Raw genomic sequence first — 270,124 nt, 5'->3', positions numbered from 1 at the left:
TGGCCTGCGGCGCTAGCCTGCCTTCGGCAGGCAATGGCTTGTCCATCGACGGCTACTTGTAACTACATGCATGCTGGGGGGCCCCCCCCGACCCCCCCCATTCTAGATCCCTTGTAACTTTTCAACTTGTCGGGGCTGAGCCCCCCAGACCTCCCTTCTTCAAGGCAGAAGTGATCTGTCTGCAGAAAACTCGATTTTTCGCCGTTTTTTAGGTGTTTTTCGGCTATAAAAACTGAACCAGTTGAGCTAGGATAGTGAAATTTCGCGTGTGCCGAGCCAAGGACATGCCCAAAAAGTGTGCAAAATCTCACCGAGATCGGCCGAGCCGTTCAGGAGGAGTAGTGCGGACACACAGACAGACAGACAGACAGACGTACAGACAGACAGGAAAAACTTTTCAACCCCAATGGAGTAACAGGCTTCGCTATCGCTCAGCCAAAAAAGTAGTAGGCATACGCTAGCAAAAGCGTGCTGGCTCCAGTTAGTGCATAAAATGTACGTTTTTCAGTTTGTAGACCGCCCCTAGGACTCCTACCTTAGCGGTTCGGAAAATGTTAACACATGCCGATAAAAATGAAAACTTCACCTCTTTATTAATTTAACCATGAATAAAGGACTAGGCAGCAGGACTAAACGGTTAAAAATTTCAGAACCTTGCTCTAAAATCGGCTAGCGTTATAAACTTTCAAAGCGAAAATCTAGATTTTAAGAACCAGAGTTATAAGTCACTCTGTTCTAAAAGTTTATAACCAGTTAATCTTAAAATCCATAACCCAAATCTTAGGTTTCATAACACGATCTTAAATTTTATACGAAGGTTATAAAAATTGAGGTTTAGAACGTGATTATGAAATTTTAGACTCCTTTGGATATGAAATTTCATAATTTTTTTTAGAGTGATGGTATCGCCTTCCCCATCGCTCGTCTTCCTGGAGTGACACGGTGCCTTGGTGCGCCATGCAGCCCCCGCCATGCAGCCCCCCTTCTCCGTGTCCCAGTTCGTCTCAGACACCCTACGCGCCGCCATCGCCATGGTGCCGCGCCCCCTCGCGGGGCCTCTCGACTGGAGCGCTATGCCGTACTGCCCTTGCACACGCGCGTGCCCATGACATTGGCGCTACCCCGCGCTGGGCCGCGACGCCGCCGTGCCTCGCGGCCGGGAGTATGTCCGCTGTTGAGAGCTGCCGCTGCCCGCCGCCAGAGCGCAGCACGGCGCGGCGGCTCGGAAGGGCGCCGTGTTTGGCGCCAAGAGGCACACGGGGGAAGGGAAGGGAAGGCCCTAGAGGGCCCCGAGGCACTTAGGCATGCAAGCACGGATTCAATCAGTTCAAGGGCCGGCCAGCGATACTCTTAAAGGGATCACGCCGAGCGTGGCGCGCGGCCCTGCCGCGTTGCGCCGATAAGCCGGGGATTACGACGAGGGCTGCGGCGAGTGGCAAGCGGCTAGCGGCGCCGGCAGGCCGCGCAGTGGCGGTGAACCTCGACCTTTTGCCGCTACCCGGGACCCACCCACCTCGCTGTGTTGCACCCTGCTGGCCCCGCTTACGAGCCAGGCACCCCTTTATTCTGCCCGAGAGCATTTATCTGCCCAAAGCATTTCTTCGGCCCGAGTGCATTTCCCTGCCGGAAGCATTTTCAGGACTAAGGCTGTCTCACTCACACACAGTGGTTGTCGACGACGCGGGACGGGGCGGCCGCTAGACAGACATCCTCAGAAACAGGGCAAGGATAGCGCCCCTCGCCACGCCCCCAACCCCCAGCCCATGCTCGATGTGTCCTCCGCACCATTTTTATGTCCCCGGCCGTGGCTGGCCGTGCCCCGCAGCCCGATGCATCCATCCCGTCGTTCCGCCGCTTTGTTGTGGTGCTGACTGTGCACTGCGCGTGCCGCGGGGGCCTTCTTTGTGTGCTCCGCGGCGCTCCGGGCCGCGTCGTGGGGCCGCGTCGTCGTGGGGGTCGCACGCGCCGCCCGGCCCGTCAGCGCTAATGGAGCGACGCCGTGATGCGCCGCAGCCCCGCGTGCCTAGAGGGCCGATGCGCCGCGCTGCCCGGCAATGCAGTCGCTCCATCTCCCTCGCACTCCTCGGGCCGGGCGAAGCGGGCGAAGGGGTGCGAGAGAGACAGACAGCGCGGCCAGAGGGAATGCCCACGTGTTTTCGTTGAGGTCCGCGCCAAGGGCGAGTCCTGTCGCGTCCTGGACCCGTGGCCGTGGAGCGTGGGGCGGCGGAGTGGAGCCGTCTTCTCCGATGCCGGTGTGTTGATGGCGATGGCGGCCCCTGATGCGGGTGGACCGAAATAATGGTGGCACGGCACTGCTAATCAGAGACACGGCGGCTTGACGCTGACAGGGCTGCAGGCGCCGTGGCCCTGCCGCTCCCCCTGTCGTCCGCCGCTTTTAAAAATGTGAGGAGCCGCCGTCATGCACGCGCGCTGCCTGGCTGCGTGGCTGCGCCCGCGGCCGGCTTACGCTATGGCTTGCTCCGCGCCAGGCTAGACTAGACTAGCGTCCCGGCGGCGCGTGAACCCGACGTGCACCAGCAGACTGATTCCGAGAGTCGTTTTCACCGCTCTGTCCCTCTCGCACTCAGGGCGTCCCTTACAGGTGCGAGAGACATAGAGCGACGGGTCACTCCACTGCTGCACTTCCCTTTGCCCTGACGTCTCCGAAAAGTAAAGGCCGTTCGGGGCGGTCGGGGTCGCGGCCGACGCGGCGGATACACGCCATGCCGGCGACAGGCGTAACGCCGCTGTCCCGTCGCGCTCGCCTTGCCCGTATCCTGCTGCCCCGCGACCCTGCCGAGGCAGGCCGAGGGCTTGCCGTGCACGGGCCGCGCCGTAGGCCGTGGCCGTATCCGGCGCCGCAGCAGGGGAGGACTCGCCGCGGAGGGTAGCGGAGCGCCGGCGGCCACCTACCTCGCCGTCAACGCATTCATCAGGACCGGGAAGGGAAGGGCATCGCCGCCCGCGTCCAGCCAGATGCGCCGCGCGCGCGTGCACGCGTGCCTGTTCGCTTTGATTGTGGATCCGTTTCTGCGGCGCCATTTGAACCCAACCTGACCTTACCCTTCTCGTTCTGTGTTGGATCCGTATGGGGAATTTTTCAGCGAGGCTCGCGGTAGTGGCGGTAGTGTCTAGTCTAGTGTAATGCGTGCTCGTAGTACGCACGCGCGTGTCGCGGCGCTTGGATGCCGCGTGGTGCTATTTCCATTCCGCGCCGGCCGCATCGTGTGTCAGTGTCTGTGCGTGTGTGTGTGTGTGTGTGGTGCATCGCGCGCATCGAGGGGCCGGATCATCTTGACACGCACACGCGCACACACAAAGACACACACACACAGACCGACACAAATACAGTCGTGGCCAATGACCCGGCCAGGTGTTGGGCCTCCAAGTCCAAGCTGAAGGAAGCTGGACAGTTCGACGTGTAGTGCACGAAGTCCAAGTCGGCACCCGCCAAGTCGATGACCTGGCCGCCACGCAGAGCGGCGCAGAGCCCTTGCCCTTCCCCCGCCACGCCGCACTACGCTGCACCAGTAGTGCGATTCCGCTGCGCGCACTTTTGGCTCTGTCTCTCTCGCTCCCCTACGGCACGCTCCACGAGTGCGAGAGAACAGAGCGAGGAGTGCGGGCAGCGCAATGGGACTGCAGGAAGGCGAGGCGAGGCGCCTGCAGGTGCCGCGGTAGGCCCGCCCGCCGGACTCGAGCGTCGCGCGGGCAGCGGCGGTCCGGGCGGGCGGAGGGGGGAGAGGGGAGGGGGAGAGGCAGGACCGGAATGTCGACACGACTTTGGCAGAGGACAGAGGACTTGTTGACAAGCGATCGGATGGATTGTCAATTGTTATGCGGCGTTGAGGAGCCGGAATGGACACCCCGCAGGGTCTCCGCGGGGAAGGGCATGCAGGCCGGGGACCTGTGCAGAATGTCCCGCGCGCGCGCAAACGCACACACACACAAACACGTCATGCCCTCACAAACTCACAAACTCACGCACACAAACTCACCTAAGTTACATACACACACACATGCCTCCCTGGCGCCGCGCCAGCCTCTCTTTACCATTATTCGTCCCCTCGTACTTCGTACCGCTCCTGCGTCCGCCTGGCGTCCGCCCTGGCGTCCGCCTGGCCCTCAGTCATCCGTCTCTCTCATTTTCCCCCTCCTTGCCTAACGAAGAAGATGGACCAACTCTGAGCGGCCCGGCGTTCTGGGGCGGTTCACACCACTCTGCCACCGCCGCGCCCCGCCGCGCCCCGCCGCACCCCGCCACGCCCCGCAGCCCTGAACGCCGCCAGGGTCCCGTCGAGTCGAGCCCCCGGCCCCCGGCGCGTCGTCAGTTGGTGTCACTGTGGTATCGTCTGTGGGTCGCCCTGCCCCGCGACGCCCGCGCCGTCCGCGCCGCGTCCACGACGCCCTGCTTCGCCTGCTGCGGCACCGCGCACGCCGCGCACCTGGAGCACTGCTGCATCATGGAAGAGCACGCGCACCAGGTGAAGGGCGTGGACGGCGGCCTCCGGGATGGCGGTCGGGCCGAAGCACGTCGGGCCGCCCCTCTCGCCGGGCGCTGTTCAAACTTGGAAGAGCTTCCTTCGGCGGTGGCGTTCGATTAAAACTTGTTGTCGAGTGGGGCCGGCCGCCGGCCGTAACTCTGGGCAGGTTCTCGCGGTTCTCGTTCTCGTGTCGGTTTTGCAAGGCGCTGCGCTGCGTCGCGGAGTGATTTACTGTGGCGGGCCGAACCGGGACCGGGCTGGGCCGCCGGGCCATCGCGAAGCACCAAGCGCGCAGCTTAGCGCGGGCTTTGCGTGAGGACGCGGCCCAGGACTGTCTGTGCCGTCAAAAGCCTCACGCATGTGTGAGTGAGTGAGTGCGAGAGAGTGCGAGTGTGAGGAGAATCAAAATGTCCCCCTTCGCTGCTGCGAGCAGGGGCAGGGCCAAACTCACACAGGCGAGTGTGCATGTGTGCTGCGGCTGGCTCTGGCTTCGGCGACGCTGGTTGGCGCGGTTTGCCCCCGACCCCCACCCCCCTCGCCATTTCCCCTTTTCCTCGAGTGGCAGCTTTCTGCGCCACGCCGTGCGGCCGTTTGCTATTCCCGTGCCCGTCCTGCAGAGGCCCTGCCTGGCCCTGCCTCGCCCTGCCTGGCCCTGCCCTGCAGACTGATTCGGGGAGTCGTTTTAGTCGCTGACTCTCTCGCACCTATACGGGTCGCCCCGTGAGTGCGAGGGAGACAGAGCGACGAAAACGACTCCCTGAATCAGTCTGTCTCATGGCCCTGCGCCACGAGGACTCGATCTCCGAGGTAAAGGGCCCTCTTGGAGCCTTCCACGGCGCCGTCGTCGTCCTGGCGTCGGCCTGGTGTGGCCCCAGGTCAGCCCACGCCGCCTCACCTCACCTCGACGCGGCGCAGCGCGGCGTTGGGATAGGGGCCTCGCACAAACAAACAAGTCGCTCTGCATTTGGACAGACAACGCCTCGCCCCGGGGATCATTGAGGCCGAGCCAGTTCACTGCCGACGCCACTGGGTCTGGGTCTGGGTTTAGCTTTTTCGGAACTCGCGCATAAGCCTTCCTTCCTCTGCGGCCTCTAGCCAGCCGGCCTGGCAACGCTGATTTCCTCCTCTTGATTGTGCGACCGACGTCGTCGGCGTCGTGACGTCGTCGTCAGCAGTTATGCCGCGCTGCCGCTGCACCATGGGGACCAAGGGGGAGGGATTCGGAGGGGGCCTGCGGATGCGCCGCGCGTCGCCGCTGCATACTAATGATGGGCTCAATTTGCTGCGACCAAACACATGTGTCTGGCCCTGCTTTGCCTGCTTCGGGTGGCGGGGCGCGGCGGGGCGCGGCGGGTGGTGCACTACAGTTGCATCGACGCGCCTCTCGCATGACTCGCCGCGCACCGTCAGCGCGCCGTGTGCTCCGTGACGTTCTCTGGGCGCGTGACGGCGGCGCGTCCTGCAGCAGGCCATGCAGCGCACCGTGCTCGAAGGCGAAAGTGACCGGGAGGACGATTTGGCCAACACCTCTCTGGGGTGCGTCACTCCACCCGCGTCACTGCGACAAGGGTTGCCGAGCGCGTTGCTCTGGACTATCCCATTTTTCACGATGCGTGCTGCGCGGCTGCGCGCTCCATGAGAGGGGCTCGACTTGTCCCCCTCCAGCCCGCATCCTGTGCGTGCCCCGCGGTCCCACAGGCTCCCTGGTGACGGCCAACGGCGTCGTCCGTCCCGCTCACTCCCGCTGCCGCGGCCGCCGCGGACCCGGCATGGCGATAAGAGGTTCGGACGCGTCCCTGTGGCTGCCGGCCTGCCGGCGGCGGGAAGGCCCCCGTCCCCGCCCCGCCGCCTTCCCCGCCCCGCCCCTCCGCCGCGCGGGCAAGCGGGCCGCTCGCCAGGACGCCGTCGTCAGCGTGGCCCTGGGTGGGCAAAGGCCGAGCCAAGCAGAGGCCCCGGTCGAACCGAAGCGAGCGCACGTGAAAGCCGAGCGAAAGCGCGAAAGCCTTCGAGTCGGCTTCGGCTTGCGGCATCCCCAGTGCTCTTTGGCCGCGTCCAGGACCCTCCCTAGTCGCGTATCGTGTCTCGTGTGTCCGGTGGAGTGACTCTTGCCCCCGCGTGGGTAGTGCCGTCGCGAGTGAGTGTGTGCGTGTGTCGTCGCGTAGGTGTGCGCGCAACAGTGAAGTGCAGTGCTAGTGTTCGAACGTGGTGTTGTTGTTGTTCTAAGTGGTGCAATGTGAGTTGAGCAGAGAGTGAGCAACAAGTTAGACGGTGACGGTGTCGGCAGGCCCGCCCCCCACGCCCACCACGCCGGCAGCGCGCCACAGCGCGCGAGGGACTACCGCGCCGCACTACCCGTCAACAGCAGCGCCGGCCCGAAAACGGCAAAAAACGCGCCTGCCTTCGCCGGGATTCGAACCCCAGCCCGCTGTGTGGGCAGCATCGCCCCGCGCTGCGCCTGGCCAATCAGCTCCCCTGCCCACGCCGCCGCGCCCACGCCGTGCAGCGGCATGCGGCTGCAGCGTTACGTGATTCGCGGACAGAATGCGGGCGCCCTTTGGGAGGACAATACCACGGCGGGAGGGGAGGGGAGGGGAGGGGCCCGTGCGTGTGGCGGTCGGGGGCACGGGGGAGGACGGGGTGCGCGACTCCTGCGTGGCTATTTTCAAGCTGGCCGCGGGCTACTCGGGCGTTGGACCGTTGGACCACCCGTGGGGGAGGGGTGGGGGGGGGGGGGGGAGTAAACGCGTGTCGTGGGGGCGGGTGGGTTGGGGGCGGGTTGGGGGTACCTGCCGGCTCGGCGTCGCGGAAGGCAGGGGCGGGTAGGGGCGGGTACCGATGTGTGCCGGCTTCAATAGCGGGCACCTGGGGACGGCTTTGCATTTGGGTTACCGGGCCGGTCCGCCAGCCACATGCCGGCGGGCTGGGCGCTGCTCGCGCTGCTGGGGGTGGGATGGGGAGCACGGGGCCTCGCCAAGGACGAAGGACCGCGTCCGGTTTGGCTTTGGGTTGGCACACCGCGCCGCACGGTGCACACGGTGGCCGGCGGGACCCCGTCGGCGTGGATGCCGATAGTGGCGACCGCGGCGGCGAGACTGCCCACTGGGCCGGCCCGCCCCGATGAAGGGTTGCAGTGTGCTTGCACTGTTTGCCGAGCAGGGCCGCTTGTTTGGCGTGTACACGGAGTGCACGCCGGGTTGGCAACACTGTCGCGGAGAAAGGAACGGACCGAGCGGCCGCCGGGCACGCTGTATATGTATTTGCTGTCGCGGCGACCACGGCGACACCGCCCGCTTATCAAGCTCCCCCTCCCCCTTCTCCTCCCGGGGTGACCCGCGGGCCGGCACCGCTCCGCCATGACCAGCGTGTCGTCGATAAGGCGCGGGATGCTGGCCGCGGTGATGCTGGCGGACGGACCGCACAGCAGACGACGTGGGATGTGTTTCCCCACAGCCGAATGGGAAGGACCAGACGAGTTCTCAACATAATTTCTCAACAAGAAAGAACGCGAAGCAAGCAAGCCGCGGCGGGTTTAGGGTCATTCATGAGGGCTTCGGCGCGGCGGGGCGGGGCGGCGTGGCGGGGCGCGGGGCAGCCTTGGGCAGAAAGGACTTGACTCGATGATGACTGCGAGCGAGCAGCTGCGTCATGTGGGGACCGGCGCGAACGGGCCAACGCTACGCGGGCCACGTGACATGTACTCTGCTTCGATCGGCGAGGCTGGCGAGGCTGGCGAGGCGAAACAGCAGGGCCTTATGGCTTATGGCCTCATGGCGCGGGGCCTTCGGTTCCCACACAGTGATGCGCCGAGCTGACTTGCCAGACGACCGACGGCTGGTCGTAAAGCAGAGGGGCGGTTTTCATTCGCCGAGGTTTAAACTCGGTCATGGTTCGCCGGAAGCGAGAAAGTACCGCACCGCAGAGGCACAGTCGGTGCCACCGAAACAGAACCGAACCGAACCCACCCGTTGGTACCCGGCGGCCACCCTGCGCGTCAACCGCCAGCCATTGATGTTCTTTTTGACGGCCACGGCCACCCCACCCAGATCGCCGCCGTCCTAGAGTGCCCCACGTCCTCTCGCCATGACGCCCCCTGAGGCGTGGCCGCCCGAGGGCGCCACCCGGGCACCCTAGCACCATGCTGGCCGCGCTCTGCGTCATCATGAAGATCGTCGAGCAGATGACGGGGCGGGACGGGGCCTGCGAGGCCGCCGTCAACGCCGCCCCCGCCGCCGGCACCTCGCCGCCGGCCCGGTACGGCCTCAGCAAGAAGAACATCAACAGGAACAACAGCACGCTCAAGAATGAGAAGGACAAGTTGTTGTTCCGGAACATTAATCATGACAAGAACAACAACAGCAAGAACAATGAGGTGACGGAGTACCGCAACAACCTCAACAAGCGCGTCAACAATGTCAACAACGTCTGGCGGACGCAGCACCGCATGCTGGAGTGGCACCGCCGCAAGCGCCACAAGCTGGAGGAGAAGGAGAAGCGCAGGAAAGGTGAGGAACCGACTAACGACTAACCTTGCGCACCGCCTCGCGCACTGCAACCACTAACCAGGAGGCTGGAGTTCGATCGTTCGGACCGGCGACTACCAGTTTATTATTCTGGTAGTCTCGAACTCCGAAACAACACGAGAGCTCACACTAAAAAACAACAAAATTAGTTCCTAATCCGAGAGTATTTGCGTCTCACATCGAGAGCACCTCCTCGATGTGAGCTTTCGGGTGAAAGCGCTTATTTTCTCAAGACCCTTCCCGTTTTACGCCTTACAGGCCACCGTGTATTTTTACCCCTCAGAGGGCGCGTGGCCGCGTGGGCGGCGTATTGTCTTGTGTTGTTGTTGGTTTGTTGATGTTGTTGTTGTAGCTGTTGTTGTTGTTGTTACGTTTCTGGTCGTGGAGGGCCGAGATTACGCATGCACCACCTGCTGCGGGGCCGTGTCGCCCGGAGCAAACAACTTTTGTCCACCTTTCTATCAATAATTGTTGCTTTACGAGCGCGTGTGTGTGTGAAAGAGTTAGTGAGCTAGTGAGTGAGTGACCCCCTGGCACAACTGGCAGTGCGGGAGGGCGGCGGGCGTAGGTTCGAGTCCCGGCGTCGCGCGCCCCGCCCCTCGTGGGCGTGGGCGTCCTGCACTTGGCGCGGCTGGCGGTCATTGACGCGGCCAGGGCAATCATAGGGGCTGCGCCGGGCTGCGCCGGGCTGCGCGACCCACTCCAGGGAATGCCTTCCCTCAGGCTGTTCTCGCTGTTACCGTCATCGCCCAGGGGGGTTCGGGCCGAACACTGAGATTCGATGGTCGCGGACAATCACTCATGCACGTGTCCCCCAGAGCGTTGTCTCGGTTCGCGTCGACGGCACCGTTCCCCGCCGCGCCGTCCGCCCGTCGGGCAGGCCGTTCGAACCGCCGCGCTCCCTATTTTTAAAAGCGAGTAATTGCATCCGCTTCCTGGAGCTGCCTCTCGCTGCCGCTGAAGGGCCTGCGCTCTGCGCTCGGAAGTTCGGAGGCGGCGAGGCGGCGCTTGCTCCGATGCGGGAAACGCGGCGCGGCGGCGCGGCGGCACGACGGCGACCTCTTATGGACCGCGGCCCACAAATCAGGGCATCCTGTGACGCGGTGCGTCGCACGGGGAGAAAGGGGGGGTGGAGGCGCTCTTTGTTGTGGTGCCGAGGACGACGACGACGCGCAGGGTGCGAACGCGGCCCGGGGGGCCTCGGGCGCCGAGGGCATGTCCCCGACGACAACAGAGGCCGTGGCCGTGCCCCTGCAGTGCCCGTGCAGTGCCTGCACCCGACACGTACACCGCGGTGCAGTGAGTAATTGCCGGGGAAGCGGGGGAGGGCGACGGCGACGAGGACGGCGACGTGCCCCGGGGGGCTGAGGAGTGTACGACGCTCGCGTTACGCATGCTGCCACCTTCGCCCCGTCATTTTGAGCCCACAAAAAAAAAATCTATAAAAAGAAAAGGATTTCCGATCAGGCCTGCTTAACATGTCATCATCTGTCTCTACCGTTGGAATCAGATATCTTGGATTTGATTTTCCTATGCAAGCATCCCTCTTCTCTTTCATGCTCCTCCTCGGAATAACGCCTCGACCGAGCGCAAGTTTTGGGAGCAAAGTGGGCCAAAATGTCGACGATTCTCTGAACGTTCAAAATTGGGCTGACCTAGGCCGGCCACTGCCTCCAACCTAGCCACGGTCAAAGCATTCGCGTAACGTTCCTGGTTCTCTTTAGATCCTGTTCTTCCATGCCCCGCGTCTCTAAAACGTCTGAACGTTCGGTGTAATCCATGTTCGTCAAGGTGCTCTCGCTCCGGTCCAAAAAATAGCGTCGGTCGTGCCGCCGGAACCAATAAGCACGGCGCCGTACGATACGGTATGACGGCAGGAAGCCCCCCCCCCCCCAGGCCACGCCCTGCCACGCTACGCATGGCCAAGAAGTATGTCCGGCTGTCTGGGCGCGTCAACTTTGTGGTTACATGAATAGAGACACGCCATTTCTCTAGCACCCTTCCCGCGGCATTTTGTCGATGGCGCCCCCGCCCCCGCGTGTCTTTACACCAATCTGTCCGCCGCGACACGCACACAAACGCACGCGCACACACACACACACGCCCACGCGAGCGGGGCGCGGGTGAGGCGACCCAGACCCTGGACTTGAGGGTGCCCCTCGCCACCGACCGTGGAATATAATGAGCCTCGAAATAGAGTGTGGCGTGAAGGTGCTAATGACTCCCCAGCCCCACAGGATGCGATCGGCCTTTGTGGCATTCGCCGCGGCCCCTTTCACGCTTCGGCCCTCCGGCCCTTCGGTTTGCTTCGGCCCCTTCGGCCCGCGAGGGAAGTCCTAATTGGCGCCCCTCCTCGAAAACGCGCTGCTACCCGCTGCACCGCGCCCTCACCGTTGTCGGCCTGCCGGGCCGCCAGGCGGCAGCACCAGTCGCGGGGCGCAGTGTGGCGGCGTACAGTAGCGCGGCGGGGCGGCCCGCGGTTCGGCCGCCGGCCGCGAGGCGGCGCTGTGGTGCTCGTCGTCGTCGGCGTCGCCCGACCCGACGCGTGGGGCTTATCCGCGCTCCCCGCGCCGCGCCGCCGATTGGGATGGGGAGGCCGAGTCATGTGTGGCCGCTGTGCCAATCGCGGCTTGCCTTTATTATTTTCGGTCTTGCGCGGACTGGGGAGTCGCCTTCAAGTTGCTGTTGTCATGCCCCAGCTCCGGCGGCAGGACAAGTGAGTGGATTGGCTCACGCCAGGGCAGTCCTCGCCGCCCACGCCGGCCTCCGGTTCCTGCAGCGCGCAGCGCGACGTGCCGGGCCGGGCCATGTAGGGCAACATGTAGGGCGGTGTTGCACTCGGTGCAAAGCATGCAAACCGGAGCCACCCGCCGCGCCTTCTTACCCAAGTCGCTTCTTTCTCTCGGCTCCTCTTCGCCGTGCGGTGCGACCCGCGACCCGGGCCGCCGCCGCGACGCGTGACGCGAGGTTTGCCACCGCGCCGTTAATTGGAGCGTCGGCCCGCGTCTTTTACAGTGAGGCGGCGGCGCGGCGTTCGTGCTTCCCTTTGGCGCGGGCCGGCGAGCAGGCCGAGAAGCAGGCCAGGCAGGCCGTGCGCCGCGTGGGCCACAGGGATCAGAGGACCACAGCGCCGGCCGGCGGCGGTGCACCTCCAGCAGTTCAGCCACGCCCGCCATAACCGCTTCCCACCGCGCGCGACCCAGCCGTGCACACCTAAGTGGCGCCGCATGAGTGCGAGAGAGACAGACTGACAGACACACTGGTCGGAATGAGCCTGCAGCGCGGCGGTAGGCAGACCCGCAACGCACCCGCGTCGTGGTTGCGACTGACTACCGGGCGCTCCCCAAGGCTGTGGTTCTGGTTCAGCCGGGCTTTGAAAACCCGCGCCTTCAGTGACACCAAGTACCAGGCCGCCGTTCGGACTTGGCAGTGTAGCCCCGCGATGTGTTTTGCACATACGCTAGCGCGCTAGCGACATTGGGCGCTGGGTGGCCGTAGGGAGGGGCGGGGCGGTAGCTGGGCAGGTGCCCACACATTTACACTCTCACACACGCTCACGTGGTCGTCAGTTTTCGAGTGTCTCTCGCGACCGAACGGTATGCCAGCCAGCCCGCCTCGCGCCCGTGTGGGCGTAGGTACCCGCGTTGCCGTTCGTCGTACGCGAGCCTGGCCACGTGCGTGCACGCGAGTGTGTGTGAGTGTGTGAGTGTGCGCACGCGTAATGTGTAATGTGAACCAGTATCCGCAGGACGCGGCCGACGACTAGCTTCCTGGCGCGCACGCAGCAGGTCGAAGCAGGCGCGGTGTGGACTCGGTAAGGTGGGTGTATCGGCCATTTAGTGGTCCTGCAGGCTTGGCGGACTTGCGAGCGGACTTTCTAAACTGCACGATTGCGATTAGCTCTCGCGTGTTTATTGACAAGCAAATGGCTGCGGAGGAGGGCAGAAAGCCCTCGGATCGTCGCCACGCCGACGCCGTCCCCAACGAGAAGCCGCTCTCGCCCGCCTCACCGTCCTCTCGCCTCTCGCCGCGACCTGCAAATAATGGATGCAGAAAGTCGGTGAATAATTCGTGGCGCCGTTCACTGCAGCCGGCTCGTCGCTCTGTCTCTCTCGCACTCATACGGGACGCCGCCCTAGAGAGAGAAAGAGACCGGGTCTGCCTGGTGGCACCGCGCGCCGCAGTGCTGGTGGCTGGACGGGTAGCCCCCTGGTAGCCCCCGTCCATGTCCCCTGCCAATAGCGCTAACGAAGTGCAGCGAAGTGCGGCCAAGCGGCCACGCCAAGCCGGTCCGGCGGCAAGCCGATTGCAAGCAGTGTGCTAGCAGGCCGGCTGCTGTTGGATTTGATTTCCGCGGGGGCACCGCGCCATGCCGCCGCGTTGGTGCGGGCCCGGTGCACGCCGCTCGGCACGCCGTCACGGAGTCGCGGCGGCAGGCAGGGCAGGGCAGGGCGGCTCCCGGTCTAGATCCTGGGCCCCTTCATCACCTCGGGCGTGGTCATCGACAAGAACAATGGGCCGATACAGCGTGACGGCCTGACGGCCTGACACACTGGTGGCGAGACAAGACGGGACGTCGCGCTGCGGTCGCGGCCGCCTTCCCCGGCGAGGAGTTCAAGAGGCCCACAGCACAGGGAAGGAACGCGGAGTATCTCCCGCGGCTACCCCGCGCTTCGAGAGACTCGGGCTGCCTGAAATAGCCCGAGGGCGAGGCAAGGGCTCGGTGCTGCTCGGGTTTGGGCGCGGAGTATCGCCGCGGTTCAAAGGCACGCGCCTCTGGCTGTGTGTCTGGCTGGCTGGCTAGGACAGCGGGGCAGTGTGCTGCGCCAACAGCGGTGCCACTGAGGCCACTCATTAGCGCAGAGGACGGCCAGTGCCTTCCCTGTCTCTCTCGCGCCCCTGCGGAACGCCCCGCGAGTGCGAGAGAGACAGCGCGACGACGCCACAGCGCCACCGCGGGTGGTCGGTGCACGCGGAGGCCGAGGCCCGGGTACCTTTACCTCAGAAGCTGCTCGGCAGCCGAGGTCTGGTGCTGGTAGGGCCGAGCCGAGTCGTGGTCCGCGGTCCTGGTGGCTGCGGACTGTTATTGTTTCGTCCTTGCCGGGTCCTTGTCCCGAGGACGCACGGACGGACCAGGACGGTCGGACAGACGGACGGCGTGTGGCACACGCTAAGGGGCCATGTCCGGCCCTGCCTGCCCCGGCCTGCCTGCCCCGTGTCGGGCTGGGGCTTGGGGCCGCGGGACGCGAGCCGCGACCTCCAGACGGGAGTTGTCGCTCCACGCTTGAACCCAACATTCCAGACATTTTGAGAAACTCGATCGAAAGACGTGGACAAACCCAGTCAGATATTTTAAAAATAGCAAAAATCGATCAAACGGCGTGGAATGAGTGTTTAACCATTCCCATTTAATTCGCCTCTTGACAAAAAATTGAAAATGTTCCTCCGCTGGCGGTTCCCTCCTCCACCGTATGTTTCCCCCATAATGCATCGCGGTCGGCACCGCCCTCCGATTCTCAATTTCATTCGGCCTGCTGTTATTATTATCCCGGCGCACGCGGCGCGAGTGGCGGACAGACGGACGGACAGACAGACAGGCAGACAGGCGGACCGATGGGCGGGTAGAGATGCATCCAATCGACAGAGCGCGGAGGGGAACGACAACTAAAATATCTCGCAATGCAGAGGGCATCGGAGCGTGTGGTTCAAAAATGCCTGCCTCGCCAGATGCCGCCACGATGGCTAAAAATAAAAATATACGCCTGGCGTTGTTTTGCAGGTTGTCATTTGTTTATGTGGCTGCGATGTCGGTGTCGTTGATGTTTAGAGTGAAAGTTCCTGAGCATCGATTGTTTGCACTGGTCGTCATTGGCGTTGTTGGAAAGTGGCGGCGCAAGTTCCATCACCTTTGAGGTGGTATGGTTTGGGTTAGAGGTTTCGCGAGTCGAGTTTGAAGCACTCCCGTCCAGCACTCCTGTCCAGCACTGCCGGACCGCGACGTGCATCAACCGATTGCAGGGCTAAGTCAGTCTCTCTCGCACTCATGTGGCGTCCCGCATGGGTGCAAAGCGGCGACCGCGGCGCTGCCTTGCATCGGGGCGGGCCGGCCGCGGGCAAGACTGGCAAGACTGGGGAGGGAAGGCCAGGGCTGCGGCGGGGGGCGGAGGCGCGGAGGGGCGCGGTGGGCGCGGCACAGCGCAGCGCGTCGTCGCGGCGGAGTGTTGGGCTTGGGCTGCCTGGCAGTCTGCTGGGGGTCCTGCAGCGCGACGGAGCTTGCTGGCACCAGTGGGCGGTGCCGAGCCGCCGTGCTGTCCGCGGTAACGCCGTGCCGTGCCGTGCCGTGCCGCGCCGCGCCGTGCCGTGGTGGCCTCGGCGAGTGACACAGTGACCTCTGGATAAAGTGGTGGTGTCTGGTGGCGGACGCGGAGCGTTACGTCACGAGGTGCGATGTGACGCGCCGGGACACGCGTGGTCAGTGACAGCGCGACAGCGTGACATGTGACTCCGTTTGTGACAAGTAGTGACGGGCGCTCGACCATGGTGCACACGGTGGTGTCGACGCCGAGCAACGCCAACGAGGCGCCGGCCAAGGATGGCTGCCTGTACCGGCACACGCCCGGGTACCACACGCGGCGCCGCGCGCACCTCAGGAACGCGGCGCGGTACATGCGCCACAAGATGAGGGCCATCAACCTGCAGGTGGACCAAGGTACGCCCGGACGACGACGACGACGACGACGACGACTTGGTGCCCCGCTGTTTGGCGGCCGCGACCGCCCACAGGGGAAAGCCGCAGCCGCGTCGAATGCACTGCATTGAGTCAACGCGCACGGAGCGGCGGGGCGGGGCGGGGTGCTACTTGTGCAAAGTGCAAGTCAGGAGGAAAGCCGCGAGTTCATCCCATCGATTCATGCGGCCCGGCGGCCCGGCCTGGCCGCGGTGTGGGAGAGCAATGCGTAGCAAAGCGTCCCGTTTGATGCGGGGCAGGCGGAGCGCAGTGCCGAGTCTACTATGCCTCGCGACACGCTGCCACGCTCGCGGCCAGCAGGGCTTGCGGCAGGGCGTGTTTGCCGCGATCAGGGTGTGCAGAATTTGCAGGCTTTGTCGCTTTGCCGCTTTGCCAAACCCACATGATGCCAGCCGCTGCGTGGGAACTGGGAACGGCCTGCGGTCGGCACACTGCGACACCGTTTTCAGTTTCATGTTGCACGCATCCCTGCCCGTCCGTCCGCCCGTCGCCTCCAGTGGCGGCAGTCGGCCGTCTATCGGTTTTCTCCGCGTCGCGTCGCTTCCTGCTGCATCCAGGCATTCCGCTGGCGGGACAGAACGCAAAAAAAAAACTGGCTCACGACGGTCCAGATCGGCGTGCCGGCTCGTCTCGTTGCTGGGCGGTGCGCGGTGCGCAGTGCCCGGGGCACATTATGTCACTGGATGAAAGTAAATGTCGTCCCAGATACTCCACTCGGCCGCGCCTTCCGCATTGCGCGTCTCTGTGTGTGTCTGGTCATCGGCCCGGGCCGCGTCGCCGTGTCGCAGTGTCGCAGTGTCGCGGTGGACGGCCGGGTGTCGGACTCTTTGACTCTGGCGAGGCAACAAAGCTCATTAAACGCCACGCCTCGATGAGCCGAAACTTGGCATCGAGAACAAGAAGGAGTACCCCGGGCCGGCAGGGCGCAGAGCGGCGCAGAGCGGCGCGGCCACTCTATTCTTAATGTTTTTCCCTCGTCGCCAAACTGGACGGCGGCCAGGGAAGGACGTCCTGATTAGGCCCCTTGCCGTGACAGTCTGCCGTCCCCCCGTCTCTCTCGCACCCACACGGTGCCCTATGGGACGCCCTGAGTGCGAGAGAGAGAGAGACGGTCTGTGCGGGAGTTCCTGGGAGTTCCTTGGCACGGGCTTGCTCGCGGGGCGGCGCGGCGGCAATGCATGCAGCCACTGTCGGCTCGTTTTGAACGCTTCCAAACTCGGGTTTTCAAAGGAAATCTGAAAGGCGGCGACAATGGACGAGGCGGCGGCCGCGCTGTCGCAAGGACTGCAGGGACTGGACGCGTCGCGCCGTCTCACTGCACCGCCAAGCGCCATGCCAACTGCTTTGCATAGTGCGCGGGAGGTGTGTGGCGGGTCAGTGGCCTCCTTCCCCGCGCGGGCCGGAAGCTTCGTGCGTGTGTCTGTGAGTGTGTGTGTGCGCTGGCGCTGGCAAGTGTGAGTGCGCTGGCAAGGAATCCGATCTGGCCCGTCAAGTCCGTCAGCCCGATGAGGCGCCACCGCGTCCAACCTAGTCGTCCCCGTCGTCCGCGTCGTCCCACGCGGTGCGGCCGAGCCGAGAAAGGCGGGCGGCGCTGCGCAAGTCGCGGCGACTGGCCGGACTGGACGTTGCCGTGGTGTGGTGTCGGTGTGACGGGCGGAGCGGCGCCAAGCAAAGCAGCGCCAAAGAAAGCCGGGAATGACTAACCGGCCGCGCTGCGTTTCGCCTTCGCCAGAGCAAACAGCTAAATACGTCTCATCAGGCAGCGCGTCCGGCAGCGCCCGCAATATCGGAGGCCTCCACGCGGCCCTCCGCAGATGCCGCGCCGCAGATGCCGCCACCGCGGAGTCTCCCTCGACGACGACGCGGAGCGGGGCCTGCCGCAAGAGGGAGGGGAACCGCGACGGGCCGCGCAGCCGCCCCGGGGCAGACAGTGACAGAACGGCAGACTCATTCCGAGCGGGAGGTTCCTCTCTCGCACTCGTGGGGCAACCCGTATGGGTGCGAGAGAGAAGGCCGACGAGACGTCCCCCGCGCGCTCGGAACTCGGAATCAGTCCGCAGTGTACTAGTGTAGAGTCAGCTCGAGATGGATGAAAGCGCCTGCTACGCCGCTCGCCGTCGCGGGGAATCAAACGCGCCGTCGCTGGGCGTGACGAGGACGTGACGAGACGTGACGGGGATGTGACGCCGCGTCACACAGCCGCCCGCCCCGCCACGCCCGGCCCCGTCGCGGCCTCCGCCTGTTCTCTATCGCAGCCTAGCTCGTCTCTCTTTTTATAATTCACTGGGGTGAATTCCTTCTTGCGTCGCGGCATGTCACACACACACACACACACACACACACACACACACACACACACACACACAGGCGGTGGAAAGGGAGGCGGACGTTCTAGACCAGAATCGACGCGTACAGTCCCACCGAAAATTTCGATGAAAAACAAAAATAAAACGACTCTCAAATTTGTACCGGGGTGGGGCGTGCGTTTATTGCCACGGCGCCCCGCTGGCGCCCCCTGGAATGGCCTCCCGGTCGGTGTGGAAGGCGAAGCAGGGCGCATGCCGGCCGGGCCAACGGCGGCGGCACTGCAGGACTCCAGCCTGTGCCCGCAGCGTCTGACGACGGTCGCCTGCCGACAGGGTGGGCCCTTGACGGCGTACCGCGCTGGCTCGCAGTCGAGGCAGGCCTACCCGCCCTCCTGGAAAGGCCTCCGGTCGGTCGAGCAGGGCGCATTGCCGGCGTCCAACGGCGGCCACTGCGACTCCAGTGCCTGCCCGTCTGAGACGGCTGACTCAGGAGGCACGCGTTGGCGGCGCAGCGAAGAGCAGCGACACCTACACCGCCTCAAAGAGGCCGCCGCGCGTCGCCGCGTTGACGGCGTCCACGGCGTCCATGCACGCCGTGCCTGCCGCGCCGCGGACGGCCGCGAACGGCGGTCATTACGGCCGGTTTGCGCCAGAAAGACTCGTTCTCCCCGCTCTCCACGTGGGCGCCGGGGCGGAGCGGTGGGGCGGGGTATGGCGCCGAGGCATGGCGCCGCACGCAACCCGGCCGCCAACTGGACAAGCTGAACAAGCTGGACAAGTGGACCGACGGGGCGGCTAATTTCACCTGCGCGGTGGACGACTTGTCGTGCGGCAGGACGCTGCACGCACGGCCGCCAACGGCCGCCAAGCAAGCCGTGCGCTGCGCCCCTTCGACGCCGTGGGCCTTCGTCCTGCCGCCTGTAGCCGGCGGCTTGCACGCGGCGCGCCCAAATTGGATCACTTTGGCGCAGCGTCCTTTCCGCCATTTATTAAATTGCAGCACTCCTGCAGGGCTTCGCGATTCGTAGTCAGCCGCGCGCCGTACTTGCCGCCACTGCTCTTAAGTCGCCGGGCGTGAGTCACGTTGCAAATAGGTTGTATTGTCCGAAGACCGGTGAAGCGCGATGCGGGATTGCCTTCATCAGGCGGGCGGTGTGCTCCATGAATCCGAATCCGAGGCCGCGGGCACTCGCTGGAGGGCGTGGAGGGGTGTCGGGGGATGTGCAGGCGCGCGGAGAAGAGTGTGCGGACTGCGACTGCGGGGGTGGCGGTGAGTCACTACCTCTTTGCGATGCACCCTCTGGGGCGCCGCCAACCCCACCCCACCCCCAGGACGCGCGCACCGTGACACAGTGGGCCAGAAGACCGGTGGAGGCGGCCAAAATTCTACATGCGTTTTGAGCTCCAGAGTCACCAAACAGGACCCGAACTGAACGTGTGAACTGAACTGAACACGCTCGGTTCGCGTCTTGTTTAGCGACTCTGGAGCTCAAAACGCATGTAGAATTTTGGCCGCCTCCGCCGGTCTTCTGGGCCATCGGGCGCGAAAATGCCGCCCTTACGGGCCGCCATGCCACTGATGCCACAGCGCCCGCCGCTGCATCCTTGAAAGAAAAGTTGATACACCCGGAGCGAACTGTGGCGCTTCTTTATTTTCTCGAGTCGCCGCGTCGCCGTCCGTCACCGCGTCTCTGTATTTCGGGCTGAACAATGGCCCTGCACCTATCCAAGCGCGCGTGTCTCCCGTCGGGATGCTGTTGTCGGACTTTGCCTGGCTGCAGTCCACGCCCGTTTGGTGTGTGTGTGTGTGTGTGTGTGTGTGCTGCGCATGCGCATTGCTGTACTGCGCACGCGCGCTGGAACGCGGCCAGGGCCCGGCGCGGCGCTCTCGTGTCCTAGGAGACCGTCCTGCTGGTCCCGCTGCTGTCCCTCTCGCGGTTCGTCGCTCTGTCTCTGTCGCACTCTTCGCGAGAGCGACGAAGCACTGTTCGGAATTATCTTGCAGGGTCTGATCGCGGCAGACAATGCAGTGTGTGTGTTTGTGTTTGTGTGTGTGAGCGCCATAGAGCGAGTGTGTAACAGTGGTGGCGGGGCGCCGTCGTAAACGAAACGGGACGTCGTGTTTTTACGTGACTTTTCTTTATGTTGCAGGTGGGTGTCTTGTCCGGGCTGGCGAGCAGGTCCGATCCACCGCCGGCGTGCGCGGCACGCGGGGGCGTAAGTTTTCGAGTACCCAACGAGCTGCAGCTTCGTTGCAGCGTTAGTCTGGCGTTATTCATAGGCTGCGGACAGTGACGCCATCCGCTCGAGAGAGACAGAGAGACAGTCCTGTAGAATGATGATGGCGTGCGGACGGAAATATTGGACAAGCGACGACCGCTAGCGCGCCCAGCACGTCCCCTAGACGGCCAGCAGGCGGCTGGCGGACGCCGCGGTATGCGTAAGTACGCCGGGCCAGCGGCGTAGCAGCGTAATGCCGAGAGTCGCTCTGTCTCTCTCGCACCTATAAGAGACGCCCTGTGCGAGAGGGACGAAGTGACGAAAAACGAAAGTCGGAAGGCTAGCAGGGCGAGGCGGGGCGTGGTTTGCATGGCGTTCTCGGCTGGGTAAGAAGATTCGTCGCCGTGGCGTGAGTCAGCCAGGCAGCCCCCTCTGGAGCCACGCCTCGCTACGCCACTGCTGCAGGCCCGCGCGGCATGCGCCTTGGGCCCCTCATCGCCTCGCCCCTGCCGGCCCGCGTCCGTCCCCGCCGTCCCCGCCAGGCCCCGCCAGGCCCCGCCAGCTAAAATGGCATTCATGTGGGCTCTGGCGTCGGCGTGGTCGGTCGGCTGGCGTCTGGGAAGGCCATAGGACCCCGTTCATCGAGGGGCCGCCGCGCCGCGCCGGGGCTGGGCTGGGCTGGACGCCGAGACGCCTTGGGGAACCAAGGGAATGCCATGGCGAACGCGGAGCATCTGCCGCCACTGCCTCCCAGCAGACCACGACGTGGACTTCTCTGAGGCAGTGCGCAGTAGGGCTCTCGAAAACCCGTCTCGCGGCCACCAACCGGGTTACCCGGGTCCACCCGGGGGATCAGTGGACCCGCGCCGTGGAGATAGGCAACACGATCTCACAAGCATGTTCGTGTTGCCTACCTCCACGGCGCCCTGATCCCCCGGGTGGACCGCCGCCGGGCGCCCGGGCACAACCGTCAACCCGCTTTCTACCGGGGCGGGCGGGTACCCTCAGTGTGCAGTACGTTGTGCGCCTCAGGGTTCCGAACACAATGACGCGATGGCTGTTCCGAACGACTGCGTTCGCGCGGCTTCAGGCCACGTTCTGCGTACTGCGTTCTGCCCTTGTTCGGCTCTGATATTGATTCTCAGGTACAGCGCGGCCCGCGGCCCGACGTGGTCCCGAACACCTGGGGCTGGGGACTTGGCGCTTCGCTTCTTGGGTAGTGGCGGCGCGTGGCGGGGGTAGCAGCGGGGCGAGGCCCGATGTACTAGAACGCGAACCGCCCGGTAAGCGAGGGTGGATTACTATGCGCAGTCACGGGGCGTGTTTGCCGAACGCGTGCAGATAGGACACGCGCTGCTGGGCCGTGGCGAGCAGCGCGGGAGAATGAATAGGTCCGGGATGGAGGCTGCCAGGCTGCTGCAGGCTGCTCGTCTGCTCGTCCGTGTCTGTCCTGTTGTCCTGTCTGTCTGTCTGTCTGTCTGTCTGTCGAGCTGACTCTGCTCCGCGAATCGCGCGCCGCTGCAGCCGTTCCAAGCCGTTCTCATGGCTGTTCCCAGACGGGGAGTGGATTACCACGGAATTAAGCGCGGCTTAAGGCGCGCTGTGGGGCTGGGCTGCGGACTGCGGGGCTGCGGCGACGCGGGCTGGGGGTGGAATCCGGACTCCACAGCCCTGCTGCCTGCTGCCCCCACCACTGCGAGTCTCCGAGGGAAGGCGTTTTGGGACGGAGGGCTGCAGGCGGCCCGGGAGATGGATGGATATACAGGGAGCGGAATACGCTGGGATATAAAAATAAAGGTGGCTTTGGGGAAGGCTGCTGCTGCTCCGATCCGGTCGGGTCGGTTCGGTTCGGGCCGCGGGAAGGGAAGGGCGAAAGGGAGGCTGCTTCATTTTTCAGATTCCTTCCTCCTCGGCTCCCTGCTGCAAAGCTAGAGGGCTAGGAAAGGCCGCGGTTGGTCCTTCGATGCATCTGTTGCTCCGCGTTCGCTCCGCACGTCCCCCGTGCGTGCGTGCGTGTGGATTGGTACAGTGCGTCGTGCAGCCATTGTTTGACGCCCCTGCTGGTTATTAGAGGGGCCGTTGTTGCCGGGCGTAAGTGGTGCCGGCCGAGCAGGCCGAGCAGGCGGAGGAGCGCCACGCGGAGTGACTCACTGTGGCCTTCCTTGTTGAAGCTGAGGGTAGCCAGCCGGGCCGTGACGGCGACGGGGCCACCACACTGCCATGGCATGGCGGCCACGGCGCGCTTGCGCCCTCGGCGCGGAGTGAGAGCTTGGCTGTGCGAGGCCGAGGCCCTTTGCGGGGTCGAGGATGTTCTCGCCGAAGCCCTTCCTGGTTCCTCGAGGACCCCGTCGACAAGACAGCGGCCCGCCGGCCAGCTGCACATGGCGTGCATCGCCGAGGGCCGAGGGCCGAAGGAAGGGGCGGCCGCCTGAAAATAGTCGTGTGTGTTGCCCCTCCCCACGCCGCCACGCCGCCCCGCCACGCCGCCAGGCTCCCCGGCACGCTGATGTTTGTGTGGAAAGCTGAGAAAACTTCAAAGCCCTCTCCGCTCTCCGCTGCGGCCTGCGGCTCGGCATGAGGCACGAGGGGACGCCGGGGGCTCACGCCGAGTCCGAGGCCCCCGCCGCGCTCCCCCTTTCGGGACTTTGGCGAGCTTTGCCGCCGTGGAGCTCGTCGCGTCGGCGTGCCGCGAATGCCGATGGCGTGGCGTCGCCGCGTCGCCCAGGCCTGGACCACCTGGACCGCGAACAACCCGGGTAGCAGGGCCTCGGCCGCCTCGGCCGCCTCGGCCCCATTGCGACGCCTGCGGGGCTGCAGGGCCGCGATTAGAAATAGGTTGAGCCCTTTGTTGTGCTGGGCGGGGCGTGGCGGGGCGTGGCGGGGCGTGGCGGGGCGTGGCGGGGCGTGGCGGGGCCCCACGGGGCCGCAGCCAGAGGGCCGTAGGGCCAATGCCAGCTGGCAGCGCGGGGTTGCGGCCCTCCCCGCCAGGCACGTCGTCGTCGCCTTGGGGCGCGTTACCTGGTTGGCGTTGGCGCGCGCACGGCGCCCACACTGCGAAGGGCGCGCAGCGTAGCGCAGCGTGCAGTCCGCGCCACGGCTGCGACGGCGCAGCGCGACGCGACGCGCTTCACGGTGTGGCCGCGGAGCCGCCCATCTTTCAGCGCATTCCTCGGCGTTGCGTTGCCCAGCCCTTGGCCGCCCTGCCCCTCCCCCTCGTCACCGTGCCTCCTGGGTACGTGCCCCCTTCCCCCTTCCTCCCTATATTTAGCTGTAGTCGTGTGTAGTGTGTAGCACTCGCCGGCGAAGGGTCGGTAACCGATAGGCTGTTGCTGCAGCGGCCGCGGGCGGGGGCTGCTGCGGCAGCGCGAGAAGTGCACCGGGCAGGCCGGCAGGCCGGCAGGCGGAATCGATAAGGCCCGTGCGCGAAAAGGGGACAGGCTGGGGGACAGGCGCGGCAGGTTTTTATTTGGCCGATCAAGGGACTGTCAGAGGCACTCCTGCCTTCGCCTTCGCAACGGGAACGGAAGCGGAGCGTTCGGTGCACTGATAAGGACGAGGGGGCCTGCTGCTCCTCGAGTCGTCGTGTCGTCGCTCCGTCTCTGTCGCAAGCGCGGTGCTCTCCATGAGGGTGGGAGAGAGACGCCGCCCTTTTGAATGGCTTGGGCGTCGTTGGCGGTCTCGCGGACTCGCGTTCCTCCGGGGAGTCGTGTCGCGGCGCCCGGTCGTCATCGGAGGCGTGCCTGTCGGCGATCGGCCTGCCCTGCCGTGCTGATTCCAGCCGCCGCCTCGCCTGACGGCCCGACTGGCTGACGCCGACCTGGCCGGCGGCCCGTCGGCGTGTCGCCGTCGGCGTGTTCCCCCCGCGAGCAAGTCAGTAGTCGGCGAGAGCGCGGCGGTCCCTCACACGCCCCGGGCACGCGTGCGCGTCGACGCGAGTGCAGCGCCATGCCGTGCAGCGAGTGCCGGGCAGCCCGGTCGACGCGGAGGTCGCCGAGGACGTGGAGGACGTCGCCCAGGGTCAGCGACTACGCAGCGCGGCCTGGGCCAGTTGGTGCGTTTTCTCCCGCGGCCAGTGTACTGGATTCTGGCCGAACATGTTTCGCCGCATCACGCAGTTGAGTCCGTGCGCGGTGCCCAGCGAGGGGTATGCAACTTGCCGCGGTACGGTGTGGCGGTGCGGCGTGGGTGGGGCGCCGGGGTCCCTGATTGGCTGTGCGGCGCCGCGCGTCCCGCCAATGTGGACGCCGTCAGCGGCAGCACCACGCCGACGGCTCGACAAGTGGAATCCTTGTCTTCTTTTTCCTCGGCCATGTCATGGCCGGTCCGTCCGTCAATTTGAATTGTTTGAGCGTTCTACTGCTCCGTTGCGCCCGTCTTTCATCCGTCGGTCCGCTTGGTCGTCGCGTCGCCTGCCCCCTCCTGGCGGCCGCGCGACCGCCATCGCGTCCACTGCTGTTCGCGTGTCGTCTTGCCGCGAGGCCCGGCCCGGCGGCCCGGCCCGTCGAACAGGCGAGGCACGCGGCAGGCGCGGCGCAGTGTTCCGCGGAAGCGGCAAGGCAAGGCGAAGCAAGCGGGGTCCGCTCCGCCCGCTATCTACGCATTCCCGGCGGAGGACGCGGAGGGCGTCGCCGACTCCTATCGGCGCGCGGTGTCGGAGTCGCTGTCGCACAGGGGCTGGCGGGCGCAGCGCACGGCCAGGGCCAGGACCAGCTGGGACAGGGAGGTGACGGATGGCGCCCTCCGTTTGATGAATCCTCGCGATACGGCAGGTCGACCTGCAGCGCCTGCAGCAGCACCTGGTCCTCCTCGCCGTCCGCCAGCCTGGCCCAAGGCCCGACCAGCCTGGAGGCGCCGCGGCACAGCCCTTGCGGCTGCGGCGCGCATGACCCCGCCGGTCTGAGAGGCAGTGGCCCCGCCGCGCCCCGCCCCGCCCAGCCCCCGCGCCGCCCCAGAGGAGCTCCCCAGCGCCATACAAATGTCCGCCCCACTTCTCCATTCGTCACTGGCCTTTCCCTTCCCTGCTTCCCCGCCTTGCTGGCGCTGCGGGGCGGGGGCCGCGGGGGCTGGAGAGCGGGCGGCGGGCTGGCCAAGCTATCTGGTAATTGCCCCAGTATCACCCCCTCTCCACCGTCCTGCTCCAGCCGCTGCTCCAACTAGATGGCTCGCCCGAAACTTGTTCTCGTGGGTTCTTTCGCGAGGGCGGGTCCAGCGGGGGCCCAGGGGCTGAGGCGCGGCGGTGGCGGGGGTGCCCGCATGCTTTGGCTTGCCCCTGCAGGCTCCTAGTCTAGTCGAGGCTCGCTGCGAGGTATCGAAGCTAACCTGATTCTTGCGACGGATGGGCGCCACCCTTTAATCCACTCGGCCGGCATGGCGAGGCAGGGCGAGGCTGGGCGAGGCAGGGCGAGGCGCTCGCCGAGGAGCCCAAGCACCCCGACTACGTGGCCAACGCGCCGCCACCCTGCTGGAGCCCCTGGAAAAGCCAAATGCCACGCCGGCTGACCTTTCGGGCCGCGAGCAGGGAGAGCCAAGGGAGGAAGAGCGGGAAGCTCTGGAGGGGCGGCCGGCAGTTGGAAACTCGCGCGCAGAAAGAGCGCCAACTCGCGACGCCATAAAACCGGGAAACTAGCAAAACTAGCACCCCACAAAGAACGCCGCGACACTCTAATCATCCGCCATCATCAATAATTCGCCGTGCAACCCTCGGACCTCTCGTGTCCCCCGCAGCCCCGTCCAGCCGCCTGGAATCGCACCCAACACGGCCTGTCATTTTTCACTCCCGTGTGTGAATGTGTGTGTGTGTATGTGTGTGTGTGTGTGAGTGTGTGTGTGTGTGTGTGTGAGTGTGCCGCGCCCCAGCGAGACCCATGTGTTCTACTATTACTCAGGTGGGGCAGGGCTGGTGGCTGGCGCCGCGTGGCTGGCTGTCACATCATGCATAGCGTGGGGGTGCCTGCCGCGCCTGCCCGCCCTGCCGCTATGGCGACCTTTCCAGCCAGTGCGCAGTCTGCTATACGCCTGCTGGCCCCGCTGCGGCTCTTCCTTCTTGTTATTCATCTTTCTTTCCTCTCTCCGTGTGTGTGTGTGAGTGTGTGCGTTTCTCTCGCTTTTCCTTTTTCTGGTCGCAGGCCTTGCGGCGAGGCCCTCGCCCGCCCCGACCTCAGACTTTGACCACCCCGCGGTCGCGCGCCGCGCCGCGGCGCTACCGTGCTTATCTGTCGCTGTCGCACCTCTAGCGTGCCACGCACGGCACGGGCACGCGGCACCGGCCAAGTTCACTCACACACACACACACTCACAGCGTGGGGCGAGTCCGATTTATCCGGAGCGCTCCTAACTTATTATTTACAAGATGGCCGCCCGGCCTGGCGCTCCAGCGGTGGCCGCGCTTTCTCGGCCCGCGCTTGTTCCTCTTTCCCGTCCGTCCGTCCGTCTGCCTGTCTGTCTGTCTGTCTGTCTGTCTGTCTGTCTGTCTGTCTGCCTGTCCGTATCCGTCCGCCCTGCCTCTCGCGCATCCCTCCAGGGCCCGTAGCGCGCCGCGCGCCGCGTGTATGGAAGTAAATCAAACTCCGCTTTTGTTCGGTAATGCCGCTTCTTTCTTTTGGCCTCGCCCAGGGCCTCGCGCAAGGCCCAGGGCTTCCAAGGGATGGCCGTGCTGCTGGGCACGCGAGGCGGCAAATGGAGTTTCTCGTCAAACGAAGCGCCCCGTCGTCCCTGCAGGGCCCTGGGGCGGCGAGGGAGAGGGAAGGCCTCGCCAAGCGATCGCCAAGGCGGAGCACAAGTGGAAGTAGTTCTCCGCGCTGTTGCGGTGTTTATGCGAGCGCCGAGGCGCCTCGCTCCATGTCCGTCGGCCACGCACTCATCCACTCAGCCTAACTCAGCCCGGCGCGCGAGGACGGCGAGCCACAGTGGGCCAGAAGACCTACGCCACTGCCTCCTGGCGCGCCTTGCCAGGCCTTGCGCCTCGTCTGGTTACCTCCGGCCTTCTCTATCTCGGTTACACTTGCAGCGGTCGTACTTTGGCTACTTTGCAGCCCGGCCGGCTGGCCCCGGACTACCCTTTGCACTTGCACACCAATCACCGATACTCCCCCTCCCCTCCCCCTTGCCTCCCCCTCCCCTCCTCCTCCCCCGGTCTGCACTTCGGCCCCACTCTGCGGCCCGTTCGGCCTCCCAACGATTCCCAGTCCCAGGTTCCGTGCGCGGGGCCGCCCTGGGGCCGGCCCGGGCCCCGGCCTGCCAGCCAGACGGGCGCCGCCGTGGAGGTAGGCAAGGCGGCGGCGGCGCTGCGCGGCCGGCGTGCGGCGCTCCGGGCGCTCCGGGCGGCCGCGGGAGGAGGGGAGGGGGAGGGGGAACTGGCGACGACGCCGTGGTGCCGTTGTTTGCGGATGCGAGGCTGTTTGCGTGTTATTCTCGAAAACAGGCGGTTAACGCCGCGTGCCGTGTACCCCCCCCCCCCCCCCCTTTTGCCAAAGCAACCCAAAGGTTATTACCAAAAACCCAGTTTCAAAGGGAAAATGGAAAACGGCAAAACCGGAAAAATCAATTTAATATTTTTTTCTTCCCCTTTTTGGGCATGTTTTTGTTATCTTTCATATTGAGACCGAGAGCTTGCGTTGGTAGGACGCGATTTCACGCAGTAGCGCCGCCGGCGCGGCCAGGGTTTCGCGGTGTCGGTGTCCAAGGCCGCGGGCTGGCCCGGCTGGCCCGCATGGGGCGTGTCACGGGACGCGGCGCGCCGGCGTGTGTTTCTTGTGGCCTTTGACGGGCCATTGTTTTGAAACGGGGTCGGGGCGGTGGCGGTGGCGGTGGTGGCAGGCGGGGGGCGAAAGGTACCCGTCCCGTCCCCATCCCGTTGCCCGGCAACCCGGGATCGATGTCGGGCACGGCCGGGCCTACTGTGACGTCGCAGCACTCGCAGCACTCGCAGCACCCGCCCCTGCGCCATCTGCACCGTCTGCCGGCATGGCGCCTGCGCTGCCTGCACCTGCTGCGGCTGCAGATGGCGTGGCGAGAACCGACGCCGGGCACTAGCGGGCACTCGGGGTGCAAGAAGCGGTGAGGAGACAAAAGAAGAGGAAAGAAAGAGAAACAAAATGCTGGCAGGAAAGGCGAGACCCTCGGCAAGACCCTCGGCGAGGACCGAGTCTGCTCTCCCGAAGTGATACGGACTGGTCCTGTGGCGCAGTCCGCACTAATTGCCGTAAAGTTTAGGGCGGGTTCTCAACCTTTCTGGCTCGCGCCCCCAAAATTTTGAAGCCAAAAAATTTTCCGGCCCCCCAGGAAAATTTCGCGCCCCACGGGACCCCCCTTTAACATGCACGGCGTCTGATCCGGGGCGGGCATTTTGTCCCCAACGGGAAAATGGTTTTTTGGACCTTTTTTTAGCAGCCTTTGTTACGGGGCAATTTCAGTCTTGGGTTGGGAGCAGTATTGTCTCAAATTTGGGCCCAAAACGCTCAAAATGTCTTGAAAATCGTGTTTTTTTGGCCGATTTTAAAGCCACTGCGTCTGACCCGAGGCGGGCATTTTGCTCCCTCAACGGGCAATCGGTTTTTGGCCCTTTCCCTTTTAGCTCCCTTTGTTACGGAGTGCAATTATCAGTCTTAGTTTGAGAGCTATTGCTCAAGTTGCCGAAACGCCAAAAATGTCTTTGAAAAATCGTGTTTTGGGCCGTTTTTAGCAGCCACTGCGTCTGATCCGGGGCGGGCATTTTGCTCCCTAAAGGGCTTTGGGTTTTTGGCCCTTTCCTTTAGCATGCCTTTGTTACGGAGTGCGATTATCGTTTTATTTTGGGAGCAGTATTGTCTAAATTTGACCAAAATATCACAACGATTTTTAAAAGCACTTGGACCTTTTTGATCGACTTTGAGACAATACTGCTCCCAAACTAAGACTGACAATCGCACCCGAAAAAAGGCATGCTAAAGGAAGGTCCAAAGACCATTGCCCGTTGGGGGAGCAAAATGCCCGCCTCGGATAACGCAGTGGCTGCTTAAAATGGGCCCAAAACACGATTTTTCATAGACATTTCTGAGCGTTTCGGCCAACTTGAGACAATACTGCCCCAAACTAAGACTGATATTGCACTCCGTAACAAAGGCATGCTAAGGAAGTCCAAGACCGATTGCCGTTGAGGGAGCAAAATGCCCGCCTCGGATCAGACGCAGTGGCTGCTTAAAATCGGCCAAACACGATTTTCAAGACACTGCTGACCGTTCGGCCAACTTTGAGACATCTGCTCCAAACTAAGACTGATAATGCACTCGAAAAGCTGCAAAAGGGAAGGTCAAAACCGATTGCCCGTTGGGAGGCAAAATGCCGCCTCGGATCAAGCAGGGCGCTAAAATCGGCCTAAAACGACCCCAGCTCGCCGCGACTCCTTAAAAAATTCGCGACCCCCTTGGGGTCCGACCCTAATTGCCAAAGTTTAGGGCCTAGCCAACCGGAGCGCGCGCGCGCCACTGGGCCTGAGTGGGACACTGTGCCCAGGTGGTCGCAAGGGGCTGGGGGCCCTGGGGCTTCCCTGCTGCTGCTTTGTCTCGGATGAAAGTGGTGCCGCAGGCCGGTATGGCATAAGTCATGACTGCCCCCGATTGGAAATGGATGCCGCTGCGGACGGCGCCCCTCTCCGCCCCGCCCCGCCCCGCCCCGCCCCGCCCCGCCTGCATAATGCCCTTGGCCAGGCCGGGGCGGTGGAAGGCGCGGACGAGGTGCGGTCGGCCTGGTGGTGTGCGTCGCGTCGCGCACCTCTACTCGAGTTGTGTCGGCCACCCCCGGCGCTAGCGACCCCTCTGCGCGGTGCGGCCGTGCGGCCCGCCGTCCGCGCTTGGCCTGCTCGGCGTCCTGCTCGGCCGAGCGTGGGGCAGCCTGGCTAGCCCGGCGTGCGGCGTGCGCCCCCGACTGGCTGCCGATCCAAATCGCTTTCAATTGCCAGTGAAATTGAGCCGCTCCCCCTGGCTTGCCTGGCTTGCCTGGCTCTGCCTTTGCCCTGGCGCCAGGCGCCAGCGAGCCGCCCGTCGGCTTTCACCCCTCCCCTCCCCCATCCCCTTCCCCGTCACGGGCGGCCGGGCCGCGCCGCTCGCCTGAACAGCCTGCACCGCCCCCAGCATCCCAATTATGCACAGGGCGGTAATGGCGGCTGTCTCGAGGTGGCTCTGTCTCTCTCGCACTCATGGGTCGTGCCGAAGGGAGCGAGAGAGACGGCACTGCCGGCACATTGTCGCCGCGACGCAGTGATGGAAGGTGAACGCCACCCTGCGCATACCCAGCGCGGCCACCGGCCCTCGCCCCCGTCGTGTAGAGGCGCGGCGTGGTGGCGTTTTGTCCACGATTTGAAAATGATGAGCTGTTACAGTGTAATGCGATTATGCGCTCCTCGCGACGTGCGCCGCGCTGCCGGGCTGCCGCTTGTGTGGGGCGGGGGCGTCTGATGGGGCGTGGGGCGGCGTGGAGCGGCGTGGAGGGAGGGACTCCCACTTTACCAGAAAATGCGTTTATGTCGTTGAGGTGGTCGCGGAGGGGTGGCGTGGTGACTCACCCTCGCCTTGCTCCACCCTGTCCACCCCGCCCCTCCCCGCTGCACCTCTAATCACACCCGGCATCAATCCCCTCGCCTCGTCGACGCCGTCCTCCTCGTCCTCGCCGCCCTAAGGGTCGCTCGCCTCGCCGTCCTGTTTGGATTGCAGGGCTCACGTCGGCCAGCCCTTGGGCCCGCTTCATTGCCTCCTGCAGCATGCCGGAGGCCAAACCGGAGGCGAGGGCGGCGACGAGGAAGTCCAGCCCGCCGCGCCGTGGCCACTCAGTCAGAAACGGCGGCAGTGCGAGCGACCGCGCGGCGCCGCGCGACGCGTTCTAGTCGACCTGGAATCGCATTGTCGAGCTGGGCGTCGATTCCGCCGCCGCGAACCGGGAGGACCGGCAGGGCCAATCTGCCGCTGCCGCCTTCTGCTCGACGGGGTGCATGATGGAGCCAAGCCAGGGCCACAGCGCTGCCTTTAGAGGCCGTTTGGCGTTGCCGGCTAGCCGAGTGCACTCAGTATTGCAGTGTACTGTGGGAAGCGAGAAACGCGGCGGCGCTTTTGCCGTCAACCCTTCGGCCCCGCTCTTCAAGCACTCCCGAGCACAACTACATAGCGCCACCCCGCAGTCTGGTCCAGTCTGCCCGGCAACAGAACGCGTCTCGTCTCCCCTTAGTCCCTTATCTACCTTCGCTGGCCCGGCACTGCCTGTTGTGCACCGCGTTCTCTCAGGCCCCGTGAACCGCCCCACCGCCGCACCGCCGCGTGAACCAATATTTTCGTGTTGGAACCAAAAGTGCGCCCGGCGTCCAAAGTCGGGCTGCCCCCTGCCCTGCCCCTGCCCTGCCCCCTGCCCTCGCCGCGGAACGCAACGGGACGGCCTCGGTGTCGCCGAGGTCGCCGTGTCGTGTCGGCGCAGCGCTGGCACTTATCAGTCTCAGTGCTGCTGCTTGCAGCTTGCAGCCTGCCTGCAGCCGCACCTCGGCCCGGACGGTCCCGGACGGCCCCATCGCTCCAGACTCTATAGCTTCTCCAGCGCGCCGTCATGGTGCAGGCTCGGTTCTGGAGACGCCGCCGCTCGCCGGAAGCATCAAAATGCTCGAGTAGGTATCCCTGCGCTCTGCGGCGCTCTGCGGCGCTCTGCGGCGCTCTGCCGCCGCGAGTGCGCCTGGACGGCGGGCTCGCGGGTGCTCAGCGTGCTGAGGAGCTCCAGCAAACTGATTCCGAGCACTGCCTTTGTCACTCTGTCTCTCTCGCACGCATGGGTTGTCGCGTAAGGGTGCGAGCTGAGGGACAGAGAGGGACAATCAGTGCTCAGAATCAGTCTGCAGCCCCGACCTGGCCGAGGACTTTGGCTCACCGCCGTGGCTCAATAATTTAGCATTGCTTAGCATGCGGCGTGTGACAATGAGCTCGCGACGCAATCGGCACCGGGCCGCCTTCGCCCTCGCCTTCGCCTTCAGCGACGTCGTCGTCCGTCGGGCCCGGCGCCTGGCGCGTGCGAAGCGCGCAGCGGCGGCCGCGTCGTCAACCCAGTGATTCCGAGAGTATTTCGTCGCTGTCTCTCTCGCACTCATGGGGCTTCCCGTATGTGCGCGAGAGAGACAGGGCGACGAAGACGACTCTCGGAATCAGTCAGCTGCCAGCTGGGACGAACAATGACGGCGGCCACGCCCACGCCGAACGTCGCCGAGAGCGTCGCCTCGCCCAGAGGCCCCAGAGGCACTCCGGGAAGGCGGCGCGGCGACGGCTGGGCCTGGGCGCTGGGCGTGCCGCTTTGCTTTTGTTTTGGTCTTCCCCCTATCGCGAGGAGAGTCTGATTTGGCAAGAAGCGAGCGCTATTTCGGGGTGAGTCATTTGGCGGCCGAGTCCTGCTGGCGTACCCAGAGTACTTCCACAAGTGCCACTGGCGCCCAGCACCCAGTACCCGCGGCTGTGCCAGGGCTGTGCCCTGCCCGGGGGCCCGGGCGCACTCATCTCAAGCAGGAGTGACTCAACCGACTCAACTCAACGCGCCCGCCCTGCCGCCCTGCCCTGCCCTCTCCTTCACTTCCCTCCCGCCTTGAAGCCACAGCCTGCAGCCGTTCCCCCTCCACTCCGCCGCCCACTGTCCCCACTCCACCCCCACCCCCTCCCCCTCTCGCCCCAGACTTTCTGCTCGGCTCGTCTGCTAGCCGTCTGCCTGCCTGCCGTCTGGACACAACATCACCCGAAACACGATGATAAAAGCGTGTGAGGTGTGCGCACAGGCCGACATGCGGCGTGCCTTTTTGCTTCCAGTGTGATGCTACCGACTGGAGATGAAATACACCGCGTGTAAGTGAAGGGGCGACGAGAAACAGGCCGATTTCACGGGAGTGTCCCAGTGTGTGACGTCAGAGAGGGAGAGAGGGATGTGTCAGTGCTCAGTGCGCCAAATTTTCGTGGGTTTTCGGCTCGGATCGAGTCCCCTAGGACTAGAAGTGGGCGTCTGTGGCAGAAATACCAACCGTGCGATGAATGGTGTGGTCCCATGCCACAAAACACCGAGATGTCACCTCGTTTGGAGGTTATATCCAAGTGGTTCACTGGATGCCCGTTGTACTCTTTTGAATGCATGGGCCTCGCGGTGCATGAAATGCATGCATGTTCCTCGAGGAAAGTGGTCTTCTCTCCAAATGATATTTCAATTTTTGCTGACCAGAAAGTATTTTACTAGATGTCTTCAGCACTGAAACATGATTTAGAGATCCAACAAATTTATGACCGTTGATGTTCTTGTTTCTATGAATTTTAGAGGAGACAGTTCTGCCCCTGTGCTATGTCACAGCTGCCATGAAACTTGTTTTAAAATTTATTGTTTTCTTGTTTGTTTGATTACAGGCTTGCCGCCAGGCGGCAGAACCAGGATGACGGAAGATATCGGGAAAGGCACCGGGGTGCTGAGTCCTGGGGACCTAAATTCCAATAACAACGGAGAGACAACAGCTAGCTATGCTGCTAGCTATGTCAGCAACACATCATCTCAAAATGATGCAGACTTCATACAAGACAATTCTGAGTACCAATGGTTTTTGGATTATGGGTATGTTGTCTTGTTTTATGGCAGAAGTGCACCTTTATCCTTTTGTGCATACTGACTTTTCCTTTGGTCCTTATTATGTAAAAATAAAACATTTTTTCTTTTCTTTTTCTTTCCTAGTTATCGAGAGGGCATGCACCACCAAGTTAGTGTGTTGTCATCTCTCTCAGAATCATATGCAAGAGGTTTGCTGTCCAGTGGAGTGGATGGAAAATCGTGTGGGCTGTATGATGATCTTGCTAGAAATTTGGATGCTAACCTTGCAGAAGTGGACATGGAAAACTTCTGTGCTGAGGACATCCATTCTTTGCTGAACACACTCCCAACCATGTGTGACATGCAGAAGGTATGTTAAATGTTCATGATTGTAAAATACCTCTTTTTTGGTCATTGCCTCAGGGCAAATGTTTTCGTTAGTAATTGGTTCACTCACTGAAATAATATAAAAAACAATAATTTTCAGAGCAATAATCAAGGAGAGATGTTTGCAAGCATGTCCGCTCTATCTACTTCACTGATGGGAAAGTTTGACTTTGAATCATCTATGAGCCCTCACAGCAGCTCACAGGTGTGTTTAAATAGTTTCTTCCATGAAATTAAATCATATTTTTATCCTTCCAAAAATTATCTCAAATATCTCACATGTATCTTGCAGGGTGAAGATTCAGCTGGATCCATTGATACTATGTCACTTTGCAAATCTGAATTGCTGTTTTCACCTGTCAAAGAAAGTGCAGTTCCTGGAACTATCAACTTCAGTGTAGACTCTCTAGATTCTGATATGATGCTAACATGTCAAGCCAACAAGGATAACTACACTATTGCCTTTGAGGGCTCTACAACAATGGGCTCTGAGGATTCTGAAGAGTTTCATGATCATGGTAAGGATAAAGACAGCCTTTGGGAAATGCAGGTATGGTTGATGACAACAATGCAGATCTTATTTTGTACATTATTCTCCTTCCTTTAGGTGACAGTGAGACAACAAGCACGGACAGCAACAATTGGTCTCGCAACAGCCGCTTATTGAACCCAGCTCTGGCTGCTGTACTTGGAGCTGAGCAGAGAATGCTAAATTCTTCCTTGACATCTACCTGTTCAGGGAAAAGTGTGAGGGCTGGCTGTGGCAGACCTAACTGTAAGCAAATTCTAACTTCCTCTCACAACAATATGGCCAGATCTGATTCCACCTTTACAACCTGGAGTAAGTTGAAGAAACCTGAGGGGGAAAATCCACTGGAGCAGCAGCAACTGAGCCGTCATCCTTCTGGAAACAATAACACCACTCAAGGGACGGAAGAAGAAACACAAGCCGATAATACTGATGATCAAACAGCTGTCAAAAGCCGCAGTTTACCTAATTTGGCTAGGCAACAACAACAGCGGCAGCAACACCACCAGCGCCGAAAGCATCAAATCAGAACAAGTTTGGCTTTAAGCACATCGTCTTCCATTGAATCTTCATGTGTCAAGTTGTATGATGTTCGTTGCAATGGCAGCCCTCTCACATCTAGTGGTGCAAGCAGTTGCAGTGGTGGGAAGCCACAGGGAGGCATCAATCTAGTTAGGCTCTTCATGAAACAACGCAGCGGCTCAGGAACTGACCATTCAACCTCTGTAAGTGATGGTTGGGATAGTGATTCTTGTGTCAGGTCAGCAACAGGACCAATGAGGCGAAACAACAATGAGTGGCAGAGTAATGGAGGAAGTCAGTCTTGCCGTGGAAAGCAAGTCTTTCGGTCATGCCAGGGGGTAGATGCTTCTCGAAATGACAATAGTGTAGATGAATGTCAGTGCCTGCCCGAAGAAAGTATGACAAAGGTCAACAATAAGCTTAGTCTTCGAAGCATTGACTCTCTAAATTGTGGCCACCCTCGGAAAAACAATGGAAGTTGGGTTCGTGGAGAGGAAATGACTGATTGTTCTACTTGCACCTTTGAGGATAGTCTTTATCGCCTTGAGGATGGTGTTCAAAGGACCCATGAACAAATTACTGAAGAGGAAGCTGAAGGCCCATCAGAACACTCTGAGTCAGTTGAGCAGGTCTCAGAAAGCATTTCAAAAATCAGCATGGCGAGGGACTCCACAATGGAAAATGTGCACAGTTGTGATGACAGTTCCAATTACTCTAGTCACCATGGACTTGTGCATGGTTTGAATAAGACTGAGGGCGATTTGTTCCATTGCCGGCGATATAATGTGAACAATAACAACAGCCTGGAAAGGGAAGATATTTCTTCAGACAGTCGAAGGCAGTCCCGTACGGGTAGTCTTGGCAATTGTTGCTGTTGTGGTTGTGAAAACAAGGATTGCAGGAGAAATTCAGGGACACAATGCCAGCTGCCTCTTATTAACAGAAGTATGCAAACGTCTTGCATGCTTGATGTTCTGTCAAAGGCTACATTGCAAGAAGTCAGGATACCACCCAACAAAGAAGCTCCTGTAAAGCCTCCAAATGCTAAACTGGTAGAGACTAAAGAAAAGGAAGATGAAAAAACAGAAAAAGGGACAAAGCCAGTATATGTGTACTATCCCAACTATGCTCTCCCTGACCTGGGATTTTTGAAGGAGAAGAAACCCAATGTAGATCTCACTAAGGTGTACCTTAGACCTCAAAAGTTTTCAGCAACTACCAATGCCGGCAATGCTGACTTGGTTTCCAAAATACCTGCTTGCCTGAGGCAACCCAAAAGAGGTTGGAAACAACAGCGGCCATTCTCCTGTGGTGATGTTGAAAATCTACGCAAGAAAGGATTTCAACATGTTCAGGATTGGAATTCTCTGACATTCCTTCTTCCTAAAGAATATCGTGTGCTGCTTGCTGATGTTCCAGAGGTGCTGAAACATGTTGATGCTAAAAATTTGTGTGAGCAGGATCTTCATCCTCTGTTTTGTATGGCCCCTCCTTCAAAAAATAGGCATTCTCACCCTGGCTGTGATTGCACGAATCTGTCTTCAGCATCCAGCACCAATACTCAACCCTCGTCAGGATACAGGGGCTCTTCTACTCTTCTAACTGATTCGTCTTCTCAGTCGCCTAACTACAACCCCCTGTTTGTATACCGTTATGATAGTGTGAGCTCTGAAGCAAGCCTCCTTGGCACAGAAAAGAAGAAACCCACTCTTTCTTCAAATGCTCCTCCCCTTCCGAAGAGGTCAATTTCGTTGCCGGGTGCAAAGGACGCCAAGAAAAATTCCGGAAATGTTGATTTGTCACCTCAAGCACCAGCACCTCCAAGACCTCCTCTTCCAAAGGGTATTTTACGCACTGCAATTGATGGAGATGTAGTCTCCAATAGCAAGATGCGGAAGGAAGCTGCCAATAAGAGGTTCAGCATGTTTGAAATGGGAACTGGTCCTAATGCTGCCGCAGCAAACAAACGCTGTTCTCTGCAGGAACCATACTACCTTCCTGGGCATGGTGAAAAGAAGAATCGTGCCCAAACTAGAGAAGATGCTGCATGTGGGGATGACGATGAAGGTTTGGCAGGTGTGGGTTCTGAACACCACCACCACCTCTGTAGCCATGCAGAATTTGAAGATGTCTTACGATTATCTGATTATATTCACATGAGCACAGCTGGACTTTCAGATGTTTCTATTGAATCTGAGTGGGATGATGAAAAAATGGCAAGACTGAGGCTACAAGTCAGTAGGTTTATAAGCACAGCAAGCTCTGAAGGATCAGAGCATGCTAACCAACAGACTTCAAAGGCAGTCTCTTTTGGGACAGCTGAGAAACTTCGTCCTAGTTCTTCAGCAGGTGACATGAAAACCCCACCTAACTCGCCTAATGTATCAGCCCTTTTGGGAAATCACCGTCAATACCAGTGCAAGCAGCCCTTATCTGACTTGCCTATCCGGGAGGAGGATCCCGGAGAGTCAAGTGCTGATGAACACTACACTCCCTCAACACCATCCAGCAAACCAGATTTGGAATCCAAGAAAGGTATGGGGCAGTGCACCTGCTGTTGCGCCGCAATGCTGATTTTAGTTCTCTGCTCTTCTTAATTTCTCTCTTTTCTGTTTATTTCAGCTCTTGTGACAGCAGTCTCAGACGCCGTAGAAGAAATCATATGTCACTTCTCTGGAGCATCAACACCAGGGGAATGTGCTCGTCTGGGAGACTCTGCTGTGACCCCTGCCGTTGCCAACTCTGTCATAGGAACGTTATGCCCTGCACTCTATGCAGTCCTCAGCGATGGTCTTTTGACCAATATCGCCACAGCATTTGGTGACATTTCTAATTCCGTGTGGCAAGTTGTAGAGGCTTCAGCCCAGCAGGGCCACATGACTCGCTCTCTGAATGAATTAGTTTTAAGGCTGAACAGTGAGGATGTCTTTTCTGAAGGCTTGCTAAAATTCAATGCCTTTGTCTTTGGTCTCCTCAAGTAAGTTTAATTAAATTTCTTGTTTTTGTACTGTATACTACTGGTGTAAGCAGATCTTATCTAATCCTTGTGTGCAATCTGTTCCAGCGTACGGTCAGTTGATGCATGGATGGGATACTTGCGCACCCGAGAAAGTATTCTTCGGAAACATTATGGACCTGAAGCACTTCTAGTCCTATCACTGCGCGGTGGTCCCTCGTTTCACGCACTTACAGACAGCCTCCTTGCTGCTCTGCGGCCTCTTTCTTTGTTGCCATTCCACCTTGATCTTCTCTTTGAGTGCCGCCAACTGCATCAAAGTTTGCAGAGACTTGGAGCAGCTGCTGCTACATCTCCAACTTCTCTTTTAAGGCTTGTGCGTTCTATTCAAAATTCTGTGGGCCAGCTGACTATTGCTGAGGAATACTCATCAACTCACAAGGGGTGAGCAAATCATAATTTTTGTGTACCTAATCCAAAACTGGGCTAATTAGAATCTAACAATACTAATACTAATCTTTATTTCTTGATTTCAGAGACAATTCTGATAATCCATTGCCAGATCTTCTTGAGCTGTCATCAAATTCAACCCTTCTTTCTGTGCCGACAAAACGCAATAGTCGTTCAAGGCAGCTTCGCAGGCCACGATCATGCATTGATCCCTCTGGAGACCTTTTAGATCCTTCTACAAATCTGCGCAAACGTTGGAGTGGAGTGCAACTTGGCTCCAAATTGAGCCAAGCCCTTGATAGGCTTTTGGCCGAAGATACCGAGGAGGTATATTTACCACCAAAATAAATTATCTTTTTTCTGTCCTCACTGCATATAAGCATAATAGCACTGTGATTTATCATTTCTACAGGATTTCTCTGATAGTCTTAATGCAACTCCAGCAACACCTGCAACACCACTGCTTCGCACTCACTCTGATCAGTCAACCAGTGAAGACGCAACTCTTGTAAGTCATGATAGTGACATGGACCACACAGACACGGACATGTCCGACCGGTCTGGCGCAGTTGCCAAAGCAAGGCGAGCAAATGCAATGGGAGTTGGTGGAAAGTTTCGTCGTTTGCAGATGAAATGGGAAAAATTGAGTGGAAGTGGAACTGAATCCCGAGACCAGAGTACAAGAGCATCTCCTGAAGCCTCTCCTACGAAAACAATGAGGTCAAGGACATCATTCAGGTTAGTTAAAATATACATATGAGTAGATCTGTCAATAAAATTACATTCAACATGCTCATAATGTTGTTTTGATTTTGATTTGTCTGATCTTAACACACCTTTGTCTTTTGCAGTGGGAGCACTCGTACTTCACCGGCAATGTCTCCTGTCAAATCCTCCTCAAGGTCTTCCCTCCATAGTCCAGGCAGCACAACCAGTAGTACAAGCTCCATCTCTCGCATTCCTCGACCGGTAACATCTCCGGTGCGTCCACCAACAGGCATTCCTCTGCCTCGCTGTGCAACTTCCCCTACTCAAGCCCAAGGTCCCATTCGAAAACCAAATTTACCTCTTGCTCAGGTACGTGTCACATTATAACCAACAAAACCATTTTATCTAAAAATCTAAAGCATGATTTTTCAACATTTCTCTTTTTTGTCAATGTTCATAGGGAAAACGATCTTCAGCTGTGGTTACTCGCACAAGCCGTGTAGACCAGGCGGTCACCATGGAGCATCGCAGCCCAGCTACAAGGCCAAGCAGTTTGCCTTACAGTCCAGTGGCAGATGTGGGCAAGAAAAGTACCCACCGTCGAGCCAACTCGGCATCAGTTAGCAGACCTGGCCAGTCCGGCCCATCTGCACGGAAACCTAAGGCTCCCCCAAGGTAATATTTATTTTAGCTATTAAAATTTTTCCCAAATTTCCAGTTTAATTCATTGGTATTTTGTTTATTTTTAGATACGTGAGGACTATCAAACATCAGTTGGCATCTGACAGTGGCCATTTATCATTCAGCACTGGCGAGCGGCTCAGCTTGGTTCTCGAGGTAGATGAGCAGTGGCTGCTGTGCTGTCGAGGGGACCGAAAGGGGCTTGTTCGGCGCTCAGCGGTTGTTGCAACTCAGGACCATTCATCTCGATTTTAAGCCCCCACAGAAAGATTGCCTGTATCAAGTGCAAATACTGTATTGTTTAGACATAGGTTATCATGTTACCTTTTGTTTTTACTTAAGAGTAATTTAGTTCTTAATGTTTTAGGTCTTGTTTTCTCTGGTCATTTGTTTCAAGTAATTTAATTTGTTTCTTTTATTATTATCCTTACGTCTGAAATATTTTAAACAAATTTGTTTTTAAATATTATGTAGTCAAATGTTTGAGGAGTCATCAAGCCATATTCATACTGTTTGTAGCCTTCTTGATAGTCATGTTATGATGAGCTTACTCTAGCAAAAACTAGTTGAAGAATAATTAAATAAAGTAACCCTTCATATTGTATCTTATTCTAGGCAAATCATAGTTTTGATTGAATTTTCTTTGAGTAAGAAGTTATATGTCCGATAAAGTATGATTACTTTTTGTTTTGATCTCTCTTCATTTTTTTACTGAGTTAGATTTTTTATATATATATATACATGGATGCTAGCCTGCACACCTATGCAGTCATTTAAAATTTTATGTAGAACATTGTTTGGCTGAACCTTTGACCTCTTAAGAATGATTGTTTGATTGATATTTGTACTATATTAGAATGTTTGTGAAGATTGATTGAGCCACGCTTGTGTGCTATTCTCACTGTCTGTGATTGCTTAATGACTCGCTTACGTCTTTGCTTGTGATTGTAATTGTAATATTGTACTCATCACTCACATAGCAGTGTCAGAATCTTTCATTAATTGAAATGCGAATATATATACTCACACTGTTTGATCCTTGCGTATTCACCTGCTTCAAAGTTGCTGTCTTTTCATCATCTCAAGTGTAAATAAATGCACTTCTTGTTTTAGTACAACATAAGTGGCTCTGGCTTTATGTTATTATTATCATGTATGATTCCCTAAGAATACTCATTTCAAATGGAAATGATATGTTTGAAGAAGTCTGATTTCTTGAAATGCAGTAATGTTGTGTGTTGCCTCTTTTGCTTGACACTGGTGCTATATCCTTAGAATGCTATGAACTCAAGTATTCTCACTCAGAGGTCTTCATTTAGTTCCAATTATTGTTCTTAATTTTTCTCCTTTGTTACTAATTTTTTTAAAACTTGTGTAATGATTATTTTATCTTAACAATCAAATTTTGACTTCTATCATATTGGCAATTATGTACAAATACTCTGGGGACTGACTGCTTGTAATTGTAAACCTTCTTTCTGCTCTGCAAATCCTAGAGAGGTTGCTTGTTAAAACATTTTCACACTTGAGGCCCAATAATTAATCTTAGCCAATGTCATATCCTTTCACTTCCTCCCTCGCATGACAAACCGTAGTTGCTGTTGTATTTTAGTAAAATCTGAGTGGATCTGGAGATGCAGATGTTCTGTTTGTGGAATGATTTAATGACAGAGGAGGTGAGACTGTTGTAAATGTTTGCTTATTGCAAGGTAGCATGGGAAATCTATTTTTCAGTATTTAAATGGAAAACTTATGAGTGGCTGTTAAATTTCTGCCCGGTGGCTTTGGGTTAGGTTGAGCTGAAGTGAAAAGCTGTGTGGCAAAACAAACCACCTCACAGGGAATGTGATGTGTGGCGTAGCTAACTTGTTTACAGTATTACTCTGTTTGTAAATATTTCCAAGATAACAATGCCGTTTGATTTCCAAAATGTATTTGACCTTCATGTTGTTTTCTCTTGATTTCTACTTTTGCTCTTTTGTATATCTCTTCAAGCTGTCAAGCTAAGATTACAAGGTTTGAGCTTGGAAGTGATTTTGCACGTTTTCCTCTTTTTTTTTTGAAACAAAACAAAACTTAATGGACAAATGTGAAATGTGTCCTCCTAATTTTACTTAAAGCACCCTATGGAGAAGGTAGACCGGGTATACACCGATATATCCATGTTGGTCACTCCAAGCTCTCAAATCTTACTCTACTTGTGTTGCTTTTTTTTTGTTTTGGCTTCTCATTTAAGAATTTTTTATTCCTTTCTTGATTGGTCACATAATTTTGGGACGGTATGGCTTCATGAAATATTCTTAAGTGTCATTGGAAGTGGTGCCATATTGTGTGCATGATGTGTCAAGTTTCTATAATAATGTGCTAGTCACACCGCCTCTAGAAAAGAATAATTATTCCCCATTATTATGTAAAGAACATTGCTTTCAAGAAGATTAAAATAATTCTTTGGGTCCTCAACTTTTTACCGAAACTGTTTATCAATTTGCTGGACCTCTGTTAAAGTAGCTGACATCCAAATAAAATCATAACATACAGTACAGACTAAATAGAGTTTGTGAAATTTAACTCCATCTTACTATATAGCTGTGTTTGTTGCCTCTAAACAGTGTTTCGGTGCAACTAATAACTTTCCATGGGACTTCTTTTTACCGAGTTGTTATCATTACAGTCTCCGTATTGAATGGTTTATTCTCTTAATTGTGTCAGCATTTAAGTTTAGGTAAATACATGAATGCATGAATTTAAAGTTGTGTTTTCTTCTCCCCTTTGACTGATTTTTCCTCCTGCACACAAAGTCGTTGATACGCAAATTATTGGGTGAGCCATAAGACCAAAACAGAAGATGATTTTCCTGTCTTCGGGACCCTAGCGGCCCCGGGAGAGCACTTGGATTGGAATCCCAGGTTCAGGAACATTTTCCTCAGTTGACTGCTTGAACATGGTACCATCACTCTAAGATTAGAAGGATTCAAATCAATCGGTGAAATCGATTCAACCGGTCGCGGGTAGGAGAACTTAGTACTTGGGTTCAAATACCGGCAGCACTGCTGCTGCACAGCGTGTCAAATGGGTGGCCTACCTTGACGGCGCGGCTCCAGGCAATCCGAAGCAAACACTTGTCTGTTCATCTCCCCCTCTGCTCTGCAGAAGTGTTCCTGCCGTCTGTCTACCGTCGGCTCCCACCCACCCCAGAGTGTGTGTCAAATGGGTGGCCTACCTTGGTGGCGGGGCTCACGGCTCTGTTCAAGTAGAAGGGTTAGCTTTTCCCCCTCTAAGATGCAAAAGAGTTCCCGCCGCCGTTGTTATTGTTGTCATTGTTTGGCTAAACATGAATACATATAGTGAGAATAAGGCTTAGATTTTTTTCAGACAAAGTTTGTGTTTTGTTTCTTTTTGCCAGGCAAACCTGTTTGAGCGCTTTATTTCCACAAAGTACAAACGTGAAAACTGCACCTGTAAATGCATTTTACATTTCCAAGCCAATTACTATTTACAATAAATGAGAATATACATATTGCTGTTTTCAATGATAAAAACAATCTGAGAAAAATTATAACAATAAAATTAAAAAACTATTTTTTTTTTTACTTTTGATTATAATGTACTAACACCACCCATGATATTGACTGGACGTCCTTTGTACTTCTTTGAAATATCTGCCTCAATCTAGAAATATAATTATTAAAAGTAAATTAGAAAAGTGTCATGCATATATAACCATCATCTAGATCAAACCCTTTACCTGGCTTTGCAGTTCCTTTGTTTTAGATATAATTAGCTCAAGCTTTGGGCGAAGCTCTTTAGCTAACTCTCCATGTTCAATGCCCTTCGCATTAACTAACTTTTGTTGTGTGATGCTCTTGTCCACCAAAGAAAGTTTCTGCTTAAGAGTTGCTGCAAGATTGTCAACATACCTGTAACAGAAATTTTTGAAATAAAATGAACCACAAGAAACACTGTTATCAATTAAACAGATAAAGTTTGTACCTTGGAGAATGGCGAATGGTGTACAAATGGTGTAGTGTTGGATCATTCATTTTGGTTATCATTGTTTGAACATTTTTCAGCTTTTCCTGTACACTTTCAATGGTCTGAGCCTGCAAAAGTGTCTCAGAATTTTGAAGTTGGGAGAGAGATAACATATCACTGCCACCAGATGATAACTCGTGAATCCTAATCTTAAGAAAAGATTCCACCTGTAACAAAATTTTAAAAAAGGCAAAATAGGAAGCTCTGGTGGCAAAATGGTTGTTAGTTAAGCAACATGATGTGTACATGTAGGTGTTACCTCAAGCAAATCGTTGATGAAATCCATTCTTGTGACCGGGTTGTCGAGCAAGTTCAGAGCCTCATTGCCAGAAGCTACACCTCCTTCTAGACCTCCTCCTTGCACTTCAATTCCACTCTCCTCAAGGGAAATGTTGAAGTCAATTTCCTATTCAACAAGAAGATAATTTAAAGTTGAAGACCCAGCAGATACAGTAAGAAGAAACTTATGACTAGCCATCTCTCACCTCTGCACCAGAAGAACTGTCTATTTGAATACCATCTCCTGATCCCCAATCAATGTCACCAGTTTCTACCTGCACATCCTCGCCAAAGTCGATTCCTCCACTGCTGTCTCCAAAGTCAATACCATCTCCAAAGTCAATCTAGAAACAAAAGTAATCCAGAGGTAAGATATTGATGATAACGAGATTTCATAGTGGATTAATTTATAATAAGGAAAGGAGAAGGCACTGACCACATCACTTTTCTTTGATTCATCTTCATCATCCAATGAAATGTTGAAAATTGGTTCTTCCACTTTCAAGGGCTTTTCTTTGTGGATCCACTCATAAGTAGTTGTATTACCATTTTCTGAAAAACAAAGTAACAAATTTAGAAACTTAACAATTCTGTAATTTTTTTAAATGCAATGGAATGATGCAGCATGAGGCCTTGGTGACTCTCACCTATCATAAATAAAAGCAAAGGAACACATTCTCTTTTGCCATCAGGTTCACACATGAAATCCATAAATGCTTTGTAAAGTTTTGCTGCTGGCCCCAATGACGGCAAAGCAAGGGCCATTTCTTTGTACACAGTGGGAAGTTCTTGACAACGCTCAACTAGTTCCTTCTTGATACTTTTTCCTTTGATACCTAATTTTTGGCAAGAAACATTAAACTCTTTAAGAGCAGAGTTTTCTTGCTTTTTTAATTCAGTTTCTCTCCTCTCACATTCCTGCAAAGTATCAACACAATTAAAAACTAAACTGATATTTTAAATTGTATTTTAAAAATCATGATAGCAGTTAGGACTGCTACTTACATTTTGCATCTGTTCACACTTCGATATTTGCTTCCTGATGCCGGGAACTTCATACTGCACATTACGCACAAGCATTTGAGCAGCTTCTGAGAGATAGACATTGTCTTTCTCATACATCCGTACAATCTCTTGCCAATCCTTCATTCTCTGAGAGCCATAACGCCCAAAGACATTCCGACTATCTGCTTCTGTTTCTTTTAGGATTTCTACGATTTTCAGACAGTGAAAATAGTTTATGTCTGTAGAAAAAAAGAATTATTGGCCATGAAACAAGCTCATTAAAGTGGATCCTAATTAGTAAACAGGAAGAAAACAACAATAACAATACATACAAGTTCCAGACAATAACTTGGTTATGCCTTTATGAATGGGCATATCTTGGATAGCATTATTTATCCTTTCTCGTATCAGTTCCACTTCAGGTTGCCAGTCTCTTATGCAATGCCTGCGGCTTATAAGCCAGTCTGGCAATTTGTTGGTGTGGATGTCAATAGGAATAAATTGCTCCTACAGAAAGAAAGAGAAAAGTAAGTTGCCACGACATATGATGTGTAAGGAATAAATGCGAGGATAGCATGTCACAGAGAAAACACACAAAAAAAATAACCATGGTAATAAATAATGATTGTTCTTTGTAAAGGCCATAGCGTGACATAAAAATGCACACAATCCTGTCAGAAGTCTGAGGTTATAAACTTTTCACAACGCCGTACCTGCATGATGGAAACTCTGTTCTACACCGAAAATGACGCCAAGAGCAGCCAATCACCACAATGTATGGGCAATGGTGCGGGCCCGCAAGGCTTCTGTTTAAAATTCCTAAAGACTGCAATGAATGCCGACAGCTGTTTATGCCAACACACCTGCAGCAGAACACAGGCACTCACTACTGTGTGTGCATGCGTATGAAAAATTTATTGTAGGCAGGCGAGCAGACACTAGAGTCCTGTACTGGAACGCTAGAATCACGTAAAAGGGGTACTGCAGGACTCTACCGTGCAGTTCTTACCCTCCCTACTTAAATTCTCAGTGAAGGGAAAAAGGGCAAAGTTACTCATAAAATGCATTGGACACACATTTATTTTAATCAATGGGTTTGGAATGTACAGACATCGGCCGTTGCCAAATCACAATTTCTGTAAAGGTGATCCATCCATGTCTCCATGATCCACCAATAATAAAAGCAAAGCAGAGGTATCTCATAAAACAGAATCTTCATGAGCTCTACCACTTTCTTCCTTCTTCAAGAAAGAATGGCAAGATATCACATCTGGTGGCAGCATGGGCTCAAGGTCTCTTAAAAGGTCTGACAATGTCAAAAAGGTAAAAGGCACTGGCTCAACATTTGGACATGTATTAGCTTTACTTGATAGGGCAACAGCAACACAATGTTTAGGGTCCAATAACCATTCATGGAAGCACCAAGCTGAATTCTTTACCCTATCGATTTCAACAAAAGTGTCAGTTACTGGTGTCTTCTCATTCAACCATGGGGTCCTTAATTGAAAGGAAATGTGACGCATGTCTGATCTTACTCCAACACCTGTTGCTTTGGTAAAGCTTTCCTTTAAACACCAAAATCTAAAAAACATAGCAGCTCTCTGTTCCTCAGAGTTTGAGGATAAAATCGTATTCCATTCATCGGAGGAACATGTTTTGTTCATAAGGCGAAAAAACTCAGATAGATGACTCCCTGTTTTGCGGTGCAAGTTCATTACATCTGCTCCAACTATCACATCATTGCCTACCTCACCTGCTAACACTGTGAAGTGTCCTTGATGAGATATGTTAAAGTCTAAGTGAATATTTGTTGTTTTAACGCGTGGACGTCCATTCTCCCTTATGATCTCGATTTTATCATTGGGGTCACCTGTGACCAAGTGAGCAAGCTTCCTGATCATAAGGCATCCAGCCATGGCAGCTTTGGCATCAGCTTTGAAAACAAATTTCTGAACTCGCTGCTTCTCTTCCAATGGAATGCACCTTGAAGCAAGGAGCCATTCCTGCTCGGTTGGTTCCCAGGCTCTTGTGTTATAAGCCCAACGTACACTGCCACGTAGAGGCCCTCCTCCACCAACCATTTCGGCAAATTTCCGATAAAAGTCAGCCGTGCTTAAGAAGTTAGCCCAATCGATCTGGAAAACAGAAGGGGAAAGTCATGGGAGCTGAATTTAAATCAGAAACAAACACACTGTTCTCTTTACAAAATTACAAAAATATGTCATCCGAAGAGGCACGAAAATGAAAAGTTTAAACCTACCCATTTTTCACTTGTCACTCATTTATTTACATGTTCAGTCAGAGCATTCCGTTTGGTTTCTTACAGTCTCGCCGTGTAGCAGTAGACAAACAGAACAGAAAACAAAGTGTACCTGAATTTCTCATAACAGTTGAGCAGTAGCAGAGGACAACAACTTAGCCAACGTTCACAAGATTTAAGACTGAGACCTTTAGTGATAGGAAGTTATCATAAGAATAATAGGTCAAATAATTTATAGGAAATTTAAGTTCAAATTATTTCCTTGAAATTCTTACAATTAATTTTAAAGATCATTCTAAGTAAAGAAAATATTAAATTTTGAGTTAAGTTTCTCTTCTGATGTTTGCTGCCGTCGCTTGTTTAGTAAACAAATTCCTTCTTTGATTGGAAATTCCCCTGAGCTTCTCTCTTTCAGAAGTCTAGTTTTACCCACTTCGCTCCAATAACGGCTGTGTCCTTCGTCCTATCGAATTTCCATTAGAAGAACCATTTCAACATCAAAAACTATGGTAACTGTCACCCTTCCTAGATTTTTTTCGCACTATAATTTCCATGCACATTTGAAACCATTCTTTTGTAGAGATTTGGTTCCTTTCCTTTTGGCTTTACTTCTATTATTTAATGGGGAGGTAAGTGTGGAGACATATAGTTGAATTCCTTGAATAGCTCGTAAGATTTTTTTTTTAAATTTTGTTGCTTGCTTATTGCTGTCTTATTTGAATCTTTGCATATTTAGGCCGACTTGAGTTTAAATGAAACTCATCAAGAGTTACTTAAGCGTTATTCACAGTTCGCTCGGTACCAGCGGAATGAAAACATGAAGGCAATTCAATATGCATTTCAGGATGTCATTGATTCCAGGTGATCAAATTATTTTGAGGATGGTTTCTTACCTTATTTTCAGTTATTAATGTTTGTTCTTTTCAAAATAGACTCCTCGAAGCAACTTACACTGCTGAAGAAGTTCGAGAGATGTTGACTACTTTGAGTGAAGTTGTACGAGGAGATATGGAAACTGAACTTATCAGCTTTGCCCATATTAATGTTCTGCTCATTCAACAACTCTGCTCACAAGCTGAGAAGTGGCATTTGAGGTTGAAGGTAGATTTAGATCAACTTCAGGATCAGTAAGTTCAAAAAATATTCCTTATATGAGTTTTTCCAAATGGAAACCTTTTAAACTTTACTGTTTGTCACCATTAACTAAAATAAATTAAAAAATTAGGGAACTGTTAGAGAAAGTGAAGGCATGGGAAAAGGGTGAAGATCAGCCTTTTGCTGCAAGGAGACCAGAAAAATTGGAACCATTGGGAAACGAAGGGTCACAAGGGCCTGGTCAACTGTTGCGTGAACAGAATGATTTATTACGTCAGGAGAATGTTGACCATCAAAATAAAATCCACGATCTGCAAGGACAAGTGAGTGGAAACTGTATTGCTTACTATTTCCATTGTGGTTAGACTTACTTTCTTTTTATTGTAATATAGGTGCATCGCCTTGAACAAGAAAGGAGTTTGTTGCAAAGGAGCCTTATTGAATTCAAGGATGAAATGGAGCAATTCCAAAAGGCCAACCTATCAAAAAGTTTAGAGCTGGACACAAGTCACTTTGAGGAGGTAAAGAGCAACTAATATGATTTGTGAAAATTCCATATGGAAGCCTACTCTCTTTTACTGAGAAAGGAAAGGGACACTTTTCATGACTTATGAATGCAACTTTACATGTAGGTGGAGAACAAGCTAAGTGCACTCAGTTGCAGCCTCAAAGAGACTGAAGAAGGTCGCCAAGAAGTTCTAACACAGTTAGATCAGACTAGTGAGCAATTACTCCAAGTCCAATCTCAGCTCCAGTTGGCAGAGCAGGTAAGTTTTCTTTCCTTTGACGTTTCAAAATTTTACATTACCGGACCAACTGTTATATTCATTTTCCTGTAAACTTAGGAACTTGAAAGGAAATTCAGCCAGACAGCTGCATATGCTACAATGAAGAAAATCTTGACCACAAAGAATGAGCAGATAAAGGAACTTCGTAAGAAGTTGCAGTCTTATGAACCAGAAGATGCAGTGGGAGATGTTGAAAGAGAATGATGGTGGGTTTTACTTTCTTCAGGGCAACTTTTGTACTTCTTTATTTTTTACAAGAGCTTTGACATCACAATTTTATATTCTTTTGTTTTATGATAGGAGCAATCTTGTATCTTTCCTAGAAATAATTTATTTTTCAAGTAGAAACATGAATAACTTTGTACCTCTTCTTGTCACTTAACTTATTTATCACATTTTTCATGTTTTAAAATTAAATTTGTCACTTATTTTAAATGTATTGCCGTCACCAACGGTCACCAAGGTGTGAAAATTTGTGTGTATTTTAGTCATTTTTTTCAGACTGTCACCTAAATAAATATTTTTTCATTGCAGCTGTACCGAGCTGTACACTGTTTTAACGTTGGTGGGATTGTCATAATTCTGGTTGAATTTTAATTGAATAAACTAAAGCAAACAGCGCACAATATCATTATTCCCATACCCGTAAATAAACCCACGTTCCCCCGCAGCGTGCCATTAACGTAAGTTTCCAGAAACTAATGAAAGGTGAGAATCGGACACAAGCCCAAATTGTGGACGACATGCCCCGTGGATGACAAGACGCATCTCGAAATCTCCCTCGCTTTCTCTTTCCGCGGAGGCCATGTCCGCGGTATCGGTCCACCATCAGGCCGCGGCGCCGCGGGGATGCAGCTCGCTCAGCTCGCCCCGGTGTCCGATGTCGTCGACACCGAGATGAGAAAGATGAGATACGCGAGTGGCGCCGGCGCTCCGCCCCGCCATTTTCGGGACGTGTGCTGGGGACTTCCCCGGGGGTTGCTGGCCAGGAGCCGTGCGTGCGTGTGGCGCCGAGGCCGGCGTCGCTTCGCGGATCATTTTGACTGTGAGGCAGTGGGGGCATCACATATCAGGTGGTGAGCCCTTTCCTCGTCCTCTCTCTGTTGCACTAGGTGGGACACTCCGTAAGGGTGCGACTGAGACAGAGCGACGAACCGCTCTTCCGAATCGCGCAGCTGCTCACGCGTGGCTGCTGGGCCGCCGCCGCCGCGGTTTTCCTTCTCTGCGAGTGTTCTTTGTGGGCGGTGGGCGACCGCGGTTCGGTTTGACTGGCCTGGACTGGCCCCGCTCCGCCCCTGGCATGGCATGGCCACCATTCGAGGCTCTCTAGGCACGGCGGGCAGGGCCGCTAGGGCCGCGGCCGCAAGGCAAGGTGGGAGGGCGGCATGGGGTCAAACCGCGGGTCAAACGCGCGCCATGCGGACGGCCGGTTCTGCGAAACCACCGCCAAGGGGTGGGGTTGTCAGCGTTGCCAGCCCCTGGAAAACAAAAGCAAAACGGAACGAAACAAAGGGCGTGGCGGGGTCGAAGTGCTCGCCGGGGGGCGCTTGCCGCGGGGCGCTTGCCGCGAGGGTCGGGTCGCGACAACTGTCCCCACCGCGCCCCCGGAGAGGTGGCGGACGGACGGGCGGTGTCGCTTAGAGCCATAACGCGAGCTGCGTCTCTCTCCCACTCACGGCGACACCCGTGGACGGGGGCGGCGGGTTTCGGACGCACCCAGAGGCACGGCGGCGCGGCACGGCGGCACGCCTTGGCGGGACAGGTGGGGCCGCACTGACGGTGGCCCACTGTGCATCTCATTCTCATTCGCGCCCAGTGCCCGCCAGGAGACGCACCGCCATGACGACCCCTGGACTCGCCCGCAGCACCGCGCACGCCGCCGTCGTCGCCGTCCTCGCCCTGGCCTGCCTCGGTAAGCACCGCACCAGGATCACGAGGATTCCCGCTTCCTCCGCCGTGCGTTCTTCTTTGGTGGAGCGCAAATCTGTGACTATTTCCGGTGTAGGGAATTCCGTTTCTCGGAACAACTACCACCCCCGCCCAACTTTCGGATGTGGAAGGTCCTCCTATCAACGTGGTGGTGTGGGACTGACGAGAAATAACAGAATCGAAGTTTCAAACCGCGTACCGCCGTGCTCTCCTCCAAGTCGGCCTGCCTGTGCTGGTGCTGGGCCGCTGGGCCGCTGCTCCTACTCGAGATGACCCGGCCGGCAGCGAGAACCGGAACCTGTGCGACCTTGAGCGTTGTCGCGCCGCCGCGCCGGGGACGAGCAGGAGTGAGTTTTGATTTGTACCGTCGCCGCCGGAGTCGGACGACAGACGACACGCAAGGCCGCCGGGGCGTCATCGTCTTCGGCCTGAGGGTGGGGCGCGCGGCGGGGCGGGGCGGGGACGCGGAGGCACTACTTGTTGAGCAGCAAGTGGCGCGTGATGCGTGGTGCTGCGGCCCGGCGTCGTTCTGATCGTCCTGGTCGTTCTCGGTGCTCGGTCCTCGCGCCGCCACGGCGCCATGGCGGCGCCGCACGCGAGACACCGTCATCGGACCCCTTTGTTGCACTCCATGCTCGACCTGCTGCAACGAATAACCGAATCCGACGGAAACCTTTCGGATGAGAGATCACCCGCCCAGAGGAGCGACGCGGGCGCGGCCCGGCCGCCCGGTCCGACACACCGAATTGTCGCTTTCCTTGAACACGATCCTCTGACCTTTCGACTGCCTCCGCGTTTGTTGCTTGCGTTGCCTGTTGTTGCCGTGTGAGTCCGTGAGTCACTGCAGCCCATCCTCCGAACCTGCTGCTGCCGGCGCTGCTGGGGGCACTCTAGCCGTCGGCGACTTGGTCCGAGCGCCACGCCACGCCGCGTCGAGGGCTATTGACTCTGCTTGCATTTGTTTCGGGGCGCCATGGGTGTCAAGGCCGGGGCGACGCGCATTGTGTTGTCGCCTCTCTCTAGCCTCTCTGGCATCTCAAGAGGCGGTCGTGACGAGGACCAAGAAGGCGCTCGTTGCGCCAGGCGCTGCCAGGCGCGAGGCAGCGAACCTCCTCAGTTTGCGAAACGGGGTGGCGGCGAGCGCCTGCCGGGTAGGCAACCGCCCGGCGGCGACGCGCCGCAGCGCCCGCGTTGCCTGCTCGCCCGGCGCTCGGCGCGCGCGACGGTCGGCAGCAGCTGAAATAGCTGGTGCGAACTCTCCATTTCCAAAGCGCGAGTCGGCAGCAGCGGAGCGGGGCCGGCCGCGCCGCACGGTGCCGGGAACCGCGTCGTTCCTCGTTCCGCTGCTGCAAGGCGACGTCGCCTTTATACTCCGGCCGAGGGCCGCTGCCAATGGTAGTCAAGGCGGCAGTGGCCCTTTGACCGCGAGGACTCAGAGGCCTTCGTTTTCTGGTCGGAGGACAGGTCCTCGTGCTCGAGGTAGGCCGTTCCGTGCTAACTGTACGCGCGCGTGTGCCCGGCCGTCCAGCCAACGGGCCGGCCGGGGCGGGCGCTGCGTGCTGCATACCCTACGCAGTGCTACGCAGCGGAGGGAAGCCCCAAGCCCCGACGGCCGCAAAGCACGAAGCGCGTGCTTCTCGGTGTTTATTGAACCGCCTCCTGTCCGCAGCCCGCGGCCAGGTGTTCCAGCAGCAGGGCTTCCAACGCGGCGCGCAGCGGCTCGGCTCGCCGAGGCAGCAGCAGTCGTTCGGCAGCTTCGCCGAGCCGCAGTTCCAGAGGCAGCAGCAGCCGCAGTTCCAGCAGTTCCAGAGGCAGCCGGAGTTCCAGAGGCAGCAGCAGCAGCAGTTCCAGCAGCCGCTCCAGCAACAACAGTTCCAGCAGTTCCAGCAGGCTAGTGGCTTCAGCTGCCCCGAGCGCAACGGCTACTTCGCCAACTCGCGCCAGTGCGACGCGTACTACAAGTGCGAGAACGGCGTGGCCAAGGAGGAGCTGTGCCCGGACGGGCTGCTGTTCAACGACAAGAACAGCCCCTTCAGCTACCCGTGCAGCTACCCCAACGAGGTGCAGTGCCTGACGCGCTCCGCCGTCCGTGAGTATCCCCGCTTACCGCGTCCCGCGCGGCGCACGACCGGCCCTTGGGACTTCCCCGTCCGACGCCCCGCTCTTGTTGCAGAGCCGGCCCAGCCCACCGAGGACTGCCCCCACCAGTACGGCTACTACGCGCTGGGCGACGCCGCCAACTGCGGCAAGTTCATGAACTGCGCGGCCGGGCGCGGCTACGTGTTCGACTGCCCCGACGGGCTGGCCTTCAACCCGGAGACCTACCACTGCGACTGGCCCGACCAGGTGGCGTCCTGCGACGCGGAGGGTGAGTACCTCTGCTGACCTCCGAACAGGCTAACGCTGCACCGTGGGCCCGAAGACCGATGAACCTAAACTCTAGACGGGTTTTGAGCTCCTGAGTCGCTAACTGTGACTGGAAGCGACTGTGTGTGAGCCCCCCAATAGATTGCTTTCCGTGCGAGGAATCCATTGGTATAGGGTCACACGTTCGGTTCAAGTGGTCTTTAGCGACTGTGGAGCGTCTAGAGTTTTGGCCGCCTCCACCGGTCTTCTGACCCACTGTGCGCTGTGCGCACGAGGCGCATGGCTCGTGATACACCACACGTCGGTTTCATTTCGCCCCGTCGCCCTGCCTTCTGTCCTCAGCGTTCCTGCAGTTCCGCTGCCCCGAGGAGCCCCTCCTGTTCGGCCAGCGCCCCGCCGAGACCCGCCTCCTGCGCTCCAACACTGACTGCGAGCACTACTTCGCGTGCGTCAACGGCAGGCCCAGGCGGTACAACTGCGGCGAGGGGAACGCCTTCAGCGAGGAGCTCGGCCACTGCGACGTCGCCGAGAACGTGACGGGATGGTGAGGCACTTGCCACTTGCTGTTGGTGGTGGAGAGGGGAAGAAGGGGGAGCTTGGGCTGAGCACTGACTGCTCCGCGTTCGTCGTTTGGTTTCAGCGCCCCAGCCTTCCGCAGCGGAAACGACTTCAGGCAGACCCGGTTGTTCTGATTTGGGCGTGTACACCAGCTCCAACCACCAATGGACATCGTTGCCCTACATGATAATACAAACTGTGATTAGTTATCGATATATCGTTAAGTGTAAATTTTAAGTGATCTGTATTGTAAGAAAGTATATTTTAATTCAAACAAGTTCTCTCGCTGCGTTCTCCCAGTTCATAATCAAAGGATACTTTATTTTTTGGAGGAAGTGAGTGACCAAAAACACAAGTTCATAAAGAAATATACATTTATTTTAAATAAATTTCATTGCATCACATTGAAGTATAAAGAAAAAGAAATCCTATGAAAGAATCCTACAAGAGATTAACCAAAACTGTAAAGGAATGGGAAGGCTAGGTGCATTATCAAGTAACCAATTTGAGACAAAACAAAATTTACAAGTCATATGAAGCACTTAAATATTTTCCTTTGAGAATGTCATCATTCAAGTTAATATAAAATTAAAAATTCATGATTCAGCACCAGCACAATCCCTTTAACAAGAACAAATCAGTCAAACTATTGCTTTTTGATACATAAGAAACAAAATAAAACAAACATAACAGTGCCATAAAATTAACAAATTTACTTTAGCTAGCTACAATTACAAGAACTCTGCAAGGAGACAAGAGTACAGAAAATATCAGCTGTACATTCTGCACACAGTGCAAGGATTGCAACTGGGAAGTGGCTCCATATGTATACTCATATAGGAACATCAACTAAACAAAACATCTTTCAAAATCCTACAGTTGGTCTGCAATTATCACAACTTGCAGGACCACTGCCTGTTTTTTTTTCATAATCTTACAATATCATGATGTAATTTCAGAAAACACAACAATCACATATTGGTGGTTTGGATAGTTGTGATGATTGCAGGAATAGGTCAACACAACTTAATGCACTATCAGATGCATTTGAGCTTGTCATTGGTCAACTAAAATGGAAGGCATCACTTCAAAAGGGATAATATTTCTTCTTCTAACAACAACAAAATAATAATTTATAAAACTCGAAGAAAAAAATGGAGCTGTGAGAAGTTACACTGTCTTACTTCATTTTGGCACTTGGAAAGGTAAATACTAAAATTTCTAGGGTAAAGCAAGCTGTGTTGGCAAACTTTTCTATAGAACAGACCACTTAGTTTATCCTAACAAGAGCTTGTCAGTTTGATACCACATACCATCTCAGAATTAAAATCTCATTGAATTCGTGGTTTACAAACTTGGCAATAATGCATGCAAAATATTCCATACCAGAAACAAATTTTGAAAGTACAAAAATATAAACTAGACAAGAAGAATCACTGCTAACTGAAAAATGGTAAGGTGTATCCTTTCTCATACATTTGAAGAACTGCATGGATCTTAACATAATAATACAAAGATTTACATCTGAACAAATACCCAGACCAGCTTTGCAGCCTGATGACGAAGAAGCCTTCTAAGATTCCAAGCCATCAAAGAACCATACTAACACGACATTAAAACTGATACAGCTTCATGAGCCACATCAAATCAAACTAAAAAAAATAAAAAAAAATTGAGCAAATGATACATTAAACAAAACATGAGCACTAACTACTACAGATAGCCTGTGTCGTTTTTCAAAATCAATTCTCTGCCAAAACTTTTGGACATTTAAGGGGAATTCAAAGCTTACAAACATGTCAGAACATATTTGGAAGCCAAACGAGAAATCAAAATACAAAGAAACACTGTTTATGATGAGAAACATGACAGTAGTTCGTCTGGCATTGTGTCTTACAAGCTGCAAGTTTCCCAGATCAGTACTAGGGACCGATAATAAAAATCCTGAACTGAACTAACGACTAGATGAAACAGCTCAACTTCAAATAGAGCCACATGAACTACTTTCCATCTGTGTTCGTTGAATTACTAAATAAAGCAGTTTGTTTGGCAAAAATTATCCGTTAGGTTCTGGAAAGGATCCTTTTCATACATTTTGTTTCAGAAGCATTGTATAGCTGCACAGGGAGAATCACTCAAATTATATCAAGAAATGAAAATGTCTTTTGATTTACTACAGACAGACATAAGAATCAACAGTGATATGTATGTAAGACAGATATCACAAAGTTTGCACAATCTTTAAAGGGGGAAGCAGAGGAGGAAAGAGTGTCTACAAAAGAATATACCTAAAAGTTACCTAATTTTGATTTATTACAAATTGATCCATGCAAATCTTCTTGCAACACGAATAGGACTGCCAGAGTAAGATACTAATCGTCTATGGAAAAAGCATGAGAGACTGAAGAGAAGCAAACCAAAACAAAAATAAGTAAGAATTTTGTAAAGGCTCTGGTGAGAAGAAAAGCCATACAGACAGCAAAAATACAAAACCCTGCACTCTTGTGCTACTGGTAAAACATAGTTATATGCAAAAATATACTCTCACTAGGTGAAATTCAAATTGGGGAGACAAATCTTTACATTAGAAGGCATTATACAATGTAGATGCAAATTAATTACGTAGATGAATCATTTCCCATGGAATCTTCTGGGTAAACACGTGCACAGATCATTTTCACCAAATTTCAGAATGCACCACTTTTGTTTCCCAAAATTTTAAAAGAAAATTTTGCAGTTTTCCTCAAATAAACGCCTTGACAATATAACTTCTTCTTTAAAGAAAACAAAATTTAAAAAAATGTGTCGTAACAATAAATTACAAACCAGAAACATTAATTTGACAATACAAGTAAGAGATAAATCAGTCATCTTTTGTGTCCCGTAACAACCCATAATTAAACAACATGGAAGGGCAGGCTTCAGAGGAAGGGGGAGGATTAATAGCATACTGTATGGGATAATAGTAGTTCAAAATCTTTTTTTACAGGGAAGGGGGGAAGAGGTACAGATAATTGAAGTCAATCTCCTCAAACGGCAAAAAATTCTTCTAATAAAAAATTGTTGAACAGCCTGCTTAGTTAGGGGATTGGAAAAAAATTGTCAGAATTATTCCTAATAGATAGAATACAACTTTAATTAACAAAGGTGGATATTTTGATTTTCAAGGTACCAGAACCACATGTCAGTCAAAGAATTACAATTTTACATCTACTTCTTATTCTATTAAAATATTTGCTATGATATTCTCTATGTAAAAATCAATTGAATTTGAGGCACTGTTTTCAATACCAATTTTTCTAAGACAGCAAGGTCACAATGATATAATGACTGCTATAAAGAAAACTGGCACCATTCATAATTTAATTCCTATAGAAAAAAAAAGTTGAATGTGACTGGAACTAAAATGGCGATAGTCATAAGACTGTGCATCTTCAGACTTCTCCCAACTGCTTCTCTCCACAAGGATGTCACAAGTTACACACACACTAACTCACACACAAACAAACATACACACACAATCATCATTCATTCCTATTATTTTAAGAGGGGAAAAAAAAAGTATTACAAAAATAATACACTTTTCCTGCTGAGTTCAGAGATCGTTTGACCTTCATTCCATTCTCAAGCACATACTACGATTATCACAACACTGGAATTTCTTCTGCTCCACTTTACGGCACCTGTGAAGCAGAAGACGTACCAAGACGTATTCAAAGTTTTCCTTATGACACTAATTGCACCAACTGTTGCAAAACAACACTGCTGTTGACTTAATAGTTCACAGACACATGTTGAAAACAAATTCAGCAAGATGCAAAATCGAATAAATAAATAGCACTAAGCAGTAGAAAATTATCTTCATATAGTCAACATCTAATTCCACAAGTCTTCTGCTGCACTTTTAAAATCATAAATTAAAACTTGTTGGCAGAATGCTTCTGATTTTGCAAAATCTAGAAAAATAAGAAAAACATGCATTGTCAGCAAGCAGAGACAACAAAACACTGTGATAAAGGACTATTTGTTATGGAACAGTTTCCCTTACCTCTTGGAGACAAGACTAATAGAGATGTCAGACAGCACAGCCCTTGCGAGTACCATAAAGCACTTTGAGCTCTGGGAAGATGACTCTTCTGATGAGCACATTAGTTTTGCCAGCTAGCATCGCTCTCTGAGGATCCTTTTTCAATGTTTTAATGCCAGGTTTATGCACCAGAAAGGCATTGTCAAGAATTTGAAAATCATAGTTAAGGACACACAGCGCATAACCCTGGGAACAATTAAAAAAATAATTAACACGGGGACTACGGTTTTAAAAAACGGAACAAAGCAGACCACGTGCTTCATGCTTCCGGTACAGCGACAAACTGCTCACCTGTGTCATTTTGTCGCTCTTGCCCTCCCACGAGAGCCGTTCATCATACAGGGGATCCCTGTGCGTGCCGATGAAAATGGGCTCCCAGTGGACGAAGTAGCCCAGCCGCTTCCCGATGTGGAACACGTGGAGCCCCGAGCTCTCCGGGGCGAGCACCCACTCTTTGGACTTAGGAACGTTGTGGCAGCCCGGGCACACTTTCTTGTGGAAGGGGATGGCGGTGCCGTTCTTGAGCATGGTGACCTGCGGCAGAAGCAAACACGTTGTGGCATATGGTTCTGCAGGCTGACCTGCCGCATCTCCGCGGTTAGGGACAGCCCCCAGCCCAGCCAAAGCCCCAGCCCCCCCAATGAGACGCGAAGCGACGCGACGCGCGCGACTGCAGACGCTGTGCAAATCTCAAGGTTGGCATTCCTGCAGTGGCTACTTGCGCCGCGTCGAGTCGCGTCGCGTCGCCATGGCGTCGCCGACCCGAGGCCCGAGGCCCCAGCTTCTCCAGGCTGGAGACTCCAGGCTCCGGCACGACTGTCTATGCCTGCCTTTCTGCCCGAGCCGGTCCGGGTCCGACGGGTCCGACAGACCGACTCCGCCAAAGCAGCCAAAGCCATCAAACTCCAACATTCTCGGCGACCCAGTCGTGACGAGGATCGCGATGACTGGCGGAGCGCGGAGCTGGCGGCACACATAATTGCCCGAGTATTTCTTTCCTCCCTTTTCTCCCTCTAATTTCACTTCATCGCGACGCGAATCTCCGCCGTCGGCGTCGTCCGGGAGAGATACCCGAGAGGATGGGGCACGACGACGGGGCAGCGCGGGAATGCCAAAGCCGCAGAGTGAGGGAAAAATGAAGGAAAAAAATCAAATGAAACTATTTTAAGTCTATATCTCCCCTCTAAAAAAAATCAAACACGGTACAATTTTAGGAGTGACGTTTATGGCCACCTTGGGAGGTTTGGGGGGCGTCTGGAGGGGTCTGAAGGGAGCGGGACAGGTGGCTCGGCGCCGTGGGGCGTGGGGCTGGGCGTGGGGCTGGGCGTGGGGCTGGGCCGCCTGGGCGTCGAGGGGAGGCACGGGGCCCGGCCAGGCCGGTGGCGTGCACCGGAGCGACTTCAGGTTTCATGACATCACGCGAGACCAAGTTAGTTTCCAGTTGCCACATTACACTGGAGTCCATTCATCAATCTACTTTACCGCCCACCCCGAACCCCGACCGACGGCGGACGCGGTGATTGCGACGCGAAGCGGGGTGAAGCGAGGTGAAGCGGGGCGTTGCGGGGTGAAGCGGGTTGAAGCGTGGTGAAGCGTGGTGAAGCGGGCCGATGCGGAGCAGGGCAACGCGGGTTGGAGTGGGTTGAATAGAGGAGTGAAGTGGGTTGAAGCGGGTTCGGTTCAAACTATAGGCGAAGCGAAGCTAGGCGAAGTGAGCAGGCGAGTCGACCCGAGACTGACACAATCAAAGGCGCATGACTCACTCATTACCGCCGGGACACGCCAACTTGAGGGGGAAACTAATCTTGATGGATCTCGGGCCAAACGCCACCATGCCACCCCGTTCCCTGTTCCCAGTTCGCTCTCCAATAGTCACATTGGATTTCCACCCGCTGGTTCGCATTGCCAGCATTGCACCGCCGCGAAGTCGAGTTCCAGCGTTCCAGCGGAGGAGAGAGGGGGGGGGGGGAAGAGAGCCAAAGGAGGAGAGCCCACAGCAAACAAGCGAGACGATGAGGACGACGACGACGACGACGACGCGGCCCGCCAACCCGCGCCAACCCCTGGACCGAAGGCCGAAGCCCGTAATCAGCCTTTGATCACACTTTGTACTCGTTCCACTTGAAGCCCCGGATCCCTCCTCCCTCCAAGTTGGCTCAAAGTTTGGGGGCGACTCGAGGTAAGGCTACTCGAACGGCGGGCGAGCGCGGCAACGCGGCGCACGGACTTGAACGAGGCGGGGGCGGCCTGGCCGGGCCGCGCCTTGAAGCCCCCACCAGAAATTAATGGCGAGGGGGGAGGGGGGCTTAAGGTGCGTGATGGCGATGCCGTACCCGAGCCTTTCAGGGACGGGAAAAATCTGCTGCTCTCGAGGCAAGGGTGTTTACGCCACTGGAAGGGCCGGGTGGAAGGGAGGATCAATAGGGGGCTGGCTTCCTTGGGGCTGGCCACACCAGCCACACCTCGCCCCGCGGGGCCACACCAAATTACCTCGCTTGACCAAATTAATTATGCAAATCAGAGGCGACGATAGCGGCCCATGCGCGGCCATGCGGTCGTTACGCGCGAGGCGAGGCACCTACCAGCTCGCGCTTGTTGGCCGGCAGCACGGCGCCCGCCTCCAGCTCGAAGATGGGCAGCGGGAACACCTTGGGGTTGGGCCGCGCCAGCGGCTTGTCCTGCCGCCGCACCATCTCCAGGAAGTCCGGGATGACGCCGGGGCTGGGGTACAGCTCGATGTCCGAGGCCAGCAGGTAGTGCGTCACGGCGGCCTCGCGCGCGATGTTGCGGCCCACGTTGACGGGGTACAGCAGGCTCTTCTGCGCCTTGTACAGCGACGACGCCGTCACGTTGGACCAGGGCGCGGGCCGCGAGCAGTTGGCGGGCGGCAGCACGGCGCGGTCGGGGCGCGGCACCATGCGCGGCACGTGGCGCGCGCCGAAGAACACGTGGAACGTCACCAGCTTGGACACGAGCGGCGACCCGCAGTCCCTCGCGTACTTGATGGCCTCGAGCGTGGGCGCGAAGTCCGTGCCCGGCGCGTACATGGCCAGCGACACGGGCCCGCGCCACCGCTCCAGCATCGGGGACAGGTTGTCCAGGAACGTGTAGTCCGCGTGCGTCGTGTAGGTGATGCTCTCCCAGCAGTGGAATGTCTCCGACGCCGTCACGTAGTTGTACAGCACCCAGTAGTCGCCGCGCTGGGCGGTGCGGGGCTCCACGGTGCGGTCGTGGCACGCGATCACGTCCTGCAGGCTCTTCTCCGTGGGGGGCGCCTCGCCGCCGCCGCCGCCCAGCGTGGTGCTCGTCGCCTTGGCGGGCGTCACCGGGTCGCCGGCGGGCGGCGCGGGCGGCGCGGCCTGGGGCAGCAGCGCGGGCGGCGGCATGCCCTCGTCGGGGTTGCTACCTCCGGCCACCACCGCGGAGGCAGCGCCCGCGCCAGCGCCGGGGGCAGCAGCCGCTACCGCCGCGGCCTGCGCCGACGACTGCTGCGGGGGTGGTGGAGGAGGCGGCGGGTTGATGTCGTTGGACTGGGGGCCGTCCGTCTGGGGCGGGTTGGGCATGTCGATGGACGCCAGGTTCCTCCCAGACGCCTGCGGGGACACACCAAGGCCACGTTAGCGACGCCGTCGCACAAAACAACCACACGCGCGCAAAAAACCAAACAAGAAAAAAAACATAATGACGGGTTCAGCTCGGTTACCTGCAGCTCCTCGATGAGCACCACAGCTCCATTCTTGGTGGCGAAGTGCGAGCCGAAGTAGAGCAAGATGACCACGTTGAGGATGACTGACAGCCGCAGCAGCCAGTTCCGCCGCGCCAGCATGGCGGGGGGCGCGGGGAGGTCCCCGAGGGGCGGGGGGTGGGGGGGCGTGGCGGGGGGGAGCGCGGCCCGCAGCCAGGGGCGCCCTCATCCCACGGTCATAGCGCCAGCCCGCGCCGGGTCTGCAGGGCCTGCAACACGGCAACAAAAAATCAACACGAGTTGGAGCGAGCTATCGCGGTGCGGGCCGAGCGGCGCGCGGCACACTCGAAGCAGCACGCCGAACGCGGTACATTACCGAAGGACTTGCCGTCAACATTCAACAAACAACAACAACACAAAAACTTGCATATTGCGGCCTGTCGCCGCGCCAACCGTAATGAGACGCACGTCGCGGTCCCGGCTCGGCTCCGCTCTCGCCTCGGCTGTGGCTCGGCTCGGCTCGGGCCGCTGCATGGCGCTTGGCGCTGCTCGGCTCTTGGCGCTTCAATTACAGCTAATGCCGCTTGCGCCGCCTGCGCCGCTTGCGCGTGCAGCCGAGAGCTTGCCAAGTCCTGCGAGTCCTGGGCAGGGCGGAGGGGTGCGGCGGGGCGGCCTGCACCTGCAGGTGCCAGCCAGCTGACGCCCCGCCCGCCCCGCCCCGCCCCGCCCCGACCACTCGGCTCCACTCATTAGCACTCGGCGACCGCGCACCGCGCCACCGGCCGCAAAGTCGCAACGCAACGTCCAGGGGAAACGACTCGCCCGCGTCCAGGGGGCCGTGTTGGGCGTACCCGGGCGTACCCGCTCACAATCTGCTTTGCACATAAAACACCACCCGCCGGCGGGGTGGCTGTCACGGCGGCACGCTGCCGACTTCCGTACCGACCAACGGCCGCAGCGCAGCGCCGCGCCGCGCCGAGCAGCGCAAAGGGGGAAGGCTGTCCGCGCGAGCGAGGCCGCGCCTTGCCTGCCGTGCCCGTTTTGCCCGCCCTGCAGCTTGCAGTGCAGCAGGATGCGCTGCAGGCCATCCGTCCGTCCGTCCCGACCAGCGCCAGCAGACTGATCCCGAGAGTCGTTTTCGTCGCTCTGTCTCTATCGCACTCAGGGGACGTTCCCTGTAGGTGCAAGAGAGACAGAGCGGCGAAAACGACTTTCGGAATCAGTCTGCAGCCAGCGTCACCCTGCAGAGGGTCTCGGCCGCCAGCCGCCGCGCGGCCTGCATGACGCCACCGCGCCACTCCGCCGCGGGGATCACGGGGATCAAGGATGCGCCGAACGGAACGCCCCCCCCCCTCCCCTCCCTCGCTTGGACTTGGACCGGAGCCCAGCCAAAAAGCGGCTCCGGGCGACCCCGACGGCCTTGCGGGCGTACTGGCGGCAGCGGGCAGTCGGCAGTGCAGACACGCGGCCCGTGCCGTACCCGGCGCACGAGGCACTGTACGTACGCACGGCGCGGCGCCACGCCACGTCCCTCGTTACCTCATCCCGACGGAAGGAAGGCAGCAAGTCCGACCGACTCCTCGAGTCCATCCTCGAGCCCGTCCCGTCCCGTCCCGTCCCGTCCGGCCTTAGACAGCAGGCTCGAGAAGAAACCGACCCAACGGCACCTTGAATCCTGGCCGCTCGGTCTGTCTGTCTGTCTGTCTGTCTGTCTGTCCGACCGACCGCCTTCCCGCCCGTCTGCCGGTGCGAGCTCGGCTCTCCTGCCTTGGCACTAACTCCGCGCTGCACTGCACTGCACCAGCCAAGCCAGTACGTAGGCTCGCTCCGAACCGTCATCCGTCACTGTGAGTCTCTCTCTCTCGCACCCTCGCACCCCTACGCAACGGCCCATGAGTGCGACAGAGACAGAGCCACGACGTTCGGACTCGGGCCGCAGCCCCTGCGACGCCCGGCGACGCCTGCAAGCCGCGCGCACAAAGAGCCGCGCTATTTTTCATCCCCGATAACGCACGCCGCGTGTAAATCACTGCGTCAATGGCGCCACGCGCGCCGCGGCCACAATGGCGACAAAGACGCCTCGCCGCGGCGCCCTCTGCGCCCTCCACGACGGCGTACCGCGATCAAGTTTCGGCAGCGCACGCACTGCCCATATTCGTACGGCAGGACGGCGGACGCGTTGACAGCGCCCACCCCCTGCCCCCTCGAGGTGTCGGTCGCCATGACAACGCCCCGCCCCGCCCCCACCAGGTCGTTTGAGGGGCACCGGCGCCGCCGCCTCCGCGGCCAAATTGGCTGGCGATGCAATCCTCTTATGAGCACTTATCGCACATCCAATCGAAAGCAAGCGGCCCCGCCGGCCAAGCCCGGCCAAGCCAAGGCCGCCGACGACGAGAGTGAAAACGCGAGAAACGCCACCGGCCCATTCCAATCCCCATCTCCGAATCGACCGGCTAGGCGGCGCGACGCGGCGCGACGCCATCGGGGGACATCCGCTTCACCTCTGCAGTTCCGGCCGGGATGCTGGCTGGCTGTCCGGCTGACTGTCTATGGCTGACTGTCTATGGCTGACTGTCTATGGCTGACTGTCTATGGCTGACTGTCTATGGCTGACTGTCTATGGCTGACTGTCTATGGCTGACTGTCTATGGCTGACTGTCTATGGCTGACTGTCTGGCTGAGTGACTGGGTCCTGGAGCACAGCTCCGTGTCGTCAAAAAAGATTCCAATCAAACGCACGAGAGTGCCTTCGGATTCCACGTTCAAATGGCAATTTGTTGCGCCTTTGATATTCGTTTTATTGGAGGACACTCGCGCTCGAAATGTGTGTGAGGGGTGGCGAGCGCCTGCGAGGTAGGCAGTCGGGCAGTGCCGTGGCACTCTGCTGCGTTACGGGCCGGCCTACCCAGCCGGGCGCTAGCCTCCCTGAACATCGCCTGGGGAGGGATTTGACAGCGCCATCGTTTGAGGGTACGCGTCGAAGAGTATCCAGGGCAACGGGAGCTCACAACCGCATGTAGAGGGAAGTCCTAAACATGCCGCCTGGCCCACCGCACGCCTGGAGCCCGGGGGACTGCGGAATGCAAAGACAAAGACAGACACACACAATGCAAGCGCAGCCCTCGCAGCCGGCGGCGACAAACGCGGCAAAAACAACAAGGCGGCTGTAGTAATAAACGACATTGCGTGCGTCACATCCAGTCACATACCGCGGCACGCGGCAGCCCGTCAACCATGTCGCCACCAACAATGCCGATCAATTGCACAACGGCGACGCGCTTCCAGCGAGCCTCCGGCGAGCCTCCAGGACGACGACGACGACGGCGTTGCCGCTGTCCAGCGGAAGAGTCGATCGCAATCCCAGCCCGGCGCAACCACAGTGGGCGGTGGAGGCGGCCAAAACTCCAGACGCGTTTTGAGCTCCGGAGTCGCTGAATGGGATTCGAACCGAACGCGTGACACCACCAATGGACTCCTCGTTCGGAGAGCAATCCATTGTCACACGTTCGGTTCCAGTCCTGTTTGACGACTCGGAGCTCAAAACACGTCTGGAGTTTTGACCGCCTGCACCGGTCTTCTGGCCCACTGTGCAGCGCGTCCCGCGGGGGTGCGAGAGAGGCAGAGCGGCAGAGTGCGGCGGGACAGAGAGCCACTCGGCCGCCTCAAACCCCGACCCCCCGAACCACACCCGGGCCAGGAATTTCACTTTGACGTCCGGCGGTAAAAGCTACCGCCACTGCGCGCCGCGCATCGGAGCGGAGCGGCTCGGCGGCTCGGCCTCCGAAAACGCGCATCGCCTCGCATCACGTGAGCGTGACCGCGCCAGTCGGACATCCAAACGGCCAGGCACAACAACCAGGCAGCCGGCCGGCCGGACAGCGATGACGCAGCGACGCAACGACACCGCCGCGGCCATCGCAATCGAAGCGCAATACATCGGCAATCGCCACGCATTTCGCTCGGATCTACGCCTGTAAAGCCCCCCCCCCCCCAGTGGAAAGGCCCGCGCTTTGCGGGATGAGCGAGGGCGAGGCAAGGCCGTTGGGAGGAAGGAGGAAGCCTCGGCCACGTCCGGCCAGCGGCCCGAGAGAGAGAGAGACAGAGACAGCGAGACTGACAAAGTGCCGCAAAGTGCGCTCGCAACATCCAGCGGCCCAGCGAACCAGCGGCGAAACCTTTTAATCCAACGGCGGCCAGCCCGTGCCCTGCCGCCCGACCCATTCTGGACTGCGGTTTGCTGCTCTGTCCCTCGCATCCCCGTGGGACGCGCCGTGCGAGAGAGACCTGCAGGGACTGGCAGGGACGCGCCATGAGTGCGAGGAAGACACCTGCCGGCCAGCGGCGCAGCGCGCGGCGCAGTGCAGTGCAGCAGCTCGCGGCGAAAGCGCAACCGCACGCAATGCACTCCGGGACGCGGTTTGGCGCGGTTCGGCGCACCCCTCCGATCCACGTGCACCACGCCAGGCGCGGCCCAGCGCAGCGCGCACCACTCTCCGGCCCGAAATCACACGGAGAAAAACAACCAAAACATCCAAAAAGCAACAACAACAACAAGAACAACAACAACAAAGAACCGCGCAACGAACGTGGAAAATCAGCATACTCAACACGATCCTGAAATCCCCCCACCCCCTCCAAAAAACACCGACCGCTAAAGCCCCGTGACGAGCCGACCGCACCGAGCGACCGACCACCGCCGACCCATAAGCACCTTTCCTCCCCGCGCAATCTGAATAATCACGGGCGTAATTTATAATTTGCCCGCCGTGCGGGTCACGCCGTGGTCACGCCGTGGTCACGCCGTGGTCACGCCGCGGTCACGCCGCGGTCACGCAGTAGCCACGCGAGCGTGCAAATACGCCATGCTTTACTTGGGGGCAGTGCCGAGCAGCCGAGCAGCTCACGCCAAAGGCATAGGCCAGTCAGCCCACTGCCTTTTACGACCCCAAGCAGCAGCTAATTACGAGGGCGAGGGGGAGGGGGGTCAAGAGTAAGGAGGGGAGGGGGACGACACGTCGCTCTGTTTGTGTTAAAAGAGGCGAAATTGGGGCCCACCGACCGCCATGCTACATTTCCCTCGGCGTCCGTCCGTCCATCCGGTCGCCACAGTCGGCATCCGCACAGCGAACGCACAGTGGGCCAGAGGACCGGTGGAGGCGGCCAAAACTCTAGACGCGTTTTGAGCTCCAGAGTCGCTTAGCAGGACTCGAAACGAACGTGTGACCCCACCAATGGATTGCTCTCCGAACGAGGAGTCCATTGGTGGGGTCACACGTTCGATTCAAGTTCTGTCCAGCGACTCTGGAGGTCAAAACGCGTCTAGAGTTTTGCCACAGCAGCCCACTGCCGCCAACAAGGAGGAAAGCGAGAGGAAGGACCAAACAGAAGAGAAAATGAGAGAGACAGAGGAAAGGGCGACACGACGACGCAAACGAAAAGGGCGGAAACTCGAGAAGTTGGCGGCGGGGGCTGCCGCCCTGCTGCCGCCGTCATGCCCCCTCGCGTGCTCCGATACTTTCCGCTTAATTTTGTCCACGCAACCCCCTCGCCGAGCCCCCGCCCCCTCCCCCGCTTCAATCACGGAGCAGAGCACGCAGCCGGCCGCGGCTCACGGCGAATGGCCTATGCAATTTCATGAAGGCTGCTGTTGTTCAACAAGTGAGCTGTAAATGAAAACAGAACCGCGGTCGTCGGGAGCGCCGCGCCGCGCACAACCAAGCGCCCCGCCCGCAAAGGGCTGCAATTTACCACTAATACCGGTGGCGAAGCCGCCACTTTGCGAAAACGACGAGGAGGAAAGAAAAAAAAAGCTCCAGGGGGAGGAAAAAAAACGGGGGGCAATGAGTCCGAGGGGAAATACCCACTCGGACGGCCGGGAGTCGAAAAGGAGCTCCGCCGGCCAAGTGGTCGGCCGCCTCCACTGGGACGTGTCGGCGGCGTGCTGGCCTGGAGAATGGAGCCCCGTGGCCCCGCGAGGCGTACGCCGCGTACGCGCCACCTTTCCCAGAACTGCCAGAAACGCCAGAATGCACCGCTTTACATTCACCTGCCGTTCGCAGTGCTCCGGCCGCCCTTGAGTCGCCAAGTCTCGAGGTCTCGAGGCGTGCGCGGCGCAGCGCGAAAAGCCAAATTATTCAAACGCGATCTATCGCGATGCGGTGCGCGGTGCGCGCAGTGTGCCGCAGTGCGCGGTGCGTGAGAAAAGAAAGAGCCGCGGCGTGCGCCGTGCCGTGGCGAGCCGCAGCGCCGCCGACGACACCGAGCCGACGAGGACGCTCCGCGCTCCGCGCACTCCACAGCCGGAGGTGCCGCATTGGGCCAGAAGACCGGTGGAGGCGGTCGAAACCCCGGACGGGGTTTAGACCTCCAGTGTCGCTAAATGGGACTCGAAGCGAACGTGTGACCACAACAATGGATTACTCTCCGTACGAGGAATCCATTGGTGCAGTCCCACGTTCGGTTCGAGTCCTGTTGAGCGATTCTTGAGTTTTGGGCGCCTCCGCCGGTCTTCTGGCCCACTGCGCGGCGGCGCCAATGGCCAAACGCCGAAAGCCTCCCGCGGACGATGACGACGAAGCCAGAGTCCACTGACCCGAGCGGCCCGAAGCCTTGGCGTTTTTCGGCGCGTCGCTCTTTCCGCGGGACCGTCGTCCGGCCGTCCGCCCTCCGGGGCCTCCAGCGGGCCGGCCGCGTGAGCCGCGCGCGGCGGAGCGATCTTGCGCCCGAAATAAGGTTCCCACCGCCCGGCCGGCCGCCCGCCAGTCCAGCAGCACAGGCAGCAGCGGCAGGCCGAGCGACGCGAGGTCATTGGCACTCAGCAGACTTACATGTTGTCACTCGGGGTAAAGCAACCATGACTGCGTTTCACCGCGTGCCCGGCGTGCCCGGCGTGCCCGCACCACCGCACCGCGGCCTGGCCACGCTGCAGCGCACACACACACACACAGTCAAGTTTTCTCCCGGACCACACGACCACCTCGAGGAAAGCAAAGTCGCTGCGTTTTTATAGTTTCTTATCACGCGTTTCCCCGGCGACGAAGTCGGAGTGCGCGCGCGACCCCCTCATGGAGAGCGTGGAGCACACGGGCCGCGCCGGGCAACGCCCCTGCACTGCAGGCCGTCGCGACGCCACAGCAGGCGAACTCGCCACCGCGGCCACGCACTGCCGGCGATGTCGGCGCTGACGCCGCCGCTACGCCCCTGACCTGCAGTAACGCGCAGAAGCAGAAGCAGCCATCTGGGCCGGAGCGGAAAGCTATCGCACTATCGCACGCGGCGCGCTGCCCCGCTGCAGGCAAGGCTGCAGGCCTGCGTCCGACTGCGTCGCGGTCTCACCCACACCGCGCGGGGCGCTCGCCAAAGCGACGGGCCGTGCCGCGGAGTGGGCCGGAGGACCGGTGGGGGCGGCTGAGACTCTAGACGCTGTTAGAGATCCAGAATCGCTAGATGTGACTCGAATCGAACGTGTGACCCCACTAATGGATTGGTCTCCGCACGAGAAATCCATTTGAGGGGGGCCACACGATCGGTTCGAGTCCCATTTAGCGACTCAGGAGCTCTAAACGCGTCGAGAATTTTGGCCCCCTCCAGCGGTCTTCTGGCCCACCGTGTGCCGCGCCAGCCTGCCAGCCAGGAGGACCCCGACGGCGGCGTCATGACGCCAATGACCGTCATCAAGGTCATTCCCGCCGGAAACCCTGGCCGACGACGTCGTGGGGCCGCGGAGGCCGCGGGGAAGCGCCGCCAACGGCACCGCGCACGCACCAATCAGCGCCACGGCGCCAGCCACGGCGGCCAATCAGGAGGCTCGGCGGTCGGCGTGCGCTAAGCCGGCACGCCTTTGCACGCCACGCCACTGGGGGGCCGTTTAATAATCACGTAATAAAGGCAAGCCGCGATCGGAAGGGGCGAGCGAGGTGCGACCGGGCTGTGGCCGCTGCGGCCGCGGTGGGCGGCCTTGGCCCGGATCGCCGGCCGCCCCGCCAAACGCCCCGCCAGGCGCCCCGCCACCGCCAAGCGGGCCGTCGTCTGGAGCAAGCGGCTCGTCGCGGTGGCGGCGGCCGGGACGGCTCACTCCCAGTGCCCCAGCCTGTCCGGGCCCCGAACTCGCTGCCGTCGCCCGCTCGCCACAAACCTAGATAAACACAGCCAGTTTCCATCAAGTTTGTTACCGCAACACGATGGCCGCTTTTCTGCCCTCTATTAAATCCAGTTAAAAATACCGAACAGGCTGCGCAGTGTGCTGCTTGGGCAGGCGGCGGGCGGCGGGGGTTCCGGTCCAGGGCCTGGACGGCCTGGACGGCCTGGACTCTGGGAGCGAGAGAGAGAGAGCGCGAGACCGGACCAGACGGGACGGGCGGGACGCAACGCCGGCAACGGGTTTGCGTCACGAGACAGTGACTTGGCCTCCAGCAAGGGCACGGCGGGGCGGGGCGGGGCGGGGCGGCAGTGCGGCCGCGCGGTACGGATCATCTGATTCCAGCTAACCCACTTCTCGATACACAGTGCCGCTCGCGTCGCCGCCTTGCCGCTGCACAACCAGTCCGGCGGCGCGGAGGCTGGGCTGCGCAGCCTGCACCGCACTACACTGCCAACAGTCCAGCAGTGCATCCGCCAAGCGCGCTCCAGCCTCTCTCCAGCGGCCACTCCAGCCGCAGCCACCGCCTGTCAAGTCAACACATGCAAATGGCGACCCCGCCCTGCCTCGCCCTGCCGGACAACAATGAGCGCCCTTTCTGGGAAGCGAGCGGTAACGAACTGCCTCGTAAAACTGGCAAAAGATATACACTTCTCGGAAACCACTCTTTCCTTTCTTTTTTTCCCCCTGCCAGTCTGGACAAGGGGGAAAAGTGCGGCGGATGCGCCTTGCGTTAATCACAAGCCCCAAAGGTCAGGCCGAGTCGCCACGCTCGGGGCCCCGACGAGGACCCCGCCGTGGGCCCCCGCAGCCCCCACGGGGCTCCCAGCACGGGGGAAACCCACCACCGCCCCCTTCAAAGGCTCGTGCATGATGATGGACGGGGCCTAGATGAAGGCGCGTAAATATTTGCAGCGGTGGCCTGGCGCGGCGGATATGAGGCGGGGCACATCATCTAAACCAACAGCCACGACGCCGCGCCGCGCCAAGGCCGGGGGGTTGGGGCGGCCGGGGGCGGCCGGGGGCGGCCGGGGGCCCGGCCCAACGACACACACGTCTTTTCAATTTCAGCACGACCCTCCCCGACGACCGCCAACGGCCGGGCCGGGGCCACGCCGCCGCCCATCGCTAATTCAACCTCAGCGTATGCTGCGCTGCCGCGGCCGCAGGGGCGCCGCGACGCCGGGAGACGCCGCCGAGGAGCCAATAACGCATCCAGCCAGGCCTTTGAAGCTCAGGCAGACACACCCTCCTTACGCAACGCGCACGGCGCGGCGCCCTTCCCTCCCATCTTCCAATTCCTCGCTCATCGCGCTGGCCGTGTACACCGGCATGCCGGACGACCCGCCCGCCTCCCCGGTCCACCCGGACAGCGGGGAGGGTCGCCTTTCTCCGAGCGGATTCACGGACACGCGCCCCGCCGAGGGGGCCGAGGGGGCCAGACTGATCCCCCGCCCGCGTCGCGTTTCGTCGCTCCGTCTCTCTCGCGCATCAAAGGAGCGCCCCACGAGTGCGAGAGAGACGGATCCGCGGACGGGTCGACTTCAGCGATGTGCGGAGCTGAATCAATCGGCAGGCACGGGCAGGGCACGGCGGCCGCGTGAACCGAGCGCGGCGCGCTTTTAGCGTCCCCGGTCGGTGGTCAACGGGAAACAAAGCGCCAAAACAGGCCTCCGGGTCGTCGGCGTCGTCGTCGCCGCCGATCCGTGGCGAGTGACCCGCAACGCAACAAGGGCGGCTGGCGTGGCGCGGCGTGGCGCAATGAGGAGCAGCAGGCCGACGGAACGAAAGGACCGCCGCCTGTGCCTCTGGCTGTGCCTCTGGCTGTGCCTCTGGCTGTGCCTCTGGCTGGGCCTCGGGCTCGCCGCGCCGCTTCCGGGATTCCAATGCTGCGATCGGCCATCGCCGACAAATGTCAGCATGACAATCAATACGTCCTCCTCACTCGACCCACATGAGGCCGCCACGCCGCCACGCCGCCAGCGCACCGGCACCGCGCTCCACATCCACCGAGCCACTCCGTAACACACACCGCGGCCGGGCAAGGCTATGGCAGCGCAGCGCGCAGCGCGGGTCGAGAAATGAAAACTTCCCCGGAAAAAAAGGTGGAAACGGTCGGGTTTCATCGCCGCGCCGCGCCGCGCTGCTCGAGGCCCTGCTGCAGCTGCCGTCTGCCCCCATTCCGAATTCAGTATTCATCCTCATGACGCATGCATTCATGCATGCATTCATTCCCCGCGCATCCGTCGCACCCCGACGACGACGCGGCCACGCCGAGGGCGGCCAAGGGCCACGCGGCGGCGCTCGGCGACGTGCCCCGCGTTTCGCAAATAACGCCGCGCCGCGCGCCACGCCGCACGCCCCGCACATACATCGCCCGTAATGGCGGCGACACTGCAGCAGCAAAGCGCCATTCGGCTGGCGCCCGAGCAGGCCGCGCAGGCCGCGCAGGCCGAGCGCCTGCCGGGTAGGCAGTCCCGGGCACGGCCTGCACGGCCGCGCGACGGGACTGCCTAACTGCCGATCCCGCAGTGGCCCAGCCCGCAGCCCGCGGCGCACAGCGCACAGCGGGTCGAAATTCCGGCCGCGTTTCGAGCTCCAGAGTCGCTGAATGGGACTCGAACCGAACGTGTGACCCCACCAATGGATTCCTCGTTCGCAGAGCAATGCATTGGCCTGGTCACTCGTTCGGTTCGAGTCCTGTGTAGCGACTCTGGAGCTCGTCTTAAGTTTCGGCCGCTTCCTCCGGTCTTCTGGCCCACTGTGCGGCGCCGTCGCTTTGTCGCCAAACACGCACCGCGCAGCGCGTCGTCGCCGCCATCGAGGCCGTGCCGTCGCCGAGGCGCACTGCGCGCACTGCGCGCACACGGCCCAGGGAGGAGCAGCTCTTAATGACCCCTCCATCACCCGCAATTAATTCGGGCCGGCGGCGATGGGGCGGCGAAGGAGAGCACGGCACCGTTGTGCAAGCAGGAAGCGGCGCGGCCCCGCCCCGCCCCCGCACATGATCGCGGCGACCGTCATCCGTTACCTCATCCACACAAAGGTGAAAAGCAAAGAGCATTTAAAAAACAACAACATCGAAAAAGGAGCCCATCAAAGCGAGCGCGAGCGCCCTTTCGAGCAGCGCGCAAGCCAGCGCAGGCGCGCCACGGGAAGAATCGGGGCCGAGCCGGGCGGGCCGAGCAAAGCCCGTCATTTGGACAGCAATTAAATACAGCAGGCCCGTGCAAATACCGCGACCGGCGGGGCGGAGCCAAGCGGAGCCGGGTGGGCAAACACGGGGACGGCCCTGCCGTGGCCCTGCCGTGGCACTGCAAAGCCCGCGCGTGTTCGATAACAAACAGGCGCACGCGCTGGGCAGGCTGGCCGGGCTGGACAAGCCCCCACGGGGCCGGGCGGGGCCGGGCCAGGGGGCGGGGCACGGTGGGCCAGAGGGCCGGTGGAGGTGGCTTTAACTCTCTAGACGCGTTCTGAACTCCAGTGTCGCTAAGGACTCGAACGGAGCGTGTGACCCCACCAATGGATTCCTCGTTCGCCGAGCAATCCATTGGTGGGGTCACTCGATCGGTTCCGAGTCCTGTTTAGCGACTCTGGAGCTCAAAACGCGTCTTCAGTTTTGGCCGCGTCCGCCGGTCTTCTGGCCCGCTGTGCGGGTGCGGGGCGCGGGGCGGGGCAGACGGCGGCAAGGGCAGGCCACTCCTGGTCCACTCCACCTGCCCCAGTGGCAGCGACGCGATAGAGCCGCGCAAACAAGGGCGGACGGGGCGCCACGAGGCCCTCCAAGACGACCCCCTCGATGGCGGCGGCGCGGGCGGCCCGTCGTCGCCTTGATCGATGCCCGTGTGTGTTTTCAAAGGTGGAGGCGAAGGACGGCGATACACACGCCGCCGAGGGCCGCCGAGGGCCCGGCGGCAATCAGAATTAATGACGAGCCCTTATCGGCAAGGGCGTGCGAAGGGCGCAGGGAGGGAAGGGCGGCCGCCGCGGAAGGGCCGCAGGGCGACGGCAAGGGCGGGGCCTTCCTCGTTAATCAACTTTGGCTGGCCGCGGCGGGCCGGGCCGCGCCGGGCCGGCAAAACTGAATAAACGATGTCCCTGCGCGGCGGAGCGGCCCTTCCCTTCCCTTCCGCGGCCCCAACACGCCGAGAAAAGGCCAGCCATCGATTGGCCGTCTGGAGGCACGGGCTCGAAAAATGGCAACAGACTTAAAGGGAAGACGAAAAGGGCGCGGGTTAGGCCCGGCCAGGCCCGGCACACAGCCGGCGGGCCCTTGAGGGGCTTCGGGTCGGGGCCGCGCGCGGTGCTTCGCTGCTTCGGCGAGAGTGCTGCCCCCACCCCCACCCCCGATACAACGGGGGCCTCTTTGACGTGTTTCCGCCACACTTCTGCATGATCACACACACCAATCCGCCCCCTTCGCCGCGCGGGCTCTGCGCACACAACACCGACACACAGACACATAGACACCCACAACCCGCACAGGCACGGCCGGCACGGCATGACAAATGGCACGGAAAACTTGAGACAAGACCCGCGGCCCGGAACGGTAGTCAGTCAATAAGAGCAAACAAACGGGCCATCAGGGCCACGAAGGGGCGGCGCCGTGCCGCTTTGGCCCGCTTTGGCCCGCTTTCGGCCAGCAGAGGAATAGAGTCACTTGGTCGCTCCGTCTCCGTCGCCCCCACGGGGTGCGCCGTCGGTGTGCGAGGGAGACGGAGCGACTCTCGGCGTCGCGCGTCGCACGGCAGAGCGTTTCGGTCAATATTCGATGGCGGTCGCAGGTCCGCAGCGCTCCGCACGCCACCGCCAAAAGCGAGGCCGAGACACGCCGTGTCGACGGCCCCGCTGCCTCATCGCGGATTAACGGACAGCCGGCGGACTTCCCTATTTCTCGGCAAAGCCGGGCCAAGCCGCCGAGTCGGTCTACAGTTTACACCCGAAGTCTAACGACGTTTACATAATCTCAAACTCTTGCGCGCAATCAGGCCGATTGGCCGACCTGGCCTGGCCTGGCCTGGCTGAGCCTCGGGGAACCAATTAGTGAAGACGAGCACCAAAAAAAGGGGAGAGAGGGAGAGAGAGAGAATGAAAAAGGAAGGGCATAAGCCTCACCTTTCCGTCCATTTTTTTGGCGCCAAATTCAAACTAATTGGCTTGCAGCAGCTCGGCGCAAATAAACTGGCCACGGCGCGCTCGGCGTGCCGGAGCCTTCCCCGGCTGGGCGGGGCGGCCAGGGCGGCCAGGGCAGCCGCGTCAAATTAAATAAAAACATTCACCTTGCTCCTCGCGGCGAGGGCCTCGCCGCACCGCGCTGGCCGCGCTGGCCTGGCTACCTCTGTGTCCCCGCCGCGACCCCTCGAACCCCGAACGCCGCCCGGACACACCGACGACTCGACGACCCACTCGCAAAACTTCGCTCCCACCAGCCCGGGCCACCCCACTCGCGCATCGAGGCAACTTTGTCACGTCTTGTGACGCACGCGCAGAGCATTGTGACCGACATCGCGAGCAACACCGTGACCAACAACATTGTGACAGTCACAGTGAGCGGTGACGAACGCCCAACATGGTGACCAACATGGTGACCACCATCGTGACCAGCACTGACCAATATTGTGACTGGCTGTTACGGCCGCGAGCGCGCGCGCCGCCACACTCTGGCGCCCTGGGCGTGGCCGGCGTGGCTACGTGGCCGCGCGGCCGGCAGGGCGTAAGCACACAAAGCAGTGCGGTGAAAGCGAGCGTCCACGTTCCACGTAACCCCACCTTGTGTATCGGAGATGGCCGCGCGGACCGTGGCACGACGCCGCGCGCCGCGCCAGCCCCGTTCCAAAATCCGCCTCAACCCCCAACGAGGAAGCTGGGGAGAGAGTTATTTAGCGTGTTGGAAACGACGGACATACGAGTCGAATGACGTCACTTTTTAAGGGGGCGAGACGACTTTTGCTTTCCTCCTCAACAACCGTTCATGTCAGGCAATATTTTGGATGGAAACAAAAAATAAAACACAGAACGTATTTTTCCTCCCTCCAGCTCTGAGCAAGGCCGTGGCGCGCCGTGGCGCCTAACGAAGTCGGCGGGCAGGCAGCAGGCAGCGCGCGGACACGCGAAAATGGGAAAGAAGATAGCGCGGGGAGACACTGAACGATGGCACTGCTAATTTAATCATGACAAACGGGGCGCCTCGGCAGCGGGGCGGCGGCCGACCGGCCAGCCAGGCAGCCAGCAGCCAGGCCAGCCAGGGCTGCTTGTTAGCACAGTGCCCGGCCGGCCCCGCCCCCGGACACCTGCCCACGGCCCAGAGGGCCTGGCCTGCCCGGCCCTGCCCTGCCCGGCGGCGCCCAGAAGAGGCCCAGCCCGGCCACCAGCAGCAGGGCCTCCCTGGCCTCCTCGGTGCGGCGGAACCAGACCCTTGCCTATTATTAGCTAGGACAGCGCGACACCTCGGGGGAGAGGCGCGGTCGCGGACGAGGGGGACGGCCTGTCCGAACGCTCAATGGCAGACGGCGGCCCAGGCCCAGGCCCCAGGCCCAGGCCCGGCCGTGCCCCAAGCACGTAACGCCAAAGAAATACGCCGCCGAGGCGCAAGCTCGCAACACAAAGCCCGCTCCCCCGTCCCTCCCCTGCCGCCGCTACCGAGGCCGCCACGCCGCCGGGCCCCGCTGCACATAAAGAAGGCCGAAATACAGCGCCGAGTCCATCGCGGCTCTATTAGGCGCCGGGGCGCGCAGGGCCGCGCAGGGCCGGGGGTGGTTTAGAGCGTCCCGAGAACTAAACACCATTTTCGCCCGTATTAAAAATGCAGTGGCGTGTTGGCCGCAACTTGATACGACCTCCCGGAGCAAGACGAGCAGGACGAGGGGGAGGGGGAGGGGGGTGCAGCGTAACGAGGGCGACGCCATTGTGAGGGAAAGTCCGGCAGGAAAGCAGGGGCGTTAATACCCGAGTCGAGATAGCGAGCGGCCGGCATCGATTCGCGAGCAGCGCCGCCACGGCCTTACTCTGCCTCACCGCACAGCCTCAGCCGCCTCAGCTTACTCGGCATCGGCCATAGCCGCGGCGCACCCGGCGCAGCCTCAAGCAGCGAGGCGCTGCCAGGCGCTGCATTATTAAACCGCGGCGAGGCGCCGCCGGGCAAAGTGCGCGCCGACAAACTTTGTGCGCCATCTTTTTTCTTTTCCGAAACTTTTGCCGCAAGCCCTTTTTGGCGGGGGCGGTATGCGCTACCGGTACCACACCACGCCGCTGGGCCCGCCAAGCCAGTCAGCCATAGGCAGTCAGTCAGGCACAGGACCTGTCCGCGCGAAACGCGGCGATACCTATCGCTCCCGCGGGCAGGGCAGGGGTCGAGGCATTAGCGGCTAGGGCGGGGACGGGCAGCACGCCGACGGCCTTGGTGGCCTTGGATCCGCCGCGCCTAGCCGCGCCTTCCAGTTCGGCGGCTTGGAACGATTCGGCTTCGGGACTCGACGGCCAGCCGGCCGTCCAGCCCCCGGAAAACCCCGAGCACGTCATCACCGCCGCCAGGCACGCCAGGGCGGTAGAGTACCCCGCCCGGCACGCCAGGCAGTCCAGCCGGGTCGGCGGCGTCACGCCAGCAGCACGATAGTGTCGCGGCCAAGCGCCCCCGGCCGACCCACCCATTACAGTGTAACGCTCTTGTATGACACGCGGCGCCGCCGTGCCGCCGTGCCGCCAGGCAAAAGGGCAAGAAGGCCGTCTTCCAGCACCGCCCCCTCCGCCCTGAAGTGAGGGGCTGCATGACACGCCGAGCGCCGATTCACAGCGCCATTTGCCGCCACGCCACGCCGATCGGGTCGAACGGCGCGAGGGGACTTCGACGACGCGGCCGTCAACGCTCAACAGGGCCGCCGTCGGGGCTCCCGTCAAAGCAACAGAGTCCCTTCATTTTTTCACCAGCCGGGGAGTGGAACTGTGAAAGAGAGGGAGGGGATATTTTTTTCGCCACGTGCCGGTTTCTGCAGAACAGTGACGCGAAAGTAAACGCGCGCGAGGATAAGTTGTTAGGAACAAAAGTGCTCGTGTGCAGGTGCTTTGTTGTTAGTGGTTCATGATTCACTTACCTTGCCGATGGCGTTAGTCAGAGAGGAAAAATGAAGAATATGTACAACAGATGGTTAGTCGTCCTCGACTATGCCCCCCCCTTCCCCCATCGAACAGTTCTTTTTCCTCCCCTCCAGCCCATGTACTCACCTGCTAGCCGTGGGCTAGCCTCGCGCAGGGGAGCGTTGGCGCCACCGCAGCGGCTGTTAGTACGGTTATTGCCGCGCATTGCCTTTGCTCTTAAACCATTTTGTTACAGAGCTCCGCGCAATGGGGGCAAGCCATTTCACTTGCTGTGACGCGTGCTCACTCACACACACAGGCAGGCACACACACACACTCACACACAGAGGCTGGCACACACACACACTCACATACACACACACACTCAGTCTCTTTCATACGCACGCAAGTCACACATGTGCAATGGCGAGTTAGCATCGCTTACACCAGTTAGCGCGTTAGTGACGCCAGTCAGTAAAAAAAAAAGAAAACTGTACACTTAAAACTAACAACTTTGTACAAGGTATCAGAGGTTGAATCAACAGAATGCGACACTCGAAAAATAGTCTATATTTTTGGTGCGCATCTCGTTTTAATTCGCCATGTAAGATAACCGGCCCCTTCTATGCAAAATATTTACAGTGCATTCTTAGGAACTAAGTCGGGTTAGACAGTTGTGCTCGATTGGTGGTGGTGCAATATTTGTTAGTAAACCATGTGAAATATTTACAAATATATGTACAACACTTTTTAGTGGCAAAAGTGTACGCGAAAGGTCAAAGTAGTAGATTGGGGCGCTCCGCGGCTCCGCGAAGAAGATACCTCCGCGAACATGGAAATGAGAACAAAGGAAGGAGAGTGTGGAGAAAAGACACGCGAAACACGGGGAAAGGAAAAGTCGGGTCCACTTTGTCATTCATCAACGTCAGCCTGGCGGCCCGACCCGACCGGGCCCAGCCCGTCCGGCCCGGACGCCACCAATCGGGCAACTGCACCAGCTTTCTGCACCAGTTACGCCGTTGTGGCGCGGGGCGCGCGGGGCCGCCAGTCATTATGCAAATAGGGCTAATCCGAGCCGATAAGGGAACGCCTTACACTTTCTGTCCCATCGCGGGGCGCACGCCGGCAATACAGCCGGTACACTGCCAGGAAGGGCGCCGAAGAGCAGAGAGCGAACCACCGGGCATTCCCTCGACGCTCGGCGAAGCGGGGGAAGAGGGGGTCGAGGGAGGGAGAGAGAGGCACCATCACGTATGCATGCTGCCATCAACCGCCCGGGGCATTTTTGGCGAGCACGTCATGTGTGTGCGACACAAGGACACACACACACACACTCACACATATGCCGGACCAGTGAAAAACAAGGTAGAAACGACAAAAACAAACAAAAACGGTGCTACATGATCATCATAATTAAACCGCGGATGACTACAACACTGACCCACTGCGCTGGGCCGTGCCGCCGTGCGTGCGCGCTGCGTGACCACGCCCCCACCGCGGCCCGCCCCTCCCCTCGGGAAGGACGCCCAGTGTCGGGGGGACCATGGGGCCCAACGGGGCCCTCCAGGGGGCCGCACTACACAGCACGAGGCAGCACGGGGCAGCAACCCCCTGCTTCCCCTCCGAATACCTGGGCCGCCCATTCCAACCCCAGCACGGCGCTTATCAGACGTCCTGCAGGGGGCCTTCTGAGGGCCCGGCGCGTCGCCTCGCGTCGCCCGGCGCGGGGGCGACGCCTAATTGGCGGAACGACACCGACAGCACTGAGGACGGAACCGAGGACGCGGCCCCAAAACGCGCGGCCGGCACACTGTTAGGGTGCGGCTCGCGGCCAAGGCTGGACGTCCGGGGCCGCGGGGCCCTGGCGGGGCCCGTACAGTGTAGTCGTGTGATCGCCAACACAGTTGTCAAAGCCCAGCGGCCCGTCGCGCACAAAGGGCGGAAGTCGAGGGGCATTGTGGGCAGGCAGGCCGGGCAGGCATCGTCTCTCTCGCTCCCCTACGGCACACTCCAAGAGTGCGAGAGACGCAGAGTGAGGAGTGCAGTCACACCGCACCGCGCGCCCGCACGGCTTGGGGGTGCACGTCACCCCGACTAGTACGTAAACGCAAAAACGGGTAGAAGAGGTGACGGGAGGAGGAGAAGAGGGGCGGAAGAGAGGAGGAGAGGGAGAGAGAGAGAGAGAGGAAAGGGGGAGAGGAGGAAGGGGAGGACCTCACAATGGCCCGTCGAGCACAGTGACGTAGTGACACTCGTGCGCCACGCCCCAGTCCCGGCGCCGTGCCCGCCGTACAGTCTCCTCGCCTGCAATAAAGCCATCGGCCAGCCGACGACACCACACGGCCTGCACGGGGCGCCCCCTCCCAGCCCTGCATTTCTGGAACATACTCCTTACGACACCCCTCGCCATTGCGCAAGCGGTGCAAGCGGCGCAAGCGGCGCAAGCCCTGCCAGCGGCGACGACCCGACCGACGCCGGCGTCGTCCAGCCAGCCAGCCACCTGCGGCCGCGCCGAGCCTCGCCGCGCCGCGCCTGCTTCCCTTGACCCTCGCCGACGACGCGGCCGCGGAGCCGCGGAGCGAGCGTCACCGGCGTCTCCAGCAAGAATGCTCTGGCGGCGGGCGACTGGCGTTCAAGTGTATTTGTGGTTTGTCTCCGGCCAAGTGGCCAAGTCAGGGGCAGTGCCGTGGTGACTGGCGAGCCAGCCGTCCCGCGGCCGCAACGCAGACCGCCGACACCGCGCGCACCGCGCCTGGCCCGCCTGGCCCGTCCAGCGACGGCCAAACCGCACGCATGCAGTGGCCACTCACCCGCCGCGCCACGCTTTGTGGATTTAGGGCCCCCGAGCGGCTCGTACCAACCTACGGGCAAAAAACAAACAACAACGTCCACATTAGACAATTTGATCCGGTGCGGAGTGCGGACGCGCGCCACAAAAAGACAGCAGACACAACGCGCGTCCAGGACATTCAATAGTGCGGCACGCAGCCACGCGCTGTGCGGGCGGCAAGCGGTCCGCCCAAGCAGAACATTATTATTTTCAGAGATTGGACGCCCAGCCAGGCCCTGCCCGGCCGAGGCTTGCCGTCGGCCCGACCGCCCGACCGCCGCGAGGGAAAAAGTCCCAATAATCCCATTCGCCCGCGGCGCGCCGCGGCGGGATCCATTTTGTAATGGAACAACAAAAAAGAAAGCCACCTTAAGGCCGGCCAACAGTGCACCATCATCGCGGGGTAATCTATACGGCCCGCGGCGCAGCGCAGTGCCAATGCAGGTCGGCCAACCCGCAGCGCGCCGCGCAGCGCCAGCCGTTCCGAGTTGGAACCGGACTGGTCTCCGTCCGTTCGGACCTCCAGGTCTTCCCTAGAACCCGACGCCCAGTTTGTACAGAGTGCCGCTAGGTTTTCCACGAACCGAACCGTGGTCTGCTGGCCAACGAACGCCGCTCTCGGCACTACCCGGCGGCACTACCCGCGCGGCGCGCGTCTCCTACTCTGCCAAGAGGCGCGGGGCGGGGCGGGGCGGCGCGGTGGGCGGGGCGGGGCCGCCGTCCGTCCGGCAGTGGCAAGCACGCGGCGAGCCGCTACGACCGGGCCCGATTACACTGTATTGACAAAATGGGGGAGACGGGCCGCGGTCACCACAATGCCGTCGCGTCCACGTCGCCGATGACAGGTCCGCGATGACGGCGCCGAATCGGACAACGCCGTCGAGTGGCCGTCACGCCGACGTCCCCCGACACGCCGCGCGGGTCATGCTGCGCCACCGGCACACCGCGGCCAAAATTCTAGACGCGTTTTGAGCTCCAAAGTCGCTAAATGGGACTCGAACCGAACGTGTGACCCCACAAATGGCTTGCTCTCCGAACGAGGGATCCGTTGGTGGGGTCACACGCTCGGTTCGAGACCAGTTTAGCGGCTCTGGAGCTCAAAACGCGTCCAGAGTTTTGGCCGCCTCTACCGGTCCTCTGGCCCACTGGGCGGCTCCGCGCTACGCACTACGCGACGTGCAGCACCAGTTTAAATGGGCCGCTCCACGCGCCCCGCCGCGCCCACCGCGTCGCCGTGCCTGGAATTCCACGTGAGGAGGGAGAAAAGCTCGCCCACGCCAACGTCCCCGCGTCCCCGCCGCCGCGGGCCGAGCCAAGGTACGCCCAGACTACCTGCTACATGGTATCGCCATCGCCCCATTTAATTGCTGCGTTTTTTAAAATCCCACCGCGGGGCGTGCGCGAGCGCCGACCCTTTTAAAAGCCTCGCCTCCGTGCGCCAAAACAGGCGGCCTTTAAAATTCCAGCCCGATAAGGGTGCTATCTGCGCCACCCCAAGCGAGGGGGCAGGACGGCGGCGAGGCGCGCGGCGAGGTCCCGGGGATGGCCAAGACGGACGGGGTCGCGCGCGTCGCGCTCCTCGCCGCCGCCATGGAGGTCATGCACGATAGCGCGCGTGTGTTCCAAGAAAACCAGTGTGGCGGCCTGGTGGCTCGTTCTCGTCGTCAGCCCCCGAGCCAGCGAGCCAGCCCCGTCCGCGTTATGCAACCCGTCTGGCCGCTCCGAAAGCAGCGCGACACACACGCACCAGGCGGTGGCGGCGCGTGGCGGCCGCGTGTTCCAATCGCGGTCAGCGATACCGACGTGCGTCCTGCTCGGGTGCCGCGCGCCCATCGCACCGAGTCGCACGCACTTGGCGGTCAGGGAAGCTGCCGGCCATCCGCGGGGCATCCACGACCACGGCGACCACGGGGACCACGGGGCGGAGCGCGGGCAGGATGCCGCGCACTTCCGGGGACTTATCACCACGCCGAGGGCCTGCTTGGGCTGCCGGCCGGGCCGCGCCGGGCCGCCTAGGGCACCGCGGGGGCCGTCTGCGAGCGCACACCAAATCCAGCAGACGTTAGAACGATAACGCCGGCAGTTCGGCCGGGCGCGCTCCATCAGCCTCTCGGCCTGCTCCGCCTGCTCCACCGCCTCGCCAAGGTCTGCGAGCCCGCCGTGACCCCAATGGGCCTGCCGCCGCCGCCGCCGCTGCTGCTGCGCTGCGCGAGGAGGCGCGGAAGTGGCGGCAGCCATTTGTCCGATCCTTCTCCCTTCACGTGTCCTGCGTCCAGGCCTCGGCCCGCCTCGGCCCGCCTCGGCCCAGGCCGTCAGCCGCGCCGCCAACGCGCCGTCATTCCTCGTCGGCGAGGCGAGCGAGGCCCTCCATTTCCGCGGAAAGCCTTTTCCGCGTCGCCCTTCCCTTCCCACGGACGCCACTTTCGGCAATCGTCCGTCCACCAAGCGGCTTTCATGGCCGGGAAGCTAATGGGCCAACGAGTGGCGTACGTAACGTCGTGCATGCGTAGGACCAAGGCCGGCCAAGGCCGCGCGGGGCGTCGCGGCGCGTCGCGGCGCCCCTCGAGAGCGTCATCGCGCACCCGCCGGCACCTGCATGGCGTCGCGTTTGTTGGAACAGGTGACGCCCGGCGCGGCCGTGACGCCGTCGCCGGCGGGCACACATGACGCCCTGCACGCTGGCGTCACGGAAGCGCCCTTCAAGAACTTCCGCGACCTTCACACATCGACCAGCATTGATTCTGCCTGCACAGTGTTGTTCGACGAAGCGCGGACAAGCTCAAGTCTCGGCTCAAGCCCTGTCATCACAAGCACCTCGAGTCTAGATCCAGGAGCGCCGCCATCATCTCAAAGCAAACACACGCAGCAAACGTTTTCATAGGCCCCCGATAACGACAGAAAGAGAGAGGGGGGGATGACGCTCATCTCACTCCCACTTGATAAAAAAGGGCGAGTACGAATCAGCCGCCGAGTGCCAATCGGAGTGTGCACGTTAATTACCATCCTAGGGCGTCGGACTGGCTGGCGGTGCAAGCGCGGCAAGAGAGAGAGAGAGAGAGACAGCACCATCGAGGGGACCGTGGGAACAACAAGACAGACACGAGGCCGGACGGACGAACCGTCACTCGCCCATTTATTTGGACGGGTAACGAATCGGCACGGTCGGGAGAAAGGAGGTTGCACGCATGCGCACGCACCACGCACGCACCACGCACGCGGCGGGCCGGCGGGGCATTCCAGCAGTGTGCCGGGATGAATGGCGCCCACCTCGCGGAGGGGAGGGGGAGGGGCCGGTGGGGCTCAATTGCTTGATTGCATTGGCCAAGCCGAGTCCAGTGCCGGGGTAAGCGTAAGGCTCCTCGTCGGGCTAGCCTCGCCAAGCCCAAGCCCAGCCCCGGGACAGTCCAAGCGGGCCGCGCGCCGCGCGCCGCGCGCGATGTAGGTACCGGGTATACCGCCAACCGCCAGCAGGTGCTGCCGGCAGGTACCCGGCCAAAATGGTTTCCCGGGAATCGACGCATCCCGGGAGGAACAGCGCCGAACAGCGCAGAAAAGTCCTGCCTCATCAACAGACGGTCCAACTCAATGTCATCCAGCACGGGCCAGCCCCACGCCCCGCCCCGCCCCGCCCCAGGGCGTCCAGTCTAGGTGCCGTTAGCCCATGCAAAGCAAGCGGCCTCCACAAGAATGCTGTCCAGGGCGACGCGGGGCGGGGCGCGGAGTCGTCTGCCGCGCGCGCACACACACAGACGCGCGTCGAGCCCTGCAAATAGACTGCGCCACGTCGCATCGTGCGAATAGCGTCCCTATTGGCGTCGCATTTCACATTGAGGGCGCAAGGCGGGCAGGGGAGGGGGCGTCGACGCGACGGTGTGACACGACAGCGCAAGCCCGACGAATTCCTCCTCTCCGTACGCCGTGCCGTGGAGAGGAATGGCACCAGGTCGACCGTCACGTGGTAACGGCGCTTTTAGTGCATCGTGTGTGCCGCGGCCGTGCCTCGGGGGCGCAGCCAGCCAGCCCGCCAGCCACAGGGCGCGCGCTGCAGACGAGTCGGCCCGCACCGCGAGCAGCACGCCCCGCACCGCCAGCTTCAAGCCGCCAGCATGCCGCCAGGCCAACCCGCCGGACCCAGGTCCCCGGCGGTCCCCGGCGGTCCCCGCGCTGCACCCGTGCACCGTGCACGCGCCGACCGTTTTAATACACCGCTTGACCTTTCACTTTCACGCGCATTCAACGGGTGGCCTGTAACGCTGTAAACGCGCGGCCGTGCTGGCGCGATCCAGCAACAAGTTCGGGCCGCCGCCAGTGCAGGCGCCGCCGCCGACCCTAGGGTTGCTGGGTTTATCTCGGTGCACGTCGAGGCCGACGCCACACATGTTCACGAGTGGAAGCGGAAAGCCTGCGGGGCCCAACGTCGCCGCCAGCGGCACAGCCGAGGGCACAGCGGCACCGCGCCGCCGGGCCTCCCGTCCGCTCTGCACCACGTGCCAGAAGCCCCCCTCCCTTTTCCTCTCGCCAATGGCCACGCGGGTTACCAGTGGATCGACAACGCCCGCGGCGGCCACGAAGCCCGGTTAGCTCAGTCGGTAGAGCGTGGGACTTTTAATCCTAAGGTCGTGGGTTCGACCCCCACACCGGGCGCTCCTCTTTTTCCCTCCCGCAAGGACAAGGATGATGCTGTAAACCTGTTGGCGGCTCGCGGGCGGCGAGAAGGACGCGCTGCCTGCTTTTTGCGCTTTTTGCTTTTTGTGCCGGTGGAGTACGGAGTGTACGGCCGCACGCTAAAGTTCACTGAACGAAAGGGCCAGAGGCAGCCAGAGGCGGGAAAAAGGTTTCACGGCATTTCCGTTGAAATTTTTACGGCGCCAGCGCGGCGCAGAGCCCCCCGGCCCTCGGCCCCACCCGCTCCCCGCGCGCCTCCCGGCCGAGAATTCGTTCCGGGAACATGCGTGTGCGTCTCGCGCCGCCTCGCACCGCATCAAGCCAATCTCATTCCAGTTTTTCCACGGCACTGGCGGAGACGCCGGCCGAGGAGAGGAGACTCTAGCCGAAAATGACGCTCTCCGCCACGCAATCCTCTTCGTTGAAAAAGCAGCCAAACTGAATCTTGGCCGTGCAAGGCAGCGGCAGTCTCGCGTGGCGCGCTGAGACTGTGAGCCGGCTTTGGGTGCTTTGCTTCGGGCCCAAGCGGGAGCCAGCCCGAGGGTCAGGCAGCCGCGGCGCGCGGGGGCAGCCCTGGGCAGCCCAGCACGGCCAGCACGGCCAGCACGGCCACGGTGACCGCGTCGTCGAGGCGGGGCTCCTCGGGCCGATGCCGTCCGTCATGCTTTGTCGCCGCGAGAGCTGCGAGAGGCGGCAGGCCGGCGGCAGGCCGGCCAGTTTCCCCTCCAAGACCGTCCCGCGTCCTGTCCCCGGCGGTCCCCCGCGGCCCCCGGCCACGCCGCCGCGCCGCACGCAGCATCAGCCGGAATGACCACTCCACTCCACTCACGTGAGCGTCTGATGCCGCGAGTCTCGTCTCAGGATGCGCTGCGCTGCTGCGCGGGTGGCAAGGACAAAGGCAGAAGGACGAAGCCCTCTTCTTGCTCACTCCTGACGACGTGGAGGTGGCCGCTGTGTCTCTCTCGCACTCATGGGGCGTCCCGGAGAAGCGCCTCTCGGAATCAGTCAGCAGAAGGATGCGCCGCGCGGGGAAGGCCGACGACGTCAACGGAGAGAGAGAGGCCAACGCAGCCAAGTGTTGTCCGGCCTGGCCGGCACTGCGTGCTTTTCATTTCTCCCTTGTTCGCGGGGCTCTTCTTCGCCTTGATTAGCGCAGCGTGACGCAGCCGCCCAATCAGGATGGAGAGTCCCGGCGGTCCGCGCGGTGCCCTGGCGGTGCCCGGGCGGTGCCGGCCACCATTAGGTAACGACGCGATCAGATCGACGGGCGCCTGTTCGCGGGGCCGCGGCAACGCCGGCAACGCCGGCAACGCCTCAAAGAAGTGCCCGCTCCTCGCGGCGTTAATGGAGCAGGAACTACTTAACAGGGAAAAAAGCCGTTTCCTTACTCAAGACTGCCTCGGCGAATATGCCCGCGGAGGGGAGGGCGGAAAAAATGCCGAATCGAGTGTCCGGCCAAGTGGCGGCCAATTTTCCACGGCGCGACTCCGGTAAGGAGGAAACCACGGTCCAGGGGGCAGCGGGGGGCAGCGGGGAGCAGCGGGGGGCAGCAGGGCGGCACGGGCCCCTCGGGGTCGGCCGGGGAAGGGCCAGGGAAGGGCCAGCAGCCCCTTTCGTCGCTCTGTCTCTCTCGCACCTGTAAGGCCCGCACGGAACACGTCTTGAGTGCGACAGAGACAGAGCGACGAGACGATCCTTCGGAGTCAGGCGGCAGGGATGGGAGGGCCTAGGCTGCCTAGGCCAGGCACGAGGGCAAAGGAAGGCGAATCGCTGCACACGACTAGTGCTGCCCCGCCGCGCCCCGCCCCGCCCCGGCTGGGCTAACGGGGCTGCCAACAGAGCCAGCACTGCACAGCGTCCGAGGCCACGGCGTCGGCGAGGAAGATTCGACGGCCCGCTCCCCACAAAAACCACACCGACATCCCGGCGTCGGCTGGCTGCGACTAGCTGCCACCGTCCGAAAGCCGAACCGTGCAAGCAGCCGCACTTGTTGTTGTTCTTTGTGTTTGTTTATGTTCTTGCTGGGTGCTGCTGCCAACCTAACCTCTCCAGTGTGACGTTTGAGGTTAAGTTGCCTCTGACTTGCCTCGTCGCTGGAAGCGCAGGGCATTATCCGATCGTCGGAGGGCTGCGGGCTGGTGGTGGTGGTGGTGAAGGCCGAGGTCCTGGTCAAGGAGACTGACGCCTTGACGTCGCAGCAGCCCGTCCAGGCAGCCGCTGGAGAAAACGGCGACGATCCGGGACTGGAGTCCAGGAAAGGAGGGCACAGCCGCTCGGCCGCACAGCCTCCACACACACTCGCACTCGCTGTTGTCACTGCGGGAGGCCTCCCTGGAGCACCTCTCCGAACACCACGGTCACCACGGTCCGCCCAGGTCAGGCGGCCGACACCTTCGCGAGCAACAGTCCCAGGCCGAGGGGGCCTTCGCCGCCTCGCCAAAATAACATCGATCGCGATTTAAACCTGACACAACCACCAGGCGGAACTTGGGGGCGGGCACTGGCGGGGACCACGGGCACGGCACTGGGAGTCGCGCAACACGCGGGCGGCACCGGCGGAGACGACACGCGTGTCTCGAATGTCGCAAAAGGGTTTGCCGCAGCGAATATGTTGGCCGTGCGTTGTCCGGGAAGCAGACGACGCGACGTGACCCCTACCCTCGTCCGACCGCGCGCTCGGCACTGGCAGCACTGCTTCGCCGAGCTCCCGAACGTCAGCGCCAACAGCGGCGGGAGCACTTCGGCTCCACCCGAAGCGACCCGACTGACCCGAGCGCGCGCTCGGCTACCCCCTCTACTTCCACCTCCCTCCTTGGCGCCCCTTCCCTCCACCCGCACCACCCCGCCTCGCCCCGCCCCGCCCCGCCCCGCGCCATTCCTTCTTGTTCCGTCACTCCTCCAGGTCCAGGCCCAGGCCGTCCAGGCCGTCCAGGCGCAGGCTCCAGCTGGACTTGACTGGACAGGACAGTGGACGCGTCCCGGACGGGCTATATTTAGGTCCAGGTTCAAGTCTGGCAGGATGACGACCCGCGTGGCGCGCCAGGCAGCACACTGATTCCGAGTCGTCCTCGTCGCTCTGTCTCTCTCGCACTCTTGGGGCGTGCTCATGGGTGCGAGAGAGACAGAGCGACGGAGACGACTCTCAGTGTGCAGGCCAGGCACCGGCCAGGCACTGCCGAGGACTCTTCGAGCGAGCCTTAAATGGACCGACCATCGCAAAGGCAGTTGGCAGCAAGTTTAGAAGCGCTTCAGCTTGACTAGATAAAAAGGCGTTTCTATTGAAGGTCACTCTCGAGGGATACACGGCCTCTTTAAAGCGACGAAAACGACATGAATGAACAGCTTTTTGGAAAGGAACTTTGTTTTGTAGAGTGAGTTGGTACACCAGGCGTGGATGCAGGGGAGGAGCAACGGCGGGCAAAGAGGTCTTTTCCCCCTCATAGCACGTGATAGCCACCTAAAGGGAGGAGAAAAGTCACACATACGTTGCCCCTGTAAGTAGGCAAGAAGTGCAGCTTTGCTTCACCCGAAGGCCGCCACTGCATCCGTCACCGCAAGCTATACTCGCCCAAAAACGTTCCATTCAGCGCTTCGTTGTGGCCGCGCTTCTTGACCGGAGGCATCGCGACCCGCGGGACCACCGAGCCGTTTTGTGCATGTTGTGGCGTTTTTGCGAAAGTGCACTGTTGTTTGCCGACGTGCATGGCCGAGGCGGGCAATTACCGAATGGTCGAATTAATCCCGTTGGTGCAGTGGCGGCGGAGTGGCGGGTGCGTTCCAGAGCGTGACGCCTCGCCGCGCTGGATTCAGAGCGAGGGCCAGCATTTCGTCGCTCTGTCTCTCTCGCACTTGTGGGAGCGCGCCGTTACGCCCCGTGAGTGCGAGGGAGACAGATCCATCCTTCGGAATGAGACGGCGTTGACCACATTGACCAGCTCAACACCGGCGGCACGGGGGCGCGGTGGCGGTTGGGGCGGCACGGCCAGGGCGCGGCCAGCCGGCCGATTCAGAAGCGGCGTTTCGCCGCTCTGTCTCTGTCGCACTGGGTGCTCTGCAAGGATGCGAGAGAGACAGAGCGGCAAAACTGATCTTCTGAATAGCCCGGCAGAGCAGGCAGGGCAGGGCGGTCATCACAGCCCTGCCAGAGTCGAGACCCGGTCGTCCTGGTCGAGTCGCCCTGCCCGCCAGAACATTTGGCCGACCTCAGGACGGCGCCAGGGCCGGCTTCAAGGGCCCTTGCAGGCTGATTCCGCACAACAGCGACCCGCAGCCGTCTCTCTCGCACCCCTTCGCGGCCCCTCGAGAGCGGGAGGGACGGGGCACGGCGAGGGCAGGGCGAGGGCACGGCGAGGGCACGGCGAGGCAGCCACACTTTGATATCGCGCCGCCCCATCTGCGTGATGGTGATGGCGACCCAATAGCACTGGAGTGGGCCGCGGTGGCCGCATTGGCGGCCCGACTCACTCACACAGATTGGACTTCCAGGATGTGGGCTGCCTAGGCCAGCCTAGACGGGAGCTGTTGCTGTGCCGCCGTAACCCGCGCACCCTTTCAACCACCCACCTCGCGAGGCACCGCCAGACGCCCCCCAACACACACACACACACACACACACACACACACACACACACACACACACACACACACACACACACACACACACACACAGGCGCCACCCGCCGCGCCAAGGTAGACGACAACAGCGGGGCTGCGGGGGCGGGGTGGCGCGCCGCACTTCGCCGGGTAATGCTGCTATAAAATTGTGGGTTACGAACAAGCGCGGCGACACAGCTTTGACTCTGTGCGAAACACGCCACTTTTTGGTTACTTTTCCTGCGCAAAAAGTAGTTTGGCGAGTGGTTGCAGAAAATGCGGTGTATAGCAAATTTTCTCGGACACGAGAGCCTTTCCCTTCCCACGCCTCACCCCCCTCCCCGCCCCTTTTCGGACCGCGTATGGTTCCGCCAGACTGACCGCGGAGCGCCGCAGCCGGCTTCAAAAAATAAGTCCCGACGTTGTAATGAAATCGCACGCTGCAATTGAATTTTTAAACCGTTCTTTTTTTTTATCACGGTTATTTTTCGTGGTTTTCCCTTACATTCCTATCTACTTTGCACGCGTTCCTAATGGGGCCAATTATTCACAACGGCCGAACGGCAACAAAACTCGCGAACCTCGCGGCCCACCCCACCCCGCCCCGCCCGTCGTGGAATGTGCAGACACTTATTTCTCACACGTTAGCCGCACACCGCGTCCGCGCACACACGGTGTGCGTGCAGCAAACCGAACGTGACATTCACCTTTGGCTGGCGTTTTTTCTATTTTTACCTTTTCTCCAGTACTAGTGTGTGTACGAGTGCTGCTGCCGGAGGGAGGGAGAGGGAGTGAGTGAGTGAGAGAGACAGAGACAGGTTGTTGCCGCGTCTTTACGATGTTTTGGAGGCGCGACAAAGATGGTGGAAGCGGCGGCTGTGACGAACAGCCAACACGTCGCGCGCGGATCGGAGCTCCTCCGCCTCACGCGCACCGTGGAGCGGGCCGAGCCAGGCGTGTCATTGGGCCTAGGGTTTGCCTACAGTCCTAGAGTGGGACTCCTTCCAGGGCTCTGGCGAGGCTAGGGCAGCGGTTCCCAACCTTGGGGTCGCGACCACCTCGACCACTCGACTCATCGAGAATCTCGATCGGGAAGGGAAGACGGAAACCAGAGTGTTCTGCCGTTTAGCCGCGCTGGCCGCTGCGCTGGCGCCGCCGCGACGCTCCCTGCATTTTAATTGTGATTCGCTGCGGTTTTCAACTCTAATAACCGCGAGCCCCGCGCCCCGCGCCCCGCCCGCGAGCTGGTTGGAAAGCAAAAGGCGCACCTCGGTGCGTGGTGTGGCGTGGCTCCGCCAATGACAGCACGACTGCTTCGAATTAAAACGGAGAGCGCAATGCGAGGCAACGCGGCGCAAACGCGCTGCCGCCACGCCGCCGCCGTGCCGCCTGGGCGACGACGACGACCTCCAAGACCACGGCGACGATGACGACCACGGCGGCAACGGGCGACCCGGTCCAAATGAGAATCCTGAAATTCGCGCCGTGAATCTCTTGACGCGGCGCGAGGGTACTCTGCAAAAGAAGAAGAAGAAGAAAGGAGACGACTTCTACGCCAGCCAGGATTCCGTTCCCTTCCTTGATGCGGCGAAGAAATGTCGATGTGGTTATGGCGTAGCAGACATCGCGGTTTGATCCGGTGAGAATCTCTTCGCCACGGCGGCGGCGTGCCACGAGGCGTGCCACGCCGCGTCGTGTCGTGCCACCGAGGCGCGCGTGACAGCCGCGTGACGTCACGCGCGTTTGAACAGGTGCAACGAACTGCAAACACTGCGGCCAGGCGGCGAAGGCGGTGGCGCCCTCCTCTCAAACGTAATCGACCCGAGCTAGCCTCCTACCTCCTCACACACAATCAATCCGAGCTAGCCTCAACCTCCTCACAAACACAATCAATCCGTGCCACTGTAGCCTCAACCTCGTCAAAAACACAATCAATCCGAGCTAGCCTCAACCTTCTCACACACAATCAATCCGAGCTAGCCTTGCGCACGCACTGCAGGGCCGTTCGGTGAACAACGCGCAAAAGCGGACAAGATTTATGTCCATCTCACCTCTCACTCGCTCGTCGCCCCCCGCGTGTCTCACTCACACACACACAAACACACGCGAGCGTACGCACCGAGAAGAAAGAAGGGGAGCAGAGCGAGTGAGAGGTAAAAGGGGGGGGGGATAAGCACACATTAATTGCACATCGCATTAAGCCGGACTGAGTGCAACGCGTGCATCAGCTGCATCAGCGCCGCGATCAAGAAGACCATGAAGAAGAAGACTGCGGCGTCTACGGAGTCCTGCTGCACGCTCGCGTGGCGGCGTGGCGCTCGGCGTGGCGCTCGGCGTGGCGCTCGGCGTGGCGCTCGGCGTGGCGGCTTTGGAGGAGGGCTTGGGAAGAAAGCCGCGTGTACGGCACCGAGCACCACCAAGCGGGCAAGGCCGGGGCACGGCTCGACGAGGGGCACGAAGGATGTAATCGCCCCGAGTACTCACTCAGTGGAGTAATAACAGCGCTAAACAGAACGGCGCACTTTGCAACACTGGGGGGCACCGGGGGGCACTGGAGGGCGGCGCTAGTGCCAATAATGCCATAGGCGGGCTGGCTGCTCCGCGCTGCGCCCCAGGCAAGGCAGGGCCTGCAGGCTATCAATGACCGGGCGGGGAATGAGCAGGCCAGGGAAACACGACGGCAATCACCGCCTGCGGACGCAGAGTCGTCGCTCTGTCTCTCTCGCACCTGTACGGAAAGCTCCGTGAGTGCGAGAGAGACAGAGCGACGAAAACTCTCGGAATCACAGTCTGCTGGAATCATCTTCTCGAACAGAATTACGAGATGCCGCGAAGCAAAGCGCGGTCCTTCTTCTTCTTCTTCTTCTTCTTCTTCTTCTTCTTCTTCTTCTTCTTCTTCTTCTTCTCTTCTTCTTCTTCTTCTTCTTCTTCTTCGTTCAACTAGAGATGCAAACAATACTCAAATACTCAATGCAAGAACTCAAATTGGTCTAAAGTGTACTGAGAGAAAAAAAATCCACCTACACGCCTACACTCCACTGCTCGTGCTCAAAAATGCGAGGATGATAGTGTTGATGTTTCCGTGACGCGATGCCCCCGTAGCGTTCAGGGACTTGGCGATGATGAGACGACTGCAGCGACGGTAATAATAGGATTCTGTTTGATTTGTTGCTTTCTTTTTGCTTTCTCTCCCCGCGTTTCCGCGCGCAGCGCGCGCACTGCTTCCGACCGAACACATTCTGCTGCCCAATTTGACGCACACGCACTGCCGAGTGCGTTGGCGGCCCTGCTCCGTCCTGCTGGTCGTGTAACGTTGGCGGCCCTGCTCCGTCCTTCTGGTCGTGTAACGTTGGCGGCCCTGACACCTCTCATCTCGGATCGGCCGCTCGCACCCCGCAGGCTGGACGGCCAGGAACAGGCGGGTAATAGAATCAAACGAGCGGCCGACCCATCGCCCATCTCATCGGGACACAAGTATGAGAAATTGATGCCCAGGGGTTACCGCCGTGCCGCCGGTTGCAGTGGCGGAGTGAAAGCCGAACACGAGCACGGTGGGCAGCGAGACGAGCGAGGCAAACAGAGGTGACGGTGGTGCAAGCGTGCAAGCGACAGGCGGGCATGGCCGACGCACAGTGGGCCAGAAGAACAGTGTGAAGTCGGCCAAAACTCTAGACGCGTTTTGAGCCGCCCAGTTGCTACACAGGACTCGAGCCGAACGTGTGACCCCACCAATGGATTGCTCTTCGAGCGAGGAATCAATTGGTGGGGTCACACGTTCGGTTCGAGTCCCATTTTATCGACTCTGAAGCTCAAAGCGCGTCTAGAATTTCGGCCGCCTGCACCGGTCTTCTGGACCACTGTGCGACGAGCTGGCGGACGTGCTGACGGGACGGCTGACGGGCTGACTGACGGCAGTGCTGACCGATCGACGGCTGCCGTTTCAGTCTCAGCCACAAGGCATGAATCATAGGCTGGCTGAGCGTGGCGGCGAGCTCATCACGACGCTGTATCAATCCGGTCCGCCGCGCCACGCCGCGCCACGCCTTTGGCGCCAAAGGGCCTCGGCCGGCCTCGCCACGGCCGTTAAGGCCCTAAAGGCGGAGGCCCCTGCTCCCTGCTGCCGCCTGCCGCCGCCGCCTCGCGGCTGTGGACCCGAGCGGCCTTGAGAGGTCGTGGACTGGAGATGTGCAGCTAGCTTACAGCCTTACAGCACGCAGCGCGCTCGGCTCGGCTCGGCCCGGGTAAATGCCCCTCATCTCCGCGCGGCTCGGCTCGGCTCATCCCGATCGTTGTATTGCGTCTGCCCCGCCCCGCCCCGCCCCGCCTGCACTCCAGACGTGATTCCGTATTTAACACGCTGAGGTAGTTTCCTCCGAAAGCGCGCACACCGCGCCACAGCAGCAGGCGGCGGCCGAGACGTACTCCAACCGATTCGCGATTGCAAACGCGACAAGTTGGAGACTTGGACGCAAGTACGGACGAGAGTCGCGGCGGGCCGGCCAGGGCGCCAGGGCGGGCAGGACTGTCGTCGACGTGGTCACGTGGACTGCGGCGGCCCCATTCCCGAGAGTAGTTTCGTCGCTGTCTCCGTCGCACTCATGCGCCCTCCCGAAGGGGTGCGAGAGAGACAGACGAAACGACTCATTTGCCGACAGGGAAGTCCGGCCGGCCGAAAACCAAATTTACCGAGTCCGTTCACCGAGCCTGCGGGCCGGCCGGGCCGCCTCGCTCGAGGTCGCGGTGGAGGTTACTGCACTCCACACGCACGTGGGGCCGCGGCCGCCGTGCCCGCCGCGCCTGCAGGATGCTTCCGAGGAGCGCTCTCGTCGCTCTGCCCCTCTCGCACTCGCGGGGCGCCCCGTCGGCGAGCGAGAGAGACGAGACCGCCGGCTGGCCGCACCCGGCCACGCCCGACCACGCCCGGCCACGCCCCACAATGCACCGCCGCGAGTTCCTAGAGATGCTAACAGTGGAGACGCAGCAGTGCAGCAGCTTGCAACCGTTGTTTTATTGGCTGTTTCAGTTAACTGCAGCGTGCCGCCGACGACACCCTGACGACACCGCGCGGCCCGGCGCGGCCCGGCGCAGCCCCACACCACGCGGGATGCGTCTTCGGCACCAACAACAGCATCAACTCGAAAAAAAAAGCGGGGAAATGTTGCAGACTGTTGAAGTTCCAAAGGAGGAATTTCCAGAGGCAGTGGGGCCAGCAACAAACGCAACGGCCTGGGAGGGGAAAGGGGCTAAAAGGAAACAACACAATCAAAAACAAGGACAAAAAAAACAAGGAGAGCACTAATTACCGGCCGTCTTAATGGTGGTGCCCTAGCGAGCTGACCGGACCGAGCTGTGCGGACGTCTGTGTGTGTGAGAGTGCGAGAGCGTGTGTGTGCGTGCGCGTTTCGTTCCTCTGTGTGCTCTAGAAACAACTCGTACCTCGAAGTGTGCTTGCAGATAGACAAGTGCACTCCGAAGAAGCTGCTGTATTTATGGGCTTGCCATAAGGGTTTCCCTTGAGCAGCTTGCTTGCTTGCTTCGGCATGCACTGTGGTTTTCCTGGAGAAGGTGGTGGCGGTACACTGGCCACACTGGACGTCGGATCCGGTCCGGAGCCCAGGACAGAACGGCGTGCGCGGGAAGAAGCGGCCTCGCGGTTCGTGGCGATGCCAAGTGCAAGATTTCTGCTGTCTTTGCCACCCATGTCACCTTCTTACAGGCGTTTATCCCCCGTGAATGTGTTCCAATTTTGTACAATGAATGTGGGAAGTTGTTCACCCCTCGATACCAAGGCGGCGCCCACCTCCAGGCGCGGGTCCGAGGAAGCCAACACCACAGGAACCGCACCGGCTCCCCAGGGAAAGCCGAGAAAAGCCCTTTTCTTCGCCGAGGGTTCGTCTCCGCGACTCTAAGGAGGCGAACCACAAGCTGGGCGAAGCAGCAAACCAGCAGAGCAGCGGGGTTAACTGAGGACGTCACGTCCTGTCCGCTCCAACGGCTCTGCGGCGCTCTGCGGTCCCACGGCGCGGCGCGCCGATGGCAGCGCAGCGCAGGCCGCTTCCGAACGACGCCGTCGTCGCGCCGTCCCTCTCGCACCGGGGGGTTCCGCGTGGTTCCGCGGCCCCGCAGCTTGCGCCAGAGTGAGACGGGACGGCGCGACCGAGGCGCAGTTCCGAATCAGCCTGCAGGCGAGTCCGGGCTCGGACCGCGCCGAGGCGAGGCGAGGCGAGGCGGCCGCTGGGGTCAAGGGAGACGATCCTGACATTGACCCACGCCGCCGCGCCCGGCCGCGCCGCTGCACCAGTCTCACCAGTCGTGCCCGTCTGCAACAACGGTCCGTCGCTACAATGTTGCACACGACAGGGCGACGGACCGACAGACCGACGCGGCGACAGAGTGACACGGACACGGAACCGGCAGCACGCGCGCCGAAAGCGGCTCCGCGGCACGCACTGCGAAAGCGGCCCGGTCGGCGGGGAAGCGGCGGCCCGGCCGAGGCAGGCGGGCGGAGGCAGCGGGAGCGCCGTGGAGGCAGGCAACCCGCCGGGCCGCCCCGTCGCACGCCGCCTCCGCCTGGCCTACCCGCAAGGCGCTCTCGTCCCCTTCACCGCGCTCAACGCTCTCAACGCGCGCCGCCGTTGCGACATCGGCTGCTGTGGGTGAGATCACGGCCCCCAAGGCGACACACACACACACACACACACACACACACACACACACACACACACGTGCGAAAAGGATTGGGATTCGTGTCGAGGAAGCAGCAGCAGTAGCAGCATGCTAAAGTACTACTTTGAAAATGTTCAGCGATTTCCATGTTGTGATACCCGGCTAGCGAGCCGCACACAACAACAGTCGTCGCACAATGCCGCTTTGTTTTTGTTCCGGGTCCTGGGTGCTGTTTGTGTGAGTGCGAGAGAGAGAGAGAGAGAGAGAGAGAGAGAGAGAGAGAGAGAGAGAGAGAGAGAGAGAGAGAGAGAGAGAGAGAGAGAGAGAGAGAGAGAGAGAGAAAGACGGGGTGAATGGATGATTCACCTTGCCGATTATAAATACGTCTGTGACGCGGCGAGGCTGGAGAGGCCGGCGAGGCGGGATTACGAGTGGAGGTATTCCGGGCGATGAGGCCTGCATGGCCCGGCATGGCCTGCATCGCTCCTCGCAAGCGCGGCCGTCCAGTGTGGCCGTCCAGCGCGACGACGCCGACCTGGTCGTCCACCTGTGTCTGCCGTTGCGAGTCGGGTTGGACCTATCTATCCGCTACCCGCCCCGAAGCCGCGCGGCTCGAATGAGGCTGCCTGCTGGCTGATTCCGAGCACTGCTCGTCGCTCTGTCTCTCTCGCACTCATGGGGCGGTCCGTAGGGGTGCGAGAGAGACAGAGCGACGAAAGCAGTGCTCGGAATCAGACGGCAGGGAGTGAGAGAGACACCGAGGAGAGCAGTGCTCGGGATGAGCCTGCTGTGCCAAGCAGCGCCAAGCAGCGCCAAGCATCGCGCGTCACGACAGCTTGCCTCGGTTTGACGCGCAGCCGTGGCGCAGCCCGTCCGCGTTTGGACAAAATTGGGAGCTGTCGACACGGCCGGCACCTCCCGGGCACCTCCCCGTCAACGCAACATCCTCGTCCTTGTTCACGTCGGGAGCGTTGTGATTAATCACACGACTCGCGCCGTTCTGCGATTCGCGTCTTGAGCTTCGCCTGGCGCTTGGCAGTCACACACGGAAGGGCTCTGCGGAAAAGACATGCGCACAGTGGGCCAGAAGAGCGGTGGAGGCGGCTAAAACTCTAGACGCGGTTTGAGCTCCAGAGCACTCCAGAGTCGCTAAATGGGACTCGAACCGAACTTGTGACCCCCACCAATGGATTCCTCGTTGGAGGAGCAATGCATTGGTGGGGGCCACACGGTTTGAATCCCATGCAGCGACTGTGGACCTCAAAACGAGTTAGGGCAGTGGTTCTCAACCTCAGGGTCGCGACCCCAAGTGGGGTCGCGAAAAAATTTTAAGGGGTCGCGGCGAGGTAGCTGGGGTCGTGTTTTGGGCCGATTTTAAGCAGCCACTGCGGCTGATCCGAGGCGGGCATTTTGCTCCCTCAACGGGCAATTGGTCTTTGGACCTTCCTTTAGCATGCCTCTGTTACGGAGTGCGATTATCAGTCTTAGTTTGGGGGCAGTATTGTCTCAAAGTTGGCCAAAACGCTCAGAAATGTCTTTAAAAATCATGTTTTTGGTCGATTTTAAGCAGCCACTGCGTCTGATCCAGGCGGGCATTTTGCTCCCTCAACGGGCAATTGGTCTTTGGACCTTCCTTTAGCATGCCTCTGTTACGGAGTGCGATTATCAGTCTTAGTTTGGGAGCAGTATTGTCTCAAAGTTGGCCAAAACGCTCAGAAATGTCTTTAAAAAATCATTTTTTGGGTCGATTTTAAGCAGCCACTGCGTCTGATCCAAGGCGGGCATTTTGCTCCTTCAAGGGGCAATTGGTCTTTGGCCCTTTCCTTTAGCATGCCTCTGTTACGGAGTGCGTTTATCAGTCTAGTTTGGGAGCAGTATTGTCTAAAAGTTGGCCAAAACGCTCAGAAATGTCTTTAAAAAATCTGTTTTGGGTCATTTTAAGCAACTGCTCACCAAGGGGGGGGATTTTGCTCCTTAACGGGAAATTGGTTTTTGGATTCCAGCATGCCCTTTTAGGGGGCAATGCGGTTTGGGGACAGAGCCAAATTTGGCCAAAACGCCAAAATGTTTTAAAAATTTGGGCCCGTTTTGGCAACTTTGAGACAATACTGCTCCCAAACTAAGACTGAAAATCGCATTCCGTAACAGAGGCATGCTAAAGGAAGGTCCAAGGAAAAATTTGCCCGTTGAGGGAGAAAAATGCCCGCCTTGGATCAGACGCAGTGGCTGCAAAAAATCGCCCCAAAAACATATTTTTTAAAGACATTTCTGAGCTTTTTGGCCAATTTGAGACAATACTGCCCCCCAAACTAAGACTGATAATCGCACTCCGTAACAGAGGCATGCAAAGGGAAGGTCCAAAGCCCAAATTGCCCTTTAAAGGAGCAAAATGCCCCCCTTTGGATCGACGCAGTGGCTCTTAAAATCGCCCCAAAACATGATTTTTTAAAAAATTTCTGAGCGTTTTGGCCAACTTTGAGACAATACTGCCCCCAAAACTAAGACTGATAATCGCACTCCGTAACAGAGGCATGCAAAAGGGAAAGGGTCCAAAGACCAATTGCCAGTTGAGGGAGCAAAATGCCCGCCTCGGATAAAACGCAGTGGCATGCTAAAGGAGGGGCCCGTGGGGTCGCGAAATTTTTCCTGGGGGTCGGGGAAAATTTTTGGCTAAAAATTTTGGGGTCGCGAGCCGAGAAAGGTTGAGAACTGCTGAGTTAGGGATTTTGACTGACTCCACCGCTCTGCTGGTCCGCTGTGCTCCGCCAGCTACCCTTGCGAGAGTGGTGCGGCGCCCTGAGGCCGCCGCTGGCCCTGCCTGTCCCCGCGGACCTGCCACGTTACGCCGAGGCGGAGACTCGCCAGAATTGGACACAGTGGGTGGCGTGGCGCGGCGCGGCGCAGCGCGGCGCGCCGGCAGAGGCCCAGCCCGACCCGGCGTCGTGGTGCGCTTGACACACTTACCCAACGCCTTTAATTTAGCCAGCCGGGTGCAATCCTCGAGCCGAGAATCCCGATGGCGTCGCGCGGCGCCTCGCTGTGGTTTCCCGCCGCCACTCACTATTGGCAGTAAAACCATCTCGTTATTCGCAGAAAAGTGGCCTGGTTGGCAGCGGTGCGCGGCAGTGTCCCGAGGGGCGGTGCGGCGACGCGGTGCGACGCGGTGCGACGCGGTGCGACGCGGCCAAACGAGTCGGACGGCAGACCGACGGTGACGTCCGACCGGTCCGACGCTTCTTGCAGCCGAGGAAGTATTTATGAAACTTTACGTCTGTCTCTGAGAACGGAAACGTCTCGACCAGCCTCTGGGCCTGCCTATGGGCCTAGGCCGAGCCTAGGCTAAGCGGGCCCTCCATGACTGTGAGCCTGTCATGTCTCGCCCATTGTCCCGGTGTGATGCCGGAGTCTCCCGCGTCGTGCCGGCGAAGTCTGCAGGGAGCCAGCGCCCAAGCCAGCGGCGGCCCCGGACGCCCCGGACCAGCACCAGGCACACCAGGCCATCGAGGGATAGCGCGATGACTCGCGGGGCCGCCGGCCTGCTGACAGCCTCGCCTCGCGTTTCGGCGCCCGAATGGCCACAATGGCTGTCCTCCTCTACTTCGTCGACGTCCTTCTGCTTCGAGCTGGCCGCGGGCACGAGCGGACGAGCCGCCGGAATCGCCCGCCGCCGTCACGCTGGAAGGGAAGTGCGTATTCCTGGTTTGAGAACCACGGCGTCCACGGCGGCGTCCACGAAGACGGCGTCCTTGGCGGCCTGCACACACACTGCGCGCAACGCGGTCCCCGGCACGGTGACGTCCCGGTGACGTCATGCTGACATCACTCCGTGACTTCATCGGGGAGGCCTCCTTCTGCCGCCCGGAGCTTTCTAGGCCGCCGACACAAGGCGAACGGTGGCTGGCTGGAAAACAAACCCAATGGCCGGGCCGCCACTGGAGAACCTAGAGTGACCCAGTGAGTGGCCTAGAGTGACGTAGCGCGACCTAGAGTGACCCAGAGTGACGCAGCGTTGACCTAGAGTAACCAGGCCTTAGCGGCTCGGCCGAGCGCGGCCCTCGACTCCCGGAGGCTCCGGGCCGGAGGCCCCGCGCGGCAGCCCGTCGCAGTGCATCGCAGCCAGCCTTCGGCATGACGAAAACAGAGAGAGAGAGAGAGAGGGGGAGAGGGAGAGAGAGAGAGAGAGAGAGAGAGAGAGAGAGAGAGAGAGAGAGAGAGAGAGAGAGAGAGAGAGAGAGCGCTGCACGAGCGCGACCAGCGTGGTGCCTTCCTCGGCTTCCTACTTCGGCAACGACACGCCCGCAGCCTGCAGTCTGCAGCCAGGCCTTTCTGGTTGCCATTTCCACAGACAGCTCGCGGGGCGCCAATTTCCCGGGAAAACGCGAGCAAAAAAAAAAAAACCAAGAGAAACAAAATACAAGTGGGAGGGAAAAATTCCAGGCTGACCGGCGCGAGACCCCTTCCAGACGAGGAATGCGTCCCGTCAGTGTGTGTGCACGCGTGCGTGTGTGTGCGTGCGAGCATCCAGTACGGAGAAGCGAGGTAAAAATAGACCTCCTCTCCGACTGATGCTTTGCTAAGTGAAAAATGGAAGAAGAGCATCTCTCTCTCTCTCTCTCTCTCTCTCTCTCTCTCTCTCTCTCTCTCTCTCCATCACTGCGGTGGCGTCACTGTGGCGAGCTGTGGCATTGCAGGGCAATTAATAATGTTTTATTGGGCCAACAGTAGCCGGCCGGACGAGCCGCGGACGGAAGGCTGAGCGCTGTAAAAATGGAAGGCGACCATCGCACTTAATTGGCCCCCGCTTGCGTTGCATGTGCACTCCGCCCTCGCCACTGCAGGGCACGTCACGGCGAGGCACGCCACGCCACGCCACGCCACACCACGCCACCGCCACGCCCCCGGTCAAAAGGTCGTCCCCGAGGTCGGTGACATCAAGTCTAAACGATCCAGACCGATTTCGATCGATCCAGAATTTACGGAAAGGGTACACCACCCTCCCTGCCTCGCGAGGCTTGAAAGGCCGCGAACAGGTGCGCAACGCCGTAGAGGCCCGCAAACACTTACAAACACACACACACACACACACACACACACACACACACAAACACGCGCGCGCGCGCAGGTGGAAAGCAATAATCCGGATGACAATGGCCATCACTGCGGCCGGCCCTCCGGCGTGGCCTCGCGCTTCAATGGGCGATTTCAACAAGTCACACGCCGCGACGCCGCGACTCCACTACGCCGCGGCTAAGGCGCGTAAATGAAATATTGCGTAGCGTGTGTGTGTGTGTGTGCGTGAGCGAGAAGTGTCTGGATGATGTCTGCGGTTGTCGGCCGCCAGCGTGTCCACACTCGCGCCCGGACCATACGGGCGACAGTATGGAGGAAATGTTTGCCCCCCCGGTGTGTTGCAGCAAGCATGAAGGCTAGTGTGTGAGTGTGTGTGTGAGAGGGAGAGAGACAGACAGACAGACGCACACACACACGCACACTCACGGCCGCATCCCGCTCACCCCGTTACTCGTATTAGCCCCGGTCAAACACACGGCCCAAAATATTTTCCCGGCGTCTCGCGCTCGCGGCCCCGCAGCTCGGCCCACCATAAATCAGAGGGCCTCATCCAGGCACGCCGCGGCCCGCGCGCATCGTGCATGGTGCATGCATGGTGCATGCATGGTGCATCGCAAGGCAGGAAAGAGGCTCCCGCCCGAAGCACGACCAGCGCGGCCAGCGCGGCCAGCGCGGCCCCCCAAATTTCACGAGGTGGGCGAACCCGAAAGATGAAAACAAATAACGTGCTTGGAACCTTACGAAGTGTTTTGAGCATATGTACAGTACAAACTAATTAGTTTGCTGCACGAATAATCGATTCGCAATAACGAAGTGTTTTCTTTGAGAGCCTATGTGTGCTAGAAACACGTTGTTGTAACAAGCTACTTTCGTTTGTAAAGACTGAAATAGTTTGTGAGGTTTTCAGAGTGAATAGCAACGAAATGATTTTGTTTTTAATTCCCAATCATTATTACTGCGCAGAGATTCGGAAGACACTTGCTGCCTTTTTTTTATGGCGCCCCTCTAGCACAGTGCACCTGGAATGCAGCTCGAGGATGCATCCCGTATGCTGAAGGCAGGGCGAGGCAGGGCCTTTCCTTCCGCTGCACACTGATTCCGAGAGTCGTTTTCGCCGCTCTGCCTCTCTCGCACTCATGGGGCGACCCGTGAAAGTGTCCGAGAGAGACGGAGCGACGAGAACGACTCTCGGAATCAGTCTTCAGGCTGTAATCATCAACGAGGGAGACAGAGCGGCCCTAAGGCCCTGCCGAGGCCCCGCTAGGGCCCCGCAAGGGCCGGCCCTCGAAGAGCCTAACCTAAACGCGGTGCTGATGAAGGCCCCCGGCCCACGGCCCGGCCCACCACGTATCATCGGTAATGGCGTGGAAAAAATGGGAAATGAGCGTGCACGTCGATCCACTCCGCCAGCCAATCAAGCCGCCATTTTTACTGCGACAGCTTTTGGCGGCTGCCTCGTTTAATCGCTTATTCGGCAGGCATATTTATCGCGCGAGTATCGCTTGGCATTGACGTGTCACCATGAGCCGCCGGGCACGCCAGCACACATTGAGCCAGAAGACTGGTGTGGGTGGACAAAACTCTCGACGCGTTTTTGAGCTCCAGAGTCGCTAACCAGAACCGAACGTGTGACCCCACCAATGGATTCCTCGTTCGGAGAGCCATCCATTGGTGGGGTCACACGTCCGGTTCGAGGCCCATTAAGCAACTCTGGAGCTCAAAACGCGTCTAGAATTTTGGCCGCCTCCTCCGGACTTCTGGCTCACTGTACAGCGCAGTCGCAGCGAGAGCCAGAGGCGCAAACCGACAGCCAAGGCGGCGAAAAGAGTGCAATTTAGCGTGGCACTGCGACAAAGCAGGCAAGGCAGACAAGACAGTCAAAGCAGGCACGGCAGGCACGGCAGCTCGCTGTCGCACTTTCTCCCAATTGTCGAAGACGAGCACCTCGGCCACGAGGTTCTCGCAGTCCTCGCCACGCCGCCACCCGAGCGGAGGCGCGGAGGCCACGCCGTAGTGCGGTGCCAGTGGTGGCTGAGGGGCGCGCGGCTTCTGCTGTCTCAGTCCGAAGATAGGCGATGGCAGATTTCGGGCTTCTGATTGGTCGAGGCCTGCCACTATAGTGGACGAAAACCTCCCTTCAAGGATCCTCGGAATCAGCCACCCGGGGTGAAGGGGGGCTGCAGAAGGACTGAGGCTGAAGGACTGAAATTGGGCACATGCACTGGGCAGGCTTGGCTCGGCTTGGCCTGCACCGCCGAGGGAAATACTGCAGTTTGCCACGCCAGGCCGCGAGCGCGGTGCAAAGGGGTGCTTGGCATGTGGTGCTGGCGTGCGAACTTGCAGCCCCACCCCGCCCCGCCCCGCCCCACCCCAGCCCCACCCCGCCCCCCCCGCCCCGCCCCGCCCCGCCCCGCCGCCACCCTTCCGGGCTATCGACAGCTTTGTCGACACGCTGGCGGAACGCGGCGGGCATTGGGACACGGAAGGCCGCCATGCGCGTATATAAGGCCAAAACGCCTTTCTTCACAAGGCTGATCCGCCTGGCGAGGCCAAAACGCCTTGCATACAAGGCCAAAACCACGACAGTGACAGGGCGGGTGAATCGCGGATGCATTCAGTGCTCGTGCAGTGCAGTCAGACTTTGCTTGCAGTGCGGCCGAACGGGCGTGGCCGCAGAAAGACAAAGAGGGATGACGGACAGTGTGTGTCGCCGCCGCCGTCGGCCACCTGCTAACGTTGCTAACCACGACGCCGCCAAGGGTTGCGTCCGCCGCACGCCGCCGCTCCGCACGCGTCCCTCTGCAGTCTCGCTCCGACGGCCGCCTCTCTCTTTCTCTCTCTTTTTCTCTCTTTCTCCGTCGCTCCCGCAGGCCATGCCGCAGGCCGCAGGGTGCGACGCATCCCGCCCGGCCAGCCGGCTGCCCGGCCCAGCCCGGCCATCCCGCGGGACCCGTTTCCTGATAGAGCCGTAAAAAGGATGCGAACAGCAGACTGCAGAACCGCAGTCCAGGACCGCAGTCCGTCGCACTGGGCGAGGCCTGGCGAGGCGAAGACTGGGCGAAGCTTGGGCGAGGTCTGGATGAGGCTGAGGCGAGGCCGGGGCGAGGCAGGGGCGAGGCCAGGGCGAGGCCAGGGCGTAACTGCAACTTACGCGGCGTGCATACGGCCGTCTGCGTCGGTGCATTAATGGTGCCAGTAAGTTGGGGCACTTAAGGAAATCAAGTCGTTGAACGTGAGTCCAAGAACGAGACGAAATTAAAGTTGAAACAATAAAACATGGATAAAAAGACAGGACGGGTGCTTGTTGCATTGGCGGGCATCGGCCCTGGAGGGCGCGGCAGGGCGTGGCAGGGCGCAGGGGAACCACCAGAAAACCTCGAGCGATGAGCGGCTGCCTCGCGGGCTGCAGAGAAACCAGGTCCGTGGCGGCGCTAGCGGGTGCCAGGGCGCTGCTTGGCCACCGAGCGGATGTCCACGTTGTTGCAGAGGACGGTGTTCTTGCCCTGGCCGACGGTCAGGTGGAACGTCCAGCTGCCGTGGGGCATGATGGGGAACTTGGGGAAGGTCCAGTTGATGGGCTCGTTATCCATCCTGTAGATCGCCTGCAACAGCGGGACCTTCTGTCAACCAGAGGAGGCGCGGTCACTTCATTCACTTTGGGAACAGTCACAGAAGTCTTGAACACGGATTTTGTTCATAGCAATTCTCTATCGGAAACGAGTGAGTACTTTCACTTGTGTCAGTCACCCGGACAGTCAAGCAGCCAACAAGTGACCCAATCATTGATTGCGGGGCCGGTGCCCTACCGGCGCCCTACCGGCGGCACTCTGCAGGGGTTCACGGTGGGGTCCAGCTTGAAGAAGGTGCTCCAGACTCCGGGCATGTGGGTGCGGCCCTGCTCGCACGCCTTGTCGAAGGAGAAGGTGAAGGCGTTGTCGGCCCAGTGAGCGTGCACCCGGGAGTCCAGGCGCGCTTTGGCCTGCGGACCAAGGACCACCATCATCAACACAACGGCCTCTACACCCTCGACTCTCGACCCGCGATGCACAGTGGGCCAGAAGGCCGGCCGAGGCGGTCAAAATCCAGGACGCGTTTTGAGCTCCAGAGTCGCTCGAACTCAACGTGTGACTGTGACGCCACCAACGATTGCTCTACGAACGGTTCGATACCACTTTAGCGACTCTGGAGCTCAAAACGCGTCTTGAGTTTCGGCCGCCTCTGTGCCGGGCTGCAGCACTTACCCACATGGCGTTGTTGATGCCCTCCTTGATGGACACGGTCACGTTCCCCGTCACCCTCTGCAGGATGTGCTGCTTTCGAATGTCGTACTTGGACACCTCGATGAAGTTCACAATCTCCTCAGTGGAGTTCGAGTCCCCGGGAGCGCACGCGTAAATTCTGTCGACGTAGGCGTTGTACGGTCCCTGGCCGCACCGCCGTTTCGGACAGCACCAGGAGAAAACGAGAAAATTTCATTTCTGCGGCAGAGATACTGTGGCTTGCAGGGCCGCGAGGTTGAGAGGGAGCACGGAGCCGGCGGAAGCCAGCTCCCCAGCAGGCACGACCGTTGAACGCACCCCCAAGCATCAGTCCGTTGCACATGCAAACACATTGCATGCAGTTCCTTACCTCGCCGCTGCCGCCGCACTGGGCCAGAAGACCGGTGCACGCGGAGGCGGCCGAAACTGGACGCGTTTTGAGCTCCGGAGTAAGTAGCTAAACAGGACGTGAACCAAACGTGTGACCCCACGGATCCCTTGTTCGGAGAGCAATCCATTGGTGGGGCCACGGCCACACCGGGTCACACGTGCGGTTCGAGTCCTTTTTAGCGACTCTGGAGCTCAAAACGCGTCCGGGATTTTGGCCGCCTCCACCGTCCACTGCGACTCACCAGGACGGCAGCCGTGATCGCCTTCGCTGCGAGCAGAACCACGATGGCGCAGAGGAGGCGGCCCAGGAGGAGGCCTCGCGTTTTGGCTGCCGAGTTCATGGCTCGTCTGACATGCCCGGCATGGCGGCGCCGCGTTCGGATCGCACTAACTGGCTGGCGGCGCTGGCGCACATGTGCATGGGCATAGAGACGGCTAGGCGACCGGCGCGGCCGGCAAGGCACGGCACGGCACGGCACGGCACGGCACGGCACGCCCAGGGCCATCAGATCGCAGCCTCAGGAGTGGAAGCCGGGCCCACTTTTTGTGGTGTTGTTTTTTGAATTGTTATCGTGGACACATTGAATGGCGGGTCGCATGTCGCTTTTCGCAGATGGCGGGGATACGGAAAGGGATTGCTGGACAGGACGGGACGTGGGACGCGACAAACAGGTCGGCGGCGGCACGGCCACCGGCACGGCCGCCGGCACGCACACGAACAACCGATTCTGAAAATGAAAAGAAAGTCTAACACGCCTCTCCCTCGGACAATCGAGTGTCTTCAATTTCTGACGAATGGCTTAAGCTTCTTTCCAAGTCAGGTGCCATGCGGAAAATAACGAAATTGATTGTGACTTGGGGTACTTTAGGCAGCAGTCACCGGCTATACATTTCAATGTTGCAAAACACGTCGACAGCGAGGGCCACTTTGTTGCCGTGACGTGTGTCCGGTTGGTTGGCGGCGCAGCGCGGTGCGAGGTGGTGTTGGCGCGGCGATACCCCACGTCCTCAAGCCGCTCCAGCAGTGCAGCGGAGATACCCCCTGCGAGCGCGCTACTCCGCGCGTCAAGGGCGCGCCGCCGGGCCGCCGCTACCTCGCGCCCCAGGGTGCACGTTACAGTGCAGGAGGCCAGCGCGAAAACCAAAGCCAGAGGCATCCCGTACATTTTCGGACAGTGATAAGGCGTGCCCGCACACAAGACTTGGGATTTCCGACTGTATGCGACATTGAATTTTCCCTCCGCGGTGTAACTTTTTCGCTGGCCGTGTGTGTCGTGCGCAAGCAGGAGGAGGGCCGCGCGGGGAGCGCTAAAGACCCGCCGCGGGAACGGCCAGGCAGACCGCTCAGGGCGCATCCCGCGGCCCGGGAGAGAGAAATGAAAGTCTTTAGTGCGGCGCTCGCGTGGCGCTCGCGGGCTCCGTTCGCGCAGCAGCCAAAAGGGAAGTGTGAAGGCGAAGGGCTGCGAGGGGCGGCGACGGCAGGGAAACAAAGAACCCTGTCTCGCAACTCCGGGAGACCTGCCCCGCCGCGCGGCGCCGCGCCCGCCTCCTCCACCCCCACCGCCCGGCCCGGCCCGGCCGCCTGCCCCGATTCTTTCACGCTACATGAACTACTTGGTATGGTCCAGGACGCCAGGCACCGCGAGGCACCGCCGGGCAGGGCGAGCGGGGCGGGGCGCGATGGCATAGGCTCGGGTGTCGGGAATAAGACCCGAGCGCGGCAGCGCGGCAGGGGGCCGGCCGGGCGGACGGGGTAGGCTGGCAGGGTGTCGCTCGTACTTTTCTCGGAGGACACAGCGCAGGACGGCCCGAGCCTCGCCCCACCCCCTGCCCGGCCTGCCCGGCCTGCCCGGCCCATCAGGGAAAGTGCGGCCGTTCGGGACGGACCGCTCGCTGCACGGATAGCGCCCGCAGAACGGAGAGCAGGCAACCCGGAGAACGAAAACGCCTGCAGAACGGAGGGTAGGCAACTCGAAGTAAGAAAACGCCCGCAGAACGGAGGGTAGGCAACCCGGAGTACGAAAAACGCCCGCAGAACGGAGGGTAGGCAACCCGGAGTACGAAAAACGCCCGCAGAACGGAGGGCAGGCAACCCGGAGTACGAAAAACACCCGCAGAACGGAGGGAAGGCAACCCACGGAGGTGAACAATCCAGAGCACGAGGAAGTTTTTTTTTCAAGTAGACTTTCCTTGGCAGGCAACTCGGAGTCTTTCTGAGGAAGGAGGGTAGGCGGCCACACAGTCCCAGCGGGTGAGGGGCATGAGGGGCGTGAAGGGCAGGCCCGAGGGCAGGCCACCCGATGCACGGCGGCTCGCGCGTGGCCGCGTCGTCATAGTCGGTGCGCCCCGGGGCCGGGGATTGCGTGAGTGGCCCTTTACGCCCTCTCCCCTCGACCCTCAAGGGCCAAAGTGTCCCGCTGCCGTTCGGGCGTGGGCGGCGAGGGCGGCGAGGGCGGGCGGCGTGCTGGCACACTTCGGGACCACGTAGCGCCACGGCAGCGCCACGCACGCCGCCCACCCACGCCGCGCAGGACGCGATGGCTCCACTTTTTCCTCATCACCCTCCGTCTCAATTTGGCTCTGCGGCGGCCGAGGCGGCGGCCTCTCCCGCACGCCCGGCGCTCTCGTACCTGGCACTCTTCCGCCTGGTCCTCGAGCGGAGCCTTCGCGGCCCCGGGTGCAGAGCAGTGCAGAGCCGGCAGGACCAAAGCACTGCCAACGGAGCACGGCTCGGACACCCGCGGGGCGAAGTGGCGGGCGACGGGCGACGCGGTGGTGGCGGTGGCACGGCCAGCCGGAACTTTGTTGCGCGGGGACTAGGGGGTTGTTTCCCCACCGCCGCCCATTGCGATGTCCGGCGATGCCTCCTCCCCTCGCCCGGCCGAGGCCCGGCCCGGCCTATTCTGCGGTGCAACACTGGCAACACTCGGCGCGTTCCTCGATTCTCGCTTCGCGCCGCCGAGTCGTTCTCACGACGAGATGACGCGATGACGCCCGCCGTGCTGGCCGCCGTGCTGGCCGCGCTCCAACGGCTCCAGCCGAGGCTCCAGTGCGCTGGCCATGCTGGCGCGGCGGCGTCGCGATATGGGCATCGCGGCGTCGGGGCGTCGCAAGGGGCGCCGCGACACGCCACGCCACCCCCACCCCGCCTCCAGCCCGACCATTTGCCACCACTGGCGCGGCAGGTCGCATAAAACTGATTCGTGGATGAGGGCGGTCCGCTGCCATTGCTTGTATTTATTGGACGCCAGTCAGAGCCAGTCAGCGGGGAGTGTGTGTGTGTGTGTGTGGTGTGTGTGTGTGTGTGTGTGTGTGTGTGTGTGTGGAAAGGGGGAGAGAGATATTGTGTGTGAGTGTGTGTGTGTGCGTGCGTGCCCCGGAAACAACACGCGGGGTGCGGATTAATTAAAGCAGCTGGCCGGAGAGTCGGGATGGAGGCGGAGGAGTCGGGAGAGTACAGACCGTGCTGCCGCCCCGCCTTGCAGCGTCACAGAGCGCATCCAGATTCTCGGCGAAGGCGCGTTACTCATCGCCGGCCTTGGACCTTGGGCCTCCCCGCCCCGCCCCGCCCCCCCGCCCCGCCCCCCGCCCCCCCCGCCCCGCCCCCCCGCCCCGCCCCGCCCGCCCGCAGCAGCCTGCGATATTTATGACCGTAAACACTACATCCATCAGGGTGGCGTCGCGGCGTCGCGGCAGGGAAATGGGAAGGGCGAGACGGCGAACACTGCATACCTTGCTCTCTCTCCTCAACCGCTCTGAACGCGCCGCGCCACGCCACATGACGCCATGCCTCAACAGGGTTGCACGGTGCCAAAGCCAGGCGAGCTCTTCAATAAATTTAAATTATTTTGGTAACAGTTGTAGGAAGAGGATCACTGGACCTATCTATCATTAGTCCGATAGAAAATCGCAGAATCTAGACCGACCTATATTTGGGCCCAGCGACTGCTTCAAGCCAGTCCAAACCACGATTTATGCATTTATTGCAGTTTTGACCAATTTTACGGCAATACTGCTCCCAAAATAAGGAGTAAAATCGCACTCCGTAACAAAGGCTAGCCAAAGTCCAATGACCACCCACCCGTCGAGGGAGTACGATTTCCCGCCCTGGATTGGCTGCAGTGGCTGCCTAAAATGTTTGAAGGCCAGTTTGAAACGGGTTCTCGGGGCGTTGTCTCGGCGGGGGAGGCAGTGCTGGCTGGCGGTGCCGGCTGGCGGCACGGCGGCGCAGAGAAACAGAGAAATGCCCAAATGCCCCCCGTATTGTGTTTTAGAGGGGTAGCAAAAGTTACTCGCGAGGGCCAAAGTTACCCCAGTTATTGTTGTTGGCCGGCCGCCTGCTGCTTGCCTGCTTTCCGCCCCCGCCCCCGCCCCCGCCCCCGCCCGCCCCTCAGCTCCCCCCACCCCCACGCCCATGCCCGCCCCAGGTGCCGCGTGGCGCCGCGGCTGCGGACACGGTTTTGCCAAAACTTGCCTAACCATTGTCGATGCCTGTCAATACCCCAGGCTGGTGATAAATGCGAGTTTGGCTTCTTGTAACGGCAATTTTTCACGCCGAACCAGATAAAGGTGTACGACGGTCCCCGGAGGACTCGGAGGACTCGAAGGCCGCGGCCGCCAAGGAGTCTCGCCGCTACTTTACCCGGCCGGTCCAGGTAGCCGCCGAGGCCGGCAGGAGCAGGACCGTCGCCGACCTCCACCGCAAAAAACACAAAACCTTCATGAAGAATTTTGTACGTGCAACTAGCACTATTTCGTACATACGTGAACTACAATGCGTAAAATGCATAAATCTATGCGAATCTGAGCACAATTTGAAGTAAAACGTTACTCAGGTTTAAAATCATGGCAACACCCGTACAACATTGAACATAAACATATAGAGTGGTCATCTTTTCCTTCACGTTCTAGGCCCTGTCCGTTTGCGCATACCCCCAACTTGACGTGGCGGTCGCGGCCACTCAATTTATGACGTACCATTTTTTTGGCGTGCTTCATTGGCCACCATATATGCATTTTTTTCTTCGATTGAGAGTGTACCCATGCAATTACTGCGGCCCATCGCTCGCCGGGGCGCATCGCGCCGCATCGCGCGTCGCACACACTATCAGCCGAGGTCGCGCAGGGCCGCACAAAAAGTTGCCGGCCGAGAGGAGTGGCCGTGCGGGCCGCGCGGGCCGTCTCCGTGGCTCGCAGGCTGGCAGGCTGGCTGCCGGGGGGTGCGGGAGAGAGCCAGAGAGACCCCCCCCCCACCCCTTCCCAACCCCACGGTCGCCGTCAAAGCCTCCCGCCCCCGCCTCGCCTCATCCCCTCTAATCCGAAATACAGTGAATCCATCGAGCCGAAGCGCAATAATGCCGTTCTTTATGCTGTCACTGCAACCAATAAAACCGACACAACAACAACAACAACAGCAGCGGGCTGGCCAGAGGCACGGCAGCAACAACAACAAGACTGACGCGATAAAGCAACTGGCCGTGAAAATGGAACTCGATTCATGGCGGCAGGTGCGAAGCGTTGCGACGCGCGGACAAGGAGTGTTGAGCGAGAAAGTTACGCCCCGTGCCGGCATTAGAATACGCCTTGTCACAATCTGTTACCGCGTACGTTTACAAATCTGCCGCCCGGGTCGTGTGGGGGCTGGGTGGGGGGCGGCGCCGAAAATGGAGGGCCGCTGTTCCCCGCTTCCTCTTTCCTTCTTTATGGGGATGGGAAATCATCCCCTTGGCCCGGCCCATCCATCGCGTCTCGAATTTCCCACCTATCGGCCACTGCTGCTGCCGCGCCGCCCTGCAGGCCGCCCTGGCGCCGCCCTGGCGCCGCCCTCTCCCTCTGAGGGCTGATTCCGACCCGTTCTCTGTCTCACACCGCCGTTCGGGGCGCTCCGTGAGTGCGAGAGAGAGAGGCCGCTCACTCGGGATGAGCCAGGCGCACAAAGGCTGGCCCTGCCCTCCCTAATTCGCCGGCAGTGTAGGTTAGCCGGTGTCGAGACGCGTCGAGGCGGTGTCGCTGGCCGATCAATCAGACCCCCCTCCCTTCCCTCTCCGATCCATCAGCCCCTTGCACCTCCGCTTCCTCCCGCCTTTGCTGGGCGTCGGCGACGTCACCCCAAATGGAGACGTTTTTCAAGGCAAACTGACAATCAGGAGATTTGTTTCATCTCGCGTGGCGTGGACTCCGTCGGTCGTCAGCAGGGTCGGACATTAGCCCTGTCTTGACCGACCGCCACGCGATGCAACGCGCCGGTTCCATGCCATGGCGTGGACGACGGCAACTTGCCCGTCGAACTGCCGTGGGCGTTCCTTCGCGGCCTTTAATCCCTCCAGGTCCTCCAGGTCCTCCAGGCCCTCCAGGCCCTCAGGCCGCAGGCGACCTGGTTCCGGTATGAGAATTACCGCGGCCGCAAACACAACCCCACTCTGTACGAACGCGTATAATTGTCCCGGCACCGCCCTCCAAACGCGCGCGTCCGAATCGCCGTCCCCTCGCCCTCAGCGCCGCCTGCCAGTCGGTGTGGGCTGGTGGTGGTAGGACGGGGCGTTCCGGGCGCAGCCCTCGTGCCACTCCACCGCCCCACGCAGACGTCTGCACGCGGGCGTGTGTGTGTCTGTGAGTGGTGGGGGAACGGGGGTGAGGGCATTTACGCATATGCATGCAGCTGTGCGGTCCAGAAAGCAATCTCCTCTCCGAATCATCACCGCACGGATCGCGTGGGAGTCGAACCCAGTCGCTCTGCCAAAGACACGTTTTGTTGCTTCCCTTCGCCCAGCTTTGCAATGCTTTGCCATGCCTTGCCTCGCTTCGCCTCGCCCTGCCATTGGCTGCGTCCCGCATTAAATTGCGGGGGTCGGGTTTACCGGGTCTGCCCCGTAGTTGCTGACGGCACGCCGGCACCGGTAACTAGGCCCTAAGTTTTGGCCCGGGTTCAACTCCCGCTGCCGACAAGTCCGTTTTGTCCTGGCCACCCCGTTTTGGCCCCGTTTTGGATGGTGTGCCCTCGGCCCCGGCTCGGCCCTGCAGCCTGATGCCGAGGGTCGCTTTTGTCGCTCTGTCTCGCTCGCACCTGCAGGGGATGCCCCCCGAGTGCGAGAGGGACAGAGCGACGAAAACTACTCTCGGAACGAGGCTGCTGCCTCCGCCCCGCCTGACCCTCCTTCACTGTCATCCTCAACTCCTCGCCTGGCCGAGCGGAGGCGGCCGGGGCGGCCGAGAACCGAGGTGGCGAAGGGGGGAGGTGCGATGGTGCGAACGAGCCCAGACGGGTCGGCCTCCATTGTGCCCTGAAATGTAATATACACGACGCTGATTAAGCCCTCGGCGGCCCCCAGCAGCCCCCGGCCCGCCCGCCGACCAACCTATGGAAGCCGTACCACTATTCGCAGTAGCAGCGGGGCCGGCGGGCCGGCGGAGCAGGGCGCTGGCTAGGCTGGCTATTCGCAGCTGCACAGTGTGCCTTATTGGAGCACTGCACACGGCTCGCCTCGCCGTGCCACGCCACGCCACGCCCCAACGTACCAATTACGGCTCATCCTCGCGAGTAACCAGGGCAGCGCAGGGCAGCCCGGGGCAACGGACAGCGCGGCGGGACGAGGCGTCAGCCCTTTTTAATAAAGCGTGCGCGCCGTCCTTTTTACGGCGGCCGTTTTCGGCGCCGATATTGCAGTCATAATGCGAAGGCGGTTGATTAACGCCGTGATTGGGCGTGACAACGCGTGAGCCGCGTTAATTTCGCCGTCACTCCGCGCTCGGAGAGTGGAGAGGGCAAATCCCTGACAGCGGCAGTGCGGCGTGCGGTCTCAGCCCGCCGGCCCCCGGCCCGCCGGCCCGCCGCCGGCCCGCCCCATGCAAACACAGCCGGACTCGCCCGTTTAACTGCTGTCCTTTCCTCCACTCCGATACGAGTCGATGACCCATCCCCCACCGAGCTGACTCCCAATGATCGCTTCGTCACTCCTTTCCGTTGCACCCCCTACGCAACGCCCTGGCCGCCCCACGTAGCGACGAAAGGAACCTGCACGGCGAAAACGGTTCGTGGTTTTCCATGGAACTCCCAATGTTTTTAGTACCGGTTAACTAGGAAATCCAGCAGCCGTGTTTGGCGTGTTCAGAATCAGTCTCCAGCCTCGCGCTCCTCCGCGATGAGTCCTTAGTCAGCCAAGAGCATTTCTCCAGCTCAAGAGCATCTTGACGAGTAAAGAGCATTTCGGCGTGTAAAGAGCATCATTGACCCAGGCCAAGAGACTTTCTCCAGCCCAGGAGCATTCGTCGTGCGAAGAGCACTTCCCCAGACCAAAAGCATTTCATCATGCAAAAGAGCAGGTTGCAAATTGTCAAAGATTGATTAAATCTCTGAAAGTAGCCGTTTTTGCTGACTTAGGCAGGCCATTGCGTCCAATTCAGCTGAGGATGCACCCTGGAATTTTTAAGATCGTCACAGGCACCGTCATAGGCACCGTCACGGGCACCGTCACAGGCACCGTCGCAGGCATCGTCACAGGCACCGTCACAGGCACCGTCACAGGCGCCGCCACAGGCACCGTCACAGGCGCCGTCGCAGGCACCGTCGCAGGGGCCCCACGACTGCGTTGCGCTAACGTATTTGCCAAACGAAAATACGCGTCCCTTCCGCCCGGCCTCCCCGTCAGCTGTATTTATGTTGCGTCCATACATTCCTCTGCCTCCGTTCGGCCCTCCCCGCGAAGCGAGTTCTTTGTCCTCGTCCCTGCCGCCGTGTCGGCCCGGCCAAGGGCCCGGCGCCCGCGACGCCAGTAAGTCTGCCGATCTGGTTCGACATAAAGACGCGCATCCGGCTGGAGATAACAACCCGCGCCGTCGGCCCGTCGGCCAATTTGTCACTCTATCCAAGCAAATTTTTGCCGGCGGGGAGGGTCCGGCCTCCCCTCGGTGGCGGGCCTACGGTGGGCCTACGGTGGGCCTACGGTGGGCCCACGGCGGGCGAGGGGGAAGGCCGCCGCGCCTTCTCTGGGCCCCGCTGAGCCCCTCGTCATGGCGAGGGGTAGCTTGACGAGCACCGCGACAGCGTCCCCCTTTCCTGCATGCTGCCCTCCAGGACTGCCAGCCTCGCCCGAAGCCTCGCCCCTTGATAGGCTCATACACATTGCAAGCGTGAAATCCACCGCGCGGCCTTTCAATGCGTGGACCGGCCTGTGCTGGGCCGGTCCCTCGGCCGGGCCCGGGACGCTCAAAGGCGGCTATAACAAGGGCTTTTCACGGCGCGCTTCGCCCCGCGCATCCTTGTATGCCAAAGAGAGGAATGGCGATGCAGTCACTTTCCATGCTACCCTCTAAGAGCTTTTCATTCCCAATATACAGAGCGAAGCATTACGGCTGCGCACGAGGCTGCGCAGCAAAGCAAAAGACCTGTGCTGAAGCAGGCTGAAGGGTTCTCAGCGAATTGCAACCAATTTCTTCGTATCACTGAGAGGCGGGTTCGTATTTTGACGGCGCAGCAGTTCTCAGACGGAATAATGGGGGTACGCGGGAAGGTGACTGGCCGGGGCGAGGCAGGCTGGGCCCTGGGCTGGGCGGCCAAGGCGGCCCACTACTATAGAAAGCCGATATCGGAACGGTTTATACGCTCAAACGGCGTCTTGTATCCTCCTCGGGAGGGGGGGGGGGGCGGCAGCGCAAAGTGGGTGCTGAGCGTGCGACGTGATTTTATGGCCGGGCTAATGTGAGAAAATAATGCCGACTTTATCGGGGGAAGTTTGTAGCGCAGCCTATCGCCTACCGCCCTGACGAACAAGGCCCGAGGCACTAGCCTGGAAGGTGATCAGGGCGGCCGTCAAATGGGGCCGCTTCCTGCGAGGAACCGCCTTGTTCTCCGTGCCATCAGTGCCTCGCAGCCCCGCAGCCTCGCAGCCTCGCATGAGAGTGTGTGTTTTTGTGCGGGGCAGTGGGAAGGCTCACTAAAACTCGCCGTATGGTGTCATAAATGTTCCTCTGACGGCCTTTCGGCTGACCTGGTTTCAACATACTGCCCACGTTTCATTTGGCAGGGAAACCGTCGCGGAGAAAAACTAGCAGAGAAAAGAGAGACAGGCAGCCGTGTCTAAAACGGCCGAGTTGGTCAAAAAGAGACACCCGACACCACTCAGTGACTACTCAGAGTGTGATCCTCGGAGTACAGGACTCGAACCCAACGAAGGACCCTGCCAACGGATCCCTCGTTAGGAGAGCAATCCATTGGTGGGTGCACGCGTTCGGTTCGCGTCCCAATCAGCGACTCAGGAACTCAGAACCCGTCCGGGAATTTGACCGCGGCCACCCAAGCTGCCACCCGCGCTGCCACCACCGGTCTTCTGGCCCACTGAGCCAATGCCTTGGCCGCAGCAAAACGAACGGCAAGCCGCGTGCTAATGCTCTTGTCAGCAACGCGCCGCTCTGTTGACTCGAGAGCGCGGCAGCGCGGCAGCCGTGAGTGATGGAGAGGTTGGCGTCCCCGACGGCCCCGCGGCGCCCTGCGGCCTCCTCGGCCCCGACGTTCCCGATGACACACGGAGCGAGGAGACGCCTTTGTCGATGTGGCCAAGACGGAAATGACGTTGAAACAAATTTGTTCGGCCGCTCGACCTCTTTTTTCCGGGGATGCGCCACCCGTTCCCGTGACATTTTCTTTGCAGCTCTGGCACAAGATTATTCTTTGCCCGTTTTCCCGCGCTGGAAAATGTGAAAAAGTGGCGCCAAAAAGAGAGTGCGGGGGGAGGGGGCCTCGGGCGAGTCGCGTCTTTAAAGCACTGGACGGCCATTTGGAGCGATTAGGAATGGCAAACGGCACAGTGTCATAAACCCCATGATGACGATAGCGGGGATGAGCGAGCAGGAGAGAGAGAGAGAGAGAGAGAGAGAGAGAGAGAGAGAGAGAGAGAGAGAGAGAGAGAGAGAGAGAGAGGAGGGGGGGGGGTTGAGGGGGAGGGGGCGGCAGGCCATCTCACTTGGCCTAACGTCCGATCGATCCGCTAAAGTTGTGAGATGAGCAGTGAGGGGGATCGCGGCGGATAGAGGAATAAAGGAGGACGGGGAAGGAGGAAGACGACGAGGAGGACGGCGAGGACGGCGAGGACGACGAGGACGACGCGGAGGTCGCGAATCATCATCATCATCCCCGAATTTGGGGAGGCGAGTCTTATATATTTCCGGACAAAACCGAGGAGCTGGCAGGACCCGCGCGATTGGCTAATCCCGAGGGGTTGCCGAATGCTAAGCCGCGCAAGCTTCGGGCTTCGGCGCCGAGGACGCCGAGGACGGCGGTGAAGGGGGCGACGTAGATGAGGGTATCGGCGCCGCCACCGGCCGTCGCGCGGGGCTCGGAGTGTGTCCTAAAACTTGGCGGGGCGGAGCGAGGCGGCGGCGGCAGTGTTTTCATCCAGGCGCTGCGTCAATCTTTGTGTCCACGCTGTTCGCGCCGTCCGCGCCGGTCTGTGACCTGTTCCTCTTGTCTGAGGTGGGGCCTCCTTTACGGGGGCTGGCGCCGTGACCACTCACCGCGAGGCGGCCCTGGCGGAGCCCTGGCCGAGCCCTAGCGGAGCGGAGCGCCGCTCCAAGGACGCGCCAGATAGCAGTGTTTTATGGCCTTGTTTTAGGGAATCGTCCTGCGCAGCGCCCGACTCGGCGGCCGCACTTCGCCGGCAATGGCAGCCCAAACAAGGTGCGCCATGACGCGCTCGTCAAGCCCAAGTACCTAGGGCGCGGTCTTGGTGGCGGTCGTGGTGGCGGTCTCGGTGGCAGTCGTTGTGGTGGTGCGGTCGTGGAGGTGGTCGTGGTGGCGGTCTTGGTGGCGGTCGTGGTGGAGGTCGAGGTGGCAGTCGTTGTGGTGGTGCGGTCGTGGAGGTGGTCGTGGTGGCGGTCTTGGTGGCGGTCGTGGTGGAGGTCGAGGTGGCGGTCGTCGCTGACCTATCGGCTGCAGAGAGCACTGGGCCGGTCACGCCCCCCGCGGCCTCGGCGGCTGGATGTGGCCGTCGAGGTGGCAATGCCGAAAACCACACAGGCTGCAAGGCGCGGCCAAGGCGTTGTATGGACAGGGTGGGTGGGAGGCTGTGCGGACCGGGGCCACCCCACCCCGCCACACCCCGCCGCGCCCCGCCCCCACCCCCACGGGCCCTCTCTCCGCGGGCCCCTCGTGGCGCGGCGCGGCGGGCCCAGCCCGTGGGGCCCCGCCAGCCCTGCCAGCCCAGCCCAGGCAGTCGATCGGTAGCGTTGGCGGAGGCAGGAGTGCGCACAGCGGCTCAGGACACAGGACTGCGGCATGTCCCGACGGCCCTCCACCGGCGCGGCGCGGCGCTGCGGGGCGTGAGCGCTGAGTGGGCCGAGGAGGGCGAGAAGGTCGAGGCAGGCCACACACGGGGCGGCACGCCACTGCACGGCATCCGATGCGTCACCGGGGCGGTGCCGGCGGTGCTGTGTACTGAGTGGCATGCAGTGACATGAGGGTCGGCCCGGCATGTCGGGGTGGTGGAGCTGGCGGAGTCGGCCCCGGGAGCGGCTACGGCGCGTGGCCGGCCATCCGCGCCTGGCTGCTGTCCGCCCTCGTGGTGCACAGCGCCGTGGCCGGCAACCCGGACGCCAAGCGGCTGTACGACGACCTGCTCTCCAACTACAACAAGCTGGTCAGGCCCGTCGTCAACACCAGCGATGTGCTGCGCGTCTGCATCAAGCTCAAGCTGTCGCAGCTCATCGATGTGGTGAGTACACTGGACACGTGTCGTGGCTGGCTGGCGTGCTGGCGCGGACTCGGCGTCACGGCGCGAGTTCGAATATCGACGCCGCGCGCGCCCGCACTTTTTTCCGGGCGCGTTGCCCGCCGGCCGCCGCGGCCCGCCTAAGTGCTTTTTAGTGTTCCGCTCGTTTTTTAGGGGCCGTAGTTCTGAGCGTTCGCTGGCGCTGTCAGGGCAGCGGCACGCTGGGCGTCGCACGGCGTCGCTCGGCGTGGACGGACACGGGGAGCGCGACCTTGCTTCCAGCGGACCAGCGGGGACCAGCGGGCTGCTGGTGGGTCACCTTGTCAGAGGCGCCGCCAAGTTCATTGGTGACTTTGCGATCCGGGCCGGGCCGGGAGACTTTGGGCCGCGCGTGGGCGTGGCAGGGCGACCTTCAGGCGCTTCAGGCCCAGGCCCCTGAAGCGTGGCTGCGGACCCCCTACACCCGACTCGCCGCGTCGCCAGCGGCGCTTACTCCAGCAAATCCTGGCCAACGCGAACGAGTAGCAGTCGTGTCGGAGATAGTGGACGTGGGCGTGGGTCCGGCCGGGAAGACGCGTACTTTCCATCGGCACGGCAGTCACATCCCTGTTCTTACCCCCACCACCCCACCGCCCCGCCCCGCGTCCTATTTCCCTTCCGAGAGACCCAATCACGACGCGCGCCCTGTCGAAATAGCAATCATGCAAAGATTTGTCGTTAAAAAAGGAAGAAAAAAGATGCCAACGAAAAATTCCGGGCAATGAGGTGGTCCCGGCTGCACGACATGAAGGCTCTCGCTGTGAATGAATATATGAATTTTCATTCCGCGTAATTTTTATTTTCACCGTTTTTTTCTATTACTTTTTCGTTGGACACGTGTTACGCACTGCCAGGCCGTTGTCACTGCGCCGCTCAGCAGCGGGCGGCGGAAATTGCGTTAGCGCCGAATTTTCTCGCTAAAAAGCGACACATGGCAACAAATTATTCTAATAATGAGCCATCAATAACGCATTCCCTCATGCATGTATGGATGGCCCGTGTGTGCTGATGTATGAAGGTGGGTAGTGCGGGGCTGGGGGTGACAGGGGAAAAGGGGGGGGGGGGGAACCACACACCGCAATGCATATGAGGCGTCGAATCGGGGCGGAGGGCCCAGTGGTTTTGCGGAGGGATCGACTCATTTCCCTGTTATGCCCCACCTCCGAGCGGAAACGAGCTTTGACCAACCTCAGCCCCCTTTCCCCCGCCCCTTTCCCCTCTGACCGGTAATTGTCAGCGTCGACTGCTATTATTTCTTTTTCGCTTTCTTTTCCATTTATTTCGCCACCGCGGCTGTTTCTGGCCGAGGTTATGGCCGTTGATTTCCACGCGATAGTCCCTTACCCCGACATTGTTAATGTAGTTAAAGCACCGACTGAAAGTGCTTCTAAAATTGCTGCTAAAAGTGTTTGATGATACTTCATTCTCACATTTTGGAAAACCACATCCAAGTGTTTCTGGAAAAATATCACCGAAAAATGGTAGACCATTTTTTTGGGGGTAGTTTAGCTACCGCTTCTGCCTTCCCATCCGAATCCCCAACCACAACCCCCGTACAGTATCCGCTTTTTGGAAGCAGGCCCCAGTTTTTGGTCCCAGTTTCGGAACCAGGTCGCAGGTTTTGAAACCTCTCTTTCCGATGCAGCGAGTCACTGTCCGATCGCAAGAGGCATCGAGTGCAAGTCGACTCCTTCGATCGGTTTTCCAGTTTCTTCCTTTCCCGACTTTTCGCTTTGTTGTGCCGGGATGATTCGGCCGCCCCGCAGCTGCCGCAGCGGTGCCGAGTCAAAGCCGTGACCCGCTCGCCGCCTGAATTGTACATTTGCGGCAGCTTGTTTGATCGATCCAATATTCAGCGAGTCCGGCTAAAAGCATCGCGAAAAATTCATCGCCATGTGCGACGGCGTGGCCCGGTGGCCCGGCCCGGCCGGAGGGGCGGCGGTACCGAGCGGTCGAGGCGACGACAGCGGCGCCTGGGCCTCCGGCTCGGCCTCCGGCTCCGGCCCGCCTGCAGACTGATTCCGAGGGGTACGCCTCTCTGTCCCACTCACGGGGCGCCCCGCGGTGCGAGAGAGACAAAGCGACCTGCTGTGCCGCCTTGCCTTCCGGCAAAGAGGTCGCACTACTTTGATTATTCAACAATAGCCTCGCTCGCCTCGCTCGCACTCGCCGGGACGCCGGCCGGCGCCAGGGTCCGGCCGTGGCTGCACCCGTCCGGGGGCCCCTCAAGTATTTATACGATTTCTTGTTATGTGCGCGCCGACCCTCTCTGCGACGTCGCCAAGAGTTCGCCCACCCCACGGCGGCCACGGCAGCCACGGCAGGACAGTGCGGGGTCCTTGTGGGGCTCGCTGCCCGCGCGCCCGTCCCGGACCGGTTAGCAACAAGGACTGCTGCAGCGGGGCGGCGCCAAAAAGGAGCCCTGCCACCGTCACGCTGGCCGCCAAGCTGACCGAGAAGCTGCCCCGGCCCCGCCCTCTGCCGGGCAGGGCACTCAAGGACACGGCCATCATGAAGACCGACCCTCGCCGGCCGTGAGGGAAGCGCCTCGCACTTTTTGCATGTAATGGCTCGGGGGCCGGGAAGGGGGCGGGAAGGGGGCGGACGTGATTCTGGTCGGGGTGAACATTCAGTAGCCGGACCGGACCCCCCACCCCAGGCTCATCAGCGGCAGTCCCGTAACGGCAGTAATTTGGAGAGCGTCCACCGAGTGCGGCTGTCTGGACGTGCCTGGACGCCGCGGTGGACGCGCGGTCCGCGGTCGCGCAGGAGACAGGCAGCGAGGCCGCCGGCCCCTGGATTTTGAGAAATCGCCCTGGCGACGCCTTACAGTGTGCCAGAAGACCGATAGGCGGCCGAAAGTCTAGGCGCGAACCGACCGTGTTACCCCACCACTGGGATTCCTCGTTCGGAGAACAATTCATTGGTGGGGTCACACGTTCGGTCCGAGTCCCATTTAGCGACTGCGGGGCTCAAAACACGTCTAGAACTTTGGCCGCCTGCGCCGGTCTGCTGGCCCACTGTGCGCCTGTGGCTTCAATTTCATGGCGACTCTAACACGAAGCAGCACTCAGGTTTTTCCGATGGATGGACCCAGCAGGGGGAATAGGGGAGAAAAAAAAAGTATATATCGCACGGCAGCAGCACGCCGAGACGCCCGCCGCGCGCTCCTCGGACGTATCACTGACGGCGCGCCACGCCGCGCCACGCCACGCCACGCCACGCCGCGCCACGCCACGCCACGCCACGCCACGCCACGCCACGCCACGCCACGCCACGCCACGCCACGGCGGGGTTGATAAGAAAACGTCTTCGGCGGATCCGCGATCCGCGGGCGGGCGGGAGCCTTTGTGGGACGAGTGGTTGGCAGCCATGGGGGTACGGGGAGAAGAAAGAGAGAGGGAGAGAAAAAAGGGGGGGGGGCGTTATTGTGTGGCGTTGAGATAGAAGCGAACGAACACCGCCCGGTAGATTCCCAGAAGCGAATCCAAAGCATGCCGTCACACTCTCACAGACACCCACTCGCAAACACACGCTCACACACACACACACACACACACAAACAGGTCTGCTGCTTCACTTCTGCGCTATCGCGCAGGTCTAATGATTTTCCGGCGAAAAATCTCGAAAACAAAGAATAAAAGTGTGGGCGGGGAGCAGCGCCCATTACCACAAAATGCAGGTTGGCGGCTCTGCCCGCCCCGCCTCGCCCCGCCCCGGCACTGTCGTCGTCCGTCATCGCACCTCTAATTTGTACTGCGGCAATGAGCGATCGCCCCTCCGCGCCACCCCTCCTCCCCCTCCCCATCGTCAAACTCATAATTCCTGGGCGTCCTCGTCGCTCCGATTGCCCCGCTAATGTGCGAGAGAGAGAGGGGGGAGGGGAAGGGGGTTCATTTTTCAGTGCGGTCCACTTCCTGCGGCCATGAAAAATTCATCCGGGGCCAGCCTACGCTGCCTGCTGTGCGCCGGTTGGCAGCCCTGTCGCGGCGTGTCGTCTGCTTGTCTGTCTGTGAACACGCCCCCGGTCCCCGGCCGTCCCCGGCCGTGCTGCTGTCTGCTGCCCCGTGCCGCGTTGCCGCGAGGCGAGGCGTTCCCCCTGGAAATGGACCTGAAGCACCGTCATGGAACTGCGGGGCGGGGCGGGGCGTGGCGCGCCGTGCCGCGCCCCTTGGGTGCAGCCTTGCGCCTTGTCTGCACTCTTTTGTCGTCCTACCCCTCCCCCCCCCCTTTCCCACCTCCCTCCGCACCGCCGCCTCTTTCTTTTCGTGGCGTTATATGTCATTCCTTGGGAATCGCGCGACTCGAGGAGCGCTGCCTTGATTACCCGCCTCCTGCATCCCTGCTCGACCCGCCTGCTTGCCGCCGGCGCGCCGCCCGCCACTCCGCGCCCGACCTCGTTCCCCGCTCTTTGTTCCTCGTTCTTTGATTCTTTTTCCTCGTCCCTGACCTCGTTCCCCCCGCTCTTTGTTCCTCGTTCCCCGCTCTTTGTTCCTCGTTCTTTGATTCTTTGTTCCCGTCCCTGACCTCGTTCCCCGCCCCGCTCTTTGTTCCTCGTTCCCCGCTCTTTGTTCCTCGTTCTTTGATTCTTTGTTCCTCGTCCCTGACCTCGTTCCCCGCCCCGCTCTTTGTTCCTCGTTCTCCGTTCTTTGTTCTTCGTTCTCCCGATTCTTTGTTCCTCGTTCCCCCGCGCTTGGTATGCAACTGCTTCCGCCGCTCTCCTGCTTCTCTCTAATCCTCGCGGCGCCCCTGGAGGCGCCCTGGGCGCCCTGGAGGTGCGCTGGAGGGGCGCTGCGGGGCCGCCACTGCTTATTTCGCCACGATGAAGAATAACGACTCGGGGGTTGCACGTTGCACGACGTTGCACGCGCGCCGCGGAGTTTATTTGTTTCCCGGTCCGTCCTTCCGTTTGACTCACCGAGTCGCCGCCCTGGCGTGGCCCTGGCGTGGCCCTGGCCGGGGCGGGGCGGGGTCCACTTGGCCGAAGCCCCAATGAAGGACGCCCCGAAGGACGTCCCGAAGGGCGCCCCGAAGGACGAGGATTACCTCAAGGATGTCCTCAGATGTCTCGACTTACCTGGGGGCGGCTGGCGCCGCTGGCCAGGGCGGCGGGGCGGGGCGTTCCCGTCGGATCGTGGTGCCCCTTAATCCTTGAGGGGGTTACGGCGTACACCCCGTACGCCCCCACCCCGCCCTAAACTCATCCCGCGCGCTTGCCAGTCACTGCACGTAGCGAGGCCCCTGGTGCGACAGAGACAAATACTGGCGGCCGCGGTGGCGCTGCGTGCGCGCTGCGTGGGACGGAGAGAGCGAGAGGATCCCTGAATGATGAACCGACGAACGCTTAGAGCTCAACAAAACAAAGTAATACGGTTAGGGTTGCCGCCGGGCGAGGCCGGGCGAGGCCGGGCGAGGCAAGGGCAGGCTGCCGGGCTGGGTGTGTGCTGGATGACGTCCAACGCCTCGCCAAACTCGGCCTGGCCAGCCTGCAGACTGATTCCGAGAGTCGCCTTCGTCGCTCTGTCTCTCTCGCACGTATACCTCAGGCGCAGTGAGTGTGAGAGAGACAGAGCGACGCAAACGACTCTCGGCCTGCCAGGCCAGCAGCCTACGGCCGGACCGCTTCTTGCTCTCTCCGCGACCCTCCTCCAGGCTGCCGTGCGCCCCCACGGCCCCCACCCCGGCTGGCCCCCGGCCAGGAAATCTCCACCCTGTCCTGGCTGGCTGGGCGGGCTGGGCGGCTGTCGCAGCGGCCAGCCTAACAGGCTGTGACAGGCGAAATGAACCTCCCTCCTCAGTATTTGTTTCCAATGCCAAACTCCGCGGCGCTGCCCGAAGCGCGGCCTGCTTTCAAGAACGGAGCGGTGCGCGCGGCTCGACGGCGTCCGCGGGGCCCTCCTCGCCGTGGCGGCGGGTCGGCGCACAGGTGCACAGTGCAGCAGCACGGCCAGATCTGGCGCGGCTCCAGCTATTGATCCGCGCTATTGGCCGGACTGCACCGCGCCGTGCGTCGAGACAGTGTGCCAGCCCCGGCTCGCCTGGCTGCGCCGCCGCGTTGTCGCGCACTCCGTCGCACAGTGGGCCAGAAGACCGGAGCAGGCGGCCAAACCTCGAGACGCGTTTTAAGCTCCAGAGTCGCTAAACGGGGCTCGAAACGAACGTGTAACCCCACCAATGGATTCCTCGTTCGGAGAGCAATCCATTGGTGGGGTCACACGTTGGGTTCGGGTCCTGTTTAGCGACTCTGCAGCTCGAAACGCGTCCGGGATTTTGGCCGCCTTGCACCGGTCTTCTGGCCCACTGTGGGCCGCTCTGATTGGCCGGCGGCCCCGCGGCGCCCCAATCGCAGTGCGCGCATCGTCCGAGCGGCCGCCATTAAGCGCGCAGAATAAGTGGAGCAACTTTGGGAGGGACCGCGGGAGTTGGGGCGGTTAAAAACGCGGAGGGCGGGAGGGAGGTGTGTGAGCCAAAGTTGGGCCTCGATGGGGGCGAGGAGGAACTACTTTGGGACGGCGGGGGCAGGCCAGTCGCGGATAGAGAGAGAGAGAGGGAGAGAGAGAGAGAGAGAGAGAGAGAGAGAGAGAGAGAGAGAGAGAGAGGAGAGAGAGGGGGGGGGGGCACGTAAAAAGTTGGCCCAGTCGTGCCAGCCGTTGGCAGTGCCGTTCGCACCAATGCCGCGCTGAGGATGCTCCAAGGGATGCCCCGCGGAGGGTGAAATGATGCAAGCAGGTGTATTCATTCAGCATTCCCTCTCCGGCCCGCAGTGCAGCGGCTTCGCGTTTGCCGACGGGCAGGCTGGCAATCCTAACATTCTCGCTTCTCGGGGCCTCCCCCCCCCCCACTCCGGGGTCCCCGCGTGCATATCATTCCACTCTGTGTGCGCGGCTTTGTTTTACAAGTTCGGCGCCGATCGCTGCAACACTGTGCAACACTGCGCAAACAACGCCTTAATGAAGCCGGCCGGAGTTTGCCGAGTCGAGTGTCTCGAACCACATCGCAGCGTTGGCGCGTCATCCGCATCATCGGCCCCGCCAGCACCCCCCCCCCCCCCCCCGGCGGACTACATAAGTGGCGCCAGTTTGCCGCGAGTCACATCGGTGGAGCGGCGACGCGAAGCAAAGAACAAGTTGAACTTTCAAACCTTCCAGCTTTCGAAATTTCACTGTCCGAAGCACACAAGCACAACGTCCCACAAGAAGTACAAACTAATAAATATCGGCTATTCTTTTTTGTCAGCCTTTCCTGATCGGATGGCCCAAGGTTACGGCAGCGGAAACCCGTGTTTTCGTGTCGTGTTTTTCGCAGTTTCCATGTTAGGTGGAAACTTTTTTTTGTTGTTGTTGCCGTAGAGACAGGGAAGCTGGGGAATCCCGCCAGGACGGGACGGGAGCGAAGTGGAGGCACGTGGAGAGAGAAAGAGAGAGAAAGAAAATTGGACGCGCGCCGACAATGCGCCGCGGAGCGCTGCACTTTGCATTGTTGCTCTTCCGTGTCCCCGACAGGACCAGACCGAAAAGGACTCAAAGTCACCATCTTATCGCCCCATGGCGTGCTGGCTGGCGGCCCTGCCTGGGCGGCGCGTCCCCGCCAGGGCTGGCAGGCAGGGCTGGCAGGCGGGGCTGGCGGCAGAAGCCCCTCCACGTGGAATGCGGCGCAGAGAGCGCGCCGAGGCGCGAGGCGCGAGGCGCAGCTCATCTCTGAAATGAATTAAAACGCTTTAGCGCCAAACTTGCAGGCGGGCTGGCAGCAAGCCGTATCCTTTTTTGTTTCTTTTCGCTGTTTTTTTGTTCCAACGCTTTCCATTTTTCATTCTTCCCTTTGCACTACTGTGTTGGCTGGCGCGCTGGCGCTCGCTGAGCCGCTGCCTGCCTGCTCGGCGGGCTGCTCGGCGAGCTGCTCGGCCTGCCCCGCCCCGCCCCGCCCCGCCGGGATGGCAGGGGATGGCTTTGTTTGTGGGCCGCTGCTGTGCAGCTGACGATACGCCGCCTTGATGAGAGGCCGGGGCCGCGTCCGAGGCGCCCTTCCGGGCCACGTTCGCCACGTTCACGCCGGTCGCGTCTCCGTCGCACCGACGGCCCGGCGCCACCGGCAGCACGTCCGGGCGACGTGTGCGACGGAGACGCCCGAAGTGCACTCGGCACGGCACGGCACGGCACGGCGGGGCGGGGCGGCGGGGCTGCCGGGGCGCAGGGCTGGCTAGGGCCGGTCGGCGCGTTCGGGGGCTTGGGGGCTCGTGATAGTGTGGCGGTGGGGCTTCCTTGCGATCCCTGGGGAGGGGAGCAACGGCCAGGGGAGGCGGGAGGGTACAGGCGTCGATTGGAGGAGGGGTGATGGAGAGAACGGATCGCGGGGGGAGTTTGAGGTAAAGCGTCACAGGCCATTGAGGCGAGGCGGGCGAACGGAGAAGAATGGGGGCGAGGCGGGGCGAGGGTGTGGAGGCCGGAAATGGTGTTTGCCTCGCCGAGGACGAGACGACGGCCGCGACGGCAGTGAGACGCCGAAACGGAGATAAAAACGCGGTCTCACACGGCGGTGTGTCGGTCTGCAGACACGGTTGCCCAGGCCTGGTCGGCCCAGGTCTCGGCCCACCCAAGACGAAACAAGGTCATGGCGAGGATGGCGGCGAGGGTGGCAGCGGAGATGGCGGCGCAAGTAGGCCAGAAGACCGGTGGAGGCGGCCAAAACTCTAGACGCGTTTTGAGCTCCAGAGTCGCTAAATGGAACTCGAACCGAGCGTGTGATACCACCAATGGATTCCTGCACCGGTCTTCTGGCCCACGCTGTGTGGTGAGGGTGGCAGCGAGCAGGCCGGGCCGACGCCGTTGTAATCGCGGCTGCGGCGAGTCCATAATGCACGCATATTGGCGCGGCGGACCGGGCCGGGGGATGGGGGGCTGGGGCTCCGAGTTTGCAATGTAGCCGCTGAGGTTGATGCTGCTGTTGTTGTTGTCGAGCTGGACCGTGTTGCCGTTCCGTCAGGTTGCCGCCCTGCCCGTGCTGCGCTAGGGTTGGCAGCGCAATGAAGACAGATGAGCGTCACTCAGTGTTGGGTCGGCGGGCGGCGTCGGTGGCTCGGTGGCCCCGGGGCTGCCTGGCCTGGCCGGACGTGCTGGCACTGGCGCCGCCCGTGCTGCGCGCTCCGATGGACATTGCGAGTCAAAAGTCTATAGATTTATGCAGCGCGCTGTTGGCGGTTGGCGGCCTTGGAGGAGGCGGGGCGGCGAAAGCGGCGAAAGCGGCGAAAGCCAAGGCGGCCTTCCCTTCCGCCTCGTGCATCCCCGGCTTTCGCCGCTTTCGCCGCCAGACGTGTCGGGAATCGAAGTGCCCGTCGCTCCGAACGAAACAACACCCACCAACACCCACCAGCCTGCGGCTGCCCGAGGCTGCCCGAGGCTGCCAGCTCAGCCCGCCCGGACAGCCCAGCAGCCAGCCCGGCAGCCCGCCCCGGGCCACTCGCACCAGGTGCCGCGTTTAATGATACGATTCGGTTTTTGTTTTTCCCGCCGCTCGGCGCCGCCCCGCCGCCCCCGGCGCTCCAATCTACCTCGCTAATCCCCGCCGCTTACAAGCCGAGGCCGGGGCCGCCGGGGCCGCCGGCCGCGCCACGCCCGACTTGTTCGAATCTGGTACAGTGGCGCCTCGCCGCCCCGCCCGGCAGCGCCTTGGCGCGCCTTCGCGGGGCTGCCCTTGGCTCGCAACTTTGGCCGCGTACCGGCAGTCTCGGCCCGCGGCCCCAGAGGACCCCAGAGGGGCTCGGCGCGCCCTAACTGGGCCAAGAAGGGGTGCCGGACGAGGGACTTGTTGGAGCTGCCCAGCGCACACGCTGGTACTCGTCCACTCGTCCGGCGGCCTGGCCTGCACCAACGGCGGCGTGGCGTTGCCAAGACGGCGGCGTGTTTCGCTTGGGCGGGGCCGAGTGGACGGGTCGAGCGCCTGCGGACGGCAGGGTAGGCAACCCGCCCACCCGCTGCGCGCACACCTCGCTCGCATTGCCTACCGCGCAGGCGCCCACCAGCCAGCGCCTCGAGTCGAGACTCTCGATGTTTGCTGTGTTTGGCCAACCTTCTGGGCCCTATTAGGCGATTCCGGAGCCCTGAAGAGCATTCGGTGCGCTGAGTGCTTTTTCGAGCCCTGAATGGCGTCCTTTGAGGAGGGCGTGCCCGAATCGAGGCGACTTGATGGGGCTCATTAGGCACGCAAGGCACCGCCAAGAAGAAGGCGAAGGCAGAGGCCACCGTCAGCGAGTCGGCGCACCGAGGAAGCCCTTTTGCCTTTTCACAGAGTCTCGCTCTTTTCACGTCCTTTTCGCGCGACGCGGAGACTAGAGACTCCGCGCTCGAAAGCCACTTTTCCGAGAGTGAAAAATTGACTGGAATCGGAGAGCCAGAAGCCCCGCGGCCGTTTAACGCCGGCGGGCGCGCTGGTCGCGTAAGCTTTGAGGCACCCGTCACCATGCGTGGGTGCCACGCTAGCACTGCGAGCGGGGCGGCGCAGGGGCCCACCCCACCCCCTCGGATGATGGCTCGGGGAATCCCTTTAGTGTGGTTGGATGAGCAGCGTGGGGCGGGGCGGGGTGGGGCGGGGTGGGCGGTGGGGGGCTCCCACTCTGATGGATGTCCTCGCCCCGACTCGAACAAATAAGGAGAAGGAGGAGGGGGAGTGTGTAGCTATGCTTGCCAGGCTTGCCACGCACCGCGGCCTCTCGACCAGGGAAAAGTGTTGGCGGCGCCAACGGCAGCAGCGCCGCACCCAGTGCCTACACTGCGTGAACGAGCTTCGATCACATTCAAGTCTCGTCATTATTTGGCCAGAAATGCAGGCGAATCCGACTAAAAGTTGGCCAGACTTTAGGTTCTTGCCAAAATGTGGCCAGAAAGCACCGACGAAGCAGGTTCCCGGAAAGCGGCAAAAAATAGAAGTGAGGGAAAAAAGGAAAGGGACTGCCGCGAGCTAGCGGCTGCTTTCCTTTTAACTCCCCTTCATTTATTTCGTTTTTTTCCCTCCCGCAAAAAAATTGTTAATATCCGTCGGGTCTAATGGCGGGTGTTGCAAGGTGAGTTTACCGTGCACGGCCCCTGTTTGACTAAGGCGGTACACTTTTTCCCCCGGCTGGCGCGTCGGCCACTAAGGCAGGGAAATTCACGAGGCGCAAAAAAAAAGGACGACGACGAGCAATATGCAGGCACGTTCACTGTACGGGGAAAGTGGCCCTGCACTGCCGCCGCGATGCGTCGAGTTCGACGACGAGGCTGGAATGCAGTGCGGGCAAAGCCAAATTGCACGGAGCCAAAAAAAATAATATTTTTTGCACGGCGCAAAGTGCAAATAGTGGTCGACATCCACCCACGCCGCCTCGGTGTTTCCACGCTGCGAGCGGCACCTTGCGGCACGCCGTGAGACACACCGAGTCGGCTTCCTCGGCACGGCCTCCCCGAAACGGGGATCGGACAATACATCATCCCGGGCCGAGCCGGGCCGAGCCGGCACGCCCACCGTACCGTGCCGTCCCGACCGTGCCGTAAGGACGCACCCTCCCCCGCGCCGCCCTAACTCAGTGCGGCAATTACCTGTGCCGAGTGGCGCTGCCAACACAACGGCAATAAGACTCCCCCGCAGTCCATGAGCAGGCGCACCTGGCGGCCTGGCGGGGCTCGGGTTGGGTTGGCGGCCCTGGCGGCGCAAACGGCCCGCCGCCCGGCACTGATTGTGCGCGATTCGGGCGATTCGGGCGATTCGGGCCGCGACGCGTCACGTGCCAGGCATCGGGATGGAACGGCTCGCAGCAGCCTGATCTGAGAATCCTTTTCGTCGCTCTGTCTCTCTCGCACTCGCGGGGCGTGCCGTATAGGTGCGAGAGAGACAGAGCGTCGTCGGCCGGAAGTACCGCCGGCGGCATCGCCATCGCAGCTAAACGCGCCGAGACAGCGAGCCTCGAGTTCCCGACGAAACGGAGTAGTGACGGTGTGGAAGAGCACACCACTGAGTTTGCGGTGACCGTTTCAACCAACTTTGCTGCACCGCTGCTCTCAAACTATTCTTGTCAGGTATACTGACACATGGTTTTCAGTAATCCTTGGAAATCATGTTTCGATGCGCGGCGCGGCCGTGCAAGCGGTGCCTTGCCTGCTGGCTGCCTGCTGGCTGGCTGCTGGCTGCCTGCTTGCCGCGGGGGCCTCCTTGCTGCTGCTGCTCTAGGCTGCCCGGCCCGCTCGCCCCGCCGCCTGTCCGTGCGTAATTTATGAGGCAGGTGGTCTGCGCAAAGTTTTTCAATGTTCAACACGGAGATACAGCGAGACCAAATTACTCTTGCGCTAAAGGATGCCGCTGTGCCCCTCCCCCCCTTTTCCCCCCTCCCCGCCCCGTGATCCCTCTCGCCACCCCGTTAACAAAACCTAATTCCTGCGTGGCTTTCCACCGAATTAAACCATCTGCGCTGGGGGAAAGGCAGGGAGAAAGAGAGAGAGGAAAACATCACCTCCACCGAGTGAGAGAGAAGAGAGAGAGGAGAGAGAGAAGAGAGAGAAAAGAGAGAAAAGAGAGAAGAGAGAGAAGAGAGAGAAGAGAGAAAAGAGAGAGAAAGAAAAGGGGAGAAAAAAAAAATTTTTGGGGTGGCGACAAAGTAGTAGTGCGCCGCCACAGCCAGTTAACCGCCAAACCCATTGGAGCTGCATCAAACTTTTGGGCGGTTTGGGGAGACGAGAGACAGAGACGGAGGGACGTTGGCAAACGACGGCAAGGCGCGGCCAGGCGGCACGCAACAGCGCTGATGAGGGCACCTTGCGGACACCTTCGCACAGGCCGTCTCTTTTCTTCCCTCTTTTTTGCCCCCCCCTCCTTTGGGTTTTCCCTTAGTTTTTTTTTTTTTTTACTCTCTCTTTTCCTTTTCTTTTCCCCCGGCCTCCCCTTCCCCCGTTTCCGCCGGGTTTCCCTACACGCGGTACACGCGCTAGACGACTTCGCCGCGAGACTTGGGAACCGTTGGCAGCGTGCTGGCCGTGGCGCCGTGGCTCGTCGGCGGCCCCGCGTGCTGCGTGCTGCGCGGCACGGGCTGTTCCTGCCATCAGGTAGTGCTGACGATACACTTCAACTACTCGGGCTTTGTTCCGCTTCGCCCCACCCCACCCCGCGACCCCCCCCCATCCCATCCCCGCGAGCCGTTTTTGGCAAAGTTGGGGCGGGGCCGACGGCTTCCCTTTGTCCGTTTCGGAACGATTAAATTCTGTTTCCGCGCGCGGGGCAGGCGGGGCCGCGGAAGTGGCTCTGGAGTGCGAACAGCGCGCTGTCCTGCGAATAGCGTCCCCTGGAGCGCGTTATCGGCAGCGCCATCGCGCGGGTCGTTCCGTTGATCCGGGCCGCTCGCTCCGCCCTCCACCGCGGCACCGCGGCGCTGGGCGCAGGGCGTGCCGTGCTACAGACTCCCATTCCGAGAGTCGCTCCGTCTCTCTCGCACCATCCGGCGCGCCCCATGAGTGCGAGAGAGGCGGACAGAGCGCCACACGTGTCGTTACGCGGCCGCCTCGGTGAATGAGGGCGTGCCGCGGGGGCGCGAGGCGTGCGCTAAATGAAGGGGCAGGTTAATGCGGGTCTTGAGCAGCGAGCGCGGGGACCTCAGCCATCCACACGGCCTCGGCCCGTCCGCGGGAATCGCCGGCCATCCATCACGGCCCCGGCCTTCGTGGCCTCGGCCCCGCTCGCCCTGCTCGCCCTGCTGCAGCGGCGCTGCCTCCCTCCGCCCCCGTCGCCCCCCTTGGCGACCGCGCCGCTCCCGCACCGCGCTGGCACACTGCGCGACGCGGCGCGACGCGGCGCGACCGCCGAGATGAGAAATTGACGTCGCTTCGAGTCGCGGCTCCGCTCCGCGCTCCGCTGGCCTCGCACGCTTGGCGCTTCGCTTCGCTCAGCATCGCTCCCGATCGGGCGCGTCGTACCTCTCCCTTCCGTCCGCTCCGCTTGGCTCCGCTTGGCTCCGCTCCCCGGCGGCCTGCATCTTGCATCTAAATTATGGCGGCCGAGTCGCCCGCCGTGATTACGCCGCGTTATTAAGGGGAGGTGATTACACGCCGGCGCCCCGTCTCTCTCGCCCTCGGGCGGCCGTCGCTTCGTCTCTCTCGCACTCGCCCGGACAGAGCACCCCTGTTCGGAATCAGTCCGTCTGGCGGACCGCTGCTACACCGGCAAACTGGGCCCGCTGGAACACGCCGCCCTTCCCTCATGCTGTAACCGACGAATGGCTGCTTGTTTGTAGCGCCCCGCCTCGCCCCGCCCCGCGATGCGCGCCATGCTGGAGGTCGTTGTCGTCGTCGTTGCCGCCGCCGAAAAGTGTTTTATTTAAGACCGGAAGGCTCTCGGCACGCCGCGCTGGGCCGCGCTGGGCCGCGCCGGGCCACTGACAGCCTCTGGCCTCCCGCTTGACCCGGCCTGCTTGTTCCGGGCCGCGTGCCGCTGGCGTGCCGCCTCCGTCCGGAGACAGTAAATCGCTGAAATAAAAGAGCTTGTTCTCCTCGGAGGCGCGGCGCGACTTGGACTGGACTCCAGATGCGGCCCGTGGAAATGGGTCGTTGCTGTTTTTGTTGCTGTTGCTGCTGTTGTTGTTGCTGGCAGGGGCCTGGGCGGCCCACAGTGGGCCAGGAGACCGGTGGAGACGGCCAAAACTCGAGACGCGTTTTGACCTCCAGAGTCGCTAAGCAGGACTCGAGCCGAACGTGTGACCCCCCCAATGGATTGCTCTCCGAACAGGGAAACCATTGGTGGGGTCACACGTTCGATTCAAGTTCTATCTAGCGACTCTGGAGGTCAAAACGCGTCTAGAGTTTTGGCCGCCTCCACTGGTCTCCTGGCCCACTGTGGGGCGGCCTGGGCTCGCTGTTGCAGAGTCGGGTGACACGGATGGGGCGTGACTGGGCGTGACGGACACGCCTCGTGTCTGGCCGTGGTGTACGCTTTGCGGCGGGGCGTGGCGGGGCGTGGCGGGGCGTGGCGGGGCGAGGTGGGCGCAGGTCCAGGGGCATGTCCACTGCAGCCCGCCCCGCAGCCCCACTCGCAGCCCCCGCGGCCCCGCGGCCCCACAGTCCCACGGCACAGGGCGGCACGAGGCGCAAAGCCGCGCAAAGCGCCAGTAATGCCCGGAGAGAGAACCGGCCCGCTCGGCAAAGGGCCACCGCGGCCACCGCGCGCGCGGTCTTCAAGAAATAATTACGGGTCAGGCTGCAGCAGGGCAGGTGGAGTTGGCGAGCACCGCAGTGCGCCCCCCCCCCCACACCACACGAGCAATAAAAGGAAAAGGGACAGCCTCAACTTTGCCACCTTCTTTCCCCACAATGTCCCGCGCTGCAGCGTCGCAGTGCCGCGCAGTGCGCAGAGGCGGGGGTCGTCCTCGGACAGCCGGACGCAGACGGAGACAAGGAAAGAAAGGAAGACGAGGAGAGGAACTGCTGCAACTCTTTAGAAAAATTAGAACACGAGTTCACGTCATTTTTGTAGTAACGAACACATAGTTGATTTCGTGTAGGTTTTCGTTTGACTTGAGAGACTTTCGCGTCTCCCAAAATCCTCTCTCTGATAAAAAAAATCTCATTCAACGAACGTTGATGAAAGCAGATGATCCATCGCGTTTCACAACTGCTGTGATAGCCGAGAGGTTAGAGACGTGGGATCGAGTTACCGCAGGCGGGCGTTCGAATACCAGCGTCACATACGTTTTTTCGACTTACTATCTAAGGGTGGTGGTTCGAGGCCATCCGAGCGGAGCCGTGTGCAACAGACCCACATGCCGGAGGTTCGACTCCTAACAAATATTTCCATTTAATTTTACTGACTCACCCAGTGCGGTTGAAACCCGTGAACGTGAGCCGACTCCGTGCATGGGACGTGGTGGTCCAGGGAGTAGAGGCGTCGGTTCCCAATGTTGGGATCGGCGGTTCGACTCCCCCAACTTCTTGCGAAATTTTGACCGGGTCGGTCGAGTCCTGTTGCGTCAAGAACCCACCTCACGCCGGTCCCCTCATCAAGGACCGTGGTGGCCGAGAGCGTAAAGTCGTGTGACCCCGGTGGCGGGGTCCGGGGATCGAATCTCATCATTTCGTTACATTTTTCGACTGCCTTCCTCCCACTGCAACTCAAACCCGTCGTCCAACACGCTGCCAGACGTACAAGCGTGATAGCGTAGTGGTCAGAGTCACATTCACCTGGCCACTCCGCTGTGGGTGTCTAAAAAGCAATCCGCTTCGGCGGGTTGGCCTCGGCACTGGAGCGATGGCGTATTTGATCCATCAATCCAGACCACCCGGTGTGTGGTTGCGGGTGGTGCCTCCTCGATCCGTCGGGGAGGCGATGATAAGTCCTTTGAAGCTGGCCTAAAACGCTGTATGTTCGGTACGGGAGCGCCGGACAGTGGGGTACCATGGGGTACAAAACCAACCCTACGAAAACAAAAAGCTCCCACCAAACCTCTTCTCTGTCTGAGTCTCTCTCTGTCTCTCTGTCGTCTCACTCTACGTCCCGCCCCTCAAAGAGCTTCGTACTGGGTGCTCTCACCCAGCTGCCTGAGCTTTGGGGTCCTACTGGGTCCCCCGGCGAACGCTTAGAGTCGCTGACGGGATTAACCCCAGGTACCTGATAGCACCGGTTCCCATCCCGAACACCGAAGTAAAGCAGGAGGCCTCCCCATTAAGACGGGGGAGGGGGTGTAGAGTTCAAATTTTTTTCTTTTCCCTTTCAAATTTCTCAGTCAATACTCGTTCGGTTTCCTTATAGGGGGTAGTATGCGGGCTCATTCCAAAGATAGAAATTTAAAATTTTAAATTTGGGGGTATTGAAACCCAAAATAATAATTTAAGGGGACCCGGGGGCCGAGGTGGGCCCGGGGGTTGGTTAGGGGTTTGCCAGGGGGGCCCCCCAGGGATTTGGTCGAAGAAAACCGCGCCAGGGGGTCACTCATTTGTACAGCACTCCCATACAACCGTACCAGTATTCGCCCCGTGCAGCCAGCCTGTATTATATTGGTTTACGGAAATACCCCGCTTTGTGTCCGGGGATTACGCAAGGTTCCCCCACGCTGACACCTTCATGTGTATAGTAGTTTAAATATGTTTCAAGTGTGAAGGTATCATCTGCTAAAAATATGTAAGTAGGAAAGCTAAAAGCAGCCATTTCTGAAAATAAACTCACCAGGCGTGTTGTGACAGCGCTCAACATTTTTCTGCAAACAACGACGCTCTTCGCGTGGGACGAGGGCAGAGGGTCTCTCGATGGTGGCGAAAAAGGGTGAGACTTGCATACTTGCTGAAATGCACGGCTGCTCGTGCGCCCTGTATGGCGTGTGTGGTGTATGTGTGTGTATGTGTGTGTGTGTGTGTGTGTGTGTGTGCGTGAACGTGTGTGTGAGTGAGTGTGTGTGAGTGTGGCGAGCAAAGAAAGGACGCGTGTGGGGGAAGGTGAAAGCGTTCAAGTGCGGCCCGGTCCCTAACCTCCCCCTGCCTGCCTGCCTGCCGGCGGGGGGTCCCTCCCTGCCTGCCCTGCCCAGGGCCACCCAGGGCATTGCCAACTTGCGCCCCACAATACCCTGTCGAGATCGGCGCGGCATTGTTGGCGGCCCTGCCGGCCTGGCTGCAATGATGACGGTCCCATTCGGTAATTGGTTGGCGTGCATGACGCGTTGGTTCACGCGGGAGCCGGAGCACCTGCCCCTGCCGGCCCCCGCGAGTCCCCCCGCGAGCGACTCCGCCAAGTTTCTCTGTCGCACTCGTGGGGCCTGCGTCCAGCCTGCGTCCAGCCTGCGTCCAGCCTGCGTCCAGCCTGCGTTGGGGTGCGAGAGAGACAGCGACGATTACGCTCCTTCGGAATCGCTCTTCTATGCATGGGCCTCGTGCCACAGAAGGCCAGAGGACCGGTGGAGGCGGTCAAAACTCTAGCTAGACGCGTTTTGAGCTCCAGAGTCGCTAAATAGGACTCGGACCAAACGTGTGACCCCACCATTGGATTCCTCGTTCGGAGAGCAATTCATTGGTGGGGTCACACGTTCGGTTTGAGTCCCATTAAGCGACTCTGGAGCTCAAAACGCGTCTAGAGGTTTGGCCACCTCCAACGGTCTTCTGGCCCACTTTGCGTGCTGCCTCGCACACTTCTGTGAGGCGGTGGCGAGGCCTGCCCCGGCGTACGGAGAAAGAAGGCAGCAGGCCAACAGGTGCAACGAATCTCACAGCAATTTCATCAAATCTCCATAAACTGCATTTCCCTAAGTCAATGCTGGCCTCGGCGCCCTCCGCGCGCCGTCGGGTCTCTTCTGCCGCTTCCACTTTGCGAAAAGAACGGCCCCCGCCGCCACTGTCCCACACTGTCGACCCGACCCCCTTCCTCGCACGCGAGGGAGAACGCCCCGCCCCGCCCCGCCCCGCCCCGCCCCGCCCCGCCCCGCCGGCACAGTGTAGGTGTACGCAGTTACGCAGCGACGCTCCGTTTCCACGCGTTACCGTTCCGTGCGCTTACTCAACACCACGCTTAAAAAGTACACCTGCAGTGGCCGCCCTTCCCCTTCCTTTGTCATACACACACACAGACACTGTCTCTCTCTCACACACACGCACACTCTTACAAAGCCGCACGAGCTCGGCGTGCCTTTTCCCTTTTCGCTCGGCGCGCGTTCCGTTCCTCGCCACCCATCTCGAGTTTTAAACTTGCCGGTGTGACGCGGCCACGGAATTTGATAATTCCGCCGCGAGCGGGCGTGCTCGGCGAGGGCGGGGCGGGGCGGGGGGGGTGGCGGGGCGGGGCTTCTGCCGTGCCTGCCGAAACTCGCCGAGCCCGGCTTGCGAATGCTTTTCCCTTTCGTGCCCACTTTGGCGCGAAAAGTATCGAAAACACGACGGGGGTGGGGGAGTGGGCCGCGAGAAAAAGGGGTTGGAGGACGGCGCGGCTGCGACGCGTGAAGTGACGGCCCAGCCACGGCCTAGCCACGGCCCAGCCAGCCCCATTCCCGCTAACAGGCAAGGGATGATACTGTTGACATTTCCTCGACCCTCCCGCCGGCCAGCCGAGTGAGCGGCGGCAGCGAGGCAGCGAGGCAGCGAGGCAGGCCCCCTGCTTCTCCGAAACCGACCCGGCTACGCGGTATCGACCTGGAATTCTTCCTGTTTCGATACTGCGAGCGGTTGGGAAAAGTCTGGGGAGCTGTTTCGCACAAGTTCGTCGAATGCGATTTTTCTTTTACGATCGCCCCGCCACAGCGAAATGTTTTGAATTGTTATGACTGAGGTGGGGGACGGCCCTCCCTCCAGCCCCGGTTGCGTCGCGCAGGCTGGGCCTGGCAGTGTAGTGTCCTCACACCTCTTCCCACCTGCGCGGTTCCCTGCTCACGTCTAAAGTGCCTCCCTCTCTCTTGATCCGATGCCTTTCTGAGCCTCCCCGCCCCGCCCCGCCCCGCCCCGCCAGCCGACTGGCTTCCTATTTGAGCCCACTTCTTCCCCAGTTTACTAAACCAATACCTCTCTGGCGCCGTCCCGCCCCTTCGCCTTGAATTTCATCCCCCGCCCGACGCTGGCTGCTGCTGCTGCCGCTTCCCCGAACACAAACCGGGACTCCTTTTTGGGCGCATTCGCAGCCTCGCGCACCTCGCGTCTGATTACCGAGCGCATTCCGGACCCTCCCCTTTCTCTCTCCCTCCCCTCTGTCCCTCTCCCCCGCACCCCCGCCGGCGCGCTGGCCGCTGGCCCAGGCAACGAGCCATCTGACCCGAAGCACCCCGAACCCGCAGCAACGATAATATTGACGCCCGGAGCACCCTGGTGGCCTTGTGGCCTTGTGGCCAGCCAACTTGGGGGCCTTGGCGAAGGCGGGGGTGAGCCGCGCGAAGCGACCAAGCAGGGAGGACCTAAAATAGTACTCATCGCGACCCTGCCGCCGAGCAGCCGCCAGGCAGCCGCCTGCTCCTGAGCTCAGAGTGCGGAAGGTGTTCGCCGCCCCGCCTCGCCCCGCCTCGCCCCGCCTCGCCCCAACGCCTCTCCGGCCGAGGGCGTCGATGCCGGGGGCGTGTTCGAAAGCCGGCTGGGGGTGGGGGTGGGGCTGGGGGTGCGGCCCCCTATAAGTACATCCCCTGGAAGACCGCAGCGAGGCACGGGGTTGTTTCGGGCTTGGGGGTAGTTAGGGCTGGGGGCGCCCGGGCGGCGGCAAGCCTGGCAAGCCTGGCGGAGGTGACGCCGCCGTGTTTCACAAAATGTAGGCCGAAGGTAATCCGGGCTCCGAGGAGCAGGGGCCGCGCCGCCTCCCGCCCCTGCAGTGGAAAAGGTGGGAAGGGGGGGGGGGGCGTGTGTGCCGCGGGGAGTGCGTGCGGCGCCAAGCTTGCTCCAAGTTCAGCAGGTCGGAATCGCGGCGCCCTCACTAATTTCGAGCGCCGCCATCCGGGTCGCCCCGCCGCCCCACCACCGCCTGGCTTGTTGATAGGCCTCCGAGGGCGAAGTAGGCGCCAAGTAGCTCGGCAAGTGGGTCCCCAAGTCCGCGAGCAAGCCGGCGGCAGCGAGGCCACGCGGCCCACGGCCCACGGCCCATGGCCGGGGGTGTGAGAGTGAGACGCCGCCGACGCCGCGGCGTGGCCCTCCCCTTATGCAGACTGATTCCGAGAGTCGCTTTCGTCGCTCTGTCTCTCTCGCGCTCCTGGGACGTCCCATGGGGCTACGAGAGAGCCAGAGCGACGAAAGCGACTCTCGGAATCAGTCTGCTCGGGACTGCGTCTTTGTTTAGCCTCTCCTGCGATCTGATTCGTTCGGCGTGGAGCCGTCGAGAACGCACGTCGCGGATGGCTCCGCGCCCCTTCCACCAACCACTGAGGAGTTGTTTTTCTCGGCATCTCCAACTATTTTCCATCACGTTCTGAAGGAGCGCGTTGTTGCCGGCGTGCCGTGGAGTCTTGCATGGAGTGTACGCGCAAGTTCTCGCTTTGAAAGGAGCGGCTCGGAACACATCGAGGAGAGGCCGACGGGTGCTCGCCTCTTGAAAGTCCACCGCTCGCGCGCTCGCGCCCCGCCTGCCTCGACGGAAGCCATGTGGCTCTCCGGCCTGTGGCTCTTCGTCGCTCTGCGTCCTGCCCCGAGACTCTCCGCCACTCTCCGCGTCGGAAGCGTCGGACACAAAGGCGGGGACGCGCTGCTACGCGCTGCGAGGCGGCGGGAGGGACGGCGAAGGCGGTGGACTGCTTACATCGCGCACTTGCATGCAAATCTGGGGCCGGAGTGGCGGACCGCACCGGACCGCGCGCCGCACCGCGCCGCACCGCGCCGCGCCACCACAAGAGGGCTGTCATGACGATGTCGCCGCCCTCGCCGCGCTCGCCCCGTCCGAAAAGGTTATTTATTCCCTCCCACCACTGCCGCACCAGTGCCGCCGCCTGTCGCACTGCCGCGTCGCGAGGGAGAGATATTTTTGAGTTTTGGTACGTACGCTGACGCTGGCGCTGGCGTGTGCGCTGAACCAGTTTTTTTTTCGTCCTGTTCTTGTTGCGCGCGCGCTCGCGCTCCGTGCGCGACGGCTGATTTGGTTGTCGTTGTCCTCCTGTTCGGTCTGCGAATCCGTCTGTCCGTCTGTCTGTCCGTCCGCGCCTCGCGCGCATTGCAATTCCGCTCAGGGAATACTTTAATGGCGGAAAAAGGGCCGTCGGAACAAATCGCTGCGGTCCCCGGCGGGGCCGCTTCGCTCGGGTTCCCGCGGGTCCGTCCCCGCTGGTCCTCGCCGTCCCCGCCGTCCCCGCGGACACGGCCGGGGCGACCGAGGCGACCGAGGCCCTCGCGCAGACCCTTTCATTGTCGCCGGGCGGTATGGATAAGTGTGCCCCTCCCCACCGCTCCGCTCCCCAGGGGACGGACGGCGGGACGGCGGGACTATCGAGCTGGGCCCTTCGCTGTGTGCGACCCCCGGAGAAGGAAGGTATGGGACATACGTAGGCCCGCGCCTCGTCCTCACCTCCTTTTCCACTGAGAGAGAGAGAGAGAGAGAGAGAGAGAGAGAGAGAGAGAGAGAGAGAGAGAGAGAGAGAGAGAGAGAGAGAGAGAGAGAGAGAGAGAGAGGGAACGTGAGCATGTTCACGAGATGGGATATAGGAAAGAGGTGGACGGTTCGGGCTAAGATGACAGGGGAGATGGAGATGGGTGAAGTGGGGGGGGGGGGGGGGGTAGGGTCCCGGTCGTCCTTGGCGATGCAAGGGCCTCCACGGCGGGCAAGGCGGGCGCGGGGGTCAGTGCATGGGGGGCAAGAAAAATGGGTGTCGCCGTGGCCGCGGACTGGACTGGCCAGCCGGACCCTTCTGAATTTTCAGTGAATGATGGAGCTGCCCGGGCACGCTAGCCCCGCCAGCCCCGCCGCCATGACCGATGAGGCAGTGGGCAGGGAGCGAGGCGGTGGCCGTGGCCGCCTTGGACGCGTATCGGCAGCCAGCACGGCTTCCGGTCGGCCGGTCGGCACAGCGGCACCACCATGGTCGGCTGGGGCCTCATGGGCGCCTCATGGGCGCCTCATGGCAGCCCCATGGCCGGCCTACGTAAGCCAATCCGAAGCAATTTGGCCGTTTTCACGAGTCATTGTGCAGCAAGTCGGACTGACGGGGTGGGCCGAGGGAGGGGAGGGGGTGGGGAGAGAGCGCGCGAGGCGGACTTGGCCGGGGCGGGCAGTGTGTGTCGTTGAGCCGCCTTTGTGCACGCCGAGCCCGGAGCCCCAGGACTGGCCTACCCTGGGGCGCAGCGGCGCAGCCTCTTGTGTCGGCCTGCCTGTCTCTCTGCCCACCCGCCTGCTTGCCTGTCTGTCCGTCTGTTCGACCGCCCTGCCGCGCCCCGTCCCAGTGGCGCTGCTGGGAACTGCAGGCTTGCGGTCCGAAAGGAATGTTGTATTGATGAGGCCAACGTTCTGACAGAGTACTTGGTGTGCGTTTGCGGCGAGCCACCCCACCCGGTGTGTACAAGTGGACACGTGTGTGTGTGTGTGTGTGTGTGTGTGTGTGTGTGTGTGTGTGTGTGTGTGTGTGTGTACGTGCGCGGCGCGGTGTGTACCGGTGCGGTGTGTACCCCCGTTTCCGGCGAACGCCCGCGCCGGTTTACATTACCCCGGCCTGCTCATTTGCTCCCACAACATCCGGGCCGCTGCAGTGCCTGGCCGTGCCCGGCCACGCCTGGCGAGGTGAGCGCCCCGCTCCCTTCCCGCCAATGTCATTCTCGCATCGCGCTTTTGTCCGCACCGCGCCACTAAAAAAAGAAAACAACGAAAACAAACGAGTTTAATTGTCGGTGTTTGAACCTACGTCCCGAGGGCCGCGCGGTACGGGGCCGGCCGCTGCGTCGACAGACAGAGCCAGCAGGCCGCAAGGGTGAGGAGTTATTCCGATGAGGATTTGCTAGTGAGATAAAGTGGTCTTTTGTTTCGTTGGCGACGGGCGGAGGGCGAGGAGGGGCGCCGGCAGCATTAGCAGCTCGGAACAAAAGCCATTAGTGGTTCAGAGAAGGCGGCGGCTGGCCTCGGTGGCCTGGGTGGCCTTGGCGGCTGCAAAGGCTCGGCTCGGCTCAGGCCTACTTTAACAAGCAATGTCTTTGATTACCGCGTCGTGCAACGGAAGCCGCCGCTGCTGGGGCGTGCTGGGGGCTGCGCCGAGGCCGCGCGGTGCCGCCTCGTCCACTGCTTCGTATTCCTCGCCGCACGCTGCCTTCATCCGGATAATTCGTGTCGCGCGATACGATTTGATTCTTTTTTCATGCCGCCGGTTTAGCTGATGTTGGCGGCCTCCAGCCTCCAGCCTCCAGCGTCACGCCCCGGTCTGGAGTAGATTAGGCCCGTTAGGCGTGGCACGGCGCGGCACGGCGTGGCGGCCCGCCACCTTATGAAACTTTGCGATTCCGGCGGCAAGGCCACCCCGAGGTCACTCGCCGGGCGGCTCGGGGACGTGGTGGTGGTGGTGGCGGCGGCGGTGGGTGGCGGCGGTGGTGGTGGTATTTGTTGGCTGAGGCGGGGGCCGCTGCCGAAAATGTTGCTCATGGGTCCTGGAGTGTCTGCAGCTCCAAAGTATGCAAAGTCTGGGGGTGGCCGCCCGGTCGGGCCCCGCCGCCACCCCGCTGACCGTCCAGGCCGTCCAGGCCGTCCAGGCCCTTGACCCTGGCCGGCATATCGACGACCCGGTCCACTGCAATTACGCCGTCAGGCACTCCAAGCACCCCCCCCCCTCCTGCACCGTGCCGTGATCGCGGGAGTAACGTCGCTGTATCTTTGCCCCACACCCCTCCCCGCCGAGTGGGGGGAGTTGACCCCAAACCCCACCCCTCGCCAGCACTTCGCAAGCCGCCAACGACATAATGAACACATGAAAGAGCCACTCTGGGAGGGGCGAGGATGTAGTGCACCGATCGGCAAGCGGGATATGCAAATGGCGGGGCAGCATGCCGTTTTCATCTGTGGCCTCTGTGTGTGTGTGTGTGCATGTGTCCGTGAGTGTGTGTCTGTCTGTCCGCCTGCCAGGCTGCCGCCCGCCTGTCCGCCCGCCTGTCACACAGCGGTGGCGCGGTGTCAGGTTGCCGCGGCGTCAAGTGTCTGTTCCTGCCCGGGGGGTTGCCTCGCCTCGCCCGCCCCGTCCGCCCACCGCCGCCGGTCGCCAGATTGGGGGAGCGCCGGGGTTGCCGTTGTTTCTGATTTGTTTTAGTTAGCGAATCATATTCCGCGCACATCATCTTTACGGCAAGTCGCGCCTCGCCTCGGGCCGGGCGGCCGGGCCTCGCCGATGACACCGCTGCGACGCGGCGACCTCGCCCAAAGTCATTCCCAACTTTTTTAAACGCGCCGCGCGGTCGGCGGCGGGGCGTTCACGGCCGGGGCGCTCATCAGGACGCGCTAGGCTGCTGCGCCCGCCACACCCCGCCACGCCCCACCGCGCCCCGCCACCGCGCCCCGCCCCGCCCCACCACGCCTTGGTTACACTGCCGACAAAGCCCGAAGCCAACCCTCCAGTCTGGCGGTGTAGTCGCGGCGCCGGGTCCTCGGTGGTCCGCGGTCCAGGGAGGAGATTGAGTGGCGAAACAGAGAAAGCGCCCGGGGCTGTCGTCACTGCCGCCGCGGTGCGGTGCGGTGCGGTGCGGCGCGGTCAGTGTGTCTTTGTCCGGCTAATGACGCGTCGTTTCTCCGTCTCCGTCCCCCGCGTCCCGCGCCACGCCACCCACTGCGGCCCTGGCGGCCCTGGCTGCGCTGCCGGCGCTGCCGGACTGCTTTACAGTGGCGCGGCACGCGGAGTGTGGCGGGGACCTCGAGGCCCCTCGTGGGAAATATCACGGAAGTTGGAGGGCGCTGGAGTGGCCTGGCCTGCTGGCCTGGCCGCCGCATCAGCTGGCCCTCGGTCCTTCGTCCTTCAGCCCTTGCCCGCCCTTCCTCTGAAATAATTAATCCTGGCAGCAGGCGGGTCCTGTTACCCACGCCGGCGGACGGCCACTGCCTCCAGCCCTTCAGACCTTCAGCCCTGCAGGGGCGTTGAACACTCTCTAATAGCCTGGTCGTGTTCTCTGTTTAAGGTAAGCACCGCGCCCGCTCCGTCGAGCGCTCCGTGAGCCCCTGACACTCGGGGAGCGCTGCAGGCAAAAGGTCGGTGCAAACATTCCGAAAACGAAACCTGGAGACGACGAGCGCAAGCGCAGCGCCGCGGCAGCCTTGGGGAGAGGCGCGTGGCATATTTCACACGCACAGAAAAAAATCAGGGCAAAAGGGAGGAGCGTGGGCAAAATGGCACTCCCTGGAGAAAAGTTGGAGGAACTCGAGGAACTTGTGTATCCGAGTCAGTGACGGCAAGGACGCAAGGACGGAGACGCTTTGGGCGGGTCGCGTCTCCCCGCCCCGCCCCGCCGCCGCCGTGCCTCAAGGCCGACTCGCTGGCCCGCCCGGCCCGGCCACCTGCCTGCCGGGGGACTCGGCCTTGTTTTTTCCGGTGTGTACACTTTGGGTTTGAAGGTGTGCGGGCCTCCGGGCCTCCGGGCCTCCGGGGCTCCAGGGCTGCAGCACGTTGACACACGCGCGTGTGCCTTCGTCGGGGGGAGGTGTGCGCACCACACTGTGCGGCACGGATCGAACAGAGTGACTGTGTGTTCCTCTTCGTCCCACGGTGGCTGTCTGTCTTCCTCGCAGTTCTCCCCCAAGAGGTGCTGCCAATTCGGGGGACGTGAAAAATGGCCCCGTGAAATACAAGGCAAGGCGGAGCAGGGCGACCACCCCGCCCAAGTGGGGTGCGCTGTGCGGGGCCGACGTCGCTGGCTGGCTGGCTGGCGGGCTGGTTGGCTGTCGGGCTGGCTGCAATAGAACTTACCCCTCATGCTCCTCGTCGGCGGGGCCTGGTCGGCGCGGCCTGGTCGGCGGGGCCTCGGCCGGCTAGGCCTCGCAACAGGCCGGACATCATCTCGGAGCGTGTGTCGCGGCATTCTCCGTCCTGCTCCCCCGACCGCGGCCGCCCCTCGCCGTCCTTGTCCACACGCTCATAACGCCGCCGCCGCCGTCCGCCGCCGGAATATCAAGCAGCCCGCCGGGCCGCTCTGGGGCCGCATCCCGCCTCGCATCCCGCCTCGCATCCCGCCGCCCAGCCTTTTTCTTATTTTTAGTTTTCGGCATGTGTTTTTTTTTGCTCCGTCTCTTTCCCGCTCCCCCCCCCCCAGCCCACTGCTGCCGCTTTGTGTGTTCTCTCTCGTTTGCCGCGCCGTCTGCGAGCGCCCGCAATCCGGCGGGTAGGCAACCCGCCCCGCTTGTGTGCCCGACGTTGCCTACCCTGTCGTGGTCGGGCGCTCCGCTCGGCGCCGCTCGGCTCCCGTCGCTCCAGCCAGAGGCGCCGTCACGTTGCCGTCACGTCGGCGTCACGTCGCCGTCACTTCCTCGTCCGTCGCCTGTCAGTACGTTGCCATTAATTTCTGGTCCCGAGACGGCGGCGCGCCCTTCGCCCTTGAGGGACGAATCGTGTAACTAGGTTACGCTCTTAACGTGCCGTGCTCTGCGCCCCGCCTCACCCCGCCCCGCCCCCCCGCCCGCCCGCCCCGCCCCGCCCTCGGCCCCCCAGGCGCGCCGGCAGGCAGGCTGCGACCAGCAGGCACGCCACACACTCGGTGGCGCAAGAATCGGCCGCATTAGTCCCGGCAAATTGATTTCCATCCCGAAAAAGAAATGGGATCCGTGCAGACGGCCTGACGGCGGAGGCACGGCGCGCGGGCGGCCTGTGCCTGGCCCTGCCGGCGAGGGGCTCAAATAGCAGGGAGCCCCAAACAGGATCGGCGAGATGCTTAACTCCATTCGGAGCGGCTCGGCTCAGCTCGGCTCAGATCAACTCGGCTCGGCACAAGCCTCGGATCGCGCGACAGTGTGTTGGAAGAGGATTCGCGAGGCGGGCGGGCCGCGGCGGGAGTGGGAGGGAGAGAGAGAGGGAGCGTGGGACTCGTCCGTCACGCGGGGTTCGCAATTAATGTCCCAAGTTGGGGCCGCCGGGCCGCGCCGCGGCTGCCGTGCCCGTTGTGAACTTGTCGCGCACTGCGAGCACGCTGCGGGCGGGGGGCGGGGCGGGGCAGCGGCGCCACTTTATGAAAATAAAACACGAAACCGGTGGGGAAGCAGAGCGAGGAGAAGCAGGTATGACCTGGTTGGGATTGGCGTCGGTCCCCGTCGGTCCCTGCCCGACGACGCTGCGCGCTGTGCCGCTTCGTGGGGCTGGAGGCGGCTGGGAAGAAGGGAAGGAGCGGCAAGGGCCGAGGACCGGGAAGGAGCGGGAAGCAGAGTCAGCTAAGTTTTTCAACTTGGGAGATCGTTATGATTCGGATATGATTATCGCGGACGGGAAGTCGATCGGACGGGACGGTGGAGCGGAGCGCGGCACTCTTGTCCGAGACGCTGGCGACCGTGGCGCCCCGAGGAGCGCTCCCCCGGCGGCACCTCCGCGACGGCGGGCATGCCGTCGGACGCGCGCCGGATTCAACATTCCTCGCGTCAGCGGCAGCGCACAGTGCGCCAGAAGACCGGTGGAGGCGGCCAAAACTCTAAAGGCGTTTTGAGCTCCAGAGTCGCTTAATGGGACTCGAACCGAACGTGTGACCCCACCAATAGATTCCTCGTTCGGAGAGCAATCCATTGGTGGGGTCACACGTTCCGTTCGAGTACCATTTAGCGACTCCGGAGCTCAAAACGCGTCAAGGGACTTCGACCGCCTCCACCGGTCTTCTGACCCACTGTGCGACGTGGGGCGCAGAAGTCGCACCGAGCGGGGGAAAGAAGGGCCGTATGAAATAAAGCCTGGGCCGTTATTCGTGTGGCCGCAGAGCCCCCGGCTGGCTTCTGGCTGGCTGGCTTCTGGCTGGCTTCTGGCTGGCTGGCTGGCTGGCTGTCTGTCTGACCGGCCGGTCATAATCAAGCGAATCGCGGCTCTCGGCTGCGCGGCCTCGGCGCGCCCTTTGCTCCCCGCACAAAAGTGTGTCTGGGGGGGCTTCCTGACGAGACAGCGAGAAAGGCCTGCCGGCCCGCTTCTTGCCGGCGCGCTGGCGCGGTGGCTTTGGCCGCCCGGATATACATCCGGCAAAAAAAGGGACAAAGAAGGGATGAAGACGGAGGGGAGAGTGACGTGTATCGCGGCGCGGCGGAGCCAAGGCAGAGCCGGCAGAGCGCGCTGGCCGCGGGCGACCCGCAGCCTCAGCACTCCACCACTACACCCGCAGCAGCTTGAGAGGGCTCCGCGAAATGACCGCCCTGAGCCCCGGGCCTCCTTTTTTGCACTCCAAAGACTGGCGGCGGCCGGCCGCGCGAGGAGATGCGTGTTGGGGGTGATGTGTAGCCAGCCGGCCGAGGCGGGGGCAGCAGGCCTTGCGAGGCAGCCCTTTGGGCGCGCCTCCCGAAGGGCCCCAAGGGCCCCAAGGGCCCGAAGGGACCAGACCGTAGGGGGAGCCAAGATAGGCAGATTTTAGGAAAATTGAGGAGGCGTACTCCGATGCGATCGGATCGAATGGGACACTCCAAATGTTGCAGTTTTCTTTTTCTTAAAAAAAAAAAGCAAAACAAAAAAAAAAAAACTGAAGTGGTGGAAAAAAATTTATTCATTTCGTGGAAATAGAGCAGCTTAGCTAAATTTGGGACTTAAAATTAAGTTTGGCATTTTTCACTCTTCTCTGGAGCCTTCCATAGGCATTTTCGCACACTTCCTATTTAAGCCCCTGATAGGCAGAGGTGTTCACATGGAAGCCTTCTAGCAGGAAGTAACCGATCGAAGCCCCTCCCTCAAACATATTAAGCAGCAGGAAAAAGAATACAATAGAAACCCTTTGGTGACTAAATACGCAGACTAATTTCTGTATGTGCGTTGGAAACGGGCACATGGGGTGGCGGCCCTGCCCTCGCCCTGCCCTCGCCCTTCGCGCACGTGGCCCAGTGTGTGTGACGAGCCGATGGTCCAGGCCGTCCAGGCCGTGGAGCCCGGGCCAGCGAGGCCAGACAGACGCCATCAGGCGAGTCAACAGAGCGACCGGCCCACAGTGGGCCAGAAGACCGGTGGAGGCGGCCAAAACTCTAGACGCGTTTTGAGCTCCAGAGTCGCTAAATGGGACTCGAACCAAACGCGTGACCCCACCAATGGGTAGCTCTCCGAACGAGGAATCCATTGGAGGGGTCACACTTTCGGTTCGAGTCCTCTGTAGTGACTCTGGAGCTCAAAACGCGTCTAGAGTTTTGGCCGCCACCACCGGTCTTCTGGCCCACTGTGCGGCCCGGCCCGGCCCGCGCCGGCCACGTCCTCCGGCGAGCAATCGCCCGCGCTTTCTCTTGGAACGCTGGGAACCGGCCGTCCTATATCCACACCCCACACCCACGGCCTGCACGGCCTGCACGGCCGGCACGCCGGAGTGCTCCAGTATTAGCGCCGATAACGCGGCGCCGGTGCCTGGCCGTCATGGGCGGAGGCTGTCTGTCTCTCTCGCACTCACGGGGTGACTCGCAGGGGCGCGAGAGAGACAGAGCGGTCCTGGCTTATCCCGCCTGTCCTGCCTCTCCTCCCTGGCACGGCCCACTGAGCGGCACGGCCAGGCACGGCGCCGCCCCGCGGCGGTTGGCGGTTTGGTCCCGCTTATGGGAGGACTTTAGTTCGGGAAACAGCCACGCCACGCCACGCTGCCCTCGCGGTGTGTGCAACCAAACTCCCGCCAAAACTTAGGGGCACCCGAGCATTCCAAATAAAGCTGGCGCTCTGGAATGGAACGAATTCTCGAGTCCGGGACGCCGGGACGGTGGCGGAACAGTCCCGCACAGACATGTCCCCGCGCCGCGGCGGCGGCAGCGGCAGCACGACCAGGCACGCCGTCGAGCACGACGTCACCGTGCCGCGCAGTGCCACGCAGTGCCCGCCAGCCGCAAATGAAAGGCAGCATTTCTCTTTGTCCGGCGATGTGGCTGCAGCACGCAGACGCACGCAGCACGCACGCAGACGCGGAGTCGCTGGGGGCGCGGTGGGGCTGCGCCAGGCTGCGCAGAGCAGTGGGCGATCAGAGTGAGGGAGCGCAGGGAGCAATGCAGGCAATAACCCGACGGCCGGGAACCACAAACCTTTTGTGCCGAACCCTCGGCCGGTCTGGGCACCGACTCGATCTGTTTTCTGTCTCTCTCTCTCGCGCCGCGACGGGTCGGCGACGGACGTGGAGTGCGAGAGAGACGACACGGTGCGACGAAAGCGCAGTGACACGTAGTAACGTTACCTGCCCTGGGCTGGGGCTCCGTAAGTGGCCGCCTGCGATACCTTTGCTCCCGCGCAGCAGCCACGCTTAGCCACGCTTAGCCGGGGCCTTGTTTGGCTCGATAACAATGACTGCCTCCCCCTCCGCCGGCCGCGCTGCCCAGCCAGCCAGCCAGGGGGAGGCGCTCCTCTCTTTTTAATGCCGTGCGGTGTGCGACGGTGTGAAACTCCCCGGGCTTGGCTTTTATTGGCTGAGCCGGCCGCAGATCGAGGGGGCGGGGCGGGGCGGGGCGGGGCGGGGCGGGGCGGGGCGGGGCGGGGGGGCGGGGTCGCCGCGCCCGCCTTTGATTGCTTCCCCGAAGAATGGCTCAAACTGCCGCGCCCTTGCGCTGGAATTAGTTGAAACAAGGAAGTCTTTCTTTAAAAAGGCCGCCCTAGCTGCCGAGCCGAGCCGAGCCGAGCCGAGCCGAGCCGAGCGTGGAAGTTGGTCTCGCGGAGTGCTTTACAGTGGAGGGGGATCGCGAACGCCCCTCTTTGTTTCCCGATGCAGGTCAGGTGGTGGCCGTTCGTCAGTTCGCCGTTAATTTATTTTTTGGGGGGGTGTTTCGTTTTTGTTTTCTTGTTTTGCAGTGTACCTGTGTCGGCGCAAACTTTTTCTCCTCTCGTTTTGGCTCGGCTTTCCTTTCCGCCGGCAACAGTCGCGCAGCGGCTGAGGAACGCGCTGAATAAGAGAGCAATTTATTATCAAACACGCCGTCACCAAGTTTAGTAGTGTTTTTTTCCTCTCGCCGTTTTTTTTGCGTTTCATCGTCGGCCGCCTCCTCAGCTCTCTCACATGAGCGAGCCAGCCAAGGGCCAAGGCCACACCCCGCTGACTTTACACTGTAGCGGCGCACAGTGGGCCAGAAGACCGGTGCAGGCGGCCAAAAAAAAAAAACTCTAGACGCGTTTTGCGCTCCAGAGTCGCAAAACAGGACTCGAACCAAACGTGTGACCCCACCAATGGATCCCTCGTTCGGAGAGCAATCCATTGGTGGGGTCACACGTTTGATTCGAGTCCCATTTAGCGATTCTGGGGTTTCGAAACCTGTCCAGGATTTCGGCCGCCTCCACTGGTCCTTCTAGCCCACTGTGCGGCGCGGTGGCTGTGCCCGTCGTGCCTCCAAGTGGTCAATACGTGAGGGGCCGGCCTGTCGGCCGTCCTGTCCCGGTGCTAACTGGAGGCACTGCCATGGTGGCAGCCCCGGCTCGCCTCGCTCGACCCGACGGCAGGGTCGTCACGGCTGTGGCCGCCTGTCACCGAGACAGCGTGACGAGCCGGCCACGGCCTGCTACATGCAGGAGCGGACGACACACGTCGGGGCCAGCCGGGTGGTTCAGAGGGGTCCTTTCGTCGCGCTGTCTCTGTCACACTTATAGGGCTCTCTGTACGGGCGCGAGAGAGACGGAGAGAGAGAGAGAGAGAGAGAGAGAGAGAGAGAGAGAGAGAGAGAGAGAGAGAGAGAGAGAGAGAGAGAGAGAGAGATAAAAGGGGACGCCACTCAAAAGTCCCGCCATCAATCGTATTGCCGCCGGGAGTTTTCTTGGGAAAATGTTTGGCAAACACGTCCCATGCAATGTGCTGATGTTCGGCTGGGGCTGACTGCTCGGGCGGGCGGCATGGCAGGCGGCGGGCCCGCGGGGAGCCAGCCATCCATCATATACCGACGAGGCCTCACAGGCCCGCGACGTCTTCCTCACGTGTAATTTCTTATTTCTCGGTGTATCCGCTGCTGCTGGCTGCTGCCTCGACGCGACCGCGGCTTCCATTGAGTCGGCGATGCAATGTTCGAATCCGCGGTTTATGCGCACGCATTGTGGCCGTTGACACGCCACTGTCGCGTCGTCCGCGCGGGGCGTGGCGGCGTGGCGGCCACAGAGACTGCGTCCACCACCCCATTCATCATCGCGCTGCCCGCGGTCCGGGACACGGTCCGGGACACAGTCCGGGACACGGTCCGGGACACGGCGCGAGCGTTGTCGTGGCCGTGGAGCAGCGCGGAGCAGCGCGAACATCCCCTGTTTTGCGCTGCTCGCGGACGCTCGCTTGTTCTGCGCGTGTTGCTGTGTGTCAGTGTGTGTGCGATCAGAAGCGCCCCGAGGCAGGCATAGGCACAGCCGGGCCGCCCCATTGAGGAGGCCCAGGCCAGGCAGGCCAGCCCCAGGCCACTGCACTGGTACAGCGGGTTATCCGCGGAATGCTGGAGGGCCGTTTTACGGTGCCTGTGAGTGCCGCTAGCGTGGCCTGCCGTGCCGTGCCGTGCCGTGCCGTGCCTTGCCTGCCGTGGCGTGCGCGCGGCCCGTTTGATGGCGATCGGGTCTTTGGGCCTCCACCGCGCCACGCAGCGCCACGCCACGTCTCCACGACACGACGGCCATCAATATTTACGCCACTCACGTTGATGCGTAAATACGCGGCGCGCCGCCTCGACGCGACACGAAATAAATTTAGAAGCGCATTCCCCTTTGGCCGCCTTTTGGGGGCCGGAAGGAAAAACCGCCATCTCGCTGCGATCGGACGCGGCGGCGGCGGTGCTGCACCCCGGGGCAGCAAGGCCGAGCAGCAGGGAAAAGCTGCGTGAAGCGTGCGAGAATCCGGTTACTCACTCGCCCTTTTACCTTTGACGGCTAAGTTCGACACACGGAAGACGCATCCATGATGCATGCGACGGTAAGCCCTCGGCGAGCTCCGTGCGTCACGACGCGCCTCTTCGCTCTGTCTGCTCTCTCACTCACTCACGCACCCTCGCAGGTAGACAGACACGCACATTACTCATTAACGTACTTTAAGGATTTCTGGCGAGGCCCGTTCAGAGTCTCTCTCTCTCTCTCTCTCTCTCTCTCTCTCCTCTCTCTCTCTCTCTCTCCTCTCTCTCTCTCTCGCCCTCACGGCGCCCCAATCGGATTGGCGGCGACACGTGTTTTGCCGCGACAACAGAAAATCCCCGGGTGCTTTCTGTCTCTCTCTCTCTCTCCCGCCCAAACTTATCCCGACGCGCTGCCCGAGTCGCAGAGTCGACCAAGTTTCCGCCATACGTTGCTCTTACAGATTGGCGCGCTGACGTGCGCGAGAGAGCGAAACAGAGAAACATAAGGAGCGGCGAGAGGGCGAGGCGGTTGGCAGTGTATAGTCCCTGCAGGGCCAGTGCTGCAGTAGCATGCAGTAGGCAGCAGTGCAGGCTGGCCCAAGGGCTGGCCAGCTCAAGATGCTGATCGATCCCAAGCGTGGCGAAGCGACCAAGCGGCCAAGCACTGCGGCACAGCCGTGGGACACCGGAAGGCGCACGGCAGGCTTGTCTTAGGAATGATTTAGGAATCATAAGTTCTGGTCGAGTCGTCTAGGTCTGAAAAAGAACACGATTTTTTGAAAATTTCGACGGTTTTTCAAAGCCTCAAACAAAGCAAATCAACTGTGGCGGAGGACGGTGTCGAACCACTAACCTGTCGCTCGCAGGGCGGTGGCCCTTGCGTGCACGGCTACGGAGACGTCGATGCTGACCCAATCTAGCGGCAGCTGCTACCTGTTCGACGTCAGACCGCCGCGCTCTGTCAAAACAGATTACCCCTCACTCCACTACCGCCGCGGCGAGCCGCCCTCCTTCGCGACGCTTTTCCGTGACCACTACATTAAGTCGAGAGTGCAAAGCCCTCGACGCCACTCCGCGCCCCGCCCCGGCCCGGCCCGCCAGGCCCGCCCCGCCAGTGCATTTCCATAAGCCATTAAAACGTGCAGTCAAGAGATCGGCTTAGAGCCACAATGAGCCGCGGGGCCAGTGGGGCCACAACAACCACGCTCTTCTTTTCCCTCCTCTGCGGGATAAAAACAACGTTTTTCGTCGGTGTTTCTTTCCCCGTTCGATGATGTTAACCTCGCGTAGCCATGCCGTAGCCAATCCCTGGGCCGGCTGGCCGCGGCCGGCTCCATCAAGCCTTTGTCTGCCCTTTTGAACGCACCGGCGCGGCGGGGTTTAAAAACGATTATTGGCCAGCACGCTTTCACACGTGGTCGGCGAGGCCTACAGGGGGGGGGGGGACCGCCGCGGTGGACACCAGCCAGCCGCCCCCTCCCCCATTGTGGCTGGACCCTGGTACAAAACGTCGATACCGGGACCCATTTACATCGCAATGTTATTATTTTCTCCTCCCTCCTGCTCCCCGTCCCGTTGGATGATCCGGGCGCGCTCGCGTTGCACGCTGCAGTGTGCCACTAGGACTGCGGGGCTTCCCGAAGTGAGCGACAGAGGGCCGGCCGCCAAGGCCCAGGGGGGAGGGCTGCAGGGCCGCCCCCTCCCGGTAGTCCCAGCTGGCCACCGCCTGCCAGCCCCTCCTGGCCCGCCACGCCGATGGACGTCCTCGCCGCCCTCACCTGCGACTCGCCTGCGACGCCGTCCTCGCCGTCGTCCTCGTCACCCGCCCCGTCCTCGCCACCCTCACCTGCTCCACCGTCCTCGCCATCCTCGTCATCCTCGCCGCCCTCACCTGCCTCGCGGTCTTCGCTGCCCTCGTCGTCGTCCTCACCGTCCTCATCGTCCTCGCCGTCCTCACCGCTCGGTCGGACATCACTGTCACGAGTGGATAAGTGCGGGCGGCGGCATGGAGTCGGTGCTACTGGGCGGCTTTGCGCGCCACTGGGCCGGCACTGGGCCCGCGCTTGCCGGCTTGGGCTTTGGGATGACGTATGAATGCGGTCCGATCCGGCCCGGCCCTGCAGTGCCTGGGCAGTGAGTGCCCGGGCAGCGCCTTGCCGCCGGGGAACCAAGACCCAGCCGCGCGGCCCTTGCCCTCCTCCTTCCCCCCGCGGGGCGCAGAGCGGCGCAGAGCGACTCCTGCACTTTTATTCCCCCGCTCTCCTGGATGTTTGCGGAGCGGAGCGAGCGTCGAATTTCGAGCGGCTTTCGCCGAATTGCCGCACTCCGCGCAAATGTGATCTTCCCTGTTTTATTCGGCCCCGGTGCCGCCGCGTTGCCGGTCCGCACCGCGCCGCGCCGGACGTGGAGGACGTGGAGGACGCAGACGGACGGCGGGGAAGGCGGGCCGGGCCCGTAAAAGCGGCGAGGCGGCGGAGCGGCGGCGCGGCGAATGAGTTACTCGGCGCGCCGAATGGCTAAATGTGCTGGAAAATGGAATAGGCCTCTATTAGGAGCGAATGGAGCCTCGGCGTCGCCGACCGCGCCTCCGCAGTGTCGCGGCGTCTACCTGGCACTCGTTCCGAACAAAAGGGGCCGCTGAGGGGGGGGGGGTGTTTGAGTACCGCTGAAATAAAGAACCTCATCGGGCATTCCCGGGGGCGCGGCGGGCGCGGCGGCGGCAGCGGGCGCCCCGCATATTGGTCAGGATCCAGCCTCCTTTATCCGATAGTCTTGTCATCCAGTCTCTTTCCTTGTCCCCCGACTTCCCTTTTTTTGCTTTCCTTTTGCCCGTCTTGGCCCTTAACTTCGCCCGGACTCTATGCACTCGAGTCGGAAATCGCTATCCACGGTATCAGTAGGCTGCTGTTGCCCAACTTTGGCGAGAGGGGGCGGTGCGAAAAAAAGAAGAAGAAAGGAGAAAATTACTCGGTGTGCCGAGAAGTTTCAATTCCTTTGAGGATGGCTGGCGTCAGACTGATTCCGAGAGTCCTCCTCGTCGCTCTGTCTCTCTCGCACTCCCGGGGCGTCCCTTGCAGGCGCGAGAGAGACAGAGCGACGAAAACGTCTCTCGGAATCAGTCCTCAGGCGACTCTCTAGACGAGAGGCGGCGGCATCGCAGGGCGTACAAATTGCCAATCTGCGTCTCAAAACAGCCGGGCCGCCTGATTGGGGGAAAGGTGCGCAAAGTGTGTGGCCGCATGCCGCCATGTGGAAGGGTTGGGCGGGGCGGGGCGGGGCGGGGCGGGGCGGGGCAATCGCAAACACGCCAGCACTCGCTATCGCCAAACGCCGCCGCGGTCGGGGGCTTCGTCTTCTTTGCTCGCCGCTTTGTTCAAACAGCCTGAGCGTACACAGCAAGAGCAGGACTTGACTTTTCGCCCTGGATTTGCCCCCCGCCGCTGCGCGCCTGGCTCGCCTGCAAGCAGCAGCAGTGCCCCGGCCGTGCCCTGGCCGTGTCGGCGCCAATCCCCCCCCCCCCCTCCAGCATACAACCCCCGCGCTCCCTGCCGCCGCACCCCGAACTACCTCGGGTCTCCGCGTGCAACCCTCGCCGCGCCACGCGCGCTTCCGGGTACGAGCAGTAGATGCCGCGTGCGACACAACACACACACACACACACACACACACACACACACATTTTTAGCACGCTGCATGCCCGTGCACCGCGTCGACGACACGCCTCCAACAAATTGTGCTCGGTCATGAGAAAGTCTGTGAAATTTAATAAAATGTCCGGGGGCCTCTCTCCCCACTCCGACTGCCGTGCTAACCCGGTGTTGGTGTTTGTGTGTGTTCGTGTGAGCGTGTGTGTGTGTGTGCCCCTACACTGCACACGTGCCCGCCTTGTGAAGCCACTGTGGTGGGATGGGCCGGGCCGGGCCGGTTGGCGGTCGGTTCAAAGAGTTTTTTTTTTTTGCGGGGCTCCTCCTTCTCCCCCTCCCCCAAGCCTTTGATGTGCTCCACGACGCCCCGGCCCGACGCCGGACTCGAAATTAGGGGAGCGGTGACGCGGACAGTTAGCCGAGCCTTTTGCGGGGCCATGGCGGAGCCGAGAGCTCAAAGTTCGCGTTGTATCATTTTTTTCGCCCCCTTTGGTGCGATCTATGGCACGGCGTCTCGAATTACTTTGGCCGGAGACAAATTTGCGGTGGCGTGGCGGGCTTCCTGCTTTCTGTTTTCTGCCGGGCTTTCGTGTCGCTGTGGAGTTTGCGCCGCTCTAGCTCGCGTGCCCCCCCCCCTCGCTCGCTTCATCCCGATCCTTTGCTCCGCTCGCAGTTTACACGGGCTATAAATTGCTGTCATCGCCGCCCATTAAAAACATCAATTTAGTAAGTGTTGGACGCGGCCGGCGCAAGGCGGGGCGGGGCGAGGCGGGGTGAGGCGGGGTGGGGCGGGGTGAGGCGGGGTGAGGCGGGGTGAGGCGGGGTGAGGCGGGGCGGGGCGAGCCAAAGCGAGGCGAAGGGCACCGGCAGATTGATTTTGCCAGCCGTGTCCACGCAACTCGAGCTGCCGGAAACCTCACTCACAGCGGTTACTTAGTCAAAATCTCTTTTTCTTTTTTAAAATATTTTTTTAAAGCGAAACTCTGAAGTTTTAATATTACGGAGGTGTTACAGAAGAATTGCTGCCGTGAGAACGGCGCAGCGCTTTGGCGACGTCTTGTAGATCCCTCTTGGAGTGCCACGCGCGCGGCGGGGCGCGGCGGGCGGGGCGGGCGCGGGGGCGCGGCGGGGCGCGGGGCGGGGACTGCGTTGATGTGAAGCCGTAGCGCCGCGCCCCACCACGCCCCGTGGGGTGCGTGCCCACACAGCCCCCGGCTGCCCCCGGTGGGGCCTCTGCGGGGGGCTTGGGGGCTCCTCAGCCAACTTTATCCCCACCCATCGCGACGGGGTGCAGCTGTACCGGTCCGTGGAGGCTGGGCCAAGCTAGGCCGTGGAGGTTGGGCCGTGGCAGGGCTCCGGACCCGCCGACCCAATAACCAGCTCGTGCATGCATCCGTGCGTGTGTGCGTGTGTGCGTGACCTCCGACTGGGAGAACCCCTCCTCCACCCACCCCGACTGGTCGTACTGCGAGTGGGGGCAGTCGCTTGAGGCTCTTCTCCGGCGGGATAAAGTGTCACCTTAAGGACGGCCATGTCTCGTTTTGCAGTGTGGCGGGCTTGTGTAGAGCCCGAAACGGCATACGACCAGTTGTGTTCCAGCCCGTAATGGCAATGGTAATGGCAGGGTAGGCCGCGACCGCGTGCGCTCCGCACGGCCGTGCACCGGGTTGCCTACCCCGCCGTTGACAGGCGCTTCCAGTGGCCGCCTTGCCACCTCGTCCCGCTCGGCGGTGATGGTCGCGAGCACGGCCGTCGACGCGGTGGTGACGAGGGGGGGGGGAGAAAAATGCCACTCCATTCCAAGTTGACTTGATGCAGTGAGACTGGGACCGGGAACCGAGGCGGAGCGCGGGGCGGCAGGCGGACAGCGCGCACGGCCACCGCGCTTTGATAAAACGTTCAAGAAGCCAGCAGGGAAAAGTTGTTCAGTTCTCCGGTGTATATCACTGCGTAGAATAATTTGTTGTTTTATCTTGCTTTATTTCATACCGTACTTGACTCGCCTCTCTGTCCTGGCAGTCGTGAGCGGCGCTACAGTAGCAGTCGACCGCCTCTGGCGTGCGGGGCACGCCCTGCCTGGTTGGCAGACCTGCGGACGTAATCCCTCATGCAGGGTTACTCATTTTCAATCCATCTGTCAGCGTGCCTGTCAGCGCATTGCAGAGTTGTCAGCAGGCCACCGTCCTGGCCGATGCACACACACAAACACTCACTCACACACACACACACTCACGTGTCTAAATACACGCACACACACTGCGTCCTTGGGGTTGGCACTACTGAGTGTACATAACGCCCTGCGGGCCGCAACCCCCACAGTCCTACCAACTGTCCAAGCCTGCTGCCGTTTGTTCTGTGGCGGAGCACGGCGCGGGGAAGGCGCGGGGGTCGGTTGGCCAGCCTGGGCTGCCTGGCCAGCCTGCTTGCCGGACCAGGGCACGCCGGCACGCCGCCGGACAGCACACTACTTTCGCGTCGGGGAGTTTGGCGCTGGCGTGCCTGGACTTGAATCTAATTCAAACTACGTCCGTAGTTGACTGGACCGGGACGGCGGTGGCGCGGGCGTGAAAATTTCAGAGTAGCATCGCGGAAACAAACATACGTAGCAAAAATGCAATGGGGTGCGCTTGTTTATTTTGTTTGTTACTATATACTCCACTGCTAGAAAAAAAACACAACAAACCTTACAATAATTCCTCGCAACATATTTATCAGGAAAAAATGTACTTTGTGCCTGATAATAGGCTACAGGTGTTGCCTTTCCTAGATTTTCGCCGATACCAGAGGGAATTCGGAAAGGGGAAACGAGCCGTGCCATGGGCAGCGCCGGCCGCGGCGCCTGCTTTTCCGAGCGAGTTTGATTTGAATTAATCCTGGCCGGTGGGATGGCGCAGTGCCGCCCCCGGCTGCTGCTGGCTCGGGTTGTGCTGATGGTGCACACAACACAGCAGCAGCGCCGCACAGCGCCGCACACACTCGATACAGACTCGGTCAGCACTCTGTACGTGTAGCCGGCTGGCCTTGCTGGTCCCCAACGGTCCTTGCGTCCATCACACTGTAGATAAATCACGGGCCCTCCAAGTAGTGCGTGATCCGGGCCGACCGACCCGGCCAAGCCCGGCCCACAGTGGATTTGCCAGAGGACCGGTGGAGGCGGCCAAAACTCTAGACACGCGTTTTGTGCTCCAGAGTCGCTAAACAGGACTAGAATCGAACGTGTGACCCCACCAATGGATTGCTCTCCGGACGAGGAATCCATTGGCGGGGTCACGTTCGGTTCGAGCTCTGTTTAGCGACTGGAGCACGAAACGCGTCTAGAGTCTGGGCCGCCTCCACCGGTCTTCTGGCAAATCCACTGTGCGCGGCCCCTGGAGTGCAATCAGCTCGACGCCGCGCGCCTCGGCGTGCTGCTGGCGGTGGAGGCCGAGGCCGTGGACTCGGGGCTCGGTCGCGGCGAGGCTGATTAGCATGACAATCGGATTGCCGCCCCGGAATGCATCGCGGCGCGGCGGCCCGCCGGCCCGGCCCGGCGCGTGAGTTATACCAACACGGCCGCCGCCAGCACCGCCAGCACCGCCAGCCGCCACGGACCACCGAGCCTCGCAGCCCCGGCAGCCCCGGCGGCGGGGCGGGCTTTGTTCAGCATTCTTGGAATGGGGGATGGCGCGGCGCGGCGCGGCGCGAACCCCTGTCGGGTATGCCCGGCCATGCCGCGGTGCCGCGTCGCGTAGATCGGCTCATCCCCGTCGGAAGGCGTGGGGTGGGGCGTGGCGGGGCGTGGCGGGGCGTGGCGGGGCGTGGAGATACGGGGATGATTTGCAGGGCCATGAAGACCGCCATCAAGGCCGCAGAGCGAAAAAGGTCGCCCCATTTTTTCAGCCACCGAAAGCGACATTGGGAGGGCAAGCAGGCGGCACGGACCTCCAGAGAGGTTCAAATTGGGGAGACTCTCACTGCGCGAGTTGAGGAAGCCTCACGGCGAAGGTAGCTGGCTGGCTGCAGGGCTGGCCGGCTGCAAATCGGGTTTGTGGGCGTGGAGGCCGCGTGGCCCAAGATGGATGAGCCCTGCCTATCGCACTGCCTTATGGAGGAAGCCGCACCGCATCCAGCCGCCCCGCCCCGCCCCGCCCCCGCCTGGTTTGGCTCAGTTTAAATATGAATGCGTGTCAGAGGTGAAATATACGCCGAACCAGCCAGCGCCGGGCAGCGCCGGGCAGCGCAGCGCTGTCGCGTGGCAGCGGCCGGCGCGCTGCAGCGGAGCAGCGCTGCCCTATCACTTCACTCGGCGTTCTTGTTGTTATTCCGAAGCGGACGCAGCTGCAGCAGTCTGGCTCGGTCTGGCGGGCGTGCCGGCAGGGAGCATGGCTGGGAGGCTGGGAGCAGTGGCCATCCCTCGGCACTAAATCAGCCACGTGTATTCACTCCATCCTTGGCTTTGCCGGTCTGTCTGTCTGTCTGTCTGTCTGTCTGTCTGTCTGTCTGTCTGTCTGTCGGTCCGGCCGGCCGGCTGGCCTTGTCCTCGACGCCGCGAGCCTCTTTCAGCCCCCTGACTCGGTTTAGCAGTGTCGCACTCATCCCTATGCACACAGCCCCCCTCTCTGCCGCGCCAGGCCGCCATGGCGCCCTCCCCTGCTGCTGTTGTCGTGATATATTTTTAATTACCTTGTTTTATCCGTATGAATAGGGGCACTGTGTGCGTGTGTCTGTGTGTGTGTCTCTGTGTGTGCGTGTGTGTGTGTGTGTGTGTGTGTGTGTGTGTCTGTGTGTGTCTGTGTGTGAGCCCGTGACGCGGCGCGCGGCGTGTTGTGTGCTGCGGTTGCAAAATGTAAACGCTCGCTCATTTCCAGCCAGGCAGGCCGGGCAGGCTGGGCTGAGCGGGATGCGCTGTGCGCTGTGCCCTGTGCGCGTCCACTCCTGCGTGTCTCGCTCCCCCCCTCCCCCTCCCCCTCACACCCCCTTGTCGATCTGATGAACTGATCGAGTTTGTGGCTTCCCGTTGGGCGAACCGGCCTCCAGATGGGCTGCGGCGGGGCGGGCGGGGCGGGGCGGGGCGGGGCGGGGCGGGGCGGGGCGGGGCGGGGCGGCGCTGCTCGTTAGGACCGCATGACATGCCTGTCGCCTGATGAGTCCCATGTGCACGTGCGCGGCCGTGCGGGGCGGTCACGTGTCACGGTGCGGGGTGCTGCCCTATGCTGCCCTATGCTGGCTGCCCCGCTGGGCCGCACGCAGAGGAAGCGGGTTCGCGCCCCCCTTCCCCCTCCTTTTTTTCTGGCGGCCTACATCGGTACCGGAGGGCAGGGGGTTTTTCGGCCTGATTGCCGCGTTCTCGGCGCCCGCTCCGCCCGCTCCGCCCGCTTCTCCCTCTCCCCGCCGAGGCCCCTTTCGGGGGGCGTCCTCGGTGGGGCGAGGCGGCGAGGCGCTGTCTACTCGCACTTTATTACGGTGTCCGCCCCCCGTCGCCCCGTCGCCCCGTCCCTTCCAGCACCCTCCCTCCGGACGGGCGCCCTCTATGTTTTCCCTCTCAGAGAGATTGCGGATCAGGGAGGCATGCGTTTGTTACGTTTGCCGAATCGGAACCTTGAGACTTTGCCACCGCCCTTGCCCTTCCTTCCCTCCCTGTGTGTGTGTGTCCGTGAGTGTGACGGTGTCGGTGTGCCGTCGCTGCGTCGCCGCAGTCCGCGCCACTACACTGTCGCCCACTCGCGCCGTCCTAATGAGTGATGCTCGCGGTCGTTGTCGTCATTAAAACCGACTCGAATCACCGGCCCGCTTTGCCTCGCTTCGCCACACTTTTGCAGTGGCCTTGCAGAGCGGCACAGCAGCAGCCCGATTCCGAGAGTCGTTTTCACCGCTCTGTCTCTGTCGCACCTACACGGCACGCCCCATGAGTGCGACAGAGACAGAGCGACGGCGACGACTCGAGGAATGAGGCTGCAGCAGCGCGCACGATAAATCCAGAACTCTGGGCCTTTCGGGTGTGGCTGCGCTGCCTGCGCTGCCTGCGCTGCTGGCCCCATTAACGCCCCCAAGTGGGACGCCGACGAAACGGCGCGTGCTGCCAGCGGACAGACTCTCCGAGAGTCGTTTTCGTCGCTCTGTCTCTCTCGCGCCCCTCCGGGACGCCGCGTGAGTGCGAGAGAGACAGAGCGACGAAGACGACGTCGCAGTGCTGCTAATCCTTATTCTAATGAGGCGCCGACCGGACGGACGCTACCGATTCCACTCGCTGCTCGTGCTTGACACAGTCTCCGCGAGGCGCCGCGAGGCCAGGCCTTGGGCCAGTCCCCGACACGGACCGGCAGTCCTGGAGTAGTTTGGGAGCGGCAGGACTCCCAGGACCACCCCACCGCCAGGGCCGCCAGGGTGGTGGCGAGACTGGCGAGGCGCCGAAAAGGCTACAGAGTAGAGGAAGGGAAGCGTTGGCCGAGCGGGCCGGGCGCGCCGTGCGTGTCGAACAAACACGCGCAAGATGGATCGCACGGCGGCCGGTTCGGCCCCCAACACACCCACACACTCACACTCCCACACTGGCAGACACACACACACCTTTTCCTCCCCCGGCCCCGCCACCACAAGCCAAACAAGCGGGAGGCGCTCCATTGGCCGCCGAGAAGGCAGATCAGAGATTGGGGAGCCGTTCCCGAAGAACTATTGATACGTTCCCCCCGAACGGCACGGCACGGCACGGCTCGGCGCGGTGCGGCGCGGCCCGACCTGGCCCACACAGACCGGCCCATTCCCATTCCCCATTGTTCGCAGGTGAAGCGCACTGCACCCGGCAGCCACTCAGGGTAGGGCCTGCCGGGGCAGCGGGCAGCGGGGCAGCAGAGGGGGCCAAATCGTGATCTGACCGCTAAGCGACCGCTAGCAGCGTGGGTGGGGCCGGCAGCGCGCCAGCCTCTGCCCTCTTCCGTGGACACTGCCTGCGCACTGCTTGGAGGCTTGCAGGCCTGGGGGCGTGGAGGGAGAGGGCGGAGGGCGCGCAGGTGCGTCCGCCGAGGCGGCCGGGACGGCGACACTGGTTTTCGCGAATGCGAGACATCCCGCCCTCCTTCCCTCGCTCCCGTCGGCGGCTACGAGAAGCACACACACACGTACACTGGAGCGAGCAGGCACCCGAAATTGGACGCGCAAGTCAGATTTCCTCGTCGCGCGACGCGGTGCGACGCGGTGCTCGTCTCGTCCCGGGGGAGAGAAACACGAATAAACAGGACGCGGGGCAACGAAGCGAGGAGTGGAGCGTGGGGCGCAGCCTTGGCGCAGCCTTGGCGCAGCCTTGGCGCAGCGTGCCACGGCACCGCCCCGCCCCGCCCGGCTCCCGGCACATATGCAACCCATTCGACTCGGCCGTGCCGCTGCCTCGCTGTCTGTCGCACAGTGGGCCAGAAGACCGGCGCAGGCGGCCAAAACTCCAGACGCGTTTTGAGCTCTAGAGTCGCTAAACAGGACTCGAACCGGACGTGTGACCACACCAATGGATTCCTCGTTTCGAGAGCAAACCATTGGTGGGGGTCACCCGTTTGGTTCGAGTCCCATTCAGCGAGTGTGGAGCTCAAACCCCGTCCGGGATTTTGGCCTCTTCCACCGGTCTTCTGGCCCACTGTGTGCGTCGCCAAGCAGGAGGAAAGGAACAGCGGGCGAGGCGACCGGCACGCGGCACAAACCACGTTGACACGTGGGCTGCAGATGGCTGCAGAGAGCTCGCCTGAGTGTCAATCCACAATCCGCACATTTAAATAAGCTGATGATTTACTGCGTTGGAAAGATTCTGCGACCACTTTTTATCCTCTTATTTTTTTCCCGTCGCCTCGCACTGTGCTGCGCCACTGTCCTGTCCTCGCGGCGTTTCTGCTTATCACGCCGTGTTCCGCGAAACGGCGTGCCGTGCAGGTCGACCCGCTCGGCGAATGGCGCCCGAACGCGCGTCGGAATGAGGGGCGGAGGGTTCGGGAATGCAGACTGCTTTATTAAACATTCGACGAGGTTTTTCCAATATTTTCACAACCCGGTCGTTTCGCTTTGTTCGGCGCTGCATTAGCGCGATGATGGCTTTTAGGGACGGAGCGGTAATACGGTAATGCGTTGCCGGCCTTGACCGGAAACTAATACGGAACTTAGCAAATTAAGTCACAGCCAACGGTCACCATTACTGGAATGCACAGTGGCGCGAGCGCCGCCGCCCCGGAGCCGAGGCACGGAGGCAGCGGCCGTCGCCACGCCACTGCAAGAGTCAAAATGTCGCTTCAGTCTCGCTCTCTCCCTACAAGCCCCCCTCCCGGGCCGACGTCGTTCTCGTCGACCACGTCGGTCCTAGTGGAACAGCAGGGAGACGAGGACGGCCACGACCAGGGCGGCGACGGGCGTGGCGGCCCGCGCGGCGCTGGACGGCTTGGCGGTCGACGAGGGGGACGGCTTGGGGGACGTCCCGGGCGCTGGCTTCGGGGACGTCCCGGGCGCCGGCTTGGCGGACGTCCCGGGGACCGGCGTGGTGGACGCGTCCGCCGAGACGAAGGTGATGCGGCCCTCCACGGCGGGGTACACCAGCTTGAACCTCTCGATGTAGTGCTGCGTCACGGCCTCGTCCGTGTCCTCTGCAACATTGTTTTTCTTTGAGCGACTTGCTGACGGACTTGTCTTTGTTGTTGCAGGTGAGTGGCGCCGCGGGTGTCGCCCGGGTAGTGCGGGTAAGGTGAAGGCGGTACAAGGGGGCTAGCAGATCGGCGCCGGCGGCCAAAACTCTAGAAGAGTTTTGAGCTCCGGAGTCGCTTAATAGTACCCTTACCGAACGTCGGACCTTACCAATCGATGCCTCGTTCGAAGAGAAATCCAATGGTGGGGTCACGCGTTCGGTTCGAGTCCTACTAAGCGACTCTGAAGCTCAAAACGTGCCCGCCCAGAGTTTCGGCCGCTTCACCGGCGTTCTGGGCCACTGTACTCACGCAGCTGCTCGCTGCCCTCGTTGTCGGCCAGCATGGTGAAGCCGTCGCCGCCGTTGCCCATGAAGCCGTTGACGATGACGCCGTACAGCTCGCTGGGGTCCAGGGGGCTGTAGGCGGGGATCTTGCAGGCGCCGCAGCGCACCTCGGCGCTCACCACGCGCTGCCCGGCCGGCCTGGACACGTCGTAGGTCACGCGGATACCTGTGGGCACCCGGGCAGTCGGTGGGTCCGTGGCAACGAGCTGGCTCGTGGTGCTGGAGGTTCTGGGTTCGACGCCCCATAGATGCGGCGTTTGTGTACTGACCGGAGAACTGCAGGAAGGCGCCCTTCCAGGCCTGCCCGGGGACGTACTCGCTCACACTGTGCTCCAGCGCCTGCATCAGCACCTTGCCGCGGAGCTTGAGCTTGACCTGCAGGTTGTCGAAGGGCATCACCTCCATGATGTCCTTGAGGGTGATTTGGCCTGGGGAGGAGAGCACCGAGACGGTTCAGACAAGTGGACGCGATTCGGGCGCGAGCTGAGAAGTTGGTCGCGAACCATTGTTGGTGGAGGCGTCGATGGAGGTCCGGATGGAGCCGCCGTTGACGAGCGCGATGGGGGCGTCGGTCCAGCCGGTGGCGGGGCGCTGGAACTCCGCGGCCTGCGACACGCCAGCGACACGCCAGCGACACGCCAGCCAGCTCGTCAGACAGGTACAGTGGGCGAGAAGAACGGCGCCTCCGGCCAGAACTCTCGACGCGTTTCAAGCTCCAGAGTCGCTAAACTGGACTCTAACCGAGCGTGTGACCGCACCAATGGATTGCTCTCCGGACGAGGAATCCATTGGGGTCACATGCTTGGTTTGAGTCCCATTTGGCGACTCTTGATCCCAAAACGCATCCGGGATTTCGACCGCCTCCACTGGCCTTCTGGCCCACTGTGGCGGCCCCAAGGTGTATACGCACCCCGTAGACGAACGAGTCCGCGATGAGGTTGCCCAGGTTGCACTCGTGCGCGCGGCAGCTGCCGTCCAGCAGCACAGCGGTCCTGCCGATGGGCTGCAGCACTTTGTCGTTGAGCTCGGCCTTCCACTTGAGCACCTCCGTCAGCGTGTCGGGGTCTGAAACGTCCGACACGTTGATCCACAGGCAAACAGAGAGGGTGTAGGCGGCGGCGGTTGCGAAGGCGGCGAACGCGTTTTCGAGTGTGGTGGCTGTGGCACTCGGCGGGGCCGTGGCGGCCGCAGCGGCCATAGCCATTCTCATGCAAAGCCTTTGTGGGGCCGCCGAGGCTCTCCGCGGCGCACCGTCAAACACGGCACTGGTGGCCTTGAGTGCGATTGGAGGCCCTGAAAGCGCCCGAAAGCCAGAACCGCTTTCGGCAGCCAGCAGATTTGGCGAGATAGAACCTTCGCGGAACAACAGTCTAGGGGCCTGCGCTGACGTCCATTGAGCGAGAACTATCGTCTGCTGGTGGGGCTTGGGTACACCTCGCACAGTGGGCCAGAAGACCAGTGGAGACGGTCAAAATCCCGGACGGGTTTTGAGCTCCAGATCCGCTAAATAGAGCTGGAACCGAACGTGTGACCCCATCAATAGATTCCTCTTCCGGAGAGCAATCCATTGGTGGGGTCACACTTTCGATTCGAGTCCCATGTACCGACTCTCGAGACCAAAAAAGTTTTGACCGCCTCCCGGTGTTCTGGCCCACTGTCCCTTGACGGAATGGCCATTCAAACCGCCCCCCCCCCCTCAACTCACCCTCCTCTACGTCCTTGTTGAGCAGGATGGGGCCGCCCTGCAGGTCCTGCAGCTCGCCCTCGGCGTCGAACTTAAGCTTGAGCTTGCCCATGTACTTGGTGAAGGCGTAGGCCTGCACGACGGGCACCCTCCTGCCCGAGTCCTGCGTGATCCACGTCGGGTACAGGCCGACGGGCACGTCGTTGTCGGGCGGGGTGCCGGTGTACAGGAACGAGTGGCTGTGGCCGCCCACCACCACGTCGATGTCGGGGACCTGCTTGGCGATCTCCTGGTCCCGCTGGTAGCCCGAGTGGCCCAGGCCGATGATGATGTTGACGCCCTGCTTCTTGAGCTCGGCCGCCTCCTTGGTGATGGCCTCCACCTCGTCCTACGGAAGTAAAGGGCCATGAAGGCGGGTTCCCGCGCGCGTCGAGGCGTTTGTACCAGCATTACGCACCACGAACTGGACGTTGTCCGGGCTGGCCAGGAATTTCGTCTCCGGGGTGAGGTAGCCGATGATGCCGATCTTGTAGCCGCCGCGCTCGAGGACGACGGACTTCTTGAGCTTGCCGCTCGTCTCCAGTGCGGCCAGCGTTGGCTCCTGGGAGTAGTCGAGGTTCGCCACCACCAGGGGCACCGTTACCTGCTCTACGAACGGCACCAGGCCCTTGACGTGGTCGTCGAACTCGTGGTTGCCCAGGGTCACGGCGTCGAACTGGAGCAGGTTCACGAACTTGGCGGAGATGTCGGCCTTAAAGATGGAGAAGTAGACCGTCCCCTGAACAGGAAAGAGGCTTGATTATTAACTGGAAATGAGCTCTGGTCGGAGTGGAACCCTTGTGCTGATGCCGGCGGTACCTGGTACGTGTCGCCCGCGTTGAGCACCAGGACGTTGGCGTCGTCCTTGCGGGCCTGCTTGATGACGGTGGCCATCCGCGCCTGGCCGCCGTAGCAGTTGTTGGCCTTGGCGTCCGAGTCCGAGCAGGTGCCGGACAGCTTGTTGGTCTGCTCGTAGCGCGCGTGGACGTCGTTGACGTGCAGCAGGGTCAGCTCCAGGCCTTCAGCCGGCGCCTGCACCACCTTGGCGGGCAGGGCGAGGCAGCCCTGGAGGCAGCCCGCCGCGCACAGCAGCAGCGCTAGTACTCTCGGCATCGCGACTGCAACACGCCGTTGTCGTAGGTCAGGGCTCAGCGTGTCTGGCCGCTGAGCATCGGGACGAGGGTTCGCGCCCCTCCACGGCCACTTTCATTTCCCCTCCGGCGACACGGCAGGGCGCGGCGCGGCGCACACCTCGGCCCAGGGGCCCTGGCCTCGGGCCTATCCGTGGAAAGTCTACACAGCGGATACGGCAGCCACTGGCTGGACCCATCGATTATTAAGGCGGCCAGGCAGGGCAGGCAGGCAGCAGCAAGGGCCCAACTGTCTGGAGCAGGCGTGTGCGGCAGGGCCGGAATATAAAGCAGAGGCAAAAACAAGCAGGCTTACTCGACCTGGCCACGGGCCGGCCGGCGGGGCGAGGAGGGCCGGGAGGGGCTCCGGGGGACTCGGGGGACTTGGGGAGGAGGGGGGGGGGCGCTCACGTGATTTATCTCGCAATAACTGTGCGTCGAGTTAAGGGGAGACCCTTCCGACAATATGGTGTTTTAAGTTCACACAAGACAAGGCGGATTTAGGCCGGAATTATACGGACGGGCAGCTGCTGGCCAAATCCCCTTCCCGCGTGGCGGCGCGTGGCGGCGCGTGGCGGCGCGTGGCAGTGCGTGGCGGTGGCGCGGACCCCTGGACGCGCCCCCAGAGGCCTCGGCGGCGCTCGGCGGGGCGAAGTGACGACATAATTCCGCAGTAAAGACGGAGAGCGGCGCGGCAGGCGGAAACGAGCCGAAATGTTGGTCATTTGTTTGTCGGGCGGATGCTCGGAACGCGCTCGGGACGCATTGAGGTGGTGGCACCCCGCCGCGCCCCGCCCCGCCCCGCCGCCACGCTACAGTGAGCGCAGTTTGTCAACCGCATTGAAACGAAGGCACTGCGTTCCCCTCGGCCGCGCTGTGCGCCGCGCCTCACGTGAATCCTTCCGGGTCAACCTGAATGCGCGGCGCGCGCCGTGTCTGTCTGTCTGTCTGTCCGTCTGTCTGTCCGTCCGTCCGTCCGTCCGCCGGGGGCCTTCCTCGCTCCTCGTCGCCGCGGTGAAGGTCAGCGGCGGCGTATGACGTCGCCGTGACGTCGCCGTGCTGTGCCTGCCCGGCATCCTATTAACTTCCCGCACCGTCTTCTATTTTATCATTATGTGGCGGCCGCAGGCCGGACCGCATGGCAGTGTGATGTAACGCACCGAGGGAGACTCACGGAGGCTGCCGAAGCCGCAGGCTGTCGCGTGCAACTGTGGCGCTGGCGGTGTTGAGGACCACGACGACGACGACGCGGACAACGACGCGCCGCAAATTCTGAAAGTGTGGCGACCGACGGCGAGCTGGCCGGGGCAGTGAGGAGGCGGCAGGGCGGCAGGACTCGGCAGATAGTGCTCGCTAAGCCCCCAGAGCGTTATCGACGGTCCGGCATGCACTGCTTAACGCGACGACGCCGTTCAACATGCCATCGCATGCCGTGCAGCCCGGCACGAGTCAAGTCAAGTGTTTTCGCTGTTGACGCGCGCGCCGTTTGGCCGTAGAGGCTTTGCCCCCAGGGGGGCCGGCCGGAAAATACGTGACTAACGAAGGGACCGTCAAGCGGGCCCTGAACGCGCGGGAATGTGTGTGTGTGTGTGGGGGGGGGGGGGGGCAAAGTGTCGCCTGACGCGTGACACGCACGACGAGCGCGTCGGCAGACACGGCGCCGCTGTTGGCTCGGAAAGTCCGTCCCGTTCGTCGCGTGTTTGCACGGCGAGGCGGAGCGCGCTGTGCAGTGGAACAGTCGCCCGCCTCTCGAAAGGGAATGGCGAAAGGCACGCGGCTGGCGCGGCGCGGCGGGGAACGAAATGAATGAAATGCGAGAGTACTTCCAGTGGCGGCGCTAATTTGGCGGACCGCGTTGGCCGCGTTTACCCAAAGGGCCCGCGACCCGCGGTGCCACCGACGCGGCCGAGGCGCCGCGCTGCGGGTCCAGCAGTGCGTTATCGCGCTGCTTGGCTGCTGACCCCGCTGTGCGCGCACCACTCAAATTACATCAAAGCAACAACAAACTACACTGCGCAGAACGAGAGCGCTGAGCGCGGACGGAAGGATTGGAAGACGAAATCCTTACCGTGTGCTAACGGCCGTGAATGGAGGCCGGTGCTTGCGAGTGAGTCCCGGGCGAGTCCTGGGTGAATCCTCATCGGCTCAGCCCTGCTGCATGCCCACGGGTAATTGAACCCAAGTGCGGTTTGGGCTCGCTTAAAGCCGACCACGCCCTCGCGCGCTGACAACACCACACACACACACACACACACACACACACACGGACACTCACACACGCGCGCGCTTCCCGGTACAATCCTGGATTAGGCCGGCACGCACCGCGTCGCACCGCCACCGGTTAGGTTAGGCTCGTCGCCCGGGCCACTTTGTGGCCGGGGCCTGCGCCGGGCCGAGAGTGACTGCCGCGGGCGGCGGCGGTGGTCGCGGAGGCAGCGGTGGCGGTAGCGTTTCTAGCGGTAGTGGCGGTCGTAGCGGTGGCGGTAGTTGTTCTAGCGGTAGTTGCGGTGGTAGCGGTGGCGGTAGTGGCGCGGCGCCGCCGTCGGCCCGCGGTACGAGAGCCGCTCGGCGCGCACACACTGCCAGGCCGCCGCCGGGCCGCCATCGTGACATGATAAGACGACGCGTGTCAAGAAGCCAAGCATCGGCGAAATACCTCCGCCGCGCCCTGCGACCCTCGGAAGGCAGCTGACCCACTTCCCGTTAAAACACCAAGCGCGTCAAAACGCTGCTAATGATTTCAAGAAAATTATTCCGAGAGTGTATACTACAGTGGAAGTGGACCCTTATCGGCGCCCCCTGCTCTTCTGCTTTGTTTTTCGGGTCTCCGATTAGTCGGTCGCGGGGACTCCCGGGCGGATTATCACACGATGCGCGATTTTGCGCGTCCACAGAGTTTTGACGTAGATAAAATAAAAATTACTGCGCCGGGGGCCCCTTGGCTGCCTTTGGCTGCCTTTGGCTGCCTTTGGCTGCCTTTGGCTGCCTTTGGCTGCCTTTGGCTGCCTTTGGCTGCCTTTGGCTGCCTTTGGCTGCCTTTGGCTGCCTTTGGCTGCCTTTGGCTGCCTTTGGCTGCCTTTGGCTGCCTTTGGCTGCCTTTGGCGGCCCTGGGGACGGCAGGGCTGCTCGCCGCGGCCCGCCCGGCCCGCCGGCCAAGTTAATGGACCTTGAAACAGAGATAGGGAAGCGCGGGCCGCTAAGGGATTCCCCTTTCTCGGGTTCGGCGGCGGCTAAAAATAAAACGGGCAGCGCTTTCGGCTTTTCGGATCGGCCGGCGAGCTCGCGGTGCATCCGCCGTTCATCTGTTCGATGATGATGACGAATGTGACTCCTGGTTGAACCGTTCCGAGGCGCGTGCTGCGGCGGGACGCGCGACGCACGCCGCGCTCCTGGAGTGGCTGCTGGAGGCGCGGAGGCTGAGCCGAGCTGAGCCGCCCCCGCTTTGTCTTCGTTATGGGCGACAGGCCGGTGACAGTGTGAAGGGTGCGAGTCCAGTGCAGGTGCGCCTGTCTGATAGCCGATAATTGCAGTCATTTGTCTTGTCGGGTCGGACAATTTTCAGGGAGGGCCGCGACGCGCCGCGACATCGCGCCGGTCTGGTTTTGGCGGAATCCTACGCAGACGCGGCCTCCGAGAAGCGATCCGGGCTGCAGCAGTCGCCCCGGTATCTGTGATTGATGCCCAGTTTGGTGAACGGTATCTATTCGCTTTAAACGTGCGCCCTCGGCTTTGTGCCGCCTCGGTCTGCGCCGCGCGACGTCCTTTGCTTCGGCGGTGAGTTGATTTTCGTGGATGCCGCGGGCGTCGCCGCGTCGCCGCGTCCCGGAGGTCCGCTGGGGGTCCCGGCGGGGCGTCCTGGCCCGGCGTCTCGTCCTTACCCCGAGAGACACCCTGCGTGCCGGAAGGGCGAGGCACGCGGCGCACAGTGGGCCAGCGAAGCAGCGAAGACCGGTGGAGGTGACCAAAATTCCAGACGCGTTTTGAGCTCCAGAATCGCTACACAGAAGTCGAATCGAACGTGTGACCCCCACCAATGGATTCCTCGTCCGGAGAGCAATCCATTGGTGGGATCACACGTTCGATTCCAGTCCTGTTTAGCGACTCTGGAGCTCAAAACCCGTCCGCGATTTTGACCGCCTCCACCGGTCTTCCGGCCCACTGTGAATAGCCCCGCCGCCACGCCAGCAGTCATCTGCGCCCCGCGGGCTGCGATTTCCGAGCCGCCGAATTCCTGGGGGTCCACTTCGGGCCACTTCGGGCCGTGTCGTTGGGGCCGTCGGGGGGCCGTTCTGCGTGTTCCAGCGCGTGGCTCGGCGCGTCCTCGTCGCGGTGCCTCCGCCCGCCGTCGCGGCGTCCCCTCTGAGCAAAGCCAGCGGCCTGGGGCTGGCGACGGCCTGGAGGCTCGGGCCGGCACGGCAGGGCGGGGCACACGCGCGGGGCACATACAAAGCGGAGTCATATCTCTCCTGTCGCCGCGCAGCAGCGCAGCAGCGCCGGGCAGCCGAGGCCGCGTGATCTGGCCGCCCTTCCCCATCGGCCCTTCGGTCCTTCGGTCCTTCGGGTGGGCCGGGCGGGGTGTGTTCGGAAGGGCTCCCTCCCAGGAACAGGACGGCGTGATTGGAAGCAGACCCGAGGCCGGCGCCGAGTCTCTGACGCCGCGCGGCGCCCCGGGCGACGTGGTGCCTGGGGCGCCTGGCCGACGCGAACGAACGCCTGAAGGTGCCCGGAGTCCCGGAGGCGGCGAGGGGCCGTGACACCGATGCCCGGAGGAGACCAGAGGACCCGGCGCCGAGCCCGTGCCCCGGGAGGGACTCGAACCGGGTCGCCCCGTATTGCGTTGCGTGACCTGAGAACATGATTCTGCCTATTTGAGCGTCGCTGGCGGTCGCGCGGCGCGGGGCGGGTCGAGGCGGGGCGGGGCGAGGCCATAATGCATGCCGAACTAAACTCCAGGCCGATCCATCACCCGGGAGTACACACTCATCTCCGGAGTTTTTTTTTTTTTTTTGTCGCCTGTTTTAAATGTTGATTCTTTCAATACAAACAGCCGCGAGGTACGTGACGGCGTTGTGAATCCAGGTATGACACGGCAGGACACGCACTCGACAGGCGTGTGTGCGTCGCGCTGCGAAACGGCAGACTTGTTGGTCTGCAGAGGCGAGTGGTCAGCGAGTGCGCGGCCGCGGCGCCGCGGGAGGCGCGTTGGTCTGAGTGTACAGTGTACGCGGACGGCGGGACCTCCCCTCCCCGCCCCTCCACCCTCCGGCCGAACTGCCTTGGAGATTTATGTCCTTTGCAATGCTTATCCGGTCCGGATCTGTGTCCTGATTCTCACCACCCACAAGACCCCCTCCTTCCCCTCGAGGCGAGCTTTGCTTGCGTGCCGCCGTCTCGGCCCGGCCGCCCATGCGGCACGCCGCATCTCCCATCTCCTCCACCATGAGCCTCCACCCTCCGGCCTCCACAGGCTCGTTCGGCTAGTTATTGTTTTGCAAAATGTTTGGCGTCGCGGGCCGGGCCGAGCATAGGGCCCTGCGTGGCCCTGCGTCGCTCTGCGCCGTCGTGAAACTTGTTGAGGCACTACTTGTTGGCCCTCATCGCAAGGCGCACTTTCACGCCACTGGCAGGATCGCGCGAGGACATGCAGCACAGTATGGGCCAGAAGACCGGCGCCAGCGGCCAAAACTCTAGACACTGTTTGAGCTCCAGAGTCGCTAAAAGGGACTCGAACCGAACATTCACATGTGACCCCACCAATGGATTCCTCTGCTGGCGCGGAGAGCAATCCATTGGAAGGGTCCTACGCTCAGTTCGAGTCCCATTATAGCGACTCTGGAGTTCAAAACGCGTCCAGAAGTTCATGAACGTGGCCAGAAAGATACACAAGTCCGCCCCAGCACTGTGCGCCCGGTGCTGCCACGCCCGCGGCTCGGCGTCGCGTCTCGCAGTGTACGTTTGACGGCGCCGTCCTCGGACTCGAAGTGGAGTCGAGTGGATTACTCGCGATGCCGGCAGCACTACACTGTAGCCATCGGGGAGAGCGCCGGTCGGACCGGGCCGGGCCAGCACTGCCCCGAGCCTATATTTCAGGACGGCCTCCGCTTTCATCCTTTCGCCCTTTTATCCCCCTCGCCCCTCGCTTCACTTAAGGGATGACGGCCCGAATTTAATCATCAGAAAGCCACTCAAACCCCACTAAATAACGTGTCTGGAAATACCAATAATATTGAAAACGAGGGGAGCGGAAGCCGGGCCGGCTGTCGGGCGGCGCCCTAGTGATTTTTCCGGTCGTGCCGTCAATCCATTTTGGATCTGTTTGCCGGGTGGTCCGCGGTGTGGCCGTGCGCCATGGGACGAGGCAGGCCGTCGCGCCGAGGTCGGCGGCCTGCAGACTCATTCCGAGAGTCGTTTTCGTCGCTCTGTCTCTCTCGCACTCATGGGGCGTCCCGATAGGTGCGAGAGAGACCGAGCGACGAAAACGACCCTCAGTCCGCTGGCGGCCTGGCCCTCTAATCAGAGACGCCGACTTAACGCAATCCCAGCCGCCCGGCCGCCTGGAAGGGATGCGCTGCGGGACGAAAAAAAAACAACAAAAACGAGCCGACAAGTAATTGAATTTCGGGGACAAGGTACTTTGAGACGCGGCGCTGCTGCGGACCTGATCGCCGCTCGCCAAACGAGGCCCAACTGTGTAATTTGGTTACGCTCTCCGCAGGCCAATCACTCTGATGGCCCTGCGAACGGCTGTCCAGGATCACGAAGGCCAGCCAGCAGCCGCCAGCAGCGCGGAGCACGGCGACGCGACCCGGTGGCCCGGCTAGGCCCGCCTAGGCCCGCCAAGTGAGCGCCGCGAGGCGGGCCACCGCCCGCGGGCAGCACGCCCGTGCCGGACGGGCGGCCTACCCTCACGTTCGCAGGCGCTCCCCGCCCGAGGCGCCCACTCACAGTGGGCCAGAAGAGTGGCGCAGGCGGCCAAAACTGAAGACGTGTTTTGAGATCCAGAGTCGCTAAACAGGCCTTGAACCGAACGTGTGACCCCACCAATGGATTGCTCTCCGAACGAGGAATCCATTGGTGGGGTTACAAGCTCGGTTCGAGTCCCATACAGCGACTCTGGTGCTCAACGCGTCCAGAGTTTTGGCCGCCTCCGCCGGTCTTCTGGCCCACTGTGCGCCTTGACTCCGCCTTGGAGAACAAGTGTCGCCCCATCCGTCTCGGCCTCGGCCCCGGCCTCGGCCTCGGCCACCTCCCCGGTGATTGAGGGCGGGGCGGCGCGGCCTCGGCCCGGACATTAGAGGCGGAAGAAGAGGCGGCCGCGGTCGCGACGAGGATGCCGGCCTGCAGACTGAGAGTGGTTCCGTCGCTCTGTCTCTCTCGCACTCATGGCGCGCCCTCTACAGATCCGACCCTCGGCGTCAGTCTGCTGCTTCTTGTCGAGCCGGGCAGCGAGATCGACCGCCGCGCCGCGCTCAGCGATCCGTCTGGAACGACGCGGCCGTCGACCGCAAGCCCCGCAGCAGCCGCTACAATGTACTTCGCTTTTACGGACGCAAATCTCCCGCCGCGGCGGGACGGGCCGCTGTCTCTGAGGTCTGAGGTGACCCCTCGCCTTAATGGCGTCCATTTGGGGCTGCCGCGTCGTTCCGTCGTGCCGTCGTGCCGTCGTATTCCGGCTCAAAGTGGTGTCGGAGGGCCTCCACAATGCACCGCGCGGAGTGGGGCCGCGCCAGGCCGCGCCAGGCTTGGGCCCCAGGGCGAGCCGAGCCCGGCATCAAGATAAACAACATGCCGAAAGGAACTGCCTTGATAAACAGGCCGACTGTTAGTTCTACGCGGGGGGGCTAGGGCCGCGCTAGGGCCGCGCTAGGGCCGGGCACGCCGCCCGGCACTCTGGCGGGGAGGCCCCTGGGACTGAGATGGCCAGAAGTGTGGTGCAGGGCGAGGCAGGGCGGGGCAGGGCGGGGGGACCCATGGCCTGGATTCCTACTCGCGGCGCACGCAGTCGTAGAAGTTGTTTGCGGAAAACAAAACACTCGTTGTCCGCCTTCCTAAAATATCGGAACGGAGTGCGGTGGCGGCGGTCGGCGACACAGTGTGGTGGCTCGGGGCGGTGTTGGCGGATCTTATTTGACTGCATTTGGGGCGGGCCGGGTCAGGCCTTAGGCCAGGCCTTGGGCCAGGCTGGCGAAATACTGCCTTGCTCGGCAGCAGGCCGCACTCCGCACTCCCCGGCATCCCGGCATTACGATGTGGCGAAGACGGGGCGGGGCGCGGCGCGGCGCGGTGGCTCCATTGCATTAAATATGTATTATAACCCGAAATATCGCTCAGGACGGTCGGCCGCCGTTGCGCACGGCAGCGGCAGCGGCGGGGAGGCTTCAGCGGGGAAAGAGGAAAAGTAAATGATGGGAGCGCGCGGGGCGCGGGTTCGGAATAATGTTTTGGCGGGTCGGGTGCGGCGCGCGGCGCGCATGAACGAGTCATGCCGGTTCCGGGTACCAGGCTTGGTACCGGGCTTGGTACCGGGCTTGTAACCGGTTGGTACCGGCTTGGTACCGGGCTTGGTACCGGGCTTGGTACCGGGCTTGGTACCGGGCGCCGCGCGCACACTGAGGGCAGCTAGCTTCCGCACCGCTGCTCCCGGGCCGGGCCGTGGGGCTTGCAAGCTTGCACGGCGCCAAGCGTGGCCAAGCCGGGCGCCATCGCGTTAGTTCTCTATGTCTGCCGTTCCGGGCGGCGATTCCTCGGAATTGGACGAGCTGGGACGACGGGTACGACGGGCACAGCAGCAGGCATTGCGCGGCGCATTCACACGACCTGCAGCGCGACGGGCTCCTCGGGGAGGGTCGGCCAGTCGGGTCGGCCAGTCGTCGGCCAGCCGGGTCGGGCAATTTGGCGGCGAATGGGCGGCGAGCAGGCGGGCAGGCGCGTTTACGTCACGCGCGCCGACACTGCCTCCTTTTTGTTGTGCCGTCCCCGCTGCCCCGCTGCCCCGACGTTCCGATGCCCCAATCCAGGAGGCCGCGTGGATTGCCTGCCACTCGCTTAATTGCCCCGGCGCCTTTATTGCGCGTTAATCAAACGGACACAGTTTTGCCTTTCAGCGAAAACGAAAAACAAACAGGCGCGTCGAACCCGCCAGCGCCGCCACCCTGATCGGCGTACTCGGAACCACGTGGGGGAACGAAAGTTGCTCTTGGGGGAGCGCTCCCTCGCGCCGCACCAATTTCCTCTCCTTTTTTCTGCGCGTGAACACCTTAAACGAGGCCGAGTCCGCTCCGCCGGCACCGTTCATTCTTTTCTTAATTATCCGCCCAGATTTAATTACCCGCTCGTCCCTGCCCACTCGGGGCTTGTTCCTGCAGCTGGTCGAAGGGCCCAAGGGTCGACCGAAGGGCCGACCGAAGGGCCGAGGAGCTGGAGAGGCTCGCGAGCCAAGACGGCTCGGCAGTCCCAATAAAAGGGATTCAATTAGGCGGGCTTCGGCGGCCCCGGACGCTGCCGTCTGCGGCCGGCCAGTCGCCGGCGCCCTGCCTGGCGGCCCTGGCGGCCCTGGCGCCGGCCGCAGTAGTGAGGACGCCTCATCGGTGCGGCCGCCATTTTCTGTCCCTTATGTAGCTTGTCTTTTCAGGGTGCTAACTTATCCTCAGCCACTTCGGCTGGGTTTTTGTCTAACCTAACCTGACATGACTTGAGCAGGGCCTTTCTTCTTGTACAGTCGGACTATCCAAGGAGAAGTACTTAACGGTAGCTGATAGTGTGGTGGGGAAGGTCTGTCTTCTTCACATTCGTGGCCCGCACCTTACGCTGTCTCTCTCGCTGTCTCCTCTTGGCGGCCTTAACAAGTTCTCCTAGGGGCAGTCCAATTGTCGGAGATGCCAAGATAGCAACCACTTAGGTTTGGGAAAGGCCCTACCGATGGTGCCCAGTCAAGACGGCGACCTCCGGGGTCTGTCCCTGCCACGTCTGCCTAGATGGGTTCATTCTGATTGGCTCTCCGAAGCGCATGCACCAATCAAAACAATGAGGAGTCAAAATGGCGACGGTACAATGGGGTGCCCTTACTATACCTACCGGCTGCTAGTGATTTCGAGCTCCGCTTTCGTCGCTCTGTCTCTCTCGCACTCGTAGCGTCCCGCAGGGGTGCGAGAGAGACGAGTGCGGCAGCTACTTGGCCAGTGAGCTGGTGCGCGACCACCCTGGGCTCGTCGGAATGGGGGGCATTGCGGAGATTGGCTGCCCAGCCCGTCCGGTCGTGCGGCCCAGCCCCGCCCGGCCAGAATCATCGCTCGATGCCTATAATTAAGCGCAGGCGGTGCTGCTGCGTGGCGGCCGAGGCAGGCCCTGCTGGCCCAGCCCTCCTCCACCCCAGCCCCACCCCACCGCACCCCCGGGACCGCACGGTGTGTAAGTGTGCAGGGGGACGACGGTTCCCGCGGGGGTCGGCCCGCCAGCCAGTGCCGCCAGCGCCGCGTCCCCCGGGAGCTTTATCAGTCCCGTAATGAGCGCGAGTGAATTTAGCAAGGACTGCACCGTGCAGCCGGCCGTCGGCACGCCGCTGGCACACTGCTGCAAGTCGCGCCGTCCGCACAGTGCGCCAGAAGACCGGCGGAGTGGCCAAAATTCTAGACGCGTTTTGAGCTCTAGAGTCGCTAAATGAGACTCGAACCAAACGTGTGACCCCACCAACGGATTGCTCTGCGAGCGACGAATCCATTGGTGGGGTCATACGTCCTTCTAGCCCTCTTAAGCGACTCTGGAGCTCAAAATGTCTCTGGAATTTCGGCCGCCTCCACCGGTCTTCTGGCCCCGGAGCCCTATGGGCAGCTCGAGGACGCAGGGGACCGCTTGCCCCCTAACTCCCCAAAGCGTCTGGCCGGCAGCCGTCCAGAGCTACGAACCGAGCTCTGGACTGTCCGAGTCGAAAGCAGCAATGCACGCCATCGGACGGAGAAGAAAAAAGAAGAGGTGGCGCTCAAATGAAAAAGAAGAAGTAGCATAGCAGTTTGGTAAATTTATGGGCCGATCTCCGTAAATTTTTATCGACACCCTTCATGAATTATTTACGGTTCCTCCCCGTGGACATTGCCGCCGGGCCGCCGGGCCCCGGGCAGCTGGCTGCCGAAGCCTGATGGAAACGGTATTTGACAACGCGGACGAGCAGAAACAGCATGGACCGTGACTTTTTCTCGGTGAGCGAGGCTGGGCGAGGGTGGGTGCCGCTCCGAGCCGCCGCTCCGCGCGACCCGGGACCCGGCTCATGGTGACAGATACGGGGAAGGAGCGCGCACTCCGAGACCCACCCCGGCCGGGCCCGACCGGACCGGCCCACCTCGGGACAATGACATGTCATGTGTGCGGCGAGCCGGGCGCAGCTGGGCCGGGCCAAGGGCCACACCGCCGTGGCGGGGTAGTAGGGCCACAACAGTGACAGGCAAGGGCCACTCTCTGCTTCGCCTGCAGCGCCATCGCGCGGGGACGGGAAAAACATTGGTGCTTTTTGCGCGCTTTGGCGGCATCCATCGGCTCCTAATCCATTACAGTAACGGCTGAAGCGGTCCGCGGAGCGAGGCGCGCTCTGGAAGGCATGATGCCTCGCGTGATGCCGTCCACCGGCCTTTTCCGCGAGTGCGATTGGAAAAGTTGGAGAGGTTTCTTCTCGGCGGACAAAGAGCGCCGAGGGGGGGGGGGACCTCGTCAAAAACAATAAAGGCTTGGAGGCTGGCTAATCGTGTCGTCGGTGAGCTCGTAAAACCGGAACCGGGAGGGAACCGAACCACGGGAGTGGCGGGCCGCCACGGCACTGTTACGGCACTGCCACGGCACTGCCACGGCACTGCCAAAGCACTGCACGCCCCACGAGGCGACGGGCTGCCTCACTGCCTGGAGCTTCCAGTGCCGGGGGATACACACCGAGGTCACCGTGCGGTGGGGGGGTCAGCACTTTACATCACTTTGGGTTAGCCAACTCCCAAACTACGGCACGGAGCGGCGCGCGGTCGGGACAGCGACAGCCCCCACCCCCGCAGAGGCTGAGGGAGTGCCGAGGGGGGAAGGGGAGGGGGGCGAATCGGACGGCTTTTCCCTGCGGCCGCAATTCGATCAGACTGGAACAGGGGACTCGAACGAACTGCAAGTTTGGCGAATTATTTCGAAAAGTCGCCGCCAATTACGTCGTCCGGCGGACTGGATCCGAGAGTCATTTTCGTCGCTCCGTCTCCTCGCGCCTGTAGGGGACGGCCCATGAGTGCGAGAGAGGCCGACGGAGGCAGGGCGGCGGAAGGAAGCTCGGCGAGTGGCAGTGCGGTCCGGGGGGAGCGGCCGGCCCGGCGGCCTGGAGGCCTGGGGTGATGAGCTGCCTGCTTGAGGAGTCGGCCGGGCTGGGGCCGCGCCGGGCCGCCGGGCCACCCAGACGGACCCAATTCCAGGCACCTCGGCCCGCCTCGGCCCCTCCGCAATTGGCCCGGAAGACTGCCGTGAGCATCCCGCCGGGAGCGCCGAGGGCCAGACCGAGGGCCGCCGCCCTTGTCCGCCACCAAGTGACCAGTCAGGCGACAAGGCGTCGGCCGTGCCTCGGCAGCCACCCCTGGGGTCGGCGGTCGCACCGCCGTCGCACCGGGCACGTAATCAAGGGGACAATGAAAACTCTTTGGCGAAAAAAAGAGGGCGCCTCGTTTTCATGCATAAAAACATGACAGGCGTGGGCTGCGCGGCGCGGCGCTGCGCGGTGCTGCGCGGGGCGCGCGTGTTTTGGGGGAATATCACCGCGTCAACGCGGCCCTCAGGTAGCGGAGTAACAGGTGAAGTGAAGTGTGCTGGCGCGGCGCGGCGGCGCGGCCGGGTGCCGCCGGTGGCGTGCGAGGCCGGTCCCACCCATGCGTGCCCCCTCTCGCCCCGCCACCCCCGCCACTCCCTCCACGCCCCACTGCTCTATAAATCGGCCCTCCGGATGAGTCGCGGCGAGCACGCAGCACGCAACCCCGAAAGCCAAGAGGCGAGAGCGAGAGGCGCGGTCTGGAAGCCCTTTGTGCGTCAAGGAGGGCTAGGCGAGGAGGGGTCCGGGCCAGTGGGCCAGAAGCCCGACGCAGGCGGCCGAAACTCTAGACGCGTTTTGAGCACCAGAGTGGCGTCTAGAGTTTCGGCCCCTGCGTCGGAAGAGCAATCCATTGGTGGGGTCACTAGTTCGGTTCGAGTCCCATTTAGCGACTCTGGAGCTGCGTCCAGAGTTTTGTCCGCCTGCGCCGGTCTCCTGGTCCACTGCGCGCCCCCAGCCCCCGTGCTCCCCGTGGCTGATTCTCGCTGCTAAGACGGCCATTCGTCGCTTGGCCGGCGGGTCGGCCTTCGGCCTGGCCGACGGTGCTCCATAGCCCTGGCTCCCGCACTACAGCTGCAAGTTTTTCCCTCCAAACGACCCGCCAGCCTCGCAGCCTCGCTCCGCTCCCCGCCCTCGTTCCCCGGCCGGCACGGACATTTACTTGATGTCCTTCGTGCTGCAAGGGGCGCCGCGCCGGGCCGGGGGACGCCCAGGGACGCCCAGGGACGCCGTCGTCCTTTCAGTTTTCGCCGTGACACGGTTGTTAATTACGCCGGTAAATTCCCGCCGGCAGGCTTGCCTGGGCTCGCCACGGCCAGGTTTATTTTCAGCCACCCACAATTAATGAGGGTTTAAGAAAGTGCAGTTACTCGGCGCGCTACTCGCCCGCTGCCGCCCCCGAACACAATGTGTACTGTACTTTGCAGCGACTCTGCTTTACATTCATATTTGTTTCGATTCATGCACAGTTTTGCTCCGTGCCGTAGTACACTTTCGCGTGTTTTGGGCGGGGGGGGGGGGTTAGAGAGCGTGTTTGTTGAATGTTGGGCAAAAAACTGCTGTCATAATATATTTGGCGCAGACAGCTGGAACCTCTGGGACCCCCGTGACAACACATGTGTCATTCCTTTCTCGATTTATAACGCGTGCGCTTCTTGGCTCGTGGTTTATACATGAGGGCTTGCTGGCGGCCAAACATTTTTAAAATGATAATAAATATGGGCGGCGGTGATGCCTGCGAAGTAGCCGAGGAGGGGTGCTCTGCATCCTGACCAGCGCGCTGCCCTTTGAGGCACCACGGTTCTTCGGTCCCAAACACCTTGCAAAGGTCCGGCAGGGGGGGATGCGCTGCTTTTGTCGCAAGCTGCAGTACAACCAAAATCAAAAATCAAATAATTTAAGGGAAAATCCTCTTTCTTTTAGCTTTATACCTGCTGATCGGTGAAAGGATGTTTTGCCTGCTCTCGTTGCTTCCCGACGGACGCTGAAACAAAAGTGGTCCGCTGCGCTGCGCCGCGTCCCCGGAGGCGGCTCGCCCGGCCCGACCTTAATGAAATATGGAGCTGCACCGGCGGAACCGGGAGCCAGGCAGCGCGAGCCAGAGCCAGGCAGCCAGGCATCCCTGCCGGAACCGGACGCATTCCGATTGGCCTGCTCGCCGCGGCTGGCCGGCGGCCCGGGCGTGTCAATGGCAGCGTCCCTTCCTTCCGGCGGGCATTGCCCGGCGTGGCCCGGCATTGCCGTTACATCGGGACGATTTAGCCCGCTTCCCCGCCGGCGGCGCTTTTGTGAACGTTCTCCCGCCCAAAAAAAAGGGAAAACAACATAATAATGCGCTCGCCGGCTATGCGGGATGGTCGGATCATTTCCGGCCAGGCAGCGTCCACCGGGGGGATCGCCCCTGCCTCGGCACGCCGCCACGGCGCCACGGCCGGTCGGGGATAGGTATTCCTGGAGTTGGCGGAGGAATGCCGAATGGGAGGCGGCCACTCCGGCCCCGCTTGTTGTTGTTGTTGTTGTTGTTGTAGCTGCCGGGGATTTGAGGTTTCGGCCCAACGCGCCGTGATCGCAATTTCCGACCCCTGCTGGCCGCCTAAGGCCATGTCTGTGCCCGCCGGCCCGTGAACACGAAAAAGAGAAGGCCGATTGGATTTTTCGGTCTTCATCCCCCTGACGATATTATCAGATTAATGTGCGACGCCTCCTTCACGACATTGTGTGCTCAGAGGGGAGGGGTGGGGGAGACGCGGTGAACGGGCTGGGAGACGCTTTCAACGGTGTACTCTCTCTCGATCATGAGATACTACGACGCACCCCGAGCCGACCCACACCCCGGCCGGGCCTAGCCGGGCCTCCCTCCCCAATGCCGAGGTCCAGTGAGCCTTCACGGGGATGTGGGCACCAGGGCAGTGGAGTTGGAGGGGGGCAGGTGGAAAGGGTTGGCCCTGGTTGGCCCGAGGGCTCTCATGAAGCGTTCAGGTCGGCTGCATCCGCGCACCGGGAGGCCGGAATACTCGCAAGACTGCCGCCACGCCGCGCCACGCGCTGCGGCCTTGGACTCGGCCGCTGGCACACTCTGAAAGAAACCGGAAAAGCGCCAAAAACGCGTTTGGACACCACCGCCACTCGAACAGCGTACTCGAAGCAATTTTCAAAATAGCTTTGCATTATAATGCCTTTTCCTTGGATACTGTTGGAGGGGCCCATAAATTCCTATTCTGTCAGGCAGCCTGTGTGCCCCCTTCCCTCCTCTCTCGTTCCCTCTCCGACAGGGTAAAAGGAACGAGAAGGAAGGCCCACTTCGGTAATATTGCCACTTTTAACACCGCCCAGTCCGGAGTGGCCGAAGTGCTGGCAGACGGAGGCGGAAACGTCTGAAGCGGCCGAGGCTGCGGCTGCGCTGGCGAAGGCCGTGGCGGAGGCCGTGGCGGAGGCCGTGGCGGAGGCCGTGGCGGAGGCCGTGGCGGAGGCCGTGGCGGAGGCCGTGGCGGAGGCCGTGGCGGAGGCCGTGGTGGAGGCCGTGGCGAAGGCCGTGGCGGCGCTGGCTCGGAAAATGACCTCATCTAGTTTCATATCCCCGACGAGGACCCTTCTTTATGCAGCTCGCCTGCGTATTTCAAGCAGGAGGCCTCTCTCGATTTCCGCTGCATGAATAGCGATTTTAAAACGTCGCATATTTTGAAATGAGCGAAAACAGAAATAACTCTCCGCAATACATTGGAGCATCTTGCTGTGCGTTAATTAATCCAGGCCCTTTTTGTTTCTCTGTTGCAGAACTTGAAGAACCAGATCATGACGACCAACCTGTGGGTCGAACAGGTAAGCCAGCATCACACTCCTCTCGTGATCCGCTCGACGCCAATTTGCGGTGTGGTCGTCCTGCGCTCCGGTATGCATGGCCTAGATGGCCCGGCAGCCTCCAGGAACCCCGGCGGCAGGGTCCAGCGGCAGTCTGCAGGGCTCCAGGACGTCGTCAGTTACCCTTTCCGTCTACCACTGCCCGACTGTCCCACATCCGTACCCCTGTCCGTCTGATCCGTCTGTCCTTCCGTCTGTCTGTTTGTCTGTCTGTCTGTCTGTCTGTCTGTCCTTCTGTCTGTAGTATGTCTATCTGTCTGTCCGTCTGGCGGACTCTATGCCGCCGCTTGACTGGTTCGTGCCGCCTTCCCACCCTTTTTCCCTGAGCCAGTGAGCGTCGCACGGATCCATACAGTGTATGAGAATGCCGAGTTTCTTGTCGGTGTGTGTGTGTGTGTGGGGGGGGGGGGGGGGGGCTGATCCCATGAGGCGTACGTGCAAGGATAACTGTGTATGAAAGAGGTTGTTTGAATTCCAGGTGTGTGTCGGTGAGTAGCGGAGCTGTGTGAGAGCAATTAGGGGACTTTGAGACATTTAATAAAGGCGTTTAATGTAACACCAATTACAAACAGCGATTACGTCGTCTCGTGCCAACGAGCGCGCGGCGCCAACTTTGTTTCGGCGCTTTTTGTAGTGTGTGCGTAAGGGCGTAATCGAAAGCAATTATTTGTTTTTGCCCGTGCAGTTGGTACGTCACGCTTATGACGCGCGCTGCGTGCCGTATGTTGGCAGCCCCACTGTAAATTTATGGGTGCGCCGAGGTTGGCGCCACTGACGCGGTTTGTTGTTTCCCGTGTAATGAATGTTGCTCACGTCACGTTCCGTGTGTGCATGTGTGTGTGTGTGTGTGTGTGTGTGTGTGGGGCGCGAGAGTTTGAAAAGAAGAAAGGCCTATATGGGAACAGCTCGAAGCAGCGGGCACACAAAGGAAAATGCTTACTAAGATGGTGAACGTAGCGCGGAAACGAAAAAGTAAAATCGAAACTCTTTATCGATATATTTTTGCGAGCGAGCTAGGCGGCTGTTACCTATAGAATACGTACGCGAAGGCGAGGGTGTTTGTCGGTGAACGTAAATGTGTGTGCGTGTGTGTGTGTGTGTGCGCGCGCGCTTCCTCCGCCGGCAGCAGTTGGCACTCCTGGCCGTTTACATGCCAATGTTATCCCCATCTTTGTGTGCCCTAGGGCTGCCCTGACTCGGGGGCTCAAGTTTGTTTTCTGTTTCAGTCGTGGTACGACTACAAGCTGCGCTGGGAGCCCAAAGAGTACGGCGGCGTGCAGATGCTCCACGTGCCCTCGGACCACATCTGGAGACCTGACATCGTGCTGTACAATAAGTAAGTTGAGCCGCTTCCCTCATCCGCTTCCGTGCCGATACATTAATGAAAAAAAAACTTTCATCCGCAGTTCTTTTTTTTTACGGTTTCCAAACAGAAAAGTGCCGTATTTTATTTTTGATGATTTTTTTTGTGTGTTTCGACGAAAACAGCGGAAAAAATTGATGTGTGCGATGATCATGTCCAACTTCGTGTGCCAGACACCTCGAGACACCTTGTCCTCCAAGTTGCTTCTTTTTTTTTTTCAAAGTAACACTTCGTCTTTGTTTTGCAAATTCGCTGGCTGCGCTGGCTGCGCTGGCGCCCCGCCTGGCGCGCAGCCTTGCGGCCCACGGTGCCCTCCGCGGTGCCCTCCGCGGTGCCCTCCGCGGTGCCCTCGCGGTGCCCTCCGCGGTGCCCTCCGCGGTGCCCTCCGCGGTGCCCTCGTTAGCGGCTTCTTCGCCCCGACGAAGCGCCAAGCGCCAAGCCAAGGCATCAAATGTTAGTCGGCTCGAGACGCGAGTAGGGAAAGTGTACGCGGGCGGAATGGGGGCGGCCCACAGTGGGCCAGAGGACCGGCGGAGGTGCGGCCAAAACTCTAGACGCGTTTTGAGCTGCAGAGTCGCTAAATGGGACTCGAACCGAACGTGTGACCCCACCAATGGATTGCTCTCCGAACGAGGAATCCATTGGTGGGGTCACACGTTCGGTTCGAGTCGTATTCAGTGACTCCGGATCTCAACGGGTCTAGAGTTTTGGCCGCCTCCACCACCGGTCTTCTGGCCCACTGTGCGGCCAGCCAGCACTAGCCAGCAGGCCCTACAGTGCAGAGCCTGCAGACGAAAGGCGGAATTACAAACCGAGGGCTGCACCGACTCCTAGACCAGTGAAAAACAAACTTTCGCTGACAACTATTTCGCAATGACAAGGCGCTGGACCTGTTCCTGTCGGTATTCGTGTTCCCCGACGTTCCCCGTCCGACGGAACAACATCCTCAACACCTTCCAACGTGAGTTAGTAGTTTCTTCACGGCGCCCCAACTCCTCCAGGAATTCGTTCCACAACGGGGAGAGACTAAAGCGACGCGGCCTAGAGTCAAGTCGAACAACTCCCCCCACCCGCCACCCCCCGCCGCCGGCCGGAGAGGGCCTTCCCGCCTGAGTTTGCTCTTATTAATTAAGGGCCCTGCGTTCTCTGCCGAAAACTTCATGATGGTGATATACTTTTTCGGGCCAAACTTTTGCTCCGCCGCAGAGATAGTAGCCACTGTGGTACAGAATTACTCACTTTTCGTTTGCCACTCGGGTCGGCCCTGCCAAGGCTCTGGCCGCCCTGGCCAAGGCCCTGGCCGTTGCAATCCACGCGGAGCCTCGCGCGTCCATTTAGCGCTGCCGAGCGGTTCCGAAGAGTCGTTCTGTCTCTGTCGCACTCATCGGGACGTCTCATGGTGGGGACGAAACTATATACTACTCGGCATCGCCCGGCAGGACGGCGCGCTTTAGGAGTTACATCGAATCGGTCAAGATTGAGGGACGGCGCACAGTGGGCTGGAGGCGGCCAAAACCCTGCACGCGTTTTGAGCTCCAGTCTCGCTAAACAGGACTCGAACCGAACGTGTGCCCCATCAATGGATTCCTCATTGGTGGGGTCACTCGTTCGGTACGAGTCTAGTGAGTCTGGAGCTAAAAAACCGTCCGAGATTTTGACCGCCTCCACCGGCCTTCTGGCCCACTGTGCGGGCGTAAACCGCGTTTACGTAACATGTGGACTGAAGCGGGGCGGGGACCCTAATTGGTAGCGAGGGGCTTATTATTTTTTCAGCCGAGGCAGGGCCCCGCCGGGGCCGCGGCAGGCCGGGGTCCCGTTCGGGTGGCCGCGGTCGAAGCGACAGCGCGACAGCAGCCAGGGCTCGGAAAGGGAGGCGCGGCCGACAGACAGCTGCAGCCAGCCTAATCAGATGGGGCGGCCTTATCACTTGTAATTATTCCGAAGGCCTCTCGCCCGTCCGCTTCCGTCAGCTGTCGTTGCTCTGTGTGTCTCCTCCTTGTTTGCCCCCGTGCGAAACGCCGCGGCGACCCGTGAGCACCACTTCAGTCCCTTCAGCGCTCTCTCTCTTTCTCCCTCCCCTCCCTCCCTCCCTGTTTTTTCCTCGGGGAGACACTGGGGAGCCACGGTCCACGGCCCCAGCCACGCCCCACGCCGCCACTCACCACGACCTCGGCGGAGAGCCACACAGTGGCGCACCGCGCCCGACCCCGCAGCCCCGCCACGAGGCCCCGCAGTGCTCATGGCAGTCACGGTCATGACTGTCATCGCTAATGAGGCGAGTCTGGAATCATCACGAGACGGACGGCGACGACGGCGACGCACCCTGGAGTTGCCCGCGCTGCCCAGGGCCTGGGCGGAGGCCTGGGCCCTCAAGGCCGCCACCCTGCCTAGCAAACAACTCCAACTTTTGCTCCTTTCGGTTTAGTGGTGTGCTGGCTGCTGGCGGCGCTGGCGCAAGGGGTACCCACCTCAAGATAATCATCGCACGTCTTGTTGGTAATCAGTGAAATAATCAACATCATCCAATGAAATGACAATCATACTTTCGGGGATTCAATCACTTTTGACCATTTTTGTGAGACCACTGCTCCCAAAGTATCAGCGGTCAAAGCCTCCCCGAGGCGGGGAATAAAAGAGTAGGGTCTTCAGAATAGTAAGGCGTCGAGGGAGGCCTTTGACCGCAACTAAATTGGATGCAGTGACGGCTCAAAGTCAGCAAAAACGGTGATTTTCTGAAATTCATTCACTGTTTGACTATTTTTGCGAGACCACTGCTCCCAAATTATCAGCGGTCAAAGCCTTCCCGAGGCAGGGCATGAAAGAGTAGGGCAGTGGTTCTCAACCTTAGGGTCGCGACCCCAAGTGGGGTCGCGAAAAAAATTTAAGGGGTCGCGGCGAGGTAGCTGGGGTCGTGTTTTGGGCCGATTTTAAGCAGCCACTGCGTCTGATCCGAGGCGGGCATTTTGCTCCCTCAACCGGCAATTGGTCTTTGAACCTTCCTTTAGCATGCCTTTGTTACGGAGTGTGATTATCAGTCTTAGTTTGGGAGCAGTATTGTCTCAAAGTTTACCAAAACGGTCAGAAATGTCTTTGAAAAATCGTGTTTTGGGCCTATTTTAAGCAGCCACTGCGTCTGACCCGAGGCGGTATTTCGTCCTCCTTCAACGGGCAATTGGTCTTTTGGGAAATTCTTTTAGCATGCCTTGTTACGGAGTGTGATTATCAGTCTTAGTTTGGGAGCAGTATTGTCTCAAAGTTTGGGCCCAAACGCTCAGAAATGTCTTTGAAAAATCGTTGTGCCTGTTTGGTCAACTTTGAGACAATATGCTCCCAAACTAAGACTGATAATCGCATTCCGTAACAGAGGCATGCTAAAGGAAGGTCCAAAGAACAATTGCCCGTTGAGGGAGCAAAATGCCCGCCTCGGATCAGACGCAGTGGCTGCTAAAAGGGGTCCCATGGGTAAACTTTCCTGGGGGCCAACGGAAATTGGGTCCCAAATAAGACTGATATCGCACTCCGTAAAGGGGGAACCGCTGGAAGGGGCTTCAGAAATAGGCGTGGGAGAAAAGGCCTATGACCGGGGATGCTAAAGGATGGTGACCGTCAAAGTCGCAAAAACGTTTTTCCCGGGAAAATTTTTGTTTACTATTTTTGCGAGACCAGCCCAAAAAGGGAAACCCCCGGGTGGAGTAGGGGGCTTCAGAATAGTAAGGCGTCGAGAAAGGCCTATGACCGCAACTAAATTGGATGCAGTGACCGCTCAAAGTCAGCAAAAACGGTGATTTTCTGAAATTCATTCACTGTTTGACTATTTTTGCGAGACCACTGCTCCCAAATTATCAGCGGTCAAAGCCTTCCCGAGGCAAGGCATGAAAGAGTGGGGTCTTCAGAATAGTAAGGTGTCGAGGGAGGCCGTTGACCGCAACTAAATTGGATGCAGTGACCGCTCAAAGTCAGCAAAAACGGTGATTTTCTGAAATTCATTCACTGTTTGACTATTTTTGCGAGACCACTGCTCCCAAATTATCAGCGGTCAAAGCCTTCCCGAGGCAAGGCATGAAAGAGTGGGGTCTTCAAAATAGTAAGGCGTCGAGGGGGGCCTTTGACCGCAACTAAATTGGATGCAGTGACCGCTCAAAGTCAGCAAAAACGGTGATTTTCTGAAATTCATTCACTGTTTGACTATTTTTGCGAGACCACTGCTCCCAAATTATCAGCGGTCAAAGCCTTCCCGAGGCAAGGCATGAAAGAGTGGGGTCTTCAGAATAGTAAGGCGTCGAGGGGGGCCTTTGACCGCAACTAAATTGGATGCAGTGACCGCTCAAAGTCAGCAAAAACGGTGATTTTCTGAAATTCATTCACTGGGGGCTAGAGGTGAACGTTGCGGAGGCTGCTCTCACTACTCACGTCACTGGCTGCCAGTCCATGCCAGTCGCCCCGTTGTTGTATTGTCGCTGCGGTGCTGCGAGGCGCTGCGAGGCGCCGCGGCCCCCGCCTGCCTGCCACGGCACTGCCATGCCAGCCAGCCCGCCCGGCGTCAACAGGCAATTGTTTCGCACTTTGAAAGGCGCGCACCAAAAGATCTCCCAGAAGGATGGGGGGTCGTTCTGCGTCGCACGTCGCCCCGCGCCTGTGGCACGCTGCTGCAGGCGTGGCAGCAGGCGGAAAGAAGGGAAAGGAATAAAACGGAACGCGCCGTACACGGCGTTTGCTTTTCAACGGCTGGAGCGTGCCCCACCCACACCTTCCTCGCCTCCACCTGGCGGGCAGGCAGGCAGGCAGGCAGGCAGGCAGGCAGGCAGGCAGGCAGGCAGCCAGGCAGGCAACAGCAGGCGACGGGGCAGTGCCGAATCCCGGCCCAAGCCAGCCTCCCTCCCAGGCCTTCGATACAGCCGCCCGGTTTCTCATTAATTTCCCAGTAGAGCCTGGCGTAAGGGGTGGAGGGGAGGGGGAGGTGCACTGCGCACGGCCTGCCGCACGGCCTGCCGCAGGGAGCGATGGCTAATTTTTGCGATCGGATAATGATGCTGGCGATGCTGGCGTGCTCGAGGCGCGGAGTTTACGGGTTTTATTTTCATTTTTCCTGGTAATGAACAACGCGCAGCACATCTCCCCTCCGCAAGCCCTCGACGGCGGAGTGCAGCGCGGCGCGGCGCCAGTGCGATTTCCACAGTGATTGGCAAAGTTGGTCCGGTCTGCGCGTCTGGGCGTCGAGTGGCCGAGCGAAGCGGGTCACAGCAGAGTGCGGGGTCAGGCCGGTCAGGCCGAGCTGGCAGCAGCCAGGCAGCAGACAGGCAGCAGCCCCAGCGGCCAGGCCAGGCCGCTTCATCCCTCGATAGCGCGGCGTCCACCCGGCCACGCCAGCCCCGCCAGCTACGCCTGGGCAGCATGGGGCTATCATATGATAATTAAAGGAAATTTATGTAGAGGCAAGGAGAGCAAGCGGCGTGGACTTGGCCGCGTCCAGCCAGCCTCCAGCCAGCCTCCAGCAGCCGGCCTAGCAGCCGGCCTCCAGCTCCAGGGACCGGCATAATGAGCCAGCCTCGCCTCCGCGCCAACACCTGCTTATACTGATTGTCCTGGGGCGGGCTTCGCGCCCCGCTTCGCTTGCTTCGCTTGCCGGCACTTCGCGCCCCGCCGTCGCGGTGCGATGCGATGCGGTGGCGAGCCGAGGCTGGCGGAGGCTAGCAACGCTGTCCCCGGGCGAGGCTAGGCGTGCCGACTAGTGCCGGCCAGGCCATTAGACCGGCGTCCACTGTCCCCAGGCCCCGGTCAGGCCAGGCGGGGTGGCCCGGCGGGCCGCGGTGTTGACGATATACGGGGGCCTCGGGGGGCCCCAGGGCTGCCGAGGAAACAATCTCGCTCGGGCCGCCACGCCCCGCCGCCCCGCCGCCCCGCCGCGGCCCCCAGTAAGTAGAGGCAAGTCCTTCCCCAAAGGGACCGCCCCGCCCCGCTCCGCGCCGCGCCCAAAATGAAGAGAAAAAGCATTGGCGTCGGAAAGTCTTTCAGAGTAACGAGCTGCTTCTCATTAAACGCTGTCGTATGCTGATTTATAAAGTATTCACGATGCGATACAAAAAGGGTGGTCGCGGCGCGGTCGTATGTACAGTGGAGTCCCTCCCCGCGGCTCCAGCGGCTCCAGCTCCAGAGCCACGGCCGATGGAGAAATGAGTGGCGTGCAGATGCCGCAGATGCCGAGGGAAAAAATGAGGCGGCGAGGCGCGCGTTTGAGCCGCTGTCGCGTCGCGCTGTCGCGTCGCGCTGTCGCGTCGCGCTGTCGCGTCGCGCTGTCAGCGACCGGGCGCGCTGCCAAGACCCATGTTCCGGAGCACGGTGCCGCCGCACAGCGCGTCGAGGATGTCGTTGAAGTTGCTGAGAGGCCGCTGCGGCCGGCCCGCGACCCGGCCCAGCAGCAGGCTGGGGTTCGCGTCCACGCCGTCCCCGCCGTCCACGCCACTGCCGCCTCGCGGCTCGCCGCTGCGAAGCCGGCGACTGGACTGCGTCGGCCTGGCCACCTGCACCGCGGAGGGGCTCCTTGAGGACGCGCGCCACCACGACGACGGCCTTGTCCGGCACCGCGCAGTGGGCCAGGAGACCGGTGGAGGCGGCCAAAGACGCGTTTTGAGCTCCAGAGTCGCCAAATGGAACTCGAACCGAACGTGTGACCCCGCCAATGGATTGCTCCCCGAACGAGGAATCCTTTAGGAGTGACACTACGTTCGGTTCGAGTCCCTTTAGCGACTCTGGCGCTCAAAGCGCTTGGCCTTCGGCCGCCTCCCTGGGCCAATGTGCAGCGGGACGCACCGCGCCGCTGGCGAGGGCCTGGCGGTCGCCCTTGGCGGCCTGTCGCCGCGGCCGCAGCTTGGTGGTCCTCCGGGCCGCCTGCTTCTGGGTCGCGTCCTTGGTCGCGTCGGACGGGGACGCCGCAGGGACCGCCGAGGCCGCCGCCCCGCCGGTCCGCGGAGGGCGGGGTGGGCTGGACCCTGGAGGGCCGGCCTTTGGGGGGTCCTTTCGGGCACCCTTGACGCTGCTGCCGGCGCTGGCCGTGGACGACGTCGCCTTCCGCGCCGCGGAGCTCCTTCTGAGGCGGGCGCCGCGAACCCTGTGCAGCGTAGCCAAGTGTAGTGGCGTCACCAAGGGGGCCCAGCCTCAAAGGACCAAAGGGCTAGCGGCGCCGGCACGGCCAGCACTGCGCAGCGGCCCGAAAATGGCCTCGTACCTTCGGGTCCTCGTCGCGTTCACCTCGCTCGAGGCCACGGTGCTGGGTGAGTCACTGGAGGTCGTGTCGCGGTCCTGTGGCGCAGGGGGCCGGTTAGGGGTGGGTGTTAAACATGCCTGCGAAACGGCACGGCGCGCGAAGAGAAAAACTCGTTAACTTCGTTAACATTTTCGCGAATTTTTGCATTTGTTTGGGGGAAATTAGTAAAATTTGTGTGAAATCTTCTGAAATTTCAGTAAAGTCCTTTTCGTTTTTTAAGTGCAAGTTTTGGATAAGTTGTTTCCTCCTCGTTGCGGCACCAGTAGCCACCTCGATGCGGCGCGAGGCTCTAGTCGAGGCCCTGGTGGAGGCCCTGGTCCTGGCTCCCTGCGCGCCCCGCCGCGACGCGCTCGACCCGAGCTGCTGGCCTGCAGCAAGACAAGCAAGGCAAGCAAGGCAACGGGGTGACTGTCCAGTTCCTGTCCGGGAACGCCTCCGTCTCGGCCTCGGCCCGCCACCCTCACCGGATGAACTCATCGCCAGGCTGACGAGCGAGCTGGACGGGGGATCGCGGTCGAGGTCCGCCCCGCCCTCGGCCGCCTCGCCCGCTGGAATGCCTCCAGGAGCCGGGCCGGGCCGAGTGAGTGGAGCCGCCGAAGCCCGGGCCGTGATTGCAGCCGCGGCTGGAAGCCCTCCAGGACCTGCAGGCCCCGCAGGCCCCGCTGCTTGTCCGGGGGGCTGGGGCTGCGGGGGCTGCGGGGGCTGCGGGGGCCGCGTGGGCCTCTCTAGCTGCGCCTGCTGGAGCACGGGGATTGTACGCTGACAGCTCCGAGGATTAAGGCCAAGGCAGCCAAGGCGGCCGGGCCTGAGGCCAGCCAAGATGGATGGACTTAAAAGAGTCGCCGACACGGCGTTCGCCGCGGCCCCTGCCCTGCCCCGCCCCGCCGCGCGTCCCCCGCGTTGTCCTCGCCGTCATGCATGGCGTGGGGCGCAGTGGTGCACTACTAGGCCGCCACTCACCAGTCGCCACCTGCTCGTCGTGCCCGTCGACGCCCACGTCGCCACGCAGTTCCTTCGGCACTTCATCCCATCCGACCCGAGCGACCCCCGCGCCGCTTGCCGCGCGTCGAGTTGACTCAGATGTCGCTCCGACGACTTTTCTCCTCAAGCTTATCCCCCCTCCCCGGTCCTCAATTACGCCCCCCTCCCCCCTCCGCTGCGCGTCGCCCCTGCGATTTGTGGACACACGGCTTCGCCGGCAAACACCGTGGCCCCGGGGGCAGAGGGGCGCGAGTAGGCCGTCGGACGGCGCAGGCAGGGCAGGCAGCGCCGCCAGAGTGATAGTGTTTAGGTGATTAGTGTTAATCCGTTCGGACAACTGCGTCGCGCGGCACGGTGAGCCAGCCCGGCCGATCGATCCATCACACGGGAGTGGCATTGGCATCCCGGACACCCGGATACACCCCTGCACGGCCCTACAGGCTGCGGCACTGCGGGGCCGCCGGGGGCCGCGGTGCAACATGAGCCCCTCGGAATGCTGACTGTCATCCCCTGCAGTCTGATTCCGAGCGACGCTACGTCTCCCTCGCACCGCGATGCGGCGATGCGGTGCCCCGGGAGGGAGGGGGGAGGAGGGACGGAAGACACTCCCCAGGGCCTTACCACCTCGCCGTGCTGCTGCCCACCCTGCCGACAGCAAAACACAGTCATTTCCTGGCCGGCGGAGCGGTGGCGGCGTGTGGCCTTGACGTGGCTTCTGCGGTCGCAGAGAGTGTCACCTGAGCGGCGCTGTGGTGGTAGTTGCCGGTGAGGGTGAAGGCCTTGGCGGTGGGCTTGGCGGCGTGGTCCTGGCACGGCGCGCTGCGGCAGACAGACAAGTGGCTAGCTGCCGATCGCACACCTTGGCCACGCCACGCCACGCCACGCCACGCCTTAACCGCGGCCGACCCTTCCGGAATGCTGCGTCCGGTCCAACTTGACTCGCCTCCCCCTCCCTCTTCCCTGTCCGGTCAGGAGCAAGCAATCTTTCCGGTGCGACGGCGCCCTCTCGCGACGGCCCGCCGAGACTCTTTGGGCAATCGAATGGAAGGCCTCCCAGCCGCAAGCGGCGAAGCGGGCGAAGCGGTGGCAGCGGCGGCAGCGGCGGCGGCCCAACAGCCTGGCCCGGCCCGCTGGGCCCCGAGTCGGCCCGGCCTCGGCCCGGCCCGGACAGTTAGGACCAAGGACCCTCCCGGAGCCTCCCCTCCGGTCCCCTCCGGTGTGGCCTCCACCGCCTTGCGGCCTATTGGCGTTTCCTTTTGCTCACTCAATCAAACGGTTCGCCCGCCGCGTCTCCTCGATTGTGTTTATTCTTTCCTTTTCTTGCACCTTCTCCTCTTTCGCTATCAGTCGGTTACCTGTCCCGGTCCGGCTCGCCTGGGTGGGCGGTGGAGCAGCGGCAGTATCCGGGGGGCGGCGGGGCGGGCGGCGCCTGCACCCCGTACAAGTAGCCCACGGGGTGGTCGTTGGAGTCCCCAAACAAGTCCTCCAGTTGCGGCCGAGAGCGGCGCGCTGCAGGGCCTGGCGTAAGGGACGGACGCGCCCAGTCGTTACTTCGCTCTCGGAGAGGCCCTCGATGTCCAGCGCGGTGCTGCGCCTGGCTGCGGTGCACCGGCGCCCGGTCGATGGGTGCGCGTGGTGAAGCACCGGGTGGCTCGGCGGCCCGACCACCCCAAGGGGTGCAGGCCGTGCCCGGATAATGGCAGCATCTTGATGACGTCACTCGCACACTTGATGCCCCTGATCCACTCGGCCGTCCTTAAAATACTTGCCAAACTGCGTAACTCTGCCGATATTGCAATATGTGCCTGCTTAGCCCTGCCCTGCCTCGGTTGCCTCGCCCGGGCGCAGTGCCCTCCTCCCTCCCACGCATCCCTCTGCAGTGCACTTTGAAGGGCCCGCTGGAATGCGCCCCGCCCCCTCCCACCCCGCCCCGACCCCTGGGGACGGCCCAGGCACGCCCCCGCCGCTCCCCCGCGCCGCCAAAGAATCCCGTGCGAGTCCCAGCCAGGGCCCGGCCAGGGCCCAGGGCGCGCGGGCGAGGTCAAGTCCCTTTGAAGCAAAGTGTGCCCACCGGAAGGGACCTTGAGTAGGGCAGAAAGGAGAGGAAGGACGGGCTGCATGGCGGGGCGGGGCGGGGCGGGGCGGGGCGGGGTGGGGCGGGGCGGGGCGGGGGGGGTGGGGTGGGGGGGGTGGGTTGGGGTGGGGGCATCGAGTGGCGTTATTCGTTCCTCTAAGGTCTCCCTCCAGCCTTCGGGCCCTACCGTGGCTATTGGCGGCGTGGGCGGCGTAGCTGCTGGCCATGTGCAGCCGATCCAGCGGCGCGGCGTTGGCAGCTTTCGAGGCGACAGCGCTGCAGGACGCACAGGTCGGCACGGCCCCGGTTGGAGCGACCTGCGAACAAAAAAAAAGGAAACGAAAAGAGAGAATCGAATCACACTTCACACGGTTAATGGAAAGCGACGCGCACAGAGGCCCGGCCCGGCGGCCGAGTGTTTCCCAGGATGGCCAATTTCTGTCTGAGCGGCACTTGTGCGGAAACGCCCAGGACAAAAAGCGGGCGGCCCGGGCGGGCCCGGGCGCCATGGCGCCAAGCGATGGCCATTGCCGGGCACGGCGTGGCACCCGCACGGCGCGGCACGGCACGGCACGGCGTGGCACGGCGCGGCACGGCGTCCGTCCGGCCCGTCCGCGCCGGGGCTTTCGGATTTATCATCGCGGCGGCGCGGCGCGGCGCGGTGTCGCTGGAAGTGCCTATAAAATCGCGCTGCGGCCGACGCATGGCGGGGTGGGGCGGGGTGGGGCGCGGCGGGGTGGGGAAGCGCTCGCACGTCTCCGCCCGGGACGTCCTGTTTAAATTCCCTCGGCCAGCATAGCCAAAAAAATATAATAAAAAACACATTTTTCTGTTTTTTTTTGTTTTTTTTTGGCTCTGTGGCGTCACGTTCCCCGTTCCCCGGCCCTCATTGGCTGCTGCGTGCGGCCTGCGCCAAGCCTGCGCATGTCCGCGACGGGCCGCCAGCGCGTCGCGGTGTCGCAGGCAGGGCGCGTCGCGACGCGTCGGCGGCGGGAATGTTACCGTGGAATGCAGGTCGGCCAAGTCGACCCAGTTCCCCCCCGGCAGCGCGGCGGGGCCCTCGGGACGCTCCAGCCCCGCAGCCTCCAGCGCCTCCAGCCCGGAGTCCTCCAGGGACCGCAGCCGCGACCGCAGCTGCGCGTGGCGGCGTGGGATGAAAGCAGTGTGCGATGAAGGACAAGCAGCCGTGGTTACATTGTAGGGTGCAGCGCGAGTCGGGCAGTCGGGCGCAGCAGCCGCACAGTGGGCCAGAAGACCGGCGCCAGCGGCCAAAGCTCTAGACGCGTTTTGCGCTCCAGAGTCGCTAACCAGGACTCGAACGGAACGTGAAACCCCACCAAAGGATTCCTCGTACGGAGAGCAATCCATTGGTGAGGTCACAGATCCGGTCCGAGTCCCATTTAGCTGTAGCTTAAAACGCGTCAGGGATTTTGACCGCCTCCACCGGTCCTCTGGCCCACTGTGAGCCGAGGCGGGGGGAGGGCGGGGCAGGGCGGGGCGTCCCGCGAAAGAATGGCGCCCTAAACGCGGGCGATGAGCGCAGCGAGTTGGAACGGCGAGGCGGGAAAGCAGTCAGCGGAGTCGGAACAATTAAGAGTCGAGTGACGGCGGAGTGGCTCAAAGAATTGGCATCGGCTTCGGCCAGTTGCGCGCGCTTTGTGCCTCGGTTCGGACTCTCGTCGGCGCACTGGGGGGAGAGAGAGAGAGAGAGAGAGAGAGAGAGAGAGAGAGAGAGAGAGAGAGAGAGAGAGAGAGAGAGAGAGAGAGAGAGTCGCACCGTGTGCCGTCGCCATGCTGACCGTGTCGACCGTGTCCCCGTCGGCTCCGATCCGATCCCCCGCATGCCGTCCATATTGTGACGCGACCCTGCCGGCCCGGCCCCGCCGGCCCGTCCCAGGCCCAGGCACGCCCAAAGACATTCAAAGTCCAATCCAATTTGTCGCGGAGGAAATCCACTCGCAAGGCGGAGGCGAAGGACGACCCGCCAATCGGGCTGCCCGGCTGGTTGCTCCGCTGCCCCGTCTGCCCCGCTGCCCGGGGCTAAATCAGGCGTCGCAGCACCACCCACCCCGTTGGTGTACAGCAGGTCGGCGTGGTCCGGCGCGGCCGGGCTGCCCAGCGCGCGCTGGCACTCCAGGGTCAGCATGATGTCGCCGCGCAGCAGCTGCTTCTCGTGGGCCAGCCGCGAGCGGACGGCGCGCATCGAGGCCTTGACGGCCTCCAGCCGGCCGCGGACGCCTCCCGCGCGCGCACCGAGCTGCAAAGGGCGGGGCGTGCAGTTTGCAGTGGGCCAGAAGACCGGCGGAGGCGGCCAAAACTCTAGACGCGTTTTGCGCATGCAGGCCTCGAACCGAACGTGTGACCCCACCAATGGATTCCTCGTCCGGAGAGCAATCCAGTGGTGGGGTCTACACGCTTGATTCGAGTCCCATTTAGCGACTCTGGAGCTCAGAACGCGGCTGGACTTTTGGCCGCCTCCACCGGTCCTCTGGCCCACTGTGCGGCGAGCGCCTTGCAAGTAGGCAGCCGCCGCGCGGCGCGCGCAGCCGTGCTCCGCCATTGCCTACCCGCCAGGCGCTCGGCCTCGAGAGCGTGCTGCCGACGCTGACGCGCGCCGTCGCCACGGCACCACGTCCTGGAGCTGGCCGCCGACGCACGTCGTGATGACCGAGCCGCGGACCCAACCCCCTCGAGTGCAATCCTCGCGAACCGTTGGAAGCGGACAACGCCTCGACGGCCCTGCTGTCTCCTTGGTGGCGCGGGGAGAGGTAGGGCGGGGCGCGTCGTGTCAGCACACTTTCTGCTGCGATGTCGGCCCGCCGCCCCCGGCCCCGGCCTGCCCCGCGGGCCTGCGTACTGTACCCTGTTGTGCCAGTGCCGCCCCGCAGGGCTCCCCGTCGGCCCGAGGCAGGCCGAGGCAGGCAGGTCGAGGTGGAAATAGGGCTTCTCGGTGGGCAGCGGGATGAAAAAGCCACTGCGCCCGTTTCCCTCGGCCGCCGTGGACGTGACCTACGTGCTTGTGGTGGGGGTGCTGCCGAGCCTCGTCGCGCGCCCACACTCTAAATGTTGTATAGTGAAGATTCTATATGATGGTGAAAATGTTCTAGATGATGGTGGTGCCAGCTGACTTTATAACATGCCGTTGAGGATTCACTGTATGTTTTGACGAATTTCGTTTGTATTATGGAGAAAATCTTCAACATAATATGCAGCCTTGCTCCGTGAGACATTTACAGTGCAGGGCGCACAGGGTGCACAGCAGCCCCGGCGTCGACTCAAAGAATCGAAGCGGCTGCGCGGAATGTCGCGGCCGTTTCGCGCGTTCCGCGTAAAAATGATTCCGCCGCCGAAGGGCTCCGGGAGGCGCGGCCGAGCCAGGCCTCGCCCCGAGCGGCCCCGGAGAATGCCGGAGGGGTTTACGATTTAATTTCGGGCCACCCGCTTCAATTGGCTGTCGACTCCGGTGCCTCCGGTCGCACAGCGCAGCCACGGCGCAGCCGACAAGTCGGGCTATTGGCAGGCCTGGCCGCGCGAGCCCTCGGCGGCAGCAAGGCGGCAGCCGGACGCAACAGTAAAGCCGCTATTGGCAGCACTGCTTAAAACAACGAAATGGCTGCCAGCCCGGCGGGGCGGCCCGCCCCACTGCCGTACTCACCACCTCGTCGTAGGCCATGGCGAGACACCTCGGGGGCGGCGTGGGGGCGGCGTGGGGGCGGCGAGGCGCGAAGGGCGTTCAGCCTCGGCCGCCGCTCGCGCGTTGCTAGGCAACGTGCCGTTCCGTCCCGGGCAGCTGGCGCGAAGGGAAAAATACGAGTCCGTGTGCAAACGGTTGCCTAACGCGTCCTGAGCGGCGCTCCGTGCGCAGTGGCGCGGCGCCCGCTTGCCCCGCCCCGCCTGGCCCAGTCCCTCGGAAGGGGCGGAGGGGAAATAATCAGTCCTGCACGGGCTCTCGAACTTTGCGGCGACGCGCCGGAAGGAAGTTGTAATGCAGTGTTGCCAACAGACCGCCTGCCTGTCACCGGGCCTGACGCACGGCTGCACCTGGGCCTGGGACTGGGCCTGGGCCTGGGCCTGGGCACCGCAAAACACCGGCAAACACCAGCCGACTCGCCCGGCGACAAGCGCGACAAGAACAAACGGTGGCCACTCATGGCGCTGGTCGTCATGTCCTCGGGGCGGGGCGGCGCGGGGCGGCGCGGGGCGGGACTCTTCTCGCTGGAGCGCGCGCTCGGTGGTGTCCGGCAGCAGGCCCTCCCAGCCCACTGCGCTAATTTCAATTTTGTGAGTGGCACCCTCACTCTCCCCGACTCTCTCTCTCTCTCCTCTCTCTCTCTCTCTCTCTCTCTCCTCTGTCTCCCTCTCTCTCTCTCTCTCTCTCTCTCTCTCTCTCTCTCTCTCTCTCTTTCTCTCCGAACGAGGCGAGCCGCGAGTGAGTTACGCGGGACACCCCCCCCCCCTTTGGCACTTGCCCCTCCCCCGCCCTAATCCTTGCATCCCATCTCCTCCCCCCCCCTTTTCCCCTCCGTGTGGCTCCCGACGTGTCACGCTCAGCCGCGGGTAATGAATCTCCGGCCGCGCCGCCACAAGCCGCGGGCTCCGGCCGTGGGCTCCAGCCGTAGGCTCCAGCGCGGGTCGCAACGAAATCGCACCGGCAGATGCTTAAAAACGGGGTCCAGCTCGGCAGCCTTATCTTGGCTAGCATTCCGCCTGGACCTGGCCAACACGCACCGAGAGCATCACGCTGCTTGCCTCTCTTTTTCCTCGCGGCTTCATTTTTTTAAGGAACGCCGCCCTTTCCGTGTTTGAGGCCAATGCGAAAAAATGGGGGCTCAACAGCCGTTGAACGCGGCTCTCGAACCCGGCGGCGCCTCCCCGGCGTGCCCCGGTCTGGGGCGGTGCTTTCCTGCGAGCAATCGCGGGCAAACTCGGGCCGCGGGCGCTCCGGCGTTCCGGCCGACAGCTTTACACGGGATTGAGCTATTATTTTCCGCGGGAATCGCCAAACTGCAGCGCGACCGGCCCGGCGGACGCAACGGCGGACGCGCGGTAGCTCGGAGGAGCTGCAGGCCGTAAGTCCGTGCCACTTCCACTCCTCCTAAAAGACGGTCATAAACGTGCAGCCTCAGCGACAGAGGCCGCGGGGCGTGGCGGGGTGCGGTGCGGTGGGTGGGCAGGGCGCGGCGGGGCGGCGGCGGGGCGTGGCGGGGCCATCCCCTCCGATCAGGCGAGATGATCTCCGTTCTGATTCGTTCGATTCCGCCGAAAGTGGCCCCGCTGGCTCACTCCGAGCGGCCCGTCGTCGTTCTGTCGCCCTCGCACCCGTGGGGCCTGCAGGGCCCCGCGCGCGCGGGGCGCGAGAGAGACGACGGCGCGCTGTTCGGAACCGCTGCCGCGGCATGACAGATGACTGGCCGGTATGTGCGCGGCCCGGGGCCGCAGATACGCCATTTTTCTGTGTCGGCGCGCCAATCCGCCCTCCGGGCCTCCACTTCGGGTGTAGGGGATGGGGCGGCAGTGGGCCGCTGTGTCCAGTGGACCGTCCACCCGCCGGCCTTCTCACACCGACAGCGGTCGCTGGAACCTGGAACACTTTTGGGGGTCAGTCGGCCGGTACCGCTCCCTCGGACCGAGAGGGGTGGGCGGAACAAGGTTAGGGTGCCGATTGGGCCGCACATCGACCAGGGCACCCTATTAGGAAACACGACTTTGGAATGCGCCACGGTGAGACAGACTCACGACGCCGCTGGTGGCTCTGCTTGCCGTTCGCACCGCCGCCCCTTGGCAAGGGGCCCTTGCCCGCACCCACCCCGGAATCTGGAATGCGGTCCGGTTATGTGGCCCGGGCGTGCGAGGGGGAGGGGAGGGGACCGTGAAGATACTATATGACGGGTCAAACATGAAAAGGACCACTTCAAAGCGCGCCATGCCTCGGCCATGCCTCAGCCATGCCGCCCGCACCACGCCGGCCATCGCCCAGCAGGCTGCTTCCCAACGGCGCCTCGTTCTCTCCGTCGCTCCGTCTCAGTCGCACTCCTTTCTCGTGCCGTCGATCCATCAGGGTGCGAGAGAGAGAGAGAGAGAGAGAGAGAGAGAGAGAGAGAGAGAGAGAGAGAGAGAGAGAGAGAGAGAGAGAGAGAGAGAGAGAGAGAGAGCGCCTCGAAAGCACTGTTCCAGTGCTGCCAATTGAACGCCCTTTTTGGCCGGTTCTGAGTGTGCGATTAGATAAGCCGGCACTGTGGGGACGCCACAACACGCTTGTGTGTGTGTGTCTGTGTGTGTGTTCTGGCCCTACTTCGGCTGGGCCGGCAGGGTGCAGCGGTCCAATTCAGCGCAAGCGAGGCGTGGTGTCGGCCGCCGTACTGTATGGGACCTTATCAGGCCATGGGGCGGGCTGGGGGGCGGGCTGGGGGGCAGGTCAGGCTGCGGGGGGTGGGTCGGAGTAAACGGAGACTAAACAAAAATGGGCGTTTTGCTCACTCAATTCTCGCGCATTTATTTTTCGGCGGGCGGCGGCGCGGCAGGCTGTTGCCGGTCGACGTCCGTGTTCATGGAGATGATGCCTCGCAACAATGCTCGGCCGGGCGGCGCGCGCCGCGCGTGTGACGTGAAAGGGAATATGAAAGGGAACGCGGACCAGTCACCCCGCGTTAAGCAACTGGTTTATTCAGAACCATTGCGGCAGCGCCGGGCAGCGCGCTGCAAAGTCACCGCCTTTGCCAGCTTGCCGCCGCCTCGGCCGCCGCGCCGCCCGCTCGAACAATCAAGCGCCGCGGATTCCCTTCTTTCTTTTATTCCAAAAAACGACCGCCGTCCTGTCGTTTCGCAGCAGCAGGCGAGCTGCATCGTGCCCACCGATGCGTCCCGATGACTGGCCGCCGGTTGTTTCCCCCCTTTTGTTTCAGAGCGGCGCGTAGCGGCGCCACGGTGGCGCTGCGCTGTTGTGCACTGCTGTGTGGACGGGCGCCGGGCGCGCCGGGCATTCGCTGGCCCCCCACTGCCCTAATGCCACCACACCTCCCCCACTTACGCCCGGCCCAGGGCAGGCCCAGGGACTCTGGTGGGCCAGTTGTCTCCGTTATGGCCGAGGAAGGACGCGTTACAAAGTATGTTTAGAGCAGGCGCGTGCACCCACACCAACAAACAACACTCACGCACACAGAGGCGCGTACTTTACTGGACAGTACTGTGGCGCGCTGTGTGCTGTGTGCGAGTCGGAGTGGGACACTGAGGCGTTGGCTCGCTCCCCTATTTTTCGCGGTCTTCCGCCACCACCCCTTCTCCCCCCCCCCCTCTCTCCCCCCTCCCCCTTTTTGCTCGTCCTTCCGGCCGCTGGGTGCCGCGCTGGACCGGCATCGTCCGCGGCAGCGACTGCACTAGAAACAAAGGACGCCTCTAAAAGGCGCAAGCACAGCAGTCCCCTCCCCCCCTCCAACGCCAGCGCTGTGTTTCTCCAATCGCCTGATAACGGCTTCCTTTTCAATTCTGCCTCCCCATTCTTCATATCAGCGTGGCGGCCCGCTGCCGCCCTCGCTGCCGCCGGCCCGGCCGGAGACTGATTCCGAACAATGCCCCGCGTCTCTCTCGCTCGAAGGGGACTGCGTGGGGCACCGCACATGCGTGCGAGGGAGACAGCGCTGTTCGGCGATGTGGGCTGAGTTATTCGCCGTCCGCTGGCCATACAGCCGCGCGGCCAGGCCCGGCCAGGTTGATGGATAAGTGGCGGGAATTCCAATTGCGAGTGTGGCATGCCTGGGCATGCCTGCCTGCCTGCCTGCCGCGGTCGCCTCCCCAATTGCCACGCTTTCATTGTTGTGCGGCTCGACACGCGCAGCTGCAAAGCGCTGCCGCCACTGCCGCCGCCAAGCCCTGCTTTTTTTGCTGCCCGCCCGGCCCCGCCGCGTGCGCCCTCTTTTTGTAGGTTTTGTATTTCGCCTTTTGTTTTTTTTTTTGTCGCCGCCGTTTTTTGTTGGCGTTTGAATGAGCCCGGCGTGATGTTGACTCGGAAAGCACACTTTAATCCGCAACCCAGTGGGTGGTTGGCGGTGCGGGACTGCGAGGGACCGCGCGGGACCGCAGCCCACATTTGTCAGGCGCAAAGTGAAGCTTCTGCTATCGCCATGCAATTCATTCTGGCGGCGCACTCCTCGGTGAGGGACGGCCGCGACCCCGCCCCGCCCCGCCTCGCCCCGCCTCGCCCCGCCTTTGCCGCCCCGCCCTACCCTAGGCCCAGGTGCAGCCTGGAAATGGCTCCCTGGCGCCGCGCTGCGAATCATTTCCCGTATTGACTCTCGAGTAATTTCTGCGCGGCAGGGCGGCACAGGATGTTTATCTGGAAATATTTGCGCCCCGAGCGGTGGGCGGCTGGTCCGCCGGGGGACGCGGGAAAAAGAGACGCGGGGGACGGCAGAACGAGCGTGTGTCGCTGCGTCGCTGCCCCACATCGCCCTGATTACCCGGACGAGTTACGCGACGGCAATGCGCGCGATGCTGGCGCCCCCTAACTCCAGCGGCAGGTCGGGGAAGTTGAGGTGTATCGGCGGCAGCGCTCCCCCCGGCCTGTCGTCCCCAGGGGTGGGGCCGGACCCAGCCGGACCCAGCCGGACCGGGCTGGGCACACGCCAGGACGAGGGCCCTGGACCAGGCTCCGGACCAGGCCCCGGGTGCGGACATTTGTCAAAGTTTTGTGTCGGCCTTGTCCTCGTCCCTCTGCCGGGTTCGGCCTGCAGCCTCCCCAGCAGCCTTGCCTCCGGCTTTGGCCCGAGGCCGTGCCCGTCCAGGACTGCCCAGTCCGTGTTTGAGCTTCCTTGGCCGGCTCCCCCTCGGCGCCTCGTCCCGGGCTGCCTGGGGCCCGGTCGCCGCGCTTGGGGGGCTCAGCAAAGTTTGGCTGGCTTCCTCCTGTGAGGTCTCTTTCACGCCCTACCTTCGGTCTACCGTTCCGCAGCCTGGCAATAAGCTACGCAGTCAGTGGCCGTCCGGTCAGTGGACGCCGCCCGCGTCCAGACAGACACGCTCACAATCATGCACTCGCCGCCTTCCGACGCTTTCCCACAGAAACCACTCTGCACTTTGTAATGTTGCGAGCCCAGCGAGCGTCGCCAAGCAGAGAAATGGAAGCTGTCGAGTAACGCAACGCTGCCTTATGCTGCGCGAGGCACGGAGCGCGCCTCTTGCCGTAAATTCGCATGAAAGGGACGGACCGAGTCGCCCGCCATTGACTTGACGCCCCTGTTCTTCTGGCAAGAGAAAAGGCGGCCCTGGCCTTCCCCGCCCTGCCCCGGCCTGCCCCAGTGCGCTCACCTAGATTGCTTCAAATGTAAACGCTCATCCCGACCTGCCATGGCGCCATGGTAGTATGGAACACGGATTGACGGCGTCAACAGGTGCTGGCCTTGGACATGATCATTGGGCCCTTGCGTGAATGTGCTTTTCGACATTTGTAATTAGACACTTTTAGGCTGTCCTCTCTAATACGTGTCTTGGTCTTACTCAAGCATGTCTATCTGTAATCTTTATATATTATTATAATTATTATTATATGGTGGTTGAACGTATGTTTCTGTTTTCTTTTTTTCACTTCTATAATTATAATTTGTTTTTACGGACAAACGTAACACCAGGACACTTTGTTCTCGTGGTTTCATGATGTCTCCTAGTTGCTGTAACTACAGCATCCCAAGTCAAAATACTTACCCTTTAAACAATACTACAATTTAAACTCATTCTTTGAGCGCAATCGCCCGTTGGCATTGCCACCTTTAAGCTAAATAATTAACGAGTAGCTTTGCCCGTGAAACCACGCACAGTCTTTACAGTGTATGAATGCGGCCCCACCTTCCTGCTGCCCCTTCACTTGTTTTAAGGACGTCCCAAAAGCGCGTTCCATGCGTCACGAGTGCAGCCAAACATTTCTAGCAGCTTAGCATGTTGTTTTGTTTTATAAAACATTAACTTTTGTGTAACGGTAGAAAAATAACTATGTTCAGGATTTTAAAACAAGTAAATAATGTAATCATACCGAGATTGACTCTGTAAAAGCCCTGCCCTTAAGTTTCACTGGGCACATCGTACAAATGGGACGCACTTGGCTGAATGCACGAATGGCTGGCCAGGCTGTGTTAGCAGTGTGCACGAAAACCAAAACAATATTATTTCCAGTGCGGACGGCAACTTTGAGGTGACCTTAGCCACCAAAGCGACAATCTACCATGAAGGCCTGGTGGAATGGAAGCCCCCTGCCATTTACAAGTCGTCTTGTGAAATAGACGTAGAGTATTTCCCCTTTGACGAACAAACGTGCGTTCTCAAGTTCGGTAGTTGGACGTACGATGGCTTTAAGGTGAGTGGAGTATCTTTAGCGCCTCCCCTGTGCCTGTTAGAGCCTGCCATGCACGCCACGACACTCACATGTATGTCTTGGCGTGCAGCTGGAGCAGGCAATCCAGGACTAACTCATACGCTGTCGAAAATGTCAGAGTGCACGTAAAATTTTCAAATTTTATTTTTATTTTTAAAATTAAATGACACATCTGAAGAGATTCTTGTTTTATTTGAAAAAGAAACCATTCGTTTCCTTTACTAAGCCAGTTTAAAAGATGGGCAATTAAATTGAATTTCTTGATCGGTAAATCAAATGGCATCTGACAGTTTCTACGAGAGATAATATTGTGACCGACACTTGACTGGAGTTACCTCACGGTTTCACACTTACAATGAGTAGCTGTTGTCCCTATTTTGTACCGCTTGACAAGTCGTGTTTGGTGTGGTGACAATCTGTTCTTCGTAGTCTCACGTATTTGCTTGACTAGAGTTGATGCTTGATTACTAAAGGTGTAGGGAGTGGTTAACGCCGTGGCTTCGAGTCTGGTGAAATAAAGCATCCCTGACTATCTGAGCCACGCCTTGCTTGGGTCTGATATCAGAGATTGCGTTTACTTATGGTGTGCCTAGAGAAGTAGTTGTAGAACATGTGCTCCAAGTTTTGGAAAAAGAATCATTGTCCTGCCAGTGATTGGAGATCGTCATGAGGTGTGTTTGTGTATTGTTCTGTTGACAGCGCTGATGGCAACTACGAGGTGACTCTGATGACAAAGGCAACCGTCTACTTCTACGGCTTGGTGGTGTGGCAGCCGCCGGCTGTATACAAATCTTCCTGTGCCATCGATGTCGAGTTCTTTCCCTACGACGTACAGACGTGCGTGTTGAAGTTAGGGAGTTGGACGTATGATGGGTTTAAGGTGATCCTAACCTCGACGATGCTATACTAACTGGCCATGCAAATATTCCCTACCTTTGCACTTTAAGGACCCTGGATGGAATTGCATTATATTAATTACATCAAATGATAAAAGCAGCAGTAATAACAAACGATAACAACCTAATTTCAAATAATCTGCATTGTTTATATTAGACGCAGTTTAATGCAAAAGAAGTTATTTATTGTACATCCACGGTTCTCCTGCATTCTTTTTTATTTCTTGTATAAACGTTCCCACCAAATTTATTTATTATTATTTTTCTTATTTTCTGCCCTGTCTACTTTTCTGTGCCATTATGTTGACACTTTATTTTTAGTTGCGTATGTCGATGTTACGTACGTCAACACAAACATGCCCGTAAATATTACTATTATTTCTTCTATTTATTGCCCGTCCTTTTCTCACTCTTTCCTTGCTATCTCTCACTCTACCTATCTCTCTCTCTACGTTCTTGTTATGGTCTGTTGCGTTTTCTTATTAGCTCCTTTCCTATTCCTTAAACCTAAGTGTAAAATAACTTTATATAACGCGTTCAAATATTGGCGATATCTCATTTATACCGTCTAGTGGGCGCGTCAACATTTAAAAACTTGACAGTAATGCAAAGTCACGCAACACTTGAAGCAATATGGCGGTCCTTTAAAAATGTCTCTACATACAGTTTTATTTTAAAAATATCCCATGATTGACGTTAAAAAACAAAAGATATAAAAGTTGGCAAACAGTGCAGATGGGCAGTCTCGTTGGACTTGCGTGCACTGCCTCTAACTAGCAGACATTTCAATTAAGGTACACGTCACCCGCACACACACACAAAACAACTCATCAATGCGCTGCTAAGTCCCAACAAAATTAAGCAAGGACATCGTGTTTTCTTAGTAAGCTTATAGGGAAAAGGTATAAACTTCTCATAGGTTGGATAATTTTCTTAACTTAAATTCGCAAAATTTGTGTAATTTTTCTCATTGGTAAGAGTTAAATACAATCTTTTCCGCTATGAGGGTCATTTGGAGATGCATTCCAACAGCAAAGCAGTATATTAGATAGGTGTCAAGTTTCGCATGGTGTAACTAAAACAGGCAATGTCAGAGCATGTTCTAGTTTCGTACATGCATCGTGAACTTGCACTGTTCTAACTTAGAAAGGGAACTCTTGCAGCGTGGTTTGTACGGTAGGTGGCGAATCACTGGGCACGTAGCAGCACTGACGATGAGACCAGTAAAGTATATCCGTATTGTAGAAATACACAGAGAATTTTGCAAACGCGTCTGACAGTTAAATGAAAAAGTTATGGTTGTGCATGGCGTGAACAAACAAACGCTTGACTGGCTTGCCTAACGCAAAAAAACATCCCTCTGCAGGCCATTAAACAGTAAAAGGTAGAAATTTTGAAGGAAGCATACATGAATGTAAATTCCACTTATTTAGTCCGAATCGCATTTTTCGTTTACGCAACTAAATTACCGAAACATGACAAACTCCTACTAAAACTATGCAAGAACTATTTTGAACCAAAATAATGTTCCCAAAGTGCTATAAGCATTTTTATTTAACAAGCTCCAATCGAGCAATGAATCGCTACAAAATGTCAATATAGGCATAGTGGACCTAAGAACTCTCATTCCTCTGCCAATCCTTTCTTTCTGTCTCTTGTTCTTTTGCCTTACCTGTCCAATACTTGTAGGTTTACAAAGTTTTTTGAATGAAAACTACATTTTTGGAAGAACAAATTTTTTGTTGAATAGAGATTTTTATACCTTTTCCCAAAGTAAGTGATATCCGCAAAGTGGTATCCATACACGTGCGGTAAAACGCCAAACATGATTGTATGACACACTTCATTCAGCGCATGGCCTACATGATTTCTTAAACTAATCCATTTTAATTAAATCTGTCATATAAATATAAGGACGAGTGATGCAGTAAGTTTTCAGTCTAATCTTTTATTGTTATACTCAAAATGTGTGGTATCATACAGGTCTCACTACAATTCTGACGTTGGACGATCTAGCCCGTTAATATACAACTGCTGAGCCCACGGTACTTCAGCGTGAGGCAAGGAACGTGATCGTTTGAATGATACCACAAACTTTTGTAATAGAGAGGCGTCACCCTCAGCTTGACCCAGGTCAAATCTGAACAAAGTAAACGCTAGGATGGACAACAGTTTTGTAAAATACGAAAGACATACTGCATATAAATGAGTGTCAACTAAAAAAGTTTATAAAATGTGTCAAATTTTAACTAACGCATTTGAGATATTATTCATTTCAAAAACTTCTTTTTATGTTTTTTCTTGACAAAACAAAACCAGCATATATCACGAAAGGAAACGAGTAAATACATGTTGGCATAGTACTCCGTCGACGCTGCCTTTACCCGACTTTTAATTCCTTAACACAACACATATGCGAATTTAAGACTTCACGCTTACCCCTTAAATTACATGGTAGAGAGAGACCCCCTTCCACCCCAAAGACGCGACGGGGACCCGCTGTTTCTTGCATATGTGTTATGTGTTCTCGTATGCATCTTTATTTTGATTTTGAAACGAGTAGATTTTCGCATGAATCGCTGCTTTTGTAGTGTTTTATCCGTTTTGTGTGTTGCAAAATTTTTGAAAGTAGTTCTTAGTAAGTAAGTTTTTATGTTTTGAAAGAACACATCAGTATTCTTTAAAAAAGAATACACAATAACAAATTTTTTGAAATTAGTATATTTTTACATATAAGATAATCACTAAGAGTGATTTTTTTTCGTGGCCATTTTTTTCGGCCATGCAGTAGCGCACATCTTAACCATAAACTTTGCACTTTTGATGTTGCCAGAAATATTTTGGATGTTTAGATCCTTGAACCTATGTGCATTTTGTACCGGTATACCAATATATCTTTTTTGTGGAAAAGTATTTTTCACAATCTGGCTCGTATTGATTTTTGGAACCAGATTTGGATTAATTTTGTATTTTTGTTTTGTTTGACGTAAAATGAACTATTTCAACAATATTTTCTGCCAATTTCTACTAATAGAAAAGTCTTATTTTTATATGCCTTACCTGCCAGCCACTCCCATCCACGGGTCCGTCCCAATCCGAAAGTGATAGGAGCCGCGCTGGAAAGGACAAGCCGTGGACCTTTACTGTCTAAAAGTGGCTAAAGCAATCGCTTTCCACGCCACTAGAAATAGTTCGTTTTACCCTGACTAAACCTGGTGCTTCTCCACATGAGCAACCTCTGTCGGTGTATTTCTGTTGCAGCTCATCCAATATCAAAAATGTCAACCGTGTTGATTCGTTTACTTTCTTTGCAATACCATATCCACTTTTCTCACAGTTCGCACTGCGCACTTGTTAGAAGCCCTTTTGTGACAAATGCTGGCGCTTCACCACGGGTACATGTCATTTTTTTCTCCTCCGCGAACTTGTGGACACCTTTACATTTTAATGTTGCTTACGGGCCTTTCTTAAAACAGGTTCCCAAAACAGTTATACTCGGTAAATTTCAAACCATTTCGCTTGGGTGTTTATTTTTTGAAGTCCATTTCGCAAGGCAAAACAACTGAACAGCACCCACCATAGGATTGTCATACACACATTAGTCCATCCTCATCAAAGCAATTGTTTATCTCTTGACACATGTTTTGATCCTTATTTGAATGCTTCTGTAGATAATATGTCACCGTACTATTAATTGCCCACCTCATTCCTTAAGTTACATAATTAACTTTAGAATACCTGAACCAATATAGAAAATCGTTAGCCCTGGTTCAACAAAACTTGACAGTGATAGTTTTGTAAACCAAGCCAAACTTGAAAAATATATCAAATGTAAGATCAATGTCAGAAAAAATGATTGGACCAGTATCTGACTTACTGACTCACTCAAATGGTTGGGCTTAGCACAGCGTTTTATTTAACAAGTTTATCAAAACACAAATGTTAAGTCATGAATAGAATGTTAATGCTGAGATTATTTCAAAAAAATACTAAATTCAGCAATAACAAATTTTGAATATGCATCACTCTAGCCGCACCCACCAGAAATATTAGTGCAGAGGGTTATTGAGGACACATGTGGTACATGACTCAATTACTGTTGTTGATCATATCGTTACTTAAAATGAAGAAAACTCGCGGCTCACCACAACACCTTAACAAATAACATTTACCCTAGCAATATTGGAAACAATTTTCGAATGTCATATGAAATGATAGCGCACACAATGTGTTACTGCTGAAAAGTCCCTACTACATCCCCTGACGCAACTTTTATTACGGTTCTCTAATTTTATTCTTTTTTAATTTTTTTCAAGAACCACTTCTGCCCTTTTACATCCTGGCCACTTAAGCAGGTCTCTTGAGGTCGTTCTTGGATGGCTCACCACGTACGTCTTACATCTATATTAAAGACTTATTTTTCTTTGGCACAACAGCTTGAATAGCCCACTTTTGTGCTCAGGATCAATCGGATGACGGTCTAAAATTTTTAAGTACTTAAGATTGTTTTGCATTTCAGCCCTTCAAGACCTCATCGAATGCGTACACCCTGGACCGAATACTTTTTGACTGCACTGCTGTTTTTTCTGAAGATCCAACTGCAACGAAGTCTAGACAGTATTGGATAATACATCCAAATCATACATCTCCTACAATTTTTTTCTTCAAAAATGGGTGATTTTTTTATGCCAAAAGCAAGTTTACAGCAAATACAGCGCTACTTGAAAATTTGGCAGCCACAGTTGTTTTTATCAGCAGAGAGGTCCGCAGCCATCTTTCAGCCAATTTTATTTAGATACTTTTCTTTAGGTGCAGTTTTCGAGTTAAAAATCGTCGTAATGTTTCTGAGGTGTAGTCATAAGGCTTTAAAACGTGAAAGTAATTCAAATGTAATAATTCCATAACATTATGTGATTCTTTAGCAAGCGTTCTTTAGCAGGATGCGTGCGGAGTGGAACGACTTATTTTACATTACTTAACAAGGTCGCAGCCAAGACCATCAAAATCTTCTCGCCAATAAAATGGCTCGCCAATACAAATGTTTTATTTCTATGGGCTGCTACAAACTGGCACGAAGAAATGGTTGAATGGATGGGTTTAAATGAACAAAAAGGTGGAAGTTATTAACACTAACGTAGCTATCTGAAGCACTTGCCATTTTCAAATGTTCTTTTACATAAGGGTTAAAAGAGGAGTACCATTCACCCATTCGTTTGGGACAAACACATGGCTCTTTTACGGCTGCTGAATGCTGTGCTTTGTAGTTAATAGGTATATGCACAGTTTCCTTGCACCATTTTTGATCACATAGATTTTCTCGTAAAGTGGATGTTTTATGCAAACTTCCAATTGAATTTTTTGATCACAGTTTTTCAATGTGCGCTCGGAAACTGTTTTGTATTTTGTAGAAAACTACTGTTTGGGAAAAACGTCACGCTAGGTTTCTGCGTCATCGTGCTGGATTTTGTTTTTGTTTTTGAAAAATCCGTTTCAATGCGCGGTGGCCAAATCTTTTATTCCACTACTTCATTTTTTTTTTAAATCAGTTATTGATAAATATTAATGTTTTAAAGTATACAACTGCTCTTGATTGCAGATTATCGTCCATTTCAATAAATTTTCATCGCCTTTTGGGCGTTTTATCCCAGACGAGGTTGCTTTATGTAGACAAGAGCCGCGTGTTGCCCAAGCGTGCAACAGTTTGAGGTGAACAGCCACACTGTGCATGTCCTCTCACGGATTGCTCTAACCTGTTTTTGGTGGTGTCGCAGGTTGACCTCAGGCACATGGATGAGAAGACTGGCTCAAATATTGTCGATGTTGGTGTCGACCTGTCTGAGTTTTATATGTCGGTAGAGTGGGACATACTGGAAGTCCCAGCTGTCAGGTAAAGCTGTTTCCCATTTAAAACAAAATCGGTATAGCTCTGTGACGGAAGATGTTTTCAAACTTTTGTTCTTTGACAGGAATGAAAAATTTTACACCTGTTGTGATGAACCTTACTTAGATATAACTTTCAACATTACAATGAGAAGGAAGACATTATTTTACACAGTTAACATTATCATTCCCTGCATGGGCATATCTTTTCTAACAGTGCTGACTTTTTACCTGCCCTCGGACAGTGGAGAAAAGGTGAGTGCGTGACAATGGAGAACAACGCAGAGTGAGACGTTGGTATGAGCTGCTTGTATTTAGTGATTTCCGAAAAAAAAAAGTTGCGTCTTGTGGTATTTTTCTTAACCGGACGCAAGTTGTGATAGAGTTTCCTTCAACCGGCCAAGATTGGCCCAGGGTCCAGGCAAAGCTTTCGCTCCGATCACCCTGGATGGGGAGGGGTGGTGACAAAGTCGGCCAAGGTTCGTTTCGTTGACACACTGGCCGTTGTTACACAGTGCGGTCCAGAGCGCTGTCCCCAGCAGCCCACCGCTGTTGCTGGCCACTCGGCGCAGAAACGGATCTTGAGGAAATTATTGCAATTTCCGGTTTCGGCAATTGACCGGAATCCAATAGGGCTGCCGCGCCCCAGTTAACTCGGAACCGGAAAAACTGTTCGGAAGGACACGGATAGGTTAAGCGGGGCACGCAACTTTGATTAATTAGTATTTCAAACAGAATAACCACTTTGTTTTTCTTTACAGGTAACACTGTCGATCTCAATCCTTATCTCACTCCACGTGTTTTTTCTCCTGGTTGTCGAGATTATTCCCCCCACGTCCCTAGTAGTGCCACTACTAGGGAAGTATCTCATTTTTGCTATGATCTTAGTATCTATAAGGTGAGTCTTCGCGTTTTCTTCCTCCTCTTTAAGGTTTTTCTTTCTATCTAACTACTTTTTGTTTCACAGTATATGTGTGACTGTGGTGGTACTCAACGTACATTTCCGGTCTCCACAAACGCACAAAATGGCGCCGTGGGTCAAAAGGGTCTTCATTCACATACTGCCCAGGCTGCTGGTGATGCGCAGGCCGCAATACCAGTTCGAGGCAAACCGGTGGTAAGATCGGCTCCCTCTTTCACCCGTCATCTGAGCTGCAGTGTGTGTTTGACAAAGTATCTGGTGCAGGTTCACGCCGGCCACGGTGATGCTGCGGTCGCTGCAGGACGACGACTCCTGCTACGGCCCGTTCCAGACGGCGCCCTGCCCCGACGAGATGCAGCGGCTGCCGCCCACCAACAAGCGCGCCACCGTTCTGGCCGGGCTGGAGGGGCACGAGTCCTCGTCGGACACCTCGCATCCGAGGACGCCGTCCAAGGAGGACCTGTCGCCACTGAGGTCAGTGGGAGGAAACTCTTCTTTTATCAGTGGCCGCGGGCGGTCGTTTGTTTGTTCCTTATTTCAGTGGGCAGATGGCGCGCGTCGCGGCATGAATATTCACGTCTTCTTGCCGCCGCTTGCCGCCACGCGACGCGTCTTTCCGCGGGAGAATTCCCACGGATCTCTTTAGGGAACTGAGGCGTGGCGCCGCAGTCGATATCTCATGCATTTGGAGAGAGGGCGAGGGAGGGATTTGGGAAGAGGGTCAGCCTGTGCGTGACGGTCGTGGTCCAGGCCGTAGCCGCGGTCCACATGGCAAGCAGCGCCGGAAATAACAACATGTCCGCGCACAAGGGGGAGCTAAATTGTTGGCGGGGAAAGTTTGCAAGGCGTGGCGCCGCAGTGATGCCGCCCGTCCCCGCCGAGGCTCGCCACTCGACGTGGGGCAGGGCGACAGGGCGGCAGCGCGGCAGACCGGGGTAGCCGTCAACAGACAAGTTGGCCAACTTTCGCCAATACTTGGAGAGCAAATGAGGTCCATGGCGTGGCGCGGTGCGCGGTGCCCTCGGCGGTGCCTGAACTGTGTGTGTTGCAGCCTGCTGGACGGCGGGCCGTTCGGGGGTTCGTGCCTGATCCACGGGCCGGGCGCCATCCGGGACCCACCCGACGAGGAGATGCGGGAGGTGCTGTCGGACCGCGAGGACGCCGCGGGCTGCTGTTCCACCGTGCGGAGCTGCGGGGGCGGCGGCAGCAACCGGCCGTCGTCGCCCGCCGTGGCGCAGCAGGCCCCCGGGCCCCTGCTCGTGCCCGTGCCGCACCGCTTCTCGCACGCCCACTGCCCGCCGCAGGTGCACCGGTCCTGCTTCTGCGTGCGCTTCATCGCCGAGCACACCAAGATGCTGGAGGACTCGACCAAGGTAAGGCCCTCTTTTGATTCGTACTCTGTATGTGTGTACGTGGATGTGAATTGAATCAGGCGGCAGAGCGTCTATTTGACATCCGGAGCAGTTAAATGGGGCAAAATGCGCCGACGCAAATGTCACTCTTCTCGAACGTCCGGAGTGGAGCGCCTCGGGACAAACACTCGAGCGATGGAAATCTCGGCGCCAAGTTTTCCCGGAAGCCACTGCCGCACTGGCGGCGACCGCGACTCCGCGACTCCACTGCGCAGCAGGCAATTAAACGGCGTGGCGACGCGCCGCCGCCCCGGTCGGCCCTTGTGGGCTCTTCTGGGCAAGTCGCAGAGCTCGCGCGTCCGATGGGTTGCCTATCTCCGCGGCGCTGCTGCGAGACAAAGCGCGTCGAATCTCCTCGCCTTTCGGCCCTTCGGCCTTTCAGCGCGGTGCCTCTCCTCTCTCCCCCGGAGGGGGCCCACTTAAGAGCCCCCTCCCCCTCCTCCTCCGCAGAGCGTGCCTTGGGCGTGCCCCGCAAACGCGATGCTTTTGTCCTACAAATTTCCATTTGACTTTGGCCTGCTCCCCTCGCGGATGCGTCTGCCTCTCGGCGCGCCCCGCTCAGCCCCGCTCAGCCCCGCTCAGTGCCTCTCCGTGACTGTGAGCCTCGCAGCCTCGCGGCCTGGTGGTGGGGCGGGCGCCCCCGAACCCGTACCCCCATTCACGCCAACGACACAACAATCTCAGTCAGCTGCTGCGATCGTATCAACGAAAATCGCCAGCGGGCTTTCACTGCTATGCGGCCATGCGGCGACTGCTGCGACCCTACCAAAGCGCCTTTGTGCTGTTACAGGTGAAGGAGGACTGGAAGTACGTGGCCATGGTGCTGGACCGACTGTTCCTGTGGATCTTCACGCTGGCGGTGCTGGTGGGCACGGCGGGCATCATCCTGCAGGCGCCGACCCTGTACGACGACCGCATCCCCATCGACAAGCGCTTCGCCGACGTGGTGCGGAACGCGACGCCCGTGCGCTGCCCGCCGCCCAACTAACTGTTGTTGTTGAACTTGTTCTTGTTAAGTGTGTGTGTTGCCATGCGACGGGGGCGGGGCACGCTCTTCCAAAGTGACGCCGTGGCTGGCGTGCCAATTTCCCCCGCATTTCCCCTACTTTCCCCGCGGCCGGGGCGCGGCGCAGAGCGCATTGCTCAAAGTCTCAGGTGGGGCCCGGCCCGCCCTCTGTACATACGGGGGCCCCGCGTGAGACCCTCCATTCTGCGCGGCGTCCCCCCTCCTCCCTCTCCGCCCCGCGCCCCCACGCGCCAATAGTTTCGCCCGCTAGGCCTTAAGGAGACTCCATGAATTGAAATGAACGCCGGCAGCCAAATGCACTAGACTGGCAGGCCGCGGGAGAGGAGAATGGATTTTGCCTGAAAACGTTCGCCGTTCGTTCTCATAACGCCTTGTATTCAAATGCGGCGCGGCGGCGCTGCGGCAGGGGGAGATTTGCCTCCCCATGGCGGGGCACGGGGTTGCCTGCTCAATGTGTGTCTAACGAGTAGACTCCCGGGTAAATCGATCATCTCGAATCCAGAGTCCGCTGCTGGCTGCCGGCGCCGAGAAGCACAGCGGCCACGTTGTAGGACTACAAGCATTGAGGCCGCGCTAGCTAAGGCAGCAACCAGTCTTTTCACAAGCTTTCGTTGATCGGTCTCCAAAATGCTCAGTTTTGTCTTGGTCCAGTCTGCATACTCGCGAGCACACCTCAAAGGTGAAACAATTAGTACTTTGTTTTGAGCACTGCCAAAGTTTGCCACGAGGCAGGCTCGTTGTTTGCGCTCTCAAAACCCAGGCACCGCCACTTAGTTGGCTTTAGGGTCCCCTCGGCCCGGCGAAGGCGGGCAAAGGCGGCGCTGATTTTCGGCCCAATAGCAGTAGAAGGCGCGAAGGCAAAGTTTGAGAGCAGCCGTAGGGAACTTCTCGCAAGGCGACTGCTGAATATGCAACGAGCTCCTTTCAACATATTGCATGAAATGTGCAGGCCCGAGTTGCCGCAAGTGTGAATTTCGCCCCATGGCTGCGTACAGTAAAGTCTCAATGCATCGTGGTGCAATTTCCCTAGCTCAATACATTTATTTGTACCATAAACATTTTTTCAAACGCCCCGTTTTGTACTGTGTATATATTAAATTGAAACGGCATATAAGTGTTAATGTGTTAGTTGTTAATTTTATTTTTGTAGTGGCAAGCTTCATGTAGGGTTACTTTCTGGGGTTTAAACGGTGCGGTTTAATATTTGTTATTGTTGTTTGTATTAAATTACCACTTCTAAATTACGCAATCTCTAAACCATCACTGCCGACAGGGAGTGCTGTTACTCCTCCTGGTGGACTAAGCTCATGCAGTTGATTCCCGCGACAGACAGGACTACGACACGTCCCGAGAGCGTCCGCAGGGACTTGATTAAATGGGACCAAATAAACGTCAAGCTGGACGCCATCAACACGTAAATTAAACGCAAAACTTGGCCTCCTCGCGGCGCGCCTCACGGCGAGCCCCACCCCCCCGGCCGCCCGAGGTGGCCAGTGTCTAAACTTTGCCCACCAAACCCTGACTACCCCGTTCGAATCAGTATTCGAATCGAAGCGATGCCACTGTCGGGTCATACCAATGGCTGACTGTTCTTGTTTTGTTGATCGTTAGCCCCAGTCGGATGGTGCCGCACGTCCCACGGACCGACTAAGCGTCATATTCTACATGCAGCACCCAACGCGCTTCCCGGCCTCTGGCTGGCCTCTGGCCCCGGCTGGCCCCGGCTAGCCCCGGCCTCTCGGGAAGCGCGGCTGCGCCACGTAGGGTAGTAAACATAGACTAGAAAAACTATTCGACAATGTCAGCCAGTCCCATTCGCATCTCTGTGCTCGCTGTCTCTCTTCCTTTTCTTGGGGCCTAAGTGTTAAGCTTTACAAGTGATCGCTCAATTTTTTTAACGCCTGTTATCCCTGCTTTCCTGCTTTGAACTCTCTCTATCCTTCTCGCTTTGGGCATCGTGCTGTCGTGCTTTCCGTTTCAATGTGGTTAGTTGTGCCGAAATTTCACGGAGATTTTGTTTGCATTGGACTAGAATTTCATCGGATGTAGACGAATCGGACGCACTCGTGTGTGACTGCTTCGCTTGGTTTGTAAAATAATGCGTGTACATAGTAAACTAAACATGTAAAAGTCAATGTTGAAAATAAATGTTCTAATAGGTCTAGAACTACTAGCAATCCTTAGAATGTTAAAAAAAACATACTAACTAATCTTACCTAAAATAACCAAGTGTTAGCTCTGGAAATGTTACCACATTTTTTTGTTTTTGTTTTGTTTTTAAATGTAGAAATTAAGCTGCAGGAAAACAAATCTGTGCCTTTAAATTGGTTTCTGATATGGACCACGACTTAAGCTCTTTATCTGTCTCTCTCCCTCTTTCTCTCTTTTTTAAAATTTATTTTCAAGATGGACCTTTTCTTTGTGTTTACGCGCAGAACGAACTGAAACTTGTGCCGAACGATTACAAACCGGCTGCATTCGGCAAGTGTCATATATTTTTGCATAATGTGCTGTACTATACGAATCTTTCAATGGCTCTGTCTCCAACTTGTCCTGTTCTTCCCCGGACCATGATCGACAAAATCCCTTCATAAAACTTCATACATCACTCTCTCTCCTTCTTTCTTGAACCATTTCCAGAAAGGGTATCGAAAAGAGAATTTCGTTGCCATGTGATAACTGATGCTTTTATTGTATGATTCTTTAAGGTGCGTTTGTGAGGGGTGAACTGAAATGGTAAACTCGATGTGTACCACTGGACGCATACCGTTGGGACAAGGTTTTGAGTCCAATGATAATTTATTGTACTGTAAACAAAAGGATTTTTAAGTGGCAGCAATACTGATAAATGCTCCTCAGTCGTGAGGTAACATGACCATTTACAAAGAAATTGTTAATTCTTCCGTAATTATATGATTTGGTACGCTTGAGCGTGGTTAAGGCATGTCGACACACGTGTCATCGAAGCTGTACTTTAGAATAGGAAATGTTCGCAGTGTTTCGTGCTAACATTGTTGGTAATGTAGTAAAGCCGTCCCCATATTTTGTAAAAAAAAAAAGAAAAAGAAACGAAAGACACGAAGAAAGAGTAATTATAAACTTATCTCTAACTTAACATATGAATTGACATTGCGAAGATCGCAAAAAGAATTGTTAACGAATATATAAATTATGTTGATTGGAAATCAATTCCATAGAGTTATATCGTATTTGTTGTTACTATATGTGTTCCTGAATCTTAGGCTCAAGGCCTCGATAAACTCTGAGGGAATCACCATACTCTAATTTAAATAAATAACTTAAACTCTAAAAATATCCGGTACGATGAAGCAAACTCTTAAATGTAAAGGGCGCTATAGAATTGGACGCATTCTTTCCTCTCGATTTGGTTCGACCTCCATAGCATTTTCTGAACGCACAATGAAGCGCAGTGCAGTCGATCTCTCGATCTTTGTTTGTACATCCGGGTGGCGAGCACCGCGCACCCAAGATCTGTTCCCATTTTATTTTCCTACCTGTACATACTCTCACCTGATTTCAACCGCCACTGGTGCAGCCCAGGTCTATATGATTTGTAAAATTGGAAAAATAAACCGTCGTATGATGACATAGGACCCGGCGATCATTACTCCCCCTACACGCTCTTCACCATTTCTTTCACAAAGGAGCACGGTGGCTGGCGGCGCAGTTAAATGGACGGATACAAAAGACGTCATTTATTCCTTGACTTTAGCTGAAGAGGTACGGGGTGCGCAGGGCGTTGAGCATCCAGTCCCTGACGGCGGGGAGGTTCTTTTGGCGCCACTCTACGCCCGTGCGCAGGTCCTCGGCACTGTTGTCGATGCTCCACGACGCCACGCTCAGGGTGTCGTTGTACTTGGCGCGGAACGAGTCCAGCTGCGGAAAAAAAAACACAGACCGGTCGTCAGTCACGCAGAGCGCTATACTCGTGCCGCGAAGGGAGGGTCGTCGTCTTACGTCCTGGAGGTCGGCGTCGGACGAGAGCGACAGCGTAGCCGCGGTGAGCACCGTGCTGCTGACCATGGAGCTGCCCCCGAACCTGCAGACAGGTGGGCACAGCGATGACGCCACGAGACACGAAGTGCGTTCAACCACTCGCCAGCGCGGCGACTTCCAGGCTTACTTGTCGTGGATGCGAGGCCAGTTCTCGCGGAGGTAGGGGAAGACGACCAGCCTGGCGACCGGCATGGTGGCGGCGGCCATCCACACCACGCCCACGTCCTGCTGCCTGATGTCCGTGTCGTCCAGGGCGCGCGCCAGCAGGCTGCGGTTCACGGGGCCAGAGGGTCAGACTTGTCAGACAGCGCACAGAGGGCGGCTAGTCCGCGGACGACACTACTCACAACGTGGCCCTGGCCGGGTCGCTGGTGCAGGCCAGCGCGCCGAGGATGGTGTTGGCGTTGCTGATGCTGTCCGAGCCCGGCCCCGCCTTGGCCGCCAGGTACCGCTCCCACATGAAGTCCCACACGTCCGAGGAGCCGGCCGCCACGGCGGAGCAGTAGGCCGCGGACCGCAGCATGACGGGCACCCTGCGAACCCGGGGCCCCGACACGTCAACGGTCTTCTAGTCCACTGTGCGCGCCGTGCGCCGCAAGAACATCGCTGCCACTCACGTGCTGTTGGCGTCGTCGCTCTGCAGCCGCCAGAGGTGCACGGCGCGGCGCGCCCAGTCTTCGCACTTGTCGACGTGCACGTCGCACGCCCGGCCGATGAGCGAGGCGCGGTGCAGCAGGGCCACGTGGCTCGCGTCGTCCCTGTCGTCTCGCGTGTTCGTGGAGGGCTGCGCCACCGTGGACGGGTCGGACGGGGCCACGCGGTCCCACATGGGGGACAGCAGCCTCTGCATGTAGCGCTGGAGCACACAAACCCTTGTTTCGGGGACCGCCTTTCGTTGTTGTTTGTTTTTTTTTTCTGCCGCGGTGTCGCCAGAGTGGTTCGTGCGTCTGCGCGGCACATGTGGCGAGTTCCTGAGGCCCTCGGCGTGCCCGCCACCGCCGTGCTCGGCCAGGAGTGTCTCGACCCTCTTCAATTGGAAAATGAAGCTCCCATTAGGCGTCGCGCCCGGCCGCCGTCCCGGCCGCGTCACCGCGGCTGGCTTCGGGTAGTGGATTATGCAGTCCACGAGGGCGGAGGGGTATTGGACGTCCATCCCGGCTCATTTGCCAGTCGTCGCTTCCGTCGCCGGATCATTGCCGTCGGAGTTTTGCCAAGTGCTAGTTCGGCACGTTTCCCCGGGGAACTGCCGCCCCGCCTGTCCGCCCCGCCCGTCCGCCCCACCCCGCCACTTGCGGATCCCCATCAGCAGCTACTGACGTCCGCGGGGACGGGGCGCGGATGGCAGCGCTCGGCTCGGCAGAGCGCGGAGCGTCGCGAAGAGAAGAGGCGAGGCGTGGCAAGGTCGATTCAATCAGCGGCCCGCTGCACGACACGCCGCGTCGCCGCACGTCGGTGCGTCGCCGTTTCCGTTTCCGCTCACCTCAAACACGACCTTCTCGGGGTGGCCGGTGAGCTGCTCGCCGATGACGCCCAGGGCGGACAGCGCGGCGGCCCAGGGCTGCGGGTCGCGCTCGCGCGAGGGCAGGTAGGCGGTGAGGTTGAGGGCCACGCCGTAGGGCAGCAGCCCGGCGAAGGCCAGCGCGAACGCGTCGCCCAACAGCTGGGCGCGCACGGCCGCCGGCAGCACGTCCGGGTCGGCGCGGAGCTGCGCCGTCAGCAGCCTCCAGTTGTCCAGGTCGTAGTTGACGCGGAAGTAGCCTGCGAGCACCCGGCGGTACGGTACGCTTAGCGCCTGCTGGTTAGGCTGGCCCGCCGAACACCCGAGCGCCTGCAGCGTGGGCCAGCCCGCCGCGCTCGCGTGTTCGGCGGGCCAGCATACCCAGCATTACCATTACCATTAAGGGCTAGACCACACATGATCGTATGCCAGGCGCTAAGCTCGGCGGGCTGGCCCACGCTGCAGGGGCTCTCTCACCCGTCTGCTGCATGTTGACCAGCAGCCAGTCCGAGGCGTTGCCGGCGTCGTCCAGCTCCAGGGTCCGGTCGAGCAGCCAGGCGCGCGGCCGCGTGTCGTTGAGCACGGCGGCGTCCCTGGCGGCCTCGGCGCGCGTGGCCATGCTCAGGGGGATGCACCACAGCTCGGGGCCGGAGAAGGGCCGCGAGTCGCTGCGCTCCCACGCGCGGCCCAGGAACCGCTCCTGGAGGACAAGAAGTAGTGCTCGTGTAGCGCAGCACTGCGACGCCCGACCACGCCGTGGCTCGGCACTGTACCTGCGTGAAGACGAGCTTGCCGCCGGCCCTGGTGACGTTGACCACGGGGTAGCCGGTGGTCTTGGTCCAGGCCGACATGACCTGCGCCACGGAGAGGTTGGCGGGGAGGCGCTGGTGCCAGGGCGCGGTGGCGCTGGCGGCCGCGTGCGTCACGGCCTCCGTCAGCGGCTCCCACAGGCGCGACTCCGTGGTGCTGTTGTGCTGCCTGGGGACACAAGCCACTTCCTGTGTTGGCGGCAATGGCGGCAATGGCGGCGCAGCTGGGGATGACGCGCGGCGTGGCCTGGGCGTGGCGCGGCACGGCGCGGCGCGGCAAAGCATGTACGCACCATCGTTTCATGTAGTCGGCGACGCCCCGCCGGAACACGGCGTCCCCCAGGCTGTGCCGCAGCATGCGGATGATGCAGGCACCTGGAGGCACAGCATCGCGGCCGTCGTGGCATCAGCGACCCCCGTTTTGTTTTCGTGCTTGAACCAGCTTGAACCCCCTCGCCGCGCCCCAACCCACCTTTTTCGTAGGCGATGGTGTCGAAGGCCTGCATGATCTCGTGCTTGGAGCGCAGCCTGGCGGCGATGGCGCGCGTCGTCATGGACGAGTCGGCCAGCATGGCGGACTGCAGGGTCGACGTCTGGAAGCGCTCCTCCATGTGCCAGGTGGGCTCCACCTGCACGACGCGCGAGTCGAGTGCGATTGGTTAAAAGCGGCCAACGCACAGTGGACCAGAAAGCCGGTGCAGGCGGCCAAAATTCTAAACGCGTTTGGTGCTTCAGAGTCGCTAAATGGAACCCCCAACAGGTTCCTCGTTCAGAGAGCAGTCTATTGGTGGGGTCACACGTTCGGTTCGAGTCCCATTTAGTGTCTCGGGCACTCAAAACGCGTTTAGAACTTTGGCCGCCTCCGCCGGTCTTCTGGCCCACTGCGCAACGAGGACAGCGCCTCGATGACAGTGTAGCCTACTCACGTGGTCCACGGCCTGGAACTGGATGTATTCAGAGAAGCCCTCGTTGAGCCACAGCTCGTCCCACCAGGCCGGCGTCACAAGGTTGCCGAGCCACTGATGCGCCAGCTCGTGAGCCACCGTCTCCGCCACGAGTTCGACCGGGCCCACCCCGTCGGACTCCTTGTCCACCAGGAGGTGCATTTCCCTGCGCAGATTGCCTCGTCAAGACGCCTCGGTACAGGGGGCGGAAGACCTGTGGAGGCCGCCAAAATTCTAGACGCGTTTTGAGCTCCAGAGTCGCTAAATGAGACTCGAACCGAACGTGTGACCTGGATTCCCCGTTCGGAGAGCAGTCCATTGGTGGGGTCACACGTCGGGTTCCGGTCCTATTTAGCGACTCAAAACGCGTCTAGAATTTTGGCCACCGGCGCCGGTCCTCTGGCCCACAGTGCTCCGACTGTGGCTCGTTGTTCTCCAGCGGCCACCCACCGGAAGATGACGAGCCCCCAGTTCTCCATGGCGCCGAAGTCGAAGTCCGGGACGGCCAGCAGGTCGATCTTGCTGAGGGGGAACGGCACCGAGAAGTAGTCGGCGTAGTAGTCCAGCAGCCTGGGCACCATCTCCACGGCGTACCGGCCGCGCTCCAGGACCGTCGACCGCGCCCACAGCCGCACCTCGACCTGCGCGTCCACCTGCGCGCCCACCTGGGGCGGGGAGGGGAGAACGACCCTTTTGTGGCCACAACTTTGTCACCTCAACTGTCCCCATAAAAAAACGCGCTTCAGAAGCACGAGGTTTGGATACAGAAAACAGTCTAATGACTCATAAATGAGTGCCGCTACTGGTGGTGATGCCGACGTGATTTCTTCCGCCCGAGAGCACTTCCCAAGATGCATTCCGTCCAACAGCATTTTTCTGCCAAGAGCATTCTTTCCGCCCAACAGCATTTCTGATCCATTTTCAGTATCCATACCTCGCTCTTCGGAAGCTCAGTTGGTGGGGAGACAGTTGCTAGGACACTTGTTGCCTCAAAAGATACGTGAAGGAAGGATTGGTAAAAACGGCTAAAATGACCGCAGGCTACGGTTCTTCGTTCAAGCTCGAACTGAGTACCCCGCTAGACGGTGCCGTCGTGGAGGCCGTCGTGGAGGCCGTGCTCGGAGAAGCCGCATTCCGAGGCAGGCGTTTAATCCGAGGCGTGATGTATCTGCAGCAAGAACACGAACGTCCATCATTTCTTCCGATTTTGAAAACTAGCGAGGGCCAGAGTTTTCAGGAAAGAAGAGAGGTAGATGAAGAAGGGAGGGGAGGGAGGGTCCGTCACGCCGGACTGGTAAGCTACCCTCCCTCCCCTCCCTTCTCCATCTCCCTCTCTTCTTTCCTGAAAACAAGTTTGACAAACCGTAGGGCGGACAAACCGTAGGTTAGAGAAAAAATGGCGATGCAAGAGAGGTGAGGTCGGACAAAAAGAGGTCGTACAAACGATGTCCGCCAGAATTATTTGCAGGGAAAAGCTGTTCGTACCCGAAGTCGGTGACGGCGAAGGCGACGAGGTAGGTGGGCATGGCGACGCTCTCCTCGAAGTGGTGCCACCGCCATCCTGGGGCTGCTGCTCTGCAACAGGGAGTACCGGTACAGCTCTTCCGACTCTCGGTGAGCCAGAAGACCGGTGGAGGCGGCCGAAATTCCAGACGCGTTTTGAGCTTCAGAGTCGCCAAAAGGGTCTCGAACCGAACGTGTGACCCACCAATGGACTGCTCTCCGAACGAGGAATCCATTGGTGGGGTCACACGTTCGGTTCGAGTCCTGTTGTTGAGCGACTCTAAGCTCGCTCAAAACGCTGCTGGAATTTTGGCCGCCTCCTCCGGTCTTCTGGCCCACTGTGCGAACGGCCGGCTTTTGCCGAGTGTTGGCGCGGCGCGGCTTACATGGGCGCGGTGTCGTTGAGGGGCGCGTTGGCGATGGCGCTGGTGGCGTTGCTGGTGGCGATGCTGACGCGGAAGGGCGCGCGGAAGCCCGGCTCGTCCATGCAGGGGAAGGCCGACCTGGCGTACGTGGGCTGCATGTGCGTCACGGCCAGCCACCTGCGCGGGCAGGCAAGGCAAACAGTCCGGCGACCTTCAGGGCCAGAGAAAGGTGTGCAGAGTGCTTACTTCTTGGCCTTGGTGACGGCGTCCACGTAGCTAGAACGGTAGAGCCCGCTGAGCGTGTCGCCCAGCGTGCCGTTGAACTTGAAGAACACGATGTACGTGGCGTTCTCGGCCAGCCTCTCCGCCGTCCGCAGCTCCAGCGTGTCCCACGACGGATCCCGGGTCACCGCCTTCAAAGGAATTCTAACCGTTCGTTTAGCGATGCAGTCCTGGCCGAGTTCAAACAGCTCTACTTTTGTGTGCTCCACCTCTTTATCGCGTCGTCCTCGCCGCCAGGGAAGGAGTCCCAGGCCTCGGCCAGGGCCTGCGCGTGGGGGCAGGCCTCGGCCACCGTCACGTCCTCGTCGGCGAGGGTCAGCGAGTCGGACAGGTGCAGCGCGATGGCCGCCGCGCCGCCCTCCGCCGCGACCCGCACCGTGAGCGCCAGCCGGCCCTGGGGGCAGAGCAGCGGAGCACGAACAGCGTGAGCAGCGCGAACAGCGCGGAGCGGCGCGGAGCGGCGCGGACTTGGTGATTCTTGTTTGCACAGATGGGTCAGGTTGCCGTCCTTGGCAGTCCTCGCCAGCCCTTGCCTTGCCTTGCCAGGGCCCAGGCAGGGCCCAGGCCCAGGGCCGCCTGCGCTGCCGGCCTGCTTCCTCGGGAACAATATTTATACGCAGCTACGCAGCGCTACGCAGGTCCGGGTTGAACGACATGCAGGCAGCAAGGCAGGCGGCGGGCGGTGTGTTTGTTTGTCCCGGCCCCGGCCCCTGGTTTGCGCCTTCCCGACCGCCACGGTCGAGAGACTCGAGCAGGACGGGGTGTCTTACCTGGAAGGTGAACTCGGTGGCGTTGGGCGGCGCGACGTCCAGCACGGGCCACAGGTGCAGCCGGTACCGGACGGGCAGCACGTCCTGGGGGAGGCGTTCGTCGTGGACGTGCTCGCCGACGGAGGCTCCGTTCAAGGCGCGGCTCGCGGCCCTCTGCAACAAGCTTGCCCTCATTACGATCGGCGGGGCGGCGAGAGCTGCAGACTGAGTCCGAGAGTCGTTTTCGTCGTCCTGTCTCTCTCTCTCGCACCTATGCGGAATGCCCCATGAGTGCGAGAAAGACAGAACGACTCTCGGAATCAGTCTGCAGCGAGAGGCACGGATGCAGTTTTCGGGGTTTTCAGCGGTGCCTTTTCACTAACTGGGCCGTGTTTACCCTCTTGGTGCGTAGACTAGACGCAGCTCCGCGGAGAGGTGCTGGCATTGACCCAAATCCTGCACGACATGGCGTACTATACGGTGTATTCGCGCCGCGCGCGTGCCAGTGTGTCGTGCGCGGGGGAGGGGAGGGGAAGGGAGCGGAGAGGGGGGGAGGGGAGGGGGGAGGGGCCAGATTATGTTATTTCTGGCGGGTCAACGGACCTTAACCTCGAAAGCGACTGTGCTGCATTCGCACGCATTGTGTCAAGGCGAAAACGGCACTCGCCAGGTTGTGTGTGCAAGTGCACTCAATATTTTTGTTTTCAAAATTACCCCCTCACGTCACACGGGGTGACGCGGGGTGACGGTTGGACTCACCGCCACTGCCGGGGTCGCGGGCGCCCAGACGTATCGGCCGAAGGCGGCGGCGAGCAGGACGGCGCCGAGGATGGCCAGGGCCGCGAGCACGCCCTGCTTCCGCGACACGAAGCAGCCGCCGCCGCGGCCGTACGTCAGCGAGCTCCCCGACGGCTCCGGGATGAAGTCCGACCGGGAGTTGCCCACCGAGGACGACATGGCTGCCAACCCTGGAAAAGAAAGGCCGTCTCTGCTGCAGCGCGGGCCGCGCGGCGGAAAAAACGGGCCGCTCTAGTCTGAAACTAAACGCGGAAATGAGGTAAACTACACTTTCAGAGCGGCGCCCGGTGGGGAGGGGCAAGGGGAACGGGGAAGGGGGCAGCGGAATTCGTCAAAGCCTTAGCCGATGGGTGCTCTGCTCTACAAATAGACGGCGTGGAGCACGGCATCGGCATAGACCCCACAGCGGCTCGTAAAATCTAGTGCGGGGCGTGGCGGCGCCGGGAGGCTGCTTCTCTCTCTCTCTCTCTCTCTCTCTCTCTCTCTCTCTCTCTCTCTCTCTCTCTCTCTCTCTCTCTCTCTCTCTCTCTCTCTCTCTCTCTCTCTCTCTCTCGCACCCACACGGCCGCGCGCGAAGATGCCTCTCGCTGACTTGGGTAAATTATCCAATCATGTGCGGGGCGACGTGCCGACAGGCGCGCTCGGGGAGGTCGAACAAGGTCCACGAGGGGACACTAATGGACCTGCACGCGCTCACTCACGCATCACACGCACGCGCGCAGCCCGGCCACGCACCTGTGCCTGCTCGTCAACTGCACGTGTCCGCGTCGCCGCGAAGGGCCCGCGCTGCCCGCGCTGCCGTGCCCAGTGTCGTAGGGTTGGTGCGACGCGGGGCGGCCCGCTTATCCATTCAGTGAGTCACCGAGTGCCGGGCCCGTCCGCGCCTCCGGGCATGTCCGGGCGGCGAGGCGGCGAGACGGTGGTTCCCTGGACGGTGCAAGCGCCGGACTCGTTGAGGGGCTCGTTGAAGGGCTCGTTGGGGGGCTTCTTGACGGGCGCCCGGCGAGATGCCTCGCAGAAAGACCGCGGGGTGCTTCGCGTCGAGCGGCGCGCGGCGAGCGTAGGGGCGTGGCGGCCGGTGGCGGCGGCGAGCGGCGTCCGTGTGCGTGCGTGCGTAATCTTACGCCCTGCGGCCGGGGCGGGCTGAGGCGCGCACGCGGCCGATTTGCAGACTGAGCCAAGCCGCGGCCGTACCCGCCGTGCCCGCCGTGCCCGCGACCAAAGAGCGCCCTGGCCGCCGGCATGCCGCCGGCCATGCCAGCCGCGAGGCGGTGGCGCCAGCCGGCAGCCGGCGGCCGCGGCGCCGAGGGCAGCACCTGCCGCCGAACCAAACAATTGCAGCGCGAGTACTCTGCCAGCGGTGCAGCCGGCACGGCGAAAAGCGATTTTCATTTCGATAAAGCGACGCCATGCTCGTTTTTTCGCGTTCTGCTTCGCTTGGGAAGTGGTGCTGATATTTTATGCCACTGAAAGGGGACGCCGTCGTGGTGCGGGGCGTCGCGCAGACGACGTCCGGAGTGTGTGTGTGGTGGGGGGGGGGGGGGCAGTGTGGGAGCGCGATGTGCGTTTTCGCACGAACGGGGGCAGAGGCGGGATTGCCGCGTTGGCCCAACTTGTTGGGACTGTCGAGTACGCTAGGTTATGTCTTGCGCTGTGGCGGCAGTGCGGGCGGTGCCGCGTTGCTGGCGTTGCCGCGGGGGCCGGGTCGCGAGGGCTGGGACGTCACTCGGGGACGGGGGGAGGGGCTTGGAGGGGCTGCAGCCTCCAGCTCTGTGTTGCGCTGTTCCGCTATTAGGCCCTAGATAACGCCACCCTTGACTGGCTGGAGCCTCAGCCCGGGGGGCGGCAGGCCGCGGCAGGGCGACCGAGCCGAGAGGAGCGCCCCGACTAAACAGCAACGGATCGCAAAACGCGGCGGGGACGGGGGGAGGCGCCTTGCCGCCGTGCCGCCACCGCCCTGCCCCCGCCTGCCCCCGCCTGCCCCGAACACTGGCACAATCAATGCCTCAGCCTCCACCACGGTCGTCGCGATCAGGATGGTGGCGATGGTGACGTCGTGGTCCTGGCAGGCTCCAAGTTCCAGACCAGAGCGCCAGGTGCGGCCTGTCGGGCCTGCCGGGACTGCCGCGACAGAGGTTGTCTCTCCGCTCCACAACACCCCTGGGACGTTTTCGCATCCACCAGGATGAGGTTCTGGCCGTGCTCGACACCGTGCTCGTCGCCGTGCTGCAGTTTCCTCCCCGGCGCGTGACACGACCCGCCGCCGCCAAATCCCACAGACTATGTTTCAAATCCCTCAGGCCATTTCTGAAATCCCACATCTCAGCCAATGATTTTCATCGCAGTTTCCGGCATCTTATTTTATTACATCTGATTCCACGTTGTGAGAGATTGAGCGACGGGAAAGTAAAAGTAGAGGTGAAAAGAAAGGTAACTTTTGGTACGTACGTGCTTCGAGATGCGTTATGCGGCACGGCAGTCTGTCTCGTGTCGAGTATCATTCCTATAAATATCCCGAATGAGATATGGGTCGGTCAACTGATCAGGCGAAATCCAGCTCTGCCCCGACGTCCCAGAGGCCCGGACGGGGCGCTGGCGCCGTGCTGGGGTGTTGGCGCCGCGCGGGTGGCCTCTGAAGACCGCGCGCCACGCCCGGAGGCCCGGGGGCTGCCGAGGTCCTGGAACCAGCCGACAGACTGACTCCGCGCCGCGTTTCGTTGCGCTGTCTCTCTCGCACTTCCGCGCCACGCTCCAAGAGCGCGACAGAGACAGAGCGACGCAAAAGATGTTCGGAATCGCTCCACGGCATCCCCGGAGTAGAACCGTGACAGCTAATCTCGCAGCATCGCGCGGCCTCAAAGCATACACTACCGGAGTGCGGGGGCGGCGCGGCGGCCGGGGGGGGGGGGGGGGGGGGGGGGGGGGGGCATTTCAAAGGGGCCGTATTGAAGGAAGGTTCCCCCGTGGAATAGAAATATGCTGCGGCAGCGGAACGGCCAGACGCCTGGCCGTCCGCGGCACAGTTTTCGCCCTTCGCCCTCGCCGCCCTCGCCCGATCGCGGCGCCAGACGCAGAGCACGGGGAGCACGGGGGAGCGGGGCGCATTGCTTTGGAACGGAAAGGACCGGGCCAAAGCTGCGCAAATGCCGGGGCGAAGCGAGTCAGATTCGGCGTCGGCCCGCCGGGTTTGCCTGTTCCAATCGAGGAGTGAGTCAGCGGGGCGGGCGCAGCGCGCAGCCAGCGCACCAACGGCACACGGCACCTGTGTCAACGGCGCGGCGGCGGGGCTGCGGGGCGCATGCAGCAGGATGGGCGGGGCTGGCGGGGCTGGCGGGGCTGGCGGGGCTGGCGGGGCTGGCGGGGCTGGCGGGGCTGGCGGGGCTGGGGGGCTGGCGGGGCTGGCGGGGCTGGCGGCCAAAGGAAGACGGCCCGTCGCGACGAGGGGTTGTGCCGCGGGCTTTCCGGGCGGACAAAGGAAGCCCGGAGTGGAAGGCAGGTCCTCGGCCCCTCGGCCAGGCCTCAGCCGGGGCCGCGCTCCGGAAGGACTCCGTTTTCACGCGGAATAAGAGAAACAAGGACCAAGGGATCGCACGGCACGAGACTAGAAAAAAGCGCATCTCGCTCTCGCTTTTGTTTAAATTTACAATCAGCCCGCATCGCCCGCAGGCGAGAGCAAGCAAGCCTCGCCTCGCCTCGCCTCGCCTCGCCGGCCGCATCCGGGGCGGTGCAGGCGAAGCAGGCGGCGTCGCGTCGACCCCCGCGCCCCCAGGGAATCCGCGCGCCGCGCTGGGCCACACAAAGCAAGGGCACAGCGCGCACAGCGGGAGGGGCGTCCTGGAGCTGTCGAGAGGCTCCCCCGTGTCCAACGTGCAAGAGTACGCGGGCTTCGCGCGCTCCGCAAGCCTCTGCAGGCGAGGGCACGCGAAGCAGTGCGTCACCCTCGCCCCGCACGTCGGCGGCGGCGCGTCGGCCGGACTAGATTGGCGCGGCACGGCGGCACGGCGGCACGGCGACTCGGCTAGGAGGGCGGGGCGGCGGGGAGGAGGCCGCGGAGTGCCACATTATCCTGTTGAGACGCGCGGGAGGGCCGGGGCGTCGGGGGGCGGGCGGGTGCGGGGGCGGCGATCCGCCAGGACAAGAACAAGTGTGTGTTTCTGCGGCTAAATAGGCGTCACGCCGCGCGCATGTCGAGGGCATCGTCCGTTCCAGCTCACTCGAGAAAAGCGCGGGCCACCGGTGTTTGAACCCGCGACCGCGAGCGGGGGGCAGGGAAAACGAAAACGAAACGTCTGCGCTGACGCAGGATGCTTATTGCTCGGCCTGGGCACGGCTCGGCCCGGCCTCCGTTGCAATTGTTGCCCCGCAGTGGGGAGGTCATCGGGCTGCCGGGGCGGGGCGGGGAGGGGAGGGGAGGGGAGGGGAGGGGCGGACGATGTCGCGGCGGACACTGGGCCCTGGACGCCAAGCCCGGCCCCGGCCCAGCCTAGTGCCAGACGGCAGGCAGCACACGTCCATTGACGCGGACGTCTCCTGGAGGAACCCGCACGTCACGGACAAGGTAAACGCCACCTCGTCTGCTTGGCGCGTGTGCGTGTGTGCGTGCGTGCATGCGTGTGCGTGTGTGAGAGTGCGTGCGTGTATGCGTGTGGGTGTGTGTGTGCGCGCGCGCCAACCGTTCAAGAAGAGTGCCCGGCGTGGTGGAGGGCCGTTTTGGGCGGTAAAACGAAGTGCTTCGGCGGCATCGGTCTCTTGCGGGGGAAGGTGGCAAGCACGGGTTATGGCAAAAGCACGGGTTATGCGCCGGGAAGGGGATGCGCGGCTCGGAACGGGTACCCATTCCTTTGGGAACACGAAACTCTCGGAAGCGATTCTCCCGTGTCCGGAATGGCAGTGTATATCTTTGTTCGTTTTGCCGTTGACAGCCATGGCGCCGCAACCGCGCTGCTCCAAGGGCCCGCTGGTGCTGGTGGCGCTGGTCTGTCTGTGGGCCGCCCTCGGAGGCTTCGCGGCAGCCGCGGCAGCCGCCCGGGTAAGGACGACTCGGACCTCGATCTCGCTCCCAAACGGGCTACCCGAAAGTACCACGTTGACAGCGGGCCATGTTGCAGGCTGCGGATGCGGCGGAATATGACCCGCTAAAAGCATTTCGGTCTCCGTCCGTCGCCCCGACGGGCTACGCCGTGGACCTGCAGGTGGTGAACGACGCGCAGCAGCCGTCCTACAACCTGACGGGCCGCGTCACCATCACCGTCACCTGCCGCACGCCGACGAGCCTCCTGAACCTCATCGTCGACCCCCAGGTGCGCATCGGGCCGAACCCCGTCCTCACGTGAGTACTCCACCGCCAACTGCAGCACTGTAGCGCACCGCAGCGCACAGTGGACCAGGAGACCGGTGCACGCGGCCAAAATCACCGACGGGTTTTGAGCTCCAGAGTCACTAAATGGGCCTCGAACCGAACGTGTGACCCCACCAATCGATTGCTCTCCGAACGAGGAATCCATTGGTAGGGTCACACGTTCGGTTCGAGTCCCATTTAGCGACTCTGGAGCTCAAAACGCGTCTAGAGTTTTGGCGCGTCCACTGGTCTTCTGGCCACAGTGCAGCACACTTCCTCTCTTGTCCACTCAATGCGCTAACATGACGTTCGTTCCTGTGGACGCAGGTCCACCCTGACGGGTGACGAGCCGATGCGGGTGATGCACTACCTACCGGGCGATCCCTACATCAGCCTGCAGCTCCCCAAGACCCTCAAGGCGGACCACTCGTACCAGCTCAAGCTCAACTTCAGCAGGATCGTGCCCACGGACGTGCAGGCCGAGAAGTGCGTACCCGACAAGGAGTCCCACAGGGAGCACCGTGGGCCAGAAGACCGACGCCGCGCCGACGGCCAAAACTCTACACAAGTTTTGAGCTCCAGAGTCGCTAAAAAGGACTCGAACCGAAAGTGTGACACCACAAATGGATTCCTCGTTCGGAGGGCAGTCCATTGGTGGGGTCACACATTCGATTCGACTCCCATTTAGTGACTCTGGAGCTCAAAACGCGTATAGAGTTTTGTCCGCTTCCGCCGGTCTTCTCGTCCACTGTGCGGCGTCCGACACTGCGTCGTGCCTGCACTGTGATCCACCCTCTGTTTGCAGCCGCCTGTACCACGTGGCGCTGCTCATCTCGCCGGGCCAGGCCTACAAATTCTTCCCCGTCTTCAACGAGACCAACTACAAGGCCCCCTTCGAGGTGAACGTGACGCACCTGCAGCGCTACACCTGCCTGTCGGCGTCCAAGGTCGGCCAGCGCATCAAGGTACTGGCCCCCGACAGCCCCAGAGTCTCCTGGACGGGCCAGGCCACGCCCCTGGCCATCCAGATCATGCGCGTAAGCAAAGCTCGAAAGCGATACCGAATACCGAACCAAATTCCAGCTCTCTTTCTCTTTTGCGCTCTGTAGTTGTCCTTTAGGAACATAAAACACGTATCACTTTCGAGTTGTCACTGTCACGTTTTTTTTTTTATTTTTTTCGATCAGTTGGCTTATTAATCCGTATGGTGTTCTGGTTGCCTCGAACTTACTGGTCATGTCGTGTCCCGGGGGTCGTGTGCCTCACGTGTGCGTGTGCGTTTCAGGTGTTGGAAAGGCCGCGGAACACGACCGGAGAGTGGGTGCTCTCCGCATTCGAGAAGTCGATGCCCGTCACCCTGCGGCAGTTCTCCCTCCTCGTGGCAGACTTGAAGCTGGTCAACGAGACCACCATCCCGCGTGAGTGTACCTGCAGCTCGACCTGCAGCGGCTGAGAGTCGCTCTCCTCGCTGTCTCGCTCGCACTCAGGGGGCGCCCCGTAAAACGTGCGAGAGAGACAGAGCGACGAAAGCGACCCTCGGAATCAGTCTGCTGGGGGTACTGGGTGCAAACTGACCGGTACTGACGTTGGGCTGTTGCGTGCCGCGCTCCAGGTCTGGTGGACCCCAACAACAAGCCGGCCGACGGCTCCAAGTCGGTGCAGGAGCGCCTGTGGACGCGGCCCAACTTCGCCCGCGCCACCTTCCTGGCCGCCCAGATGGTGCCCGAGGCCATCTGCCACGTGCAGTGCTATGTCGGCGTGCCCTTCCCCTTCAACACCATGGACGTGGTCGCCATGCCCTACTACTCGGACACACCCATCGTGGCCGCCTCGCAGGCCGTCTTCAGGTGAGCGTCGCCAGGCAGGCAGCCCGTGTCACACAGCACACACAGTGAAATGGAAGACCGGCGCCGGCGGCCTAAACTCTAGGCGCGTTTTGAGCTCCAGAGTCACTTAATGGGACTCGAACCGAACGTGTGACCCCACCAAAGGATTCCTCGTTCGGAGAACAATCCATCGGTGGGGTCACACGTTCGGTTTGAGCCCTATTTAACGACTCTGGATCTCAAAACGCGTCTAGAGTTTTGGCCGCCTGCGCCGGTCTTCTGGCCCACTGCACGCAGACGTGCGCTGTGCGGGTCTGCATGACGCGGCCCTCGGCGTCGTGGCCGCCGCCGCCACGCGCGCTGTGCGCTGTGCGGCCGTAATCCGTCCGCGAGTCCCGTCAAGTCGTCCGCCTGTTACGCGCTGAGGGCTGCTAAAACTTTCATCCCGGCCGCCGGGCCGCCCCGAGCAGCCCCGAGCCTCCCCGAGCGGCCCTCACCTCAAGCCGCGCCACGCCATGGCTACGCCCATGGCTACGCCGGCCGCTACGGCCCATCGCATTGCCCCGAGAGCCGCCCGGGACCTGTACATAAATTATGGAAGGTTTCCGGGAGGAGCCGGCCGAGGAGCGGCCAAGGAGCCAGCCCATGGCCCATGCTTGAGGTGGAGGGCTGCTTCGGCGCGCCGTCCTTCGTCCTTGTAGCGGCCTTTTGGCCGAGGTCTTTCGGCCCCTCGTGCCGCCGTGCCGCCGTGCCGCCGTGCCCTCGTCCGCTCCACGATGAGCCGCTCATATTTGCTCAAGGGCTTGGGGCCGCCCCGCCCCGCGGCCGCCCCGGAGTCGCGTTGTCCTGCCGGGCTGCCGGGCCGCCGGGCCGTCGGGGACACGGGCTGTTTATTCCTTGCTTCGCTTCGCCTGCAGGGAGAGCGACCTGCAGTACGACCCCAACATGGACGGGCTCATGCTGCGGCTGGCCCGCGTCGTGGCCGAGCAGTACTTCGGCGTGATGGTGACGCCGGTGCCGGACTCACGCGCCGTCAGCGAGGCCCTGGCCAACTACGTGGCCTCCGAAACGGTGCGCGCGCTGCGGCCCCGGGAGGCCCCCGAGGGCACGGAGAAGATGACGGTGCAGCGCGCCGACATGAACCACGGCGCCCACGCCGGCCAGGCCGGCCACGCCGCCCCGTCCGCCGCGCCGACCACGGCCGCCACGGCCACCAAGGCCACCGCGACCACCGCGGCCCCGACGACCACCAAAGCCACCTCGGCCACCACGGCGACGCCAGCCACCGGGGTCGCCACGTCCGCCACCAAGGCACCAACCAAAACCAACAAAACTTGCGACTGCAAACAATACGAGGTCAGGATGCGCTCTTCTCCAATATTGTGAAATATTGTGCGTATTGTTGAAACTTCAGTACTTATTCGTTTCGATAATATCTTCTGTACCAGTCGGACAAGTCGGACCTCCTGGTGAACGCGCTGTACTCCGTCTACTACGAGCTGGGATCCCAGTTCCCCCTGACGGGCCTAACCAGCACACAGAGGCCTGCCCTGCAAAGCGTAAAAAGTAGGCAACGCGAGGCCAGTCCTTCGAGCCAGTGGCGAGAGAAAACATTGAAAACTGTTTTGCTTTTCCCTGCAGCTGAATTGATCGTTAGGATGCTGGCCATCACGCTGGGCGAGAGGACGTTCAAGTCGGCGCTCAAGGGGCTCCTGGAGGACAAGTAGGTGTGGCGGCGCCTCGGGCGGCGCGGCGCGTGGCGAACGGGAACGGCGTCGGCGAGTTGATGACGGCCTGCCTTGCCTTGCTTGCCTGTCCCACAGGAACGCCGGCTTCTTCTCCGCCAGCGACCTGTGGAAGCTGCTGACGCAGCACGCGTACGCCGCCGAGTCCCTGCAGCAGCCCCTGGACGTGGAGGCCATCGTGGCGTCCTGGGTGGACAAGGACCGCTTCCCGCTGCTCACCGTGAGCCGCGACGACCACGACAACAGCGCCAAGCTGACGCAGGTACGCCGCATTGTGGGAAAAGAGACCGGCGCAGGCGGCCAAAACTCTAGACGCGTTTTCAGCTCCAGAGTCGCTGAATGGGACTCTAACCAAACGTGTGACCCCATCAATGGGTTCCTCGTTCGGAGAGCGATCCATTGGTGGGGTCACATGTTCTGTTCGAGTCCCACTTAGCGACTCTGGAGCTCCTGGAATTTTGGTCGCCTCCACCGGTCTTCTGGCCCACTGTGGCCACCGGCCGCGGACCGCGCTCTCGTCCCACCAAACACCGAACTCGGAGCGCGACCACCATGCTGACGGCATGCTTGTTGTTTGCCGGCGCGTGCGGCGCGCAGACCGTGTTCCGGCGCCGCAACTACACCCCCGAGGAGCGCGACCTGGACAAGGAGAACGCCATGGTGTGGAACATCCCCGTGCTGACGCTGACCGAGGGCCAGGCCTTCGCGCGCCTCGAGCACGCGCCCCGCTTCTGGATGAGCTCCAGGACCGCCCTGCTGGAGAACGCGTCCCTGGGGGACAGCTACCTCGTCGTCAACCCCGAGGAGACAGGTTGGACGTTCGCTGGAGCAGAGTGGCGGCAGTGTAAGTGCCTGTCACGAAACGCTAAAGCCGATTTCCTCCTCCTGCAGCTCCGTGCATCGTCAACTACGACAAGCGCAACTGGGAGCTGCTGTCCAACGCGCTCAACGACCGCAAGGCCCCCGAGCTGCCGCCGCGCACCCGCGCCAAGCTGCTGCACGACGCCGTGATGCTGGCCCACGCCGGCTCGCTGGCCTTCGGCGACGCGCTGCCGCTGCTGCGCTCGCTGGAGAGGGAGACGTCCCCCGCCGTGTGGCAGCCCATCGGCAACGTGCTGGACCACGTGCGCCGCGACGTGGAGGGCACGCGCCTGGAGGACAGGTTCACGGTGAGGGCCCTCGCCGCCCTCGCGGCGGACCGGCGACCAGACCTCCAGAGTCACCAAACAGGACTCGAACCGAACTTGTGACCCCACCAATGGACTCCTCGTTCGGAGGGTGATCTATTTGTGGGGTCACACTTTTGGTTCGAGTCTCATAATTTAGCGATTCTGGAGCTCAAAACGCGTCTATAGTTTTGGCCGCCTCCACCGCTCCTCTAGCAAATCCACTGTGTGGCGCACACGCGATCGAGGCCAGAGTGGCGCCAGGAGTCACAATCAACCACACTGACAGAATATTTGTCTCGAACTCACGGAAGTACTCATGTTCATGTTCGTGTGGTTCCAGATGTTCTTGGAGAGCATCCTCCGGGGTGCGCTGCGCAACGTCAACGATAGGCTGGACGCCAAGGACCTGTGCGAGTGCGAGGCCAGGCAGCTGTACGAGACGCGCGCCCTCATCCTGCAGCAGCTCGCGCGCGCCGACATGCAGCCCTGCATCAAGGAGGCCAGGGCGGCCTACGAGACCTGGGCCGCCTCGGCCGACCCCGAGGAGGGCAAGCCGTGAGTAGACGACAGTGGCGCGGATGGCAATGGGCAGCGCCGGCGAGTCAAGTCCCGTGCGCCTTGGCCGCGCGTTGGGCTGCCTACCCACCAGGCGGCCGGCTCGCCACACAGTGGCTTTTGTGCTCTAAAGTCGCTAAATGGGACTCGGACCGGGCGTGTGACCTCTCCGAACGAGGAATCCAATGGTGGCGTCACACGTTCGATTCGAGTTACATTTAGCGACTCTGGAGCTCAAAACGCCTAGAGCTAGGCTTTTGGTCGCCTCCAGCGGTCTTCTGACCCACTGTGCGATTGCCCGCCGCGTCGCTCCTGAGACTAACCGCGCGTCTTTGCACTTGCAGCATGCCGGACAGCCTGATGTGCTGCCTGTTCCAATGGGGCGAGGACAAGGAGTTCGAGTTCGGCGTGCAGCGCCTGCTCCACTTCCCCGAGTCCCGGCAGCGCACGGAGCGCGCCTTCCTGCTCCGGGTGCTGTCCGGGTGCCCCAGGGCGGCCAACCGCAAGCAGAGGATCCTCAACATCACGATGCTGGAGAACAACGGCACCTTCTCCGAGGAGGACCAGCGCCTGGTGCTGCAGATGGTGTCGACCAGGGGCTCGGACCTGCTCAACTTCCTGGACGCCAACTGGGACCAGCTCAAGGCCAGGTGGGTACATCGCGGTGCGTCGCGTTGCGGCCGACTCGGTCGACGGCGAGGTCGTGTGCTAACGTGGTGTCCTCGTCGCGCAGGTACGAGTCGCAGCCCTTCATGTGGGAGCACCTGGTGTCGCGCGCGTCCGGCAGCCTCCGGACCCACGATGATCTCAAAAAGGTAATTCGGTGAGCCGGGAGCGGGACTCGAACCCGGGGCGGTGTGTGCTGACGAATGTGTGGCTTGTTGCAGCTCAAGGAGATTTTCCAGAAGCGCTCCGGCGTGTGGGGCGTGGCCGAGGGCGTGGTGCAGCAGGCCCTGCGCCGCGCCGAGTCCAGCGTGGCGTGGGCCGACGAGGCGTTCCCCAGCATGGAGGCCTGGCTGGAGAAGTACCTCGTCAACATCAAGAAGGAGTAGGCCTCCTCTTGTTCTGTCCGGAGTCAGCAGGTCGCCGAATCTTCGCGTCTCTTTTGCGATCCCGTGGGTAGTAAGGTGAACACACGAAGAAGTTGGCTGTGACGTTTTCTTTTCTGAGAGAGTGGCAATGCGAGCCGCCGTTCGACCTGCCGGTGCACTGCGAGTAAGAAGGCCTCGTCCTCTGGAAGGGATCAGCCGCCGAACATCATCTTTGCAGTCCTTCGGAGGGACTCGGCCAGGCTCGGCCCATGGCACTCCGTGCAGGTGTAATAATTAACGCTAAGCAACCTAGACTGAAATCTTTACTGTAAAGACGACCGCACGAGGAACACTACGTCAAAAAGGTACTTCGTAATAGTAGCTAAATTGTTTTAGAAAAAATTTCTGTCGGCAATATTTGTTTGATATTTATTAATAAAGTGTCATTTGTGTTCACCTCTATATCGCCTTCATCCTGCCTTGTCGCCTTTCCCACGGGTGGGGGGGGGGGGCATTGGGGCAATACACCCCTCAAGTTTGGGTCAGGGGGAGCAGAGGGGGGAGCAACATTTTGGGGACTCGAGAACTTAACTAGCGTCTCGGGCAATCCATCTCCACACCATGTCTCAAAGACCATTGGGCACCGTGCACGTGTTTCTTAGACCCAAAACAACGCATCAATGGCTTGGTGGCTCAGATGGTTGACGTAGCGCCCGCCTTGTCATCGGCTGGTAACCTGGTTCGAATCCCAAGCCCGAGGAACGCTTTTGCTTCTTCTCAGGGGGAAAATCGTGACATTGCTTTCCCGTTTCACCGCGCGGTGACGTGTCGAATGGGTGGCCTAACTTCACGGCGCCAAGTGCCGAATGGTTTGCCTACCTTCACGGCACACAGGGCGCAAAACACTTTGTCCTTACAGCCTCGAGTCGCAATGCCTCGCCATCACCTAGTAGGGCAAGAGTCTTTGAGTTTGTTGTCAAGTAAGTTCACGTTTAGCGAATGCTGCGACATTACGTCTTTAAGTGGGCAACCCACTCAGCAGTTCGCCTCATGCTCCCCCTGGAATTGGAACGCGTCGACGCCACTGCTTTCACATATACTTTGATTTCTGTAGTTTTTATTTTTACTTCACTGGTAAAAACTTATTGGATGACGAGGTTAAAGAGGGACAACGACGAATGTGGAGATCTCCCTTTATTATGGCACCAAATGACTACATTGATAAAACATGACAATGATAACAAAGACACATTAACAGTAGGTATAAATTAAAATGATCGCGACCACAAAATAAATAACAAGTCGTATTATGACTGTCAACACGTGCAAATCAGTCCCCCTCAACAGAAACCTTTGAAATGATGGGGCGAAAAATCACCGATAAAAAAAAAGACGGACCTTGTCAGACGAAGTCTGATGTAGCGGTATCGCCAGTGGCGAGGCATTGCACAACTACAGATTTCTAGCATGGCAGCGTGAAATAGAAAAAACTCAGCATAGCAATGACACCAATTGCAGCCTTTAAAAAAAAAACAATAAATAGATGAGCAACTTTCGAATAATTTACAACAACGATTCAACGGACAAATAAAAAGGTATCTACATTCACGCCTTGTAAACGTCAAAATTAAGGAAACGCCGCGACAACCCACGGCGACGGGAAATGTCAGATAATTAACAAGAAAAGCTTTGAGAGTCGGGTGGGGCCGATGGGCGTCCGTCTGGGTGGCGCCCCGCGGCCCAGCAGGTCCATTAGGGCTAGGGCCTGGCACGGCACGGCCTGGCACGGCACGGCACGGCGGCACGGCACCAAGCGACCTTGGGCCCTGGAACTGCAGGACGGGCTGCTACAGGCTGCAGGGCGTGGATGGCCGCGCGGTGCGTGACGGGCCGGGACGGGACGGGACGGCTCGGCGGCAGCCTCGACGCCCTGTCCATCCAGGCCGGCCAGGCCGGCCAGCCCGGCTCGCCTCTCAAATTGGCAATAAGTGAGGGACATTCAGAGCGCCCTGCCCGCCAGCCCTGCCTGCGCTGCGCGGCACGGCGGCCCTACTCCTCGTTGGCACACTGGTCATTGGCACACGTCTCCGCGACTCCAGAGGGCCCCGCGGGGTCGGCCGCGGGGGCGGCGTCGGCAACGTCGGCGGCGTCCTCGGCTTGCTGGGGCTCCTCCGGCTGCACCTTCTTGGCCTTCTGCTTCTTCTTGTTGAGCTCCGCTTCGGTTGCCTTCTTCTTCTTGCCCTTGGACGCCTTCTCGGACAGAGGCACCTCCTCCGCCTCCAGCCCGGCCGCGTCGGCGCTCCTCTTCACCTTCTTGCTCTTCGACGCCTTGGCGGGCTTGGCCTCCTCCTGGACGGGCTCCTCCGCGGCGGCCACCTCCTCCTCGGCGACGGCCTCCACCTGCTTCTTGGACTTGCTGGCCTTCTTGCCGAGCTTGCCCTTCACGTCGCCGCCGGCGGGGACCTTCTTGCCCTTCTTCCGCAGCTTGGTCCTCCTCGGCGAGCACGGGGGCCTCGCGCTTGCCGCGGACCTCCGTCTGCCCGTCGGCCTCGGCTTCATCCAGGGCCTTCTTGTTCTTGTCCTTGACGTACTTCTCGCCGCCACTGCACTTCCTGCAACAGCGCCAATTACATCACTCAAAGCAAACGAAACATGCAGTTTGCAGCGGCACTAGGATTGCACTTACTTTCCCTGGCATTTCTTGTTCGTGCCGTCCTTGAACTCGCTCTTCTTGGCGTCCAACGATCTGCCCTCCTTTGCTTTCAGGTCCTTGGAGTCCTTCTTGCCCTTCGAGTGCCCTTTGGAGCTCCCGGCTGCAGCCAGTGCCAGCACGGCCACCAGCAGAAGCACCAACACTGCCCTGCAACACATCAACATCACAGTGAGGGAAAGGAACAGAAACGAAGAAAAACAAAAAGCTCAAAATTACGGCTGGCGAACGCATTTAACTAGGCCAATTATTCCGGGCGGGTCCCCTTCGCCCGAATTAGAGAAAAACTGCGCCCTTATGTACAAAATGCCCTTCGTTAATTACTGCAAATTCGTTAACGGCGTAGGGCCGGCATCCGAGCTTCTTTCCCTCGCCGGGGGGAGGGGGATAGTAATGAAGGGAGGCGCCGGGCATTTGTCACCCAGTAACCCCCTCGCCTCCCCTAGAACCCCGCATCAGAGAGGCGTCCCTCCGCGGCGCCGGCCACGGCTACAGCCCCGCGAAGGGGTTATGGCCAGAGGCGGCCAGAGGTACGGCCGCCCCCGCCGCCCCCGCCGCCCCCGCCTGCACCGCGCTCAGCCACTGCTCCAGCCACGCCGTAATCCTTACGACCTGCCGGTCGCCATGGCTACGCTGCGCTACGAAGCCGCGGACGTCCACACATGGGATTAAGACTTTTTACCTCGTTGCGCGCCGGAGGGGAGGGGGCGGGGCAAAACAAACCACGGACACGGCCGGACTCACGTGCAGACGACGCTGCTGCGCGGCACCAGCCTCTTCATGACCATCCTGCGAGCCATGAAGCCCGCGTCCACGGGGCACCACATGTCAAGTTAATCGCGAAACGCTCGTCAACACTATAAAAACCAAAGAGCCGGCGCCGGCGTGGTGCATGCAGGCCGCGCGTCCGACAGGCACAGCCACTCCTTTCTTTTTCAGCCACGGCTGAGTCAAACAGTCAAACTAAAACTAAGTCAAACGCGGAAGGCGGCGGCTCGGCGTCCGTGCGTGCGTGCTGTCAACTGCTGTGCGGTGCCTGCGCAGTGCGTACCACCGGGTGAACTGCGTGGCTGAGAGCAGCGACCCCCTCCCCCTTTCCCCTTCCCCCTTCCCCTCCCCGCATCTCAGTTAAACAAAACGGTCAAGATAGATGCGTCTGTGTCGCCTGTGACGTCAGCAGTGCGTCAGCCATGACCTGGAAAGACGTCAGTGGACGAAAGCCATAAGGGACGGGACGCGCTGGGAGGGCCGCCGCCGCGAGTTAAGCTGGAGGTCAACGGAGCCCTTTGCACGGCGTCAAAGAGGGCCGCGGCTCTTCCTCGTCGCCCCGCCGCCGGGGTCGCGGATGGGGTCGCGGGGGGGTCGCGGTGGACGGGGCACAACCAAGCACAACGCGGCGGGTCGTGGCGGGGTTGTGGCGGGGCAGGGTGAGGTGGGACGGACTGCCGCCCAACGCCGCCGAGCTGCGAGCCGCTCGGTGGCGCACACATTTCAACACGTCCATGCGCCGCCGGGAACCTAATTTCCCGACTCCAAAACTAGCTGCTCGCTGAATAATGGAGAGGAAACTCAAGTCTGACAATAAATGAGCCAGTCTGCAACGGCCGGCCGCCACGGCGGCGTGAAGGCACACGCGAAACACGGCTCCGCGAATCGTAGCTGGGCGACCGCGGTTCAGACAGGAAAAGGTCCGTCCTTTGACCGCCTGTCGCGTCGCCCGACGCACCGACTCGGAGTGGGCGTGGCCTGGCGCGGCCCGCGCACTCTCGGCGATAAAGTAAACAAAGCCCGGCGCCGACTCACACACTGTACTCACCACCTCATTTTCGTTGAGTCTCGACGCCGAGTTGCGCTCAAATTCCTCTCACGTCCCCGGGGAGGTGCGTGGACAACAATCTCTCGCTGCGGTCCGTACGTCGTCGTCTCGTCGCGCCGTCTGTCGTCCTCCTGGCTTCAGCCTCCGCCTCGGTCTGCTCGGCTCGCTGCCGCCGGGGACAGCGCTGCTCCCTCTGCCACACACACACAGACACACACGCGCGCGTGCTATCAGCCAGCCCACTTGTTGGCGCGTTGCTACTTATGCCGCCGATAAGGAGCAAGGAGGCGCGCGGCCCCGCGCCTTGCCCGCGGTTTGCCCGCGGTATCTTACGTGTCCTGCGGCGGTTCGAGGAAGCTCCTTGCGGGCGGCGTGCTGCCACCCTCGTCGTCCACGTATCGGAAGCCCTGTTTGTTGACACTGTGCCGCCCGGCCCGCTAGTCCGCTCGGCTGCTGCGCCTGCGTGGGCCTGCGTGGCCGTGCTGGACTGGCTGTCGGCTGGCCGCCGGGCCGCCCGATGACGCTGATTGGCGGATGCAGAGCGATGCAGAGCCCGCCAAAGCCGACGGGGCACCGGCGGGGCGGCCGGTGGCGTCACAACACAAAGCGCGCGGGAAGTAGCACGTCGAAGAACCGTCTCATCTCTGTCTCTGTCGCACTCATGGGTGCTCATGGGGCACTCGCGGCGGAGCGAGAGAGACGGAGCGATGAAGTGAACCTTCGGAAACGCTCGGCAAGACGAAGAGACGGCGGCGGACGGAGGGAAGTCCCGGCCGAGCTGCGCCTGGCTGCGCCGACGAAGGGTGGCCGGTCAAAGGAAAAGCAGCGGGGAAAACGGGAAAAGCGCCGCATCCCGTTTCCCTCAGACAAAACGCGTCCCCGAACGCAATCCGAGTTTCTTCCGGTCGGGCGGCGTCCGAAATCCGAAATGCCGAACGCCGCGCCGCCAAAATGCGCCGGCCGCGCCGTCAGTTCCGTTCCGTTCCGCGGGGCTGCCGCCGTCGTCGTCCCGAACGCGGCCGCGGGGAGCGGGAGGGGAGGGGGGCGAGGGGGGAGCAGCGAGGCGATCTATTTGAGAGATGAAAGAGGCGGAGATGGGAGAAGGTCCAGGCGGGGCGGCGCGGGGCGGGAAAGGCCGCACAATCGCGAACCGTCTCCGACTCCACCGCGTGGTTGGCGAGGCAGAAGGCCCGCGGTTCGGACGCTGGAGCGTCGCCGCCGAACATAGTAGCACACACCGTTTCAAACTTGCCGGGAAAAATGAAAATTAGATCACGGTTATTGAAAATATGAAGTATTCTAGCGGTCAGCGTGAGAGAGGTGCAGTGCAGGGGACACGACAAAGGGTTCCATGTGGTGACATCGACGAGAAGGTCACAAGCGTGATCGCTGCGATGCCGTCAGTGCGAAATTGCGGTAATCACTTGGTTATGCCATTCAGAGGACGTCGTCGAGGTGGACAGCGCGGAGCCACGCGGCACGCGGGGCGCGCCACCGGCCGAGTCCACGGATGTCATGGCCGGGGCAGGCAGGGCAGGCAAGGCAGGCAACCAGCAGCGCCGTGGTGGCCTGGGGCTGCGGCAGGAGGCAGGGGAGGGCGCCAGACTCGGGCTTTCGTCGCCGAATTGGTGGCGACACGTCCACGTCAGAGCAGAGCGTCAGAGAGCCTTTCCGTTCGGAATGGTGACGCACAGAATCCTCTGTCCTTTGCGTCGCTTTGCGCATGTTTCCCCCGGTAATCTCGGGGGCAGATTAGGTGCACGAAAACAGCGGACGGTTTCGGAGGGGAAGCCGCGCTTTTGGCCCTGCTGCCGCCGCTCTACGCGCGACGCAGCCCCGGCTACCCATTTCAGAGCTTACTCAGAATCTGTCCCCACCCAGAGTGGGATTATGATTTTGGGGAGGGGCTATCCATCTGTACACATTTTGCGCAAGTTTCAACTAAAGTGTTATCTGCTCCCACCTGTGTTTCGTCTTCTTGGGGCTCACGGAGCTGGGAGCGCATAAAAAGCTGCACTGTAAAAAATACCATTAAATTTATGTAGCCAATGGCTTCTTGAATTTTCTTAGCCAGACACGAAAGTGTGTTTAAAGCGCCACTGGCTATGGAAAGGTCACTTTCCAAACCGCGACAGTGAATTTATAGTGCCAGTGGCTTATAAAATTTTCAAGTCGAAATGTGAAATTTACCGCTTGGCTAACAAAACGATGCTTCCCTCAGCCACGACTTTAAATTTGACAGCCCCTTGGCGAAGAAAAATCATAGGTGTGGCACTGAAAAGGCATCCTACCCTGACGACAGTTATGAAATTTCAAGTCGTGGCTAAGGGAAGGATGCTTTGCTTCGCCGCACCTGGTGGTGGCGACTAGTCCTCGCGAGTCCATGATGAAGCTCCGTCGAGCGCTCTGCCAAGCAGCGGTGCGGTGGCCGAGGGGTCAGGGCACAAGACATCCAAGTTGAAGTTTGGGGTTCTATGCCAACCGCTCGTGCCGCTTTTTTCATCGGCCCGAGACGAATTCTCCTCGCCACAACTAGAAAGTTCACAATATTGGTTCCGAGTATCCTTGCCAGCGCCACGACTCAAAAATTGCCATTTGGCGTAGGAAGAAGCCTTCTGATCGCCAGTGGCCAACAAAATTTCGTGTGCCATGGCGAACGAAATTTCATTGCCATTGGCACACGAAATTCATTAGAAGTATAACTAAGAAGGGGCGTTTCACTAGCCACAACACGAAAATTCGTGTCAAAATTTTTTACAGTGTGGTGAGCGAGGATTGGAACCAGGATAGAATGAATATACCGACAGAAATGGTGGATTGTTTTGGTTATTTTTAATTCTATCCCTTTTTCACTTTTTGAAGAGTTACAAAAGTATAGAAAAATACGTGACACGATTTACAAATAGTGTGGTTCAGCCAAAGAAAAATAAATCGAGAGCTAAAGGAAAAATAAATAAATATCTAACAAAATTAAACTACGCAAAGAAATAAATAAAGGAAAGCCCTACGTGGCTTATACTGGTAACTTGGAATTGGTAACTTTCTTTTGACAAGAACACAAATGGACTCCTTTATCCTCCCCCAGCTCTACACTCTGCCAACACCGACACGACTCCGAACGGGGAAAGGGACCGGGCCTCTCCGCGCGGGGTATCTGCGCCCTGCCTGCGCTAGCGACACGGAGTATCGGTGGCGGAGTCGTGGCGCTGGGAGCAGCGCGAGCCGCGTGGGGGAGACACTCCCTTCCGCTGCAGAGTAGTCAATCTAGTACTGGTACCCCTGGAATCCCTGCTGGCCCTGACCGGGCTGCCTGAATGCAGGACCCTGCTGTCCGGGGAGGCCACCCTGCTGCCCGGGGAAGCCACCCTGCAGTGCAGGAAGACCACCCTGCTGTCCGGGGAAACCACCCTGCTGTCCGGGGAAGCCACCCTGCTGTCCAGGGAACCTACCCTGTTGTCCAGGAAGACCACCCTGCTGTCCAGGAAGACCACCCTGCTGCCCGGGGAAACCACCCTGCTGTCCGGGGAAGCCACCCTGCTGTCCAGGGAGGCCACCCTGCTGTCCGGGGAGGCCACCCTGCTGTCCAGGGAGACCACCCTGCTGGCCGCGGAATCCAGGCCCTTGCTGTCCGGGGAAGCCCCCTTGCTGGCCAGGGAACTGGGCACCGGGCAGGTTGTTGAAGCCGGGCTGGCCAGTGCCGACGGGGCCGTTGAAGCCGCCAGTGGGCCTGCCGCTAGAGTACCCCTGCTGCCCGGGGGCGTACACGCCAAGTCCTTGGCCTTGGGGGAACAGACCCTGCTGGCCAGGAAGGCCGCCCTGCGCACCACGGAAGCCCGGGGCACCGCCTTGCTGTCCTGGGAAACCACCCTGTTGGTTCTGGAATCCATTCTGCTGTCCGGGGAAAGCGCCCTGTTGTCCGGGGAAAGCTCCCTGCTGTCCAGGGAAAGCACCTTGACCAGGGGCGTATCCTGCTCCCACACCCTGCTGGCCGGGAAGACCACCCTGCGCGCCGCGGAAGCCTGGAGCGCCACCCTGCTGTCCCGGGAAGCCGCCCTGCTGGCCGGGGAAACCGCCCTGCTGGCCGGGGAAACCGCCCTGCTGGCCGGGGAAACCACCCTGCTGGGGCTGCTGGCTAGGGAAGGCGTTGTTGCCAGCGAAGCCGTTGGGGGTCTGCAGCGTGCGCGCGGGGCCGTTCACTCCTCCCTGCAGTCCGCTGTTCTGGCCGACGCCAGGGACGCCGTAGGTTCTGCCGGGGGCGTTGCCGCCGCCCAGGTTGTTGCCGTTGAAGCCTGGCTGGCCGTTGAATCCTTGCGGGCCGTTGAAGCCTGGCTGGCCGTTGAAGCCCTGCGGGCCGTTGAAGCCTGGCTGACCGTTGAAGCCCTGTTGGCCGTTGAAGCCTGGCTGGCCGTTAAAGCCCTGCTGGCCTTGCTGGCCGTTTCCGGCGAAGCGGTTCTGACCACCGATGTTGTTGGATCCAGGTCCGCCGGGGGCGATGTACGAGTCAGCGGGAGCATTGACGCCACGGTTTAGGCCGCCCTGTGGTCCAAATCCAGGGCCCTGAGGGCCGAGTCCAGCGCCCTGTGGTCCGAATCCGGCACCCTGAGGGCCGAGTCCAGCGCCCTGCGGTCCGAATCCGGCACCCTGCGGACCAAGTCCAGCGCCCTGCGGTCCAAATCCAGGGCCCTGAGGACCGAGCCCAGCACCTTGGGGCCCGGTGAAGCCAGCTGCGTTGAGGCCGCCCTGGGGTCCAAAACTGCCCTGGCCGCCCGGAGCGACGCCGGGGAAGCCGCCTTGGGGTCCTCGGGCTCCAGGAGCGGCCCCGGGTCCACTAGCGCCGCCTGGGCCTCCCGCGGTGGGCGGCAGATAGGAGTTGCTGGGACTACCTGCTCACAACAAGAGACATTACTGAGGCTGCCGCCGTGGCCGGCGAAGACAACATGCACGTCTCAGTCCGTACCTGGCAGTAGCGCCCTCCTGTCCCTGGCGGTGGCGGCGGCGTCCAGCGGCACGGCGAGCACGCACAGGGCTCCCAGCAGCAGCACCTGCGCGTCAAACGGAGAGGGTGAACGACGCGCACCCACCCCGAGTGGCTCGTTGAGGTCCAGTTGGTTCTCTCTCACTCACACTCACTCACTCACTCGCACTCCACCCACCACCACCACCGCACCGCACCACCACATTCACTCACTCACTCGCACTCACACTCACACTCACTCACACACACACACTCACACACACACTTTCACATACCGCACTCCTGGCGGCGCGTCGGGCCATGGCGGCGGTGTGTACGGGGCGCAGGTAATATCCAAGGGGCTGCTGCTGCACTGCACGGTCACTGCAGGTTCACTGAGCACAATCGGCACGAGGGGCTCGAGGCACGAGGAGTGCGCGGCGCGGTCGCTGTGGCACTGCGCTCTCGGACCGGCCAACGTGCAATTTATACGCGGCTTCGACTCCGGGCCGAGGAAGCACGGCCTCAGTGCCGCGGCGCCCTGGCGGTGCCCCCAGGCCCCACAGCCCCGGAGCAGGTGCCCCCGCCACCCCTCCGGAGCACTCCGCGCGGCGCAGCGCGGCGCAGCGCGGCGCCCTGCCGGCCTGCTGAGGTCCCCGGAACGGCGAAGCCCCCTCCTCCAGGACCCCGACGACTCCCACTCTCACCGTCGACGACGACGAACGCGCCTCGCGTGCCGAGCAGAAGGTCCCCGTCAACGACACGACGACGGGGGTTGGGCTGGTCGGGACAAAGAGCTGGGGTGGGATGGGCAGGCTCGAGGCGGGCAGGGCGATCCACGATGGTGAAAAGTCACCGTGCCGCCGGCCCGCCGCAGCCGCATCACTGGCCATGCAGGGGTGCGAGAGGCACGGGCCGACAGCAGCCCTGGCGCCATCGGAAGCGGAAGGACCTTCCCCTTGGGCGCCCTTGGCCGTCATGCAGCGAGTGTGGCCAGGCGGGCGGACAGACAGACAGACAGGATGTACGCGACGCGTCGTGAATGAGTGCAGGCCGGCGCAGGCGTGAGGTGCAGCCCGAATCGATGCTCTACCCATCTCTCTCCCTCGCGTGGCATCTCCGGTCCACAGCGGCGCGGCGGCGCGGCGGCGCGGCGGTCAGAGAGCCGCAAGGAGGTCGTTTCAGCGCCTCGTTCAAGTTTGAAAGCGTCGCGGAGGTCGCGGCGTCGCGACGCGCTGCGCTCTGCATGGCGCTCGTTTGCGAGCCGGCGTCCTGTCCGTCCTGTCCGCCACGGAGGTAGTGGTGAGCGCATCACCCTGGGCCTCAAGGCCAGGCAGCCAGCCCAGGCGAATTCAAAGCAGTTTAATCCTTGTTATAAGATGATAAATTCCGGCGCGGCGCGTCGTTTCTGCCTTTGCGCTGCTTTGCGCGTCCCGGAGCGTCCGCAGTCCGCACCTGCAGCCACGACGACATAATCGCGGCGGGCGCGAGGTCGGCGTGAGGTCGCCCCGCGCCGCCCCGCCAGGCCGCCACCCGCCGCTATCAACAAAGCATTTCTTTTTAATGCGCTCCCCTCCCTCCTTTCCTATTGGGCTGTGTCTGTCTCTGTCGCACTGCCGGGCTGGTCTGGACCCTGGCCGTCCAACGGGGCCTCCACCGCCGCCGTCCTGCTCGGGGTGCTGCACCGGCCTGGGCGCGGCCGCGGGCCGCGGTCTGGGACCGGCGTGGAAGATATAAATCAAATGGTGCCCTTGCCCGTCCCGCCCGCCCGCCCCGCCCCGGCCACCAAAGGCCCCGTCCAGAGCAGCTAGCCCGGGCCGTGCGTTGACACGTCGCTGGAGCCTGGCGGAGCCTGGCCTGCAGCACGCAGCACGCCAGTGGAGTGCACCGCGGCGTCGCGTGCCGTGCCCGAGCACGGCGCCAGCCGCGACGCCAGCGGCCCTGGCTGTCCTGGTCCTGCTTCGACTCCGCTTCGGCTTGGCGTCAAGGCAGTTCGAGGACGAGGGATGAGAGGGAACTTTGTGCCTGGACGGCCTGGGCGGCCTGGACGACGGCCTGGATGGCGTGCCCCGCTGCACGCCGCACGCCCACCCACGCCCGCATTACGTGTACCGGGAGAAAAAACGAAAGGAGGCCCCCAAGGTCAGGCCCAGGCCCGGGCCCAGGCCTCGGCACGCTGCCCGTTAAAGGGCAGATTGATGAATTGTCTCGGGACTCGGGACGAGCAACACCGGGAGTCGAGTCGGCAGTCGAGTCGGCAGTCGAGTCGGCAGTCGAGTCGGCCCACCGACGCAAAGGCCGAGGGACGTCCCCGGAACGTCTCGCGGCCCCGCGCCCCCCGCGCCCCCCGCGCCCCCCGCCCAGTGCCCCGCCACGGCGTACGGTGTAGGGCGCCGAGGCGGTTTCGAACACGCCGCACTTTGGGGCCTTTAGCACGTCGGTGAGTGTGTGTGAGTGGTGTGTGTGTGTGTGTGTGTGTGGGTGGTGCTTCCGGCACACTCGCGCTGTCTTGGCGCCGCGGCGGAGTCCGTCGTAGTCGTTGAAGTCAAAGCCGCGGATGAGGAAGGAGCGCTGGGGCCATGTGCAGCCGTCGGCAGCCGTGCCGTGTGTCGAGAGGCAGCGGTGGCACCGTGAGGTCGTGGCCCTCTTCACCCAACGGCCCCTTCTTGCACTGCCAAAAAATAGGTTGGCCCAACTGCCTCGTGGAGTTAATAGTGACGATGGGAGGCAATCCAGTTCGTAAATGTGTGCTTGCTACTACGTCGCCCGTTTTCGAGTTCTGAAGGCTCCATAATTTTGCGTCGCTCGAAAGCCGAAATCGGATCGAAATTCACCAGGCCGCGAGTCTTGTTAGGACCGGGGCCTTCACCGGAATAAGGTCATGTAGACGACCAGACGACCCACAGTGGAGGCGGTAAAATCACCTCGCCGTCAAACTTTTCCGTGTCTCCGGATTCCGCGACTCTGTCTTTCCCTGCCAGCGCCCATCCACCCCGCCCCGCCCCGCCCCGCCCCGCCCCGCCCCGCCCCACGCCGTCAAGGCCAAGGCCAAGGGCCCCGCGGCCCCGGCGCGGCTTGCCGCTTGCATGACGGGCAGGTCGCGCTGCATGATGCGCGCGGGGCGCGGGCACCGGCCAGCCTGTCGGCGTGCTCGGCGCTCTCGCAGTCGGGCTGCGCACCGATCGTAACTGCAGTGCTGCCGTCTGGAGGAGCCGATCAAGTGCGCGACGGCGGTGCTTCGGCGAGGCCGTCGAGCGGGGCGCCGCTGCAGCACATCGCCGCCACGCCGCCACGCGGCCGACCAGGCGTCCAGGCCCCGCGGACACGGGCCTAGCTGGCGCACCCCTACCTGAACTGCCGGAGGGTGCCGATTTTTGTTTCGATTCCGGCCAGGGTGTCGACACCGGGGCCGAAGGGCGACGCGCGCCGCGCCGCCGTGCCCCGCGGCCGGTTGGGTTGGGCAAGGCGCCACTGCCCCCGCTGCCCCACTGCCACCGTAATGGCGGGGCACTTGGCACTTTCCTCCAAATTGGCCCAAAAGGGCCGCAGGAATAATAACAATGCAAATTGCAAGTCAAAAGCAATGACGCACTTGGCAGCCCGAAACGAGGCCCTTGGCGCCGGCGCCCTGGTCCCTGGTCCCTGGTCCCTGGTCCCGGGCCAGAGGCTGGATGCCCCGCGAGCCAGCGTGCGCGGCGTGCGCGGCGCGGCGCAGGTGCCAAGGAGGGGGGCTAACTGGTGGGCGTCCCCCTCCCCCCTCTCCCTCGCGGCCGCCTGAATGAGCGAAAATGAATGTCTTTGTGCGTGGCTTGCCGAACCTCGCCGTTTTCGTGACGAGCAGCGCGAGCGCGCACTCACTCACACTCACACACACACACACACTCACACACACACACACACACACACACACACACACACACACCACTCACTCACTCACACACTGCCACACAAAAACAGCGCAGCTCAACCGCTATCAGTCATTGGCCGCCTCTTGAAAAGAAGCCCTTCAGTCTGGAAAAGTGTTTCTTTCTGGAGGCAGCGGGACAATGGCCGAGGTCTGTGGAGGCGCATTTTGGCAATGAGCGCGGGGACAGGGGGTGGCTTGCAGTGGCTCGCACCGCCGTGTTGACAGCGCACCGTATCCAAAACGCCGCCACTGTTCAAAACATCATTTTCATCGACGCTTTTTATTGCTGGCAGTGCACCGTCACGTCTGCCGATGGACTGCATAGCAATCTAGAGCGGCGGGAGGGGGTGGGCACGTGTGACGTCACCCATTGTTCACCCATTACTGCAATGCTTCCCTTCAATCAGCCCCCCCCCTTCCCAATCATTTTCCAGGACGCCGTCTGGAGACGCACGATTTTCAGGGAGAAGGCCGCCGAGAAAATGGGAGGGGAGGGGAGGGGAGGGGCGCCGCCGTCCGCCACCGCTGTCCTTTTGCCGGAATGACGAATGACGGAATTGGCGTAGGTCGCTGCAGCGCTCCGAATCCGGCTGCGCGTTCAAAGTTAGAACAAATTCACGGCGTGCCGTGCCGTGCCGACCTCGGACCTCGCGGTGGCGCCTGCCTGCCTCCCACGCCCGGATCCGTCAAGGAGGACAAGCAGGGTCTCCGCGCCGCGGCCGTCGTCGCCATAGCCCAGCCAGAGCGCCTGGCAGGTAGGCAGCACGGGCGCAGCAGTGCGTTGTGGCGGCTCGCAGGCGCTCTGCAGCACTCCGCGGACCGCACGACGCACGACGCACGACGCCGTGCTGTGCTTTCCCATCTGGAGTCTGGAGCCACACGTCCCGGGGGGCAGTCCGGCGGCGCAGTGCCGCTGCAGTCTCTTTACGAAAGTCGCCCCCGCCGGTCTGTCTCTCTCGCACGTAAAGGGACCGCACCGTGAGTGCAAGAGAGACAGCCTGCAGCGTGGTCCGTAAAGCCGAGCACGCCGTAAAGGCGGCGAGTGAGTAGCTCGGCGGTGCGGTCGTCGCCAAGTACCTCAGCGTGGTGCTGCCCGACAGTCACGCCGCGGCCGCGACCCCGCCGCCTCAGAACAGTCCGGTAACGGACAAAGGGGCTTCAGCCTCAGCTCAGAGCCCAGCTAGGGCCCGGCCCGCGGCCCGGCCAGCCTCAAGGCTCCTCGGGGCCTCCCGGTGCACCTTCAACGCCGTGGCAGCTGACGCCGTCCTGGACCTCTTTGGTCCCGACACACACACACACACACACACACACCGCGCGCGCACTTGCGGCTTCCTGGTCACACCGCACCGTGCTCCGCCTGTGCCTATAGTGGTGCCCTCACTTAGACTAGCCAGTGGCGAGGCGACCACAAGTGTAAGCTGCCCGTCTCCTACTCCGTTCGGCGAGATTTCCTGAGGTCAGGTGCGTGCCGGGTTCGAACGGCCGCGCCGAGGCGGCCGAGGCTTTGCCGAGAGGACTCGGGACGGACTTCCCTGTGCGGCACAGTGTGCGCGCTCTGCGGCTCTGCGCGTCGCGACGCCTCGCGACCACAAAGGAGCAGCGAGTGGCGAGGAACGCAGTGGAGGGCCGTCCGCTCCGCCAGTCCGCCGCACAAAATGATGCGATGCCAAGCTCACTTGTCGACTTGTGGCGAGCTTCCTGTTTCCGAGTCGTGGCGGTCACTGACCTTTCCAAGCGTGTACGTCGGACGGTGGGTTTGCCAGAAGACCGGTGGAGGTGGCCAAAACTCTAGACCCGTTTTGAGACGCTTAACAGGACTCGAACCGAACCCCACCAAGAGACTCCTCGTTTGGAGAGCAATCCTTTGTTAGGGTCACACGTTCGGTTATCGAGTCCCATTTAGCGACTCTGGAGCTCAAAACGCGTCCGGGATTTTGACCGCCTCCACCGGTCCTCTGACCCACTGTGTACCGCACGTGAAGCTGGGTTCAACAATAACTACCGATTTCATTGTTATCATGGGTTTATTTAATTTAATTAAGAGAGGGCTTGTTCTCTCATTAGTGACTTTGACATCTCCACATTGTATTGATTGACATAATTTTACTAAGAATGAACTTAATTACAGGTGAAAAAACAAAACAGGTATTTTTACATTATAGCTCTGTGTAATGAGGACTGCACACAGTGCATACAAATGATGATCTCACTATTAATTATTCTACCTGGGAATCTAAGATAGCTTTTGGTTTGGCTCTTGACAGCATGGTGTATTCCTTTGACGTGCAGGCTTGTCAGGAATTTTCGTAATATCAAACTCTACATTATCCAATTTGGCGGTATCTTCAGTGATTCTTGCAGCTATAACAGAAAAACACAGGGAAGGTTATTACACGTTCTGATCACAAAGATCATTGATACACATTTAAAGACGTACCAAATCTGCCAGGCGCCACTTCCACTGTTTGAATTATAGTAGTTCGCATTTCGTGCTCCACAGCATTAGCAAAGTCAATGAGCTGAAAGACAATAAGGGAAAATGGTATAAGCCAGAAATTTCAAAGAAATATGATATACTGAAAGAGGAACTAATTCACGACTGTATTCACCTCTTTTATCGCTCCTTGGTCTGAAACACCACTGTTTTTCCGGAACTCCTCATTAATTTTTTCTCTTGCAGCTGCAAGAAAAAAACAAAGGTTTTTGAACAAGACACTCTAATCATATATCACTGTAGGAAGTGAAGAAAAGACTTGCAACAAAGCAAGAAAATCTTACCGTTGAGAGTGTGATCGTCATCTCTGAATACTTTCCTCCTAGTTTTATGTAGCTTCTTGAATGCTGCCAGTACCTGAAAATTCATAAAACATCCATGAAAAATGATGTTTTAATTTTCATTGAGTTGAAAGCACATCTTAAAATTGCATATTATTATGAAATGAAATTCTAATAATAAAGGGACTCTGAAGGAAGGTTAGGGAGCCCATTGATGTCGCTTTCATGGATGTTTAAATACCCTTAAAAAGCGATGAAAGCTCGTAATTTTTAAGACACGTGTTCAAGAAGAGTCAAAAAAATTTTCACGACAACCCCTAACGAAAATTACCTCACTTCTCAACAATTTTGAAGCCATTTCTTGGTCTGACCAAAGCCCAACGGCCGTCAGTCGGCTGCTGAAAACAACAATAAGAAAACAGCGAACAAGAACAACAAACTGCGATCAGCTGTATGACAACATGAAAATAAAGGATAAAAAACGTGTACGTAAATTTGTAGAATTACGATTGATTCAAATCGTCAATCATGTTAACATGAAAGGGTTTTCAATACTGAATTTCATTTTGTGTGTCACTAGATGAAGACACTTCGTTTGAAGTGTCAGAGCTGAAACGTTGGAGTTGTTGGTAGCAGAAAGAAAACTCACTGTCTCACCAGTAGTGGGGGTAGGTAGCTGGGGGTCCGGGTTCGAAGGTACCGTTTATCTCGTACGTGTTTTGATTTTTTGTGATTCACCTTTCATTTGGGGCCCCGTTATCTGGGGACGAACTGGATACAACATATCCGGGTTTCCCCAATCGTGTCCGTGACGTCTCGCTGCACCTCTTATCTCCCATCGTTATCTCTATGAGTTCCGATATGATGCAGTTCTGCGTCGGAAATCGCCGACGATAGTTCTCATTTCATATCGTTGCTCCGGTTGAGCCCTTCGCCGGTCTGCCAAGCAGTTTACTGGTGCCTCAATTTTAATTCCGACTATTGCCTGGGTATCGATTTTGCTGTGTGCATTGAAGAGCGGCTAACCGCCTCACCCGGTTCACTAGGTGCACTAGCCTTCACCATGCCTTCATTGTTCTCTATGCATTCCTATGACTTGTTCTTGTCTCAGGACTGAATGTGTATCTCTTGCCAATACTTTTGCATTTATTATCTGCACTGCAATTTGTAAAGGTTCAATGAAAACAGTGCCTCTGTTTCTAAATGGTACCTTGTGTAGCAACGTTTATCCACTCGCAGCTTTTGTATTGGTTTTCGATGAGATCCAGTTCAGTTCTACTATATCCTATTCTATACCCAGCTTCATACGTTCATTCAGCAAAAATATTTTATTTTGTTTTCAATTATATTTTTAGAATTTTATATTTTTGTTGTTTTGTTATCCCTTTCAGTTGATCATCTTCGGCCATGATACAACAAGTTTATAAAACTCTTCCTGACGATGATCCGATACTTTCCATTTGTGTTGTTGAAGATCCAGTAAAGTGTCCCCCAGGATATTATGTGGTAACAAAACAAATTTGATTTTATGAGACTACTTTCTCTCAGATTGTGCCTGAAATTTACCTTTGTCTTTTATTTTACAAGGTTAATCGGACCCATGACCAAGACTCAGATGCTGATATGTATCGACAGTCTGTGTTATTTGGCAAAAGGAATACAAGATATTTGTGTCTTTCTAAAATACATGGAATTGCAGACCTCGTTGTCGAAGCTGTCTCAATTACTGGTGAAAAAGATCCCCCTCCTGCGAGTTATTGTTTGATTTCTAAGACTAAAGATACTGGTAGGTAGAGCTTGTCAATAAAAGCTGTCATTCTATGGTTCCATTCTTCACATATTCAATAAACACTGTCTTACAGATCAAAAGGCATGGAGAAAGAGTCAACTGTGTTACAAAGTAGCCAAACGATCTTTAGCAGCTTCATGTGTCACAGATATTATTCTTCTTAGTCGCATGAAAAAAGCTCCTGAGGGTTTCCAATTAGGAGGGTATGTTTTGATTTTCCTAATTTTAAAATTCATGTGATTTTATAGAAGAGGAAAAAGTCCATTGAAGTAAAAAAAACTAAAATTTCTTGCATTGCTCTAAATTTTGTTTCAGGGAAATCAATGGTCTCACTTTGTGCTATAAAGTGGGGACCAATACATTTGGAGAGATTATTTCCAGACCAGGGTCCAAGCCTGCAGTGCCTCAGCTGGCTTACAGCCTTCACCCCAAAGGCACACCATCTAACTTAAACTCAAATGCTCCAATTCCTGCACCAAGAAGAGCCCCAGCAGAAAGGCCACCTTCCAACATCAATGGCTCTGGGTATCAAAACGTTGTCCTAGGCAATGATGACTCCCCTCATGAGTATGAAAAGCTAGTTATTGCCCCACTATCGCCAAAAAGACCTGCCCCTCATCCACCTCTTCCATCACGACCAGCTCCAAAACTGCCAACAGCCATGTCTACCTATTCCACCCTTGGAACTTACCAAGGTATGGACTTCTGACATGATTATTTTTATTATTTTGTGTCTGCTGTCTACATGTTAAGTTATGCTTGGTTTTCTATTTCAGGTTTGGAGGGCATTCCGTTTATTCTGCACAAGAATCTTCAGTTTAACTCCTCAACCCCAGTAAGTTTCAGGAAGTGTATTCCCCATTCTGCTCTTTTAAGAGGGTACCTAGTACTAATTATAATTGCCATTTCAGATTAATGTGCCTTCCTTGAAATTCAAAACAGCTTATGAAATTGAGATAGAGGTATATTTTATTTTCATCTAATACAAATTTCTTGGTTAAATACCTTTGTACTGTAGTCCTCTTATATTATTCTCTTTGCTCTAGTTTAACTATGATTTCCGAGCTGAGCGTCAAACATAGCTGGTTCCGTGACATTTCCCCCAACAACAGCTCTGCCCATCAAGATTTTCATCAACGAATAGTGAGTTTGATTATGACAAATCATATGAATATATTAGCCATGTATAATATGTGCTGAGCTTCACCCGTATTCAGTACGTTTATAACAATACTAGGTATATATTGTAGAAGTGTAAATGAAATGGAAACCAAATGAAATATGTAAATGGTTTCCAGCAATAGAAATCTCATTTAATGATGTGAGGACTAGTTGCAATTAATTGTGATGTAAGAGAAATCCAAGCAATTTCTTTTTTTTTCTGAACTGTGATTGATGTTTTGTCATATTATATCTTGAAGTATTTTGAAGGCAACGCCACTCTTTTTATAGAATCAATTTAGTGCCTCATAATTTCATTAGATTAAAGGTACCAGTTAAACCTTGGGTATTTTCATTCCCTTAAATTATAGTGTTGTTTTTGATTTTTTTCTTTTTCATTTTTTTATAAAATAGCAGTTCTTTATTACTAGGATGTAAGAAGCATTTTAGTTCCCTATCCTTCCATCATACCCTGCCAAAATAGAACTAGAAATTAGGTTGACATTCACATTGCAACTTTATCACCCAGCAGAACAAGATTACATGTAGACTCATTTGTTTTTGATCAGTTTGCCTTAATATATGAGAAGCTTTAATCATGTCATGCTGATTTGCCACCCATCTGTAAGTGTATTTTGGACTTTCCCTTAGTCTTGTGTTCTGAGATAATGTCGTAACAGGGTGGTATAGTGAAATTGAGCTGTGAAACATGACAAAGTTAAGAGCTTCCTAGGGAAAACTACAATGGTTTTCATCTTACATGTTTGTATCAAACACTTTTTTTTTTTCATTTTACTTAATGTTGAAGTTTTAGAAATAACTGCAGCCTTTTTATCACACATTATTATTATCATTATTGAACTTAACTTGCAGGATGTGCATTGATATGCATGTTACATTCTAATATGATGCTCATTACCTTAATTAAGCATTGTTGCACCCAGAGACTGCAGGATAACTTTGAAGGTGGAAACTTCTCTCATGAACTAAATGCAAATGTGCCTGTGAATATCCCCTGTTATAATTATGTCAAATTTTATGCAAAGTTTTGTAAGTTAATTTGATAATTTTAAGTCCAAAGAGGTGCAAGTAGTTTCTGTATCAATTTTCAGTTTTTGTTACCTGTGTGTGCCATGAAACTCTTTCAGTTAATATGCACATCTCTTCCACTTCTCTTTAGTAGGCATTAATTTTAGGTTTGTGAAATCACAAGTCACGTACTTCACACGTACTTCATTTTATGAACCACGCATATCAAATAGTCGATGCAACAGCCATTTGAAAGACACGTAATTAATAAGATAAAATATTACTGACTTCAGTGCGAAAGGGAGCACTGTGACTGCCGTGTTATGATTTTTTAAACTACATCACTGAGGACGATTTTGATTTAATTTACGCCATTTTTAGTGGTTTTGTGAAACGAAATGTGCCGACCATGAACAAAGTATTACTAATTGACCTGTGTAAATTACTGTACTGATGATTCTATTAAACCGTGTGCCCGTGTGTTACTGTACTGCTTGTCTGTTAGTAAACAGAAATAAACTTCCCTGTTTGTGTTTTGTAGATGTCCATGTTGTTTCTTTTCCCCCTCCCTCTGCCTGCTGCCTGTGGCATGCCACCAGTATTCAAAGATTCAGAGATCAAATGAGACTAGCCACACTCACTCACCAAGTCGTCTATCACAAAAGGGCGTTCCTTCGAACGGGAAACTAGCCCATCGCCACCCCGTGCCGGCGGCCGGCAGTCACAGCCAGACAGTGTGGCAGCCAGGGCGTCAGGCGCACTGGCCGTCCCGCAGCTGGCACCACTGCGGCGCCACGGCCTCGGCGCGCACCCCCAGGGCCAGGAGGCGGTCGCGGTGCGCGAGGAAGCGCGCCTCCACCCCCGGGGCAGAGCTCGGCTCGGAGGGGTCGGTCCACAGGCGCTCGGCCAGGGCGGCGGCGCGCGGCCACAGCTTGCCGTCCAGGGTGGTGGCGTCCGTGAGCTCGCCCCACAGCGCCGCCTCGCCGCCCAGCACCGTGCCGGGCGTCCCCGCGGACGACGGCAGGCGCCGGTCCCGCACCGCGCGCCACGGCCGGTACGACGTGCGCCCCCACCAGCCGTGGTCCAGGTACCACGCGTCCTTGGCGGCCAGGATGACGCGGTAGCCGCGGGACAGGAGCTGCTCGGGCAGCGCGTCACCCGCCTCCGTCCACGTCTCGATCACGTATCTGGAAGAAGTTCAAGTCACAGTGTAGCGCGCCCTTCACCGCCACGGCACATCAACTTTCTGCTTTTCTGAAATTGGCGTGGAGCGGTGCTGGGCGAGTACGAACGAAACTCATACCGCGCGTGCGGCCGGGCCCGGCCCCAGCGCCCCCTGGCACTTCTTATTTGGGGCGCGAAACCGGTCTCCCGGGGGCGTTGGATAAGTTGCCTACCCTCCAGGCGCACCGGGCTCCACTCCTCACCTGTCCTTGTCCACGTAGCTGTCGACGTGCGGCGGCCGCGTCAGGTGGGAGCTCCAGAGCACGGCGGTGGTGCCCGCCTTGCCCACGGCGCCCACGGCCTCGTCCAGGGCGGCGAGCGACCCCGCGTGGAACTCGGCCCACAGGTTGAGGAAGTCGGCCTCGCCGCGGCCGCGCCCCGTCGCCGCCAAGTAGTCCGTGACGGGCTGCGACGCGTTCCAGCACGCGAAGAACACCTCGTCGCCGCCGAGGTGCAGCGCCTCGCCGCGCGGCAGCACTCGCACCAGGTCCCTGCAGTCACAAAGCACCGCAGCGGCAAGGCGGCAGCCGGTTTGAAACACGACCGGGCCGGCCGAGTGACGTCCACCGTCGGATACTAAAATATTGAAAATAAACGAGCGGAATGTCTTGGCTCGTGACGTCGACGTCGTTCTGGCCCGACCACGCCAACGCCGACCGCGCCACCGCGCCTCAGGCCACTGACCGGTACACTGCCCGCAGCACGGAGTACACGGCGGGGTTCGCCGGGTTGAGCTGTCCGCAGGGCGGCTGGATGCAGTAGCTGCGCCAGGGCTGCTGGGCGGCGCACAGCACCAGCGGCCCCAGCCCGGCGTCCTCTCCCCACGTCCAGCCCGCCGAGCAGTGCGCGGGCGCGTCGATCTCCAGCAGCACGCGCACGCCGCGGACGCGGGCGTACCTGGCGGCAAGAGCGCGCCGGTGGCGGTCAAGAAGGCGGAGTACCATGGGCACCGCACAGTCGCTTAATGGGACTCGAACCGAACGACTGACCCCACCAATGGATTCCTCGTTCGGAGAGCAATCCATTGGTGGGGTCAAACGCTCGGTTCGAGTCCTGTTTAGCGACTCTGGAGCTCGAGTTTTGGCCGCTGGCGCCGGTCTTCTGGCACGGATGGGCCGTCACCTGAGCAGGCTGGCCACGGCGGCGGGCGTGTACACCTCCTTGGACGAGTAGGCGCCGAGGCGCGCGAGCTGCGGCACGCTGGGCAGCAGCAGGGGGAACGAGTGCGAGTCGGTGGCGTGCCAGTGCAGCACGTTGAGCTTGGAGGCGGCCATGGCGTCCACGGTGCGGAGCAGCGCGGCCAGCGGCAGGAAGTGCCGCGCCGTGTCCAGCAGCAGCCCGCGGTGCGGATAGCGCGGCGAGTCCGCGACGCGAGCGGTCGCCACGGCTAGCAGCATCTGCACAGTGCGTTGCAAACCACCATCAAGTTTCCTGAACGATATTCACAATTGCCGAACTGCCAAACTCACCATTTTGGGCTTCGCGCTGACCGAGGCTGCGGGCATGGTGGTGGCGGTGAAGAGCTGCGCCAGGGTCTGCGCGCCGTGCCGGGCTCCCCAAACCGTGGCCGCCAGCACCTGCGCGCGCACCATGCCTCCTGCACACGCACAAACACGTCATGATTGTTCTTGGGCTGGCCTGGGGCAATCACCAACATATCTACCTTTCGTCGACACCTCCAGGCGGTAGCTCTCATCCGTCTCCCAGTCCAGGTCGTGGTCCGCCCTGGTGGCGTTGATGGTGACGGTGAGGCCGTGGTCGCCCGGCACGCAGCCCGCGTCGCACATGCGCTTGAGGGCCGCGTCCAGGCCGCGCGCCGCCTCCTGCAGCACGGTGCGCGCGCTCACCCCCAGAGGAGGCCCCTGCTTGGCGGGCCGCTCCGCCGGGCTGTTGAACTGGACGCGGATGCGCGCGGGGTCGAGGAGCACGAGCTGGTGGCTGCGGACACGGGGAACGGTGGAAAAACACGAGGCTACACGTCACCGTGACGTCCGAGGCCCTGTTCGTGGTGAGCGGCCCATGCGGCGTCCACGTCCACCCACCCGATGCTGGTGCTGCCCGTGGGCCGGGGCCACAGCGCGCCGTGGGGGCCGCAGTGCAGCCTGCAGGCGGCCTGGCTGGCCTGGTGCAGGGCCTGGTGCAGGGCCGGGGGCACGGGGGCCTCGCCCTGCTGCCGGCCCTCGCGGAGCCCCATCGCCGCGCCGTCCACTCGCAGGCAACGCCCCTCCGCGCACTGCCAGGGCCTGGAACAGGAAACGGAGAAAGGGCGCCTCAGTCCAACAGTCAACGGCCAGCAGAACGCCTGTGGGCGCGCTGTCCCGCGGCACTCCGGTGCACGCCGGGTTGCCTACTCAGCCTCCGCAGGCGCCAAGCGCCTGGAGGGTAGGCAGTCCCGTGACGCTCCGGTGCACGCCGGGTTGCCTACTCAGCCTCCACAGGCGCCAAGCGCCTGGAGGGTAGGCAGTCCCGTGACGCTCCGGTGCTCGCCGGGTTGCCTACTCAGCCTCCGCGGGCGCTCCACCCGGTGTAAGCCGGGACCTCCGCGGCTGATCACGCGGCCACGGCACGTGCCCCGGCCGCGAGTGGCTCTGGAATACAGACATTAATTGACTGATTAATTAATCCAACTAATCCGCTGATTTAGTACGTGGTTGGCAATGGAGCTAGGTTAAACTTTTATATTTTTTCATCTTTTCCGCGGAATTGGCAAAGACCCGCGCGGCCCCACTCACATCGCCTGCGCCTTTCGCCACGAACTGCGGGCAATTAGGCTTGAAAGCAAGGCATAAGGGAGCGGCGGCGGGTCGCGGCCTGCGCCTTGTGGCTATGCATCGCCCGGCGCCCCGCCGAGCCCCGCCGAGCCCCGCCCCATGAGAAAGGCCTTTCCCCCATTCACTGAAAATACCAGCGGCGATTAGGCTCGGCCGGCCGGCAGAACGGCGCGGGTGTGACACGGTCCGGGACCGGCCACGTGGGCCACTGCGCCACTGGAAAAGTCAAGGCTGCAGTGGACGTCGTCACCGCCAGCAGGGCCAGGCCAGCCCGGGCCAGGAGTGCAGAGTGAAGGCACTTGCGGTGGAATGCCTGTCTTCGCTACACATCATCTTCGGGTGATGCCATCTATTCGCTCGAATTGCCGAAAGGCTCCACTGCTTCCCGTTGCCTCTCCCCCGCGATAATTGCGATAGCAACCCGTTTGATCGGCCACCGGCGCCGGGGTATTTTGGGCTTCGTTCGGTCCGGCGGCTATGAAAGGAAACGATCTCGCTCCGCCTGAGTGGCGTGAGGCAAAAGGCAGGCAGACACGCGCGAAGCTGCTCAACAACACTAATGACGGGTAGAAATACACTCGCATTCACACATGGAGGCACTCACGTGTGCTCCCGGACACGCTGCCAGCGGCCAGGCGACGCGGCCGCGCGGCCCGGCCACGCCAGCGGACGCGTGTTGCCCCCCCGGTCGCCCCGGTGCGGCAGCAGGCTCATTCCGAGAGTCGTTTTCGTCGCTCTGCCTCCTTCACACCTTTAGGGAGCACCCCGTGAGTGCGAGCGAGACAGAGCGACGAAAGCGACTCTCGGAATCAGTCTGCAGGCGTCGGGATCGCGAAAGGTTTACCTCCTCGTAAATCGATCCTTACCGCGACAGAAAGTGAGTGGCCGGACATTTGTTGCATATCATCGTGTTGTTGTTGTTTTTGTTTTCTCGAGCCGCTCATTCCCACAGTGTAGTATACAGAGATGGAAGGACTCCGGCGGCCCCGCCCGCTCGGCCGCTCGGCCACATGACGGATGGCGCTCAGCAAGCGTCCCAGGCAGGCCAGCCAGCCCGCCATCCTTTCGTCTCGTTTTTTCCCGCCGTATCAATGAGCCTCGCCCGTCTCGGCGTCCTGGAGTCCCGGCGTCCATGTATCCAGGCGTCTCGGCGTTCCGGCTTCCCGGCGTCCCGGCGTCCGAGGTCCTTGGCGTCGCTTGGCGTGCTCCCGGCGGGGCGGGCAAACTGGCAAACGCGGGCGGAATCACTCGGCGCCGCCAATCATCGGCCACCAGCGACGACGCGCCTGCTTGGTCCTTTAGTGCCGCCGCGTGGCGTCGCGTCGTCGCGGTGTCCGCGGCAGCCTCGCCACCAGCCCGCCGCCGTGGCCCACTGCGATGACGCGGAGGGGACGAGGAAGCCGACCGCGCTGACGGCGGCGTCCGTGAAGGCGGCGGGGAAGCGCGTCGTGACCGCAATCAGCATAAAAACGCGGCCGGCCGTCCACTCCACTGTCCACGCACAAAGGGGTCCGGAGCTCGAACCGCAATCGCCTCAGCATTCCGACCGGACAGACAATGTCGTGCCTGGCGCTTAAGCTTACTCAACGACGCGGCCAAGCGCCACGCACAAACTAGCGCCGTGCAAGCGCCATGCACAAGCTCCAAGCGCCCCTCATCAGAAGAAGAGGGGGCGTTGAAACTGACCTAGGCCAGACTCAAGCAGGAGCTGGACCAACTCAAACCAGCCATCCATTGCAACGAACCTGCGGCGCCGTGAAGGTGCATACCGCCGAGCAAACGGCTCAACTAAACCGCCGCAGAGGCCGAATCGCACGCACGGCACGCGGGGTCACGAAATTGCGGTCGAAGTGTCGGGACTCCCCACAAGGCGACTGCACCGCGCCGCACCGCCGCCGCCTCCAAGTTTGCGGTGAAGGCGTTGCCATTGGGCGGCGCACCGCGGGGCCGCCGCCCGCCACGCCGCCACGCCGCCACGCCCCGCAGGTGGCGAAGGTAACGAATCAGGCTTGCTAATATCATAAACAACAACGTGACGTCCGAGTCCTCGCGCCGTGGCGCCTCAGCGAGCCTCACCCCGCGATCGCCGCGCTGATAAAGGCTATCGGTGGCCGCGGGGCGCGCGGGGCAGAGCGCGCGGGGCAGCCCGCCCGACCTCAAGCTCGGCGTCGGCGAGGCGGCGTGCCCCGGGTAGGAAGCAGGCCCGCACACTCGGCACACTCACCCTGTCGCGCGACCGGCACCGTCGATGGCGGACACGGCGGGGTGCGGCAGCAGCACGCCGACGACCAGGACGGCCACCAGCAGGGCCGACGACGACGGCGTCCTGGCGGTGGAGGCCGCGGCGGAGGCGAGGGGCGCCGGCATGTCTGCAACGCGGCGTCTTCCAGACTGCGGATGGCACACGACACTGGCAGATCGGCAGGCGGGGCGTGGCGGGGCGGGGGGCGGCATCGCTCTGACCTTGGCGAGTGCCTCCAGGACCCCCCGCACGGCGACACGCGGCACTGTGATTGGCTTCCCGAACCCACCGACCGACTTACCCGCGACCAAACAAGAGGCAGTCGTCTGAATTACTCGCTAAACGGGTGCCTTTGGTCGAGTATGGATGTGAATTTTATGTCTGCGGGGTGATTCCACGCCAGACCATCGCACCCCCCGAAATCGACGGTGATGGAATTGGCCAATGTAGGTGTCACCTTGCCCCTTGAGTCGCCCTGCAAATTTTTTTTGCCCAACTCCAAACCGTTCAGATTTTGTCAACTTTGAATGTTGCAATTTTTGTCCACGGGGCATCTGTGGTCAGATAGTGACCAGCCAGGTTTTATTGTCTTCACAAAAGACTACTCTATCCATAAGAAAAATTTCGTTTTAAAGAAAAAGTTGGAAAATATTAAGAAAAATCAGTGAAAATTTCACAAAAATGAATCCATAAAAAAAAATTATGTTTGCGCAGATAATTTCCACCATATGAACTAACCTTTGCAGACTGAGTATTCCCCTTGCTTCATTTTACTCACCTGATGAAGAATTCAATACATTTGCCCATACCACAATACACAAGAAATTCTTAACATTTGAGACAAAAGTTGTCTTGATCACTTTACTTTTCGAATCGTATGCTTGCGATGCGCCAGTCCCAGGTATGAGAAACTTACTGTGCTGCACTACAAACTTCTCATACCTGGGATTGGCGCAAATCTAAACGTTTTGGAGTTGGGCAAAAAAATTTTGCAGGGCGACTCAAACTCAAGGGTCATTGCCTGAGTGGATTGACACCTACATCGGCCAATGCCATCACCGTCGATTTCGGGGGGTGCGATGATCTGGCGGGGAATCACCCTGCGGCAATTGACCTCGTAACCACTCACACGCAGTACAAGCAAAAGAAGAAAACATGTTTACAATGTGTCAGGGCGCGGCATTTTTTAAAAGAGGTCGGGCTGGGACTGGTAGTCGCCGATAATACTGCCCCCAATCTTGCCGACGGTCATACCCGGACTGAAACACCTGTCACGGCTTGCAGGTATAGGTCATCCTTCCAGATCGTCGGGCGAGACCCACGTTTGCCGAACAGCCCAATGGGATTTCAAGGTGCTGCCAGTGTAGAGATACCGGTGGTGACGGGTGGTGACCTCTACATAGGCGTATGACGGACGACCGGCCAAAGACGGGGCGGGGCGGGGCGGGGCAAGGGTCCCCACGCGCAATTCGCCACGTCGAACCGGTTTCTATAAAATCGGGAATAATAATAAATTTGTCCTCGCAGTGGGGCAAGCGAGCAGTGTCTGTGCGTACTTAGACACGTGAGTGGTGTCTGTCCGGTCGGCCGACTGGCCGTACTGACGAGGCGGTGACACATGCTAGGCCGGGGGGCGAGTGCAGAGTGCGGGGAGCTGGCCGTTTGGGCCATGCAGACTGATTCCGAGAATCGTCGCTATGTCTCTCACACCTTGGCGGGACGACCCATGAGTGCGAGAGAGACAGAGGGACGAAAACGACTCTCGGAATCAGTCTGACGGGCCGGATAGGAACCGGTAGAGGCCGGGGGCGGCGGTCGCGGCGACACAAGCGGGGCGACAGGGAGGCAGTGACGTGGAATATGTCCACCGTGACCCTCGGCCTCGGCCGGCGTCGTTTATGGAGCCGCCTTTTAGATCCGCTCCATTCTCGTGTTTATCGTGTCGGCCAATAACGACAATACGCATTGCGTCGCTTGCATCCTATATGGCCTTTCCTACCTCTCCGGCCGGTCGAACGCGTCCGGTCCGGCCGCGCCAGTGCAGTGGCAACCGCTTTTCATCTTTAAATGGATTTCATTTTTTATTCATCATTATATTTTATCATCATGGTTTTCTTGCCGTGGCTGCACTGCTTGCGGAGCCCGCCGAGTCCATCACCCCCATCACCCAGGCTCTCGGCTTGGCTCTCGGGGCGCGGGCGGCCCGCAGTGATGTGGGTGATGTGCGGGGCCAGGCCCTCGCTCGTGCGGAATCATCGTGGAGCGCAAATTAAAAGCATCGAAAACGTGAAATGGCACTGAAAAGAAATGAAATGAAATAAACGCCGAGGCGTGGGGCTGTCGGGCCACGTGCTGGTCTGGCCTGGCCTGGCCTGTCCGGCGAGACGCACCGAGGAGGAGTACGGCCAGCGGACTGATTCCGAAGGTCGTTTTCGTCGCTCTGTCTCTCTCGCACTCATGGGGCGAAGCGTCTGGGTGCGAGAGAGACAGAGCGACGAAAACGACGACTCTCGGAGTCAGTGTGCTGGCCGGCAGGCTGCGGCCGAGCTCCGAGTAACGTCGGTCTAACTGCAGGGCAGGCCGTGCAGACGGGAGGGTGCGAGGCGGAGCGGCGCAGTGCGAGGCGTCTGCTGGGTTCTGCCAACCCCGCGCAGATAGGGCAGTGTGTCGACTGTGCATATTCGCTATTTGCCCAGCCAGAGACAGAACCAGTTTACCTCCCCCCTCCCCTCCCCTCTTTTCCGATTGGCCAACGCGCCAGACACAGAGTTCGGCGCGCGGACTGCGCAGCGCGGCATGGGGCGTAAGGAGAGCTCGCTTACACTAGAATGATGAAAACGCGACAAACGATCCCAGCATCGTCGGGCAGTCGGGAAACAAACAACGAGTGGAAGGCTAGGCGTCGTGAAGGGCCACAAAAAAGTGAAGGGCGTTTTGGCCCGCAAGGACGGCGGCAGGCGGGGCTGAGTGACGCAGCAGCTCCCTGGAGGACGTAATGGCACCGCCGACACGTTGGCTTGGCCGCTGGCGCCGCCGCTGCCGCGTCCGGCCGGGCGATGGCCGAAAACTTTGTCATTGAGCAACTTGCATGGAGAGCCGAGCCGAGCCGCGTGGACGCAGTGACCAGCGGTCCGCTTCCGCGCGGTACTTTCGCCGCACAGTCTGTCTCTCTCGCACGCATGCGTTGTCCCGTAGGGGTGCGAGAGAGACGGAGCGACGAAAGCACTGTTCGGCAGCGCGCTGCAACAAGCGGCGCGACCAATGGAAAGGGCCTCCTCACCGTGATTCGGGAGCATTCCCAGCGGACTGAGTCCGAGAGCCGTTTTCGTCGCTCTGTCTCTCTCGCACTTGTAAGGGACGCCCCATGAGTGCGAGGGAGACAGAGCGCCGAAAACGACTCTCGGACTCAGCCTGCGGAGGGACCCTGCTCGGTGCGGCCTGCCCTCGGCCCTGGCCAGGCCCTGGCCGCGCGGCACGGCGTCTCATAAGCAGCCACTTTCGCCCTCATAACGCCAGCATTTAAAAAGAAGTGACACAAAAAGGAGCCGGTTACGTGGCGCCCCGGATTTTGGGGAGGAAAGAGGACCGCCGAAGGACCACCCGGTGATGGGCAGGACGCGGCGCGGCGGCAAGGGCTCTGCCGAAGGAGGACTTGGCGAAAACGACAACAACAATTTTTTCCCTTTTTTGCTGTTTTTACCCTGTCTCTGTACGCTTTTTCAGTCAAGTAACATAGCACATGCGTGTAAGCCCGTTGTTCTTAAAAATCAAAAGGACCTAACGAACAAACTTTTGGCTGCGGTTATGCCATCCAGGAAGCGTCAGGCCAAAACCAACAAGATTAGTTTGAGCGGCTCGTTGCACGCTACGATCGCGACACTGCAACTGCCGACTGCACGGTGCCGCGGTGCTGCTGGTGCTGCGGAGCCATTGAAGGACAGATGGAGCTTTGGCTCGCCAAGGCAGGCCAATGCGGCCGCTGTGACGGAGGGCCGGAGGGCTCGCGCGCGGCGGGTGCACTGGGCCGGTGCCAGTGCGAGTCCGCGAAGCGCGGAGCACATCACCAACAAGTGCCCTAGCTCGGTGAGGAGCGCACAGTGGGCCAGAAGACCGGTGGAGGCGGTCCAAATCCCGGATACGTTTTGAGATCCAGAGTCGCTGAATCGGTCTCGAACCTAACGCGTGACCCCACCAACGGATTGCTCTCCGAACGAGGAATCCATTGGTGGGGTCACACGCTCGGTTCGAGTCCTGATTGGCGACTCTGGAGCTGAAACGCGTCCAGAGTTTTGGCCGCCTCCACCGGTCTTCCGGCCCACTGTGGGGCGCCTCCCCGCACCGACGACGACGACGCCAATCGCTTTCACGCCATCCCCGCCATCGCCGCCCTGCTCTGCAGGAAGAAACCCAGCAACCCGTCCGTGCGTGATGG

General features: G+C 60.2%; 16 protein-coding genes and 1 non-coding gene across 39 annotated transcripts in view; 7 read left to right on the top strand and 10 right to left on the bottom strand.

Annotated features, from left to right (window-relative positions):
* The window catches only part of LOC117641457, a 56,495-nt gene extending 13,681 nt beyond the window's left edge, over positions 1–42,814 (top strand). Inside the window, exons 1-15 of one of the 7 annotated variants that reach the window (XM_034378791.1) lie at positions 6,414–6,717; positions 8,528–8,986; positions 33,658–33,859; positions 33,977–34,202; positions 34,320–34,424; positions 34,512–34,737; positions 34,827–37,805; positions 37,893–38,247; positions 38,335–38,670; positions 38,763–39,003; positions 39,089–39,184; positions 39,305–39,414; positions 39,528–39,753; positions 39,845–40,059; positions 40,134–42,814. In XM_034378791.1, coding sequence (XP_034234682.1) covers positions 8,620–8,986; positions 33,658–33,859; positions 33,977–34,202; positions 34,320–34,424; positions 34,512–34,737; positions 34,827–37,805; positions 37,893–38,247; positions 38,335–38,670; positions 38,763–39,003; positions 39,089–39,184; positions 39,305–39,414; positions 39,528–39,753; positions 39,845–40,059; positions 40,134–40,320 — 5,871 coding nt within the window. In that variant the 5' untranslated portion in view covers positions 6,414–6,717; positions 8,528–8,619 and the 3' untranslated portion in view covers positions 40,321–42,814. Of the gene's footprint in view, positions 1–6,413; positions 6,718–8,067; positions 8,987–15,443; positions 15,714–32,951; positions 33,112–33,401; positions 33,433–33,657; positions 33,860–33,976; positions 34,203–34,319; positions 34,425–34,511; positions 34,738–34,826; positions 37,806–37,892; positions 38,248–38,334; positions 38,671–38,762; positions 39,004–39,088; positions 39,415–39,527; positions 39,754–39,844; positions 40,060–40,133 lie in introns of those variants that run through there. The other 6 variants (XM_034378788.1, XM_034378789.1, XM_034378793.1 and 3 more) reach the window with 6 other exon arrangements.
* A 629-nt stretch (positions 42,815–43,443) lies between these two features.
* LOC117641458 (CDK5 regulatory subunit-associated protein 3) lies at positions 43,444–46,293 on the bottom strand. Its single transcript, XM_034378796.1, has 10 exons — positions 46,095–46,293; positions 45,714–45,888; positions 45,382–45,620; positions 45,024–45,294; positions 44,813–44,928; positions 44,583–44,720; positions 44,357–44,503; positions 44,056–44,264; positions 43,811–43,982; positions 43,444–43,734 (listed from the first exon to the last, which is right to left on the bottom strand). Exons 1-10 carry the CDS (start codon positions 46,098–46,100, stop codon positions 43,663–43,665), a joined length of 1,545 nt encoding a protein of 514 aa, XP_034234687.1. The 5' UTR covers positions 46,101–46,293; the 3' UTR covers positions 43,444–43,662.
* A 150-nt stretch (positions 46,294–46,443) lies between these two features.
* LOC117641462 (L-aminoadipate-semialdehyde dehydrogenase-phosphopantetheinyl transferase-like) lies at positions 46,444–47,782 on the bottom strand. Of its 3 annotated transcripts, none has more exons than XM_034378802.1 (2): positions 47,642–47,782; positions 46,444–47,516 (listed from the first exon to the last, which is right to left on the bottom strand). In XM_034378802.1, exon 2 carries the CDS (start codon positions 47,460–47,462, stop codon positions 46,581–46,583), a length of 882 nt encoding a protein of 293 aa, XP_034234693.1. In that variant the 5' UTR covers positions 47,463–47,516; positions 47,642–47,782; the 3' UTR covers positions 46,444–46,580. The 3 variants fall into 3 exon arrangements, with proteins under 3 accessions (XP_034234693.1, XP_034234696.1, XP_034234694.1); XM_034378805.1 differs by having other exon boundaries at positions 47,672–47,763; XM_034378803.1 differs by having other exon boundaries at positions 47,594–47,750.
* Positions 47,783–47,991: 209 nt separating this feature from the next.
* Positions 47,992–50,145, top strand: LOC117641459 (leucine zipper transcription factor-like protein 1). 3 transcript variants are annotated; one of them, XM_034378799.1, is made up of 8 exons: positions 48,008–48,150; positions 48,222–48,270; positions 48,378–48,502; positions 48,574–48,768; positions 48,867–49,059; positions 49,129–49,257; positions 49,369–49,503; positions 49,582–50,145. In XM_034378799.1, exons 3-8 carry the CDS (start codon positions 48,459–48,461, stop codon positions 49,726–49,728), a joined length of 843 nt encoding a protein of 280 aa, XP_034234690.1. In that variant the 5' UTR covers positions 48,008–48,150; positions 48,222–48,270; positions 48,378–48,458; the 3' UTR covers positions 49,729–50,145. The 3 variants fall into 3 exon arrangements, with proteins under 3 accessions (XP_034234689.1, XP_034234688.1, XP_034234690.1); XM_034378798.1 differs by lacking the exon at positions 48,222–48,270 and having other exon boundaries at positions 47,992–48,150; XM_034378797.1 differs by having other exon boundaries at positions 48,001–48,270.
* A 1,200-nt stretch (positions 50,146–51,345) lies between these two features.
* Positions 51,346–54,655, top strand: LOC117641461 (protein obstructor-E). 2 transcript variants are annotated; one of them, XM_034378801.1, is made up of 6 exons: positions 51,346–51,436; positions 53,123–53,234; positions 53,283–53,542; positions 53,627–53,821; positions 54,163–54,364; positions 54,461–54,655. In XM_034378801.1, the coding sequence occupies exons 1-6, from the start codon at positions 51,364–51,366 to the stop codon at positions 54,510–54,512; spliced, it is 894 nt and encodes a 297-aa protein (XP_034234692.1). In that variant the 5' UTR covers positions 51,346–51,363; the 3' UTR covers positions 54,513–54,655. The 2 variants fall into 2 exon arrangements, with proteins under 2 accessions (XP_034234692.1, XP_034234691.1); XM_034378800.1 differs by having other exon boundaries at positions 53,123–53,542.
* Positions 54,656–54,734: 79 nt separating this feature from the next.
* Positions 54,735–62,327, bottom strand: LOC117641074 (beta-1,4-glucuronyltransferase 1). Its single transcript, XM_034378179.1, has 6 exons — positions 62,169–62,327; positions 61,921–62,058; positions 61,048–61,776; positions 58,757–58,999; positions 58,427–58,651; positions 54,735–58,334 (listed from the first exon to the last, which is right to left on the bottom strand). The coding sequence occupies exons 1-5, from the start codon at positions 62,289–62,291 to the stop codon at positions 58,454–58,456; spliced, it is 1,431 nt and encodes a 476-aa protein (XP_034234070.1). The 5' UTR covers positions 62,292–62,327; the 3' UTR covers positions 54,735–58,334; positions 58,427–58,453.
* Positions 62,328–85,758: 23,431 nt separating this feature from the next.
* On the top strand, positions 85,759–85,831 carry Trnak-uuu. Its single transcript has one exon. It is a non-coding gene; the product is annotated as a tRNA-Lys (tRNA).
* Positions 85,832–105,414: 19,583 nt separating this feature from the next.
* LOC117641296 lies at positions 105,415–107,232 on the bottom strand. 2 transcript variants are annotated; one of them, XM_034378493.1, is made up of 4 exons: positions 107,073–107,232; positions 106,423–106,605; positions 105,999–106,160; positions 105,415–105,783 (listed from the first exon to the last, which is right to left on the bottom strand). In XM_034378493.1, the coding sequence occupies exons 1-4, from the start codon at positions 107,169–107,171 to the stop codon at positions 105,613–105,615; spliced, it is 615 nt and encodes a 204-aa protein (XP_034234384.1). In that variant the 5' UTR covers positions 107,172–107,232; the 3' UTR covers positions 105,415–105,612. The 2 variants fall into 2 exon arrangements, with proteins under 2 accessions (XP_034234384.1, XP_034234385.1); XM_034378494.1 differs by having other exon boundaries at positions 105,646–105,783; positions 105,988–106,160.
* An 11,861-nt stretch (positions 107,233–119,093) lies between these two features.
* LOC117641725 (acetylcholine receptor subunit alpha-like) lies at positions 119,094–219,759 on the top strand. 2 transcript variants are annotated; one of them, XM_034379283.1, is made up of 11 exons: positions 119,094–119,531; positions 184,432–184,476; positions 185,742–185,851; positions 207,248–207,428; positions 213,216–213,331; positions 213,411–213,579; positions 214,086–214,222; positions 214,292–214,441; positions 214,511–214,720; positions 215,298–215,619; positions 216,449–216,646. In XM_034379283.1, exons 1-11 carry the CDS (start codon positions 119,274–119,276, stop codon positions 216,644–216,646), a joined length of 1,896 nt encoding a protein of 631 aa, XP_034235174.1. In that variant the 5' UTR covers positions 119,094–119,273. The 2 variants fall into 2 exon arrangements, with proteins under 2 accessions (XP_034235174.1, XP_034235173.1); XM_034379282.1 differs by lacking the exon at positions 207,248–207,428 and adding an exon at positions 206,350–206,530 and having other exon boundaries at positions 119,096–119,531; positions 216,449–219,759.
* On the bottom strand, positions 164,463–170,735 carry LOC117641724 (snake venom 5'-nucleotidase-like). Of its 4 annotated transcripts, none has more exons than XM_034379281.1 (9): positions 170,620–170,735; positions 168,034–168,332; positions 167,633–167,953; positions 167,197–167,563; positions 166,402–166,556; positions 165,995–166,097; positions 165,761–165,919; positions 165,457–165,657; positions 164,463–165,108 (listed from the first exon to the last, which is right to left on the bottom strand). In XM_034379281.1, exons 2-9 carry the CDS (start codon positions 168,325–168,327, stop codon positions 164,828–164,830), a joined length of 1,881 nt encoding a protein of 626 aa, XP_034235172.1. In that variant the 5' UTR covers positions 168,328–168,332; positions 170,620–170,735; the 3' UTR covers positions 164,463–164,827. The 4 variants fall into 4 exon arrangements, with proteins under 4 accessions (XP_034235172.1, XP_034235168.1, XP_034235169.1 ...); XM_034379277.1 differs by lacking the exon at positions 170,620–170,735 and adding an exon at positions 170,413–170,589; XM_034379278.1 differs by lacking the exon at positions 170,620–170,735 and adding an exon at positions 169,505–169,665.
* A 627-nt stretch (positions 219,760–220,386) lies between the features above and the next one.
* LOC117641723 (aminopeptidase N-like) lies at positions 220,387–228,743 on the bottom strand. Its single transcript, XM_034379276.1, has 20 exons — positions 228,386–228,743; positions 227,612–227,820; positions 226,874–227,026; positions 226,313–226,497; positions 226,068–226,247; positions 225,843–225,998; positions 225,439–225,528; positions 225,028–225,121; positions 224,404–224,618; positions 223,936–224,119; positions 223,482–223,638; positions 223,303–223,384; positions 222,974–223,178; positions 222,678–222,900; positions 222,183–222,460; positions 221,320–221,558; positions 221,050–221,235; positions 220,830–220,970; positions 220,664–220,745; positions 220,387–220,582 (listed from the first exon to the last, which is right to left on the bottom strand). Exons 2-20 carry the CDS (start codon positions 227,807–227,809, stop codon positions 220,415–220,417), a joined length of 3,216 nt encoding a protein of 1,071 aa, XP_034235167.1. The 5' UTR covers positions 227,810–227,820; positions 228,386–228,743; the 3' UTR covers positions 220,387–220,414.
* Positions 228,744–232,123: 3,380 nt separating this feature from the next.
* On the top strand, positions 232,124–239,776 carry LOC117641484 (thyrotropin-releasing hormone-degrading ectoenzyme-like). Its single transcript, XM_034378851.1, has 17 exons — positions 232,124–232,208; positions 232,573–232,679; positions 232,759–232,979; positions 233,316–233,474; positions 233,794–233,953; positions 234,274–234,406; positions 234,601–234,835; positions 235,732–236,170; positions 236,263–236,380; positions 236,456–236,537; positions 236,638–236,821; positions 237,157–237,370; positions 237,451–237,728; positions 238,069–238,283; positions 238,628–238,933; positions 239,017–239,098; positions 239,171–239,776. The coding sequence occupies exons 2-17, from the start codon at positions 232,575–232,577 to the stop codon at positions 239,333–239,335; spliced, it is 3,096 nt and encodes a 1,031-aa protein (XP_034234742.1). The 5' UTR covers positions 232,124–232,208; positions 232,573–232,574; the 3' UTR covers positions 239,336–239,776.
* A 715-nt stretch (positions 239,777–240,491) lies between these two features.
* LOC117641454 (histone H1.03-like) lies at positions 240,492–244,334 on the bottom strand. 2 transcript variants are annotated; one of them, XM_034378785.1, is made up of 5 exons: positions 244,174–244,334; positions 243,841–244,033; positions 242,001–242,174; positions 241,281–241,926; positions 240,492–241,094 (listed from the first exon to the last, which is right to left on the bottom strand). In XM_034378785.1, exon 4 carries the CDS (start codon positions 241,871–241,873, stop codon positions 241,364–241,366), a length of 510 nt encoding a protein of 169 aa, XP_034234676.1. In that variant the 5' UTR covers positions 241,874–241,926; positions 242,001–242,174; positions 243,841–244,033; positions 244,174–244,334; the 3' UTR covers positions 240,492–241,094; positions 241,281–241,363. The 2 variants fall into 2 exon arrangements, with proteins under 2 accessions (XP_034234676.1, XP_034234677.1); XM_034378786.1 differs by lacking the exons at positions 243,841–244,033; positions 244,174–244,334 and adding an exon at positions 242,769–243,021.
* Positions 244,335–246,650: 2,316 nt separating this feature from the next.
* Positions 246,651–249,283, bottom strand: LOC117641158 (collagen alpha-2(IV) chain-like). Its single transcript, XM_034378294.1, has 3 exons — positions 249,091–249,283; positions 248,798–248,882; positions 246,651–248,723 (listed from the first exon to the last, which is right to left on the bottom strand). Exons 1-3 carry the CDS (start codon positions 249,115–249,117, stop codon positions 247,105–247,107), a joined length of 1,731 nt encoding a protein of 576 aa, XP_034234185.1. The 5' UTR covers positions 249,118–249,283; the 3' UTR covers positions 246,651–247,104.
* Positions 249,284–254,706: 5,423 nt separating this feature from the next.
* On the bottom strand, positions 254,707–256,202 carry LOC117641339 (complex III assembly factor LYRM7). Its single transcript, XM_034378574.1, has 5 exons — positions 255,808–256,202; positions 255,480–255,552; positions 255,311–255,381; positions 255,139–255,220; positions 254,707–255,062 (listed from the first exon to the last, which is right to left on the bottom strand). The coding sequence occupies exons 1-5, from the start codon at positions 255,832–255,834 to the stop codon at positions 254,935–254,937; spliced, it is 381 nt and encodes a 126-aa protein (XP_034234465.1). The 5' UTR covers positions 255,835–256,202; the 3' UTR covers positions 254,707–254,934.
* On the top strand, positions 256,127–259,419 carry LOC117641337 (multivesicular body subunit 12B). Of its 6 annotated transcripts, none has more exons than XM_034378570.1 (8): positions 256,127–256,186; positions 256,868–256,982; positions 257,064–257,262; positions 257,339–257,468; positions 257,581–257,960; positions 258,042–258,100; positions 258,177–258,227; positions 258,312–259,419. In XM_034378570.1, exons 2-8 carry the CDS (start codon positions 256,884–256,886, stop codon positions 258,345–258,347), a joined length of 954 nt encoding a protein of 317 aa, XP_034234461.1. In that variant the 5' UTR covers positions 256,127–256,186; positions 256,868–256,883; the 3' UTR covers positions 258,348–259,419. The 6 variants fall into 6 exon arrangements, with proteins under 6 accessions (XP_034234461.1, XP_034234462.1, XP_034234463.1 ...); XM_034378571.1 differs by having other exon boundaries at positions 256,133–256,172; XM_034378572.1 differs by lacking the exon at positions 256,127–256,186 and adding an exon at positions 256,190–256,280.
* A 235-nt stretch (positions 259,420–259,654) lies between these two features.
* Positions 259,655–262,474, bottom strand: LOC117641338 (chitooligosaccharidolytic beta-N-acetylglucosaminidase-like). The gene is made up of 6 exons (XM_034378573.1): positions 262,343–262,474; positions 262,149–262,276; positions 261,802–262,076; positions 261,364–261,576; positions 260,883–261,170; positions 259,655–260,642 (listed from the first exon to the last, which is right to left on the bottom strand). Exons 1-6 carry the CDS (start codon positions 262,464–262,466, stop codon positions 260,207–260,209), a joined length of 1,464 nt encoding a protein of 487 aa, XP_034234464.1. The 5' UTR covers positions 262,467–262,474; the 3' UTR covers positions 259,655–260,206.
* Positions 262,475–270,124: the final 7,650 nt, after the last annotated feature.

Source organism: Thrips palmi, unplaced genomic scaffold, assembly GCF_012932325.1.
Source record: "Thrips palmi isolate BJ-2018 unplaced genomic scaffold, TpBJ-2018v1 HiC_scaffold_15, whole genome shotgun sequence".
NCBI classification, from domain to species: domain Eukaryota; kingdom Metazoa; phylum Arthropoda; class Insecta; order Thysanoptera; family Thripidae; genus Thrips; species Thrips palmi.
The sequence above is the reverse complement of the archived record's forward strand: the minus strand, read 5'-3'. Positions and strand labels throughout refer to the sequence as shown.

Excerpts from the sequence above, each read along its gene's own strand:
- LOC117641458 (XM_034378796.1), bottom strand. Across the intron at positions 45,621-45,713 it reads CAAGTTATTGTCTGGAACTT|ACATAAACTATTTTCACTGT; the intron begins GTATGTATTGTT and ends TTTTTTCTACAG. Across the intron at positions 43,735-43,810 it reads CAAAGGAACTGCAAAGCCAG|ATTGAGGCAGATATTTCAAA; the intron begins GTAAAGGGTTTG and ends TTATATTTCTAG.
- LOC117641462 (XM_034378802.1), bottom strand. The coding sequence starts at position 47,462 with ATGGTTGGTGGAGGAGGGCCTCTACGTGGCAGTGTACGTTGGGCTTAT.
- LOC117641459 (XM_034378797.1), top strand. The coding sequence starts at position 48,148 with ATGGTAACTGTCACCCTTCCTAGATTTTTTTCGCACTATAATTTCCAT. Across the intron at positions 49,060-49,128 it reads TCCACGATCTGCAAGGACAA|GTGCATCGCCTTGAACAAGA; the intron begins GTGAGTGGAAAC and ends ATTGTAATATAG. Across the intron at positions 49,504-49,581 it reads AGCTCCAGTTGGCAGAGCAG|GAACTTGAAAGGAAATTCAG; the intron begins GTAAGTTTTCTT and ends CTGTAAACTTAG.
- LOC117641461 (XM_034378800.1), top strand. The coding sequence starts at position 51,364 with ATGACGACCCCTGGACTCGCCCGCAGCACCGCGCACGCCGCCGTCGTC. Across the intron at positions 51,437-53,122 it reads CCTCGCCCTGGCCTGCCTCG|CCCGCGGCCAGGTGTTCCAG; the intron begins GTAAGCACCGCA and ends TCCTGTCCGCAG. Across the intron at positions 53,543-53,626 it reads CCTGACGCGCTCCGCCGTCC|AGCCGGCCCAGCCCACCGAG; the intron begins GTGAGTATCCCC and ends CTCTTGTTGCAG.
- LOC117641074 (XM_034378179.1), bottom strand. The coding sequence starts at position 62,291 with ATGCTGGCGCGGCGGAACTGGCTGCTGCGGCTGTCAGTCATCCTCAAC. Across the intron at positions 59,000-61,047 it reads CGGCCAACAAGCGCGAGCTG|GTCACCATGCTCAAGAACGG; the intron begins GTAGGTGCCTCG and ends CTTCTGCCGCAG. Across the intron at positions 58,652-58,756 it reads AGAGCGACAAAATGACACAG|GGTTATGCGCTGTGTGTCCT; the intron begins GTGAGCAGTTTG and ends AATTGTTCCCAG.
- LOC117641296 (XM_034378493.1), bottom strand. The coding sequence starts at position 107,171 with ATGAACTCGGCAGCCAAAACGCGAGGCCTCCTCCTGGGCCGCCTCCTC. Across the intron at positions 106,606-107,072 it reads CGATCACGGCTGCCGTCCTG|GGACCGTACAACGCCTACGT; the intron begins GTGAGTCGCAGT and ends CGGTGCGGCCAG. Across the intron at positions 106,161-106,422 it reads GCATCAACAACGCCATGTGG|GCCAAAGCGCGCCTGGACTC; the intron begins GTAAGTGCTGCA and ends CTTGGTCCGCAG.
- LOC117641725 (XM_034379282.1), top strand. The coding sequence starts at position 119,274 with ATGAGGGTCGGCCCGGCATGTCGGGGTGGTGGAGCTGGCGGAGTCGGC. Across the intron at positions 213,332-213,410 it reads CTGGAAGTCCCAGCTGTCAG|GAATGAAAAATTTTACACCT; the intron begins GTAAAGCTGTTT and ends GTTCTTTGACAG. Across the intron at positions 213,580-214,085 it reads CCTCGGACAGTGGAGAAAAG|GTAACACTGTCGATCTCAAT; the intron begins GTGAGTGCGTGA and ends TTTTCTTTACAG.
- LOC117641724 (XM_034379277.1), bottom strand. The coding sequence starts at position 170,485 with ATGAGGATTCACCCAGGACTCGCCCGGGACTCACTCGCAAGCACCGGC. Across the intron at positions 168,333-170,412 it reads TTCACGGCCGTTAGCACACG|TCGCGATGCCGAGAGTACTA; the intron begins GTAAGGATTTCG and ends GGCGTGTTGCAG. Across the intron at positions 166,557-167,196 it reads CAACAAGGACGTAGAGGAGG|ACCCCGACACGCTGACGGAG; the intron begins GTGAGTTGAGGG and ends CGGACGTTTCAG.
- LOC117641723 (XM_034379276.1), bottom strand. The coding sequence starts at position 227,809 with ATGTCGTCCTCGGTGGGCAACTCCCGGTCGGACTTCATCCCGGAGCCG. Across the intron at positions 224,120-224,403 it reads TGGGGGCTCGTCATCTTCCG|GGAAATGCACCTCCTGGTGG; the intron begins GTGGGTGGCCGC and ends CAATCTGCGCAG. Across the intron at positions 222,461-222,677 it reads GGTCAACATGCAGCAGACGG|GCTACTTCCGCGTCAACTAC; the intron begins GTGAGAGAGCCC and ends GGGTGCTCGCAG.
- LOC117641484 (XM_034378851.1), top strand. The coding sequence starts at position 232,575 with ATGGCGCCGCAACCGCGCTGCTCCAAGGGCCCGCTGGTGCTGGTGGCG. Across the intron at positions 232,680-232,758 it reads CAGCCGCGGCAGCCGCCCGG|GCTGCGGATGCGGCGGAATA; the intron begins GTAAGGACGACT and ends GCCATGTTGCAG. Across the intron at positions 237,371-237,450 it reads CGTCAACCCCGAGGAGACAG|CTCCGTGCATCGTCAACTAC; the intron begins GTTGGACGTTCG and ends CTCCTCCTGCAG.
- LOC117641454 (XM_034378785.1), bottom strand. The coding sequence starts at position 241,873 with ATGAAGCCGAGGCCGACGGGCAGACGGAGGTCCGCGGCAAGCGCGAGG.
- LOC117641158 (XM_034378294.1), bottom strand. The coding sequence starts at position 249,117 with ATGGCCCGACGCGCCGCCAGGAGTGCG. Across the intron at positions 248,883-249,090 it reads GACGCGCCGCCAGGAGTGCG|GTGCTGCTGCTGGGAGCCCT; the intron begins GTATGTGAAAGT and ends TTTGACGCGCAG. Across the intron at positions 248,724-248,797 it reads CAGGAGGGCGCTACTGCCAG|GTAGTCCCAGCAACTCCTAT; the intron begins GTACGGACTGAG and ends TGTTGTGAGCAG.
- LOC117641339 (XM_034378574.1), bottom strand. The coding sequence starts at position 255,834 with ATGGCTTCAAAATTGTTGAGAAGTGAG. Across the intron at positions 255,553-255,807 it reads CAAAATTGTTGAGAAGTGAG|GTACTGGCAGCATTCAAGAA; the intron begins GTAATTTTCGTT and ends ATGAATTTTCAG. Across the intron at positions 255,221-255,310 it reads ACCAAGGAGCGATAAAAGAG|CTCATTGACTTTGCTAATGC; the intron begins GTGAATACAGTC and ends ATTGTCTTTCAG.
- LOC117641337 (XM_034378570.1), top strand. The coding sequence starts at position 256,884 with ATGATACAACAAGTTTATAAAACTCTTCCTGACGATGATCCGATACTT. Across the intron at positions 257,263-257,338 it reads TTCTAAGACTAAAGATACTG|ATCAAAAGGCATGGAGAAAG; the intron begins GTAGGTAGAGCT and ends ACTGTCTTACAG. Across the intron at positions 257,469-257,580 it reads GAGGGTTTCCAATTAGGAGG|GGAAATCAATGGTCTCACTT; the intron begins GTATGTTTTGAT and ends ATTTTGTTTCAG.
- LOC117641338 (XM_034378573.1), bottom strand. The coding sequence starts at position 262,466 with ATGTGCGACGCGGGCTGCGTGCCGGGCGACCACGGCCTCACCGTCACC. Across the intron at positions 262,277-262,342 it reads CCTGGAGGTGTCGACGAAAG|GAGGCATGGTGCGCGCGCAG; the intron begins GTAGATATGTTG and ends GTGCGTGTGCAG. Across the intron at positions 261,171-261,363 it reads GTGCTGCGGGCAGTGTACCG|GGACCTGGTGCGAGTGCTGC; the intron begins GTCAGTGGCCTG and ends TTGTGACTGCAG.